Source organism: Astatotilapia calliptera, chromosome 22, assembly GCF_900246225.1.
Source record: "Astatotilapia calliptera chromosome 22, fAstCal1.2, whole genome shotgun sequence".
NCBI lineage: Eukaryota > Metazoa > Chordata > Actinopteri > Cichliformes > Cichlidae > Astatotilapia > Astatotilapia calliptera.
In genome coordinates, this window is record NC_039322.1 from 30,407,063 (window position 1) to 30,650,855 (window position 243,793).

Here is a 243,793-nt window from a genome sequence, read left to right on the forward strand (position 1 = left end):
CTAGTTTTCAACAAACCAGAATGAAGCCATGGCCCAGACACGCCTTAGCCCAGTTAGCGTGGACTTCTGCTATTCCAGGGAGCTCAATGACGTATTTCCAACACGGGATGACTTTTTCTCGCAATTCATGACATCACCGTCTAATCCATTTTCATCCTGCTCTATTCCTGTCAAGGGAACAACGTGCAGTAAAGGATGACCTCTGTGTAAAGACTTGCCAGCAGTCCTTTTTTTAGACGCAGACCTCAACGTCCAGCCACATCATTGTTTGCTGGGATTTTCTGTGAATCACCGACTCAGGTCAAAGCTATTTCCAGTTGCTGCTTTCATCACCTGAGAATCGGATATTTTGTTGGAGGATTTTTTTGTTTTTTTACATTATGATGAGAAACAGAGGCCAACAGATCGAAGATGGAGCTGCAGCAGCCAGCGGTGTCAGATTAAAGGATCACTTTTAATAAAAGGAATCGGGCGCTGAATAAATTTTATTTTGCGAGCGATGAATATTTATAATAAGATATTTGTGCAAAGCTCTTTTGTGCCTGTGTGTGTGTGTGTTATGGGAGAAAGGATTACAGTAGTCTCGACTCTAAAGAAGGCAGAGAGGCTGATATGAATGAGGTGTAGGAAAAAAACAATAAAACAAAAGGAGCATCCGTAGAAAATCACCTGTGTTTAACACGAGGTCTTCATACTCTATTCGATCAGGAGCAGTAAAACCTACAAACCTAGGGAGATTTATTGCCTTAAATAAGCTCATGGACATGGATAAGAACGGCTGAAGACACACTTACCGTGGCTCTGCTCCGGCTTTTTCATTGTGTGAAAGCATGAGGAGGGAGAAAGTGGGTTACGGGGAAAGAAAGATGAAGGCAGAGGGTCTGAAAAATTAAATGCAAAGCTGTTAGGTCTTTGGGAGGAGATTAGTCCATATTCCCCACACGTTCGCACATGAGCTCAGTTTAAGTCAAAGACATTGCATGAAAATTATTAAAAGGATGAATATATTATTGCACAAACACTTCACATCTTTTTGCCCCTGTTGCCTCAGGGTCCTATCTTTTGTTTTTAGCATACCAGCTTTGGTTTTTGTAATTTACTTTTATATGCTGGTTGCGTGGAGCATTTTCTAGTTTTCCCCTCATCCCAGCCCCTAAAGGGGCACACCAAAGATCTGGTTTCTCTTTTCATGAAGCTGAAAGACCCACAAGGGGGAAGTTAGAAGAATATACCAGCCACGCGGTAGCTCTTTGAGGCTGTGATTTTTGAGCTAAAAGCCAAAGTCGCATTAACATGGTCACAATGACAATGCCAGCATGATTACTTTAAGCAGGTAATGTTTGTGAGCGTCACCTTTCCAGTGTAGCAGCTTTTTGACCGTGTTGCCAGCTGACAATTCTCCAGTGTCAGCAGAGATAGCCAGGTTTGATTAAGCAATTAAGAAAATGATTATGGTGTTGGATTAAAAGCCAACACATAAGGGCAAAATAACTTCCTGTCAATTTATCACAAAGATATAGGGTTTTCTCTGTTTTCTATCTTTTCTCACTCTTTCTCTCTCTCTCCTGAGAACCTGCAGCTCATCACCCTCATCTTAAAGATCGGTTGTTGCAGCGTTTCAATAATAATATATGATATATATAATATATGATAATATCATTATGTGACAGGACACTCTAGGCCGTAGGTCGATGATCGATTTTGTAATCGTATCAGCAGACCTGCGACCATATGTTCTGGACACTAGGGGAAAGAGAGGGGCTGAGCTGTCAACTGATCACCACCTGGTGGTGAGTTGGATCAGGTGGCGGGGGAGGACGCTGGACAGACCTGGTGCACCTAAACGCATAGTGAGGGTGTGCTGGGAACGTCTAGCAGAGGCCCCAGTCCGCGAGATCTTCAACGCACACCTCCGGCAGAGCTTCAACAGCATTCCGAGGGAGACCGGGGACATTGAGTCCGAATGGACCATGTTCAGCGTCTCCATTGCCGAAGCTGCTGCATTGAGCTGGGGGTTCGGGAGAACCCAGCCAGCCTCAGTTTTCGTCTGCTGGGGGTTCGGGAGAACCCAGCCAGCCTCAGGTTTCGTCTGCTGGGGGTTCGGGAGAACCCAGCCAGCCTCATGTTACGTCTGCTGGAGGGCCCGAGGAGCCCGTCCAGCCTCAAGCCACGTCTGCTGGGGGGGCCCGAGGAGCCCGTCCAGCCTCAAGCCACGTCTGCTGGGGGGCCCGAGGAGCCCGTCCAGCCTCAAGCCACGTCTGCTGGAGGGCCCGAGGAGCCCGTCCAGCCTCAAGCCACGTCTGCTGGGGGGGCCCGAGGAGCCCGTCCAGCCTCAAGCCACGTCTGCTGGGGGGCCCGAGGAGCCCGTCCAGCCTCAAGCCACGTCTGCTGGAGGGCCCGAGGAGCCCACCCAGCACCACGCCTCGTTAGCTGAGGGTCCTGGAGGACCCAGCCAGCATATCCTCACATCTGCTGGCGGTCCGGGGAAGTTTGTTCAGCTACCATCTGCTGAATCATCCCCTGTGACTCCTACACCGTTGCCTGCATCCACATCACCGCCTGCAGCATTCACGCCACCGCCTACAGCATTCACATCATCACCATTCGCATCACCGCCTGCAGCGTCGCTGCCGTCAGGTTCCGCAGCCGTCCCGCTGCCGTCAGGTTCCGCAGCCGTCCCGCTGCCGTCAGGTTCCGCAGCCGTCATTCACGCCTGGTCCGGCCTCCGTGTCTTCATCCACGCCTGGTCCGGCCTCCGCTTCAGCCTCGTCTGGTCCAGCCTCCGCTTCAGCTTCAGCTCCGCCCACGCCGTCGCCTGGTCCAGCATCGTCTTCGTCTGGTCCAGCCTCCGCTTCAGCTTCAGCCTCGTCTGGTCGAGCCTCCACTTCAGCTTCAGCCTCGTCTGGTCCAACCTCAGCTTCAGCTTCGTCTGGTCCAGCCTCCGCTTCAGCTTCGTCTGGTCCTGCCTCGCCTGGTCCTGCGGTTGCCACGCCGCCGTCAGAGCCAGCTCGACCTGTTCCGCCTAGCCTCTGCCGGCCATTTTCCAGGCCTATAAGGTGGCATCATGGCCTTCGGGGACGCGGCTGCCCTCCGGACCTGCTCAGTGGCCGCCACTGCCTTCCAAGTGGTCGGCCTCCGGAACTGTTCGCCCGTCGCCGCTGTTGCCGTGTGCACGGTCGGCCTCCGGAACTGTTCGCCCGTCGCCACCGTTGCCGTGTGCACGGTCGGCCTCCGGAACTGTTCGCCCGTCGCCGCCGTTGTCGTGTGCACGGTCGCCCTCCGGAACTGTACGCCCGTCGCCGCCGTTGCCGTGTGCACGGTCGGCCCCCTGAACTCGTCGTGGACTCTAGAGCTCCTTGTTTTTTGTTTGGTCTCTGTCCCTCCGTCCTGGACCCCCTCCGCCCGCCCTGGCCTGGTGCTTTGTGCTTTTTTTGTTTGGGGCTGTCGGGAGCCAGCCCTTTGTGGGGGGGTATTGTCACGGTTCTGGGTCCGTTGGACCCAGTATTTTGAGTTTATTATGTTTTGGTTCACTTTTGCATCATGGATTATTCTTTGTTTCTCTGGTACTTTGTGTTTCAGTTATCTTGGTGCTTTGGATTGTTTCTCATTCTCTTGTTGTGATGTTTATTATTATTATTATTATTATTATTATCATTATTAGAGTTTCATGTTTCTATTATCCATGTTTTAGGAATGGTGGTTTCATGTATAGTTCAGTTCCATGTTTCATTTTCTGTCTCTGTGTTGAGTCCATGTCTCTGAGTTGTGATTCATGTTTCCTGTTTTATTGTGAAAGACTTTGTCTTATGTTAGTGTGTGCAGCTTTGTTCCCCATGTCTCGTTAGCCCTGATCTCTCCCAGCTGTGTCTCCCTTCTGTGGCCCATTTCCTCATTACTACCCTGTGTATTTAAGCCCTGTGTTTTCCCATGCCCAGTGTCGCGTCGTACCCTCAGATTATGCCTGTGTGTTTTTGGTTTCGGTGTTCAGTCCTCACTTCATGTTTTGTTTTCTGGCCAGCAATAAAGCTGAGGTTTTTGAGTTGCATTCCGTTTTCCGAGTCCTGCATTTGGATCCTCCTCTCTGCCTGCCCGCACACAGAGCCCTGACAGTTGTAGGGCTGTCCTGGTTGACACGCCTCTGCAATGTTGCGTGGAGATCAGGGGCAGTACCTGTGGACTGGCAGACCGGGGTGGTGGTCCCCATCTTTAAGAAAGGGGACCGGAGGGTGTGTTCCAACTACAGGGGGATCACACTCCTCAGCCTCCCTGGGAAAGTCTATGCCAGGGTGCTGGAAAGGAGAGTTCGTCCGTTAGTCGAACCTCGGATACAGGAGGAACAATGCGGTTTTCGTCCTGGTCGCGGAACACTGGACCAGCTCTTTATCCTCTCCAGGATACTTGAGGGTGCATGGGAGTTTGCCCAACCAGTCTACATGTGTTTTGTGGACTTGGAGAAGGCATTCGACCGTGTCCCTCGGGGTGTCCTGTGGGAGGTGTTGCGGGAATAAGGGGTGTCTGGCCCATTGCTACGGGCCATTCGATCCCTATACAACCGTTGCAAGAGCTTGGTTCGCATTGCCGGCAATAAGTCGGACTCGTTCCCGGTGGGTGATGGGCTTCGCCAGGGCTGCCCTTTGTCTCCGGTTCTGTTCATAATTTTTATGGACAGGATTTCTAGGCGCAGCCAAGTGGCGGAGGGCTTTCGCTTTGGTGGCCTCAGAATCTCATCTCTGATTTTTGCAGATGATGTGGTTCTGTTGGCTTCATCGGGTGAAGGCCTCCAGCTCGCACTGGAACGGTTCGCAGCCGAGTGTGAAGCAGCGGGAAGGAGGATCAGCACCTCCAAATCTGAGGCCATGGTTCTCAGCCGGAAAAGGGTGGAGTGCCCACTCCGGGTCGGGGATGAGTTCCTGCCCCAAGTGGAGGAGTTCAAGTATCTCGGGGTCTTGTTCGCGAGTGATGGGAGAAGGGAGCCGGAGATCGACAGACGGATTGGGGCTGCAGCTGCAGTAATGCGGACGTTGCACCGGTCCGTCGTGGTGAAGAGGGAGCTGAGTGTAAAAGCGAAGCTCTCAATTTACCGGTCGATCTACGTCCCTACCCTCACCTATGGCCACGAGCTGTGGGTAGTGACCGAAAGAACGAGATCGCGGATACAAGCGGCAGAAATGAGCTTCCTCCGAAGGGTGGCTGGCCTCTCCCTTAGAGATAGGGTGAGAAGTTCGGCCATCCGGGAGGGGCTCAGAGTAGAGCAGCTGCTGCTCCACATCGAAAGGAGCCAGCTGAGGTGGTTCGGGCATCTGACAAGGATGCCCCCTGGGCGCCTCCTGGGTGAGGTGTTCCAGGCATGTCCCACCGGGAGGAGGCCCCGGGGCAGACCCAGGACACGCTGGAGAGATTATATCTCTCGGCTGGCCTGGGAACGCCTTGGTATTCCCCCGGACAAGCTGGAGGAGGTGGCTGGGGAGAGGGAGGTCTGGGCCTCTTTGCTTAGGCTGCTGTCCCCGCGACCCGACCCCGGACAAAGCGGATGACGATGGATGGATGGATGGATCATTATGTGAAAAACAGAGAGGGTGAGAGACGCGACAGTCAGGTGGAGAGTGCGTCTGTCCTCTCAGTAAGTGAGTGAGACAGTAGACAGCCGTCAGGAGGGCTGTGCGATTGCATCGCAAAAACACATAAATATGGCTGAGACCTGCAAATGAAGCAGCATCTGGCTGCAGTTTAAAGACTTTTTTGTCTCGGTCTTGTCTCAACTTTGTCTTGGTCTTGACTCAGTCTGTCTTAGTCTTGGTTTAGGCGGTCTTGACTACAAGTCTACCAACTGCAAGTAGCTCAGGTGACCGGCTGGTTATCCAGAGACTGAGCGTGCAACACCTTCAACCTCTGGGCGACCACTTTCAGTCACAAAGCATTTGCACACGTGGAAGGCAACCTGGCTCTAAACAATCAGAATTACCGACACCTTTGCAGTCAGTCCGAGGCAGCCTGAGCTGATGACACAGTAGGGCTCGACTCGGCTGGTTGCCAATGGTTGCATTCTGGCAATATCCCTATATAAAAGCAAGGTTGCCAAGCGTCTCTGTCATTTTGCAGATAAATTGGCATCCTGTATCAACTATGTCAATATTTGTGGAAGAAATTCTTAATTTCATTTTAAAGTCTATGATGTTCTGGCCGGACTCTGAATGGAAGAAGTTAAGTTGAATTTCTATTTGTGAGTTTCTGTGACCGTAGAGAGTGACAGGGTTGCAGTTTTTGCTCTGTTATGACTGTTAACTGCTGCAATTGTTTTCCTTAGTGTGGCAGTAGCTTTAGTTTTAGAAACATCTCGCCACTCTAAATGTAATGCTTTACAAATTTTGTGTTAAACAGCTGTTTTCTAGAGCAGGGGTGTCAAACATAAGCACCAGCAACCAGAATCGGCCCGTCAAAGACTCCAATCTGGCCCAGTGGACGGCTCTGGAAAATTTGAAGGAGTACGCCAGGAGCTACACCAAAGTAAATTTAATGACAGAAAGTTCCTGTTTTTTCAATTTTCACTATATGAATTTAGTTTTGTTTGTTTTTTTTGTTTTTTTACAGTGGGTGCGCAGAAAAAAAGCACATTTTCTTTCAGTTAAAAAACTAAGTTAAAAAACTTTATATGTTGTATTTATAGGGAAGTCTGTAATTAAACCATAACATTTTTTGTAATTTTACACATATATAATGTAGTTTCACCGGTCAGGCCCACTTAAGATCAAAACAGTATGTCGCCAACACTGTAAAATGAGTTTGACATACCAGTTCTAGAGGCTAACTATCAATCAGCTTACCTTTATGCTTCAAAAGCAGGTGAATTCTCTTTTCTCCCTTGGAGTAAAATTTAATGAGCATGTTTTTGATGGGGTTTTTTTCTCTAAAATCTGCTTCACCCACAGGGACCTACCTTACACCACCTCATTGCTCACCTTTCTCTGCTCGTGCCCCCTCTGGAGACAAAGAGCTGACGTCTGTAAATATGGCCAACTCACGGCCGCGCACTTGAATGTAACCCCCTCCTCTCCGTCCCCACGCCCACCTATCTCGCTGTACTGTGAGACTCAAGAGACCGAAGCCCGAGCAACTAGGCAATTATAAATTTCCTCACCGTGTAATTTTGTCACACAGGTAGACCTGGCAGTCAGAGCTGCAGCGACGTGCACACACACAGTCACACACAAGCATAATCTCTCATTTTAATGCACTGAGGTGACTGGTGTGCAGCAGCCATGTGAGGCAGCATCGAGGCCTACTTTCATCCTTGTCTAAAAAGATTGTTTCGGGCATGAATCATGACCGTGAACAGGTGTTGCTCCTTCTCTCTGCTGCTTTGCTAATTCACAGTCATCACTTTCTCCAGGCAGCATGGAAACGCTCTCAAAGCCGCTGCCATACATTCAGGAAGCAGGAATAATTTATACCCATTTAACCATTTCCAATCTGCAGCCCTGCGTGTGTGTGTAACTTATTTATGAAACCGAGTGAATGCGCTCTCTGCAGAGTGTTTGGATTTGGGCGTAAAATGTGAAAATAGTGCAACTAACATGAAATAATCTTAAATATTCGATGACCCTTTCTTAAACGCCTTTTCTCAGGTCCAACTGAGTTTGGCTGTATTTCACCTTGGAGCTCACAGAGGTTCCTTCGCATCACAGATCTTAATTCCAGATTAACTCGTCCACGCGCTCAACACTACCATAACATACAAATTATGACTCTAAATGCGTCAGCTCCAAAAACACTGGTCTCCCAGCTGTGAGGCTGAGAGAAAGGCTACATCCAGCCCTGTGATGTGATGTTATGTAACTCCCCGCCAGTGTCGCCAATGATGGTCTGACAGTCAGGACAAGCCAATAAGCTGCTTGCCCTACGAACACAAGTTAACTGGTCTAAATTCGACAGGCTTAGCTGATACGCTGACTGAAAGCAGTGTCTCGGGGCTGATTGGAGACTGTGTGTTTTACTCTGGGTGTAGGTTCACTCGGGCTTCAGCCACAGTGTAAGAGTGTACCGAGGGGGGTTGGATAACAGCAGGTGTGGAGGGCGATGTGCATCCGCCGTGAAGGTAACGCGCAGCAGGATTTAGGTGTTTGTTGGCACCTGAGTCTGTTGGGCATCTCCGGTGATACTATTATGTGACATGGTGACAGCAGCAGTGTTACCTCCCTAAGCTGCTGCATTTCTGAATGTCTTGGTTTGATTCCAGACTAAGCTCTTCTTGGTGTTGTCCTCCCAAAAAACATTCTATTTCTGCATCGATCTGCACTCTACACAGCTACTAAAAACAACTCAGTGCTCAAATAGGAATTAATGCTTTGATTGTATTTGCAAGGAACATGATATTTAAAGAACAAATGTACTGCAGAGTGTGTCAGAAATCAGCTGGAGGGAGAACTAAGAGGTCGCACTAAAGAATAACTAAGTCCAGAAAATTTGAGAAAAAGACTGGTAATACCAGGCTGGACCCCTTTTCCTTTAGAAATGCCTTAGTTCTTTGTGGCATGAATTCAACAAGGTGCTGGACTCATGCTTTCATGGTATTTACGCCAAATTCTAACCCTACACTCAGAATGTTGAAGCAGAAATTGTGACTCGACAGACCAGGCGACATTTTTCCAATCTTCTATTGTTCAATTTTGGTGAGCCCACATGAACTGCAACCTCAATTTCCTGAGAGAAATGGCACCCAGTGTGGTTTTCTGCTGCTGTAGCCCATCTGCTTCAAGGTTCAATATGATGTGCCTCTTCTACATACCATGATTGAAATGAGCTGTTATTTGTCTTTGATATTTGAGATCAAAGACAACACACAAACCCAGTACCATGACAATAATTTCCCAAATTCTAGAAACCAATGTTATCTGTCAGATTTTTTATTTGAATAATTAAATTTTACATATTGCAGTCGACAAATCAACTTCAAATTAGTAACACTGAAAAAAGTATTAAAGCAATCAGTCTGGATCACTTGAAGACTTTGTGTGTTTTTGGCTAAACACACATGTTACGTAATATGGTTACATTTAAGTGAAAAGCCAACACCGGTTAAGGTGAATTGTGGTTATTAAGCAGTTCAAAATACAGAATCCGGTGAAGAGGAAGCAAACTGAATCGAACTGTCAGGAAACACACGGGTAATACAACATGTCGCAACAAGAACAAAGGGAAAACTGGAGCTATATTTACACAAACACAGGCGGGGGAGGGGACATCAGGGGAAGTGGAAACAGCCGAGGAACAAGACACAGGTGAACAGAATCAGGAAATCAGACATCAGTGGAAACAAGAACCAGACTGAAGACACAGGAGGCAGCTACTGCCTAAATAAGACATAACTAACAGAGGCCAGACACACAGATACACCCATTATCTTTTTAAAAAGTGACTTCTTAGGCAATAAAAATGTTTTTTGAAAGAAATGTGACTCTTAAACATTTAACTCTTACCTACTTGAGCCTAGCAGTGGGATTGAGGTGAGGTTCATAATGAAAACAGAGCTGTATTGGAGTGCTAGATCGATTAGTTTTATGAAGTGTTTTGGTGTGGTTAATCATACAAGAGGGTGAAGCATCTGAAAAGTGAATCCGGATGTCGATGTCCAGTGAGACAAACAAACAAAACAAAATCTACTGTTTTAAATAACGGGAAACGATTATTTGGTTCACTTGATCTCAGTGACCTTATGATTTTGGTCACTACATTCAAGGCTTTAGTGGAAAAAAAACCATGTTTGTTTTGTAAATTACTATTTAAACAAAGATGATAAAGTAGGTAATATTTTAAGCTTGGGATCATGAAACTAACGTGTTAGTGTCCCTCAGTTTCTCAGTCAGTTCCACCTCTTGCATGTCTCATTTCAAAACAGCTGAAGGCTTCACAGCAGGACTCCGCTAACCAGTCTGTGATATCACGATGGCTATGTTCATCCTTTATATATATTCTAGTACAACGCAGATGAAGCTAGAAGTGTGTCATTCAATCACTGTGTGAAGAGAAAAAAAGTCAAACGAAGAGGCAGAGAGTAAGAGTGGGAGATAGAGAGGAAGGATGGGGGACGATTATGATTCCTATCTCCATTCACTGCTATGGATTAAGTCAAGTGGAGGTAGTAGGTGGGTCCAGGCAGTGTGGGTTTGACTCATCTGCGAGGTGGCGTGTAATGTGTGGGCACCAAACACTCTGACTTTATCAAATAGCTCACGTAATTGTAGAAACCAGAGAAAGGGCCTTCAACCAGCTTTGAAAACAATGTGTGAGTGTGTTGTTACGAAACGAGGAGTGTGTATATGTGTGTGTATTGTGTGTGAGCAGAATCAATGGGTAGTGATAGCTGCCACTGCTGTTTTATGATACCAGTGTCACATACTGTAATATACCCCCAACTAGGCTTTGAATTAGACCAACGTGAGGATCCTACCCCGTCCCAAGAGGCACACAAGAGCTCCGCGGAGTTCACACGCTGCTTCACACTTACATTCTTTAGCCCACGACGGGATCAGACTACCGACAAGTGGCTGTGCTTGCAAATATGAACATATATACACACGGACGCACTGAGGAGGTATGCAGAAAAAAAATGCATAAATGCAAAACAATCTTGCCGGGTAAGAACACACACCCCTCACAGACACTGATTAATGAGCTTTTGTTGTTGCTGTGTTGCTGTTTAACACAACATCTGCTGCCGCGAGGACTTCGGCACAAGACGAAAACAATATAGACTATTTGGCTCATTACACAGTGACCGGTCATATTAAAGCACACACGCTCATACACTTCTGCCCTTATTATGCTAGTGGCAACCTCAGTTTGTCCTCAAACCACCTCCCTTTCTACACACACACTGACACCTGAGCCCTGTCATAACGCACACCCACCCCCTCCCCCGAATGATTGTAATGTAGTGTAGAATGACAACATCACTTTTTGGTTTTGACCTAGACTTTGGTTTCAGCTGAACTTATCTCGGCTCATTACAATCTTATAAAGAGCTAAAGGTTAAATTCAGTGAATACTAATCCTGGTGTCAGTGCACTTTCTTCTGGATTTTTGTTTATTTATTTGTTTTTTGGAAACAGCTCTGTTCTCTTCCTGTCTTTAAATTCTTTTCTCTTCACCTCTCTGGATGAGTTGACTGGCTCATAGTCAGCTGTGCGTGGGTGAAAGTTTGTCTGATGTGCATGTGCCCAGGTCACATGCATTTGTGGAGTACGTTAGCGTACAGAAGAAGGGGTCACCCTGCTTGGCATTCATTTATGTGATGACCTCAGCAGGGGTCACATCAGAAGACCGGAGTCGAAGCCAAATGCTAAAACAAAGGCGGGGCGTGGCTGCGAGTTTTATGGCGCCTGGCATATGTGTGTGTGTGTGTCCATAGGGATGAAAGACACACCCTGAGGACAGCAGAGGTTATGTGTAGCAGCTGACTACAGGAGAAATTATTCAAGAAACAAATTAACATTTCACTCGACCACTTGGGACGTTTCCTGTTAATCTCGCACAGCCGTCTTAAAAATATTTTCCTCACAGTATATTGCTTCTGTGTTACATACTGTTATAATACAGCTGCGTTTCATCCGGATTTTCTAAAATGCTTCATCTTCACTGCTCACAAAAAGCAGTGATTGCTGTTTCCTGCCCTGCTGGCCGCACATTTACTGATATATCTTTGATTTCGGGGAGTGCTAAAAGCAGCCACGCACTTATAGCAAAGACACTACCAACTCCACCAATGACATATTTGTAGCTTATGTTTGTATTATTTATGATTTTCTAAGCAATATAATGTATTATCGATTGTTTATGGCTGATGGTGTCCATCAGCAGCTGTACTATGAGACAGCTGTCACATAAATGGGAATGAAAATGGTCTCCCTATAAACCAGGAGTGTATTATACAGCATGGGCTACGTTCACTCTGGTCTGAAGTGGGCTGGACCAGCAAAACTGTCCCTTTCTGGGAGTGTAAAGGTGTTTAACTGCATATTTAATCCCATTTAAAATCATAAAGACGAAACGTAATTTCTACAGTACATGTCAGTTTAACTACATGATATAGAAATGCTGCTGTAGTAAATAAAACAAATCTTTCAGCCCATATAAATACAAAGTTCTGGTGACTCACTGTGATTCACATAAAATGTCCTTTTCTACAGTAGATAATGGAAAAAATAGGAACTTTTCTTTGTTTTAATTGTTATTGTTTATCTTTTACATAATTACTTTGCTGCATATATATGAATGGTCCTTATCAGCAGGAAAAGCTGTAAGACAGCTTCTAGAGAAGGGGTGTGAAAGGTCCCCAGACTGTATAAAGTTATGGCGGTACAACTTGGAGTGGTTGTATGCTGGGAGGGACAAAAAGCAGATCCATGGCTGAGGACTGCAGGGTCTGAGACTGGGTGTATGGGTGAAAGAAGTCAGACAGATGGGAGGGATTTGTAAGTGAGAAGAAGGATGTTGTAAGTAAATTAGTATTATGTAATACTGGAGGGTCTAAACCTAACCAGAGAGACAGCGAAGTGAATGTAACACAAGCTAGGGTTCCGAGATCCACAGTTTTAGGATCCCCAGATCAAGCCCAAAGGCTGGGTAGTGAAATAGAGGACGGGCGTGTCCTCCATGTATCGTCAGGGCTTGTGAACTCAGGAGCAAGTCAAAACCTAAATGCACGCACAGCACAAGAAAACAACAGCAGCGCTAGTGATCCATAACAGAAGGAAAAACGATGTGTTGAAGATGTAAGCAGGCCGTGGGATGTCATTATTTTCTTATTACTGAGCAAGCATCTCTGCGCCATCAGCTGGAAGCAGATGAAAAATTATCTTATTGGACAGCATGTATTAAACCTGCCTATCAGACTGAATTGCTCATTAACTGAAGGTGCTGGAACATAATTCCAGATTGTTCTAGGGCACTTTAGCCCTTGCCTAGTAGTTTTTGTTTAGATTAAAATGGATCAAATAACATTTTTGTGGTTAGTTTAGATTGTTGTAGCACACAGGACCTGGCGCACATGGCGTTGCAGTAATGTTTATTTGTACTGTTCTGCTTTTTGTAGACGTGCACAGCTTTGCAGCTGCCTTGTGTTGCTCACTGCATCATACACAGCACTCTTGCTGAAACAGGCAAGGCGTAGTTAGTGTGATGCATAACAGCTGTGCCCACCAGCCTCCCCTGGCACTGTCCATTGAACCCACTGCTCCACCCCTCCCCTGCAGATGAGCCACAAACCACACCCCACCATAGCTCTATAGCTACAGGTGAATATAACCATTATTACATACATACATAGCATCAATTCAAGTGCTGTAATAGGATACCACTATTATAACAAGATCGTTCATAACAAGTCAGTCAAGACAGTGGAAGCATGTAGGAACCACAGCAACTCAGCCACACAGCGACAGACTGGGTGAAATTACAGAGCCCAGTCACCATGTGTTGAGGCACGTAACACGGCTGGAAGCTTCATGGTATGGTTTTCATGGCCAAACAGCTCCTGTGTAATGTGTCAATGGCCCAGTACTTGACCCATATAGTCTAAATGTCACTATAATGTCAGTCACAAGAAAGCCCAACAATAATCATACCCCACTTTGTCTATTTTTCTTTACGTGGTACCTTAATTTACTAAATGAGCTCCATCTTCAGCTAAAGAAGACTCAAAACTTGTACTCAAGATGATAAACCCGTGAGAGAAATGTTACCAAAGTCATAGACCAGAAGACCAAAGGAAACTTCCGCTGCTGCAATTAAAAACTTTTCCATGGAAGCTTCAAAATGTAAAAAAAAAATGACTTACTAACGCAAAATATTTATTTGATACATTGAAATATTAGAGTTAACTCTGCCAATCAGGTAGCTCCAAGAAACGTTATTTCCTTGTTACCCAGAAGCAGATGTTGAAGACACGTGCACTCAAAATCGCTTTGCGACAGCATCAATGAGTTCCCAAGGTTTAGCAAATGTGATCAAATGGGCACCAGGTTCTCCAGCTTTGACTGTCTTCTGTCATAAAGGTATAGTAGAAGGATCATCTTGAAGCTAATTCTGTCTGATACCCAGGTGTTTATGGCTAGTCTGCACTTTTCATCACTTCCACTTTCCCACACTGTCAAGTTCATTGCTAACGTCACTGCTCTAGTCCAAGCTAATCCAATTATCTTTCTGCCCACCAATCTTCAGGCCAATCAGCTTTCACTCCACAGTACTGTCACTGCTCGTCTGTCATTCTCCTTTGCAGACTCCCTCAAGCAGCCCATCTCCACCTCTTTCACATTAATCAGAGCAGAATCCATTCAGCCATGATGGGCCATCAAAGTCCAATCACCAAATAACTTGGCTGAATTCTGTTTATCAATTAACCCATCCATCCATCCTAACAATCTCTCCTTATTGAACTTTTATCTTCTAGTTAACGATAACTGCATAAAAGGTATTGAATCATATGAAACTGTTGGACAGCTGATGCTTTCCACCTTCTGTCTCTGCGTAACAAAGAAATGGCGTTCCTTCACAGAGCTTCCTGTATGGAAGAGCTAGCTCAAAATATCGAGTTATTTTCTCAAAATTTCAAAAGATGGATCGAGACTCTCCAGACCTGCACAATTGGTCATCAATCAGAAATCATCTCTGAAGCCTTTTCACAGCAAAAATGTAAAAACTGTAATGTCACAGAAGGAGCACAGGTGCATTTGGGTTAGCCATTTCAAAGATCCTGGCGTGCCGTGCTCCGGCAAACTGGAACATTTAATTGGACTGTGCCCTCGCTGATGTCTTTGCCTACAGCTGTGCTGCTTCAAGAGCCAAAATGTCTGCTGTGAGAAAAGGTAAGCTCTATCAATTTAATGCAGCCACCCCTTTGCAAAACACACAGTTTATGATAAACAGAACCTTCAGAGCTTTTCCTCAACATCCTGAAAATTCACAGCCCGAGGCTAAAACAGCCTCTGCCAATGGTCATCATCGCGATGGTGTGAGAATCTCCACAGAAAGTCTTCCCATGCCGTGTTTAAACAGAGAGAACAGTTTTAGATGCTCCACTCATACGATAAACGGTGCACTGGGGTGGGGAGGGGTTCTCACACAAGTGGATTGTAAATCTGAACCATGAATATGATGCTCACTGAGTTGAGTAATCACACGCTGACAGCAGGTGATGAAACTGATTGATTTGCTCTTTTCAGAGTGTAATGAGCAACATTTAAACATTACAGTGGGATGACACTTATTCCCTGCTCTGCACTGCTGCCATGCCCGGCGGATTGTTGTGCGTGCCACACACACACAGGGAAATGAAAAGTCGCTCGCACACATGCATCTTACACACACGCTGCTCGTATTTTCACCTCTAACATTTAACAGCAGGGGAGAGTGTGTGTGTGTGTGTGTGTGTGTGTGTGTGTGTGTGTGTGTGTGTGTGTGTGTGTGTGTTGGGGGGGGGGGGGGGGGGGGTGTTGGCTCAGATAATTAAACCAGAGGGAAATTCTAAATTCTCTCCTCCCCTCTCTTCTTTCTTGTTCTTTTTTCTGCTTCTTCCTGCTTGCTAGCAAATCAACCTTGCCACAATTTCTTTTGAAAAAAGAAAAAACCTTAATGGACACACAGAAGCAATTGGGACACAAAATGAATGAAAAATGAAAGGTTCTCCATCTATTCAGTTCCATCTTTAATAGCATAATAATTCAATGAGTGACAGTGTCATGCAGCACACATCACTGGGTAACTTTATGGATTTCATCTGGTCTCTTTACAGCCCCATAATTGAACACATGCGCACACACACATGCACACACACATGTGCACATTCAAGCAGACACTGGCAGCCCCTGAGTGTGGCTGCCGGTGCTCATACCACTATGAGCAATAGCTCAATCTCTGTAGATTCTCAGTAGTCGTGTTCCTCTGCAGCCTTTGTTTGCTGCGTCTCTTTACAATCTAAAACACAATGAGGCCTCGCTCACCTCCTCAACTTGACTCACACTCTGTATGTGTGTGTGTGTGTATTTGTGTGTCTGCGTGGAGTTAAGAGATGTTCGTAAAGCGGTATGAAGGAGCGTGGCTGTCCCGCTGTGTTTTGCAGTTCACATCTGAGCTCTGGAGGACTTTGGCATGAATCAGCCACGATGACGAAAGACTTATTACCCCCAGCACAAGTACACATTTTTAACATTTAGCATACAGCGCTGGCGCATGCTTCGCAAAGGCCATTGTCCAGGGATAAGAGGGGCACAGGGTGGGTGATGGCAAATGGGAGGGGTGTTTCCATGGTGACCAGGGCGACAGAAGGAAGAGGGGATCCGCCTCCTGACCCTCGGTGAGAGGTGAATGTCTCTAAGCTGAGGCAAGACAGGCAGTGATCACAATAGCAGCGAGAAGAGCGAGGGAGAGGGCGATCAACAGCCATGTAAGCTCATCGTGGCCGTGGGGCGTGTAAGCTTCGGCGGTCAGTCCGAGGCACTTAGCATTAGCATCAGAAAGACATTATGCTAATAGCATCAAAGGCAGCAGCCTCCGCCTTTGTGTTTTCTGCACCAACTCAAGGGCACAGGAGGATTTTACATTTCAACTGCCTTCCCAGTCCTGAACACACAAAGCAAAAGAGAAAAATGTGATACATTACAGAAATGATGCAGCACAACCAAGCCTCTGCAGGCCTCAACAGTCAACAGGTACAAAGGGAAAGGGCTGCACAACAGATGCTAAATGTTCTACAGAAGAAGATGGAAAAGTGATTCGAATTAAGATGAAGAAATGGAAAATGGATTTTAAAATCTCTAAAATTTCAACTTACACATGGTCACTTGATTACTTTCTTTTTCAGCCATTCTGATTGGCTGTTTGGGATCATTGTCTTGTTTAATTATCCAGTTCTGGTTAAGGTTTAGTTGTTGGACAGATGGCCCCATATTTGACTCTAAAGTACTTTGCCACATATAGGAGTTCATGGTAACCTCAACGACTGCAAGGTTCCCAAGTCATCACCCTCCACCGCTGTGAGGTCTTTCCTCCTTGATTTGATTATGTAAATGGACACATGAACGCTTCAGGCTTGCAAACAAAGCTTCAGTTTTTAGCAGTTTTTAGAGTTCCTGACACTTGCTGATAATGAGTTAACCGAGTGGATTTGATGAGCAATACATGGCTCCTCTTAATTTCTTTTGGATTGATTTTTGTTAAAACAAATAATGACAATGGTGTCATGTTCTGTAGTTCATTTAAAATTCTATTCATGTAGTTTGAAGATCTGCTGAAGCTCAGATGAGTGTTTATTGTTTCCTGATAAGACAAAATTCTTTTACCATGACTCTGCATCGCTTTGTTTTTGTCTATTTGTGATTCAGATACTCAGAAATGTGATGTCATCCAAACAATTTGCTTAGGTTAAACAATCTGGTATTCCACAATAAAGCTGGATTTAAAAGCCAAAAAGCACAATTCCTGTGTTGATGACACTTTATAAGAGTTGACTAGTGATTGGTTGAAAAGTTGACTTAAGCAAGATGACCATGAGTTCACCATGTTCACCATTTTTATTTATGTGGGGCCACTGCAAAACAACAGTCATCTCAAGGCGTTTTATTTTAAACTCTACCACCCAACAGTCCCACAACCCCCTATGAGCAAAGACTTGGTGTGGTGATAGTGGGAAGGAAAAACTCCCTTTTAACAGGAGAAAACCTCCAGCAGAAACAGGCTCGAGGAGAGGCTAAAAAAGGCTCAGCCTGGCTGCAGTACTGTGACGGTTCCTACGTTCTTTGATCCTCCCACATTACTGATTGTTCCGTGTATTTTTGACGCTGCCCCTTGTAACATTAACATATAGTACATCTGCAAAGACAAGACAAGACTAAATACTAATAATACTTACAGTGAATAAAACTGTAGTGTGAATATTTTGGATGGACTGTTGTTCAAAGGGTACTAACACCACTAACACAGTGAAGAGCTCCGCATCAGTGACCTGCGCTAATCGAGATGACTGTACAACATCCACCTTTAATGGCCTTTAATGGCTTAAAAAACATGAATTGGGTCAGTTTGAATTTATTTTAGATTTTCTCTCATTTACGCAGTAATGAAATGAGAACGTTCTTCTTCTTATATCTTCACTGGGTTCCTTGGACTTACCTGTTCTTCTGAGTATTGGTTAATCCAGTTAGTGCTGTCAAACAAATCGAAGTTTTTCATGCTTACAGAGAGAAACTGCCAGTCGTAGTCAATCATGATCCCCTTGACCTATGATAGCCTTGACCTTGTCAAGTAAAGATAGTGTAGAACTCTCAGCACCACTTACTCTCAGTGTATGTGTATAGCTGAGCCTGTAGGTATAGTTTGACCCTGTGTGGATAATAAAAAATCTTAAATAAATTAAATCTTGTACACCAAATTCTTCTTTTTTAAAGTCATTAAAGATGTATGTGGTACGATCACTCTTCAAATAGATTATTAAAGGCTCTAAATTACTATGATATTCACGCTCATGATGAGTGCATATAAGCCTCCGACCACAGCTGCAGACTTTAAGAAATTGTTGCTTTATCTTGTGATGATCACTGACTCTGCGTCATTATTTAACACCTTACTTTGACCAACATTCAGATTTTCAAGGAACCAAGTTAAGTATTTACAGACTGCAAAGGCCACAGAGAATGTGATATGCCAAACACCCTAACAATGTGATACCTGCAGGACTAAATCAAAGGCACGGAGCACTGACCTCTTAGCTTTTCGAAGGCAGTTTGTTGAGCATCCTATTTACACCATGAAATTGGAGAGCTGAGGGCTCTTCCAGGAGACAAAATAAAATATCACAGGCAATTACACTATTTACTCCACCCAGAGTGCTACATGAGCAATGTCCTCAGTGTTAAAGTACCATTTCAGGCTGTGAGATGACACATGGTAACGGAGGAAGAGGATCCACCTCCACATGAATCATTTCAATAAACCCCTCTCATACTCTTAAGACACACAGCTGCTCCTCTGCTAATTCAGAAAGTCAAGCCATCAAAAATACAAAAACTAGTGTCCGCTGAAAAAGAGGGAAGACCTTTGCAGGAGAAGACCTTGATGCAAGAAAAAGGAGAAAAAGTCAATTCCAGTGAGTCATCCAACACACATCAGTATTTCACAGAGACATATTTACAGTACAATAGTCTCTGCCTCTGCTTTTCCCCTTTTCTGGTTAGTCAAGCATCACGACACGCATACGCTCACACAGTGTCACCCAATGAAAGAGATGTCAAGGTGCACAGACACAAACACAAACTGGATTTTTTTTTAAAAAAACATTTAATTTAGTTTCTCGTCTCTCCAAACTGCCTCGTTATTGGATTGAAAAGGTGCCCTTGACCGCAGCCACTGCAGTGAGGATGTTCGTCATCTGTGCACACAGAGAGTGGGGTGGGAAAAAAGAAGAAGAAGCCTGAAGCAAAGAGGGGAGGAACACAGGCAGCTGAAGGCTGTTCAGTGATGATCAGCGTGCTTTGAGTGACACAGTTTGAACATCATTAACGTGACGCACCTGAGGTTGTTGCACTTGACAGATAGAGTTATGGCTTTTCTGTCTGCTCTAGTGACTTTGAGCATAAATAGAATTAATCAATAAACACTATATAAGTAGTGCTCCGATTACCTTTATGAATACTTAATTTGATTTGATTTGATTTATTGATTTATTGATTAGCATTTAAATATCTCAGTGAATACAGAATAAAGATTACCACAAAGCAAGAAAGCACAAGACAAGGCTAATCAAAAGGTATTGGCTGAAGCATTTGCTTATTACGCTTTAACAAAACATCTTTTAGCATGCAGCTCCTGTACACAGGGCTCGAAGCAAAGCATAAAACAAAGCAAAGCAAAAACAAACAAACAAACAAAAACTTTCCACCTTAGATAAGTAACTACATCAAAGAAAAACAATCAAGAGTTCCAGTATTATTATTTTTGCTCTTTTCATTCTTGATTTATATATTTTTCTAATACTTTATTTTTAAACTTGTTTTTAAACAAGGAAAATGAACTCCACCTTTTTAAATCCCTGTCATAACTATTCCACAGGTTAACTCCTCTAACAGAAACACATCTCTGCTTTATATTTGTCCTTATCTTGTTTTTTTTTAAGAAATCTCTTCCCCTTAAGTCACATTGACTCTCTCTGACTTTAAACAGCTTCTGAGTACTGTGGCAAAGCAAGTTATTTTGTGCTTTACACATTATCTGTGCCATTTTATATTCAACTAAATCATAAAATTTCAGGGTATTCAGATTAATAAACAAAATGTTAGTTTGTTCTATATAGTTTGATTGGTTTATAATTCTTATAGCTCTTTTTTGTAACTTGAAAATAGGAACAGTATTTGTTTTATATGCATTAGCCCATATCTCCAGACAATAAGTCATACATGGAAGCAACAGAGAACAATAAAGTGTGTATAATGATTTCTTGTTCAGGACATGCTTTGTTTTGTAGAGAAAATCAATGGTTATTGACATTTTTGTTTTCACATGGTTTATATGAGACTTCCAACTCAGCTTATCATCAATTATCACTCCAAGAAATTTATTCTTGTACAGTCTTTCAATTTCAATTCCATTAACCCTTATTTTAGATACATTTTTCATTTGTCTAGTGCCAAAAATAATCAATTTTGTTTTCTTTATATTTAACGATAACTTATTTACATCAAACCAGGTTTTTAATATATTTAACTCCTTTTCCGCTGTAGTCAGAAGCTGTTCTAGGTTTTTACCTGAGCAGTACAGAGTGGTGTCATCAGCAAACAATACACATTTTAACAGTTTGGAAACATTACATATGTCATTTATCTATAATATGAATAATTTAGGGCCCAGCACAGAGCCCTGAGGAACACCACAAGCTACCTTCAACTGCTTAGATTTTACATTATTGAATTCGACATATTGATATCTGTCATCCAGGTAACTTTTCATCCACTTGTCTGCTATCCCTCTTATGCCATATCTCTCTAGTTTATTCATTAATATAGAATGATCAATTGTATCAAACGCCTTTTTTAAGTCTATAAAAACACCAACAGTATATTCCTTATTGTCTATAGCATTAGATATCCCTTCTACAAGTTCCATCACTGCCATCGAAGTGGACCTTTTCACTCTAAAGCCATATTGGTTATCACTTAGGAGATTATGCTTCTCGATCAAGTCTATTAACAAATAACTTTTGGGAGTACTGATATTGGCCTATAATTGGTAAACTGACATCTCTCTCCATTTTTATGGATTGGAATAACTTTTGCTATTTTCATTTGTGAGGGAAACACACCAGTTTGAAAGGACAGATTACAAATGTATGCGAAAGGTTGCACTATATATTCTATAATACTTTTAACTAATATCATGTCAATACCATAACAGTCAGTGGACTTTTTATTTTTAAATGTCTTCACAATGTTAATTATTTCTCTATGAGTTACAGCACCAATAAACATGGAGGACACATTCTGAGTAATATGTTTATTTAGATCGTTATTATTTCTTGACTCTGGAATTTCTTTTGCTAAATTAAAGCCAACATTTACAAAGAAATCATTAAATCCATTTGCAATGTCTTTAGCTTTATCAAGCACAATATCTTCATCTTTTTTAAAATAATCTGGATAATTCTTATTTTTTGAGCCCTTTTTGATTATACTATTTAATATCCTCCATGTTTCTTGTGTGTTACTTCTGCTTTGCTCCAATAATGTGTTAATATTCTTTCTTACTTGTTCTTATAATATTTACTAATCTATTTTTATATAACTTGTGCTTTATTTCAGCATCTTTTGTCCTCTGTTTTATGAATCTCTTAAATAGATTTTTTTTTCTTTGTACATGCATCTTCTATCCCCTTTGTGATCCATGGCTTATTTGATCTGTGATGCTTTCTAGTGATTTTCATTAAAGGACATGTTTTTCATATAGTGAAATTACAGTTGATAGGAATGCATCATATGCACCATTTGAATCTTCATTTGCAAAAACCTCCTTCCAATTGTGTTCCTTTAAGTCCATCTGGAGGGCAGCAATGGCTCTTGTTGTTCTATGTCGTATCATATCAAATATTTGATTCTTTTGTTTCGTTTTGATCCCAAAATAATTTTGAAAAATTGCAAAAACAGGAAGATGATCGCTTATATCAGTTACAAGAAGTCCAACTACTATTTCATAGTCAATTTTATTTGTGAATATATTATCTATCAATGTAGCTGTATCAATTGTTATTCTACTTGGTTTTATAATTACAGGGAAAAGGGAGTTACTATACATTGTATTGATGAAATCTGTTGTTTTCTGATGTCCATTTGGGTTACTGAGACAAAGCCTGGGGGATAAGCCAGGTTTGGGCCAAATTTCATTTTTGTCTTATCCTAAAGAAATGCAGTTTATGAATAAGGTCTCTGTTATGAGGAAGCAGTGCATGATGTGCAGGAGTGACAGGAGTGTGTGACTCGTATTTCACCACAAGTGGTTACTGGTGCAAAGGGCTTACACAGCCTTTTCCTAATCAAGTAGTTATTGGTGCTAAAACCTCAGGAGAGAATGAAAGCCAAACTGAAAAGCAAGTGAAAATGAAACAAAGCAGCAGGTTGGGGGGGAAAGTGAAAGCAAACAGAAGTGACCCCGCCAGGACCATCTGACAAAACTGCATTATGTGACATCCGGGGATGAGAAGGTGTTGCCTCGTTAGGATAGGCTGGGTCCTAGGACTTGCTTTCAGCATATCTCATAATATGAGAACAAGCTGTGATCATGTGGTGAGAAATATTCATTATTGGGAAGAAGACAGTGTGAACTGTGGAGAGGGACACGTTTCAGCTGTTTGGGTCTTTGGCTGCTCGCTGATTGGTGGCGTTCAAGTGGACTGTGTTTTGAATCTGGGCCTGTTTGGATAAACTCAATAGATGAACACTTTATAATACGCCCCTGATGTGGGGTGTAATTCCCTTATAATTAAATCAAATTTCACTGATTTTATTTGAAATTAAAATTTAACTATATTTACCTACAAAAGTACAGTAGTAGTACAGTAGAATAAGTAGGTAACACTTCAGGTTTTTACAAGAAACAAAAATAAAATTATGCTATAAGTACATTTAAGTAAATTTACTTACTAAATGGGTACTATAAAGTAGTAACGAGACTACCATTAAAGTAACGAATGTTAAATAATGATGTAAATGTGCGAGATTCATATTGCGGCGTACTTACCAGGTAAGATGGGGAAATGTTGTTTGTTTTTTCTTCAAAAATAGAAGAAATCAAGAATTTGTGTCTCCTTTCCTGTTAAATATCTTAAGTTATGCAAAACGTACTACTTATGCATGTATAGTAACTTAGACATTACTTAAAATTTTAACTAATATTAGTGATATGGCTGAGAGCAACCGACCCGCGGCATTTTGTTGCATGTCTTCCCCTCTCTCTCTCTGACCCTGCTTTCCTGTCCTCTCTCCACTGTATCTATCAAATAAAATTGACAAAGGTCAAAAAAAAAAAAGCATGTGTAGGTGAATGTAATTATACTTAAATTGCAAATAAAATGCCTTGAAATTCCATTTAATTACATGGGAATTAAGCCCTTAGCCACATTTTTTCTTTTATTTAAATGTAAAAAGTAAAAAAATAAAAGACCTGTAATAACAGTTTCTAACCTTGGACACATTCATTTCTCAATTATAAGTGGATCTGTTTAACAACACAGTTTACTATGTTATCATCTGTCTACTGTTGTGTTAATACTGGCTAAACAAGGCATAAAGTGACTAATGCTTTCCTTTGTATTCTCGTCGTATGTTACTGTTTTTACAATATCCTCAGCAAACGTGTGTGATCCTGGTTCTTGCCAGACATTTCTTCCTGTTAAAAGGGAGTTTTTCCTTCCTACTGTTGCCAAGTGTTAGATCACAGAGTTGTTGTGCTTTGGTGTTATATAAATAAAACTGAACTGAACTGAATTAACAATGATTATTTGCGATGAGAAAATTGCATTTTGCATAGTCATTCTTACAGTAAATACAACAATCTTAAGCTGAGAAACCAAACAGAAATGGGTTCTCACCATAACAATACTGTCTGCCCTGAAAAGGTGGAGGCTGAGTAAATGAGACACGTGTTGAAAAATCTGCAGGGATGGCTGGCGAAGAAAGAGGGCTGGCAGTATTACCCCGCAGCATATATCACAAACCAATAGCAGAGCTCATTTCACTCCTTCAGCCTCAGAGTATTGGCCTCCAGGGGCACAAGGGTGTGACGCTGTGGTTAAGCCCCAGCAGGAGGAGGCGTGTCGGGCTGCGACCTGCCACATGACACACCCCGTCTGCTTCTACAGCATGTCTACGTGTGTCAGACACTCCTATCCAGGCCATGTAGTTGCACAAGATGCTCTGGAAGTGATACTTGATATGACTCCAAAGACATCACTGATACTTTAACAGGTGCACACACGTGTCCCACTGACACAATTGCTCACATTTTAGTACTTTATTGCAGTCCCAGGATTTTAAGACAAATTCCACAAAGCTGATTGATTACAGATTAATGAGAAAATTTCAATTAAAAAAAATGTATTCATGACACTTAAATTTATCAATAAAGATGGCTTTATTTCAAAGATAAAAACATAATTTGCTCCAACATTTTATAACCCAAAATGTCTCAAACTAACAAAACAGACAAAAGACGAAAAATCCAAAAGGATCATTTATTTACAAATGTTATTATACAAAGTTACAAATACAGAGCAGACTCATTTCTGACCATCCTAAGTGATCAGGCATAGAATAACCTTGCATTTGCATTCAGTTATCACGGCCAGTAGAAACCTGAGCTTAATACAAATCATCATGAACTGTGTGTGGTACAAAGAGATGTTGAACAACGTTTAGGATGCATTGTAAAACATAGAGAGTTGGAGTATAAATAGACCATATGTACATCTGATGGGATAAATTCCCTAAAGCAGAGTCAGGCAGGAGGTTTGGAAGTGTGTTTATTTTTCCTGGAAAAATATTAGGCTTGAGAATAAATGTGTACCTTTGCAGCAACTGATTCTTTTCCCCTTGCCTTTGATTTGTAATGTGAAGTTTAAATGTAAGGAAAGGACGGGGAATGGCTGAATCAAGGTGCCGAGCAAAAATTACACCCTCTCCTTCGGGATCGGTGACAGCATCACATCATACATAAAGTAACAATTAGCATTCATGCGGGCAGCCACATCCTGCATGTTAAATCTTCACTCCGGCTTTTCATCTCAACAGTCACAGGTCGGAGGTCGGAGGAGGGGGTTGGCATGGTACATTAGTCACTAGGAGGGGGCATCTTCTCCATGTATAGCCTTATACTTGGCCATCTCCTCTGGAAAAACTTTGCTGAGCTCGGAAACCAAAAGGCTCTTGAACTTCTGTAATAAAACAGAAATATGACAGTGGAAGTTGCTTTAGTGTTGATGTATAAATACTTTATGTATAAAGAATAACTAGTGAGTTACGACCCAACAAGTACTGTCCAAAGTAAATCTGTCTCGTGTCTTTTTATGTGAACAAATAACTGGGACAGAGTTTTTACTGAAGCAGAAAAAAAAAATCTTTTAAGCACTTTGTCCAAGGATATCATTTTATCACGATCAGCAAGGCTGCCTTAACAGACAGCAGTATAACAAGTACAGGGTTGTTTGTACAATGAAATGGGACCTTTATCTTTAAAACACTCTAAACACACTTGTTTAATCAGTGAAACGTGCTGTGAAACGTGCTGATGACTCTGCTTATTCTTGAAAAGTCATTGGCCGAGGAATCTCACTGCCCCTGGAACTATCTCTTACCGTCAAAGTGTCTATCTTCCCTTTGACCTGCTCGTTCCTCGCCAAGGCTCTCTCCAGACACTCCTTTGTGTACAGCTGAGGGTTCCGACCTTGGTCAATGTATCTGCAAATACAAATACAATATATCAGCCTTCTTTGATAAAACTCCAGGAACTTGCCAAATAAATGTGACACATTTTTAATGACGCAATGAGATGTTTTTGTTTATGTATTTACTTTAGTAATCAAAAATTCCTCGTTATTAGAGCGGCATCAAAACAAATGCATAGAACTGAAACGCTATAAGGACAAAGGTACTGGCCCACCTACACATTACACCTACAGGAGCTTTTATGACATCTCATTCTAAATCCACAGGTATTAATATGGAGGTGGTGCCCCTTTGCAGCTATGGATGCTTCCATTCCTCTGGGAAGGCTTCCATCAGGATTTTGGAGTGTGTCAGATTTGGATATTAGATGAGAGGGCCTGGCTTTGTGCACTGGGGCACAGACATGCTGGAACAGAAAAGGGACTTCTCCAAAAAATTTCACAAAGCTGGAAATGGAGAATTGTCCACAATATGCTGGTAAACTGAAGCACTTTGATTTCCTGTCACTTGAGCTAAGGGGTCCAGGCCGATCCAAGAAAAACAACCGCACAATCTTATCCCTCCTCCACTACACTTTACAATTGGCACGAAACAATCAGGCTGGGTATTGTTTTTCCGGCATTCACCAAAATCAGGATGTCTATACGACTGCAAGAAAGAAGCATGATTTGTTCCACAGAACATGTTTCCACTGCTACAGTGGAGTCCAGTGGCTAAGTGCTGTACACCAATTCACCTGATGTTTGTTATTGTGTTTGCTGATGTAAGGCCTGCATGCACCTGCTTGACCACGGAGACGTTTAATCTATCTATTGAGAATGACAAATTTGTTCACAAATGTTTGTAAAGGCAGATTGCACAGCTGGTGCTTGACTTTATACACCTGTGGCAATGGGTCTGAAAAAATAATTTAAAGATTTTACATTCATAATCATAATTATGAATGTAAAAGGGGCTCTCATCAATAACGAATTACTCATATGAAGCATGTAAGGCAAACCAAAATACAACCAATTGATTACATTTTAAAAATCAAGGACTTTTTAAATAGGGTTTGGCCCAGTTACAAAAACGGCGATATTAAAGCTCGGTGGTCGGCACCTAGTATGCACTGCACCGTAAGTAACATAAATATAACGAAAATACAGATATTTACGTAACAGAAGGTGACATACACAATAATATAGGCACACATTATACTCACTCAAAGACCTCCAGGGGTACGTTGATCTCATGAAGCTGCTGACGGCACTTCTCGATGTCCTGGAGCCCAGATATCATGAAATTTCTGCAGAGAAAAACGACCGGACACGTAAACACGGGGCTTATTTGCGAAATCTTAGCGGTGGAAGCAGCAAAGTGAAACACATCTCACAGTTTTTGGTTGAGTCCTGCCTGGCTGCTAGGCTGAAAGTCGCTCACGATGATTCCCAGCTGTCGAATATTCTCGATAAACTTCTCCAGGTGTTCTTCGAGGTTATCGAACTTTTCCGCCATTGTAATTAATCGTTACCAAACCACCAAAATGTCACATAAAATGCCTCCGCTTAAATTACTGTCTTTATTAGATAACCTCTGTTTACTGTTAGCTACAACTCTACAACATCCTCAACGCTGAAGTGCTTTACGGCTGTATTTCAGCCAATCGCTGCGGCTATTGCTCCGTTACCTAGGTAACAACCAATGGCAGACTGTCGTTTAATGACGCTCAAAGCGTCAAAGTGTCGCGAGACTAGCTTCTTTGTCGAGGAAAACCAGATGAATTATCTTAGTGGAGTTTAAACAGTTTATACACTACTAGGTAAACACAACATTTACTCGGTGCATGTAGTGCTGTGTATTCTGTGATGTTTAATGTCCTCTGTTCATACTGTACCTGCCCAGCTCAGTGTATACTGAAATTGCTGTAGATTTTCTCAAATAATCAGGTGTACTTTTGCTGTGTCATATCATTCTGGTACTGAAAGTAACAAAAAAGATGCACCTTTTTTAAAACAACAATAGCTGACCCAAAGTACTTTATATTCAGGCAAACATACCAAAATCCCAGGTATCCAAAAATACAAAGTAAATAAATAATAATAATCAAATCAATCTACATATATATGACTTAGTATTCACAGCACAGGCTGGAAAAAGCAATTTAGCTCACTACTTTAATAACAGAGAACCGTCTTTAGGAACAACAAACTCTTAAAACATTTCCTGTTACTGCATAGGAGAGTTCCTTAATGGTAAGAAAGACTCACACTCAATTTTGTGCATTCTATTCCACTGTAAAATAGCCTGACACAGCAGTTAGCAGTGCTGCCTCACAGCAAGCCTTTCCTGGAGTCAGCTGGGGCCTTTCTGTGTGGAGCTTTCTGTCCCTGTGAATGCATGTGTTCCCCTGGGTACTCCAGCTTGCTTCCAAAAACATGCTTGTTAGTGATTCGAACTTTGCTGTAGGTGTGAGTAGTTATCTGTGTCTTTGTGTTAGCCCCATAATAAGCATTTAAAAAATGGCTATTACTTCTTGCAGATCTTCCTGAGGTAGCAAAGCAGTTCAAATCACAATGCTACCTCCGCTATGCGTCACAGTGGTGATGAGGTTTTGGGGTAGGTGTTTTTTTCCATGCAAACAAAGGGCTGTGCATTTTTTTCCAAACAAATAAAAACAAACTTTTGTCTCATCTGTAAACGGAATATTGTCACAGAAATTCTGTGGTTTGAGCCGATTTTCTTTTAAGCCGATTAAGTCTTTTAATGTCTTCATTTATGATGCACCTATAAAATTCATACTTCTGACTCCTCACAGTGATCCCAATAGTGGAACAGGGGATAATAGGGGATAATTTTCTTTGGAAAACTGACATGGTTTTGTCATGTGCAGAGGAAGGATTGTGGATATACTGGAGAACGGATGTTGAATATGGAGCTGCCAGGCAAGAGGAAAAGAGGAAAACCACAGAGGAGGTTCGTGGATTCAGTGAAGGAGGACATGCAGAGGGGTGGTGTGACAAAAAAAAGATGGTTGGGATGAGGTGAGATGGAGCCACATGATCCTCTGTGGTGACACCTAAAGGGAGCAGCCAAAAGAAGAAGAAGAAGACAGTGATCCCAACACCATTAACACCATTGAAAACAGCTCTGTTCTGTTTCACTGTAATAGTCTTTAATTTCATTTTACACTTGAGCTTCTCAAAAAAGCTCATCTCATCTTTCTAACTGGAACACCTGAGTTCAAGTTGCCTTGGGAGAAATCATTAGCACAGAGGTTCACTAATTTTTTCCAGAATCAGCTGTCACTGATCACTCAGGCGGTTTGTCTAAAACTAACCCTTACATAAAGATCTGACCACATTCAACAAATCGATGCAGAATCTGTGGTCCTAAAACTTTTGCGAAAGAACAAGAATCTTCTTGACCTCACTATGACCTCATGATCCAGATATTCCACACACACAAAAAAGGAAGACAGCGAAAGAAAGCTGTTTAAAAACTCTCGTCTTCTCTGATTACACTCAGAAATAATACTGAGCTCCGCTTAGGGCAATTTTACCCAGAGTAAAAGTACCCTGGCGCTGACTTAGCTGGGGACAAAAGGCATCCATAAAGTGAAAGTAAAGGCCAGTGACGCAGCGCGTTACACCATCCTGGCATCTTCCTTCTCCTTAACCTCTCCTCTCTCAGCACCAACACCAAGTTAGCCAGAATAAACCAGGAAGTAATCCATTTTCCATCAAAATAGAAGCAATATTGTGATAACAAATACGGCGCATTGCATAACAGTGGCTAAATTTGGAATATAATAATAAAAATATGAATATTTAGTAACTTGAAAACTGTCCTCAAACCCCACCCTATATTTTTGTAACGGATTGCCACACACACACACACACACACACACACACACACACACACACACACACACACCTTATGCCCTTGCTTTTGAATTCCCCATGAAAAGCAGATAAGCTGGACTATAAGAAATCGAGGTTGTTCATCGGATTTCTTGTGTTGCACCTGGCACTCGTCAGCTGGAACACGGTGCCTTTACCCCTTCATACATGATCACACACGGTTTGCTTCAAGCTGGGCTTTTATTTTGAAATGTAACGTCGCCGGTGCAGAGCAGACCGGCTGAAGAAGGATTACCGGGGGCTGGCTCGTCCTCGGCTGCATTAAAGCCGAAGCTACCGCAGCTGCACACACACATACACACACACACATCAAAGGCTCTCCTTCTCCTCCTCGCTGCAGCTCTCGCAGACAGCGGATCAGCTGGATGGTATAACCCTCTCTCCTTTTTTTGGTATTTTTGTTTCTTCCGTTTTTTTACGCACACAGAGCGGGACATTAAACGGAAATTTCAGCAGACCACGGTAAGAACAGGCTGAATTTTTGTGTGTATGTGTGTGTGTGCAGTGTCGGGTTTGTCTGTGGGCAGGAGTACACACATAAAGGAAAATTCGTTTTATTATGCATAGTGCGGGACTTTAAGTGTGCCCAGGTTCGGCTTTATGGAGACCTGTATCTGGTTGACATGGTAATTAGCCTGAGGGGTAACATATTCCACAGTGTTTATACCAGCTTGTGCGTCCCTATAGCGAAAATGTTACGTCAACATATATATATATATATATATATATATATATATATATATATATATATATATATATATATATATATATATATATTTACTTATGTGTGTGTGTGTGTGTGTGTGTGTGTGTGTTGATCTTCCACAGTCGCTATTCTATATCATGTCCTGTGGGGATCCAGTGTGTCCATTACATCAGGTTATAGCAACCTTGAAATGCAATGGCGTGTTTTTTCTTTCTACCTCTGCTCTCTGCGGCTTTTTGATTTTCCTTATACAGCCTCTTGCTTTTGACATGGTAATATGGATACTATGCAGCTTTCTCTTAAAATATCCCACACGATCACATCTGTGCTTCTGCGTAACGCATCGTCCTATCACCGAACAACTGCAGTCACAGACGTGATGTCCGTCCACTTGTGGGAAACATGACTGGATTCCTCTGGTCTGTGTGAGGAAAGCTGTTTTATTCGATTGTCCATCTGGACTCATTTGTTGTCTCTCTGTTTTTCTTTGCTTTTAGTCGAAGATGAAGCACTGAGGAGAGAACTGCACAGGCTCCCCCCGGTTGTGTTCATCCTGAGGCTGCAGTGAACGGAGGAGGGGGGATTGCGGTATAAGAAGGTTAATAATCGGCATCAATAAAGGTCGTCTCTTTTAGCCCGGAACACAATCGAAAGGGTGAATCTCGCCCCTGTGCGGGGGGATCGGCGGAGCAACGTGAGTGTGTAAAAAAAATTATGGCCACCCTACTGCGAAAGATCGGTCTGATCCGTCTGCACGACCGAGACACCGAGGACCCAAAGCACCACCAGGGCTCGTTAAAGGGGAGCAAAGGAAACCAGAAAAACAACACCAGCAAACACTGTCAGACCGCCAACGAGACCAACATCCTGAGCACTCCGGAGATTAAAGCGAGGAAGCTGGACCAGCACGGCAAGGACAAGCCGTCCGGCAAGGATAAGCAGGTCAAGGATGCGAAGGAAAAGCAGCAGACGGGAGGAGGTGGTGGCGGCGGTGGAGGAGGAGGAGGAGGCGTAGGAGGAGGCGGCAGTAAAGCTACCAGTGCCTCCTCGATACCACCGCTGCCGCCTCATCGGCAACACTGCACCCAGGTCCGGACGCGACGGCTGATGAAGGAGCTGCAGGAGATCAGGAGGTTAGGAGACAACTTCATCACGGTGGAGCTGGTGGAGGACAACCTGTACGACTGGAACGTCAAGCTGCATCAGGTGGACAAGGACTCGGCGCTGTGGCAGGACATGAAGGAGACCAGCACAGAGTTCATACTGCTCAACGTCACCTTTCCCGATAATTTCCCCTTCTCGCCGCCGTTCATGCGGGTCCTGACGCCCCGGTTGGAGAACGGCTACGTGCTGGACGGCGGGGCCATATGCATGGAGCTGTTGACCCCCCGCGGATGGTCCAGTGCCTACACGGTGGAGGCCGTCATGAGACAATTTGCTGCCAGCCTCGTAAAAGGACAGGTGAGGAGAAGCAGGGGCTGCTGGGTGAGGGTCCTTGCTTGGAATATCATCAACCATCTGTAGCAGATCTATTACTATTACTGATGCTGATGTTTCGTGCGTAATTGTGGCACTTTTACACGCAGGTACAGCAGCTTTTAGACTTAGAGAGAGTTTAAAATCTGTGTTCTTGGCCATTCTTTGTTTTCTAACGTAAAACAGCCTCCGCTTCAGCTTCTCGAGGCATGTTTGTCACAAAGATTGCTGAATTAGCACATTTGTCTTTTAATTGCGTCGTGGAACTACATCCCACCGAACTACAATATAATTCTATTTAAAAATAGTGTTCATTCTCTACATCCGGCCTATTTATAGCATGTTCTGTCATTTTCTGTCAATGCATGGCTGTGATGTCTTAGATCCTCACACCCCTCCTCTCTGCTGTGAGCAAACCCCTCATTGTCAATATTATTCATCTTTATGTGATTTTCCTGCGGCCATTTCACGCAGTCTCTCCTTTATGCATCAGCTCTCCGTCTGCAGTTGCGCCGTGCTCTCCCTTTTTCCTTTTCCTTTTTTTTATCACCTCCGTGATAGCACCCTTTGACAACAAAGACCCGCTCCCATGCGATGGAAAAGTCTCTTTGCATGCTCTAACGCGGTCTAACTCAACTCTGTAGTCCTGTTAGGCTTTTCTAATCTATCGTTCGCGATGGTGGGCAGGAAGATAAGTGGATGAACAAAACAGAGACGGCAGGTTGCCTGCCTAGTAGACCTGAGTGACTTAGAGTGTCTGGATTATGTAATCCTGTCAAATCTGGGGTTTTTTTTACATCCTCAGTGCACCGCAGCAGCAGCTCTTCAATTCCAGCGGAAATGGCTGCTTCTCTAAACGCATCTGCCTGCTCTAACCGTTTAGTTTGAGTAGATATTCTGTTCTCCTCCCAGATAAGATTCGGTTTTTTCTTTAATGCGTTTCAGCTCTTTCATCTGTACACTCTACCCCCCCTTCTCGCTGACTCGGGCTGTTTTGGAATCAGCAGTGGGGCATTGCTGATGTATTAAACCTTATGTAAACTGTCACTGCATTGGCCTGCCCTAACCCCTTTTTGATGACATAACAAAACGTCATTCCTGAGTCATTTGTGGTCATTTAGAATCTGTCATGAAGAGAGGTCGTGAGGTCAAAAAAAGGCCTGCAGTGTGTGTGTGTGTGTGTGTGTGTGTGTGTGTGTACATCTTGATTTACTGCTTGATGAGAGGAGGTTGCAGCTCTGCAGTGTCTCCTAATTATGGTGCAGTGTCTTCCTTATCTGGCTTGCTAATGGAAACAATATTGATTAATTATTCCTGTGTGTGTGTGTGTGTGTGTGTGTGTGTGTGTGTGTGTGTGTGTGTGTGTGTGTGTGTGTGTGTGTGTGTGTGTGTGTGTGTGTGTTCTCCTCTTTTGTACATCTCCACAGGCACTCGCATGTACCCCGTCCTAGTTTTCAGAGAGGTGTAATGGTCTCTTACTCATGACAGACAGAACACACGCACACGTGTCTATAAATAACTAAACACACAGGATATATTTATTTGTCCTTGGCCACCGGTTCCCTGTAACAACAGTGATGAGGCCAGTTTAGAAGCTTCCTCCCTATTTTTAGTGTTAGAGGATACACGAATGACACGGTGCTGAGCTGAGAGTCAACAGAGATACATGTGTCTCCACCTGCAGACGTGAGGAAGCATAGACACACACACGCACACACCATCACACCAGCTGGGATGGGGGGAAATCGAGCTTAATATAGGTGTTTTTGTAATGACATCCAATTTTGTAAATGATATGTTGCTGTTTGTGTAGTAGAGTTCAGGCAGTATACCGATAGTACTATAATCCATTCTCTTGCAAGTTCTCAAAGCAGACATGCCTTTACTCTTAATTTGCAAGAAAATCTGCAGTTCCACCAAATTTTCTCTTTCTCTGGGTCACTGTGCAAAATGTAAAGAAAAACCAAATGCAGCACACACAAAAATAAAAAGAGAACTTTGGGGTTTTTTTTTTAAATATGTCTCTTTTTAAAGCAAGCAGTAAGTTTTGAAAAAGTTTTTGCATCATGTCTTCTTTTAAAGCTGTGTAAGTGTTTGGGAACTGGGGAGAACAACTGCTGTGGTTTTGACAGTGAACCGTTGTTTTCCCATTCTTGGTTAAAGTGAAGATGTCAGCTCCTCTGCAGTTCATGGCCTCCTTATTTTTTTGTTGTATAATAAGCCTTGTCCTTTCAGCTGCTCCTTTATTTCCCAAGTGGTCCCTACAGCCGATGGATTTGCATGTTTGATTTAGCACAGTTTTTATGGCAAATGCATTTCCCGATGAAACCCTGCCATTTATCAAGACTTGGGACTGGGACGAGTAGTACACTAACCTGTGACCTCTTGGGTGTTTCCTCCCATTATTTAAAAAGGGGGCCTTTTACGTGGAAGGCAAATGTGTTAACCAACTACACCTACAGGCGTGGATTGGAGGCACGTTTAACCTTTCCTGAAAAAGGATGTAATCTGGACAACAACACATATGCTCCAACACCTGATTTTGTTCCATTGTCTATCAAGGTATACTTATACTGCACTGGCAGTGTGTTTGGGTCATTGTCAGGCTGAAAACTGAAGTCACTGCCAATCAGATGAAAGCCTGGCCATTGCAACGCAAATCAAAATCTCATTTGACTTTTCCACATTCATAATTCCACCAATTTTGACAAGATTCCCAACACACACTGACTGAAATGCAGCCCCCAAACCACAACAGAGCCTCCACAATTACACATGGCTGTAGACTCATTGTTGTCTCTCCTGACCTCTGTACATGTTGATGATGATTTGAACCAACATAGGACCTGCTCTCACTGATTTTCAGAACTGTTTTTGTGTATCATTTTAAAAAACCTCAAGACAGCCTAAACCTTCCACTTGGACCATTTCTGACCAGGCTTCAGTGAAGAGCAGATGGATGAATTGAATCCTCGTGTCCTGTGTCAGGTCTTTGCTGGATTTTTTTTTTCCAGTTTCTAAGGACATGACTTTCAGATACAGTTCATCTGCTGTAGATAGTCTTTTAGGCCCGTCACTTCTTCTTTTGTCCTCTACTTACGCAGTTTTCACAAGTTTTTTTTAAGGACAATACAAACTTTGTCAAGTTTTCAGCTAATAGATCTTTGGGAATCACCTTGTTGGTACAAAAATAGCATTTTATGCCTCTCAATCTGTGCTACCATTGGTTTTTTTTAATAGCATTAACTAAAAAAAATTGGTACAAATTGCTGTGTTTTTAATAGCAGCAAAGTGCCTAAGGACACAATTTAAAACTGGTTCTAGACACAACGACGGTGCATTTATATCGGCCAGTGTTAGATGTCTTAACAAACAAAAAAACAAACATTCCTCTGAAAATGGTCGGATATAAGAAGTGGACTGAAAATAAGTGAAAAAGCGGCCGATGTTCAAAGAAAAGCTTTAAACGAACTTCAGAAATCCTAGAGAACTATTGCTCAACAGCTCTTTAAAAACTTATAAGAAATTCTGGCTCGTTGGAAACAAAATAAAAAGGAACAAGGGGAACAAGGGGTGTCACAGTACTGGTCATACGTACTGGATACATTTTTAAAAGTTTAGAGAATTTCTTTGTTATTTTTCACCCTGGTTTTTCAGTTGAATGAAGGATTTACCTTTACACAGTTTCCATGCTCTTGAAAAGAGGATTGGTTATTTTGCTGCCAAATTTAGTTTTAACCTGCATTATTTTAACTAAATCAGTCAAGGTTGGACAATTAATTAATTGGACTGAAGCATAATTGATAAATGATAAGAGTCTTCACTTGCAGACCTTGATTAAAGGACTATTCCAACGGTTTCACTGTTAATGTCATTTTACTAGAGATGTGGGAACCACAGGATTTTACAAAAATGTATAATTTATGAAAAAGAACTCTCCAAGCAAGAGATATTTTACTCCGCTGTCCGTGTTAGGCTTATACAACCCTCAGATAGCACAGGTGACATCGCCAGGTTGTTTGTTTAGCCCTCTGGAATCTGAAAATGCTGTTTTCACAGAATCCGTCATCATCGCCGTGATGACAAAGCGTAACTTTGTGTGTAAAATCAGGGGAATTCCCCTTTAAAACATCCCGTCTTCTGTGATTTGCGCTCTTCCACTGCTGCCTGCATTACGTAGTGTGTGATTCTGTGCAGATTGAGGAACCCAGACTGGTGAAACTAGCAATCATTTACCCTTTACTGACCTCGCCATCAGTCCCACTGGGCTCCCCTTTGAGGATGATGTTGATGGCACTGATCCCCATTTGTTTATCCCAACACTTTTTAGCACATGTCTGTGTTATGTAATCCCCCCCCCCCAGGCCTCAAAGCTGCTTCCCAACATCACTGGGGCCTTCCCTGGTCTGCCCATTGACTGATCTCTATTACGCGGCAGCCACTCTACACAAGTGTGTCTCTCTCAATGAGCGAGTGCTTAGCTGAAATAGATAAACACTGACATGGCGCTGCATAGGCCCGGGGCACTCACCCAGACAGGCACACACCCATTTGATTGCCCACTGGTTCTCTCACGAGCTGACTTTTCTTTACTTCCTCTCTCCGTCCATCGTTGCCTGTGTCACACTGTGACTTTCTCCCAGATGACTGCAAGCACAATAGAGGTAATTGATACTCAATTTCCGTTTCATACTGGAGTCAAAAACCTTTAATACAGGCTTGTGCACCAGTGTACATTTCACAGTCTCCCATTCACAGACTTCCTCTTTGCGCTTTGAGTATTTCAGGCTGGCGGCTGCAGACTTTCTTTATTTCGTCTCGCACAGACACACAAAAGCAGCTCACTTGCTCACAAATTCTTCCACATAACATCCAAGCCAATCAGTCCACTTTGGGATAGCTTCTGCTCTGCCATCGATCTCCATGGTAATCTCACCTCTTTAACAATAGCCGGTTTCCTTTAACATATCCATCCAAGGAAGTAACCCGCCATTTTGATGTGGTGACAGCAACTATATGGCGGGACGCATGGATAATGAGTCTGCATGTGATTTCAAAGAGAATAACACCTCTCACCTCCCTGACAGAAGCCAACCGGAACATTATTTGTGCTTGTCAGCCTGGGTAATCTGTGTTCAGGCCTCTGGCAGCAGAGGGAAGCTGAGCAGGTTTCAGGGAGAGCTGATCAGGTGAAACCCTGTCGGTTTGTTTTACATTTTAAAGGATGTGTTGATCCATTGTCTGAGAAAAGAAGAGAATGTCCTTTAAAGTGTGTTTTTTAGTAAAAGAGAAACAGAAAACAAATCCCAAGGCAACATTGCGTATAATATCTCATCTGAGTGAGTCACCCGGTGAGTCATGCATTCAGTTCTTCAAAACAAGTGGAATGAAAAAAAATTCACCGTGATGGTAAAGTTTCTTCTACCAAAGCACTAATCAGCTTTAAAACTCACGATTGTCTTCAATCTTCAGATGAGATCAGCCGCATTCTCCTTGGTTCCAGCTGTCTGACTTCATTTCAAGTGTTTCAATATGAGATTAAATGACTTGTCATAATGGACATTTCTAATTGGGATCGATGTCAAGACTGATGAAAGTAATCGGACGAGGTTTTTTTAAACGTGTCTGCTGGAGAGACAGAGTGACAAACGTAGAGGCAGAGTGAGTGTCGCTAAGCCTCGCAGTGAAATGAGGCCACTGTTGCTACATGAATGGAAACTCTAACCCTAATCTCCAGATCATTCAGCGTTACCACCTCACCTCCTTTTAGCTATTCTTTATTGACCCAGAATAGCCGAGCAAGTATGCATGGCGCACGGTTACGGTTCACCAGATGTCAGGGGAGCTGAGAATTAATGTTGGATTTGCAATTTAGAAGTGTAGTCCTAAATTCAGCATCTTGTTTAAGGACATGACCGTTTTCACAGGTTCCAAAGGTCCATTAGGTCCCCTTTAAATTTAAATGCTGGTGATGAGGCAGAAAAAGTAGCACGACCTGATATCTTTTGGCTCCTTGAGTAAGACGGTGCTACATGGGAACACGATGTCGAATGCAAGCTCCAAAAATGAATGCTTATCTTTCTCAATGTTTTTTGCTAACACACAAATGGTAAATGGCCTGTATTTTATATAGCGCTTTACTAGTCCCTAAGGACCCCAAAGCGCTTTACATATCCAGTCATCCACCCATTCACACACTGGTGATGGCAAGCTACATTGTAGCCACAGCCACCCTGGGGCGCACTGACAGAGGCGAGGCTGCCGGACACTGGCGCCACCGGGCCCTCTGACCACCACCAGTAGGCAACGGGTGAAGTGTCTTGCCCAAGGACACAACGACCGAGACTGTCCAAGCCGGGGCTCGAACCTGCAACCTTCCGATTACAAGGCGAACTCCCAACTCTTGAGCCACGATCGCCCCTAACACAAGTTAAAAAAGCACCACAAGTACTAATCATGTAACTCATATTAACTGAAGCAACTCATAGAGGGTTTGTGTGTGTTTGTGTAGGTAAATTACTATGAAGTGTTGGCATAGTATGGCCCAACTCCTAACATATTCCCTAACAAAAATGACTGTTTATTGCAAGTACTAACTTCTAACTTCTGGTAATTTATTGCTCAGACTGTCCTGTAGTTATTATATTCACATTTATAATATATTTTTATTGTTTATATGTTGTGTAGTATGACTGGCAACGGGGTTGGGTGGGCAAGAAAATACAATTTCAAAAATCTATGCACGTCACATTTTCTTAAGCTGTCCACTGGGCTGGATTGGAGTGCTCACCAGGCTGATTCTGCCTCCGGGCTTTATGTTTGACACCCCTGCTATTAATGTTTTGTACCAATTAAAAGGAAGATAATTGGTGAGTTTCTGAGGTCTTAAAGATGCATGTTAGCATGTTTCAGTGTTTGTGCTAAGCTAAACTAGCTAGCCACTAGCTGTTGCTTCACAAACTGTATGCAGAGAAGTATTAATCTTCTTTTTTTACTCTTGGAAAGAACTCAAACGAGCCCAATTCCCAAAACTATTCAATTAAGCAGCAGACTGAAAAAGGAATACTGAAAAAAAAAGATAACGGCCACTTTGTTCAGGCTCTCAGATGTCATGTTCCTACAACAATGACAACCGTCCTTAACTGCAGAAAACTGACTCCACAGAAGCGTAGTATACCTGACGGATTAATGTTCCGGCTATGGGTGTATAATTTTTCTGCACTGCACTGCAGCATTCAGAGGCGCTCACCAAGTGAGGGAATTGTGTTAGTATTGGTTTCAGTGGAAAGCCTCGGTGCCTCCCTGCCAAGAACAATGCTACGGGTAAAGGGAAGTGGTGCAGTGTGTCATAGTGTGTAGAGTACCCAGTATTTTCCTGTGAATCACCACAAAATTTAACCTACAGTTTGACCAGTGTACATAGAGCCACTGTGCAGTCAAATTTGTGGTTCTCCCGTGTTTCTCAGGTGATTGTATTACATTAAAAAAAAAGCTAGTGACACTGGTATGAGTCACACCTTTGTCCAGGCTGTGGTGTCATGGCATTGAATGTCTCCCTATATATTTGTTTTTCAGCATTAAGTGAGTTGTTTCTTTTTCCATTCATCCTCCTACACAGCTTTCTTCAGGGAAGACTTACTGCCAGTAACAGAAAAGGCAGCTTTATCATTTCAGTTGACGCCTACTCTTCTTTCCTCCATATCCTCCCTTACACACACACACACACACACACACACACACACATTTATTATTAGTCGTGTAAAGGAGGAAGGGCCTCAGCAGCATGGTGCCTGGTGAAAATCCTTAAGTCAGATATCACAGTGCTTTTCATTGTGCACGAGGCAGTTAAATGGCTCTTCTGACGTATATACACACACTTTTTCATCATTTAGTGCCATAGGTGCTTCTGCTCCTCACTTATCTCCTCATTTCTCCGAGTACCAGAGGGTGTATTTTTACTTCTGATTGAACCTGACGTCTTAAAAGCTTTTTTTTGCACGCCTTTAAACATTGATCTGTTGTTGGTCAACCTGCTTTCAGACTATCTGTCTTGTCAACATCCCTCCTGCGGCTGTGCATTCACCATCAACTTCATCCATGTGCATGTGTGGGCTGCGTTTCTGTCTTTCTGTGTATGGTTTGGAAAGATTTCAAAAAACTGTTTTCAATTATGAACCTTTTGATCTGACGTTGAATATCCAGACCACAAAGTATTGATATGTGCTTCCTTTTGAAGTTTTGCAAAATTATATTCTGCTTTTTAAAAATCAAAATGAATGTGCACAGGCAAAAATTATACCATAAATCAAGGATTTTTTCATCTGCAATGAATTGGACTTGCGATAATACCACAAACAGCTGGAGGGAAATAAACTGAAAGGTTTACGTCAGTTTTCACATAGATTTTTGTTGATATTCCTAAAAGTCCTTTTTTTCCTATGTGTATTATTTATTAGATGTTGAGTTTAGTTTGCTGACATATTAAACTGTTGCATTCTGCTAATCGCAGCTTTTTTAAATTTTCTGTCATCATAAACTGAAAATCTTTTAGCTTTAAATCATTTTTTTCTTTTAACTTTGTCAAAAAAAATATGTAAATGTCTATTATGTTACAACAATCTTCTGAATTTTATCGTCAGTGTCATCAAGGCTGGTTTTGTGGCACTACACTTGGCTTGCGCATGCTTATTAAAAATGTAATGTAGAACTTTTGTCATAAAAAAAGAACATGAAAATATTTTATTTAAAAAAATAGCAGCTATCAAAATACATTGAAAGAAGAAAGCCTCTGTCTCCGTAAGTTTTATACTGCGGGAAAAAAATAGATTTGCCACCTAATGGCAAAGATCCTAGATTTAGATCATGGCTGACGTCTAATCAATAGCTTTATAGCTCTGGATCTATCCAATTTAGTGAAAAGGAATTCATAATTTGGGTGTTTCCTCTAGACAGAGAGCCAGTCAAACAAATGTACTGCATGAAAGTAGTGTCTTTGGCAGAGGCTGCACTTTAGCCATCAGAAAGTGAATACATGAGTGCAACCTTTGCCAGCAGCTTGCAAATCAATATCGCTATTTAAAAAAATCACCACACTGCCAAATTTATAATTTCTTTACATTTGAAGACACACCTTTTTAATAGTCTACATTTATGACAAAATAATATCAGAAGCACATCTTGGCAGGTACCAATAAATATTTACTTTTTGGCATTGAGTGTGAAACGGGACACAAAATAACACGAACACGTTAAATACAGTGTGAGGCTGCAGCTTAGTTTAATATAAAATATCAAACAAAACAGCAGCAAGCCTGTTTCTGTTCACAATTATGGCTAAAATATGGCTCATATATCTTGTATATTAATGTTCTCATTCTGTGACAGGAAATACTGCTGCTGGCATCACAGAGATACACAGTAGTTTTCTTTTGAAGAGCGCCAAAGGCAGAGTTACACGGAAGAGGATTAGGACCATGGGGAAAAAAACAAAGTTGGCATGTCTTTTTTTTCTTCTTTTCCAGAATTCTGAGAAAAAAGTCCGAATTCAGAATTTGACCCTTTTTTCTGACTTTAATCTCAGAATTCTGGAAAAGAAAAAAAAAGATGTGCCCACTTTTCTTTGTTTTTCCCAGAGGCCCAAATCCTCTTCCGTTGAGTTACTTTAATTAGAGGAATGGTGAAGTCACAACTTTGCCTTCATTTATTGATTAAATTAGGTTTCACATGTTGGTAACATGTAGGCATAAAAAACTGCTTGATTAGATTTAGGAAAATGTTGTGATTTGGGTTCAAAATATGTAGTTGTTTTAATATCTGTTTTGTCCAATAAGTTATTTGAGTTTTTTGATATAAAATGCGACAGACGTGCATACCAACACTGTCAGTAAAACACATCAAATGTTTAAGGAGCTTGCAAAGAAAAGCGTCTGGACTTCTTTAAGTTGCTTGAAGACGTTTCACCTCTCATCTGAGAAGCTTCTTCAGTTCTAAGGTCAAATGGTGGAGAGTCCCAGATTTAAACCTAGTGGGAGTATCCCCCCACAGAGGGACAAAAGGACCCCCTGATGATCCTCTAATCGCCTGAGCCAAGGTGTGAAACTGGGTGTGGGTCCCAATCAGCCAGAGTTTCGCCTTGTCTCAGGCGATTAGAGGATTATCAGGGGGTCCTTTTGTCCCTCTGTGGGGGGATACTCCCACTAGGTTTAAATCTGGGACTCTCCACCATTTGACCTTAGAACTGAAGAAGCTTCTCGGATGAGAGGTGAAACGTCTTCAAGTAACTTAAAGAAGTCCAGACGCTTTTCTTTGCAAGCTCCTTTGACTACGATGACCTGGATGACTGAGAACCTTCACAGACACATCAAATGTTTCCATAAATTGTTGAAAATCACATCTGTTGCTGTCTACATGGACTTGTTACATTTGCACTGAGCAACCATCTGTTCTATAGGAATATAGACAGAATACAATGAGGTAACAGCTACTCAAGTCCCCTCGGTTGTGCTTATTGACAAAGACTCATTCAGACTGATGGCAACACGTTGGCTATCTGTCTGCATTTGAAAATCAGACAGCAATTATTTGCAAACCTTTGACAGTCTCTCAGAGGGTAATTGTAGTCACTCCAAGTCAACTGATTGCAGAATGGTTGTTTCCAATCAGATGACCTCTGCAATCGCCTGAGATCAAAAGTGGTCATAAGTGTGCAACACCCTCAAGCTGCAACTGATACCAAAATGTGAAAATGTTCAATAAAATCACCAGTAGCCACCGGTTTGCTATTTTTGGTTTTTGTTTGTTTTTTTTGTTTTTTTCAATAATGTTGCTTTCCTGTTTTACTTGTGTGACTGAGCAATTAGCTCTAAACTAGGAGGTAATGTTTAAGCTAAGTGTGTCCCGTTTGGATGCTTTTTCGGTTAATTTTATTTAAATTTGGTGCATGACATGAGCCCTTGTTAGTAGTGTTCCCAGCATATTTTCATTTATTTATTAAAATGTCGATATTTGGTGTCTCAGTATACAAAATAGCCACACAAAATACTGTGTTATTATGCTATATCAAGTTTTTTTTCCCCCAGCTCTAATACCAAGACAATTTAAAGTTTTGCTACACCACTATCATGGTGTCGCTCACTGAAATTAAATTACACAACACTAATGTCTGTGTCCATCATGCCTGAAACGACAAACGTCATGTGTTCAGACTCCTCATTAGTCGGCTGTTTAATTGCTTCTGTATTTTACTAATCTTTTACACATGGAGCTAACCTTGTCCCCCACCCTTTCCTTTTCCTTTGTTTCTTTATCTGTCGCAGGGCCGTATATGTAGGAAAGCCGGAAAATCTAAGAAAGCTTTCAGCCGCAAGGAAGCCGAGGCTACCTTCAAATCCCTGGTGAAGACCCACGAGAAGTACGGCTGGGTGTCTCCGCCCGTCTCTGACGGCTGAATGCCCCGGCACCGTCCCTCCGACCCCCGCGCTAGCCGGACAAACCCAGCTAGCCCCGACACGCAAAACGACACACCACGCTAACTCAACAATCTCTCATTTTCACCTTTTGCTGTTTCACTCAAGATTTTATTTTATTTTTCTGGTTTTATGTGTTATTTAATTATTTTTGTTATTTTGGATTTTGATCACCATCTCCAGAAGAGCTGACATCCATTCATCGCCGTCACTCCACCTACACCTAGAAAACAACTTTTGCTTCACCTCCCTCTCACCCAGGGATTCTTTCCCCTGTTTAGGAAAGACCTGAGAGGGCAGTGTTTGCTTGCGAGTGTGTGTGTGTGTGTGTGTGTGTGTGTGTGTGTGTGTGTGTGTGTGTGTGTGTGTGTGTGTGTGTCGCTGCATTGGACATCCGCTGGGAGTGTGTGCACGTGCATCGGAGTGTGCTCTACTGTGGGTGGATTTTTTTTCTTTTTTGAAATGCACACGCATGCATGTGCAGTGGGACAAATCGGACAGTGTGGACTTTTCCACCCATGTGAAAGACTACTGAATGAAGGAGACTCATCTCCCTCTCCTGTCCTTGCAATCCCGCCCCCATTCTCCCCTCCCTTTTCCATCCCTCATTCCTTTCTTCTCTTGAACTGGCATTACGTCCCGCCATCTCTCTCTCTGTAGCTGTCGGGTCATTTACATATAAATGAAGCTGTTAATGTTTTATAGAAGGGCAGCGCACTGACGTTTAAACTCACTCATTCGCACCTTCATTTCCCCTTTCTTTTGACTGTGCCGTTGCTCACAGTTCAACGCAACATGAAGATTGTAATTTACATGGAGCTGTGCTCTCTCTTTCTCTCTCGCTCTCTCTATCTGTTTCTTTCTTTAGCTCGCTTTGTTTCCTTCTCTCCATCTCTTGTGGCTAAATTTAGAGCTCACTGTTGCGTAGATGGATATTGATTTTTAATGGAGAAAAAGAGTCACATGCTGCTTTATGCAGTAACTACTGTATGTATGATAAATAGAATGACACTCAGTCACCTCTCTCTCTCTCATGTTCTTGTTAGTGTGTGTGTGTGTGTGTGTGTAGGAGAGGAATGAAGACTATAATTCTCGCGATTTAGATACCAGATGGTACAGCTGAAGGCTAGACCTCAGTACGTGTGTGTATGTGTGCGCGTTTGAGTAAGGGAGACAACACTTAACAGAGAAAAATATGATTTACTGTGAATGACACTAAGACTTGAAGGGAGTGCTGGCTTTTTGCTAGATTACCTGCCTTCTTGTCCCGCCGTCGACGTCAGCTCCCGATTGTTATTAGCGTAAAACACGCGTGTAGCTGTGACCAAATATCTGCGCGCACACAGCCTCGTCTCTCTATTGGATGCACGCGATGGAGAAAAGGTCGGCAGAAAATACGCTTTGCCTCGCCCAGACGTTTTGCACAGCTCACACACTTGGAGCGTACACCTGCGGCCTTCGGCGGTAACACCTAGAAATGAAGACAGACAGGATGGCGTGCTGGGGTGGTGCTTTAAATTGAGAGCCCGCCGGATTGATGTCTGCTGAAAGCAAGAGACCGAAGGCAGGAGAACAGAGGGATGGGAGGCAATCGCGAGAGCTTTGATCACCGCCGCCTGCTTCTTGGAAATGTCAGGTGGATTGAAAATGTCCGAAGACGGCCGTGATTACTTAAGAGGCATAGAGCTCCAACCTTTTTAAAAGGACTTAGTATATATCTACTGTTAACTGTACGGCTGCAACAGCGTCGGTCTCAATCAGCTGAGGGGGCCCGCTAGCCGCAGACTAGCTATCTCTCCATTCTGTCCAGTGAGCTCTGTTTGTTTTGCTTGCCGCCAGTTAAATGTCAGAGGGAAGGCTGCTAATTGGTCTGACATTTCAGCAGAGCGTCATTAGAGGAGACCGCGAGGGCACATGGATGGACGATGTCAGAGCTCCCGCTCGGCTCTGACATTTTGTCATTTTCTTCTCCTGCCTTAATTTTTGGAGGGATGGGGGTTTGGCAAGGTGAAGGCAGGCAGGTGAGGGGTACTGGAGCCAGCTCCCAGCTCAGCGGTCCTCGACCATGGGATTTTCAAAAATCGCAGAGCCATCTGCGATTCGGATCAGGTCATATCTCGTCCCGACGCTCCCTTCGAGTCGCGGTCGACAGCAAGTCTGGGTTTGAGTGCACGTGTGAGCACATATGTGTGTCACACTCCCATCATGAAAAAAAAAAATTAATAAAGAAACAGAAACATCACCATCACCATCTGGTATGTGATCATGTACGAAAGCGCGTTAGTCCTCTTTTGAATTTGGCTAGTCATTTCAGGGTCGGTCGTATAGTGATCTCTCGGCTTTGTCAGCAGAGAAAACTGTAAACTGAATTATTATGACAAAATATCTCAAACAGCTGAGTGTTTGCTGGTTTCAAGAGAATACTTTTGTGATATAGTTTAGATCGGTAGTTTGCAGACACTAACTGGGTGAACTGATTATGTTGTAATATATTTGCATGTGATGTGATTGGTAGCTAGCTACTGTATCTCTTTTTTTTTTCAAGAAAAGTGAGGAAAAATATGGGGAAAAAAACAAAAAAATGCAAATGCTTCTCTTTTCTTGGTATATATTTTTTCTCTCTCTCTTTTTGGTTCTGTACTGTATGTATTTTTCTTTTCTTTCTAAGCGTCCTAAAAATGTCACATTGTGTTATATGAATGTTTGTGTTTTAATTTATTTGTGGTTTGCCAAAATGAAGATTTGAAGCATGTTGCAGGTACTGTCACAAGAAAACGAGAAGAAAAAAAAAACCTACTAAGAATGATAGCCTATGTATTTGTGTGATCAGAGATTTGGGGAGGGGGCTGGGGTGGAGGGTACAGGCAGCAAAGAAGGACAGAAGGCAGTGAAGCCTCGAGATTATAAAGGGAGTATTTTTGGGAGTGTGTCAAAGTGGAGTCAAGAAAGTGACATGGTGCTCCCTTGAATACTTTCTGGTGCCCTCCATGATGTCACTACTGTCCCTTTCCCCATTGATCCTGCTCTCTAAACAGCGATTTGGTTTGTGGGTAATGCAGTCAACACAAACATCTGAAGTCCCACGAGTCACAGATCGGAGCTCAGTGTGACCTCCCTATGCTTCAAATCAAACTTCTTAAGGGAATCTGACCTGTGATGAGTTACCCTGGGTCACTTCGTCCCACTTCTGACTTGAGTGTTTAGTCCAGACCGAGGTCTTACAAGTTCAAAAAGGTGAAAGGTCATTGCAAGACCAAACAGGAATGTGCAATAAAAGTTACAGCTTATTCAACCTCTGCTGATTTGTTGGTTTGTTTTTTGAGCTAATGTCACATCTGGGAGCTTTCTTAATGTCCCTGCTATGCTCTCAAACATCCTAAAGACACACTTCCATCTGCTGTGTCCTCAGCCTGGCCCCTGCATTGGCCTACTTTCATTTACTGCAGCTGACATTCATGGTAAGGACAGACTGTAATCACCCATCCTTGTCTCCTCGGCTAGTTCCTAGACACAGTGTTCCCTCTGTATGGCCAAGTGTGGTTACCCGCATATGGCGGGTAGTGGACATCTGTAGATGGATGTGTTAAAGACAGTGCAAAGTTTGTTTAAGGTGAGATGGTTAAAAAAATCTTTTTATTTATTTACTTTTTACACTGGATCTCATTCCTGATCATTAGTTGTGATAATGATCAGAAATTGCACTTCTGGGCTTATGACAGTAAGACCATAAAGCAGAAGTGTTAGCCAAATTCAAATTAACCGTAAAATCAGACCTAATTTGCTTATCATTACAATTTTGCTGCCTGGGTTTGACCTCTTGTACTCTACCTATCGTAGCTGTGCAGCCACGTTTTCTTAGCAGTGATAAAATAATAGCATTCCTATCTTTGGTGTGTTCACGTTTACTTTCTCTTACAAAGAACGTAGAAAGCACAGCTAAGCAGAGCAAAGACATTAATTAAAAAGAGTGAGTTAAAACCCCATGTAAAACAGCTGATCTATTGCAATAATCAATAAATAATACAGCACAACTAGTTCAAACAAACAGGAAATGTTACTCATTTTAGCTGATTTCAACTCTTTTTCAAAATATTTATTCCACAAATTTTATATAAATATTCATGGTGTATTTCAATTCAGATACTTATTTCAGTAGATTTTATGTACTACACCATGTATGGTGTATTTTGACTATGTAGAGCTTCAAATCAAACATAGCAAATTTTGCAATTACCAGAACTTTGACTGTCATGCTAGTTAGTTGATTTTCGGGAAAATTTGCAACTTGCCAAGCCTTTAACTGCACATGATGCTCACTTTGTCCACAATGAAGATGATAATTTTAATACAAAAACACCCAACCCAGTGTAATGTGTGGTTGTACCTTCAACAACAGAAAACAGGCTTGTCACTGTTAGCTTGCTAGCTAGCTTCGGTACCAGATGCAGCAGGAAGATGTTTCTTTCTGCTGCATCTGAAAATTGGTTGGCGGTCTCTCTATTTCCACTACGTAGACAAGATAGTAGCAGCTGAGGTTACCATTAAAAGTGTATAGCCTTTCACGCTTGGCTTTTTTACTGCATATTGTAGTAATCATACAGAGAGTAGCCATAGTCGTTAGCATTTATACATTTAGAAATATTATCTTAACTATGGAAGTATGTGAGTTCACACAGCTAACTAAACTATGGCTGTATCCCAATTCAGGGTCTGCAGCCTCAAAGTATGCAGCCTCAACGATCCTCAAGGGCCAACTTTGCAGACATGTGGCGAACAGTAATGTTTTAATGTTCTTCGTTATTAAACATTTGCACATAAATAAATGACATAATATTCAGTACTTACTTAAAGTTTACTCTTCGGGTGCCCCTCTTCCACCGTTTTTTTCAGCAAAATTATCCACACCCACCGCTACGCTATGCATTCTGGGATATGTTGGGCCACGAAGTCTACACCGCCACGTCCTTGAAATTCAGGGAAATGAAGGACGCATTTGAGGGCCGCATTTCGAGCAGCCTTCAAATTGGGACAGCCTTCGTTGCGTCGCTGTGACGTAATCGGTCTTAAAATGCGGCCTTTAAGGCTGCAGACTAGGGCTGGGTATCGTCACTGATTTCTAGAATCGATTCAATTCCGATTCACAAGGTCCCGAATCGATTCGATCCACGATTCGATTTAATTCGATTTAATTCGATTCGATTCGATTTAAATCTGGGAAATTTTGACAGTCAGAAATATTATAATTCAGATCAGTACATTTACATATTTTTGTATCAATAAAAAGGAAGCTGACACTCGCAAGACTTTATCAAAGGTGTGAGCGTCACAGCAGATGCTTTTGTGTCAAAGCAGCTGAGGATAAAACACAGAAAAACATGAAGGTGATTTTCCTGGCCTGGGATTTTATAAAAATATTCTGCAGTACATCAAAAACGAAAGAAAACCATTAATCAACATATGAACATTACCTCTGAAGTTACAGCGGTTTTATTAGAGACACGGTTAAGCGTTTTGCATTTTGAATAATTTTAAAAAGTTTAAATTTGTTCAGTATTGAACAGCAGAAATGAGGTTTTCTTTTCGGAAGAATGTAAAAGGGAAAAAAACAGCGGCTGACAGCGCTGTAAACAACAGTAGACTTGTCAGTGTGCCTCAGGGTGGCTGTGGCTACAATGTAGCTTACCATCACCAGTGTGTGAATGTGTGCGTGAATGGGTGGATGACTGGATATGTAAAGCGCTTTGGGGTCCTTAGGGACTAGAAAAGCGCTATATAAATACAGGCCATTTACCATTTACCATTTGTGTAACAAGCAAGCGAATAATGAAGAAAGGGAAACTGTTCTTGAAGTACAGAGAGAGAGAGAGAGAGAGAGCTGTGCATCGCGGTGGAAGCAAAACAGTAAAAGTCAGAGTGAATTCATGACGATGTTTATGTGAAGCGTTTGGATCTTCTTCTGCTGCTGGTTCGGTCAATATTGTTTGGAGAGAGATCAAACTAACAGCTTTAGAATCGGCTCATAAAGGGCGTGAACACAAAGCGCGGACCCGCCGACAGATCAGAATCAGCGAGCTGTCGGCTTTCAGCCCCGACCGTGAGAAAGGCGACATCTCACTGATTCTGATCCGCGGGTCGCGCTGTGTGTTTAAGTCTATGTGCAGAATCCGTGTACCTGCTCTCATTTACTGTCTTAACTGTTTGGTGTAGGGGTGGGTTTTTATAATCGATTCATCGATTAAAATCGATTCATTAAAATCCTGAATCGATTTTTTAATATAAATTTATTTTGTCCGAAATGCCAGAATCTCTGGTGACATCTCACAAAATTTCAAGAACCACCAAACAGTAAATGAGAGCAGGTACAGGGATTCTGCACATAGACTTAAACACACAGCGCGACCCGCGGATCAGAATCAGTTAGATGTCGCCTTTCTCACAGTCGGGGCTGAAAGCCGACAGCTCGCTGATCCGGGTCCGCGCTTTGTGTTCACGCCCTTTATGCGCTGATTCTAAAGCTGTTAGTTTGATCTCTCTCCAAACAATATTGACCGAATCAGCAGCAAAAGAAGATCCAAACGCTTCACATAAACATTGTCATGAATTCACTCTTTTACTGTTTTGCTTCCATTGCGATGCGCAGCTCTCTCTCTCTCCCTCTCTCCCCCCCCCCCTCCTCTCTCGAACAGTTTCGCTTTCTTCATTATTCGCTTGCTTGTTACACAAGTCTACTGTTGCTTACAGCGCTGTCGGCCGCTGTTTTTTCCCCTTTTACATTCTTCCGAAAAGAAAACCTCATTTCTGCTGTTCAATACTGAACAAATTGAAACTTTTTAAAATTATTCAAAATGCAAAATGCTTAGCCGTGTGTCTAATAAAACCGCTGTAACGTCAGAGGCAATGTTGATTAATTAATGGTTTTCTTTCGTTTTTGATGTACTGCAGAATATTTTTATAAAATCCCAGGCCAGGAAAATCACCTACATGTTTTTCTGTGTTTTATCTTCAGCTACTTTGACACAAAGGCATCTGCTGTGATGCTCACACCTTGGATAAAGTCTTGAGAGTGTCAGCTTCCTTTTTATAGATACAAAAATATGTAAATGTCCTGATCTGAATTATATCTCTGACTGTCAAAATTTCCCAGATTTAAATCGAATCGAATTAAATCGAATCGTGGATCGAATCGATTCGGGACCTTGTGAATCGGAATTGAATCGATTCTAGAAATCAGTGACGATACCCAGCCCTAGTTTGGTGGTTCTTGAAATTTTGTGAGATGTCACCAGAGATTCTGGCATTTCGGGCAAAATAAATTTATATTAAAAAAAAATCGATTCAGGATTTTAATGAATCGATTTTACGTTATCCAAGCCAGAATCGATTTTAATCGATGAATCGATTATAAAAACCCACCCCTACTGCAGACCCTGAATTGGGATACAGCCAAGGTGACTTTCTTTTGATGTACCTGCACTAACTTTTCTCATGACAGACAGACCAGAGAAAGCACAGGTGTAAAATGTATGATTGTTGAATTCAAGTTAGCTTTTTGAGTTTGAGGATTCTGGATTCTTATGATAGATATAAGTGGAATCAGTCATACCAGCCAGTTATTTATTCCATATTTAGCAGTGAGTCTGTCACGGCTGCCGAGGCGAGCCGTGTGGATTTAGAAGGAGGACCCAAGATGCAGGCAGTGGATGAGATACCGGTGGTTTTATTTACAGAGGTGTAGTGGCAAACAAACAGTGGGGCATAACAAACAACTAAAGACACCTAAACTGGGAGAACTAAAAATAACAGACCTGGGAGCATATGACAACGGATGATGAATAGCAGAGAGACGCAGACGAGGAACAGGACACCGTGGAACACAGGGTAACAGACTGACACGGAGTTACACAGACTGACACGGAGGAACACAGACGAACCGGCAACAGGCAGGAGAACACACAGGGCTTAAATACACACACCAGTAATCAGGGGATGAGAGACAGGAGGGCAACACAGCTGGGAGGAATCTGGGCTGACGGGACAGGGGAAATGTAAACTGAACACTCACATATGACACGGACCTTCACAATAAAACAGGAAACTCAGATACATGGAACCAGACAAGACATTGAACTAAACAGACAGATTCACAAACAGATGGGGAGACACCACAGACAGACAGATACAGACGCAGACTCAGAGGCAGATCGAAAATAACACAGAACTTAAACAATCATCTAGAAAATGATAACAAACTAAAAGCGCTGGGTCACCGACCCAGGACCATGACAGTACCCCCCCCCCCCTCTCAAGGGCTGGCACCAGACAGCCCAGCAGAAACGAAAAAACGGACCAAAATAAAACAGAAAACAACCCGACCAGGGCGGGCGGAGGGGGCCCAGGACGGAAGGACAGAGTCCAAAAAGGCCCAGATGGTCAAGTTCAGGAGGCCGACCATGCGAATGGCAACGGGGCAGGTCCGGATGCCGGCCACGCAGTAGGCAGTGGCGTGGAAACAGTTCTGGGGGCCGACCGTGCGGACGGCAACGGCGGCGTGGAAACAGTTCTGGGGGCCGACCGTGCGGACGGCAACGGCGGCGTGGAAACAAGTCCGGAGGCCGGCCACGCGGAAGGCAGTGGCGGCGTTCAGGAGGGCGTCCACGGTGGCGGAGATGCCCAACAAGCGGCCTGGCAGATGACCGACGATGGGGAGGTGGTAGTAGGGGACCTGAAGGCTGCGTGGCCCCTGCAGCCCCAGGCGAAGCGGAGGCTGGACCAGACGGGGCGGAAGCGGAGGCTGGACCAGACGAAGCTGATGAGGACGCTGAAGCGGAAGCTGGACCAGGCGATGCTGATGCTGAAGCTGAAGTTGGACCAGGCGATGCTGAAGAGGATGAAGACACGGAGGCTTGACCAGACGAGGATGATGAGGATGCGGAGGCCGGACCAGGCGAAGAGGCTGAAGCGGATGCTGAAGCGGAGGCCGGACCAGGCGAAGAGGCTGAAGCGGATGCTGAAGCGGAGGCCGGACCAGGCGAAGAGGCTGAAGCGGATGCTGAAGCGGAGGCCGGACCAGGCGAAGAGGCTGAAGCGGATGCTGAAGCGGAGGCCGGACCAGGCGAAGAGGCTGAAGAGGATGCTGAAGCGGAGGCCGGACCAGGCGAAGAGGCTGAAGAGGATGCTGAAGCGGAGGCCGGACCAGGCGAAGAGGCTGAAGAGGATGCTGAAGCGGAGGCCGGACCAGGCGAAGCAGCTGATGAGGATGCTGGAGCCGGACCAGGCGAAGCTGATGAGGATGCTGGAGCCGGACCAGACGAGGATGAAGCAGTGGCTGGACCAGGCGATGCTGATGAGGATGCTGGAACCGGACCAGGCGAGGCCGAAGACTCTGAGGCCGCAGCAAGCGAGGGTGATGAGGCTGCAGCAGGCGAGGGTGATGAGGCTGCAGCAGGCGAGGGTGATGAGGCTGCAGCTGGTGATGAGACTGCAGCTGGTGATGAGACTGCAGCTGATGGCTGGACGGGCTCCTCGGGCCCCCCAGCTGACGAGGCAGAAGGCTGGACGGGCTCCTCGGGCCCCCCAGCAAAAACAGTCTCAGAACCAGCAGGCACCCGGGCCTCTGGCAGGAACGCAACAGAACCAGCAGGCACCCGGGCCTCTGGCAGGAACGCAACAGAACCAGCAGGCACACGGGCCTCTGGCAGGAACGCAACAGAACCAGCAGGCACCCGGGCCTCTGGCAGGAACGCAACAGAACCAGCAGGCACACGGGCCTCTGGCAGGAACGCAACAGAACCAGCAGGCACACGGGCCTCTGGCATGGACAGAACAGGACCAGCAGGCACACGGGCCTCTGGCAAACACATAGCGGCCTGCAGCTGCGCAGAGCATTGACCCTGCTCAGGCAGCGACAGCTGGGTGCAGTTCTCAGCTGGCTTCTTAAACTCCAGGGGTCCAGAGTCTGATGGGGGCTGAAACCCAGCCTCTGGGGAGGCCCTGGAGTGCATCTCAGTCTCAGAACTGGCCAGCCTTTGAGGAATGTTGACATTGTTCTTGGGTTTGTCTCTCTGCTTAGAGTACGGAGTTGTTGAACTGTCCGTTATGGGTTGGACTGACATGGCTTGCTGTACAGGAGGAGTAGGTGAAGGTGATGGCTGAACAGGTGGTGGAGCAACTGACACAGGATGCAGGGCTGGTGACTGCTGAACAGGAGGCTGAACTGAGGATAAAGCTAATGATTCTTCTGCTAACCGGGCTACTGACTGGGCCATGGATTGTAACAGGGTTTGTAATAAGTCTGGCTGTGACTGTAATTGAGCTATGGATTGTGAGGCTGAATGTGGCGGAGGTGGCTAACTGAGCTTCTGGCCGGGCGGCTAACTGAGCTTCTGGCCGGGCGGCTAACTGAGCTTCTGGCCGGGCGGCTAACTGAGCTTCTGGCGATAAACAGTTTTTGTCCTGTGCCGTACAGAACATCACCCCTGAGTAAACGGTCCCACAGTTCAGACCAATAATACTGTCCTGTCCACTCACCACAGCTGGCTGCTCGGAAATCCCCAGGTCCGACTGTGGCGAGGAGCGTCGGCAGCGTGAGCGCCGTTTCCCACTCGAAGGCTGGGTTGACGGGCCGGGCAGAACATCCTCTGTCGGACTGGGCAGTGAAGCATGAGCTGCAGGGTGGGTGGTAGCAGCCGGGGGGTGAAGACGGAGTCCATTCAGAATGAAATTCTGTGCGAGCGGGTGAAGTGAGCTGAGCAGCCAGGGGAGACCAGAAACCAAGCGCTGTAGCCGATTAGCCACGGCTTGGCGAAATTCTCTCCCCTCGTGCTCCAGCCACGCGTTGATTAATTTGTCCATGGAGTAAACAATGTCCTCCCGGAGCTCCTTGGGCGGGTTGAATGCTGCTGGGTCCATAGTGGCCGGTTCGTACTGTCACGGCTGCCGAGGCGAGCCGTGTGGATTTAGAAGGAGGACCCAAGATGCAGGCAGTGGATGAGATACCGGTGGTTTTATTTACAGAGGTGTAGTGGCAAACAAACAGTGGGGCATAACAAACAACTAAAGACACCTAAACTGGGAGAACTAAAAATAACAGACCTGGGAGCATATGACAACTGATGATGAATAGCAGAGAGACGCAGACGAGGAACAGGACACCGTGGAACACAGGGTAACAGACTGACACGGAGTTACACAGACTGACACGGAGGAACACAGACGAACCGGCAACAGGCAGGAGAACACACAGGGCTTAAATACACACACCAGTAATCAGGGGATGAGAGACAGGAGGGCAACACAGCTGGGAGGAATCTGGGCTGACGGGACAGGGGAAACGTAAACTGAACACTCACATATGACACGGACCTTCACAATAAAACAGGAAACTCAGATACATGGAACCAGACAAGACATTGAACTAAACAGACAGATTCACAAACAGATGGGGAGACACCATAGACCAGGGGTGCCCAATCCCGGTCCTCGAGAGCTACCGTCCTGCAGCTTTTAGATGCATCCCTACTCCAACACAGCTGAATCAAATGGTTTGATTACCTCTTCAGCATGCCATCGTGTTTGGCAAAGGCCTGATAACAAGCCATTCATTTGATTCAGCTGTGTTGGAGTAGGGATGCATCTAAAAGCTGCAGGACGGTAGCTCTCGAGGACCGGGATTGGGCACCCCTGCCATAGACAGACAGATACAGACGCAGACTCAGAGGCAGATCGAAAATAACACAGAACTTAAACAATCATCTAGAAAATGATAACAAACTAAAAGCGCTGGGTCACCGACCCAGGACCATGACAGAGTCAAACAAAACTTTGTCATGTCATTAAGTTACGTGTGAGCTATTTACGTCAAATGACATGTGAAACAAATGCTGTGAACTAAACATAGCATTTGCAGAGGGATGATGAAATTAATGAAACATATGAAAATCAAAACAATTGTGATTTATGAAATGAAAAGACTGATATTTAATTTTCCTGAAACTATCTTTTTTCATGCGTATCTATATGTTTTTGTGTACAAGAAAAAGAACAGAGAGGTATCTGAGGAAATGAGGAGTAAGTTCAAGCTGAAGTATAAAAGGCCATTTCACGGATCTTAGTGAACCTGGATATATCCATAAAATTAAAACTGACCCCAGACTGAGCAGGGTGAGAATTTGATTGGTGGAAAAAGAAAAAAACAAAAGATACAAAATAACTTCCAAGATCATGTTACAAATGCTTTCTCAATAAAAGTGGACAGCATAGAGGAAAAATGCACATTGACAAACAATGATGCTTCCAGAAACCACAATGCATTCCTGTGCGTTGAACACGGTGCCCTGAATAACTGCAGAGCACACTAAAATTTGTACATTATCAAGGTGATCTGTAGTGAAATACCCTAGATCTGTCTCAGCTGCAGGCCAATTCTCCATCAACAGAATAATGACGTAAAGTATGAATTTATAAAAACGCAACATTAGATTTCGAGTCCTGATTGTAATCGGACCAAACGTGTATGAAAAAAACTGAAACTTTTTTTTTTCCTTATTTCTTTCCTGTTTTTAGTTGAAGCTTAGAGGTTAGCTCCAAAACCAAATTAGACCCCATAGCTCCCTTTTTAAAATGCCCAACTTTACAATATTGCAAAACATGTTTAGAGGCCTGACACAAGCAAGATTTCATTTTTTATAATGTCTAATTTCACCCTTTGTAACAACTGCATATGGGTGCATTTCATTAAAACTCAGTATCGTGTGTCTTGATAAGGCTTATATTTAGGGCCACTTTGATTGGCACCCTTGCCAAACAGCTGTCTGCCAGGTCTCACCTCAGCTCATTGAAGTCACTAAAGTGGACCTCTTGGTACCTTCTGGAGCATTTTAATGCAAGGTAATATTGCCTTCAGACCGTTCCACACATTTTCACAGAATTCTGGTAGTACTTTGATGCCAAACACTAATTAGCATGGATGTTTGTCTGTGTGATCTTTTCATCCAAATATGGCCACTTCTGGCTACAAAACACCAACATAAATCCAGACATACAGGAAACCAACAATCCACTGCTTGACCTGCCAACATGGGGTTTGCATTACACAAAACCCAAAGTGTCAAATTGTCACATGATGTGCAAGAGCACAAAAAATGAAATCACACCTGCTGATTTATGCAAATTGACAAGAACTAAATGAGCACATATATGCCTTATACTCACACACTGCTATCATCGTTACTGACATATAGTGGTTAATTGATCCCTCAGCTCTCTTGTTTTTGTCTGGTTGATATTTCCCCACTGCTCATTAGTCTGAGGGAAACACATTGGAGCGCACAGATCAGAGAGAGCTCGCACAATATTGATGACACGATGCTGAATACTCTGAGGACACAGAGGCGAGCAAAGGAGCTTAATTTTCTGATTAGTTAACACCGCGAACGTCCAAAATGTACGTGTATGTGTTTGAGCGCACTCCTGCTTGAGTGACAAAAACAAAAAGACAAAAACATTCATTATTCAGCCGCGAGACAAGAAGACTGAATCCCCTGAAGGTTACCTTGACACAGAAAACATTCAAAACAACCTCAGCCAAGCTCGGAGACAAAACAAAAAGGAGAAAGAGAGAGAGGGGTGTTTGTGTTATTTGTAAAGGCAGCGTGCAACAAGCTAAAGTAACACCATGAAAATCTGGACGCTGCAGCTGTTTTCATGGTTTAACTCGTCTGAATGAGATTTTAATAGGAGGAAGGACACAGTGATAAGCTGTTTTATATGGGTGGTGTCACAGCTTTGTTTAGGCTTATGGGTGCAGTGCAATGCGGTCAGCTCTTCATCTTTGACTGTATCAGCCAGTTTAGTGCTGCCGTCTTCACCATCATTATGACCTTACGGCAAGCTTTCGCCATTCTTCTCTCGTTTCTCTCGTGATGGTAACACTGCTGAAACAGTCCAGCCACATACTAGTTTACCTTGCTTTTCTGTGTGAACATAAATCTTTATGATAAAGTGGGAGAAGAGGATATATCGCTGCAATAAGGATAGTGGAATATAGTTATGTTAGAAAAAAAAAAGTTTGCTTCTCAGTATGAAGAAGGCTTTTATCTGTTTTATTTAAAGCTCTTTTATGTATACTTCATGTATAAGTGTAACCTAAATATATACACTGTAAAAACTGTGACTAGAGGTTACTTAAAAAAGTTATGGCAACAAAGTGACACTTGAAATAATTAAGTAGATTTTAATTTCAAAAGATTTATGTAAAATGTAGAGAAAATGTTAATTAAATTCAAATAGAAAACAAAAGTAGATATTAATAGAATTAAACTGTAAATATGTGTTGGATTTAGGGTCAAAATCTCAAACTGAAGGTTGAAATTGCCCAACTTTACCAAAAAAAATAATTGATATAAAATAAGTCTCTGAGAAAAATTACTTTGAATTTACTAACTATCTGGCAAATGTTTAGTAAAAACTTCCTAAAATATCCATTACAAAGAAATGAAATCTTCTTGTTTTTTCAGTAAAACTCAAATTGGATTCAATAATTTTCCAAATAAACCTTAAAAATAATGACTGAATAATAAGAGAAAATGAAATGAATTTAACTTATTTTCTGAGTAAAATGAATCAATTTCACAAAGAAAACATCAACACAGTAATTTGTTTTATTGTGGAAAATAAAACACAGTAATTTATAATATAACATTTTTCTGCTCGTATACACTGAATTCTCATCAACAATCTCCTGATCTCCTAAATACATTCCTCTGCTGTAAATTTGTTTTAGTGTCATAAACAGTTTATCACACAGCTTTGTGTACAGAGCAACAGCAACATAAACTGCATGAATGTAAACCAGTTTTGTAAAAAAGAAATTAATCTTTAGATTAGACTGTAATATCAACATGAACCTGAAATTTGAATATCCTTTACCGTTTCCTTTATCTCTGTTACTTATTTATGATTGACTAACAAAAACTTTAGTTAGTCAATCTTTTGTTAAATTGAATCACTCAATATAATTGTAGAACAAAGGTTTTTTAACTCATGTACATGGAATATCAATAATGTAAATCAACCTTTTATCCCAATTTGGATGTTTAACCTGAGAAAATCTAAGACACATGTAAGAGGAAGTAACATTTCTACAGCTACAGGACTGCACTTCTGTTAAATTTTAAAGTTGTTTTAAACTAATGTTTTATAGTAACATACACTATAAACAAAGAAAAGCTTCACTAGTGATTCCTCCAATTTGTTGCCTTTCAAACAGAATATTCCTAAGAAACTTGTAGGTAATAAAAAACAAACATTAAAATGAAGAGCACAAATACAGCCTGACACATTGCAGGTCATTTGGGTAAGACATGAATAAGTTGAAATTATTTTGAAAACTGAAAAGATAGCTGCATCTAACAAAGACAAACCAAAGGTTTTCAGTGAGCTTATTTCCCTTTCATTCTTTCAGAGTCCTCACTTAAGCCAATAACTTGTTCTTGAGGCTGTTCACTTTTGGTGAGAGCTTAGCACAATCCAGTTCAAGGAAAGTTTTCTGGAATACTTCCAAGGTGTATTTTAGCTCTTTGGGATAGGCAAGATTGACTGCATATGTCAATTCAACCAGCATTGCGCATGCTCTTGGAAAATTGCCCAGAGCAGGCATAACTCTCACACCCTCCAGCACAATGTCATCCTCCTCAGATCCAACAGCCTTGATTTTGTAGATTTTCATCCTCTGTTCAGAAAGATCTTGTGACACACCATCCTCATCAGCATCCTGAAACAACAAACACATGAGTTTTCTGACTGTAGTTGCACACATGAAATATTTCCTGGACACATCCTGTAGCTGAATGACAAATAGAACATGATAATGCCTCAAATTATTTGAAACTTGACAAACACATATGAATAACAAAAACAGAATAATGTTTCTACTTCAACACTTACACTGTACTCTTTGATCAGTTGATCAATGGACTCCCCAAGGTACACCATCAAGCACCGAATAACCAGATTTCTGGTTATGTCATTGCTAGGATTGCTTGGTGACTGAAAATGAGCAAGAATTCCAAAAATTACCATCAGATAAGTGACCATTTATTAAGACAAAACTGTGAGAATTGGCAGTATTAAAAAAAACTGTTAAATATCAAATTATCATCACATGGAACATTATGTGCGATAATTAGCTGATGTTAATGCACATGCCTGGGTGCTGACAGTCAACACAGAGGTATTGTCAACATGCTTGTAAGCTTCAATCTTTAAATGTGTCGTTTTAGTAAATTACATTAATTTATTCTTTTAGTTTTTTATCTAATTTAGTTTATGTTCGTCAGAAAGGGTTTTTCCTTCTTGGGACAAAACAAAAACCCAGCAATACCTGTACTTGTGTTTTTTTGTTTGTTTTTTGTTTGTTTGTTTTTACTAAGAATAGACATGTATTTAAAATACAATTAAAACATGAAACCCATAATTGTGTTGTTAATTATATCAGTGACGTCCTGGCGTCCTCTTGCACTGACAAAAACATGCAAACAAATTAGTGGAGCTGTGCACCATGCAAATGAAATTTGACAAAAAAATTCTTTAAATAAAATTCCAAGCTGAAATGTCAGTGGAAAATACCTTGGCTATGATAGCCTGCAACTTCAATCCCATGGCTCCCCCCTTGGAATGGAAAAGGGCCAACAGTTTGGGAGTGTACTCATCCAGCATGGACATGAATTTGGGTTCAAGGTGTACCAGGGTGATCCTGTAGAACTCATCCTGCAGCTGAACGACAAAAAAAACCATGATGCAGCCTCAAATTATTTGAAGTTTGAAAGATTACATTAAAAAAAACCAAAAGCCCACCCAAAATGAATTTGGAACTCACATGAGATGCCTCAAACAATGCTGGCCATCTGGCTTTGATGTCTTCAATGCTGGGGGACAGGTTGACAATTTCATGTCGTCTATGTGCAAATGTTTTAGCCATTTTTTCTTTTATCACTTTGTTGTTGTCTCTTTTCTTGACTTCAGTAAGCAACTGAATTCTCTCTTCTTCTTGACTGTCCTCATCTTCACCTGCTGGATATGGCGGAAGGTAATTTACCTCTGCTTTCCGAGGCTTTTTCACTTTATTTGCAGACTTCTGGTCACCTGGACTCTTGTGTTTCATGGCATTGCATGTCAACTCAGGAACACCAAACCCTCTAAGTTTTGTACGATAATTGGCCATCTTGTATTTGATGCTTTGTTGCCAACCATAATAACCTGAGAAAGAGCCAGGTTCCTTGAGACAAGGGTATTTTGTCACAAGTGCCTCAGCAACATAACTAACCTGTGCACTTGAAGGATAGGCCGTAAATGTAAATATAGTTTCAGCCAACTTCTCAAGAATATCAGTCTTTACTTTGGAGGTGGGCAGAAGATTTCCATTCTTTTTATACTCCTCAGTGGCTCTTTCCAGGTACATCTCAGTTTCATATGCAAACTGTGGAATGGGAAACTGTTTCGGCCAGGGCTCACAACGTTCTGTGGTCTTCTGCCTTTTGAGAATAATGGTGTCCTGAGAAGAAGTAGTTGCAGCAGAGTCTGCATTGGATACAACTGACTCAGCATATGAGGAGTCATAGTCAGACAGTTGGCCAGAGGGGCCGCCAAAACTGTCATCAACCGGAGTCAAGCTTAGCATGACTGGGGTGATGCCAACAACCTTCACAGTGTCTTTGTCTTTTATCTGGTCAGCTCTGTGAAGAGTGAAGTAGTCCTGGAATTCTGGGTCAAAATACTGAAGACTGAAGTCATTTGAAATCCCAAAAGTATCCTTCACAACACTCTGCAGCTCCTCCAATGTTGGTGGGATCCCTGATGGAAGAACCAACTTCTCGATTTGGTCATCAATAATTACACGAAGCTTTGCCTCCATCTTGTTCAACCTAGAATAAAATGTAAATGGGCAGAGTTAAATTTCCCTTCAATTAAATAAAATTAGTTATTACTTTTCATTTATACAATAGTTGAGATATAAAACTATAAAACAAAAAGCACACTTCAACACACCAAATGTTGCAAATAACAAATACTTGGGAGATGTACATGTTATCAAGTTTTTGTTGTTGTCGTTTTATTTTGTTGTTTGTTTGTTTGTTGAAAAAGATTTGCATATCTTACACTGCCATCCCATTTGCCAGGTCCTAAAGTGATGGAAAAATATATATCTAAGAATCTAAATAGTTTTTCATGACAAATGTAAGAGCATGGGTATCTATACACATTTGATGTTGAGATTATAGAGAAGAAGAAAAAAATCCTACAAATAATAAGCAATTATTTTCTACTTAGTGTTTTTACAAAAACAAATAAGTTAGATTAAGTGGGGTCAACTTGGTAATTTTATGCCGCTTCAATTTCAAAACCATTAGTTTAATTTAATATAACATGTTATCACAACTTACTTTATAATGCACAGTCTACATGCTGATCAGGTGAATTTAAGTTGAGGGATCTTCCATTACCTGAAAGGAAAGCAACATTATCATTAATAGCAGTCTCCAAAATAAAAAATTTACACAAACACACGCAGTCATTCCAATAGATTAACACATTTCAAAACATATAAGGATGTTTACTGTTATTTTCTAATAATGATTCTACAAATTTTCTGGTGAGATATTTACTCTTAACAGTAAATATAAACTCACTGACACTGACTTAACGCCTCTAAACGAACACAAACCTTTAGAGCACTTTTGCAAATATGCGATGTCTTGATAAACCGAGCAGGTATTTGAAGTTTACACAGCACCTCGCATGAAAATATCTTAAAAGTTTGTCCAAATTCATGGGCTGCATCCTCCTGAGGACCCGGCCTTCGCGGTCTACGTGGGCCGGGTCCCCAGAAGGTCGGGTAGGCTGGAAGTAAACGGCTGGGGAAATTGGACGGTCTAGCCTTCTGATTAGCGTCACCGCTGTCTCGGTGGAGTTTAATAAACTCAGCCGTCTGCTCCTTGCTATCTAAAATATAACAGGACGCTGGAGTAAATTCTCGACCGTCTCACACTTTTGTTTAATCAGTTTTCTGTTTGACGTTTATTCAGCTGTGTGAAAATCCCGGAGGATTAATAAAGTTTTGTTTTATCTAATCTAATCTAATAACTTTAATCTCAGCCAAACCGATTTACTCACGAACAAATAAAACACCGAAAAAACCAAACAATAACATTTTTAGGTTGTCTAAGTGACTTATACATTACGTTTAAACTGAGTAGCGAAACCCCGCGGTGATCTGAAAATGATGTGCCGGGAATTGTGCCGTTCTCAGCGGCTTCAGTGACCCTCGAGCTCCCGGCTTGCTATCGAGCTGGTGGGTAGCAGATGCTCCGAAAACGTCGAAGCACTTTTGCAAACATGCGATATCTTGATGAACCGAGCAGATATTTGATGTTTACACAACTACTTTCTCGCCTGAAAATATGTTAAAAGTTTATTTTGTGACCCAGAAAGATTACTAAGAGTAATTTTAAAACTTAGTAGCGGCCGCCATTGCTGGAAACTGGAGTTCGAAAAACTGACTGTGGCTGACAAAATCACTCACAACTGAGCGCAAAACATTTTCATGAACTTTTAAACGTGGATGAAAGACGTTAAAACTCATCGGAATATGTCGTTGATGTTTTTTAATACGGTAAAACATGTGGTTAGTTAAAGCTGTTCAGTAACACAGTCGTGAAGGCTTGGAAAGTGACCTTGTGCTAGCAGTCCACTAACTGCCATTTGTGTAAAAATACGATACTATCATTACAGTGATGATTATTAATAAAATTTCGACGTATCATACTGTTTAAAACCTTTACTCAAAACCGATATACGTTATTGTTTAAACCGTGTCTTATATTTGAACAAATTAAGAAGTCTTACCTCTGACAAAATGGAGATGTCCACTCATGAAGCGCGTGTGTCCTGCACGTGGCACAAAGGATTATGGGCGGAAGTGTTCAATGATTAAAATGAAAATGCTTTCATCAGTTAAATCTATTAGATTTCTTAAATTTTTTTAGTACTCAAACATTTTTTTTAAAATCTACTCAACAAACCATTGCTGAATTTACCCCAAACAAAACTGTGTAAATTTAAATAACTGAACATCTCAAAATTGTTGAATTTTGCTTAGATTTGATTAAAACTACTCATACACGTTTTTACTGAGTAATAATTACTATTACTCTCCTATTAGATTCTAATTAACCCCAATCACAGTTTTTACAGTGTACACGAAATCAATTTCCAGGCCAGTATAGGAATAGAAGTAGCAGCTATGCAAACTAAGCACAAAAAGTAAGGAAATTTGTGTTTGGTTGATATTTTCTGTGTTGCAAAAATGCTTCCTGGAAATAATCTTAAATAGAACTACAATTATGATCTGCTGTATCAGTTGAGGGTTATGAATTATGTGACTAATTTGAGAGAAAGAAAAAAGAAAGAAGATTAAGATTAATCTGATAGTCAAAGGAGCTTGCAAAGAGAAGCGTCTGGACTTCTTTAAGTTGCTTGAAGACGTTTCACCTCCCATCCGAGAAGCTGCCTTTCCTGGACTGCGCTGTGCACATTGAAGAGAATGGCAACCTCAACATCGAAGTTTACCGGAAGCCCACACAGTGCAGCGAGGAATGCCCAGACCTCTACATTGGAGAGACCAAACAGCCACTTCACAAGCACATGGCACAACACAGAAGAGCCACCTCCACAGGACAAGACTCAGCAGTCCATCTGCATCTAAAGGTCAAAGGTCACTCTTTTGAGGATGCCAATGTTCACATTTTGGACAGAGAGGACAGATGGTTTGAAAGAGGAGTGAAAGAAGCCATCTATGTCCACTGTGAGCGACCATCTTTGAACAGAGGCGGGGTTTACGACACCAACTCTCTGCCATCTATAATCCAGTTTTGAGATCCCTTCCCAGACGCCTTAACGCCCACTCACATCCTGGGCCATCTGACCTCAGGAAATCGCATGATAAGGTGGGGCCAGGTTTCACAATGAACACACCCGAAACTCTGGCTGATTGGGACCCACACCCAGTTTCACACCTTGGCTCAGGCGATTAGAGGATCATCAGGGGGTCCTTTTGTCCCTCTGTGGGGGGAAACTCCCACTAGGTTTATATCTGGGACTCTCCACCATTTGACCTTAGAACTGAAGAAGCTTCTCAGATGAGAGGTGAAACGTCTTCAAGCAACTTAAAGAAGTCCAGATGCTTTTCTTTGCAAGCTCCTTTGACTATGATGACCTGGATGACTGAGAACCTTCACAGACATTAATCTGATAACTTCACTCCCATTATTAATGATAGGTTTGTAGCTTGAACCTATTCGCTGGAACGTTGAAGACAATCTAATTACACAGCAAAGCAAGACACGAAGTAGGCAAAGTTCTTCATGTTTCTCGTGCACGGGAGAGAACCGGACAAACGCTGTTCCTTCACTTGACCCCAGTTGCTCTCGTCCGCTCCCCCATAACACTGCTCTTTTACTGAGGTTACATGAATATGCATAGGTTCATTAACATACGACGTATACATACACACAAAGAGTACCTTGCCTGTGCGTTGGGTAAGTGTGTATGTGTGGGGTCAGAGTGTGACCCCATAAATGACTTCCCTAAACCTGCTGGTCTGGAAGTCCAGCAGTTCATCTAAACAAAAGGCACTTAGACTAAAACAGATATAGATACGTTTATCCTACCATAAAACAATAAGAGAAGGTACGACCTCTCCCATGCTCCCAGAGTGCTCTGGAATGCACAAAGTTTACAGACTATTAAGGATCAAACCTCTACCAATCTACAACTAATTATAAAACTCTAAGCCTATATAAGTAGATATTTCTAAGCATAAATGACAATCAACAATACAAAACCTAACAAGTACCAGTAGACACTCCTGATGGTGTAACTGAAGAGGCTGTGTATACTCAGTAAACTGCACTTTCCTCGATCTCACACAGTCCTGACTTAGCCATCCCATCTGGAACTCTATCTTATGCTTGGGGTTAGCATCTTGCCCAAGAATATTTGGCATGCAGACTATATCAAACCACCAACCTTCCCATTAGTAGATGACCTGCTCTATCTTTTTAAGATACTGTTCACTGCTGTAGATAGTTTTTTTAGGCCTGCTACTCATTCTTCTTCTTTAGTCCATCTGGCTGTAGTTCAGGAGATATAACCAGTCATCTACTAAATGCATGGTTGGTTGTGTGATCCCTGCCTCTCCAGTCTGCCTGCCAAAGTATCCTTAAGCAAGACAAACCTATGTTTGAACCCTGTGTTGCTCTCAGATGTGTTTGTGGGACTGTGAATGCTAGATAGAAAGCACATAGGTGTAGAAAAAATGTCTTGTATGACTATGGGTGAATGAGGCATGTCAAGTGTATAAAGTGCTTTGAGTGCTTGAGTAGAAGAGCGTTACATAAGAACCAGTCCATTTACCATTTACAGTTCAATTTCCCCAAATTTTTAACGGACACATCATACACACCATATTTCAAGTTTTCAGCTAATAGATTTTTGGGAATCATCCTGCTGGCACAAGAATACCTGTTATGTTTTGCATTTTTCAAAGATTCATCTAAAGAAAAGGAAATGATTCAACAAACAAACAAAAATATTCACCTGGAAATGATCAGGTACAAGGACTGGACTGAAAATGGGGGAAGAAGCAGCCCATGTCCAAAGAAATTCTTCAGACCTTCAAGTCTTCAAAAAGCCCGGAAAACCATTGTTAAAGACTGCTTGGAAGTTGAATATAAAAAAATGAGGGTAGACTCGGGACTTTTGCAGAGTGTTTTAAGTCACTCTGTGTGGTCTGCAACTAACCTGATACCACATATTAAATTATTTAAATTACACTCATATGAAGTATCTGGATCATCTATTAAACATTTTTTTATCACCAGTTTACTTTGATCAAAGTGTGTTTGCCTCTAACTTTAACAACTTGATGACTCGTGTATGGTTTTGTTTTTTGGTTTTGATGATTTTCCAAGTTGTTCTGACTTGAGGGAAGCCAACATATTTTTTCAATTTTTTTTGACAAATACTCCTGTTAACAAACCATTAAAACTCTAAAAGATTGATTCTGTTCATCTGGACGAAGCGTTTTCAGTGGGAGAAACGTTTCGTCACTCATCCAAGTGACTTCTTCAGTCTCAGCTGACTGCAGGTTTCTCCAATCTTATAAACAGTACATTTGCATAATGACTGAAACCAGCCCACTGAGGAACAATGGGCTGGGAGGTCACCTTCATCATAATTATGCAAATTATCATGACCATTGATCAACAACCACTGATCAAAGACCACTAATCAATGGCCATGAGTACCATTCACAGAGAGTTGGGGAATGGCTGCAATCACAGCATTGTACGATGGTGACAGATGTACCCTTAGGCCCCCTCCTCGATTCAGGGATGGTCTTTCCCTTTTCACGTAAACCATTAAAACATCTCCCTTTGTATAATCTGTGAATCTCTCTGATCTATAATTAAAACAGGGATAAAAGCCGACTGATAGCACAGTTGTCTCTTTATCCCAAGTGTGGCAGCAACCTCACAAAGTGACGGGTTACAACCCATATGGAAAAGATATATATAAATCTTATAAAGTTTTTACCTGTCTTGTATGAAACTTGTATGAAAAGCATACAGGAGTGAAAACACATATAAGATCCCTTGAAAAATTATATGATGAAACTTGTATGTTTTATATACTTACTAAAAAAATATATGAAAGTAATGAGAAAGTGGCCACTTTCATGAGTAAATCATGTAAGCCTTATATGATTTATATATGATTTACTCATGCAAGTGGCCACTTTCATGAGCAAATCATATATGTTTTTACTATTTCTTTTCCATATGGGAAAAGTCAAGAGGTGCATGACCTGCAGAGTTTGCAAAGTACCACACAGGGTTTATATAATGGCACTAAGCTCACACTTCAGCCTCTACCTGCACCAACTCTCTGCCTCGGGCAAACTTTTATAGTATTTTTCCAAATTATTCAGTGGTGGAGTCAAGCTAAGAACTGGGTTAAAGGTCAACTTTAATTCATGGTCCAATAAAATAAACAGACATGAAAATATTTTTTCTTTAACTAGACACACTGATTTTAGACTGATCCATACTATAGATGGTATAAAAGATAGGCCTGGCTTCTGGGTCTGAGTAATGAAGCCCACACATTTGTTTTCATGCCCACTAGGGGGGCGATAGCTGTGGTTGCAAAAAGACTTCCAGTTATTTAGAAGTCTATGGGGACGGCCCTCATTCTTGACCTCTGTGAACACTTTTCTGATGAGTTTATGGACTCAGTCACTCATTTTGGGTTACACTAAAAAAACACTAACTTTATTCTGTATATTTTGATTATTCAAAGTAACAGAAAAGAGGATTATCCAGGGCAAATGACATAATGGCATGGCATGATTTAAAAAGGGGGGGGGGGGGGGGGGGCTTGCAAACAAGAAAGGAAGTAAGAGATATAAGAGAAGATGGGATGGCTATGCTGTCCAACCAAACCTACCCTAATTCTTACAATCAGTCGCCGCAGTCCCTAAGGCTGATCCGATCTAGCTAAGCAGTGATCCAAGGGCACCCAGCCAGGAGTGTAGGGGTTTGGCTTCTCATCTCTATCTCAATTATATTAGCATCATTAGATGAAATATGATTTGTGCCTCTTCCACTTCCTCTGCTCCATCCTCAGACGCACAGTACTGAGTAAATTTCCCAGAATGTGAGAGAGAACACAAATACACCCTATTAGGCACATGGGCAGTACATCAAACTCTATCAGCGTGCACAAAAACACTTGCTGCTGAAGTAGTGATGGCATTATTGTCAAGAGGATCCAGAGAGGCAGGGAAGGGCCTGAAATTAGAAGAATGAAAAGAGAAGAAGAGGAGCAGAAATCTGCGGGGAGATGCCATCAAAAAGCCTGTTTTGAATTATAGATCACCTCTGCCTCAACATACGTGAGTCAATCCATGATTTCAAAAAGTATGAACTATTGGAAGTGCATCAATGATTTACAGATCAAACACTATATATTATCTGTTGATCATGTTTCCCACAGGGTGTAATGATCTCTTGGGGAAAAAAGATGAAGAAGGCGTCTCCTCCACAGCAGGAGGAAAAATAGCAGGAGGTACAGCGAGATTCAGTGATGCTCAGCTCCATCCATGAAGCTTTACAGTGCCGAGACACTGGAGATCGGATTTTATTTGATGCAGGCTGCACACATTATCCTTCCATGTCCAACACACTGGTGTTTCACTTGGTAATGTGGTGTTAAATAATGGATTTGTTTCCCCTGTCAGTGTATCAGATGTATGGATAGGATTCTGCATTCTGCAGCCTGATTGACAAATCTGCTCCGTGTCGTGTCTCCTGTGCTTGCCAAATTTTTCACGTTTGGTTTTGATAACCATCACGTCCAATAGAAAAAACAGCACAAAAACACCCATAACTATGAGCCTCATTCGGAAATACACACCTGCACCGCGAGGGAAAAAGGCGCACGAAAGTGGCGGGCAGATGAAGACAAACCGCGGCATAATAATACTTTTACGTTTTGCAATCTACAAAGGTTTGCACTTTGAGAATCAATTGTGAGAACTGTGACCAATGTTCATGTGTGTGGGGAAAAAAGTGTATAAAGTGTGTGGCCAGGGGCTAGTTATTCTGAGAACCCCTGCTGCAATAAATGAGGGACAACTGTCTACTCTACGATTATTATATTCAACCTGTTAACATTTAATACTGTATTGATAGAGCCAACTGATTCTGCAGCAGAGCATCCCCTGTTGCTTCTCCTGGCTCCCCAGTCCCTGAGCTCCTGCTGCTGCACCCACAGGTATGTACAGCAAGCACTGATACCTTTTTAGTCGGTGGGATTGCCTTGTGATCACCTTTACTAAATATCTACAACCAATCTGATTATATCCTGTTATTGTTTGTTTTGTTTTTTTTTTCAATGTTGAAATTAAAATCTAGTAGCAGCCTTCTCATTTCTTTGTGTTTTGTGCTGTTTTACAGGCCCACAGGGGAGGACGGCTCTGAGGCAGATGAGGGACGGGTCCCAGGACGGTCCATCGGCGGTGGAGCTGGCCATCCTGGTGTCCCTGAAGAGGCCACACCAGTCTCCAATGGAGCATTTCCTCCTCAGCCTTGTTCCTGCTCTGGAGAGCAGCTGGGTCCTTTTTATTCCTGTCTTATTCCTCCCACATTTCCGGTTCACGCGTGTCAAAATATCATATTTTGACGCGCGATGGATTTTTCTTGGACACGCGTTGAGACGCGAATGTGCACGCGTCAAATTAGGGGCGTTTGGGGCGTTTTATTCGCGTCCATCGCGTTCGGTGTGAACACACGTTTAGTCATGGCATAAATGTTGTCCAAACTGAGACCATCTGCACAGACTGACATTGACAAGCGCAGGAGACAGCCGATATCAGTGTCAATTGTTTTACATAATTATGGCAGAGTATGAGAAGGACATTAGCAGAGATTGGATTGTTCTGAACTGACATCTGAAAAACACTTTAGGTCATTGATTCAGCTATTTTTGGCTCTTTGAGGCAGAAAGTCTCGACTTCTTCATGTTGTGCTTGTTTGTTTGTTCTGAAATAATTCAATACTTTTTAATGGAGAAAAGGGTTTTCTACTGTAAAGCTTTCTAGCTGCATACTGGTCTTTTATTTTAGATGAATTCCAGCATGTCAGGTTTCTGACGAGTAATCTTTCATGAGGCATGGGAGCCCATTATTGTCCAGACAATAGACACACTTAAGTAGATTGGTGTAAATCGTCAGGTAATTTTGTAGTGTTCTACCTTTCCTACCTTTAATTACAGTTAAATATTATAATTGCACATGCATCTGGAAGAACAAAAATATTAACAGTGACAATTTGTACAATTTTATTGAATGAAATAGAACCTGAGGAGCACAAATTATACAGTTTTGTCCTGGTGAGCATTCTAAAGAGTGTAAATGTTTCATGTTCAAATAACTAATTTAATAGCTGAGGCTGGTTCACTGTGAGAGGCAAAGCATGTTGTGTACTAATCAGAAGGTCAGTGTTTCGATCCACATCATGCCAAAGTGTTCTTGGGCAAGTTTGGAGAAAACCAAACACATCAGCTGTCAAGCGCGGCGGTGGTGGAGTGATGATTTCAGCTTGCTTTGTAGCTTGGATCCAGTTTGGATCTTACAACTGGACATCAATCTCAAGCACAGCGGCAAATCTACAAAAGAAATACTGAAAAAGAAAAAAGAATCGAGGTGCTACGATATAGCAGTCAACGTCAGATTGGAGGACCTTAAGAGAACTGTGCACAAACTAACGCCCACAAACCTCGACGAACTGAAGCAATGTCGTAAAGAAAAGTGGGCTAGAATTCCTCCACAATGATGTGAGAGACTGATACAAATGAAAACTTAAGATGAGCTGTGCATCATTGAATGTCTGTAAATAGAAAATCATTTCTATTGTTGAGTTCTTGCTGTTAAAGGTGATTCTGCAAGTTATTGAAACATAGTTTGTGCATCATCATTTTGACAGATACAGACTTAGTAAATGAATATCTTTTAAAGTATGTTTTATGTATTATTTACAATATTTTACTCTGAATACTGCATTTGCATTCCAGTGTAAGAGCAGCATATTCTGCTGTGCAGGGCTACAAGCTAGGACCTGGATTTGATGTTATCCATATGTAACAATGTAAATAATGTAGTAATAAGATAAGATAAGATAGAACTTTATTAATCCCTCGGGTGGGTTCCTCTGGGAAATTCGACTTCCAAAAAAAAGCACAGCAACGACCGAAGTTACAGTTACAGAATTGTTATATACACACACACACACACACACACACACACACACACACACACACACACACACACACACACACATATATAAATACAGAGACAAATATAAATAAAATATACAAAGGGGATAAATAGAATAAATAGGAATAAAAAATAAAAATACAAGTGAATTGCACGTTTCAAGTATTGAGTCTATTGCACTGTTGACTATTTACAAAAAGTATTGCACAAGGTATTGTACAGTGAGGTGAAGAGGCACTACAGCTTAGTTGTTCCCCCCTCCTTTGTCCTCCTGTTTCCTGTTTCCCCTCCCTCTCCCCTCCAGAGAGGAGTTAAACAGTCTGATGGCGTGTGGGACAAAGGAGTTTTTAAGTCTGTTAGTTCTTGTCTAATGACAAAGTCCAAGTTATGATTTTGGATGCTTCTCATACACGTTTCTCTTCCCTTGTTATATTTGGCCTTGGGTGACGAATTACGCCCACATACTGTAAGCTTGGCAAAATCAGGACGTGCATAGTAGTGTATAAAAAGGGATCTGACAAGAATAGATTCCTGTAGAATCAGTCCTCTGCCTTCCTGTCTGTCTTTTTCAGTCACTCTCTGTTTAAACAAGTGTGTGTGTGTGTGTGTGTGTGTGTGTGTGTGTGTGTGTGTGTGTGTGTGTGTGTGTGTGTGTGTGTGTGTGTGTGTGTGTGTGTGTGTTAAATACAGATAGAGAGGGTAAAGCCTCTACTCCTCTCTTTCAAACTGCAGTTAGCTCTTATGTAAGCTCTGGCGCCGAGATGGAAGCTACAGCGAGCTTTGGCAGCTCCTCCCTCTCTTTCTGTGTAGCATCTCTGCCATACTTAGCAGACTAGGACTCACTATAAATATTTTATATGGCACAGTGCATGTGGGAAAAATGTATTTTTAGCCTCTTTCGGCGTATTCACAAGAAGCCAGCTTTTTGTGGAGCCAGACAGCTTTTTGGTGTGGATTCGTTTGACTCTGCACGCGTACGTGTATTTGCATCAAGGTCGAGCCTTGATTAATTCAATCAATCCTGACTGCTTTCCACTGGCGGTGGTTACATTGATTTTCAATTATGTCTTTTAGGGCGGGATGTGCCTGTGTGAGCTTTAAAGCAGATAAAGTTTGCGTTTTAAGGAGCTGTGTTTCAACACTTCAGGGATTTAACACAGGATGATGCCTCTGTCTTCAAGCGGACAATCAGAAAGACAGAGAAATGATAGCACACTGTGCATTTTGCACATGTCTGCAGTGAGCGGTGGGATGTTAAAATGCAAAGCACACTCTTCCCCTGCCACCAAGACATGCATGCATGAACATGAGCAGCAGACGGCAGTCAGACAGTCATAGAGGATGTAGCCTTTCACTACATCTGAAAGACTGAAGTAATATTTAAAAAGAAAAAAAAGGATATTCTCATTAGTAGTCCAGACATTAGACTTATCCCTGGATCATTAAGCACATCACGGCTGCAATTTGTGTGTTTCTGAGCGTGATTTTTCAATTTAGACATAATCAGGAAACTTCTTTCAAATATGTGGCCACATTTCTGTGTGTGTGTGTGTGTGTGTGTGTGTGTGTGTGTGTGTGTGTGTGTGTGTGTGTGTGTGTGTGTGTGTGTGTGTGTGTGTGTGTGTGTGCGTGTGTACATTAAACACATTATACCTGATCAGCTTCGATTACAAGGCTACAGGTAGCTAGACTGGTCAAACCCTGATAAATAATTTGAAAGAGCCATGATTGGATGGAAGATCCAACTGCACATCGATCAGTCTACTGAGCTGCTTTCCTCGCTCGTTTTATTAGGTCTCCAGTACCATGCAGAATATAAAACAGACTCATTAAGACGCATCGTGCTGGATAGATATGACGAGTGTTTGAACTGAAGAACACCCATCTGAAACGCTCTTTCAAACAGCAAAATGAGGAACAGAGCAACAAATGCTATGGCAACAACCTTGATGAATGTGTGTGTGTGTGTGTGTCTGTGTGTGTGTTTTACACTGCATTTTCTTTCCTCTCTGTCTGTTTCTCCTTAATTCTCTCCTCCTGCCTCTCCTTGCCCTCCTTTCCTCGTCTTCTTTCGTGACAGGAGGACAGCAGCCATCCTGACTGCTAATGAGGGATAGGGCTTTTGCTGTGACAGTGTCTAAGGGAGAAAAACACATACACACAGAGAGCGACTGTGTGTCTTTGTTTGTGTGCGTGCCTGTGTTGGGGTTTTGGAACAGACTAAGGCCAGGAGCAGAAACAGAAAGAATGAAGAAGATAAAGGGAGGTGTGCTCTCCAGCTCTTCCCTCGATCTGTTTCCTCTCTGTTACTAGGCAACACCTGCAGGCATGCACTAAATAAAGCCTTGTACCCACTATTCACCCCCCCCCCCCCCCCCCCCCCCCCCCCCATCCACCCACCCACCACCCACTCCCCCTGCCTCCAACTCTCACTCTGTCTCTCTCTTCATCAACCTCATTCATCTTGCCTTCTCTCATTTATCCCTTAACTCACCAGAACCCCTAACTTCCATCCCATCATCCCAGCGCCGATATATTTCAGCCCTTCTTGCACATGCCATTCTTTCTTATGTCATCCTCTTCCTCCTACATCACCTCCTGACTGTACTGGAGTTTGGGCTTTTTTCACCCTCTCACTGTCTCTCTGTGTCCTTTTTATTTTGACATTGAGCAGGAACAACAGAACTCCATGTTTCAAAGAAAATGAATAAATAAAAAAAGGTTAAGGACACAGATTGCAAGGGAATTATATGACTGGTGCTGGTGCTAGATTTTAAGAAATCCTCTTTCAGTGTTGAAATTAAGTTACTCATTCTTCAGCTGCAGGTGGTTAATCAAGAGGAACAAAATAACTCACCTTGTAAAAAAAATGCTTCTAAGATAAAGTTTGCATTTCCTTATTAAGGATCATTAAGGACCTGTCCTGTCTTCCTTCTCTCACCAGTTGCAGCAGATGGCCCCGCCCCTCCCTGAGCCTGGTTCTGCCAGAAGTTTCTTCCTGTTGAAAGGGAGTTTTTCCTTCCCACTGTTGCTAGAGTGCTTGCTTATTGGTGGGTTTTTCTTTGTATGTATTATTGTAGGATCTACCTTACAATACAAAGCGCCTAGAGGCGACTGCTGTTGCTATATAAATAAAATTGAATTGATCAATTAAACAATCAAGATCATTGTTGTTTTTCAAGAGCAATCTCACAAAAATTGCAAAAAAAAAAAAACCCTGCAGTTCCTTCAATGCCCACTGGAGGCTGGCTTGAAAAGTGACTTCTTAAAAAGGCCAATTTCACTGATAAAATAAACATGTTTACAGCCTTATGCAAAAATTAATTTTGGTCTCTATAGCTAGTGTCACACCACTATATACGAATGGATGATTTAGTCAATAGTCACCTTGTTGGATTTTGTTTAGTTTTAAAGCAGGGGGTGTGGCCCCTTTGATTGGCATGTGTGCTAGCACAGAAGGCTACAGGCAGCAGTTGCCTGCTAGGCCTCAACTCCACCACTGGCTACAAAACACTAGTGTTAAGACTTCAAAGGTGTCAAACTCTAGTCCTCGTGGGCCTGCATCCTGCTTGTTTTTGAGATATCCCTGCCCTACCTGCTACTGATTACTTGGATCAGGTGTGCTTTGCCAATAACAAGCTACAAGGGCAGGTTAGTTGGAAAACAAGCAGGACAGCGGCCCTCGATGCCTGGAGTCTGACACCTGTGAGATAAATCCTTGCTATGTTGTAGCTAGCAGTAGCACCATGTGCACTAATTAAACATATTGGCTACATTTGCTAAGAAAAAACAGCTTAATTTAATAAGTTAATCTTTTATAATAAAAAAAAAAAAATATATATATATATATATATATATATATATATATATATATATATTGTGAAAGGTTTGTCACTGGGTCATTTAGCAAAATATCACAGTTTAATAACCTGAGGTGTGCTGTAACATTATGAAATATTGAATCTTTTCACATCACTTTTCAATCACTTTATCTAACATTCATATTTAATTTCTTTGAGTCTTCATTTTAAACGGTCTTTTTGGCATTCTCTGGATATTGTATAAATCCTCCTGGTTATAAGTAGGTCATGTTTGAACATGGAAAAATGCAACTGGCGCCAGGTCGATTGGTTCTAATCAGTTCTGATAATAATAGACATGGAACCTCCATGAAGACTTAATGAAAATCCCACAGTCTGTGACTCACATACGCACATTTAGATTGCCTCTGAGACGCTGCAGGAAGTGCTTCAAGGCACTTTTAAAGAAAAGCCATGAAATGCTTTATTGAATGGCCCGCACCAAAGAAAAACGATAGTGGCTGCAGTCGCAGAGAAGCCAACTATGAGGAAAAGAGTGCTGAGGTGGGCTGATTTTGAATTAAAGCCTACAAGTTGATCATTTGTAACACAGTGGAGGCTTTTTCTTTTTTCTTTTCTTGAATGCATATTATTTGCATACAAAGTGCATCAGACTCTGCAATACATTCCCTCCACTGACATCAACAGAAATGCTCTCGAGCTTTCTCTCTTTTAGCTATATATAGCATTTCATGCATTCTTAAAGGATTAAGTGATGGCAAAAGGCTGTATGTGCCTCTTTTTGCAAAGTTAAGAGTAGAAAAGTTAAGCTGTACCTGTTAGGAAAGATTAATCTGAATGGAGGCGTTTCTGCTAATTTAATTCTGGAGGATCCCATGAGCATGCACGGATTAAAAAGCATGCAGTTCACAGGTTCCCTGACCCTCACCTGCATTTTAATTCACTTTAACTCAGGGGTGGGGAGTTAATTTTACCAAGAGACCACATGAAAAACTGGGACTGTTGTGGAGGGCCGTATCAATAAGCTTATAAAGAGATGTGCAGCCCTTCACACTAGTCCCAGTTTCTCATGTGGTCCCCTTGGTAAAATGAACTGCCCACCCGTGTTCTAACTTGAGATTATGAGCAGTTCTCTTTTGGCGATTTATCAGCAGAGACGGGATGACGGCTCTGGGGCTCTGGAGATGAAGCAGGCTCACTTCAGGGGGTACCGACAGGTAAAAATTAACCCCAAACTGTCATCTTGACGTACTACCCCATCTTTCTCGCTGTACTGCTGAGAAGGATAAATCTTGGCACCATGTATAAGATCAGTCAACCTGACAGGCTTAGAAAAGATTTTGTAAGAAATGACCCCTGTTCGATTGACTCTTGGTTAGTTTTAGGAGAAGACTGTGCTCTGTGTAAAGTATCCAACGTGGCGTCACTTATTGAATTTGGATAAGCATTCTGAAACTTTGACAACCATGGAAAAACACGAATAAATAAATAAATAAAAACGTATGTAAAAAGTGTAATACAATGTGCAGATAACATACGTATGATATCAACAACTTACATGTATTGTAACATGCATAATATAATGTAGCATATGCATAACGTCAAACGCATACATGTAACACAACCTACTTAATATATCTAACATATATGTAAGGTAATGTACACGTAACATCAGCGACGTAGACGTGATTTTGCTGTTCGAGATCAGCTTCTAAACGTAATTACATTTATATGTTTTAAGGATTTGAATGTTATAAAATAAAAAATAATCGACGTTAATAATCCTGGTACCCTAGTTTATATATGTTTCATACATACTGATCAACACGTTTTGGGGAACTTAGGGAACAGACATTTGATTTACATAACATTTGGTAATCATCAACACAACAAACACAAAACATGATATAGAAAATGTTAAATGCAAAGTCAACAGATTTTTATTTTTATTTTCTCTCATCGATGAAACATTATAAACTACATAAACCAATATATAATTCATAAGAATATTTAAAGCCACAAACTAATGACATAACATGCATAATAATTATCGATTATTAGTGCATGTTATTATCAATATATACTGCTAAAAAACACTTAAACAACACAATGTAACTCCAAGTGTTCCCTTTATTATTTTGAGCAGTATATTTCTGATTATTATAACATGGTATTGTCTAACATTTGACGTTTTTGTTGCTACTTTTAGGAGCCTTGTATAGTGTTAGAAACATTGCGTGTGGGCTCTATTTAGCTGCTGGTTCCAGTAATTGTGGGGAGGACTTAAGTTTTCCTGCTACCCTGTGCAATGTGGATTTAGGTGAGATGAATTTAAGGCGATGCAGGGTTTAAACTGATATGGCAGCATTAATCGTGCCATATCAGAAATGTGCATACAAGGACATGCCCACATGCCCGTATGGGACAGAAACAGAGGATGAGGGAAGAAAAAAATGAAAGGATTAAAACCTGTGAAAGCTGCAGCATCATGCACTGAAGAACAGAGTGTGTATCAGAGATAGAAAGAAAATAGCACGGGACGGGCTCTGCCTCGTGTGCATGTGTGGAGTGGGACGAGAGCCTGCTGTGAAATTGTTGTATTTTGAGTGTGCACGTGCACACATGGACACAGTCACACTCCGGCTTTGCACAATAGCACTATCAGGCAGAGCCAACAGCCATAACCAGAGATTTACCAGCGGATTTTAAAAGGGCGAGCAGTTGTGTGTGCATGTGTGTGTGAGTTTGTGAGCTGAGTGGGATTTGGTTAAGCCAAACATGAAACTATATTCCCTCAACACACCAGCCCTCCTCCTCCTCCACCTCCTCTCTGTCATTCTCTCTCCTTCTAAGTGTGTGTGTGTGTGTGTGTGTGTGTGTGTATTTGCCTCCCTCAGTCCCTTTTAGTGTTGCATAACAGCTTGATTATATAATCCCAAACATATATGCATGGCCACAAGGTTGAGCGCTAGAGGGCACGAAGCATGCAAGAGTCGAGGTGGAGGAGGAAAGACAGAAAAGAAAGAGGTGAAGGAGGGACACTGTGAGCGTACTTCCCATCTGGATTAGATTCTGACACCATCCCACATTTACTCCTGTAAATCCCTTCATGTTGATGTAAGCTCTCACTACATGTTGGCAGAGGAGCCGCCATGTTTTAAATCATTCATTTCTTTAATTAGTACAAGGTGACATGCAAAGGATTGTGTAACAGCCAAATGATGCAATAACCTGTTACAGCATCCTTCAAAATAAAACAACCCTTCAATCACTAACCGTGCCCGTGGAACAGATATAGGATTTATTTGTCCAATACCGAAATTTGTTGATTTAAAAATATGATATTTTGATAGATCAGTCGATATTTTATTATATTCCTCAGATGTAGTTTGATTAAATCATAACTAATTTTCTTTTTTTTACATTTTCATATATCAGCTGTTATAAATGATACCATTTATTGACTCATAACATCAGCTGGGCTCTAGTTTCAAGTGATTCATTTTTCAGTGTTGGGTGTAATGCATTACTGTAATCACATTGCATTTTTCAGTTGCACAGTAATGTGTTAATTACATTACAGTTATGTCGTTACTTGTGATACAAAGTTTCTTCAGTTATCTGTGCAGCTCAAAAGTTTGGGTTTGGTTTTTTTTTCTTTTTTTGGGGGGGGGGGGGGGGGGGGCTTATTTGGACATTTTACAGAGTGGCCATCTTTTGATCTGCTGAGCAACTGAGATGCAGGAGCGAATGTGGCAAAGTTGAAATCCTGTGTGAGCAGTTAATGGGGTAGCATGCCTTCAGATATTTGCATCTGAAGCTGACACATTCAGATACCATCAGATTATTAGAGAGGGGTGAGTAAGATGGCCCAGTATGCCCATGTGTCCTGGAGACAGGATCTATAGCAACACACATTATAATTTGAGGACTTACGTTACTGGTAGAGTAGCCAAAAATTAGACTCAAGTAACAATAGCACTACCTCAACTCAGTTTTACTCAAGCAAAAGTAAAAAGTAGCCAAGAAATTACTCGAGTAGCAAAGTATTTAGTAAAAAATGCTACTTGAGTACTGAGTAACTGATCATAACATCTGATTTAATGTTTAAAAATGAGATAATCAGACAGACAAAAACAAAGTTTAGCGCCAATTTTGGTATTTTAAAGACTGAAAAACAAAACCATGATTACAAAATAATAAATCTAAGCAGAAGAAACACTTTTCCACATCATTATTAAACTAATATTTCGAGTACATACACATTACCTACCAGTTCTACTCTACATCTCCAAATGGCACAACAGGTTCAGTGGCTAGAATAACATAAAAACAACAAACCTCATGTTCAAACAAGAAGTCTCACTTTAAGATAAACTGTAGGTTTGTGTCTGTCGCATGCAGTTTTGGTTAAAACACGTTTTTTTTATTCATTCACTGAAGTTACTCACACTAAGTAGAGTATCCAGAATTTTTTCTCAAGTAAGAGTAGCGATACTTTTTTCTAAAAGGTTAGTCAGGTGATTGTAACTGATTACATGTAATTAGTTACTACCCACCTCTGCTGGCCACTCACAGAAAGCCAAAGCCTAATATTCAAGCTTCTTGTTACCTCTGATAAAAACTGAAACAGAACAATGTCTCTGTAGCTGCTACAACTTTTCACATCCGATGCACTGCTGGTGCAGTTTTTCCACCACTTATCCTGCTTTTTGTATGGTTAAGAAATGACATCATTAATAAAGGATGAAGGGTTTCTTTACTCCTATGAGGACATTTTACTAAACCTTTTAATCTGCACCACAGTGCAGAAGGGAAGGGTTCACAGAACTATTCTAAACTAAAATGCTCCCTGAAAATACAAAAACTGTGGAGGACGAGAAACATCAGTCAGACAGTTGTTTCAAACCTGGAACCATCGACCTCTCTGACACAGAAACATGAGACAAAAGGGAGAGACTGGCAGAAAACAACCACAGAACTCGAGTGTTGGGTTACATTAAAGTCATCGCTAGAAAATCTCAGTGAATCACACACAAAAAAAAAAAAAAACAAAGCACAACAGCGCTCCAGTAAAATTGGCGTTCTCAGGGAAAACCAAGAGCAGCAGCTTAAACTGAGTTGACAGTATGAGAACATTTTAGAGTGTGAGCTTTTGGGAGGCCGCGAGTGTTTTTACAAAGCTCCTCTGAGGGAGAAAGATAATCAAAATGGAAAGACATGGTTAGTGGTATGAATAAGGTTTGAGACAAGGACTAAATGGAAATTTAACTGCAAAGTAAAAGGCAAACAGGGAACAGTGGGGAGCTACAGTAGGAGAGGAAGGAAAAGACGATGTAAAGTTAATGTGTGTCCCTGAGCACAGCTGATGTTATTACCAGCATTATTAAGCTGGCAGTAAACGTCACAGCTAAAAGGCATCCCTCAAGCTGCCAAAACGCACACACAGGACTGTGACTCAGTAACGGCTTTTGCCTCATCTCCAAACCTTTCGCTATCGCTCCGATTCAATTTATTCGTCGCCACCTTTTCTCTAAACCTCCATCCATGCTCCCATCTCTCGTCATCCTCTCAAGGCTCTTATCATTTCCAAACTCTTTCCAATTTCACGTGCCATCCTGCCTCGGCCTGAAGAAAATGAAGCATTTTTCCTTCCCTTCTTTCATCCTTGACTGATAGCATTTTAATGAATACAAACATCTAACGCATTAAATTAAATGTCAGCACTTTACCCACACACACTGTTAATACTGTAGATCTGTGTCTGTGAAACTACCATAAAACATTTCATGTCCAACACACTGTATATAAAGGATGGAAGTGCAACTAATGCGACACTCGCTGATTTCTACACTCTCCATTGTGAAGACAGTGTTAGCGATTTGGCTGCTGCAATTCTGGCTCTTTGGAAGCAGAAGTGACCATATTTAGATAAGGTGGTGATGTGCTCGATTTTCAGCTACCAAGCTAGCTAGCATTACTGGCTAACAATCCCATTATGTGTTATTGTCGGTGGCCATTTTGTTTATTATTATTATTCCTCTGCTAACTAGTTTCACACCAGTTGCCATTCGTGCACTGCGTGCTTTTCTTCAGATTTGTGAAATTTTGTACAGTTCCTGAAATATTCTACTTTTTCTGTCGGTAGGTTGACATTGACTTTGAATAGAGAGACCAGCCTCTCTCAATTTTCTGCTGTGGGAGTAAATTGGGCCGATGTTCTCCCACACTGCTGACCCTACAGACACCGATGTCACACATCTTTTTTATTTTTCACTGTACTTTCTACTTTTTCTGTTATTTTTACTCAAATCTACAACCCTACAACCATTATTTTAGCCTCAAAATGTAGCTACAGTTGCCTTCTTTCACACAAACACTTCCTCAGAAATGTATACTTTTTGAACAGAGCCATTTGTTTCAGAGGAATACCATCCTGTGCTCCCATTCACTCCCTGTTTAATTTTTCCAACCAGTTTTGGAGAGAAAGAAAATAAACTCAGTTTTGAAGTTGCGCTCCTGACCTCAACTGAAGCACTAGACACACCAAAATCCACAGATGTGTAGAGCATCTTGTCAGGATGCTCACACCTTTTAAAACCCACCAGAATCACGTTCTGTTTGTAATAGGAGTGGAAAGCGCTTTTCTCATATATAAGTATTATTTGTGGATTGGTCGGCCTGTGTCTGGCCATAGTCCTACTGATATGAGTGGCTCGGTGGGTAAACTGCTACTTCCCTTCTATTGAACTGAAGGTTGTAGATTCAAGTATAGCATGAGCTGTTTTTCTTTTACTCGACATCGCACAATGTTCAGCATTTATAAAAAAAAATAAATAAAAAAAAATCATACTGCTTTTGCAATGTCAGCCATTTACATTTATTGGGTACACCTGTTCTGTTTCTCATTATGAAATTACCTTATGATTAACAGAAACACATCCAAGAAAATCACAGTCTGCAAGTAGCAACAATCCCACTGCAATTTCTCCAGCAACCGCAAATTCTAGTTAATAAACTAAATAAATATTAGAAGTTCACATAACAAACATTTCAAACTTATGAAGAAGAGCATCTGCGACTGCATATATTGAACCTTAAAGCAGATGAGCTACAGCAGCAGAAGAGCATACCAAATACCACCAGACCCAAATTTACTAAGCCTGGTCTGATGAGTCTCAATTTCTGGTGCAACATTTGAAAGAATTTGGCGTAAACAACATGGTCAGACACGTGCAATCCTTTAGGACCACAATGTACCAGATAACCAGTACAAGGCTAAACATGTCCATCACTGATGTTCGGTACTTGAAAACAGGAGTCTGTGGGGACTGTTTCGCTTTGGCTGCCAATCTCAGTCGGCTACCCAGGAACGTGAGTGCATCAGTGTTTAGTTCTTAACATCTAACACCAACTCCTATCCCATACTTGTCCCCTTTTACCACTGCAAACACTGTTATTACATACCCACAGCTTTAGGAAGTGACATGAAAGCTGCTTTCCTGATAGGTAATACCCAGCGCTCTGCACTTCAGAGGTCACAGATGAAAAAGAAGGGAAGAACGGATTAAGGACAGTTTGGAGCAGAAAACAAGAAGAGCGGAGGAGTGCAGGATGCTCTCCGTGGTCCCTCTGTTCTATCACCAGACAGAGGTAAGGGGGCTGGTTGTCATGCCAGCTGTTGTCATGGCAGCTGGACTGAGTAATAAACATAAGGCGGAAATGTCCAGCCAGCCAGTGAAGTGAAGGCGCCGTGGCAACCGCTGCCTGAAATGTGGTTTGACCTTCGCTTTAAGAAGTGGACTTGTTGTTGAAACTCAGCATTGTGATGCATCAGTGTTTAAATACTTTTCTCAAATAATATTGAGACACATCTACAGGAGGCTTTTTGGTCATGTCATACACACTTTGTTTTTTTAACCATTTTGGACCAGAGTGAAATCCCACCCCCACCTAACTTTTAATCTTATATAACCTTAAGGATTCTTTTCTCCACTCCATAAAATAAATGAATGTGTAGCTATCACCAAGCTTGCCAGTATCAGATTTAATTTGGCACATCAGCCTGTAATCCAAATGTGGCTCCTTAAAACCGACAAGGTGGATGTGGCCATCTTTTATTTACAGTCTATGCCCCAGCCTCTGCGCCCTGTGTTCTACAACCAGCTGGAAACTTGTTACTTGTTCATTTTTATTGTCTTTGATAGCTGGAAACCACAAGCATGTCACTGAAAGTAACTTACCTGCAAGAGTTTATTTAATATCCAACCTTCACCATCTACTTCTAACCAATCCCTGCTCAAGCGCCCTTTTGCAGATCAGCAGGGCCGCATTAATCTTAAAGTGAAATCACTTGACTAGTGACACAGTGAACCTTTTAAGCATTTAATCAGCTTCGTACTTCTGCTTAATTACAGGTGTAAAAAATAAAACAGCAATTAATAGAAACCTCCTGAAATGTGAGCAATTGAATGAAATGGATCTGTTCCACTTATCGGTGGACTATATTTGTTAAAATGCAAAAAAAAAAAGTTTATAAAATAATATAAGCCATTTAACTAAAATGCTGACTCCTAGAGAGGCTCCAATAAATGAAAAATCCCACGGGAGTGCATCTCTGGGAGGGAATCCTTGTGCACTGGCAGTGTGGTGAGCAGAGGAAGCCGTAGCGGTGCGTTACCCTCCTGTACCACGGCGTGTGGTTGTGGACCTGGTCAACAGCTCTTAAAGCTCCGATACGTCAGTCAGTCCTTTCTCATTACAATCACCTTCACACTCTCAGCTACTCGTCTCTTTGTCACCACAGTCGGTCTTTGATTCTGATGATCCATTTTCATTGCCGTTCTCCAAATCCACCTCTTTGTCTGCTGCTCTTTCCTCTTCCTGCTCTTCGTCCTTCTCTGCCGCATCCTCTGCTTCCTCCTTTCCGTCCTTTTCTCCATCACTCCGTTTCTGCCCGAGGCCCTGTTTGTCTCTGAAGACCTCCACACCTAACATTCGGAGGTAATGAAACCTCTCGTTGCGGGGGACGAATGCTCGGATGGACGTCTTTCCCCTCCAGCCACACAGCTGGATGGGACACTGAGGTTCCCCCGGGTTACTGAAAAATAAAGGACGATGGTGGGTCGCACAGTTTAACCAAACAAAAAACAGGCTGTCACTTCAAAATGCAAACATCAGAAACACTAAAAACATGTTACACGCTTACTTTGGGTTTGGGATGTACTTCAGCACAATGCTTCCCATTCCTGTGGAGAGAAAACTAAAGTTTTACAGGAAGTAGAAAGTGATACAACCTACCGTGACGTTAGGTTATACGGCAGGAAAACGTACATAAAATATGACCACTGACAGGTGACATGAGTAACACTGTGGGTGGGTGGGATATATTAGAGTGGGAGTGGGAATTTGGTCAAAGTTGATCTGTAAAAATATTTTTTTGATGAGAATTACAGATTCCATTTTCACTTTCATTCGTTGTCACTTATCTGCTGCTTCCTAACTTACATCATTTCCATTGGGAAGGGGAAAAAAAAATTACATCATAAAAATCATACTTAAAGGTCGACAGTAAAACTCAGTTGTGAACTCAACAGGGTCAAAATGAACCAGTGAATCACTGTTTTCCTGCTGGTGTCGCCTCCTGAATCGGAGCATGGATGGGATTCTCGAGCACGACCCTAAAACTTCAGCCACGGCGAGTGACTTAAAATGTGTCGAGGAACAAAAATAACTGCGTTCTCAGAGTGATCCGACCCACCCAAACTGAATGTCCCGTGATTTAATACGCTGACGCCATAAATGTATATCTAAGACAATTTAAAGACCAGTGTGCACCCTGGATATATTTTCCCCGAACACACACAGTTGGAGAGCATATCTATATTTGACTGTACCAATTTTCTGGGCCTGTGCATGTGCTTCATCCTCCAGCTTGCTGAGGTAGGGGTTCTCCTGGGTCAGCAGCACTTTGATGTCCTCCACACTCACCCTAATGATCCTGGAGCGTATATATGGCTGCAGAGTGTAAATACCCTGGTAGGACAGAAAGTACATGTGGCTGACAATCGGCACAAAGAAACTCTTTCCAGTTACACGCAGCATATAAAATGAATTCATTATCAACTCGTTTGAGTGTGAAATCGGCCGTCTGGCTCACTTGTTATTCGGCTACAGCTCTGCGTTGGCAACAGTAAAGACAGCAGGAAGGATTTCTTGCATATTTGAACATTAAATTAAATGTATTATAACCTCAAAGTATATTTAAGTTGATAAAATAATAGAACTATAAAGTTTTTGTGCATCACGTCACTGATGAATGACTGAACAGTCTCCAAATCATGCAGCTTTTAGTCAAGATGATAGCCAAAGAACAAATGGAAACACAGATTTATATACAGGACTGAACTGTGACTGCCTGAAAACTGTGTGTGTGTGTGTGTGTGTGTGTGTGTGTGTGTGTGTGTGTGTGTGTGTGTGTGTGTGTGTGTGTGTGTGTGTTACCTCCTGAGCCAGTCTAAAGGCACAGCCAAACTCCTCTCCTTCACTATTGCGAGACCACACCTTCACCCCTGTGTTTATGACCTGAGAGACAAAAAACAGAGTGTAATGAACCACGTCCATATAAAAACACCACACTGAAATAAACAGAAAAAAAGAGACAGGTTATTTAAATTCCAATCAGTGACTAATTATGTTTCTTGTAGCTTTCCTGGTGATGCAATTGTAATTACACTGAACTCTCTTCCTCCAGGCAACGACTGTACAAGACATCGGCACACAGCCCAGCCAGTCTCTGGGGTCCCAGCAGGTGTGGGAGCAACTGTGTCAGTGATTTGCATAGTAAAAACTCTACCACACACATGCTGTTCTTTTTATAAGGGAACTAAAGTCAATTTAATGAGACTACTAAGGTCAAGGTGATCCGCAAGGCTTCAATCATCAGGCCTAGAGACTGGTCGGCAACCCCTTGGCAACTGATTGACGAGTGGTTGCTGGAGGTTGCAAAGATGCTGGCGCACCAAAAACCTCATCATTGCTTTGATCACTAGCAGACTGCTGCTGTCACCTGTAGTTTGCATGGAAGACGCCAACTTGTATGCAAACACTCATGTTTTACTCTCAGAGGTGACGTGAAACTTGAACAAAACTGGAAACAGAAAATGTTGCCAGTGTCTAGGCTTGTTTCACCAAGGTGCAATCAGCGCTCAGGTTTTCCTGTGGTGCTGTTTACATGTCAGGATTATTTTGGTGTGAGCTGAACATTATTGGAGATGCCTGCTGTAGAAATGTTTGCCTTCTCTTGAACATAATGGAGCCAGAGGCCTGTATAGTAAAGCGAGGCTGTGAAGGTGATTCACCTCTCAGCAGGATATATCACGACCGTAACTTTATGTTCCAGATAAGAGGGCTGCAAGTACAAAATAACCATCTACTCCCTAATCGGTCCTCTAGAAAATAGTCCCCTCATTCCTGGAAGACTCCTCAGACTTCTGTGTACAGTGAGCCTAAAAGCCTAAAGACCCGATGCCAACACAGGTCCTACTTACCAATTAGAAACATGTTCTGATGTTTATTTTTTAATTTCTCAGACCATTTAGCGCCCGCTGAAAGAATGAGGCTGAATTTCTTTCAGCTGGTCTTACACACCATTACAATGCACTGAGCATCTCATTAACTCAGTGAAACACACAGCTGTAATTTTAGTCGGATACTTTGTGTCTTAATGATGGTGCTCTGAAATCTTTACATACACTTTTTCTTTTGTTGCCAGATTTAATTCCTGGTTTTAAACAGATACTTTATAATCATGCTTTTCTAGTTTTACTGACCACTCAAAGCCTTAAGTATACAAACACTAATACATGCTTTTAAAATGAAATAGGCTTACAGATTATGCATGTTTTTTTCCTACCACACATACACAAATGGCCTGGTATTTATTAGAGATGGCACGATACCACTTTTTTTATGTCCGATACCGATATCATAAATTTGGATATCTGCTGATACCGATATGAATCCGATATAGTGTTTTTTAATCAACAAAACTGTTTTTTAAATATCTTGCTGCATTTTGTATAAGTTCATACTCAAGTTTAAAACAACAACTACACTAAAGCTATTCTGTTATACCTGTATACATAAAAAATATTTCATAGTTCAGCAATACTGATCAATCTAATAAACTTAAACCTACACCATCCTCCCTATTCTGGTATTTTAAAGAGTACCTAGCGTAAATATTAAGCAACCTAACTAATAGGGTTCCAACTCCCAGCAACAAAAATAAATAAATAAAAAATAGGGAACCACCCCTCATGTTCCACCTCATGATGCTTAATCGACGTAATCAACCTCAATTTGATGCAGTGTGAAAAAAAATGCACAGAGATCAATTATCTTTCAAGAAATATTAAATAGATTCAACATCTTTCTTCAACAAAATTGCAGACTGCACAGATGGTACCTTCCCAAAGGAAAAAGTACTATAGCTTACTAGGGTATATATTAGACTTAATAGTCACTATATACAGTAATGGACTTCTATTCATTTTACATCAAATTAAAACTTTGGGTGTCAGATAATTATTTATTAAAAGCTCGACATTTTAAATGAGAATAAGAAAGAAAAGTATGTCTTTGTGCCCCCTTTTCCCTGTTAATGCCCTATCGGCCCCCCTGGCTAAACTTTGCTAGATCCGCCCCTGGACAGTTACCAGCCGTCAGCTGCGTAGAAAAAGATCCTCGAGTAGAAAGTAATATTAAATACATTCTAACAACAGCTTATCAAGCTTAAACGTGCTGCTGTTGTTCAGCTGCTGGTTTCCTCTTTCTGGTGCAAAGTGGGCAATAAACAAACAAGAGACACGGACTCGCGACAGAAAAGCCGATCAGCTGATCATTAAGCAGTTTCATGATTGAAGTAGCAGCCGGAGAGCGAGAGGCAGTCGCTCGTTAAGCTTAAGGCAGGAATGCTTTACAAACATTCAGAGATGGACTTACACACTTGCTTTACTTCTCTCGGGGATAACTTTGTCGGAGATGAAATGCTGGGTTGCTAGCGAAGCTCCAAATGCTATCCAGACCACCGACAGGTCCCGCATGCCACAGCCGCTCTATCACGTGATGCATACTGCTCCGACGTGCTAACGTTCTGAGGCGAGTTACGGCGTGTTGCAAGTTTTGTGAGGTGCTTTCGTGATATTTAATGGATCGGATTACATTTTTTATTTTTCTCCGATATCCGATCCAGTAATTTAGGTCAGTATCGGACCGATACCGATACGTAATATCGGATCGGTCCATCTCTAGTATTTATACAGTGCGTTTATCCATCACATACACACCAACACACCTGGATATCTGAATGACAACAATCTGGGTTTCAGCATCTTGTCCGACAACATCTAACCCGGCCTTCACGAGACACATTGACACAGCAATCAACAGACACCCTCCGCATTTTCACTGGTCATATACTGCACTACATGACAGGTTAGGTGAAGGCACTCCACACCACACACGGACTGTCATTTACTCCCACTATGTTAATGTAGACGTTTCTGCACACGATCGCTCCAGAACTGAGCAACTCGTAACACATTTAAATGGATAAACAGGACAACAAACCAGAGGAAAAATATGAAAATTAAGATCTTGAAGTTTCCGGTTCCTTTAAGACAAAGTGACTAAAAATTGAGAAACAACAAACACCGGGGAGAACAAAGAGCCCGAGTCCCCACAATGCCACCTGTGCAGGTACTGCAGGGTGGAGGACCAGAGGGATTTGGGAAAGGAGAGGCTCCCATCTGTTTAAGCTGCTTCCCTCACACAGAGACAAACGCACAAAAAGAACGGAAAAATAACAACAACACAACCAACCAAACAAACGAATCAATGTAAAGCCCATAAATCAGCACTTAGGTAAACATAATGCTTCTTCCTCCAGAGGATCGATACAATGTCTCCAGGACATAACTGATTATGGATTGGCTGTATCAATTTTCAAAAACACAAATGTTTCATCTTCATTATCAAACACGTGTGCCTACCTTCATGCGTTCGCTGTTATTGAGCAGGACATTACGGAGCTCTTTGGACACCATGTACAAGTTCCTTTTCTTGCCCTCATGGGTCCGAGTCAGGACGTTGAGTTTGGGGAAGTCGGGAGACAGATCATAGAAAGACCTAGAGGAAAACAGGAAACACGCATTTATGCTGCAGAAAAATGTTGAAAACACCTATTTTACATTGAAGACAAGGGTGCACTTACTGTATGGTGGTGAAGACGGGGTCATCATCACTTAAGAACACAAAGGGGTCTTCTTTATATCCAAACAGCCTCATCTTCTTTGAGGGTGGAGGCCTGAAAAAGGACAGATACAAAATGTTTACTTACATTTTAAAGAGCTTGTTTGTGGGTCCAGAACTGCTTTTGTTTTTTTTATCTGTATTTATAACCAGTTAAGAGTCATAAGTTTCCATTTATTAGTTCATGAGCTCAGTGCGACTCACCCACACATCCCCTCTGGTTTAGCACCGGCATCCTGACCCACAGAAGCTCCTTCGGGCGTCTCATCTGCCTCCTTGTCCACTTTTCCCTCTTGGCTGTTCCTCTCCACCTTCTCAGTGGAACCTTCAGGGGGGAGATGTGGAGTGTCTCCTGGTGACGGAGCCTCCTTGGAGCTGCTGGTTTGGGCAGCTGAGCTCGACAGCTTGGAGTCTTTCCTCAGCTGGAGATGGAAGAGGAGGAGAGTGAACGGACAAAGAAAAAACAGCTCCAGGTGTGGTTAATAACCTGACCAGGTGGGCGAGGTTAGGTGAGGTGAGGCACGTGGGGTGGGGGGCAGAAGGGGGGCATCGTGTGTGAGTGTTTAAGATGAAGTACCTTAGGATATCTTTTGTTCCAAGGCATCGGGGCTTTCTTCACCAGCACAGCCACAAAGAAACCTCCAGTGTTCTGGTGATGTGGCAGAATCCTCATACTGCCATAAAACACACACACAGAAAAAAATTAATTTAAAATAAATAAATAAATCACAGCTTGGGGTTTGATAGAGCCCCTGCTGTGAAGACAGCATGTGGGAAAAGAAAAAGCGCCTTAATCAACATGTGACAACAGCTCCCTCTGCTGCCAATATCAAGTCATTGTGAGCACTGACGCTTAAACATGACATCATCCTCCGTAATGTGAGGTTGGCAGGTGCGCCTGCATCTACTGCACACTGGATGTAAGTTCAAAAAGCACAGTTTACGGTGGTGAGAGGTGACGGTGTAGGATGCTCTCTACTGTACTCCAATTCTGTAAAATGAAATTCTGTATTTTAACGATTCTTGAAAGAAATCAGCCAAAACAAAGCAGGCTAACAGAAACGTTTTAAGGACACTTGTCATGCCAAGATTGAACACTTTAATAAGCTATTTCACACTATTTTTAAGAGAACACCTTCAATTCTAAAACGCATTAGCATGGACCTGCATCTGTTTGTCTGGGACTGCTCACTTACCATCTCTCCAGATGAAAGCTTGCCAGTTTCTCTGAGTCTTTTTGCGGGAACATGGTTGGTCGGATCTGCGTATGACGACTACTCGGGACCTCGGACCAGTCCGTGTACCACTGGCCTTCTTTAGTCATCAGCTACAAAGAAACAGAAATAGTCTGGATACAGATCTACAATTCAAAAGTAACGACTGGCATTAAATAAATAAATAAATAAATAAAATAAAATCCAGTACCTTCCAGGAAGTGACCCCAGGCATCCACTTCAGCCCCGGCAGGTCAGCTGAGCAGTCAGCCAGCTCCAACGCTCCTGGTAACATGAAGCAAGAGAGCAGCCAGTCTTTATAAGACATGACATTTACACATAACTTTCATAAAACACAAAGTGAAATATTTAGCCTGTTGAAAATTGAAGAGCTGAGGTGTAGCTGCTGACACGGACGGATCATTTCCTGTGGATCTGACATGGATGAACTTTAGGGAATGTCCACGCTCATGTATCATCTCAGGTTATGACAGCATAATTACACATTACCATGTCCAACACACAACTGAATGCAAGGTATCCTGTCATGTCAGACTGAATGCAAGAGAAAAACGGTAGTTTGATTACAGACTTTATTAAATGATAGACAAGCCACGGTGAAAAATTTGGTTTGTGGAACTGCGAGTTTGCCACTAAACCATCCCATCTTGGTGTTTGGATGGAGATGATCTGACTATGAATTGCTCTTACAGTAGCAACCACAGATGCCACCAGAACTGATATCTCGAACAGCCACTTGTCAATAACAAGGTAAACATAGTCTAAATGATCTCCTGCTCTTAATCTAAATTTGTCAAGTAAACTTTTTCATCTCTGCTATATACAGTACAGTATATAGAGAGCCGAGACGACAAGGCTTCAGCTGCATTCAGTGGAAAAGAACAAGAAATATAGGAAGAGTAAGAATAAATATACACTTTAGGACTAAGATAAGGAGAGTAAATATACACTTTGAGGTAAAAAGGCTTAATAACAGTCTAAAATTTACAACTGAAATTTAAAGTGACCTTGAAGTGGTTTAAAATGACCAACATAGCAGCTTTACAGTTTACAGTATGAATAAATAAAAGAATTCCTCGGTCGGGAAACCAAATAAAACATCTACGCCGTAGAAAAAAGAAAGAAAAAAAAAAAGAAAAAACACTATTTTGCTGGAGCGCTATCAGCCGCTGCCTGCTCATGGCACCGCCGGAAGTACCATTTGACTTTAATTTACAAGATTCAGTTTAGAAAAAGAAATTAAAAGAAAGGGGGGGGGGGGGGGGGGGGGGGCACACTGGATTTACAAAAATGAAAAATGTGCCACCTTAAACTTGGTCAAAATTGTCAATGCTTTCTAATATTCAAGGAAATCTTAGAGATAACTTTGCAAGAGGGACTGTAGTCTAAATCTGACTGTGTGTGTGAGCGGCTGACTTGGGTTTCAGTGTCTAAACACAATTTACGATGAATATTTGTCAATTTTTCTGTCACAAACCTAAGTACAAGTCATTGAGCCTCATTTACTATAAAAGTGTGTAAACAAATGTCTGTATCCACCCAAATTATATCATCACCAATTTCTCTTCTTCACCTGGATGTAAACGTGTTTCCTTAGTACGCAAATTGTATGAAGATCCACAAGGTTGTTGTTTCATATCGACTCAAATTTTGTGCACGAACTCATTTTTTGTCCACAGTAAGAACGATTCCACACAAATATTAGTAAATGAGGCCATTGTTTTATTATCAAACCCTGCTCCACAGCAACAGGAGTTCAAAGTAAGAAGCATGAAACAGCTAAAACATTAATATGAATGCTGACCTCTTACTGTGTGACCCAGAATGTGTGTTTGTTACCTTCACTTTTCTCCAGCAGTGCTGCTATGACAGCCTCGTCCTCTATGGGGTTGAGTGAACAGGTGGAGTAGACCATCCTCCCTCCCACAGCCAGCTGTTCCACACCACGCACAGCGATACGCAGCTGGAGCCTGGTGAAAACACACGTGTGCGCTCTGTAATCCTGCCAACGTTTTAAATTAAGACCAAAAGCGACACACTCCATTCCCTTGCTGTTTAGTCAATTTGGTGTACCACACGACTGCATTCCTGTGTTGTAGCTTAGGTGTGAGCGCGCACTCTCCTCCACTCACCCGTGGAGATGCAGGCTGTTGCTGGTCGTCCATTTCTTCCACACGTCTATGTTCTTCCTCATGGTGCCATCCCCACTGCAGAGCACAGAGCAGCAACAGTCAGAACACCCACCTCGTCTTGGCCCGAGGCGGTGAAACCTCCACGGAGCCTTTTTTCAACTTGTCATGGGGCAAATAAAATGTCTGCGAAGCACAAACGGTCTGCTTCTGTCTTCATTACTGCTTTTCCTCCCCTCCACGCCTCTCCCCTCCCTATGTTGTTTTTGGCAGGAGACTCCTGGCTTCAGCACTACAGCTGCCCAAACTCAGGCAGCATTTGCAAACCGGGGCAGTTCTGCTTTGGCCACAAAATGATGCTAAATTTCGAGAGATGAAAGATGTGGACAAATGTTTTACCACCCTACTGAAACCTGAAGGTCGCAAAGACACTAACAGCAACGTATGAGGACGGTGCATTTGATGGAGAGTGTGGTACGTCATCTACATCTGCCTCATAAAATCTGCTTTCCTGTCAAACACCCACACATAAATCAGAGCTTACTGATCATTCACTGTTTTAGCAGCTTCATAACCCCAACTCTCTGCATGAGCGATGCAGACATGTAGCGGATACGTCTGCTGACCTGCAGGGCACATCACACAGGATGCGGTCATAGAAGAGGACGTCCTTCTTGCCATTGGAGTTGATCTCCAGGGTGGGGATGCAGGAGGCGTCGTGGTTCACCACCATGATACAGGGGCTGTTGAGCCGCTTGGCTTGGTGCACGAGCAAGTAGCACCGCTTATTGTCCACGTCATTTGCAATGACAAAGCCCTCTGAAAGGTGGAGATCAGGTTTGAACTTATATACACTATTAATGCAAGAGAATCTTGGGGTTTTTTTTTTCAATTTAAAGACAAAACATGGATTTCTTCCAGTTTTCCTACCTGGAAACGGCACATCCATGTCAGCATGAAGCATCTCGATCAGCTGGGCTGTCTTCGACCCTGGAGCTGCACACATGTCCAGGATCTGCATAGAAACTCTTTTTAAACTTTGATGCCACTTTATTGTTACCAACACAGACTCCTGTGGGAGGACAATAAGTTCACGGTCGCTGAAGGACATTTGGCAGAGTGTAGTCTCTGCTAATCAGTTGTTCCTGTCCTGTGTTTTCCCATCTGACTGGCTCCCTAGCAAAACTGCTTTTGTGGCAGAACTCAACACAGACTTCAGCTGCCTCGTCCCACAGAGGAACCGACTCCAACTCAGTTGTCTTGCTTTTCTGCTGGTAACAGTCAGCCTTCTACTCTGGAGATCCCCTGTGAGCAAGAGGACCAATGTAACCAGAACCCGGAGTGGGTGGAGAACTGGTTCGTGTGCCGACACACTGAGCTAATCGAGACTGTGGAACAAGGACAGAACAGCTCGATCTGACTGAGGATGAGAAATAGCTAACTATGTTGCAGTTATCGTAACACAAATTAACTGGGATATAAAATATTTGTCAGGAATAAACTGTCCTTCATCTCAGGACTTCACACCTCTCACCTCCCAGCCATCACACACACCCCCGGCTTCTGTGGACTCCAACATACACACCCCTCCCCCAAAATCCACTCTTTCTATCTCAGCACTTCAAGTGAGGAACGAGCTTCGCAAGATCAAGGTGCAGAAGGCTGCAGGTCCAGATGGCGTCAGCTCCAGGCTCCTGAGATGCTGCGCAGATGAACTGTGTGGCATCCTAGGATATCAGTTCAACCTGAGCCTGTCACTGGGGAAAGTACCACAGCTGTGGAAGACCTCCCGTGTGGTACCGGTACCAAAGACCTCCCATTCCAAGGACCTCAGCAGCTACAGGCCGGTAGCCCTGACATCGCATCTGATGAAGACCCACGAGAGGTTGGTTCTGAACCATCTGCGCCCCCTGGTGAGGTCTTCATTGGATCTGCTGCAGTTTGCTTACCATCGGGGTGGAGGACGCCATCATCTACCTCCTGCACCGAGCTCTGACTCACCTGGAGAAGCCTGGAAGCACTGTGAGGATCATGTTCTTTGATTTCTCCAGTGCTTTCAACACCATCCAGCCACGACTTCTGAGGGACAAGCTGGAGATATCGGGAGTGGACCACCACATGTCCCAGTGGATACTGGACTACCTCACAGAACGTCCACAGTATGTGAGGACACAGGGCTGTATCTCTGACACACTGGTCTGCAGTACGGGGGCCCCACAGGGAACTGTGCTGGCACCGTTCCTCTTCACCCTCTACACTGCAGACTTCTCCATCCACTCCCCACGCTGCCACCTACAGAAGTTCTCTGACGACTCTGCCATAGTCGCCTCATCACAGGTGAGGACGACTCAGAGCACAGACAGTGGACTCTGGACTTTGTTGACTGGTGTCAGCAGAACCACCTGCTGATCAACGCCGGGAAAACCAAGGAGTTGGTGGTGGACTTCCGGAGACGCAGACCCACCACACTGACAGCGGTGAACATCCAGGGAGTGGACATTGAGATAGTGGACTCTTATAGGTACCTGGGTGTTCATCTGAATAATAAACTGGACTGGAGCCACAACACTGATGCTCTTTACAGGAAGGGTCAGAGCAGACTCTACCTGCTGAGGCGGCTGAGGTCATTTGGAGTCCAGGGAGCGCTTTTAAAGACCTTCTATGACTCTGTGATGGCATCTGTCATTTTTTTACAGTGTTGTACGTTGGAGCAGCAGTTTATTGGCAGCTGAGAGGAAGAGGTTGGATAAACTCATCAGGAAGGCCAGCTCTGTTCTGGGATGCACCCTAGACCCAGTGCAGGTGGTGGGAGACAGAAGGACTCTGGCCAAAATAACATCTGATGGACAGAGTCTCCAACCCCATGCATATAAATGTTGCTGAACTGCAGAGCTCCTTCAGTGACAGACTGCTGCATCCTCGATGCATGAAGGAGCGTTTCTGCAGGTCCTTCCTCCCTGCAGCTGTCAGACTGCACAATCAGAACTGCTCCCAACAAACACAGATGTTTACATCTCCGCTATAACTGCAATAAGTTAATTAACTGATTCGCACTACAACCTGCTTTGCCTCTTATCTGTAGTTATTTTTATTTAATTTATATATAATTGTATATAGTAACCACTGTCCTTGATGTAAATATGTAAGAAAAATTGTGTATGTTTCTGTTCCATGTCCTGTGTACTGTTTGTTTGTATATGTGTCTTTTTGGCTGCTGTTACAACCAAATTTCCCCTTGTGGGACAATTAATTAAAGGATTATTCTAAACTCGTAAGGACCTAAGATTTTATTTATGAAACCATGTTCATCTGATTTATGCACACACCCCTCACCAGCACAGAGGGTAAATTTGCACACGAGTTTAAAACAGAGAAAAAGTTCAATTGCATTAAGTATAATAAAACTGTGCTTTTACCTTGTGATGGGGCTCAATCTTCAGAAGTAGAGGAGGGATCATGCTGACAGCTTCTTGTCGGCTGATGTTGCCCTGCGAGGACAAACAAAAGGAATGTCAGTCTCTCCGCTTCTTTACCAACTTCCTGACATGTTTTGGGGTTTTTTAACCCCCTTCCACTGGTAACACAAATGTGATCTTTGGGATTGTGACTGACTCACCGACTCTGTCTCGCTGACCAAAAACTGGTGGAACTTCTCCAGCAGGGGAGACTTCCTTATGATCTTCCTGCTCATGTTGGTGTGCCAGGCCTGCTCATCAGGGTACCTGAAGAGGACAGTCCACAATCTGGTTTTAATTTGAATCAGTGCATCTTTTTAGTCTTGGGGAAAACATGATATATTACCAGCTGAGAGGCTGCGGAGCTTCGATCTTCTGACCATCGATTTCCAGCTCCTGAATATCCTTGAAATATTTTTCCTTCAGACAATGAAGGATCTCCTTGGCATGGCTGGAAAAGGAAATTAGTAGCATTTACATTAGGGATCTAATATTTCTCCTTATGAATGTAATTAATGATTAAGCATTTTCACCTTGTAATTAAAAGTGGAATTTCCATGAAAAAGTTCAGAACAACCTACAAAGGGGCACATACGTTCCAATGACAACCTCCTACATGGCGTTAAGCATGAGCCCAAGTTGTAGATCTGTCCAGCTCACCTCTTGTATCCAGTGATGCGGATGGTTGCTGGCAGAGGTTCCCTCATTGCTTCCATGAACTGTTCAAACTCCCCCTCAGGTACCAGACCTAGCTCCTTATAGTAGTTCTCAAACAGCTTGTTCTCCTTGATAATGTCAGCATACCCAGCTCCCCAACCCTGGGACAAACAAATATGTTCATGCAAACTAACAGGAGACAAAATTGCTACACTGAATGTCGTTTGATAAAATCAAATTTAAACTTTACTTGCTTATGAGTAACAGCCTGAACAACATACCATACGATCTGTTACATTTAACTCTGGTGTCGTGCTGAATTTGGCCTATAGTACAACAAGCTGTTCACATATATAAAGATATACAGATCTTTGTTCAAAAAAAAGGGGGGGGGGGAATGGTGGTCACACATGGCTTTGAAAACAGCACGGTAACCAGCAGCAGTTTATATCTGCTACTTTCAGTAAAGGTAACAGATATAAATTATCCCTGCAGTCGCTTCCTTTCTGCAGTTACTTTATTTAAACATTCATGTGCGGCGTGGCTAAACACAAACACTAGCTAGTTTGTCTGGAGCAGGAGTTTTACTTACAGCGGTGTCTCTGTTGTCCCTGCCAGCATTCTGGTTTTTCTGCCGCTGTCTGCTTCTTTTCCCCATGTTGGAATAGCAGACAACTCTGGAGAAAAGTCTGCGGAACAACGTGGTGACTGGACGCGAGCAAAACAGAGCTGTTGCTCAGCTAAAGTGTAAACGTGCAAGGCGCCTGATGATGGACAGGCTGTGTATCCACGGAACGTGCTGCTCTGACGCACGTGAATGAGGACCCCTTGAGGTGGCCGCAAAATCTGCCTGAAAGAAAGCAGAAACGCTTCAACGAGCCGCACCGGTCTGCACTTTTCTGAAATATTATTATTACAAAAATAAAGTTTAAATTGTTTACGTGAAACTTTGCAACCATAAAAATTGAATTATATAAAATACATTGTTCTAATTTCTTGTTTACTATATACATTCCAGCTTGAATGACGATGACCGAATTTGTATAAATGTATGTTTTCCTAAATTAATGCCATTAAAGTTGTGCAAATTAAATAACTAATATTTATTGTCGAAATCACAAACTTCACTTTTTTACAAATTATTTAAAAAGTGTCCCAACTCGGCTTTTTTTTAATATAATCGTAATATGTGCCATTGTGGGATTTTATGCAAATCATTGTCTATGAAAATAACAAAGACTCCCTTAACATACATGTGTTCGTTATTTGGCCCTGAATGTTATATTAATCCTACTTCATCAAATTTCTGTTTTAAAAATAAATAAATAAATAAATAAATAAATAATAACCAGTGATCCTACACGATCAGGAGTTGATCAACCAAACGGGTCCCTTAAAGGTCCTATATTATGAATCATCATACTGCCTAGTAACCACCCAACAACCCGTTAAATTGACCTATTTTAGCAATTATGCACTTTTTGCACCTTAAAATGTTGCATCTTTTTTATTTCATCACAGCAATTTTATACACACAAAACACTAGTTAAATATATTATCTTCACGTTGCATGGCAACCAGCAAGCAAAGAGGTAAAATGATCTGTTTTTCTTTTCTTTCTTTTTTTATCCACCAACAACCCCCTATGAAAGCATCTTATTCTTTTATTTCCATAACAATAACATGTAATTTATATGGACAAACGCTGTATTAAACATAATATCATTGCCTAGCAACCACCTAGCAATGACCCATTTTTTGCAATAAGCCACCTACATCTTATGAAAGCATTGTTTCATTATAACTTCATGGCCGACAGCATGAAGCACTATACAAGCAGTTTGCCAAACATATGTTAGGAATTCTTTTTGGCCTATAGGGGGCTGCATAATATACTTTTATCGCTGACATCTTATCATCTTAGATATGCAGACACATAACAGACACAAATCTGTTACTATTATTGTTATGATATCGTTTGGTCCTTTGGCCTTTCTTCTCTCACACTTTCCATAATCTTCGCCTGCTGGTTGGTGAAGATGATGGCCATGTCCCCAAGTTTAACACTTCATGTTAATTTTAAAATGTAGTAAATGTGTAAACATGAGTGAAAACACAGCCACTCTTTGTGAAAAATATTGATGAACTGAAAATGCTTGTATTCTATATGAAACATTCTTTGTCTCTTTTTGTGTGTGTTTATATGTTAACAGCAATGAAAAGTAAAAACAATGTTTTATATAACAGTATTAAAGTGACCGTACAAGTTGCTATTTTCCACATTACTCCACATTATAGTTCAATTTTGAGAACGAGTCATTAAGAAAGATCGACTAACCATTTGTCATTAAAACTGAACAGTAGTGGCAGCCTGGAAAGAAGGAAAATATAAAACTGTAGCATAACCCTGGCTTGAAGTAAATAACACAACGTCACATTAACCCAGCAGAAAGTTATTACCCAAGAGATGGGTTAAATAGGCAACCTCATCTGGGAATTGCTGTGATTACAACAATAAACTGCAGCAACAATTTGCGTATGTTAAACCGAGAGATGTTTAACCAAGCTGAGTTTTGCACAAAGCAGTCGATATAAATGTTAATGTATAAATTTGGCAAGTAGGGGATGAGGAGAAGGTTAAATGACTTTTCCCCGATTGGACTTTTTATAAGCATTTTCATACACGAACAGCCGGCTCTCCGGCTGGGTTATGATCTCGCGAGAGTTTAGTCTGACGACTTTATGAACTCAGAAACCTATCGGATCCAATCTAACATGCTGATGCAAAGACCGAGCGCTTTCATTGGCTGAAAGGATCGGTTGCGTAATCGTTCAAGAACTCTTAATTGGTCCGAATCGGTCGCGAGCGTATGCGCTGTCCAGGCTCTTGTCTGCAAGCTAGGGAATAACCGGTATGTATAGTTAGCTAATTGCGAACGTTTTAGTTTTAAATATTAGCCCTCAGGTCGAAATGGATGCTCTCCTCTCCCTGCTCTTCTCCTCAGAGGAAGAGGAGCTGTACATGTTGGACCGCATGGCTTACTTCATGTTTTTAATGGCAGCCTGCACTTTTATTACTTTGCTGTTTGAAAATGTTCCTTACGGGCGGTATGCTACAAGCAAGTATGGATTTCCAGTTAACGCCAGGTTCGCCTGGTTCGTCCAGGAGCTGCCAGCCTTACTGCTCCCTATGTGTCTGCTACTCTGGACATCTTCTTCCAAGACGTCTTTACTACCTAATCAGCTCCTCATTGCCATGTATTTCCTTCACTATGTCCAGAGGTAAGCAACCGTGGGCAGTCACGTTTATTTATTTATACAGTGTTATAAGCAGGCTTGCGCAAGGAGCAGTGCTTAAGTACCCCTTCAACTGGGCAAAGAAACGCCTGATTGATTATGCAACTCAGATACAGGAGATGTCAAAATGTGCACAGATGAATACATTTCAGTATAAACATGCCATTACTCAAAATAATGTGTTCTTGTTGTGTTTTTTCTTCTTCTTCTGCAGAGCCTGCATTTATCCATTTTTAATCAGAGGAGGGAAACCGACACCGTTCGCTTCATTCGCTCTGGCCTTTGTGTTCTGCTGCTATAATGGCTTCATGCAGATCAGGTACCTGAGCCATTATGCTGAGTACCCAGCATACTGGGTTACACATCCATGCTTCCTCATTGGTAGGTGTCCTGTTCCCTGACTGTTTGCAACAGGAATGTGAATTATTTTGTTGTGTGCAGAAGTTAAAATGTTGTACTGAGTGTAATTAGTATTTTATAAGTGTACATAGGGATGGGAATTGATAAGAATTGAGCTAATATCCATATCACTTATCAATTCCATCCCTTATTCATTCTCTTACCGATTCTCACTGGATCTTCCTTGAGAATCACCCCCATCGCTAAGCAGCATATCAAAGACATTAAAGTCATGCAAATTAATTGCATGTTGTCTGGTCAAATGTTTGTCCATGTTGGAGGTATTTCCCCCTCTTTGTTGTGATCAGTGTTGGGGTCGTTACTCTAAAAAAATAATTATCACACATATTACAAATAAAACATTTATTAAAAGTAATGCAGTACGTTGATTAATTACTCCCAGGATTCAGTAATTTGTCTGAATCAGAATACTTTATTAATCCCCAAGGAAAATTCTGTATTTAAGTTAAAAGTAAAGGACATAGAAATAAATAAGAAAAAAAGTTAAACTAAAGAGAAAAGACAGGAGCAACTATAACAGGCTGCATGCATGGTTGACGCATGCGCACTCAAGATGATTTGTTATCCTACTTGTTACATTACTTTCATGTTACTCTGTAAAATGACCCGTAACACATTGTTTCATAATTACCATTTAACAATATAAACCTGTAAGCTATAGTTTCACATACCGACAAAAACCCCTGTCCTAATGACAGGGGTTTTTGTCCTTGGTATTGCACAAAACAAAGATAAAAACCAACACAGCGACTTCAAAGCGATCTCCACTGTGATTTTACTGTAGAAACAGCGACTGCAGCCTGACTGCTCATCAATTGATGGGCTGGCGTCGGCATTCACTCAGCTTTCACTGTGGTTCTTGGCTAGCCAAGCGTCCTGGATGTAGTTTCCACTTTACAATTGCACTCTCATCCTCTTGTGCAATTAAAAAATAACCACGCTGTAGACTGCATCAGTTGGATTACATAGTATCAGTTTTAAGTAGGGGAAGGTGAGGCTCTGCTGATTGCATAGTCCTCTACATGCACTGTGCTGTGCTGAAAACTGTCCAGCAGAGCATCTGCTGGACAGTTTTCAAAAACCTATATAAAGCAACATATACACATGTGGCAGTATATCTGGGATAAGTCCAGCCATGTATCTATCCACCCATTTTCTGCTGCTTATCCGGGTCATGGAGGCAGCAGCCTAAGCAGACGAGCTAAGACCTGACTCACCCCTTCCTCCAGCTCATCTGGGAAGACTGGAGGCATTACTGAGCCAAAAAAAATATCTGTGTTATCTAGTAGAATGGTTACGAGCTGTTCTGTTTCAGTATACACTGGAAGCCCAGATGTTCTTGTTTTACATGTTGAATGCCCATGTGGGCATTCTATGTGATCTGTGGGTATCAGGTGATTCGTCCACATGTATTTGAGTTTTTCTAAGTGAGTGAGAAAGATGTTATGTATAGTTGTTGGTGTTTGTACACACATAAAGGTTTTTGAAAGGTAGAATTATCAGATTTGTCAGTGGGGTGGCTGCATGCCAAATAACCCCAGGTTCAGTCATCAACTCATCAACGAGACTCAGAGATACAAGGTTACAAAGGTGCACTTTGCCCACAACAAAGTGACCTGTTGTGGGCACTTTGCCCTCTTTCTGTCTGAGAACCACAGCCGGAGTGTGAGCTATTTTTGAAAAGTCAGGAAATGATAGATGTGGGTGGATATTTGGAGAGCTGTACCTCACAGATGACAGTGATTACACAGTTTAATACGTTCGCCAATTTGTGCACATTGTCTAAAGCATCATGTATGTATGTATTTTATTTATAACAACAGTTTCTCAACGCAGTTTTTCTTTTAAAACCTTCCCTTTTGTCCTGTTACAACTGGGAAAATATCGAGTCTGTATGTGACCCTAAGTTGGTTTAGCAGGAAAACTTAAAATATGGTATTTTAAGGTTGCTTTCGGAAGGAAACCAGGAGTATTCATCAAAATGTGGAAATGCTAAAAGAAAAAGAAACGCAAAGGTTTGCTCTCTGGCTTTTTGTCAGTACAGTCACTTGCTGAAACAGCTTTTGCTTTTGTCTCCAGGCTCGGTACTGTGGTTCGTCGGCTGGTTTATAAATGTACAATCTGACCACATCCTTAGGAACCTGAGAAAGCCCGGAGAGACTGGTTACAAGGTTCCCAAAGGTAAGAGCTTCAGTCAGACTCTGACATTTTATTTAGACTTGGGATTTTAAACTCATTTTAATCTCCAGTGGGTCAAACCAGTGAAACTCTTTCTGTCAGCGTAAAGGAGTTTAGGTACACATTTTGTCCCTGAGATAACTTCATAGGAAAAAGTGGTGTCGTTTCAAGGTTGTCTCAGTTCTTCTATCTGTTCTAGAAATGCTGCTGTGTTGAAGAAATAATCTGTCAGCACTACTCAAGCTCAGTTTAAGCTGTAAGACATAAATGTTTAAAATTACATAAAGTTTGTCACCCAGACTGTCCTGTAATTGTACAGCAGAAAGTTTTGTTAATTCGCAATAAAATAGCCTTTTAAAAATTGTGGACTTGTTGTTAAAAAACAACCAAAAAAGTGTAGCGTCTGTGTTGAGGGGGAGAAAAAAAATGAAAATACAGTTCAAAATGTGTGCACTCCTTCATATTGTCCAAAACTGTCCATTGGGCCTAATTGGAGTCTGTGCCGGGCTGATTCTGGGCCCCAGGCCTAATGTTTGACACCTTTGATTTAGACTATTTAATTTTCTGTTCAGAAATAAATTCAACAGCAGGTGTCCAGTAATTAAGGATAAATCATTTCTGTAAGTGTAGTCTTAAGTTTTTGCATACTCAGCCTAAAGTAAGCAATGCAACATTTTTGTTAGTAATTTGATCATTAAACGACGAAAGAAAACAATATATAATGAAATCATTTCATTAGGTTTTCATTGTACTCTGTAAAGTAAGCTATAAAGAATGGGGCAATGTAATTTCTCTCAGTCCTGGGCGAACTGTACATCGATTGTGCTGGTAAACTTTATTTATTTATTTATTTATTTAAGAGCTTAACTCAGAACACTGTCACACCAAGTTTACCTTTTATACGTTGTGTATGCATGTAAAAACTGGCATATGCATACAGAATGTAGAGGGGGAAACTGATCAAATCGATTACGTATTTGTGAAACATAGTTTCAGGCAGAGGAGTAACTGAGGGGCCATGCTAAGATTAGTATAAAATAAATAAGCATGGTTTCCAATAAAGCTATTCTAGCAAATTCCAAAAATAAAAGTATACAGCTTGAAATAAGCATAAAATACTTTCATGAAATTCTGAGACAGGGCCTTCTTCAATTTTAGGATACAGTCCTTCCTTGTAAACGGTGCCGTTTTTACATTGTGGCGCTACTTATTCTTAGGTTTAGACTCTGAATGTTTTTGTTGCAGCACACGTGATGAGTGAGAAGGAAGTCACAAAACCTGCAATCACATAATGGCCCTCGACGCTGCGGTCTCTGTGTGCTAGATGCTAATTTTCCAGTGTGGTCTCATGATTATACAGATCACACTAAGCAGAATCACAGGTTGTCACTAGCTGTCTTTGCCTGGGCCTCTGTGAGCCCTTACATTACTGTATAAACAGCTCTTGCTGCACATCCTCTAATACGGTCCAACTTGTAGGACTTTTAGTGTGTTTGCTTTCACTGACACAAACATGGAAATCTTTTAAACCACACAGAGTTGACAGTAATTGTTAGACAGTTAGCCAGGCGTACAGTGGAAGATGTGTGTAAATGTGAAACCCTCACTTATTCAGTATTCAGGCTGTGTACATAATTCATCTTTATGAAGTGTTCATGTTATTTGAGACTAATGTGCTTTCAGATTGATGTATTTATAGTATTTGTTTACATTTTTAACATTGGAGTGTTTTAAGCACAGAAGGGTCAGTTGACAACACTACAAAAGCAAAACAAAAAATCACATTTCACATGGGATTTCTGAAACAAGCTGTTGGTGTTTTCACTTATTACTTTCAAGTCTCATTGAATATAACATGTTCATTTTGTAAACCACTGCCCCAGTTGGTTAGAAGGGAGGCTTAAATGCAGAGCATGCCTCAGGCTGGGTCAACCATGTGACTGAAAAGTCCGTAATGTAAGAACATATGATGACCTTTGGTTTCTCAGTCAGAGTTGCCTCTTGATCTGTGACAGACCAAGTTGCCAACAGCCAAAATATTCTGCACGGCTCTTCACTAACCACGATAAAGAGGCTGCAAAGGAGAAAACTGTTCACTTGTCATTCTGCAGCTTTTTGCCATTCACTCTGCAGCCCGTCACCTCCCTCAGCTCCTCAGGCCCGATTCAGCTACTCTGATCTAGGGCTGCTCGATTATGGCAAAAATGATAATCACGATTATTTTTACTGAAATTGAGATCTCGATTATTTGACGATATTTATTTAACCCTTTAAGACCTACTATAGAACCAAGTCCGCCAGAGCTTATATTATTTTTTTACATGTTGTAGTGCCATTTGTGGGAGCATTTCAAGTTGCTATACAACTGTTATAGCCCATAAACGGGCGATCGTGGCTTAAGAGTTGGGAGTTCGCCTTGTAATCGGAAGGTTGCCGGTTCGAGCCCCGGCTTGGACAGTCTCGGTCGTTGTGTCCTTGGGCAAAACACTTCACCCGTTGCCTACTGGTGGTGGTCAGAGGGCCCGGTGGCGCCTGTGTCCGGCAGCCTCTCCTCTGTCAGTGCGCCCCAGGGTGGCTGTGGCTACAATGTAGCTTGCCATCACCAGTGTGTGAATGTGTGTGTGAATGGGTGGATGACTGGATATGTAAAGCGCTTTGGGGTCCTTAGGGACTAGAAAAGCGCTATATAAATACAGGCCATTTACCATTTACCATATTTTAATAATATGTATGCATTAAGTCCATAGTAACTACATTAATTGCAAAAAAGTGCAATAAACTACAAAAAAATTGAAAATCGTTTTTGTTTTTTTTACATATATTTCTACTTGGAGAAATTTAAGAGGTTTATCCCTCAAAACTTTAAATACAAAAAAGTTGCAAAAAATAGTTTACAACAACAGGAAATTTATTTTGAGTGTCTTCATAGTTTTATTTTGGAGATACACCAATTTTTATTGCAGGAAAAACGAAAAAACAATCCTATGATGCAAATTTGCAAAGAAAACAGCATGTGCATCAAAATAAACTATTTCCAGCAGTGCAACTCGAGTTCTAAGCATCCCAGCAACTATTCAGAAAAGTCAAACATGACCAGTATAGGCTTTTAAGGCCTACAAGTAAAAAACTACATTTCCGCGAAAATGACGTCAGTTCCGGTTTCAGCCAGGAAATGGCGGACATGTGATAGTTCGCGCTGACGTCTGTTTCAATGTGGAAGTGTTACGAACAGCTGATCGGATCGGCAAAGCGTGTTTCTGGAATATTATGTTTTTGTTCCTGCAAGCGCTTTTTATGCAATTTTTGTAAAGCTTTATGTGGAAGGAAACCGTGACCGAGGACAAGCTGATGGCATAAGATGTAAGTACAACTCCTCCGGTTTCATATGCAAAATAAATTATTGTGCTAGCTTACACGGTTCAGGTTCTACAGGGATTTAAAAATAGTTACACAAAACGGAGCGTGCTGCTCTGACCGGCTTTAAAGGGTTAACAATGACAATGTATTGAATAATGACTTTGAAAAAGAATATAAAATAGTGTGCAACACCACTGAAGTTTTTTTTTTTTTTTTTTACCTCTTTCAACCAACGGCAGTCACTCTCCTCTCCAAATAACTTCTGCTTAGCTTTCCGAGCTTCCCTCGGGTCCTCTTAATCAGCGGTCTCCAACCTTTTTTGCGCCACGGACCGGTTTATGCCCGACAATATTTTCACGGACCGGCCTTTAAGGTGTCGCGGATAAATGAGGGAGGGGCTAATAATCGGCTCAGTCATTTTTAATGATCGTTGAAAGCCCAGATCGTAATCGTGATTAAAATTCGATTAATTGAGCAGCCCTACTCTGATCTGGACTTCACTCTTTACTTTCTACAGCAGGGGTCGGCAACCTTTCTGATGGCAAGTGCCATTTAAAATTTCCTCAGAGGTCAGTGTGCCATCCATATGATTGCATTAGCAATAAATTGAATAACGCTCTATATGAACAGTTACACACTATATAGAGCCACTTTATAGGATTATATTTGTTCGTAGATGTTGGCAGCTGTCAGCGAATAGTTCTCAGCTATTTTGAAACAAAAAAAGACTTTTTATCCATAACAGCAAATGAACTGAACAACAGAAAATACAAATGCTATTTATGGTCTCCTCACAACAATGATAAGAAAAATAAACTGGGCCAATATGGCATGTTTGTTAATACAGAGTCACACATGTTAATGTGATCTCTGGTCTCCCACTCAGAGACTCGGGTCTCCGAGGGTCCAGCATTCAGACCTGAGGACTCTCTTCATGTGAGAGAAAATCTGCTCACACAGATATGTAGAGCCAAATACTGTCAATAAGGCCTCTGCAATGTTCTGAGGACAGTTAAACTTGTCAGATAGTGACGTCCAGCAGGTGAAAATCCAGCTCCATGAACACACACAGCTGTGGATTCCAGCTGCTTCGATGTTGCATTAACTGGCATTAACTCAGTTAATGTGAGACAAATCCAGCTGCTCATTAAAGATTTCTGGTTTGATCAGAAAATAAAACATTGGTCCAAACACCTGAAAGTCCCAAAATGCATTGTGTCTCGAGTCTATGTATGTATCAGAGTATTTCCGTGGTGCTGATGCTGTGCTGAGCGGAAAGCTCCAGAAACCTTTGAAGTGTCGGAATGTGGAAAGCCAACAGCGTCCCTCTCACCAGTAGGCTAAGTTATTTTTAGCCAATTACAAGTTGAATCTGGTAGTTGGGTTTTTAGCTAAGATACCGTCATTAAGAAGAGGCACAACTAATGTGTCTATGCGAGCTGATTTGCGATGTGCACTGGTGGCGCGACCATTTATTTTTTTTGATGCACCTTCTCAGATTAACTCACTGCGTGTCGTGCCCAGGGCTGGACTGGGACAAAAAATTGACCCGGGCATTTTGACTAGAGACCGGCCCCCCAGGTATTAAAGCCATAAAGCCTTTGAATGAAAACAAACGCTGTTGTGACAGTGATGTACAGTCTTGTTGGTATATGTATGATTTCTATACATTTTACATCAGATAAAAACTTTCATTGTAAGCTTCAGATAATTTAATAACAGCCAGACATTTTAAATGAAAATAAGAAAGTATTTCTTTGTGCCCCCCTTTCCCTGTTAATGCCCTACCTGCCCTCCTGGCAAAACTTTGCTAGACCTGCCCCTGCACAGTTACCAGCTGTCAGCTACATAGAAAAGGATCCTGGTGTTATTTGTCTCTCAGAAACAGTTCATAACTTCCCTTCAACTCATCCATGTCACCTAAAAGGTAAACCTGTTTCTCCATCACCTGTTCAGCTCTGATGATTCAGTAAGGACATCTCCTGGTTTCATCTTCATGTTTCCCTCTCACCACACATCCAAACAGACATCATGACCAGCAGCTTTACAGCTGTGGCTCCAGCAAACATCAGCTGATACTAGAAGTTAATATTAAATAAATTCTAACAACAGCTGATCAAGCTTAAACGTGCTGCTGTTGTTTAGCGCGACATCCGCTGGTTTCCTCTTTCTGGCGCAAAGTGGGCAATAAACAAACAAGAGAGACGATCAGCTGATCATTGATCAGTTTCATGATTGAAGTAGAAACAGGAGAGAGAGGGGGGAGAATGAGAGAAGAAGAGGCAGCTGTGCAGCAAAGACAGAATAAATCCAGCTTTGTGTCTTTTTCCATCCTAGACATCTCAGCTCAACACGAAACACGTAATAATGTCTCTGAATACGGGATGATTCCGTTTGTACGGGGCGGGTGGCAACTCTACTAGCTGACCTTATGGATAAAATAAAGTTCACTATCAGTAACATCATAGCACCACCCAGCTGTATAGAAACTCCGTCATGCTAGTTAGCATGCAGTACAAGTTATTGTAACTGACTGTAAAAAGTCAGCATAACGAAAATAAACTCCACCTAAATTTGGTTTATATCTGACCCAGATAGACTGCAGGTCGTAACTTCTTACCTGAAGTTCAGTTCACCTGACACTCGGACTGGCGGCCGCCTCGGGTCTCTCCTCCTCCTGTCTCCCCTCTCCCTCATCCACCTGCTGGCCTCCACCACTTATTAATTTTACTGAATCTGCGGAAGCTCCGCCATAGCCACCACCAAACAACAGTTATTTTTACACACCGACCAGTATCTAGCCAATCCACCACCTTTCATTGTTTATACTGTTCCAAAAAAAATAAATCATCGGCCCACCGAGCAAATGTCTGGTATGCCCGTCCAGCTATGGTGCCATCAGTTAACCCTGCCTAGGGTTGCCGACCCCTGTTCTACAGACTCGACTCTGTTTAGTTCAGCTATGGTTCACTTGCTGCTCTACACAGGCAGCAACTCGTCTAATTCTCCACACATCTGTTATCCAACACCCTGGATCAGAATTCCATCCCAGATCCATTCAAACCCTGTGATAATTACTAATCTTTTATCTAACGACAGTGCCTTATATATTGAGCTATCTAGCTAGATCTGGGTCATGCTATACAGCCTTCATGTTGTTAGGCAGTCAGGACTGCAGCATTTAACACTGAGTGTCAAAATGATGGTTGGTGGTTCTCCGTACAAATGGTCGATAAATGTTTTGTTTGTTTCGGTGTTTTTGGGAGGGGAATGCAACACATCAACGTTCTCTGATGAGTAAACCCATTTTAGGAAGAGTTTGCTGTGCAGCCCGCCCCAGCTTGGCTAAAACAGACCTAACAACTGAAACATGAGTGGATTTATGGTTTGGTTTTGGTTTTTTTAAGTGTGTGTGTGTGACCTTGTACTGCATTTAACTGGCTGAGCACTGTATAAGATGTGACATGTAAGGAGGGGGTTGGGTAAACAAGGCATTGGTTCACGTCCAAATTCCTTTTGCAAAACAGGCTGTACGGTGGGTACATGGAATCAAACTGTTTTCTCTGAAAAATCCAAACCATAAGTTGGCTTCTACCTCTGTTAAATAAATCTGTAATCATAACGGGTTCACAAAGTGAGCGGCTCCCCTGACTGGGAGCGTAGTCACAACAAAAGCACCTTGAGCCTGAACTTGCACTGAACCTGTTGAAACAATCCTTCCCTGAACCTTAAAGAAAATAGAGCAGAGAAGGCGAGGTGTGAGGAAGCTGTGAGCTTTGTTGCTCCAGATCAACCTACAGGCACGTCTGGAATCCCCTCAGCCAAGAATCTGCTATTTTCACATAAAGGGTAGCAGCACTGCTGAGCACATAGCCTGCAGTCGCATACTGAGTGCTCAGCCATGTATGTGTGGTATGAAGCCAGCTCTGTGAATGCCCTTTGCATTTTGTAACTGCATGTTGCCTCCAAATAAGATTCACAGGCAGTGGAAATGTCACCACTTCTTCAGCTTAGTATCAAATTGTATTCTGCAAAAAGTCACTGGATTTTATTTCCCTCAACATTAAAATGTTTGGGTTATTTTTGCATCAGTGAGCACATCAAAGGAGAAACCCACCTGCTCTAATGTCGCTGTCTTCCACCCACAGGCGGCATGTTCGAGTACGTGTCTGGGGCCAACTTCTTGGGCGAGATAACAGAGTGGGCTGGCTTCACTCTGGCTGGTCACTCTGTTCACAGTGCAGCCTTCGCCATCTTCACCGCAGTGGTCCTCGCTAGCAGAGCTGTGGCCCACCACAAGTAAGAACAAAAACAGGCAGCGTTCTCACACTCGGAGCAATTTTCCTGGAGTGTGCACACTGTACATTTTAAACAAAATTCAGAATTAACACAGGAAAATTTCTTGTTCCTTTGTTCTTGCTCTGCAGATGGTACCTTGCCAAGTTTGAGGACTACCCTAAAAGCAGGAAGGTGTTGATTCCCTTTCTGTTCTAGAAAGCTGGACACCTCGAAAGGTAATGTGTTCTCCTGCAACGGCGAAGAACATTCCTGTGATCATTTGCCTAATTTAGAAATTCTCTAATGTAGCAACAAACCTTGAACACAGCTTATTTTTTTTCCACTGAAAACAAGCGCACTCTTGGTGTGACGAAGCAATTGTTAAAAGTCACCATCTCAGAAAGGTTTTTATCATTTGTTACGTTGGTAATAACATCACAAAGCACCAAGGAACCTCAACAAGCATGGACTGAATGTGCTGGAGGTGTTGCGTTTGCAGGAGAGGCGGCATTCAGCTCTCCTCCAGAGGAAATAAAGGTTGTGAATGGAGTAGCTCCATGGTAATATACGGGATTTATGACAGTCTACATCAGCAGTAAACAGCTTTAAGACTCTCCTCCTGCTCTGCATATTCTCCCAGTTGGAACATAAAGTTGGAAATGCAAAGCAGACATTTAAAATGGTCATTTTATCCTCAAGATTCAGCTGTTGCAAATCTTTTTAATGTCGATTCACATCAAATAGACGAGTTCTGAATCACGTAGAACGGGTTTTCTACTGGATTTTGCTCTGGGTGTCATCTACTGACCTCGTCATCTCAAAGTCCTGAAAGAGAAGCAACTTTGTGAATGTAACTCCATATCTGGACTCAAAAAAAGACTGGTCTGCAAAATTAGAATAGGAATGAAACATTATATATTAAACAAAAGTGGGAATCTGAATTATGTCAGAGGATGACTGGCGATCCGTTTGTCTCTCATAGCATAATTCCACCAGCTCTAGACGATGGAGAGAGTATGGCTGGAAAAATGTGATTAGGTTCTTTATTACACCTTATATCAAAAGCAAGCAGCTGAAAACACCCCAACAATGCTGGAGATTATGTGGAGACTGGGACGCCAATCATTCTCATGTGTTTTGGAAGTGTAAAAATAGCAAACCTTACTGGGAAAGCATGTCATGTGAGGCACGAGTATTGTATTTTGGAATATGGGAAAATGTAAGAAAGGAGGACCATTACTTGTTTAAAATTATGTTGTTGTCAAGCAAAAAGATAATAACAAAAAACTGGCTGAAAAGTGACCCTTTAAAATTGGAAGAATGGACTGATGTAATTGAGGATAGATATAGATAGATCTCTAGAGATAGAGATGACCTACACTTTGAGACTGAAATCTGATAAACTGTGGACAAAATGGATAGCCTATAAGACTCACTCAACCCCATAAGGCAGGGACCTCTCCTCTGAGGGTTTTTTTTTTTTTTTTTTTTTTTTCCTCTTCTTAATTCAAATAGCTTTTGGTTCTTGGTCCTTTGAGGCATAGGCGGACGGCCAGACCCTGAGAGAATGGGGTCCTGCTAATACCCGCTCCGGGTTCAAATATGTTATGATTGTGAATGGAACTGGACCTGTCGGGGAGAGGACCAGACTTCGGGCCCTGTCTGGCAGCCTTCATATGGATGTAAGAGTCTGGGTGGATGGTGTTTTTTGGACGGGATTGATAAGACAGTACTTCTCTATACATATGTGTATAATTATTCTTTGTTTTCTTCACCCCACAGATTAGGTGCGCTTTATTCCTTTTAGTTTGTTTCTTTTGTGTTCTTTTTTTCGTATTTTTTGTTTGCATGTACTACAAAGTTGGAAAAATGTACAAAGTAAAAAAAAAAAAAAAAAAAAAAAAAGACTGAGACTTGCATCAGGCCTGTCCCCCACTCATGGACTGCGGGGACAGAGAATGAAGATCAAGCACAGGCGTCAATAAGTCACCCATGCCTGAAATTAGAAAATAAGAGTTGCCCCAAAACATGCCCCATGCTGGGAGTTTCTCAAAGAGATGGTGAAGAAGTGGAGAAGAAATTAGAGAAAAATATTGGCCTGGTGAAAGCAGGAGGACAACGCGTGCTGAATGAATAAAGCTGAGCGAGATGTGTTTTTGAAGGGACGGAGAAAAACTGGAAGTAAAGACAGGAACAGGAAATATTGGACTTGTCTCTTTCGCTCCATTACGGTTTCATTTTTGTTACTGTGAGTCATAATCTTGTCAGTGTAAGTTAAGACTTTTCTTAAATCATGTCATGGTTTGTTGGTACTCAGGTGCCCTTTTTTTGGGTGGGTTTTAAAAATGACTTTTTATTCAAAAGAAGTGCAGTTATCTTTAAAGTTTGCTCACTCATTTTCTGATGAAGTCCTTTTCCTGTCACAACTGAGGTCATGTCTTTAGGAATTTGATAAAGGGATTTTTACACTTTGTCACCAATAAATACTTTGACTGCTGCGTCTGAGTGTGATGATAAATGATGGCTGCTTTGCAGAGAGACATCCTTCGTGCCCCCACCTTCTCTCTTTTTTCCAGGGTGTTTTTTTTTTTTTTTTTTTTCTAGTTGTGCATCCTCTGTCTGGGCTCCTTGTAATTGCATCACTATATTACACAGACACTATTTACAACTGAGTGTGCCATTTGCCTGTAATACCATTCATCTTCATGCACTGTGTAATGGCTTGTTGGTCCCAAACTTAGACACACAGGCTCTGGATACAAGTAATATTTAATATACGCATGCTATATAATTTAATGTAACGTGGAAAAGCAACAACTAAGCAGCATTAACAACCTTCAGCCTTTAAGACTGCTGCATGCGAACAAACACACGTCTGTGGTAGGAAAGTAAAATAACAAGCCACTGCTGCATGTTCTGCCCGTCTTGCAAGCCATAGACTGTATATAAAAGATGGACACCGCTTTCCGATGTGAAAAGTAAAGCCAGCCTGGAAATCTACTTTCAAGATTTATTGAAAACAATAAGATGTTCATTTTGTAAACTGTGGACCCAATAAGAGGGAAATAAGGATAAAGCATGAAATGTTTATGACTGGATCAACCTTGTGATTGACAAGTCACTATTGTCGCCTCTGTCAGTGCACCCCAGGGTGGCTGTGGCTACAATGTAGCTTGCCATCACCAGTGTGTGAATGGGTGGATGACTGAACGTGTAAAGCGCTATACAAATACAGGCCATTTATTGTATGAGTGGCCATTGGAAGCAACAGTGAAAATGACGAAGGGTTCAAAACAGTCAAGTCCAGTTGATAAGTTAGCGATCCACCCTCTTCTTCAAATATGGCCACTGCTGGCTATAAAAGGGGGAAAACCAACATGGCAACATGGAGTCCTAAGCCAGCCGGTAATGTGATAGCTGCTTTAGTTATTTATTTGTTTATTTATGGCTCCAGTCTTGCCTCCCATGGATAGGACTAGACTTTGTACAAAATATTATCTCAAAAAGTCTGAAATTAAAGGAAACATGAAGTCCTAGTCTTAGATTCCGTGTAAAATTTCTGTGTAACAGTGCAGGTGAACTTTATAGTATATAAAGTTTCTGTTTTATGTCAAATTGTTTAACATTAACTTTAACAGAAATATTCAGTTTATTGTCATGCATGAAGAAAAACAGCGTACTTGGTGTTGCACTGATTTCTGCCCTGTCATAACTATCAGTATGATCTCTTGGTCTTCCTTTGTGTTTACTGAGGTCTTAAAATCCCTTGGTTATGATTTTGTAAATGGTGCAGGATCCCTCCTTTGCACCCAGAATGCAGGCGATGGACAGCAGTTTGAAGATGTTCTCTTTACCTGTAGATGGCGCATATTAACACACCTACACCTCCTAGGTTTAAACTCTTTTAACCCCCCCATCTTGCATTCAGGTGGTACAGTTTGGACTGTAGGTTCAGACCACAGACTGCATATAAAGTCGATGGCCCAGATTTGCAGTTTTGAACCTGCTCTGCGGTTAGATGATAATCAGTGGGTTCATTCTAATGATGTCCTTGTTATTACTGTACCTAACTGCACAGTGGGGGCAACGCACCACAGGCAATATGCTCACATGTAGAAACAGTGTAATGGCTGCCGACATTGTAAGCGCAGCTTCCCACTAATGTGGGTTAAATATCTGGAACATACTGCAGCCTCATTACTATTCAAGCCACATGCAGCCTCAGACAACTGCCTGCTTCCTTAATATTATCTCCTATTACTGTTCTGCCTGTGAGCATATTAGTGGCTTCTCCAGCTTCTCCTGTGTTGTTGTTTCTGTGCGTGTGTGTGTTCGTGTGCATCTTTTAGGTGTCTGTCAGCTACGGTCCAGTCGTCACCAATGTTGTAATCCCATAAAAGCTGACAATGAGGCAAACCAGCCTTGAAATGACACGCACGCTGAGACATAGTCTGTGTCGGCGCTCGGCTCGAGCTGAGTCCGTGACATGAGAGATGAGAGGAATAACCTATTCAGTGTGCTTTGTCAGTGCCCGTGTTTCATGCAGTATAAAATGGAAAAGATAGGAAGAAGAGATTGGCTTTCTGCAGGCGTACAGTGGGAGTAAGCATCTGTGTGTGTGCCCGAGTGTGTTTTATGGCGAGCTGCATATCCTAGCCGACACATAGTTTGCTCTAGGGGGGAGTTTCTTTGGCTATGTCACATGCTGCACGTGAGTAGCAGAGGTTGGGGGCAGGCATTATGCAAGATACTCTTTAAAAAGAAATACATACACATCCCAGAAGGTGCTGGTTATCCTGCCTGCCACTCCTTCACCGTAGTGTTTAATGGCTTGGGAAATTGCTGTTACCGGTGGGGCCTGGGCAGTACTGAGATACTGGGATGATGAACACCACCTGCTGTGCTTCACTTCAAAATGAACATTTGGAATCCAGGTCCGCAGTGTGCATCTGAAATAATAAACGGGGGAAAAGGAGGCCCTTTTAAGCTTAGACGGGGGGGGGGGGGACCATGTTACTGTGTTGTTGTACTTAGATCGTATGAAAAGCCTCTATGTCCTTATATACAGTCTGTGTTTGCACTGCAGTGTAGGCTTACTGCTGTGTGTATGTGAGCAGCATTTCAAGGGCCAGAGTTTGTGGCCTCGAGCAAGTGTTTGGGATGCCGACAGTCTCATGGCCTGATCTTCTTTTGAAGTAAATTATACTTTCCTTAAAAGTTACATGGTTCCAGTTTTTGTCTTTCAGAGGAAGCTGCGGATCCATAGCTAGATCACCCACGGAAAAGGTCAGGTATTCTGCAGGGCCAAATCTGTTAATGTCCCCGAACTCTAGTCTAATGAGTATATAACATATAAATTGGGGAAATCTATATATCTGATTTCTCTTTAATCCGTGAATATTTCAAGACATGCATTCGTGTCCAGGACGTTAATAGTCAATCATTTGTGCAACAATAAGCTTCTGTCCGGCCTCGTGTTGATGGGGATCCCCTCTGAACCCACCCATCCATTCCTCCACCCACTGGTGAAAGCGGGGAAGTTGAAACTGAGCGCACAAGGATCTGCGGACTGCCAGGCCCTGCTTTATTTAAAAAATAAAAAAAAATAGAAAGACCCCAGGTCATTTTATTCATTATCGACGTTTACCGTGTACCTCATTTGTTGTCCAGTGAATTATTTATCAAATAAAAATTCTAATATTTATTCCCTGCAAATCATCAGTCTCCCGGCTGAGGAGCGATAAAGGAGTGGGCGGATGGGGGGGGGGGGCGCAGTAATCATTTAAGAAATCCCTGGTAGGACGCATGCGTGTGGATTTTGAAGAGCATACGCCATATTGAATTCCCGTAGGAATCGGCTAGCAAATTTTCGAGCTAGCGGTGTAAAAGGGGGCCACTTTATCAATGGTCCTAATTCGGTTTAATGTTCAAACGTGTCTGTTCTCGTAACCCCGGACAGCGTAGCGACCTTTGAAAGGTCCGAGAAGCGGCGCAGGTTCATCACGGGCTCGGAAGTGTTAGGGACTTGTCGGGGGGGTTACCAGAGAAAGAAGTTGAATGGATCCGAGGGTAGCTTGGATTCAGCCCGAACAGAAAGGACCTGCGAACGCCTTATGGATGCACGTCTGGGAGACCTCTCAGGGAGTACGGACTCTCTCCGCTCAGCAGCAGCTCCACAATCAAAACCACAACCAGTGTGTGAATTACGCGGTTTTAAAAAATGTGGCGACCGCCGTGGCTTCGAGCAAGAGCATCTGCAGCAGCAACGGTAACGTTACAGGAAGCCTGAGCAACGGCAGCAGCCATCGTAGCATCACGAACGGCGCTGCACACAGTAGTAGCGGTAACGGCAATGCGATTCCTCCGCTGGGGAGAGCACTGTCCAACAGGAACGTACACAACTCTTTAACCCCGTCGAACATCAGCGAGCCAGGTGAGGGGAAAACTGCGTCCCATAAAACGGGATCTGCCTCGTCGTCTTCGCAGGAATCCGGGACGGACAGTCCCCCCTCCAGCTGCTCACTCGAGAGGACTATGGATAGAAATGTTACGGGGAGTATTAATAATAACGTCGGGGGTGCCAACCTGCTCTTCAACTTGAGAGACAGCATGGACAATAATGTCAACCTTTACCATCACCGTCACCCGCAGGAGCACCAGGCTTTCAAGTTACAGCAGATTTGCGTGAACCAGCATCAGGTTCACCCCTCTGTACCTATTAATCAACCACACAGTCACCACCCGGGCCGAAGGAAAAGTGACAACAAGGCGAGCACTTATGGGATGAATTATTCGATTTCTAACTGCACTAATGGCAATTATGCGAGCACTTGCACGCCCTGGAAGACGAGGGAGTACAGCCCAGGGGTACTCGGGTGAGTGACTTAACCGCATCGCTGATTTGTGGTGAAATAAGCTGTAATAAGTTGACAAACGTCTCCTGACGCTGTCGTCTGTTTGGCAATATAAACAGTATAGTTATATATTATACTCTTGTTTTGCAATGCAGTTGGATTATGGCGGTACACTGAGTACTGGAGAGTAAGCTGGACATTTTTCTTCTTGCCGTTGGCTGATTAGCTAACCGTTACAGCTGCGTAAAGGCAGCCGCAGACGGCCAGAAAAAGACCGGAAGTGCCGTGATTTGGTATTCAGAAGGTTAAACTGGGCCGTTACCGAACACGATAATTCCAGCAAGCTGTCGAGCCCAACTATTAAGTAAAGCAATAAAATGTATTCTGAAGTGTTGAATAATGTGTTGGCGTGAAGCGAGTTTGAGTAGATTTTCTTAATGGTTTATTTATTTAGAAGGTGCCGACCGGATACGCTGCTTTTAAATGTAGTCCGTTAGTTAGCCTAAACGAGGAGCCTAAAGCTAATTTACCCAACGGTTTCCTATGCAGGCTGGACTTAACGGGAAAAACTGTTTAAAACAGAATTACAACCTTTTTATTCCTCCAGTGAAATGTAATTACACAGAACTAGAAATTAAATATGATAATCTATTTACAACATTTTTTTTGTTGACGAGGTTGAAACCAGCTTAATTTGAACGATATGGACAACTGCACTTAACCTGTTAGCAATCTGCTGTGGTGAATCCGAAAAGTAATCTGGCAATCTGACAGTGAGCGTGGGAGGTGAAACCTGCGAGATTAATTCTCAATATTGACTGTTTTAAACATAATTCGATACAATTTGTGGGGGAAAGGACTAGTTATGTGCAAGGTACGTGCTTTAGTTCAGAATTAATTACCTTTGTGCCCAAGTTAATTTGGGTTCACTCCCTATTTGCAGAGATCTGCCAATATGACATAACATACAGGGTGGATCCCAGAGTACTGAAGTATGATTAAAATCAGTTTCCAGGAACTCGCTTTAGCCACAGATTAGCTATATTTTCTTAGTATTGAGTTCACCTAAAATTAATGTCTATAAATGGTAAATAAGGGTTGTTTAAATTTGCAATATCTGCATTGTTGGTGTAATAAAAACACTAACTGAATAGCTTTTGATTTTCAAGTATAACTGAGCACTAACCGAAGCCCTCCTGAAACAAATGAGCGAAGAATTTCTGAATGTGTTGCAGGAATTTGTGATATTTGTAATGGCTGCTTGCACCCATCTGGGACTCTTCTGTAACAACGAAACAGTGTTTGTCACGAAAGCAGTTCCACATGCGTGATGCAGAGTTTCCCAATTGCAGTGAAATCTAAGTGAGCTGAGAAATTTGAAGTTGTTAATGAATGTTTTCTTCTGAAACCACAGTGAATTTCATCTTGTAATTCGTGGTTCTACAAGTTTTCTGACACAAGTTTCAGCGTGTGTGCCGACTAGTGTTTCTTTGGTTTGCCTTCAGGGGTGCCCTTTAAAGTTCTGCACAGAGAGGGAGTTTCACTACAAACTGGAACAGTGTGAACATAAAAATACTTGTATGTTGTGGTGGAGTGTTTACTGTAAGATTGCTTGTCAGGGATGGCTCTGGTAATAGCTATTATTCTAACTGTGGGCTGTGTGGAGTGTAATCGTTGGACGGTTAGCATGGATACATGCTGGACTGACTGGTTTGCTGACAGAGTTTTCACCAAGGAGTGGGCCCATGGGGCTGAGTGCATTTTCTTCAGGGCTCTGGTAATTGATTGTGACAGTCCCCCCCCGTTCTGTATTTCACACTGGCATCGTGGCATGCATTCCTAGGAGAAAAAAAAATGAATGGGTCAAACAGACTTCCTCTGTTCGAAGGCATTTAACTGGTCAGAAATCTGTACATTATGTGTGCCCTGCTGTCAAACACAAATCCATATCAACAACGGGCCTGGGAGTCTCCCAGGCCTACTCTGGCCCTCCAGTGTTTTGCTTAAACCTTGGTCAATTTCCACTCAAAACCTCAGGTGTGTGTTGTGCCGTTGTCTTTCCGTAAGCCAAATGTATTCAGTGAAGATGAGTATTCTGCAAAGCATAGCTCCTCTGCACGTTGACCACTTTAGTTCAGGCTTATTTTTGGCCTGGTGGTTACAATATGGGGCAGGGCTACAGTTAGCCGAATCTATGATGGTTAAATTGGTACTGATCTAAGAGACTTCTCATAAAGGCATAGAAAAACTTATGTTTTGTCTTTTTAACAAAAACCAAATATATCAAATTATTTCAGTTTGACTGTTACTGAAGCAGGCAGGTTTAGTAACGTGGTTTTACAAAGTTGCAATTTCAAAATATATTTATGCATTTTCAGACTTCACAATTAGACCAGATTTCCTAATTGAGTTTTCCATTATCACAGTATTGGGAATCTTCCAGTCAAATCCAATATTTATCTCCATTTTCCCAAGAAATCTGTTTAATATGCTGAAATAACAGCTGTAGCTTCTTGATCAAACGAGGGCACCAGTTCAAAATAAGACTGTTTGAAGTTTGTTATTACTATGATCTGAAACAGGGATGCAATGATTTTGAAATGACAACAGATCAATAAAATAACAAAGTAACATCTACGCAGCTTTTTTTTTTTTTAATTTTTTTTTTTAGTTTTTTTATTTAAAAGAAGGAATCTTAAAATTTTTGCGACACAGCCAATTACAGGTGGTCAGATCAGTCTAAATGACCCAACCCCAACACTGGTATTGGATTGATACTAGCGGAATAGGATTGATCGTTTGTTTGTATTCTCCGAGTTCAGTATGTAGCCCACTGAACTGTGTTAACGTTTTACTTTTGGGGGAAATGTAAGAAACCCCCTCAAAAATCTCAAACATCCACTATGAAAAATTAAAATGTTCAGTTTACAAATTATTGATAATTAATCTCATAAGTCATGACACAGTGTTCTCCACTGCATAAGCCGTTTGATGCACTAAACGTATCAGTGTCTGCAATATGGCTGCATTTCCTCGGTATTGGATCATAACAAAATTTGCAGTATCGCACAGCACCACAGCTGATGCATATGGGCCAGCGACACTGGTTAATGGCATTTTATTTTCCAGTATGTTGATATCAGTCAACAGGGTCACTGCTAGCTAATGGATTCCTAATTTAAAGTGGGCCCATGCTAGTCTAATGTGCCGTCAGCGATTTCAAATAAAATTTGCCTAGATGTCCAAAGAACATAATATGCAACTGTTAAATGTAACTCTTACTCCACTGGAATATTACCCATTTTAATCACTTTAACAATATAATATAAAACTTACTGTCTGAAAATACTTGGAGACCTAAAATTCTTTTCTCATTGTCTCACATATGTAATGCTTCAATGATAGAAACGTTAAACAAAGTTTGAGGTCAGTTTATGTACCTCTGTGACCTGAAAGCTTGGCCTCAGATGGTTTTAAACACACTATTTTTTTTCTACTCCTGGCTCTCTATGATGTCAGTGAGAGCAGATATCCCCAATATGGTCATCTCCCAGCCCTCCCACCTGCTGTTCAAACCTTCTGTTCACCCTTCAGACAGAGCATGAACTGGGGACCAGTGTAAGATGATTAAGGATTATATTGATGTGTGAATTGTGAAAAGCTAATCTGGAGTCTGAGAATAAGAATACAAAGCTGGAACTGAGTATAAGTCCCCTTACATGGCAGCTTATTTGGGATAATGCGCTTTCTCAAATGACACTGTGGTGCAGAGAAGAAGCATTACTCGTGATCTGGTTTTACCGGGATGTTACAGAGTGATGCTTTTTTTGGGGGTGGGGGCTGTCATCAATCACTTGTAGAGTTGAGGTTCATTAGCAACAGCTGATACAATCCACCACCTGCCGCATTTGTCATATTAAACACTGAACATGACGATCAGTACCTGCTAAAATGAGAAGCCACTTCCTGAAGGTTTTGAACCCTGTGACACTCTTGCAAGTCGAAGTTCATTTTCATTAGGGAAGCTTTCATTAGTGCTGTAACACTACCAGGCTGAGGTGCATATTCATTACACCTTGAGATCTGCTTGTGGCATCGATTATGTTTTAATAAGCTGTTGCAGTGTTTCTCAGTTTGCAGTGTCCATGTAATCATGAGCTTTGTTAGTACATGTATACATCGGCAGTAGCAGTGTGAACCTTTCCAGAGCAGTGACCACGTAGTTGGATTATTTTTAGTTCATTCTTGTACTTAACCCTTATTTGTCCTTTTGTCCAGACTCCACGAAGAGGTGATGGATTTCTACAAATACATATCTCCTCGGCCGGAGGAGGCAGCTATGAGGAAGGAGGTGGTGAACCGGATAGAGGTGGTCATCAAGGAGCTGTGGCCTACTGTTGATGTATGTTACGCATGCACACGCACACATGTTTGTTTGGATCAGCATAAATCAGAGACTTCACTGATATCCTGTCAGTGTTCCTAAATCATAGCTGAAACTATCAAATGTTTCAATACAGTACAGTGTCTCTCCCCCCCCCCCCCTTTTTATTTTTTATTTTTATTTTTTTTAAATAATTATTATTTTATTTTTTCTTTCTCTGTCTGGGAAAAAGACGCTACCTTTGATCTTTTTGGGCCGCAGCTGGCAGTCTTTGAAACTAACCTGGATCCACAGCAGGTGGAGCACCAACTGTTTGTTTTTTAACTGTGCACATCTATGCATACCAGCCTTGCTCTCACTACACCCTCCTTTAACAGCTGTACATTTTAATTCAATGATTTTATTATTTAAAGGAACATGCTTAAATTTTGAAAATTCAGCTAGTGCTTTTTAAAAACTATTTATTTTTGACTGAATAATTTCATTAGGCTACAACCCTTAAAAATGAGCTTAAATTAGGCACAAACATTTCAAAAACTATAAAGACAAAATGTATTAATATGACATTTGAAATATCACTGGACAAGAGATGACATCAGTTATTGCGATCAGGAAGTGTGATTGGGCGTGAGAGATTAGTCAGCTCGGATGTTTTTTGGCCAGGTTTAGTGACTTAATTACCTGGCAGCGTCACAGGACCGTAGGTGTGCACGTCCAAGTTTCAGTCTGGCACATGTCACCCCTCCTCCTGTTAAACCGCAAGCTAACAAACAGACTCCTAGTTTTAATTTTCTAAATAACAGACAGACGTGAGATTGGCATCGATCTCTTACTCACACTTTTGACCAAACTGTTCCTCTTTAACAAAAGTACTATGTGTCAGACCCAACAAAAACTGACCTCATACTACCACTGTTTTGTAGTTTCCTTAGAAGGAATGAGAACATAATTAACTAACTGGAAAGCAGTTATGAGACACTCTTTAAAACAGAAAAATTAGTGTCTGTACTCGCACTTGAGAGGTGTAGAAATGGTGATGGAGGATCTTGCAGCTGGTTGAGAAGAGTACAGCGAGGCGCGGTTGATGCACCGCCTCTCTCGTTGCTTAATCATGTAAAACACGCGCAGCAGTGATTTGTTGGCTGCCAGTCTTCACCACTTCTGCTGTGAGCCACATTGTCAGGTAAATGGATCAAGCCTCAGATTGTCCCAGCCTCCCTTTTCATTTCCATGTATTTACCCTGGCCTGTCGTGGTGCTTTTGCCTTGATGGAAAAGGAAATGACTCCGCTTCCTTTGGAGAGCATTCACTTGCAGCCCTCAAGCACAGCATTTTTGTTCTTTGCTATTGTGTACTTAATTTGGCAGCGTACTTAACTTGGCAGTGTTTACAGTCTCTGAAGTAGGGAGCCGGAAATGCCTAAGTCCTGGTCGTTTGCAAACATTTGAACTGGATATATACAGCACCACCGCAAATGAGCTAGAAGTGTAGTTGTTGCAAGTTGCCAAGCCCTTTATGGTTAAAATGTGATGTGAAGAGCTGTAACACGTCAGCTTGTATGCCATGAATGACAGTGATTTCGGTCATTTTCACACTTCTGTAACCATGTTTTACCAGGTCCAAATATATGGCAGCTTCAGCACAGGGCTGTACCTTCCAACAAGGTAAGAGCAGGATTTAAATTTATTCAGTTTTTAAATAGCCAACTTAATTTTGTTTCTGATTTGTTTTGCTGCGAGGTCATTTAAATTTTAGGACTAATGTTTGTTTAAATTAGTTCATGTATGTTTTTTGCCCTTAGTGATATTGACCTGATGGTGACTGGGAAGTGGGAGCGCCCGCCACTGCAAGAGCTTGAACAAGCTCTTCGCAAGCATGAAGTTGCCGACCCTAACTCCATTAAAGTGCTGGACAAGGCTACAGTAAGTAGAGACAAGCAGGTCGTGCTTCTCCACTCTGTGCCTGTGTGCACCTATAGCATGTCATTGCATTTGGGCCATCACACTGGAGCACAGCTGATTTATTGGTGGGACAATACTATCAGCCAATATTGGCTATTTTCTGCGTTCAAAGCGGCCAGCAACTGATCCTTTATTGCAGCTGGTTGAGAAGACTTTAACGAGTTATTGGCTGGTATTTCTTAAAAAAAACAAAACAAAGAAAAACTAACACTTGACGGTGAAAAATGCTTTCTAATATATTAGTCCAAACTATCCCATAGGTTTAGTTGGATACCTGTTAGTCGAGTCGCACTGATTTATTGTTGGACCATAGTAGAGATGGACCGATCCGATATTACGTATCGGTATCGGTCCGATACTGACCTAAATTACTGGATCGGATATCGGAGAAAAATAAAAAATGTAATCCGATCCATTAAATATCACGAAAGCACCTCACAAAACTTGCAACACGCCGTAACTCACCTCAGAACGTTAGCAGTCGGAGCAGTATGCGTCACGTGATAGAGCGGCTGTGGCATGCGGGACCTGTCGGTGGTCTGGATAGCATTTGGAGCTTCGCTAGCAACCTGGCATTTCATCTCCGACAAAGTTATCCCCGAGAGAAGTAAAGCACGTGTGTAAGTCCATCTCTGAATGTTTGTAAAGCATTCCCACGTTAAGCTTAACGAGCGACTGCCTCTCGCTCTCCAGCTGCTACTTCAATCGTGAAACTGCTTAAATGATCAGCTGATCGGCTTTTCTGTCGCGAGTCTGTCTCTCTTGTTTGTTTTTGGTCCACTTTGCACCAGAAAGAGGAAACCAGCGGCTGAACAACAGCAGCACGTTTAAGCTTGATAAGCTGTTGTTACAATTTATTTAATATTACTTTCTACTCGAGGATCTTTTTCTATGTAGCTGACGGCTGGTAACTGTGCAGGGGCGGATCTAGCAAAGTTTAGCCAGGGGGGCCGATAGGGCATTAACAGGGAAAAGGGGGCACAAAGACATACTTTTCTTTCTTATTCTCATTTAAAATGTCGAGCTTTTAATAAATAATTATCTGACACCCAAAGTTTTAATTTGATGTAAAATGAATAGAAGTCAATTACTGTATATAGTGACTATTAAGTCTAATATATATACCCTAGTAAGCTATAGTACTTTTTACTTTGGGAAGGTACCATCTGTGCAGTCTGCAATTTTGTTGAAGAAAGATGTTGAATCTATTTAATATTTCTTGAAAAAGAATTGATTTCTGTGCATTTTTTTTTCACACTGCATCAAATTAAGGTTGATTACGTCGATTAAGCATCATGAGGTGGAGCGTGAGGGGTGGTTCCCTATTTTTTATTTATTTATTTTTGTTGTTGCTGGGAGTTGGAACCCTATTAGTTAGGTTGCTTAATATTTCTGCTAAGTACTCTTTAAAATACCAGAATAGGGAGGATGGTGTAGGTCTAAGTTTATTAGATTGATCAGTATTGCTGAACTATGAAATATTTTTTTTGTATACAGGTATAACAGAATAGCTTTAGTGTAGTTGTTGTTTTAAACTTGAGTATGAACTTGCAGACTTGCAAAATGCAGCAAGATATTTTAAAAAACAGTTTTGTTGATTAAAAAACACTATATCGGATTCATATCGGTATCGGCAGATATCCAAATTTATGATATCGGTATCGGTATCGGACATAAAAAAGTGGTATCGTGCCATCTCTAGACCATAGATTGGCGACTTGCAAATCTAACTGTATTGTAGGGCTGCTCAATTAATCGAATTTTAATCACGATTACGATCTGGGCTTTCAACGATCATTAAAAATGACTGAGCCGATTATTAGCCCCTCCCTCATTTATCCGCGACACCTTAAAGGCCGGTCTGTGAAAATATTGTCGGGCATAAACCGGTCCGTGGCGCAAAAAAGGTTGGAGACCGCTGATTAAGAGGACCCGAGGGAAGCTCGGAAAGCTAAGCAGAAGTTATTTGGAGAGTGACTGCCGTTGGTTGAAAAGAGAGTTTAAAAAAAAAAAAAACTTCAGTGGTGTTGCACACTATTTTATATTATTTTTTAAAGTCATTGTTAACCCTTTAAAGCCGGTCAGAGCTGCATGCTCCGTTTTGCGTAACTATTTTTAAATCCCTGTAGAACCTGAACCGTGTAAGCTAGCGCAATAATTTGTTTTGCATATGAAACCGGAGGAGTTGTACTTACATCTGATGCCATCAGCTTGTCCTCGGTCACGGTTTCGTTCCACATATAGCTTTGCAAAAATTGCATAAAAAGCGCTTGCAGGAACAAAAACATAATATTCCAGAAACAGGCTTTGCCGTTCCTGTCAGCTGTTCGTAACACTTCCCACAGTGAAATGATGCACATGCTGTTTTCTTTGCAAATTTGCATCATAGGATTGTTTTTTGTTTTTCCTGCAGTATATAAAAATTGCTGTATCTCCAAAATAAAACTATGAAGACACTCAAAATAAATTACCTGTGGTGGGAAACTATTTTTTGCAACTTTATTGTATTTAAAGTTTTGAGGGATAAACCTCTTAAATTTCTCCAAGTAGAAATATATGTAAACAAAACAAAAGCGATTTTCAATTTTTTTTTGTAGTTTATTGCACTTTTTTGCAATTTATGTAATTACTATGCACTTAATGCATACATATTATTAAAATATGGGCTATAACAGTTGAATTGATGTATAGCAACTTGAAATAATATAAAAAATAATATAAGCTCTGGTGGACTTGGTTCTATAGTAGGTCTTAAAGGGTTAAATAAATATTGTCAAATAATCGTGATCTCAATTTCAGTGAAAATAATCGTGATTATCATTTTTGCCATAATCGAGCAGCCCTACTGTATTGCCATTCACAGTGGCTGCTAAATGAAAAGCATGGTTTGTTGACACGATATCTGCAATTTCCTGGTTAGCAACAGAGTCCAGAGTAGCATAAAAGAGTATTTGAAGAAAATGGAAAACATAAATGAAACTCATAATAAACTTGATGGAAATCTGTTTTGTGGGCCTCAAAAAAAATCAGTTGTCAAATACGTCACATTGTTAAATCACCTGCTGTATCAGCTGGGCTCTACATGACATCTGTATCTTTATAGCTCAGTATTTTCTACAAAAGAAACTTGTGAAATGTTTCTACAGAAACAGACGGATTAATAAAGACAATTCAGAAAATTAACATAAATGTCAAAATTAAAAACTGCTTATTTCTCAGTAAGGAACTACATGATAAATTTCCACCCTGTGTATAAAATAGTAATTGATTGCTTTGGCCTAATGATAAAATGATAGTTCTTCACACTAACTAATAAATGCTTGTAGCTCCAGTAAAGAGAAATCAAGAGGAGAGCTGGAAGAAATCCAGGCAAACAAAATTTGCCACCAAAAAGCTCTTGTGCACTTCCAGTGCCCAGAAGTATAAAGCTTTGACTTATTCCCTTTAATGTCCACTTTAACCTGTGAGACACCGTCAGTGTCGTCCATCTGTTTGCCTCACAGGTGACACATTTCCTGAGTTGTGGTGGACTTTCTGTCAATTTCTTTATTGATTAATAGTCTGCTGTTTTTTGGAAACCACTATGATGCGAATGCTGAAGTGCGTACTTTGTCTGCTCTTGTTCACCCAAAATGAAAACTTGCCGTCATCTGTTCAGCCGAGGTCAGTCATACTTTACTTATCGACTCATTTCGGTTCCACAGCAACTTCCCTTCATTGTGTCAAAGCCATCACTCTGCAGCTCGGGCTAATGTGTGCACCTACTTCGGAGGTGTTTATAGCTCCTATCCTGCAGGGATACATTTGAAAACAGCAACTCAGTGGCCCGCACAGTCGTCGTGTGGGCTGTGCACACAACCAGGCAAGCGACCACAGGCTTCAGTGCCTTCTTGACTGACATGATAATAAGTAGTTAATGGCTGAGTTTTCATTTTTGGATTAGCTTTTATTTCTAAAAGCTTGTCATTTGGGACAGTTGTTCCTTTTTCCCCCCCTTTGTGTTCCAGGACACAGTGAGCATGTTTTTACAGAAAGATCAAATCAAATCACTTTTATTGTCACATCACATGTGCAGGTACACTGGCACAGCACATGCGAGTGAAATTCTTGTGTGCGAGCCCCACAAGCAACAGAGATGACTGTAGTGTTTGTTGAGCCATTTCACTTCATCTTTCAGGTGCCAATCATCAAGCTGACCGACCAGAGGACTGACGTCAAGGTGGACATCAGTTTTAACGTAGAGACTGGAGTCAAGGCTGCAAGCTTCATTAAAGGCTACATGAAGGTGAGAGGTGCCTTCAGCGCTGGAGATTTTACATGGTTGGCGATACAGACGGGGTATTACTTCATATATGTTTGTGTGTCAGAAAGATTACACACAAAACTAAGCCGTTTTTCATCAAATTTGACGGAGAGCTGGAAGTTAGAACCCATGCCATTTTGGTTTAAACCAGATCACTGTCCCTAAAACTGCAAATTAGATCAACGGCTTTGGTTGAAGATGCATTTGTGATTTGCGGACAGAGCTGGGATTCTGAAGCAAAAACACATGAAAGTCACTGGAAACTGTTTGACCTTTCTTTGATGATCACCCCTCCATCTTAAAGCACTCTCACAGGGCTTCGCTGGCTGTGGATGTTTCTCCTATTTTTGCAGTAGCACAAATAACTACCCCACTCACACACTTCACCAGTCTGCTGCCTGGTTGTGGGCGCTGGCTTTATGGAGCTAGGAGTGGCCATGTTTGGTGTAGTGATGGACTGACAAGTTGTTAGCTAAATGAATTAGCTCACAGCAAGGCATATTATTTGCTGTTTTTAACATGGGGACTTGCATTGCTGCTGCTTACTTATGAGCAATGTGTTAAATCGTACCAGGCACAGAGGGGGGGACTTAGTTATTTCCTATAATTTGTTGTCTAAAGTCAAACTTCATGGCTATGTGTAGTTCTGGTACTGCTTTCTTTGTTGACTTAGACCAGAAGGCAACAGTGCACAGTAGAAGGAATACACTCAGATGGAGGAAGAGAGCAGGAAAAGGTCATGTTTTCATATTTGAATTAAAAAAAAAAACACTGGAGGAGTCACATAATTGCTGTCTTGCAGTGAGGTGGAAATTGGAAATTCCCTCTTTGAATATAGCTTACCCAGCAGTTTAAACCATTACTCTTTACTTCACTCCAATCTTGTACCGGCTCATCTCATGTCCAAAGTGAAGCTGGAACAGAACCAGCAACATCGCTCCGTCAAGCCCCCATTTAACTCTGTCAGAGTCTGTGTCCTGCTGAAGCTCTTGTTGCTAAATCTGCACAGCAGAGGTGAGTTTCGCACAGAAATTCCTGCTCGAGTTTGATCCATGCCCACTTTAGTCACAGTTTTAGGAACTAATGCGGGAAAGGAATTCCAGGTGCCGCTGCTGCCGCGAGCTATCAGATTTTGTTGGGGCTTTTGTTTGCTGCCGTGGTTGCATGTTGGAACGGCGATCGCTGGGAATGCACGTCACAGCGAGAAAGCCTGCTGTTGACAACCACAAACTACACCAACCCAGAGAGCTGATGTTGTGAACATGTGGGTGTGACAGACTCGGTGCAGTCTTGTCATTGAAAGGTCACCTCAGAGTTGATTTTCACATGGTGGCCAGTAGGGGTGCAACGATACTCGTATCGATATTGAACCGTTCGATACAGTGCTTTCGGTTTGGTACGCATATGTATCGAACAATACAAAATTTTTCATTTATTTTATCAACTTTCCTTCTGACGATGCTGTCTGTGTTGAGCGCTCAGTGGATCTGAGGGCTTGCAATATCGCTAGCCCGACGTCCCGGGGCTAGCGATTTTTTTTCTGTCGCGCTACCAAAATCTATCTCTGCCCTGCCCGTCGGCCTATCGTAGGAAGGAAAAATATGTCAATGCTTTTGCATTCTTTCAGAAATGTAGCTGGGTAATTATGTCATTGGCATCGGTGAGCCACTGTCAATATGTGACATATTGAAATCGCGTTTGAATTTGCGCTTGTTTTTTGCTTTCACTTTGCAATCGCGCGAACTGTGTATAGAGAGCGACAGCACTGATTGGTGAGTGACGATAATTTGCGCACCAATTCCTCTGACATCGTCTTATTAATCGTTAGCTTACTATGCAAACATGACAAGTGAAATCTCCCGCAGCTTAAACATGTGAGAGGTTGATCGCGCAGAGAATCGCTGACTGTTATGTGAGTGCATGTGTAAAAGTAGCAGGATATATATTTTAGTTCTGCTGAGCCAAATAAGACAGGTCAGGGTGAAGAAGTGACATCCAAAGAAAAGCTTACCACAAAACGGAAAAGTTATGACAAATCAGACTATAAGGCAAAAAGAAAGTGCAGCTTTATGGTTTCATGGACAAAAGAATTTCTGTGGCTGCAATATGACGAGCTAAATAACCAGGGCTGCACATAAGTGGTCCGCAGGTGCGCATTCGCTGTCAAAATAAAAAACACGCACAAGATAAGAAGTTGCAACGCGTGCTTGCGTACATAAGATTTTCAGGAGGAGGACAGACATTTGTTTAGAACTCTTAAAGATGTCGAAGAAGCTCCTTTAAGCAATTACTGTGATGTTCCTCCACCCCCAAAGAAATGTCAGGAGTCCGAACCACAAAAGCGTATTCTCGGAAAAGTAGTTGCAGGAGGTGAGCTGGCTTCAAACAAATGATGAACGCACAGAGATGTGGTGCAGAATGTGCCGTGAAAATTTAATAAATGACAAATTAAAAAGGCATGAACGTTTTTTTTTTTTTTGTTTTTTTTGTATCGAAAAAATATCGAACCGAACCGTGAATTTTGTGTATCGTTGCACCCCTAGTGGCCAGGTGCCTCAGTGCATCCCGCAGTCTTGTTCTTACTCCTTAAAAGGATATTTGAAAAGTTGACAGCGCTCTGCTGCTCCACTGGCACAGATACACACATTCTGCCAGGAGCTTGTGCTGCCTTTTCAATTGGAAAATCAAAAAACAGGTCCCTCTGGATTATCACACGCAGCTCATATTGATAGCTTTTTAGAAAGTTTGGCCCAGTTGGCAGCTTGACAGTTGGAAGTCGGGGTTGTAACAATTCGTACATTGAACGACTGAAAGTTTCTGTATTTAGCTTCGTTGACTTGCTAATAAAACATTACTTTCAGTAGTAATTAGGGCTGCACGATTTTGCATAAAATGAGAATCACGATTTTTTTTTTTTTTTTTTTTTTTTTTTTTGGCTTAGAATTGAGATCACGATTTTCTCACGATTCTCTTTTCCAGTATAAATATTTATTGCACTTATTAACTGCACATCAACTTCGTAACAGTTGAGACTGAACATAAAAACAATAAATCAAGGTTCTTTATTTGTCACATGCATAGTTATACAAGTATAACACACAGTGAAATGTAGCCTGACACGCTCCTCGACATGTGCAAAAATTGGGGGGGGGGGGTGGGGGTGTAGAGGAAGAACTATATATATATATATATATATATATATATATATATATATATATATATATACACACACACACACACACAGGGTGAATGTGCAGTAGTAGCAGCAAGCAGGTGAATTCTGTACATTAATATGAATAGACATCTGACTATTTTACAGGATAGACAATATAAGCATATTTAAAGTTAAAGGAATTGAAATGTGCATTGTGCCTTGGTTTAGAGTGTCTGGAAGAGAGTCCTGTCTCAGTCAATTATAGATGATGTGAGAGGGCGGGTGTGTGTGTTTAGGGCACGGATGGCTTGGGGATAGAAGCTCCTCTTGAGTCTCTCTGTCCTTGCCCGGAAGATGCGGAACCTTCTACCAGATTGCAGAAGTTGGAACAGTTTGTTGCCAGGATGGGACGGGTCCTTCAGTATCTGCGCTGCTCTAGTCCGGCATCTCCTGGTGTAGGTGTCCTGAAGCGGGGGGAGAGCAATCCTGCAGCAGCGTTCTGCTGTACGGATCACTCTCTGGAGAGCTTTTTGGTCCTTCACACAGCTGTTCCCGAACCACGATGTCATGTTCTGTGTGAGGATGCTCTCCACAGCGCCTGTATAGAAAATCCTGAGGATCTTTGGAGAGACCCTGAACTTCCTCAGTTGTCGTAGGTGATACAGGCGCTGCCTAGCCTACATCAAAATACATCAAATAAACATAAAAACAAAAAATGCGGTACAGTCGTCGTCTTTTTTTCTTTTCTTTTTTCTTTTTTTTTTTCTTTTAAATCATTGTCATTTGGAAATGAGATCGCACATAAGTATGAATCGAGATCGAGATTTTTTTTTTTTCCTAACGATTAATCATGCAGCCCTAGTAGTAATCGTCTCTGTGTGCCTGCAGTGACTGTATAAGGATATCTGCTATTCTCAAATCAAATCACTTGGATCACTCAAATCATACAAAGCCAAGAACAAAAACGGGAAATAAAAAATTGACCATCCAAATTTTTAACAATATTTATGATGAATATAAGGAAAAGCATTATATAAGACACTTCTTATTTAAAGTTGACTTATTGATTTGTTGGATTCATTTGGGCTTGTGTTCTAAGTGTTTTTTGTTTTTTTTGGGTGGTTTCTGAATCGAGTTAGTTTACAAGATTAAACTGCGTCACGTTCAAAGTTGTTCACCGTCGCTTTGGATCAAAGCACCAGCCTGTCCCTGAGTCATGAATTACGCTGTTCTTTAGACAAAGATTCACACCCTTAATGAGATAATGATTGACGTGCTAGTCAGCCGCATCATTTCATCTCTTTACTTATAATGTAGTCTAGTCTCGTTTCTGACTCACAGTTCTACATATATCTCATTAGAAACCCTCTTTCTCCTGAGTGATTTATGTAGCTGGAGCCCAAGTCAATTTGTTTTTATCTGCGTTTACTCTTAAGATGCTGCGCTCTGGTGTTTTCTTACTTAATCTATAGTTTGAATCAGGCATTTTCATTCCACATCTGTCCCTGCATTTTGCTTTCAGAAGTATCCAGTGCTGCCTTACCTGATCTTCGTGCTGAAGCAGTTTCTGCTGCAGAGGGATCTAAACGAAGTCTTCACCGGGGGCATCAGCTCCTACAGTCTCATCCTCATGGTCATCAGTTTCCTACAGGTACAGGGATGTCATGTCACAACAGTTGAAGCGGCTTATGTTGTAGTAGTGCTGCTTGATAATATCGTGTGCGTATGTATGTATTTATAGTGGCATAAGCAGAAGTAGTTTATTAGCTGTTGTAGGACAACATAAAATCGAATCTTTATTAGTGAAGCAGTTGTCTCAAATACACCCTAATCCAGTCTCTTTCCTTTCTCTTCAGCTCCATCCTCGTATCGATCCCACCAACCCCAGTGAGAACCTGGGAGTGTTACTCATCGAGTTCTTTGAGTTGTATGGCCGTAATTTCAACTACTTGAAAACAGGGATTCGCATTAAAAATGGAGGCGCATACATAGCCAAAGAGGAGATTATGAAGGGCATGACAAATGGATACAGGCCATCCATGCTCTACATAGAGGACCCTCTACTTCCAGGTGTGTGTGAAATACCATCTGTCTCTAAACAAATAAGACTTTAAGCTACATTTTCAGGTTGGCATTTATGATCCAAAGAGAGGTCATCAGTGTGTCATACTATGTTTGATTTTAATTTTTAGTATCATTTGGTCTTCGTCTTAAGACTGGCACAGCAGCTAAATGTTTAAACCAATTACCGGTACTGTAAAGGTTTAAACCTGGATGATTTGTTTAAAACAATAAAATGATTTTTAAAGATGCTGTATATATGTAAAACGGACATAAAATACAAACATTTGGAAAACTTTTTGAATACTTTAAGATATTTTTGCTATTGAAAGCTACACTTAGCCAGTTGGCTTTAATTTAGCTATGCTATGTTACTCTGGTAGTAGTTTGCAGTGTTAGATGATAAAGTAGCTTGAAAATAAAATGTTAATTCACTATCCTGATCAGCCCAGGGAGTGTATTAACTGGCCTTATGTTACTAAGCTGGATAGCTCACAGTGTTGGAGCTTAGCTTATATCTGTGTTAGAAGGCATGCTAGCATTAGCCAGAACAGAGCTAGCTTATAGTCTAATTATATTCTCCAAATGAAATGAAAGTCGGTCAAGAAAATACCCTGCTGATGTTATCCCAAGTTTGTCCTTGTCTTGAATCATCTACGCATTTGGCCAGAAGGGGCTTTTTTTTTTTTTTTTTTTTTTTCTGGTTAGCATTGGCTAACAGTATACTACTCGCTAATTTAGACAATTTGCTAAATACCCACTAAAGCAGCTAGCTAGTGTGTACTCTTTGGGGAGAGTGCCATCTATTTTCGGTTTTGTCTTGTGTTGAGAGCTGATATTTGCTGGCTTTAGTGATTAGTGTTCTCCTTTGGCTAACGTTAGCTTATTGGGCTGCAGGGAAGCTGAAGAAAAGCGTTGAGGCATTTAGTGTAGGGCCCAAATATCCCATTTCGCATTTCACTCACTGACGGTTTATTTTTTTTAAAGCTTGTATTATACAAAATGCTGCATAGTGCACTTTTAATCACATGTATTTTTATATAGCTCACTCCAATACTCTGTCCATTGTGTGTTGAATAATACATTTTAAGATCAGTCATGCTTTGCACATTTTGCAATTAAGTAACAAGTAGTCTAACAGCCACTAACAATTTTAGAAAATGTAAAACTTGGTTAAAACCGGTTAAATTGGTCTTTTTTTTAAATTTTCCTCTCTTGTTTCCCCTCCACCTTGTAGGTAATGACGTGGGAAGGGGTTCCTACGGTGCCATGCAAGTCAAGGAGGTGTTTAATTATGCTTTCATTGTCCTGAGTCATGCTGTCTCCCCGCTTGCACAGTCATATCCCAACAAAGACTGTGAAAGGTTAGAATCAAAGCTATTTAAAAGTAATACTGACACCTTAGATAAGAGAAGAGCTTTTTTATTTAAATGTTTCTATCTTGTCCCTGCAGCACATTGGGGAGGATAATCAGGTTGACCAAGGAAGTGATCGACTACAGGGAATGGATCGTTAAGAAGTGGGGGGGCAGAGATTTGGTGCGACCGGACAACAGAGGTACAAATCATTGGGTTTCAAAACAAAATAGATGCAGTTTTCCCATTGATGCTATTAAATTGTCTCATTAAGCATCAGCTTTTTTTTTTTTCTTTTTTTTTTTTTTTTTTTTTTTTTAAAGCATGATATATATTCTTACCACTAATCCTATTTCTTTAGTGTCGCCTCCCAAAAAGCCTGTGTCGGAGCAAGAGAACTGTGTGCTGGGAGGTGGTGTTGGGTCAGATGAGCAGCAAAGGGATTCGGTGTCACCCCACAGCGCGGACTCTCCCATGTCCATCTCCAGCCCCCAGCAGCACTCGTCCGCCTCATCAGTGTCCTCACTGTCTGGGTCTGATAACGTAAGAAACCCCATGCAGGACGAGTAACAATGCACACGCTGCTTGTATTTCTGATGTAGTTCTTGAAAAATACCAAACAGTTTCTTCTGATTATGCACTTGACATCCAGCATAAAAGGATAATGTTGCCACACACATGACATAACTACATGCCTCTTATCCTTCTCGTGGTAGTACAGCTTAATTTACTGTCATTTTATTCTAGTATTCAGATGGAAATCTGTTGGTTTTTTTTGTTTTTTAAACAATGTCCTCTGCTTTGATCCATCAGGACTCTGATTCAGCGTTGCCATGTCCCCTCCCTCCACCAACCCTGCCAGCTTACCCGCCTTTCCCACCACTCGGCCTAGCTTTAACTCCAGGCCTCAACATGAGCACCGGCAAACCTGGCATGGGGGGACACCATCTGCTCATGCCTCCAGGTTCCCAGGTAGGCACGCAGCCGTGGCGACAAGCAGCAGTGATTGCCTGAATTAGCCTGAATTTTACATGTAAAATGGGATTATATGGTGGTTAAAATTTGGACTACAAATGAAGCATATTAAATCAGTAGGGTAGAGAACAAGACATAAAATGTGCAGGTTTTTGCAGATTTTTATTGCAGTATTCGATTAAAAAAAACTAAACTACTAGATTTCCAATTTAAATTCTGCCTCTCTTTCCCCAGGCTCGCGTCTCACTGCCCGGTGGTCTAGCAATGCACTCCATGCCTGGCAGACAGGTGTGTATAGACACCGGGCTCCCCCCCTTCTTCCACATGCACCCCCCAGCCCATGCTCATGCCCCTGCCCCTTCCAGCCCCCAGCCTCCGCCCAGTCCCCACTCCAGCCACACACATAAGGTAGGCGCTGGATGCCACAACCACACTCAAATGCACTACTGAGACAACCTTGTCTCCCACACAGGGTTTCCACTCTGTCATTTCATTTCTTGTCTCTCTTCAGCGTCTTCATCCTATGTCACGTTTGTTATTTCTCATTTTATGCTGTCATTATTCTGTACAGGTTACATAAAAAATTCAATTGCTATTTGCGTTCCAATAACTAATGACATTGCTGCAGCTGTGATAGTGCTTAAAAACTGGTGATTTTCTTGTGCCCGCCTTTATGCTAAACCAAGCTAGCTTTCACCCATATGCACCGCATTGGTCGCTGCTGTTTATTGTAATGATTGGTCAATGTGGCCGCTGCATTACCCAGAGGGAGCCACGCCTCCTAATGCATGCACCATGAAGAGGTTTGGTTTTGATACAAATGCCAGACATCTATTTATGGAAATTAGTTTTCCATACCACATGCATAATATATCTAAAAGGGAATATGACAAAATCTGCAGCTGGCTTTTCATATGTTTTGGTGACGTTTAAAAAGTGGTGAGTGCTTTAAAAAACCGACTGCGAAATGTAAAAACTGAAGAGTTTACTTCAGCATTGAAATGACTCGTCTGTCCAATCCTGTGAGTCTTTATCGTTTGGAAACGTTCAATCAAAGAAGAGCACAAATAATACTGTGCGCTTTTTTTTTGTTTGTTTGTTTGTTTGTTTTGTTTTTTTATTTTGTTTTGGGGGTTTTTCCCCCATATTTGTCACACTTAAATGTTTCAGATAACTGGAGTATTAAAGGGGAAAAACCCATCCAAACCTACCTAACATTATGTGGAAAAATGAATTTAGTTTCACTAGCCACACTCAGGTCTGATTACTGCACGACCTGATGAATCAAGATATCACTTAAAACATATCCTGTGTAACAAAGTGAAGTAGGCTAAACGATCTTAACAGGCAACATATCATCATGCCGTGAACTAAAGAAACTCAAAGGATGAAACGTGGAGTCGTTGCCGTCTATTATTTTGGGAAAGGTCACAAAGACATTTCCAAAGCTTTGTGAATCCAGCCAATTAACTGTCGACAAATGAAGAGAACTTGAAACACTGATGAACTTTTCCAGAATTGGCTGGTGTGCCAAAAAATAGTCTAAGAGCCTCAAAAACTCATCTAGGAGGTCTCAAAAGAACCCAGAACAACAAATACAGAACTGCTGGCCTTACTTGCCTCAGTAAGAGTTCCTTAGGAAAAACAAACGCTGCCAACTAAAAAAACAAAAACGTTTGTCCCACATTTTTGAAAATATTCTGTGGACTGACGAGACAAAAGTTTAACTTTTTGTAAAGTTTGAGCCCATCAAACATCAGCTGTGGAACTAACACGGAATGTTATAGAAAAGATCATCATTGCAACAATCAAAACATGATGGTGCTAATGGTGTGATGGTCTGCAGCTGCTTTACAGCTTCAGGACCTGGATGACTTGTTTTAACTGAGCACCATGAACTCTAGAAAATCCAGAAAAATGTCCAACCATCAGTTTGTCTTCTGAAGCTTAAACACACTGGGGTTATAACCAGTTTTTTTTTTTTTTTTAATGGTTTTGGAGTGGACTAGTCTAAGTCCAGACTTCAGTCTGATTGAGATGCTTTAGCGTGTCCTTAAACAGGCCAGTCATGGTGGAAAACCCTCCAATATGTCTGAATTTAATCCTGGAAAGAAGAGTGGGCCAAATATTATGTTTCTGTCTAATAAAAAAATTTATTTGATCTGAATCATGTGCATGTGACAAATATGCTAAACAAAAGAAACCAAGAAGGGGGCAAAGACTTCTTCACAGCAGTGGCAGCTTGTATATCGGTTCCTGCCTTCTAGCTCCAGCGTGCATTTATTTCTGTGTTGTGGTTTTGCTCATGTTTAAACACAGAGCAACCACAAAGACAAGTCCGCACACAAATCTGTTGGGATCACAGCCTTGATCCTTTTCCCTCAGTCTTCTTCTCGTCTCCATCTCTCTTCAGAACGGAGCCAAGTTCAACGGGAAGGGCTTCCACAATCCGCCACTGGTCAACAACGCTGTTATGGCTAACCGTGGATACGCGCAGCATCACCGCAACACTTGGCGACGCAGGAAGAGGGACAGCCTGCCGGTTAGCCTGAGCAGATAGAAACCTCTCCTCGCCGTTTCCTCTGTCTCCTCTCCGACTGCATGCCGTGGCTCTTCGTTCGTCTTGAAGGAGGATGGACAGGCAGACAAGAGGACCAGAGACCAGCAGTTTTTACTCCGAGGGCTCCTCAACATGGAACAGCAGCCCTCAGCTCTGCATCTTCCTCCTCTCTGTACCTTCCCTCCCCTTTTTCTTTTCTTTTTTTTGCATGACTTTAATTCCATTTTTTTTCAGTATTGTCTTCCTTCTCTGCGTTCAGGTCGGTTTACTTTTTTGGAACTTGGCATTGACAGTATTGCTAAGCTCACTTGACCTCATCTCGACCCTTGCAGCCAAGCTGCCCACGGTTTCCTTTTTACAGTTAATACACTTAAAAACAAACGTTTTTTTCTCCATTTTGTGCAATAATGTTATTTTTCTTTTTGAAACTAAAGTAAGAGCTTATTTAATTTCGTGTGTGTGTATATGTAAAGGCATTTTTATACTGTTATTTTATTTTTGTAGAGTTTTAAATTTTGTTTACGAAACCTTTCCCCAGGCAGCATCTCTAAAGTGTGCGTGTGTGTGCGCATCTCTCCATCAGGTTGAGATGGACCCAGGTTGAAATGACCCCTCCCCCCTCTTCTTCTCTCCTCTTTAAATGTGGTCTGCTCAAGGGAAGCCGTATCAGAAAAGCATCATCTTGGCATTTCTGATCATTTCTCTTCACATGTTTTCTGAAAATGGGCGAGGTGGGCAACAAAAGGGGGAAAAAAATTCCCTATGGAAGTTTTGTTCCTCGCTCCAGTTTTTCTAAGGCATGCTGAGGGGAAGTTGAGGGAATGAAACTCTGCCCTGGGATATCCTTGAAGCACAGGGAGAGGCTCAAGTTTTGTGGCCACCTGAGGATTGTGTGACTGCGCGTATCTGTTTGCGTCTCTTACGGGAATGTGTCGTTGTCTCATTTTGTCGTTTGGGGAGAGAAGGCTGGCAAAAGAAGGCTGGCCTGATAGCTTTGTCTTGGCCATATCTCTCTCCGCCCGGAGGATTTTCAGCCTGTTTTGTTTAGGCTTTGTGTTCATTTTTTCTTTTAAAGTTGTTGTTGTTGTTAATATTTTTTGTAGGAGCATTGGGGGCCACGAAGGCAACAGCTTATCTGACTTGAATTAGAAGATCAAGAATGGCGGGCAGAAAGTCACTGAGCTGTGTCAGAGGGGGCGTGGCTGTGGAAAATCTGATCCCAGGGCTGAGGTCAGCTCTCGCCCGCAGCTGTAAATTAGCACAGACCAACACTTTAGATGCTCAGCGATAAGGTTTCTCTCCTTTTTTTGTGGTCCTGGACAAAGGAGGAGGGAGCGAGGGTGGGGGCGTGGGGGGTTTCTTCCTGAACCAAGGACCCTGAGTGAAGGGAATTATATTTTGATTCCATTAAGGAATCTTGTGTGTATTCGATTGCCAGGTACTTCCGCTAATTGTTTGCAATGCCTTTCTTTGTGTTTACTCGGGGTGTGTATGTGTGTGTGTACCACGTTTTCCTGCGAGCACACCGCGCCACACAAATACACACGCTGTCGAAGGCTGTGACTCGCCCAGAAACACTACACATGCCGGTGTTATTACTATGCAAGTGGATTCTTCTAATTATTGTGTCAATTCTTGTATTTTATTTTTGGGGTTATTTTTTTCCCATTGACAAAAAAAGCAAAAAAAAATGTATCCCAAAAAAAAAAAAAAAAACACTCACTGCTTGTTGGACTAGAGTGATGTTACTGACTGTCAGACTTCTCAAGCCAACACATGTAAACTCTAGCCCCCATCCCCTGACCCCCACCCGTGCCACAACTCCCTTGTGTTTGTATGAAGGCCATAATGTGTTTTAGACCCAGTATTTCTGCATCTTGTCAGTCAAATGTAAGGAACAAGGGGGATGTTAATGTCAGTGGTCGGGTCTGAGTCTGTGTAGTGTGTGACATAGTGAAACGTGTGTGAGAAAGACTCGTGACTCGCCACCACAGTTGAATTTTTCTTTTTCTTTGGTAATCGTACGCCCGACCGTTCACGAACGAGCGCCACCCACAGAGCGACTTGCTCTCTGCAGGTGCTCTTCGCAAAGGGCCAAAGTGTCCGTCAACAATTCCTGACTTTTTCTTACTTGCACGCATTCACTGCTGTTGCACTGTTTTGTTTTGGGGTTTTTTTTGTTTTGTTTTTTGTTGTTGAACCATGGCAGCTCGGATCTGTCGGTCAGAACTGCACAGCAGGTTTGCTGTTTTGGCCGATAGGTCACAGGGCAGAGCTGATTACGAGCTAATCATAACCTCCAGCTTACAAATTCCTTTCATACTTAATAAATTTGACCAGAAAAATCAAAATCATTGACCAATGGAAAGGGTGAGAAGTTCTTGATGTTTTCTGGCGTATACACTCTCACCCTATTATTCCCTATTACATTTTTTTTTTTTTTTTTTTCATAGATAATTTTCCGTCTGTAGGGTAATAATCAGAATTGAACATTCAGCACTGACTTTCATGCAGTTGTAGGCCAATAGTAATTTGATAACAAGAGGAATGACGTTACCCTTTCAAACTGAGATTCTTACAGCCGCGTTTTGCTTCTAGAGCTCAGAACCAGCAATGATTTGAGACAAAAAAAATTAAATTGGGGATCGAAAGCTGTTGGCTCTGTTAGAGTTGCCTGCAATCTTAACAGCAAAGACTGACATGCAGTATCCAAGGAAGTCTATGGAATAAAGAATTGTGCATCTCAGCGGTCCGGTGTAGCCAACTCACCCTGTCTACTTTCCTTTGTTCCTTTTTCCTCACCAGAGGGTCAAAACAATTAGGTCAAAGCTTCAGTTGCGCTCTTCCACATTGTCCTGACTTCTCCCGATGGTTTTAAAAGTGAGGCGGAAAAGGAAGCGAGGAGAGTTGGATACTTGACTTGGACCGCTGAGATTTTGCCATACACATGTACATGTAGATGCAATGTAATATTAACACCCCCCCCCTCTTCATTGCAATACAATGAGGGATTTTAAACTGGTGGCTGCTGTTCAGAGAAAGATGGCAGCCCCTCAGTGTCCTGGCTGATTCATGTGAGCAGTGACCCTCGAAATGGACACCAGTGGCCAGAGGGAACCACTGCCCAGCTTTTCTTTTTTTCTTTTTGTTCTTTTTGACATTTTTATGTAAATATTTTTTTTCTATTTTATTTTTTAATAAACATTTTAAAACTGCCAGTCTGTGTGTGGGTTTGTCTATTTGATTTAAGTGTGAGTGACGGAGTCACACAAGCCTAGGAACTGGTTTGCAACCACCAGTTGCTAAGAAAACATGAATATTCCTCGATTTCTGCGAGTTTTCGAGTGGTTGCTGGGAGAAATTGGTTGAAAAGGTCACGCCTGGATTGAGTGGAAGATGTCTGCAAACACTAAATAATTGCAAAGTGGTAGTGAACCTGAAAAGTGCTACGTACACAGTCTATAGTGACCATTTGCCTTCCAAGTAAAAGTTGCCCCTTTTGAAACTGGTTTCTGCTGTAAGGCATAATTTGATTTTGAAGTCAAAATAAGTTTCCTGTTTTGTACTTTAAGTTTCTCTCCCTCTTTGTTAGTGAGTATATGCAGACAGGTCATCAAGCGCCTCAATTTGCTATTGACCAAAGCAGTCACAAGGTTTTTGGTGTAGCATCCTCTTTGTAACAGATTTCAGTGACAGCCAGCAACCAGTCTCTAACTGGTGGAGAACGGGGATCTTTCCAGGACCTTCCCATGGTGTTCCTGACACATCTATAGACCTGTGCAACTGAGGCCTAAGGTGATGGTGTAAAGAGATTACTCCATGTTTCACAAGGTGGTAAGAGCTATCTACAAAGTAACCCATTTGTAGCACCGTGGCAACCGTACAGTCTTTGGTTTGTGACTTGTGATTGACAATGACTTATTAGCCAATAAGCGAATGATTTCATAGCACAGAATATGAAACATGGTATGACCTACATTTACTAAACAGACTTTATTTTCATTCAATATTCCTTCAAACGAATGACTGAGCCCCGAAGCTCAGCAGAATAATGTTTACAGAGATAAAGTTGGAAAGCCAATTTCCCATAAACTTGTACAGGACTGGAGGTTTTTTTAGCAACCATAGATCTCCATCTGGCACCCTTTAGGTAGAATGCAGATTTAACGTATTTCTGGATTAATTTCTCTAACCCAGAATGTACAGTTGAGGCCAAAAGTTGATATACACCCCACATGGGCATCGGAGTGAAAGTAATTTAGAGCTTTTAACAATTTCTGTGATCAGTTCTTTTTCCAGAGTGGAACAATTGTACAGCATACATCTTTGCTCATTTTAAAAATGAAGACTTGGGTCCACAAATTTGACTTTATTTTGATTTTCTCTAATCCACACGAGGTCCCGGCTCAAAAGCCACAACATAAATATGGAGACGAACACCAGAATGTCAACGCCAAGATGTTTTATCTTAAATTACATAGCAAGTGGGCTGAAATACCTGGTACACCAAGGCAAAGACTAGTGAGCCTCCCTGAAAGCCTGTCTCAGGTGTGCCTTTACCCACACCTGACTAGGTGTGGTCAGTTAGCAACAGCTGGACACTCTTGCACTGCCGCTGCAGAGGGGCGTAACACCACCCTCGAAAGGGTTCCACTAGGACCCCTGAATGAATTAAAAGCCCCTCTGAAGCCTTCTGGTTCTTGATCCCCCAAACCTGAAAGAACAGTAAAAGCTAGCAGAAGCAGAGTGTGTCCAATTTGGAGGTAGTTGGCCTCCATTATTTCATCCCCTTTGTTTGATGTACCTCTACCACTCGCAGCAAAACAGACCCAGAGCATGGTACTGCCACCACCATGCTTGACAGCTGATAGTGTTCTTAGATTCGAACGCCTCACCTTAGTCCTCTACGGATTCTGAGGCCAGATAGAACTTTTGCTTGCATACAGTTATTTGATCTGATAATCTTACTCTGTAGTTGTTTAAAAATGTCTGAAACAGACCCTCTAAACTTGTTTAAATCTCTAATTCTCCTCCTTAGTTCCTCCCTAAGCTACTGTTCTCAGTATTAATCCAGTTAGAGCCGTCAGATCCTCTTCACAGAGGCAAAGAGAATTTACCATTTGTAGTAAGAAGTTAATAGTTCTGGCCTTTTCAAGTTCAGTCATTGTAGAACCTTATTAAAAGATTTACGTGAGTGTATGTATTTATAAATTTGTATGTATAAATTTCACTTTGTGTGGATTAAAGAAAATCAAAATAAATTCAAACTTGTGCACCTAGTTCTTGTCTTTTTAAAGTTATAAAAGATCTATGCTGAGCAATCGTTCCACATTTCAACCAAAGCATTAAAATACCAAATTACCGTGGCATTCATGCCCATGATGAGTGGGTTTAAACTTCTAACCACAGCTGTAAATTTGTGGTTCTGAGGGAGAAATGTCAGCTAGCTGCTGCTTGGGCTGAAGAAGTAGAGTGTAACGTGTTTAAAAGCCTCTGGTGCTCATACAACACTGATGAGACTGGGTCAGTTGACCTTACATGTGACCCTTTGTTGATATAAAAACAGATTAGTGCACCTTGCCGTGTATCTCTTCACTTGCAGTTCCTTTCATCAACACTGGGTGGAGCACACTTACTGTTGTTTTTCAGAACTGGATTAAGCGAAGGTCTCCGAGGCATGGCTGCTTTGTGCCTCAGCTCCCAGGAGTCTTCAACATGCTTAAGCCCCAAACCAAAGGAAGGAGTGTTGATGCCGTATTATCAGCTTTTGTCAGCTTCACAGGGCCTTCAATAGAAACGTGTGTTTTTGCTCTGGATTAGGTGCCCTGTCTGTATCCACAGCAGTGCTTCCAGAAACAGAAAATCAGCCCAGGCAAATCTGAAATGCCTGCCGAGGAATGTTTATGACATTTTCCTTAACCTCCCCCATATGACCTCGATGTAGTAATAAAGCTGAACATAAGAGGACGCTTGAAAATAATTGACTTTTGAGCTCTGGTTGAAGAAGGTGAAAGAGGTCAAAATGTAGGAGCATTTCAATTGTAAAGAGAGGAGGTGAGACACTGGATTTAGTGTTCAAAAGCCATGAACAGCACAGACAAGGCTGAACAGACAAAAGAAGTGGAGAGGAGGTTAGGACAGAGCGCCCTTAAAATGACAAAGAATATGCCTATGCAGCCTAGAAAAGGCTGCATTCTCACAGGAAATAAACAGAAAACATTAAGAAATAACTCGGGTTGCTGGATGTGGTATATTCATTGCCAGCCAGCCAGAAGCCAAGGGTCTGTCCTCAGCCAGAGCTGAATTAAAACACTTTGACTGGAAAAGCTTCTTGCATAGCTGAATGAACAAGTCTTTCACAAGTCAGTGATTAGCTGCTTCCACACTTAGCCTGATTTTTTTTTTTTCTTTTTGGACAGAAATAGCAGGATAGAGAGAGAGAGGCTGGAGCATAAATTCACGATAAAGTTTCTTTGCTGGCTGTAAAAAGGTGTTTATTTGTAGGAAAAAATACCATAAGTTTAAAAAAAAAAAATTATCCTGTAGACTAAATCTTTTAGAATATTGCTCAAAACAAAGCATGTCTACATGTAGCCCACATCTTAACCTATAAGAACTCAAGACTGCTATTATCAGTATTTATTACACTGGATCAAATGACGGTGAAGTTTTCCTCATAAGGAGCATTACAGCATCTTTACAGTTATCATGTTAATTTGAAGGCCCCAATTTTTGCACTTCTCTTTGCAGCTTTGTTAGAAGCAGCGTAATATGGCTGCTTTTCAACCTGACTGCACTATGACCTAGCACTGCTAGCAGAGGGTGAGCAATGCTAGCTCCAAGCACAGTTTGCTGCTAGCTTGTGTACATGATGGAGCCATTAGCTGGTTATGAGTCAAGTATCTTTGTAGGACAATTTGGCTGGCATAAAACATCCATCTGTAAAAAGATGGATGTTGCTTCTGGGTCTGAAAAGTGCAGAAAGTGCAGAAGCTAGCCTGCTGAGTGTTATCCTGCTGCTAACTTGATCTGTGGCCTCAGTGTACACTTTTCTGGCGGGTTCATGGTCTTACTTGCCATTCTCAAGTTTTGCTCAATCATTTTGTAAATCACAGTCCCCATTAGAGTCAAAGGTGATAGTAAAATGGGGTATGCTTTATGAATGATAAGTTCAGACTGTATAATAATACGGTTGGCTATTTTCTGAGTCAGAGCTAAGCCTAGTTTGTTTTTTTTTTTTTTACCTTTTTCAGATTACTCAGATCATTTTGGGCGGCCAAAATGCTCAGCTCAAGGTTTCAAAACATGATTGGGGAATGACGTGGTGGTCTGTCTTTTGTATACAGCCTATGTACACTGGTGACATGCCCATTTAAATTTCAAAAATCAGTCCATTCACATGAATCTAGGTCAGACTTTGTCCCCACTATTCATATCATGAACATAACAAAAGTGACCTCAGTTGGATTTTAATGGAATATCAGCAAGCTCTTGTTTATCTTACCTCCTCAGCTAAGTTTCACTCCATGATTTCCCCCCTGCAGTGGCTCTGTGGGACACTGTGGGAAGTGTCCACAGACTGAGGGACTGGTGGTCTAAAACTGGTAGTAGATGAGTGGTTTATCTGTTCTTTCTGTGGTTATCTGTTGATGAACTGGTGACCTATGCAGGGTGTAGGACACCTCTCGCCCTAGAATAGGGTCCAGTCTTATTCAGGAACCTGATTTTTAAAAGAAGTTGAAGATATTTTATGTGTGTATGTAATATTTTATTTTAATACTGGCTCCTAAATCCCTGGCTGGGAAGGAAAATTGAAACGTAATTAGTGCAAATTGTACACAGCTTGATAACCTGTTAAATTATATCACATATGCAGTTGAATATGTTTATTTTTTTTTGTTTATTGGAGGCTTTCTGATTAACGTTGTGCTGTTTTGCATTGTGATGGTTTTCAAACATAAGAGTGAAGCTTACACACATTGTATTCACTGTTAACTGTTTCCTACAGAGAGATCCCCGCCTATAGCATTTAATGATGCTGTGAAGCTTCTGTATTTAAAGACTCCTGGGAGCCTTTAAACTCCAAAATTACTCCACTTCTCTACATTCTCTACAGTGGGAAACTGAGCCAAACTGCATTTTAACAAGCCTCGTAAGAAACCCCAGAACAATAGCAATCAAATGCAATTAAAAGCCTGATTAGTTCAGTATTTTGCCAATTCCCAGAAATGCCGTGCGCCTCTCAGAAAAAAAAGCCATTTTTGTCGAGGGGATCAAATGCAAAACAGACTGTACAGGGTGCTTTAAATTACCGTGTTTGATTGAGGAAAGACTTTAATTGAGAAAATTGCATACGTATGTACTTAATGAAGCCCACGGTCGTCTATTCTCCCTCCCTCACTCCCCATCACTCTTCTTCCCCGCCACCTTCCTGACTTGATTGCTGCTTATCTAGGTCATCTCAGTGTGTTTTAATCACCGCTGGGTTGAGCTAGACCCAGTTAGGTGATGAAGCCCACTTTTTCTTTTCATCAAGGTGGGAAACTTGGTTTATTTCTAGCGCAACATCATTGTTTGTGCTGAGCTCCATCTGGGATGACATCCAGTTTTATCAATAATTCAACATCCATGGCCTAGATTGTTTTTTTGCCTTTGATACTTTCAGATGCTTTACAGGAGATACACGAGCCAATTCTGTTTTGAGCCCTTTATGAATATGTGCTTCAGTCCACATGACAGGATTGACCTCTATCACTGTTGATTTCCCATGTGTGACTCCATGCAAGAACAAGTCACATCTATGAATGGATGTGTGCTTTTGCTGTTCTGCTGCTCTGCTTACAGTAGTGCTGTTCTCCAATAAAATAATTAATTTATGGCAACTTATTTAGGGCTACATACTGAACTTATATAGACAGAAAAAAGTATTGATCCAATACTAATACCAACATGGCTATCATTATTATCGATATTTGGATTGATCTGTCCACCTCTAGTTTACAGCTGTTACACACATATCCTCTTTGTTCTTCCTGAGGTCACACTGCTCTCAGTTTTTAGACGTGCTTCAGATTTCTCTCGGCAGGCACACTGTCTTCACGCATCCTAATTTTTCATTTGATTGCGAAAGATAAGCTAAAAAAGAAGACCGAGGATGTGTCTCCAGACCACCAATTAAAACTGCACAATAAGGCATGAGACACTGGATACAAAATTACCCAGAGATGTATGGTCACATGTTGAGCCCGCATTGGTTTTGGATCTCCAAGAACCCCCCCCCCAAAATAAATCTACCCTATCATTAATGCTGCACAGAGGAGAATCACTTGTTGGCTGAGGAGTGGTGTGTGCTCTATCACAGCCGCACAGCGTAAACACAGACAGCGCCACAGGGGGGAACGGAACGACGAACCACGGGAGTGCGAAACTGATCAGGAACAAAGGGCTGCTTTCAAAAAGCAGCATAAATTGATATTTAACAGTGACATCTGACATATGAGTAATAGAATGAGGGGGTTTGTGATGAAAGAATTATTTTCCAAATCTGAAGTTCATAATATAAATATATATATATATATATATATATATATATAAATTTTTTCTTTCATACTTTGTTACTTTTCTTAAATGTTTTGGCCTGTGGTAGACTGGTGGTGTTTGGTTTATGGTTTATTCTCCTGCCTTGTGTGTTCACTGGCCTTTTCATTATGTTCAGTTATTCAGTTGTTTGGACCACAAACAGGGCATATCATGTATGGTGGCATCCACAGATATAAACTTGAGTGTTGCTGGCACATTCAGGTTTGGAATGATTTGGAAAGGTTTTTGTTCAACCAATAAAATTTATGTTGAGCAGGAGTTAACCACAGCAGTTTCTCTTTAAAAAAATATTTTTATTACTGTTTATTTATTTAAATAAATACAAGATACCAAAGATCAGGGTGTTTCACATTAAACATGGGAACAAACATATAAAACCTGTACAGTAAAAAGAATAAATGGGTTGTATGTACCAGTCACGATGTCTTAGCATCTTGTCACATTTTTGTTATATGTACATGGCAGGTAGGATAAGAGGAATCTGCTATGGATGTAACATGTAACACCTTTTTTTTGGAATGGGGTCAAATTGTTCTTAAAGGTTGATTAAATAAACAAATATTAAACATGCAAACCTACCTTATCTGAACAGCTGACAATGAGCTGGCTAAACAACAGCAACAGCTGGTTATAAGATAAGGTCATGCCAGCTAATGTTAGGCTCAAATGTCCTAAAAATTCACATTCTCTTTGATAAACAGTTGTGAGAAACATCATGTGAGAGTTTATCACAAAGTATCTAAGTCCTACAACATCAGATCCACTTCAAAGAAAGTTTCACCAATGCTAGCAAACAGCAGCTAACAGAGGCTAATAGTAGCTAACAGAGGCTAACAGCAGCTAACTGTAGCTAACAGAGACAAACAGCAGCTAACAGTGGAGAACTGCACCTCACAGAGACGAACAGCAGCTAACAGAGGCTAACAGTGCTTACTGACAGTTCAGCTTATCCTCAACAACTCACCGCAGTATCGCTGTCACCAGTCAGATGTGAGATTCTATAAATTATTGAATCCTTTCCAGAGTAAACACAGTTGGATGCTTGTCACCTGGCACTGACATCTGAGGTAAGAAGTGGACTGACAGCCTTCCGCAGACAGGGAGAAACTTCAGACCCAGTCCAAACAGTAGTAGAAACACGCTGGCTGTCTACAACTATCATGGGCACATGCTACATTTAATTTTTTTGATCTCTCTTGGATGACTAAGATGTGCTGATCCTACGTCAGCCATCATAGCTAGGATTATGCACTTGAATTGGAAGGGGTAAAAAAACAGAGCTCAGTGGATTGCAATTTTCAATCTACTGACAAATACAGGTGATTTAGCATCATGTTTTAGAAAATTGAGCCACTGATTTATTCATAATTCAGTCTTTCCAATTAAGTTTAAAAAAATTGTGGCTATCAAGATAAAAGTCTTGAGGTGTTTGGTTAGGGTTGGTGAGAATAAGTCACCTAGGAGTAAAGTACAATGCTGGGCATCCTCTGCACACGGCCATAATCAACCAGAGGAGTCTGTTCAGTGACAGGTTGTTTCTCCCAAAGTCAAGAATCAACAGACTTAAAAACTCCTTTGTCCCACACGCCATCAAACTGTTTAACTCCTCTCCTGAGGGGAGAGAGAGGGGGACAACTAAGCTGCAGTGCCTTTTCACTGTGCAATAATTTTTGTTAATATCCAACAGTGCAATAGACTTCAGTACTTGAAATGTGCAATTCCCTTGTATTCTTATTCCTATTTATTCTATTTGTCCCTTTTGTATACTCTGTATTTATATATGTGGATATATGGTATATTTCTGCTCACATTCTGTAACTTCTATCGGTGCTGTGCTATTGGAAACTGAATTTCCCGGAGTTTTATCTAATCTAATCTAAGCGATGGTCTGGTCCTCACACATGCCAACATGGTCCAAAGTTCCCAAAGAAACTTCACAAGTCAATGGTTTGTCAGGTGTTGTGTTATGACCCTGTTCCCATGCAACTTAAAAAAGATCATCTTTAATGCTATCTCTTTTTTCACCATCCCCGCCAGCTGCGTTAAACAAGTCCTTCGGACTTTAACGCGAGCCTCTCGGTGAGACTACTAGACGTACACGCTCATCTCATAGTGGCAATATCTCCCACAGCACATGAAGGCAGCCGAGCCCTTTCGTCCTTTCTCCATCTGCTTGTGTTGCCTCGTCTTCTGTCCTGCCGCTGTGCCTTTGTCTGTATGTGGGAGGGTGTTGATGCAGAATTAGTGTGTTAAGGCCACTCTTCCTCAGTGTGCTCTCATTCTGTCAATGCCTTTGGCGCTTGATGAGTGCGTGTATGTGTGCATGTCTATGTTTGTGTGGAGTGGGTAGCAGGTGGTGAGCACAGCCACACCTGTTGTTAATGTGATGGGGAATAAAACCTTATATAGAAGACTCCATTTATAGCACAACAAACACATGTGGATCATGATTGTGAGGCAGTTTTATGACACAGGAAAATCAAGGATCATAGTAACGTCTGTGACGTGGCTTACACTCATAACTGCTGTGTGTGCGTGTGCACGTGTGCTTGACTTCATGTGTGCTGTTGTTTCCTTACATTTCTCCTCTTCCTCTCACACTTCACAGTTTAGTTTCTCCGTGGCCGGGAAAATAAATGCGAATCCCTTATTTGAGTAACTTGCTTAAGGGCGCACATGGAAAAGAAAAAAGCAAAAAACACAAAGTTCAAGTTTGATAAAAGAAAATAACACACAGTGCAAGCTGTCTCTCACTTGCACAACTGCACACGCTCTCCCAAACTGTCATGGGGGTTGCGTGCGCATCAGCGTGCGTGAAGCTCAGCTCAGCTCATTAATCTTGTCTTTGTTGTGCCAAGGAAGACCTAATTAGATTACATTGCACAGCTTAGTATAAGGGAGCTGAACAGGAAGTCTATCATATGTTGCAATATGGCATGTGCACGCACAACACACACACACACACACAGACGGGGATAAAACAGATATGTCGCAGAGCAGAGAACGACTTCTTCACACGTTTTCCAAATCCTTCTGTTTCCACCAGACGGGAGAGTTCATGTGACAATGAAACACAGATTCACACCAATTTCTCCAGAGTCAAAAAGGACTTCAGGACAGAAACTCAGTCAGAGGAGGCAGGATGAGCAACTCTGAACGGCTGCAAATGCATCACACTTCATGTCATAGAGATATTGGCTTGTCAGGGGAAATCTGGGTTATTGCAGTGCTTGAGTGCTGGAGACTCCTGTTACTAAAATAAATATTTGGGTTTGTACCGCTGCAGAAGAAGGCCCGATCTTCTGCAGCCGCAGTAGCGCCCTGTTTTACATTCGGGAGGTTACTGACACAGAGAGCCTGATCCGCTTCATCCGGTCATTCGCCGGAGCATCTGATCTTAATAAAGTCAATTTGCCCAATTCTGTCATTTCTCAGACCTGGGGTTGAAGTTGAACTGGGGTGCATGATGTTAAAGCTTCAGTGGCTGCACATTTTGGAGTTGGACTTGTCTCCTTTATCTTGTACTGATGCTATAAGTGTTCTTGAGTTGAATCTTCATGCTTTGACTGAATTTGCTAATCCAGCCATCTTCAAATGCCGATATTGTCAAAAGTATTCATTCATTATTCTTAATCCAGAGGGTTAAAGCAGTGGTGTCCAAATCCAGGCCTCGAGGGCCGCTCACCTGCAGGTTTTAGATGTGTCCTTGATCCATCACAGCTGATTCAAATGGCTAAATTACCTCCTCGACATGTCTTGAAGTTCTCCAGAGGCCTGGTAATGAACTTATTTTTTTGATTCAGGTGTGTTGAAACAGGGTGATATCTAAAACCTGTAGGACACGAGGCCTGGAGTTGGCCAAGCCTGGTTTAAGGTGATGTCAGCCCACCTTTGCAGCTATAACAGCTTAACTCCTCTGGGAAGTTTTCCACAAGGTTTAGGGGTTTGTTTACCATACCATCATTTATTTATATAGCACTTTTAAAACAACACATGGCCGACCAAAGTGTTGTACAGCAGAAATATCAAAAGTACAATAAGAATAACAAATACCATAAATGAATAACAGTGTCAGTTACCCACTGAGTACAAGGCCAGCCAATAAAAATGAGTTTTTAACCTGGATTTAAAGACCACCACTGAAGTAGGTTGCCTACTGTGAAGAGGAAGATCATTCCAAAGCTTCGGGGCCACAAAAGAGAATGTTCGGTCTCCTCTAAGTTTCAGATTTAGGGTCTGAGAGCAGCAGCTGCTCAGATGACCCGAGTGAACAAGGGGGGACATAGGGTTTCAGCAGATCGGACAAATATTCAGGCACCAGACCATTTAAGGATTTAAAAACCAGTAAAAGGATTTTTAAAATAGAGCCTAAATTCAATTGGAAGCCAGTGTGGGAGGCCAGAATCTCGTTACACTGATTGTGGGAATCATAATAATAAACAACGCAGCATTTTAATCATGGTTAATCAAAAATACCTCACAGCCCTGCATGCACTAAAAGAATCAGTTTATCTCTGATACTAGAATGCGATCCATTGTATGTGGTACTGGCTATTTGACAGTCAGACAACTGCAGTCTCTTCTTCAGAGCTCTGTCAGCTTTGCCTGACTTATCTGTGTGAACAAGCTGGATATTTGCGGCTTATGTGCAGAAGGACATGTTAGCACGGGTATCATTGTCACTGTCATTACCATCAATGCCAAACTGGATAGCAATTTTCTATAGATTTCCCCCATGTTGCTTTCTCCAGAGTGATTGATTTCCTCGCTCCATACCCCCTGCTGAAAATTGCTATAGAAATATTTCTTTCCTTTTCTTTCCTTTTTTTCCTGCAGCACTGAAGACGTCCTGCATCATCCTCTGCTTTGTTTGAGACGGTGCTATCGATGCTACAGGCTCTGCAGACTCCCGGACCAAGAAGCTACAAAGAGTCTTTAGAATCATTCGTCTGCTTGTTTATTTCTGTTCCAGATTTCAAAGACTTTGTTAATCAGATTTAGAGAGAGCAACACTTCTCATAGTCACATAGCTGCATTTCAGGATTTTCAAAGTGCTTCCACCGGGTGAAACTGATTTTTGGGGTAATCTGAATAGCATGAACCTGTTTGTTAATCATTCATTTCGTACATGTTCTGACCAAGTGTGCAATCAGTCAAAACAGGACAACAAACACTGTAAGGAGATGCATCTTGAGAATACAAATATCTCTTCGGTCCCATTCCGGTGCCCTTCGTTTTGAAATCTCAAAATCTTCTGCAGCGCATCCAAGTCTTTAATCACAGCTCTGATTATCAGAAAAGCTTGAGATGAAGCATTTCCTCCTTTTTTTGATCTCCAGACAATTTTCTTGTTGAGGCTGATTTTCCATCAGTAGCTTGATTATCAAACAGCTTTTTGCTGCTATAGTGATGAAGTATAAGACAAATTCAGGATCAAAAATAGATCTGAAAACATAGAACTTTCTTGTAACACACTTGCAGTGCCTTCGAGACCCACCAGGGGGCTTCAGCTCACACACTGGGAGTTGCTGATCTATGTAAATGGGACTACATTTACCTATGTACTGTAAATTGGACTAATGGCTTAAGAGTAATGATTTGTCTTTTTCACCAACATCTGAGGACTGTTTCAGTGGTCCACATTTCAGTGGTGGGCATAATATACAGGCAGCATCTGCCAATCACTGGTGAATGTCCTGTAGCCCCTCCCATAGAGGACAGGTGTGTGTGTGAAGTAGGTTTCAGATCAGGCAGCAGCACTGCATCAGTAGAAGTAGGGCACTGCTGATTAAAGTGAACTGTGCTGTATATTAAAGACGTTTTGAACGTGGGACAGCTGAGTTGCATTTGGAACAAAGTGATAGTTTTGTGTTCACATTAATAAACATATTTAAAAACTGTTTATATTTCATTTCAGTCTTTATTAATTGTTGAGTGCACCACAGGACGTTTGTCCTTACATTGCATTGAAGCTGGTAGCGTGTCCAGAGGGGAGGCATGGTGTGGCACTGCACCCAACACGCCCCACCCAATAATTTATATCAAATGATACAAATCCAGTTCCAAAAAAGTTCAAATGTAAATTGAATGCAGTGATTTACAAAATTCATAAACTCATACTTTATTCACAATGCAATATATAAAAACATATGTTTAAACTGAGACACTTGGCTCATTTTCTATTTATGCCAGCAATATGTCTCAGAGAAGCTGGAACGGGGGAACAAAACACTGAAAAAGTAAGCAGTACTAAACAAGAAATAGGATTGCAGCTAATTAGATTAACTAATTAGCAACAAGTCAGTAGCATGACTCGGTATAAAAAGAGCAACTTAGAGAGTTTCTCAGAAGTAAAGATGGGCAAGGGCTTGAGAATCTGTAAAATATGGCATCAAATTTTGGAAGAATCTCACAATAATTTTCCTGAGAGTCAAACTGCAAAGACTTTGAACACCTCATCACCTACATTGGAGGCAAAGTTCCTAAATATACTGCTTTTCTCCTCTACTCAAGCAAGCACTTTGTTCTACATCTAAGAGCTATCAAACATACACATGCAGATAAACGCATCAGTGGCAACTCTTCGCCATGCAGACTGGAGCAGCGGGGATTGAGCTGACAACCTTCCAGTTAGTAGATGACCCGTTCTACCTTCCGATGCACAGCCATCCCATTGGTACATAACTTAATCAAACCGAGAATCTGGAGAAATCTCTGTGCGCAACGGACAAGCTGAAAATGAATAATACATGCCAATGATTTTTATGCCCTCAGACTGCACTGCATTGAAAAGAAGCACGGCTCTGTCTTGGAAATCCCTGCATAGGCTCAGAATCCAGAAATCACCGTCTGTGAACACAGTTCAACAATAAATGCAGGTTAAAGCTCCATCATGCAAAGAAAAAGCCACATGTGAGTATAACGCAGAAACACTACTGTCTTCTCTGGACCACAGCTCATTTAAAATGGACTGAGGAAAAGTCAACAGCTGTTCTCGGGTCACATGAATTAAAATTTTAATTCTTTTTTCATGTTCTCATTTAAGCCATCATGAAATGAAAAATACCCCAAAGAAGACCGGGGACTGTTGAGCAACTAGAATCCAACGTGCCGCTGCCGTCTAGGTCAAAACGAGCCAGTATTTTTCTGAAAACTATAAATTTAATTGGTTTATGCAGTCTATATGTTTTCTATGTTCTGGGCGGAATCAAGTAATTAAGTCATGAGTTTTTCAAATCAAAGTTACCTTGCATATACTGATAGACAGCCTATCAGCTCAGTCTAGCCAAGCTGCGTTCAGGACTGTGCAGCCTTTTCAGGTTGAATAAGTTGTTACCAGGTTTCCACTGGGTGGGTTTATAGTGGATGATTTATTTGTTGCTTTTGGGTTTCTTTTTTCATTCTGTTACTTTTGCTTTTTTTATGATTTCTAAAAATAGCCCTGAGTTCTGTGCACTGCTGGGCTTGTGTTATTATCAGAATCTGCTTACACATGCTCTTTCTGTTTCTGGAAGCTGTGGATTTGACACATTGAAAAAAACTGCATTTTTCTCACCTCGCATGAGGCTCGGAGAAGAGATTAAGAGAGAGGAGAGGAGAATATTGGGATTTTGGCTCGTCACATCTCATTTTTACTCCCACTGACACTCGCCCCTCTCAAAACTTTCACTCATTACCAGCCCTCCTACCCCTCCCTCCCATTTGAAGCACTGATCTCTCTCTCTCTTCCTCCCACACTCTCTCTGTCTCATGAGGTTTTTCCTTCCTGACTTTGTTTCTTCTTCCCGTTCCTCCCCCATTCTTTCCCCCCTCCGAGTGTTTGTCTTGCCTGTCCTTTTTATCTCTGTCACTGGCTGCTGGATGGTATTTTGTGCTTGTTCTCTCGACACTCCATCTCCTTGGTTTTGCACAGCTGTTACAACCCTTCTCACTTTCTCTGTCTCTCTCTCTCTCTCACACACACACACACACACACACACACACACACACACACACACACACACACACACACACACACACACACACACGCTGACACACTGTTTTTCTTCTTCTGCCAACTTCACAGTGTCTTCTTTTTTTCCTCTTATGTAAATGTCTTAAGTCTCTTTCCTTTTCTGTACCTTGTAAACAAAGACACACACACACACACACACACACACACACACACACACACACACACACACACACACACACACACACAGTCTTGAGTCATATACCACTTCCCTCCACATTATCTAATCTCACACATCACTATTCTCACACTGCTCTGGTAGGTACAGCACACACACTTTTAGCTCTCTCTCTATCACACGCGTTGGAACACCCTCTCTCTCTCTCTCCCTCCCTCCCAGTTACACCCCCCTCTCTCTCTCTCTCAGTTCCCATCCGCACCTCAGCAGAGTAACATGCTGCTTCGGCACAACTACATCTCTAAGCAGTGAGAAGAGACTGCTGCCAGCTCCCCATCAGACTGACCAGACACAAAGAGCAAAGCCCGGAGGAGAGGCAAGAGGTGAGAACCTACCTCCCCTCGAGTCTTCCCTCTCCGGAGCCTCTGACGGGAGGAGGAGGGATAGAGGAGAGCGCTCGGTTTCTCACTGTCCTGACTCAGTTTGGCACCTCGGGGCTGAAGGAGCGGCAGAGGATGCAGAGGAAGCTGCAGGAGCTGGAAAGTTGGCTCTGCTTCACTCGGCAGTCGATCTGTCACTCTGCAGCTTAGCAAACTTTAAAATAAATAAATAAATAAAGCAGAAGAGGAGGCGGTGGACGCTGGAGAGTGAGGAGGAGGAGGGAGAGAGAAAGAGAGGAAGAGAGGAAGAAAGCACCCTTTTCCTTGCGCACGTGTTTTTTGGCAACGAGGAGGCATCACTATCCATCCAGAGGAGGCTACCCATGTGGCAGGACGCTCTGTGGACCCGCGGACGCTACCTGCTGGAGAAGAGCGATGGAGGCGAGGGGCCTGAGGGGCCTGAGAGCCTGGGGGACGGGTGCCCGGGGTTCCAGGGTGACGTGTGCGCGGAGGGCGAGAAGCCCCAGGACTGGCTGTACGAGTCGTACTACCGAATGAGCCAGCAGCACCCGCTGATCGTGTTCCTGCTGCTGATCGTCATGGGAACCTGCCTCGCACTGCTGGCGGTGTTCTTTGCTTCGGGACTGGTGAGAGTGTGTGTGCATGTGTCTGTGAGTGTGTGTGTTAACAGGCTGTCTATGTGTGTGTCCTGGGGGAAGTGTTTTGACAGGATTTTAGAGGTGTGGTGAATAATCCACACAGCAGTCCGAGGTTAGTTTGAGTCTAAAAATAAACGCTTACAGAGCGAAAATGTTGTCATTGTTGTGTTTGAACAATAGACACACGAGCACGTGCTCTGTGTTATCAGCACAAATTCCTGCTTTTGAGGGTTTTTTAGTCACCACAAGGACAGATTGCTTATTAACGGAGTAATTTCAGCCTTTAGCCTTCTTTTTAATAATGAAATGAGAAGATCCATACCACTCTTGCACACTTGCCGCTTATTATTTCTGCCATGTGGGAAAATGTTTCTCATGTCAAGTGAAAGACTGTTTCAATCAGCCATGGTGGCGATATGAGTCATTTAGTAAAAATATACTGAATAAATATTTCATATTATTGTGTTCAGAGAAACAAGCGGCAGCAGCAGAGGGTCAACGAAAAAGAGACAGGACAGACCGGAGGGTCCTCCCTGTCTGAGTAAAGTTGCGTAGAGCAGAGTTAGTTTTATTTCAGCATTTCCCTTTTGTTTCTCTCTCTCTTTTTTGCATTAGTGTGTTATTTCGATGGTAGGGTGGGTCCTGTGTTTGAATCCACCGGCTGAGCGGGAATTTTGTGTGTGGAGTGTATGTTCTTCCCGAGAGGAAAGGGCTCTCTCCAGGTACCCAAGCATCCTCCAAAGGTCTAGAGACATTCTTGTTAGGTTATCTGGCTATTCTAAGTTAGAAGTAACTATGGATGGCTGTTTCTGTGTGTTAGCCTTGCAGCAGACCGGTGAAGTGTGTGGGGTTTGCCACACTTTTAGCCCCATGAGAGCTCACAGCAGCCCCACTGTCAGTCTGAAGTGGATGAGCAGAAGAAGATTAATGGATGATTAGATTTTTTTTGCCTTTATTAGACATGACGGTACAGAGTAGGCGGATAGATCCAAGTATCGATAGTATCAATACCAATGTTGATATTGATATTGGATCAATACTTGATGATGATGATGACTCGTCTCATAAATCATGACAAACCGCTCTTCCCCTAGTAATGGTATCTGCATTACACAATACTGTAATTACTTAGTATTCGATCGATAACAGATAAGGTCAGTATCACACAGCATGAGGAAATCAGGAAACTGTTTTGAGACAGACTCGCACTCGGGCTCATTCAGTACCCCTCTCAAAGTGTGTCACCTGCTCAACCAGCGAGGTGCCCTTCCAGACCCAGTTTTGCTGCTGACTTCTTCACGCTTTCTTTCAAAATCTTCACACATCTTTCTTCCTTCATGATTCCTTCCACAGGTCCAGACGCATTGAAGCGTCCGCACAGCAAAATACTTCCACCACCGTGTTTCACTGAGGGTACGGAGTTCTTTAGGTTATACACCTTCTTTACGCAAATATAAGCAGCATCTCTGTGGCTAAATAGTTCTATTTTCATCTCATCTGACCAAACTATGCGCTTCCAGTGTATTCCACTGTCGCATAATCTTTCTCCAGGTTGTATTTAGCTCACTTCAGTCTGGCTTGAAGGCGTTTCTTCTGCAGAAGTGAAGTTTTTCTTGTTCTGCAGCCTCGCAGGCCATTCCCGTCTTCTTCGAGATTACAATTCCCAACTTGGTTAAGTTGTTCACTCGTGTCTTGCCAGTTGTTCTGGGTTTTTAGGCAAATCTCTCACTAGTTTTGAGTCTTTGAAATCCTTCACTTCCTGCCTCTGCCAGGTTTGTCCTGCACGTCGTGGCTTTCTTTGAATTTCTTGATGTTACAGTTGGATATCCAGCTCCTGCTTTGTCAGCATCAATTATTGTTTTTCTCAAGTCCAAACTGATTTCTTTTGTTTTTAGCATGATGCTTTCACAAGTGACAGCTCAGACCCTTACTAAAGTATTTATACTGTTTGTTAATTGGAAGATAACAGTTTCTTTTCAATTTATTTTACAAGTTTTCACAATTACAAAGTTAAAGCACATCAAAGCACAGCAGTGCTTTGTGCTATGGGCCAATAAAAAAGATCAGATTTTCAGAGGGGGTAATGATAGTAAAAACAACTGGTAGTTTTTGTTTTTTGTGCAAACAGAAATATTTTATCATGACTCTTGGTTTATTTGCACATAAGCTGACATCGTTATTTCAAACTTTAACCATGTTTAATATGGTCACCTACCACTGTAACAGTACATATACATATAGGGGAAAAACGTAGGAAACACATAAAAGGTCCCATTCAGGTGTGAAATTCATAGAATTTTAACATAAATTCAACTGAAAAATCAAATGTAGCTTGAGCTAAAGCTGCCACAAAAAAACACAGCAGTCCTGTTCTTCCTCTCCTCGCCCCCAACCGATTGTGGCTGAGCCTGGTTCTGCTGGAGGTTTCTTCCTGTTAAAAGGGAGTTGTGCTCACAGGGGCTCATCTGATTGTTGGGCTTTTCTCTACATTACTGTAGAGTCTTTACCTTATAATACAAAGCACCTTAAACAGACTGTTGTTGTGACTTGACGCTGTATAAATAAAACTGCTGTATTTATAGAACAAGACACATCATTTCATCTTAATTATCTTGATATCATAATTGTTGAAATCAGAATGAAAATGCTATCACATTCCAAGTTCTAAGTCATTTATAATAAGAATAAAGAGTACCGTGGACTTTGGATTTCATTATGTTTCTCATTATCAAGAATCAGAAAGAAGCTTTATTCTCGGGATCATCGAAGAGCGCTGTGATCAGAAGAAGAGTTTTAGTTTTGGCATGAAACTGAATGAGACTGAGGTGGGGAGATGGGGAGCTGTGTGTGTGTGTGTGTGTGTGTGTGTGTGTGTGTGTGTGTGTGTGTGTGTGTGTGCGTGTGTGTGTGTGTGTGTGTGTGTGTGTGTGTGTGTGTGTGTGTGCGCGCGTGTGTGTGTGTGTGTGTATGATTACGTGTGGCAGCATAAGAGGCCGTGAAGCGGCACTTTAAATCTCAACGCTGGGTTTGCAGAGCGGATCAAGAGCACGATGACAGTTTAGTTCGCGGCTACGTGGGTGTTGGTGCTTTTGTCAAGTGAAAAGTGTTGTTTTGGCCACAAACACTCAACCATAAACACAAGCTATTGTTTCGCCAGCGCTGCCTTTGTGTTTCATGGAATAGCCGTACAAAAGCAAGCCCACTCATTGCTATTGCTGTTGTTGTTTGATAAAGATTGTTTTGCTCTCATATGCCCAGGACGGTCTTTAGACATTTGTTTTGCTCTCTAAGTAGCACCTCGACTCAATAATTGTGGGGGTCATTCTCAGTAGCACCTCCACCTTTATTGATGCCTTCTATTTAAAACAAATCAATAGAATTTATTGCACTCCCCGCTGGTCGATCTAATCCTCCAAGTTTCCTTTCCTTCTTAGGCTCTGTGCTTCACTGGTTAAATTACAACCCCGCAGGTAATTTCCCATCATTCTCAATGCAAATTGAAATCATTCATTTCTTTCCCCCCAAGTTTGCTCCTATTAAATAACATCCAAGCCTGTCTATAGTGATGAAGCGGTTGCTCAGCGAGGCGTGTGTATTTATTACTGCTGGAGCAAGAAGAATGGCAGGAATAAATAGAGGCTGGGTCTGAAGCTAAGAGGCTGGGCAGCAGAGAGAGGGGAGGATGTTGTTGTAAGTGCCGAGGCTTTATCAGTGAGCCGACAGAAACCCAACCAAAGCAGCGTTAATGCTCCCAAAATTGCTGCCCACTTTTATCTGTCGCCACACATCATGGCTGGAGTGGCTCAAAGTGCTGTTTTAAGAAGCCGGCCCCTCCACCCAGTTTGCGCAGTACGTGTGTGTGTGCTGGTATGTGCATATCAGCGATTGTGCTGTTTGGGTGTGTTTGTCTGAGGAAGTCTTTTTTAATTTCTGTCCGAGTAATTTTGAGAGGAAAATCATTCTTGTTCTTTCTGCCTTGAGGTTGTATTTTCTGTGGTGTGTGTCCTCCGTGTTAACCTAAGGTCATTCAAAACATAATTTGACAGTTTAATCAAAATCAATATTCCGTCTGATTATAGAAGATTGGTAATCTGTGAACTGTAACCGCTCTCATTGCTGCCTTGGTGCTCATCACTGATTCCAGCACTGTTTCTGCCGGCTCGTGAGCAGTCTGTTGATATTTTAAGTAAAGCAACAACACAGATTTAGTTTCCTTCTCGTTGACAGTTTGATCGATGGGAGGCAGTGAGGGAAGGGTGTTTTTGTAATGATGGATCACCAGCTGTTACTGGGAGAGAAGTAAGGTGACCGAGTGGAATGAAATAGATGTTGTGACGTCACTGACTAGGTGTGGTTGGAGCTACACAGGGTAAAAATAATCCACTAGACACAGAGACCTCAAGCAACAATGCTGCGAAAAATTGACCTTTTCTGAACTATATTCAATTGCTTGTATATTCTTGATTAAAGTGCCTTAAAAAAGATATAATCACAGTTAGATATAATTACACAGTCGTGGTAAAAAAAAGAAAAGAAAAAAAAGGAAAACATGTCCCCCAGTCAGTTCTAAGGTTTTAAGTACCAAGACATCATAAAAACAATCTGGTCTTCAAATTAGGGAAATTAGATCTCCCAACAAAGTGAGTTCACATAAACTTAAAATAAATCCATTTGGTTTGTAGAAGCCACCATGTTCCCAGGCTATCTTGAATACAGTGACCGAGATAGATATCGCCATTCTGACTAATCATGTTTTATGTGTGTGGTTAGAGACCAGCTAAGTAGTATGCCAAAGGTGGAAGAGAAGAGAACTCATAGGCAATTGCATGGTGTTGTGTGTGCACTATCAGACGCTGATCATACCTACCCTTTATCTTCTCCTTTATCTTACCTTCACCAAAGAAGCAAAGACAAGAAGGAAAGAGACAATGTGCCCAACATCTGGATAAAATATCACCTTCTTCCTCCTCACTTTAAGCTGAATCTCCTGAGCTGAAGTCAGGGCTCTAATACACGAAAATATGCTTATTTATTTCAGATATTTCCGCAGTTACTTCTTGTCAGCAGATTAGACATGGAGGTCTTAGAAGTGAGAAGACCCTCCCATCTTCCAGCAGCTGGTGGCAAACTGGCTATACAACAAGAACAGCTGGTTATAAGCTAATATTACACCAGCTAATGTTAGGCTCAAGTATTCTAAAAATCACACTTTCCCTCTGATAAAGTTTGATTACATTCTCACATCGTATTAGAGTTTGTTGAGTGTCTGAGTCTAACAATGTTAGATCTGCAGTGGATGACAATAGCCAACACTAGCTAACAGTAGCTAACAGAGGCTAACAATATCTAACGGTGCGTTCACACCGAACGTGATAGACGCGACCAGAGCGTCAGGTTTACATGTAAAGTCAATGGAGGAGCGCGATGAAGCGCGACTGAGGATCCCGCGAAAATTCAGATTTGCATCACGGAAACGTGAAATCACGAAAATGCACCAGTTGCGCGACTGACGCGTTTGAAGCACGAATAAAAATACGCACGGCAGTTTGTGTGGTGCATTTTGCGCATTCGTGCGTATCGCGTCTACCACTCAAGTTGGAAAAATCTGAACTCAGCGTCAAGTCGCGCCGCGACAACCAATCAGGAGCCTGGTTACATGAGGAGCTTCTTCCCGCAGGCGATACGGTCTCTCAATCACACCACCACACAGTACTGACCCACACATACAGTTCTTACACACACACTGGACTTTCTGGACTTTGGTTTTGCACAACACTGGTCACTATATTCTTCATTTCCGGTTAATACTTGTACAGCTGCTGTTATTGTGTATATATTTATTTATATTTAGATTTCTTCATACATTCTTATATAGTTCTATATTGTGTATTGTGTATTTTGTTGTACAGTTATTTTATTTTCAACTTTAATTTATATATTTATCTTTATCTTATTCTTCCCAGTTAAATTTACCCTTCATTCTAATTTGTGTTGTACAGTTATTTCATTTTTAACCTTAATTTATATTCTATTCCTTCCTAGTTAAATTTACCCTTTTTAATTTTTCATATTTATTTCCTATCTTATTCATAGCCTTTTCCTTTTTTGTTCTCTTTAGGTCACGAGCAGTTGTCCAAGCATTTCACTACATATCGTACTGTGTATGACTGTGTACGTGACAAATAAAATTTGAATTTGAATTTGAAATTTGAATTTGATGCTCTGGCCTAGTTCAAATTGGCAGGTCCAGCCAAAGCCCCTCATTCTTCATTCAATATGGAGGAAAGGCTCATCAACGCCGTAGCAAACCACCCGGAGCTGTACAACACCAGCTGCTTTCTCTACCAAGAATTTTAATATTATTTCAAATAAATTTTTGTAATGACTAATGTCTCAGTTCTACTACACAGCAAATATTGGCACACAACTTGACACATGTAGAATTTATTTCATATTATACCAATGAAAAAATATACTACTATATAGGAACATAGTGAAGCCCAATTATTTAAGAGAGGTTAGTTTATTTTGGAGGCAAGCTCCATTTATTAAGAAATTTTTTAAAAAGGCAGGAACGCTTTTTAGAGGTTTGTGGGTGGCGGGAAGTCACTGGGACTTCAAATGAGCATATATTAGCACAGGTATCGATAAAGGACTACCATATTAAACACTTTTGCTAACCGCAGGCAGACGGACAGGCGCTCTGCAGGTGGGATTGAGCGCCTGTAGTTGGTGTTTAGGTGGGCAATGCTTGGACCGACGCGGGACAGCAGCTCCTCAAACTGGACGAGGGAAAGTCGGCGGTACCGCTGAAAGCAGCCGTCATCCAGACGCAGCTCCTGGAGCAAGTGGTGAAACTCACCAAACTGCTCACGTGTCTGGAGGACCTGATGGACCCAGGTATGGCAAGGACGTCCTTTACGCCGCTGCTCTGCTCTCCACAGTAAATAGAGAAAGGAGACTCTCTCTTCAAACGCTAGATCAACAGCTGCCATCTTGCAAACATACCATCTGGCACTACTTCATCCCACATGTCCGCTTCACGCGCGTGAAAATTGCAAATTGGTCGCGCGTTGAGGTGCGAATGTGCACGTGACCAGCTATGGGCGTCTGGTACTTTTTGGTCGCGTCTATCGCGTTCGGTGTGAACGCACCGTAAGAGAGGGTAGCAGTAGCTAAAAGAGGCTAACCACAGCTAATAGAAGGACAAAAAAAGAAAAAGAGCGATACTGATAGAAAAGTTCAGGATATCCCCAACAGCTAGGATTATGCACTTGAATTGGAAGGAAACAAAATTCAGTTGACTAGGATATGCAGTCTCCTGATATCTAGTGGTGAAATTTTTGATGCTGTACCCTTAACAAAAAAGTCAAAATGCACAAGCACTGTGTAAAAACCAACTAAACTATTAATGCTTGAGTGTGGGAAATATTCAAGACAGCTGCTATTATTCCTAGGAGAAGACAAAAGTGAGTGAATTCCCATAGACTTCCTCATCTAACTCGAGTTACTGACTGTGTTAGGGAAAATGTTCTAAAACACTTCTTCAGTAAAGACTCAGAGAAGAGAAACACACAGAACTTCTTGCTAGCAAGGGCAGCCTCCACTCTAAGAGACTCCAGTGAGAGAACTGCCCCGGTCTTTATTTTATACTCCATTGAGCGTATGTGTGTGTATGTGTGTGTGTGGGGTCAGAGTGTGGCCCCATAAACAACTTCCCTTAACCTGCTGGTCTGGAAAGTCCAACAGTTCATCTATATGTAAAGAAGCACTTAAACTAAAACAGACATAGCTACGTTAATCCTACCGTAAAGCAATAAGACAAGGTACGAGCTCTCATGCTCCCAGGATGTGGGGGTGCATTCCTGGGGTGCACACATCCTGTCACTACACAATTAATTATATGCTTCTAAGTATACATGGTTAAACATTTCCTAATACAAATAACTACAAACAGCATCCTACCATAAGCAAACTTATATCACTAAAAGATTATACTGACTACTAAATACAATTTTCCATTGACAGACTGACTGAACCTCTCCCCTGTGTTGTAGTGTTTGGCCCCTTTTTTCTGTCTTATTAGTGGAATTCTCTGATGCGACCTGCCATATAGCACAGATCGTCCAGAAGGCTATTAGGCTATTACTAAGCACTGATTAGCAAGTATGTGTGTCTGTGTGTTGTTTATGGATGTAGGTTGTTGGTGTTAGCTGACAGTGCTCCATCTTCAACTCTTGTTACTTCTGTCTCAAAATGACATCCACCCGACATGTCTCCCTCGTGATTGTGATAAATAAAGGAGTAATTCAGTTTGAGATACGATCTAGTCCTCATTAGCCCCTTGAGCCTTTAAACTAACATTAAATTTATCAGATTTATTTGAAATTCATAGTTCATCCATTTCCAGAGTTAAAGCAGAAATGCGACCAAGATTACCATTTCTTCATGGCTCATCTTTAAATAAGTGATCTTTTTTTACTCAGCTGCTGGGCCTCTTGAATCTGCAGAAGCATTTCAAACTGGTTTGATCCACTGAGCAGCACCGTCTCCCTGCTGTGGGCATCAGGCTTCTTTTTATTCTGCTGGCAAAATGACCATTTCTTCACTCGCCTCCGATGAATTCCTTCACCATGGTGCTGTGATGAACGGATGTAAGATCACACAGTTGAAGTAACGCAATCTCTGAAGATGAAATGAAAACAGTCATGACAGTTAAACACAACAAAAGCTGCTAAAGCGCCCATAAAACATCATTGCAGTGAGTTAGTGTCCTTTTCGTGATGGTAGGTCCTCCATTAAAGTGACTGTGACTTCACTCCAAACTAGCTTTAATAATGTGAACCATAAACTTTTAGGTTCAGCGCTGGATGTTCTGCAACCTTTGACCTGTTTGTGGAGAGCGCGTTAACATTTCTCTGTGCCGCAGATGGGCCTTCAAGGGAAAGGGTTGTTGATTATTGATGAATTTCATTACCAGGCTGAGAGCAAATTGAAGGAATATGCCACCAGTGCTGCTTCATCAGACAGTATAAATATTCAGCAGGCACAAGCACGTGGAAAGAACATACGCTGCCGCGATCGCAACACACCCTCTCTGGCCCCCATTTCTCCTCAGTTTCTTTATTTGGTGCATTTTTGTCATTTTGCTGCTGAATAATTAGATTTTTGAATCTTTGCGTCTCTTTCTGCCACTGTTATGTCTCCCCATACCCCTCCCCAGCCTTTTTCCCCTCCCAGTATAATAGCTGGATGAGACAGACTGGGTTAAAAAAGGAAATTATTGTTCTGGGTGACAATGCTGCACAATATAGCAGGCAGACACACCCCACTCCCTCTGTGCTATGTCAAGGGAAAACGCTTTAACCAGTTTCAAAGGGGTTTTAACAGGATTAGATGGCCTACGATCAGAAATGTGCAAAGTGCAGATGCTTCTTTCTGTCGATGTGAACAGCTGCTTCACTCCAAATGCGCATGTAGCGAGAAAGGAGGTCCCTCCCTTTTCTTTCTCTGTATGTCTCTGACTTGTGTGCGCATGTGTGTTTTGCGTGTGTTTCTAACGCTAAAAGAACCTCTGCTGTTGTAAGAGTTTGTAGTCTTGCTTACATTCTCATTAGGATTCAATCTGTGCTCCGGGCTGACTGTATAGCTGCCGTGGCGTCAGCAGCTGGATCCCATGGGATCCCTTCACCAGACCCTGACTCATGCTACCGCTGCTGCACCATGTTGCCACATTAATGCTGCTATCTTGGATTTGTTCTGACCGAATAGCTTCTGCTGTATTTTACCAAGCAGCTCGAGTCAATAAACTGTCAAAACATCCCGTTACTGAAGGTTGAGGCTGTGACATCTTGTTTTTTCCTTCTCTCACAGAAATTGAATTGGACGCGGAGAGGATCCAATGCGTTTCTTTGCCCACACCGGCGTGCCTTTTACTGTAAAATGGCTGACAAGTTATCACAGAGAGTCTCGCTCAATTATCATGCCGGACCTGTCAGTGTAATCATGACTCGACTAGAATAAGTTTAAATGGTTTATGTGGGCACTGGCTTTAGGATGGAGCCTGTGAGGTGTTTCACATCCTGCTCTTTGGGTGAATGATGGTTATTTTGTTGCCTGTTTTCCCCTCAGAGTGTATAAATTCTGAAAAGATGTTGCGGAGTGCTTTATTTGCACATTAGTTGCAGAGTGCACAGGCGGATTAGTAGAATGAGCTCTAGGAGGCTATGCACTCCTTTTTTTGTGGACGTTCACTCAGCACAATCAGACCTGCTGAAAACACTACTGTCATTATTTCTTGGTGCAGAGGCTCAGCAGCTAATCAGATCATAAGTGGCAAGTGAAATTTTTAGCAAAATATTAACTTAATTAGTCATACCTCTTCTGTAGGTCCAGGCCAAATTAGCCAGTGATTTTTTACAGCTAGGAATCCGTGATACATCCAGCAGGGAAAAGGGACAACAATCTAACAACTGTCTCTTGGCTGTCATCAGTCTTTAATTAGCATGACTGTGGAATTGGTATTAAAGTGGGCCATACACTTAGTCAAATAATGAATTAAGTGTATGTGCAAGTAATCTCTATGAGCCAAAAGCACAGGCTCTGTATGATTTCAAAGAGAGGGGGAAACCTAAATCTGGTCATCTCATTCAACTATTAGCAATTCAATTTAAGCCTTCTGTTTGTGAGAGACAGCCAATCAGAAACATCCATCCATCAATTTCCGGATCACGGAGGCTGCAGCCTAAGCAGAGAAGCACAGACCTCCATCTCCCCGGCCTCTTCCTCCAGCTTGTCCAGGGGAAAACCAAAGCATTCCCTGGCCACCTGAGAGATATAATTCCTCCACCGTGTTCTGGGTCTGCCCTGGGGCCTTGTTCTGGTGGGACATGCCCGGAACACCTCACCCAGGAGGTCCCCAGCAGGCATCCTTGTCAGATGCCCAAACCACCTCAACTGGCTCCTTTCGATGTGGAGGAGTAGAGGCTCTACTCTGAGCCCCTCCTGGATGGCCGAACTCCTCACCCTATCCTATCTCTATAGGAGATGCCAGCCACCCTTCAGACAAATATAATTTCTACCACTTGTATCCGTGATCTCGTTCTTTCTTCACCCAAAGCTTGTGACCATAGGTGAGGGTAGGGATGATCGACCGGTAAATCAAGAGCTTTGCTTATGCAGCACCAATTCGTCTGTTGACCTCCCACTCTGCCACCCCCCACTAACCAGAAACATAATGATATAAAAGGAGGGTGACTTTAAAGGAACTTTATATCATGCAAAGTTACTGTAGTTCAAGTCCAGTCCTCTAGAGGCCATTTTCTTTCATCCATCTATCCATATCCATTGCAGTAAAGTTCGGAGCTGGACCACTGCTGTGTCACTGAGGACTTCTTAAAAGATGATAAAATGCAGGAAGTGAGCTCTGGCAGGTTGGCAGTGGATGGTGCAGCCAGTTACTATGTGGAGCTGGATGACTAGGTTGTGGATGTAGCAGCTGGAGGGTCAAGGGAGGCTAGTTCGTCATCCTCTGGTTGTGGTTGTTGGCCAGGTAGGTAGCAGGAACAAGTGACTGGAAATTGGATGAAGCAGATGGATTTAAGGAGTTAAGGAGACTCAGATACTACTTACATCTGAGCAACTGCAGTCATCTTTCCGCTTTGCAGTTATTGGGAAAACTGTCCGAACTTGTGGGAGACTGAAGGAATTGTGGATGTTTGTTGATCTCCCACCCACAGGGTTTTAATGTTTGTGGATCCAAGAATCCAGGTGGAAATCTTACAGCACCACACAAACTCGTCTTTAAGCTCCCCAGAATGTACATCAACGTCGGCTGGGTCCATCATTCTGTCATGTTTGAGGGAAATGTGGACCCAAAAGCAGACCTTTGAGGCAAAGTAAAAACAAACAAACAAACAAAAAAACAAAAGTCCATAGAGGTCCAAACAGGTAAACACTCTGGGAGACAGACGTGACAAGGTACTAAGGCAAGTTGCAGCTTTAAATACACTAAAGGCTAATTAGAAACACAAGAAATGATTGAAGGAAACAAGGTACTAGTGAAACTAATCACTGAGAATGAGACAGGAGATTAAAAGTAAGAAAGTCTGAGAATATAACATGAAAAAAACAAGCAGGAAGTATCTTGATTTTCTGTATAAGTGGGTCAAAGTGCTGGGACCATGACATCACTATCTTGCTGCAGGATTCAAACCCAGGATGTTCATGCTGTGAGAAGACAGAGCTGACCACCAGGCTGGCCCTTCTAGAGTGCAAGGGAAAAAAATATGGAGCAGGAAAATGAACATCATGAGTTCATCATCATGTTCATCACGTATTATTCTCCAAATAATGAATATTGTTGCAAAAAAAAGTGCACTTTTTTCCCCTGAACTCGTATGTAGAAGCCTCAATATAAGCAGCAAGTAGGTTTGGTGAACCCTGCAGACTCGTTCCATTACAGTTTTTGTTGGATTTGTTCTAGTCTGCTCATGTTAACAATTATAAAAATGATAAATAAGACGATTATGAATCTACCTTGAATCCCATAACTGCATTCGGGGTTTTTTGAGTCTCCATGCTGAGAACATTTGACCAGAAAGGTAAAGATTGCATAAAGAATAAGCAAAAGCTGCATAAGCTTTAATGAGTCTCATATGAAGCCATTTTTCTTGAACCAGTTGTATATATCTGGCAGTTATATGAGCTCATTTGCACTTGATTTCACAAGTTTCTACAAAGAAGAATCAATATATTAATAAGGCATGTAATTGCACAAAGCTAAATGAGAGAAAAAAGCTGAACCACTGTGTGGGGGAGAAACAAAAGAAATTACGACTTGACGGGATGGACAGTTTTTGTTGCCTTTAACGTCTTGACCTGCATATATGCCAAATGAGGACGAGAGAGTGTTCTGTCTGTGTGGTGACAGCTTCTAAATGCTGACTTTGATAGTGTGAGCGTGGAAGTGATGCTGTAGCACATTCCCTGGGCTCAGACTGTCTGCCTGCCGATCTGTGCCGTCTGCTCGTCTGTTTGTGCGTGCACGCTGTGTAGTACCGCCATCCTTTTGAGGACCTAACATCATCACTAGCAAAAAAAAAAAAAGAGCAAACATTTTGTCAATTTGGAGTTAAGGTTGAAGCTTTTAGACATGAGTGTCTAAAACAATATCAGAACTCATCTGTGTGGTCTGGTAGGTGCTTCTTTGCCTTCAGGCTGTGCTCTGGTTAAGGGACATGAATTGAGAGGATGCCCCAATTTAGAACGGGTGCAAAATGGTTTCGGCCTCGAAGGTGAATTATTCCTTTTTCAGTACTGGCCGTTTTCAAGTATGTTTTCGGGTGGCTCATATTTTTTTGTGCGTTCCCACAGCAGAGACCTCCCATGTGAGACAGATCAACCCTGAGCCCATTTTTGTTTTCTGAGGTTAGGCAGGACAATGTTTGCAGATGATCTCTGTACCGAGATATAGGGACCAGGTGGAAGAGAGTGTGGAGAGGTGGAGGTACGCATTGGCGAGAAGAGGAATGAAGCTCAGTTGAAAGTGTGAATGAGAGGGAGGCTGATGGAAAAGTGAAAATGCAAAGAGCAGAGATAGCGAAGACAGATGAGTCCTGTGGTCAACCATCCAAAGCAATGGACAGTTTTAAAGAGAGGTGAAGAAGACATTGTAGGTATTATGGGGTGAGCATCAGGGATTAGGAAGAAGCTGAAAATTAGATTCAGTAACATTTTCTTAAATCAAAATCCGTCCATAATTGTGCTTACACATTAGTCAGCGTGCATGGTTTTGACCTATAGAAGAAGCAAACACACCGAGATCTGGTCATCAGGTCCCCTTCTCTTTAACGGAAGTGGTACCTCCTTAGCATCATTTTCCGATGTGCAGATATAATCCTATATTAAGAATCAGGTGGGGAGATGATATCAGATGAGTCACAGTACAATCAAGAGTTTGCCTCCTTAATCTTACTTTTGTTTCCTACCCTGCCTTATCTCTCTGTGTTTAATTTCGGCCGTTCCATTATGTGGTTTGGTGTAGAGAGAAAGAACTACTCTTTGCACATGTAAATCTCTGGCATTTTATCTGCATTGAGAACGGGGTTAGGTGAGATACTGACAGAAGTGGTCGCATTCTGATGCCACGGGAGAGCCAATTAGAGGTGATTGGTTAACCCAGGGCCAAAGCATGAATGTGTTCAATTTCACCAAACTCACCTCACCTCCAACCATCTCTGTCTCTCTCCAGAATACAGAAGACCACTTGACGTTCTTGATCACAGTGCCCACTGCGCTCTTCCTCTTCCTGTCCATCTTCATCCTCGTCTGCATCGAATCTGTCTTCAAGCGGATGCTTCGCCTGTTCTCACTGCTAATATGGGCCTGTCTGGTCACCATGGGTTACCTCTTCATGTTCTCTGGAGGGAGACTCAGCCCCTGGGACCAGGTAGATCGTTTTCTTTATTTTCTGTGTGAGTGTTCGGGTTGATCAACAAGAGTTCAGCAGATGGCTTTAAAATGTTTACAGCTGTCCAATTTGGAATTGAGAATCTTGTAAAAGTGACTTGAAGGGGACCCTATCATGCTCAACTTTATTTTGTATTGTGACTGTATTTTGTGATTTGTGATGATGATAATGCCTGAAATTGTAACTTGACTACTGAAGTTAGTACAGTAATGCATTACATTACTGCATTTCTGAAAAATGCAATGTGATTACAGTAAAGTGTTGTTTTGTAATGCATTACACCCAGCACTGGTTGACAGTCACAACAATGGTGGAACAATCATTATACTGGTAAAAATCATGAAAGGAAAGATAATAACACAGCCAGGTGTTTGAGCCCTGCAAAGAAAATGCATCAGCTTGAAGTCATATTTGGCAGATACGTTTTCATACTTTTATAAAGCTGAAGGATTCACACACTTCAGATTAAAACTTCAATATGAAATGGAAGCAGCAAAGCTTTTCTGCAGACTCTGAAAGACTTAATCAGATGCTACCTTCCTGTGAAGTAAACTAACTGGATATAAAAGATGGACATAGCTTGTACACTTAAAGGGGGTTTAAGTCCAAAATTCACACTTTAGCTCATTTAATTACATGTAGATTTTTCATGTAGATTAGTCACATAAGTACCATGAAAAACTTTAAATCTAATGGAATCTGATAAAATGTAAATGAAATGTACTTTCATGATTAGTTTACACCAAGCACATTTTCCTTAATGATTAATCAGTTGATTCAGTGTAAAGTTGATCATATATATTTCAATTTATTATTATTTTTATCCGGTCTTTAAGCCGTTTCGGGTCCAAACTTCACTTCTGGCCCCAAATTCAAAGGAACACTACGGCATCACTGAAAGTTAAAAACTGTCTAAATTCTTTAATCTTTAATAAAATCATCGGTGTGCCTGCTCTACCAGGTGTAACAATTAAGTTTAACATCCAGGCATCCATGATTATTACAATTTATTAAATTTAATGGAGTTAGACGTTAGCGGGGAGTTAGCTAGCTAGTTTCCACCCAAACATAATTTATTATGCTCTGGCTGAGAGATTTCTGAAAAAATTAAAACGTACAGCTCTGCTATCACTTCCAACATAAATGAAAACAAAAACCTAAACAGAAGTGATGTTTGTAGGGTTACTGAAGTTGGACTAGCTGGTAATGATGTGCTACGTGGTGGCTAGCTACAGAGCTATGTTAGCATAACATAAACACAGTAAAGATGGAGGATGAACGCTAACTTTTTTCCACTCAATTAAAGTTAACATGATTGCTCCCGAGAGGTTAGGGATAAATGTAATTGCATGGCACGATGCTGTAAACGGACTCAACTTTAGTCAGGAGAACAACTGAGATAATCCATCCACAATACGAGGTTAGTCGTTAATATACTGCTGCATGAGCTGGGCTCCCGTTACATCGTAAGGTTTTAAAAACTGAGCTTTAAAATGAATAGTGGTAATAAAAACTGAGAGAGGCCAACAGTGATCACTGACTTTTTTTTAAGGGCTTGTTCAGATTGAATAGAAGAAACAAAGCATTAAAACAAGTTAAAAACACAACAGCCTTAATAAACACAGAGTAGTTTGGACCCGGAAGCCAGGTTCATATGTCATCACTTAAGATTGGATAGCTTCAATGTTATTGAGGGTGAAGAATTATTGGGGTGAAGCCTATGTAAATGAGCCTTAAAGCTACATTTTTTTCAGATAGCCAGCAGGGGGCGACTAAGGGGGCCTCAAAGTCTGCGACAAACAAAAACACAGCTTTATGACTCCCATGATCCATACTCTCAGTAAACACTCTCTCTTCATGAGTCATCTTCTAGTTTCAGAGCATAATGAATGCGTCACGATGTTTATTGTTTAATATACGATTTCCATGGGAGTGAAAAAGGAGGATAATACAGGGCGCGCTTGTGATTGACAAGACTTTTATCTACAGTCTACAAAAACAAACAATTAATAAATATGTGACTTAAGCTGTTTGGTCACACATTCTTTCTAGCCCAGATACTCTGCTGCCTTAAGATAGCGTGCAGGAGACAGGACGCAGGATGACCACTAGCCGCAGCAGACTTTTATCTCCACTGATTCCACACTGATGCAAATCAGTGCCACAGGACATCACACAGACTTTGTAGTAGGGAGCTGGCAGGTTAAAGGCCATTTAATGCCAAGCCAACTGTGTCAGAGATTTGCATGCGTCTCCCACTGTTACACGTAGAAACGTTCAGCGCTGCAGTACGTGCGTGAAAATGGCTTACGATTACCCGAACCTGATAATTTGGCCTTTCGACACGTAGCCGTGCATTCAAGAGTCTTCTCAGGATTTCATGTGACAAAGAATTTGCTTCCGCACACACATCTGTCATTTAGTTTAAATGTGTATTTTTTGAATGCATACATGGCTGTGTGTGTGTGACTGTGTGCGTTTGAGGCTGTGTGTGAGTGCAGAATTAATTTGACGTGTTAATGAGCCCTGATGAGAGCTGGAGGTGAGCAGATCAGCAGACAGACACATTAGTTTTCAGCGCCAGGCTCCTTCTTTCTCCATTTCAGGACTCCTATTTTCTCATGCTAGCACCCTGTCTCCATCTATTCATCAAATCCCATTTTTCTCCCTTGGTTTCTCCACCTGCCTCCTTTTATCCTTTTAACCTCCACCCACGACCCACTCCCCACCTCTCTTTCTCCGTCTTACCTTCGTTTTACTTCTTCGATTCCACGGTGGGGTTGGGGATATTTTTAACATCGGCCACCTGTGAGAGCATAATCATTCTGCATTATTAATTATGCTATTTTGCTCCCATGACTCTTCCTCTATCTATCTATCTATCTATCTATCTATCTATCTATCTATCTAGATAGATAGATAGATAGATAGATAGATAGATAGATAGATAGATAGATAGATAGATAGATAGATAGATAGATAGATAGATAGATAGATAGATAGATAGATAGATAGATAGATAGATAGATAGATAGATAGAATGACAGAATGAAAAACAGAAAGACAGAAATAAATAAGTTAACAAAAGAAGGACAGAAGAAAGGGAAAGAAATATTTAAGAAAAGAAAGAAGGAGAAAAAAGAAGAAAAAGGAAAGCGGAAAGAAAAAAGGAGAAAAATGGGAAGAGAAATAAAAAAATAAAGGAGAAAGACAAGGAAGCAGGAAAGAATTAGGTAAGGAAAGAAACACTTAATCAATGAAGGAAAATGGAAAAGAAGGAAAAAGGTGGGAAATAAAAGCATTAGGAAAGAAAGCAACAAGAAAGGAAAACAAGGAAAGAAAGGAGGATAGCGAAAAGAAAAAATGAGAAAAGGAAGGCAGGAAAGGAGTGAGAAAAGGAAAAAAGGTAATAACAAACAGGGTAAAGAAAGAAAGAAAGAAAGAAAGAAAGAAAGAAAGAAAGAAAGAAAGAAAGAAAGAAAGAAAGAAAGAAAGAAAGAAAGAAAGAAAGAAAGAAAGAAAGAAAGAAAGATGCAGGGGAGCAGAAATCCTGTGAGAGGAGAACAGTTGGAGCTGCTGCCTGCTCTCGGTGGGCTGGATTGATTGTGATTACTGAGAGAACAGCATGTCTGATGGAGCACACGGAGCTAATAACAGTAAGGGTCTGACAGAAAGAGAAAGAAAGGCCACAAAGACAGAGGCCGGGAGAAGCTGCTTCTCTCTTCAGCCATTCACTTTGGACCCCCTCTCTCCCACTCCCACCCTCCACCACTCTCAACCACCCCATTCTGAGCTGGCTCACCTGCTTTTGTTGTAAACACAGACGCACGCACGCACACACACAGACGCACACAGAAATATATCTTTAGCCATGTGTGGCACTATCTAGCCGCAGTAGCCTGTTAGTCTGCTCTTTATTTAATTTCTCTGAAGGCCACGGCTCTTTCCAGAAGGCAGATGGAACATAGCTGTCACACCTGGTGCCAAATAATCAAGATATAGTCACTTTTACCTGTGCGTGTTAGTACGTACCTGCCCAAAAAAACCAAACAAACCAAAAAAAACAGGGTGTTGCTTCTTAGGAGGGGAGAGCAAAACCTTTTTAAATGGGAGTATTCATGCATCTGTGCATCTGTCTGTGTTTGCATTAGGAGGCGGGTAAGCATGCATTGCTTATGCTTGAAGCACACAGAGCAGGGCAGAGGGAGAAAAAGTCATGGAAGGTGCTGAAGTGATATGATGGCTGCAGGACTCATGTCGGAGTGTTTGAGGCTGTATTAGGATTCAGGATAGAAAGCCGTGGAGACGGTGTCTGCCTGCCTGTCTGTGTGGCACACAGAAGCAGGTGACGCACCTGAAATTGGACTGCCATTCTCAATTCCACGCAGCCACCTGAACACACCCAGTGTCACACACTCCGACTAACCACATACCCCTTTAGTCACCCCCCTCCCCGATGCTGAGGTGAGAGTTCAGGGTAAGGAGTTGAAGGTTATGGCAAAAATATACACGGCCTTCAAAACGCTACATCTGCTCCGACGTCAGCATCCTTCCCTTTGTTGGTTCCCTTAGTAACAGAAGGTCTAAGCCTACACAAAAACACCTCAGTGTGTGTGTGTGCGCTCGCTGCATTCAGGTCAACCAAACAATTACTTATATCCAATGTTCTAGCTGTGATTTGGCTTGATAAAACACTGCATGCTAGCGAGAGAAGAAATCTCTGTAACCCGTTGCTGCAAATTATGTCCGCAGCGTTGATTTTGACTATCTGTTTTTTTTCTCAAGCGGAACAGAGCGCAGGGTTTCTACAGCTCTCACAAAGTCACTCTAAAGATGGATTTTTTTAGCCCAAGACATCTGTGGTACACATAAGAATACATAGTCACACTAAAGCCATGTCCTGTGCTAAAAATTCTGACAAATTCTAAAGCCAGGGTTTTCAAAGTGCAACTAAATTAAATTAGAAATGATTGTAAATTTCAATCAATTGTTGACTTCACTGCAGGAAAGCAGAACAAAGTTAATTTACACTTCCAGTGAGAACTTCATAGACAGGAAGTTTGGGACCCACCCAACAAAAAGACCTTGAAAAGATATTAAGAATGACGTTGCCAAACAAGAACACTCCTCTTGTTATGAGGAGATATGTTGTAAAAAGCTCCTTTTATGACATAGATGACATAAGAACCAGCCCATTTACTGTTTTTGGACTATTTAGTTTTTATCTAGAAATCTATTTTACTTTGACTTTTTAAGCAATTTGAACCCAATTTTAGCATCTAGCATTGGAGGGTATGTACCGATTAAACATATTTTAGACCTCCAATCAAGAAAAAATTACTCAGTAGCTAAACATTAATTCAAAATTTAATTAGAGTTTTGCTAATCCTCTGAAAAGTTGCCTTATCACCTTGGCTCAGAAATCTATTTCCATGGACATCAGGTGCTTGGAAGAGGAAGTCTAAACGGATTTAGCTGTTTTTATTGTGATGGATGTTTAATAATTCAGTTTCATGTGAGGTTTCATGCTGTTTCAACCAACTCTTCAAATCTGACTGCTAAAATGGTTGTATGTTATGCTTCATTAAATTCTGAAATGCACTGTGCCGGCTGAAATTTGTATATAAAAATTTAAAGTAAGTTAAGTGAATTCAGTTAAAAAAAATATATACATTATGTACAAGTTTTGACAGTGAAATACTGTGTGGGTGTGTGTTGTTTTTTATGACACAGGGTCTACTAAAACAAGTCCATATTTTTCTTCAGCCCGGGCGACTCAAGAAAGACTTTCTCAACTATAATGATCAGTCCATTATTACTGGATCATAAAAAAGATAAACTCTATTATTTTGATGCTTTTCCAGTTTCATTAATTACCTGAACAATCTTGAACCGCTGTAGCTTTCACCAGATTAGCGCGCTTTAGCCACTGACAGCTCTACATGGCTAACTAGCATAAGTGGTATATAGAAAAAGTGGACATTTTCCATTTTCAAACCATCACACTCCAAGCAAACACGTACAGGTAGTGTGCATATGATGGTATATATGAGTGAAAGTGCTGTAAGTGACTGACAGGCCTCATACTAGCACAGTTTCAAAATTGGCTATTAGCTTAGCTAGCTTAAACAAATGAGACGTGTAATTTTAGCCTACTTGAAAATTTCCAACAGTTGCTCACCATTTACAGTGGGGCAAAAAAGTATTTAGTCAGCCACCGATTGTGCAAGTTCCCCCACTTAAAATGATGACAGAGGTCAGTAATTTGCACCAGAGGTACACTTCAACTGTGAGAGACAGAATGTGAAAAAAAAATCCATGAATCCACATGGTAGGATTTGTAAAGAATTTATTCGTAAATCAGGGTGGAAAATAAGTATTTGGTCAATAACAAAAATACAACTCAATACTTTGTAACATAACCTTTGTTGGCAATAACAGAGGTCAAACGTTTACTATTGGTCTTTTCCAGGTTTGCACACACAGTAGCTGGTATTTTGGCCCATTCCTCCATGCAGATCTTCTCGAGAGCAGTGATGTTTTGGGGCTGTCGCCGAGCAACACGGACTTTCAACTCCCGCCACAGATTTTCTATGGGGTTGAGGTCTGGAGACTGGCTAGGCCACTCCAGGACTTTCAAATGCATCTTACGGAGCCACTCCTTTGTTGCCCGGGCGGTGTGTTTTGGATCATTGTCATGTTGGAAGACCCAGCCTCGTTTCATCTTCAAAGTTCTCACTGATGGAAGGAGGTTTTGGCTCAAAGTCTCACGATACATGGCCCCATTCATTCTGTCCTTAACACGGATCAGTCGTCCTGTCCCCTTGGCAGAAAAACAGCCCCATAGCATGATGTTTCCACCCCCATGCTTCACAGTAGGTATGGTGTTCTTGGGTTGCAACTCAGTATTCTTCTTCCTCCAAACACGACGAGTTGAGTTTATACCAAAAAGTTCTACTTTGGTTTCATCTGACCACATGACATTCTCCCAATCCTCTGCTGTATCATCCATGTGCTCTCTGGCAAACTTCAGACGGGCCTGGACATGCACTGGCTTCAGCAGCGGAACACGTCTGGCACTGCGGGATTTGATTCCCTGCCGTTGTAGTGTGTTACTGATGGTGACCTTTGTTACTTTGGTCCCAGCTCTCTGCAGGTCATTCACCAGGTCCCCCCGTGTGGTTCTGGGATCTTTGCTCACCGTTCTCATGATCATTTTGACCCCACGGGATGAGATCTTGCGTGGAGCCCCAGATCGAGGGAGATTATCAGTGGTCTTGTATGTCTTCCATTTTCTGATGATTGCTCCCACAGTTGATTTTTTTCACACCAAGCTGCTTGCCTATTGTAGATTCACTCTTCCCAGTCTGGTGCAGGTCTACAATACTTTTCCTGGTGTCCTTCGAAAGCTCTTTGGTCTTGGCCATGGCGGAGTTTGGAGTCTGACTGTTTGAGGCTGTGGACAGGTGTCTTTTATACAGATGATGAGTTCAAACAGGTGCCATTCATACAGGTAACGAGTGGGGGACAGAAAAGCTTCTTGCAGAAGACGTTACAGGTCTGTGAGAGCCAGAGATTTTCCTTGTTTGAGGTGACCAAATACTTATTTTCCACCCTGATTTACGAATAAATTCTTTACAAATCCTACCATGTGAATTCATGGATTTTTTTTTTTCACATTCTGTCTCTCACAGTTGAAGTGTACCTCTGGTGCAAATTACTGACCTCTGTCATCATTTTAAGTGGGGGAACTTGCACAATCGGTGGCTGACTAAATACTTTTTTGCCCCACTGTAAATGACTCCATCAGTTACTGAAGCATCACTGAGGATTTGGTCCTCATTTGAACCCTGATTTATATTTTTAAAGCCAATGTTTCTTAAAACAGCAACCTCCTGGCATGCTGTCCTGTCCCACCCACTGTTCCATTAGTAGTGATGTGCGGATCGATCCTGAAATATCGATTCCTCCGATACCAATCATTTATGTTCTAGAATCGATTCTCACATTAAAATATCGATATTTTAGTAATTTAGGGTAAATTTGTAGTTTATCATTAAAATGAACGCAGTGGAAAGAAACTATAACATTCGGATTGTCTACTTTCAAAGGAACTACTTCCTCTTCCGCCTTTCATAGTCATGTGCGAAATACGGCTGTATAAATGTCTTGCAGCCCCCTGGCGTGCGCATTCACAACAATGGCTGAGCGTAACTGGAGTCATGTGTGAACGTATTTTACCTCCACAAACAGCTGAGATGTGGTTTGCGATACATGTGGCAAAAAAGTGAGGTCTTGTAGCCATACTTGCCAACCTTGAGACCTCAGAATTAGGGAGACATTCAAAAGGGCTGTTGGGGGGGTGATAGATACATTTTACAGGGTTTATTTATCGGGTAAAATACGTTAAATGTCACCGTTATTATTGGCCGGCTCAGAAACAGCGGGGGTGTCCAAATTCAGAGGCTGCTTCTACCTGAGGACCCGGCCTTCGCGGTCTAAAGAAAGCCGGGTAGCACGTCACGAGCTCCCTCAGTGGAGTGAAACTGCCGTCTTCTCCTTGCTATCTAAAATATAACCGGGCGCTGACGTAAACTCTTCTGTTTGATCATTTTCTGTTTGATGTTTATTCAGCTGTGTGAAAACCCTGGAGGAACCCTCCCGAGGGATTAATAAAGTTACATTTAATTTAATGTAAACTTTAATCTCAGCCAAACCGATTTACTCACGAACAAATAAACCACTGAAAAAGTCAAACAATAACATTTTTAAGTTATCAAAGTGACTTATATATCATGTTTAACCCGAGTAGTGAAAGACCGCGGGGGTTTGAAAACGATGTGTAGGTCAGCTCAGATATTTGAAGTTTACACAGTTACATTCTCACCTGAAAATATGTTAAAAGGTTTTTTTGCGACCCAGAAAGAGAAATAGGAGTAATATTAAAACTAAGACGCTGCCGCCATTGTTGGAAACTGGAATTGGCTGGCCGCGCTATGAATTCTGCGATATGGTTTTTCAATTTTGTTGTCCGGGTGGAAAATTGGGAGAAATTCGGGACAATGGTGGCTCCGGGAGATTTCCGGGAGGGGCACTGAAATTCGTGATTCTCCCGGAAAAATCAGCAGGGTTGGCATGTATGGTTGTGGCAACATCACTAACCTTGTCAAACACCTCAGAGTAAATCACATCACAGAACATGACGAGCGTATGTTCAGGCGAACTGAAGTGGAGGAGAGGGACAGGTGCTGCTAGGGCGAGACAGACGTCTCCCACGGAGTACTTTAGTGCTGCAGGCAGGCAAGCTGTTCAAATAGCACACAACTTCAGTTTTTTTTTTTATTTCTATATGATGAATCCTGCGTTATTAAGTGATAAGAACAAGTAATCTGATGTCCTGTAATCATTATGACGCTATAATTTGAGATACAATAAATAAAATAAGTTTTTGTACAGAGTATCGTATCGGATCAGTATCGTCGATATCACCCTGGATATTACTTGGTATCGGATCGGAAAGGAAATCAGTGGTATCGCACATCACTATCATTAGAGAGCACCGCTCATACTTTAACCACACATTTACAGACTGTGTGTTAAGTGAGGCTCAAAGAGAAATGTTTTCCCAAAAGCAAGCTTTTCATTTAGTCTTATTAAAAAAGCTAATAAATTTCTAGCAGTTTCAAACACTTTATCCAAAACCCAAGGACTCAAAGGATTTCCAAGCATCCATATAAACCCTGAAATAACTGAGAAATGCAGGCCATAGTGTATTTAAAGCTTAAAGTTTACATGCATAATAAGGTAAGACACAAATCGAGGTCTAGGAATTATCGGTTTCTTTTCAGGAGAAACCATCCACTCAGAGCTGTCACCTGTAGTGAAGTACTGTTTGCAGTCTGACTTTCTGAACCTGATAGGCACAGGAAATAAACAGACAGGCAGGAAGGTCAAAGTTGATCTGGTGTCCTAGTTGAAGCTGTGACCTCATCACGCTGGTTGCCACCACAGCCACCATAACAGGAAGAGGTGGAGTGAGAGCAGGGGAAGTGCACAGAGACGAAGTGGGAGGTTAAGGCATGAGGTATCAGTGAAAAATATGCTGATGCGCACGCACAGCACACAGAAACATGCATGCGCACATCCACAGCAGGAGCTGATAAGCAATCGGAGTAAAAATGTCTCATGGAAATCAAAAAAAGAGGTACAACTGATCACAGAAATCAAGCAACAAACTCCTCGTGTAATTGTTACAATATGTTATTCCCACATGTAAAGACATATTTGAGCAGTCATTTAATAACTTGATGCTCTGATTTGTTGTATTCTTGTTTTCTGGACAATTTAGCAGAGGATTTTTGTGAAAACTAAGTGAGCAGCCCACTCATCTCTAATGATTTATCACAGGATCAGCAGTTTATCGTTGGATCTCTTAGCAAAGAAGCACTGGCAGCCCACTCAGCTGTGTTCTGTATTTAGGCAAACAGCAGACAAAGTGGGAACACGTACAGCAGAGATCTCTGCTGGGATTCAGCTGCAAGCATATTTCTACATTTGGGAACTTCTTGTCAAAGCTGTTTGTATTAATGCGTGTGGTTTAATTTAGAAAAATTTGCACCTTCACCTGCTCTTGCTTTCCCGTTTCCAGGTCTCCTTCTTCCTCTTTATCGTGTTTGTTGTCTACACCATGCTTCCCTTCTCCATGAGAGGGGCCATTATCGCCAGTGGAATCACCTGCTTCTCACACACTATCACTCTCAGTGTCTGTCTGACCACCCGCGACACAGACCTGGAGGATCCTTTAGTCTGGCAGGTAAACCTGAACACACAGCCACGCTGTTGGAATCTGCCGATATATTTTCCATGACTTCCTGCTTGTGCTGCATATGTAATTTCTTCTCCATATTAGCTGCAGCATGAAAACTTGTTCTCTAATGTTTTTCCAAGCATGATTAAAAATGATGAGGTGCAGCGTCTGGGTTGTAAAACAATGAACCTATCCTGTATAATCGAACACATTCAGCAGGGCCTCCAGAGTAATGTGAAGGGCCTTTTACCGCACTCAGGGAACAGCCCTTCAAAACTGGCTCTAACTGAATGGACTGTTGATACAGTAAAACAAAGAGAGTCTCGCCGCAGACCGATAAGAGAAAAATATTATCCATAAACGTCAATAAGCGTGCAGAAACATGAAGTGAACTAGAATTGATTTGGCATCAGAGCCATTTCTGCTGCTGCTGGCACACACGCACACACAAACACACACACACTCCAATCAACCATCAGAGTAAAAACACTGTAATCACAACAGCCTTCAATAGCTTTCTTCGCTCTCACACACTCACACATGCAGAGTGGAAAAGTACTCTACCAATAAACCAGTGTTCAAAGGCAAAGCATGATCTTGGATACGGCACCAAGGACAACTTATTCATATGCAGGTCCACACTGTAAAGAGCTTGTGGTTGACACGGTGGTGGAAAGCACTGCAAAAGTGTGTGTTCTCGCCTGGTTTTACAAGGTAATAACAGAGGCTTAAGTGGAAAGGTCGTATAGTGGAAAAATGACTGGCACAATCATATTTGCAATATAGGTCAGCTCTTAATTGCTTATTTCTTCCATATTTGTGTGCCTGTGTGTGGCAGATCTTAGCCAATGTGATAATCTTCACCTGTGGAAACTTGGCTGGGGCATATCACAAGCATCTGATGGACCTGGCACTCAAACAGACCTATCAGGACACCTGCAACTGCATCAAGTCTCCCATCAAGCTGGAGTTTGAAAAGCACCAACAGGTACACACTTTGAGAGCCATACTTTAGTTCTTGAAGTTACTTCTTGGTTATTATCCTGCTTTTGCTTCTTCTGTCCTCTAGTTTGACTGTCTGCAAATCCAACAGTCATGCTAACTCTACTCTGGGGCTCAAACATTATGTGTACTGGGGGCTGGCTAATGTTTGTCAGCTTTAGTTTTGTTGCTAACTCGGACAATTCATTAGCTACCAAAATAGCAGCTATGGGGCTAACTTGCTAACTAGCTTGATTCCTTCCCAACGTTCCAGCCACTTTCCATCATTTTGTTCCATCGCTAACAAAATACTATCTGAAACTACAACAGCTTTTGGTTCTCAAGCAGAGTTTGTGTTGAAACTTTGTGCATGACAAGCGTCATATCCTATGTATTTTTGCCTAGAATCCATCCATCCACGGTTCCCTTAGAAATTACTCCACAAGCTGTTAAGAGTTGGAGAAGTTCCCATTTTGAAGTTACAAAACAGGCCTGTCAAATTTTGGCACTAAAAAAAGTATTAAATACATTCAAAAATAGCTACGCTAATTGGATAGATTGCAGTGAATTTGGTAGAGAGTCATTATCTTTGACTTCTTTTCTTGCTCCATTCATCCACTCATTAGTAAACATATCAATCCATTGACCACATATCTGATTCAGGGATCTCTTTCAGGTGTCCTGAGATTAGTTACACTCACCCACTGACATCAACTAATGGTACCCAACTAATCTTCATTAGTTACACCTTGCTAGGACTGAGTTGGTCTCCCTTTTTCCTTCAGACCCGCTTTAATTCTTCATGGCATGGATTCAACAAGGTGCTGGAAACATTGCTCAGAGATTTTGGTCCATGTTGACATGAAAACATCACACAATTGCTGCAGATTTTGTCAATCAATCATCTGAATCTCGAATTCCACCACATCCCACCGGTGCTCTACTGGACTGAGATCTGGTGACTGCAGAAGCCATTTGAGTACAGTTAACTCACTGTTTTGTTCAAAAAACAGTTTGAGATTTGTGATATAGTCCGAAATGTCACTCCCATTATGTCCATTTAAATGATACTCAACTACTAATGGGCCCAAACTGTGCCAAGAAAATATCCTCTCACACCATTACATCACCATCTCCAGCCTGAACCGCCGATACAAAGCAGGATGGATCCATGCTTTCATGCTGTTTATACCAAATTCTGATGAATTCTTGAGACTCATCAAATCAGGCAACCGTTTTCCAATCTTATAATGTCCAATTTAGGCAAGCTAGTGCGAATTATGGTCTCAGATTCCTGTTCTTAGCTCACAGAGTGTCTTTTGCTGCTGTAAATGATCTGCTGCAAAGTTCAAAATGTTGTTGGTGCAGAGATGGTTTTTCTGCATACCTTGGTTGTAATGATTGGATATTTGAGTGAATATATCTCTGTAAACCCTAAAGATGGTCCTGGGTTAGATGGATTCTAATCCAGGATTTGATGTCTTGCGTGATCTCTACCAAGCACCGTAATCAATCAAAATGTATTTACAAACACACAGATGTAATATTTCTATTTAGCCTTGACTATACTTAGTGTTTACTGCTAAGTGGCAAAGGCAAGCATCCTATTTGCATGCTGATTTTTATAATTAGCTCAAGTCCTTGCTGGCCTCTGCCTTGTCCTAAGCCTCGTTATTGCTATCTGTCTCTTAATATGAGTGCCCACATTAAATTCAAACCGCCTCTGTTTTAATTGCCAAAATATTTCACTTCTTAGTTTTGTCAGGGATGAGGAGTTGGTAAGTCCGTCATGTCTAAGTGGCATTATGCGGTGACATTTGCTTGACATTAGCGTCTTTGCCCTGACATTAGCCATTCTTTCCAACCAGGGAAATGACATATGAACGTGCACACTAATAACCTGCAGTGTACGCACTTGGCATTGACTATGAGTTTTTAAATCATTTTTTAACTTGCTAAGTTTGTAAAAAGTTGCTTACTTACTACAGGAATCTTTTTTGTAAAAACGCTGAATTTAGGTGTAGTTACCATTTCTTGTTATTTCTTGTTAAGTTATTTACATGTTTTATTTGTGAACATAGGTCAGCAGAGTCTATCTGTTGATCTATGTTTTATAACTAAGCTGGCATCTGTTCCTCAGCACCAGTATCTGCATCACTGTGTGAGGACGCACACAAATGCCACTGCATAAAACAAATCTCATTCAGCGACTGAACACACAACTTTAGTTGATTAATCAAACACATGATTAATAACACTACATCTCCCCAGGCTATTATACCTATTGTGCATGCTCACAGTGGAGTGTTCATATTGCTCCGGCGCTGAATAAGTAAATAAGAGCAAGTGTTGCTATTGGTTTCTATTTTTAGAGCCCCTGGTCCCTCTCTCGACTTAATTTGCTGCTGTGTTTTAGGAAATGAGCCCGTGGTGTGTGAACAATGTAATGACCCTCTCTGCTGTGAGCTGCATTTATGAGTCACACCCCCTCAGGCAGCTATTCACTCTCTCTAACATGCACACACACCCACACACATGCCCACACGCTTGCACATGCACGCCAAAATCACCCTCTATGCAAGTGTGTATGGTGCTAAATTAAAGCAAAAACTTCTGGTTACACAACAGCGAAGGGTGATGGATCTTACATCTCTGGTTCTGCATTTTTCTCCTCACTGTATAATGACATGACTTTTCCAAAGCGTAGGTAAACTTTCTAAAAAATCACCAGCAGCTGTCAGAGTCGTTTGTATAGTCGTATTTGTGCAACAATAATGTAGCCTTCAAAAATCAGACAAGAGATGAATCCTCGGAAGCAAAATGTGATAAACAGACCCAGATCACTGCCAACAGCCACCTGTGTGCTTTCGTTGACTTCAGCCATGAGGCATTTCAGTTTCTGAGATATTCCAGCAAATGCAGCTGCACAGCAGTGTTCATCAGATGCTTAAGATGCTTTTTGGGAAATGTAGAAAAACCTACAAAATGAGAAAGAAATCAATGATTTGGACTAGGGACTATAATAGGTCAAATAAATTTTACATCACTGCAAAGGTACATCTATATGGCATCTACATTTTCATTATGACTGTATATAAAAAATGGATGTACATGATTCAGTTTCACAGTTTGGGTCATTCACTTATTTTCATTCTTTGTAGTCGTTTTAGTTCCCTATGTGTTTCCCCGTCTGTTCCGTCCTCTGTCTCATCTTTATCTTTTGCCTGTTCCCTTGTCTGCTTTCATGTTTAGCACGGACCTTCTCGCTGCATTTTTTATTTTGCATTTCATGAACTTGCTGTACAACTTTGTAGGTTACCTATTGTAGTTTTACTTCATGTCTGTCTCCCATCAATTCTCTGATTGTTTCCACCTCCCTTTGGACTTGGTTCATATTTGACTTGTGATCAGCTAGCTAACATGCATTTCGGTCCTCATCAATCCTCATTGTGACAACTGGCGCATCATACAGATGCAAGTAGCGCCTAAGTGCCTACATATACATACTGAAATAAAATAATATAAAACTTGAGCTCATTTTTTGTTTGGACTGTTAATACAATAATAAACCTCTCAGCAAGTCATCAGTTGTCACCCCAAAACACACTCAGGGATCCAGTTCACTGACTAAAAACCGGCTTGAGGTGATGTTTAGCAGATAGCTAGCTGTTACAATAATAGAACAACATATACCTGTCACCCATTAGGGATAGGACTACCATTTGGTACCTTATGCTAAAGAATCACATTTTTCAGAAACTAAAGTTTCAACAGTGCATTTTGCTATGCAGCTCTTCTTTCATTAGCATTTCCATTTAGTTATGCACAACAACCCAAAAATTTGATAAAAACAGATGGATCCTAATGGAGTAGACAGGTGATTTGGTGGATGTTAAATGGGTAATACAATTTGAATGGGTGGTTATAAAAAAAATTCCCAGTGGGGCTATTTAACTATTTTTTAATGGTGGAAGCTCACATAGTCAGCAACGTCAAGCTCACCTCAGCTGCAATCCCAGCAAATCTCCTGATTCAATGCTGACAAAAAAGCTGACAGCCAAAACTCATATGCCTGGTTCAGTCTCAAGAGAAAACACAAATGCCTTTGGGATTATGGCAGGTAGGGTTTCTCCTACAAAAATCTACCAAATCAAACATGCAGAGCTACCTGCTTCGAGGACCCCATGTAAATAAGGGAGTGGCTGAAAGCGGCTTAAAAAAATGCTTTTGTCTGCAAGCCACTTTGCAACCCACCTGGACCGCATCTTATGCTTTCTTGCTCTTTCTAAATTAGTGTCAGCTCTGTTGTCACTGATAACTTCTCTGCCGATCTTTTCAGCAGTGGCTGTTAGCGCCCAAGCAGCGCCACAACTCCAAATATAAATTACTGTTATTATCTATAGTACCGCTGACTGAACTGCAATTTTTGCACTTCCACATTAATTTTGACACCACTGGAGGTTACCAAGTGCATTTACCTTAATGTTCCATTCAATCACTCATTTAACCGGCAGCCTAAAAATGCGCAGAACCTGGTTTCCCATGACACACTGCATATTTGAAAATGTGCCTCGAGAGATTTTCAGTGCTTGACTTTGGCTTCCTGTGCTCAGTGCTTGAAAAATTAGCCCCAATGAGCCATCATTAAGGGATGTAAAAATAGGTTAAATATTAGCTGTGGATGACAACAGAAGAAAATAGAGTAGAACAGACTTAATTATGCACTACTCCTTGTCAGACACTACATGTGATCCTTTAGGTCTCCTAGAAAAGGAGCTCAGCTTTCAGTTTCAGGGAGCAAATTATTTAAACCAGTTTGAATGGGAATTAAGATTTTTGTACTCGTGGAGCCTTTCTGTTTGATTGGTGGAAACAAAACCGATTATTTCCATATCATAGTATATCAGAAAGACAAAGTCTCTTTATCAACCTGCCATTGTTATTCACTGTTAACATTTAAACTACGTTAACCGCCTGCCTTGCCTGCCTTGCATTCCTCCCCCCACATCTCCCTCCCTGTAGGAGCGCTTGCTGTTATCCCTACTGCCTGCTCACATAGCCAGAGTGATGAAAGCTGAGATCATCCAGAGGCTTCAGGGACCGAATTTCGGTCGAACTGAGAGCACCAACAACTTCCACAACCTCTACGTGCAGCGGCACACCAATGTCAGGTAAGTGTCCCTCTCCTTTCTCTGTACCTCCACATGATAAAGATGATTACTTTCTGCTCTCATCTTAGCTCCTGATTGCTCGTATGCTATCCTATCCTCCTGCTCACACTTCACCCACCTTTGTCCTCCACCCTCCACCAGCTCTTATAGGTGGATCTCTCCTACTGTATATTACTGCAATCTTCACATCTTCTGTCATGTCCTGTAATTTCATTTCTTTTCCTCAAACCACTCTTTTTGGGCCATCCTCTTTACATCCCATTTTCTTCTTTCCTTTCATGACTGAATTCACCTCAGAGTTAATCCACCTCTATTGTCCTCTGAGGTCACTTTGCGAAATGAGCAGGAGCCTCTGTCCTTGTTTCCCGATGACATCCTCCTCTGTACTGAGGGGGTTCATAGTAACAGAGTACACAAACCCAGGCTTACTATGAGAGCCTCTTCACCAAATGCCCTCTAAAAATCTGTTTTTACCCTCATCATGGAGCTTCACAGGAGAAATAGCACCGTGCCTCATTTAAGCAGGCCTCAGGTGTGTGTGTGTGGATGAATGTGTGTGTCTCATGTTGATCTGCCTATTATCTCTCCAATAATAACAAAATCTCACATGGTCCAGCTCACAGTGATGGCCGAGACAAGGGAAATCTTTCCAGAACAAAGAACAGGTGCAGGTGGAAATGCAGTTTTGCTGGGATCCTCTTAAATGAATCAGCTAGCAGAGAGCCAAACAGGTACTACCCCATTATCAGTTCTCCAGCTGCAGTAATAGGCTTGGCTGAAGATCATACCATTCTTTCTCTTTCGGGAGATGGTCACATACTAAACGCTGGCACATCGCGAGATAGATAGCTGGAAATGTAACGTGTGAATATGGTTGCTTTAAAGTGCACACACCTTTCCTATTTTTAAAAAAATACATTTTAACCATTAAAAATTGTATATAAGTATAGAACATGCAGTTTATGCTGCTATATAAGAGTTACAATGATGAGAAACTACAGCCTCCAAAAGTTGAATCAGCATCACAGGTGTTAGAGAGCTGTTGTCATTATAGAGTTACATAAAGGCTGATGCAGCAACCGTTACGTCACTTATTGGTTTGTGAACTCTGGACTCCAATCCCACGAGTTCTCCAGCGTTTTGTATCAACTTACCAACGTTACTCGCTGCTAATATGTAAATCATATTATTGCCTGGGTATCCTAGTTTCCACTGTAAAGCCTCAGTGGCGGTATATTGCCAACTGCAGTGCTAATTTTTTGAAGCTATATTTGAACCAGATGGTGGAGCGCTAAAGTTATAAGCTCATCTTTATCTCTAAACTTTACAGACGCCGTGCACACTCACAGATACCTGCTGGCTTAGCGATAGATTAATAAAATCCTTGAATTTCATCCAACAAAACTGAAACACAACTTCTTGGATTTCTTGGCCCACAGAAGCTTCATTATTTGTCAGATAATTCCATTAAAAATGCTCCCAGACAGCACAGAAAAACACAGTTGGCACAATTCAGTATATACAAGTCAATATTTGGTATGGCCACCTTTTTCTTCATAACAGTCTGAACTCTGTTAGACAGTTTTCTCATCATTTCAAGTAGTCTTCAAGCATAATTCTCCAGGCTTCCTAAAGGACATTCAAAGCTCTTCTTTGGATGTTTGCTGTCGACATGATCCCAAATTGCTTAAGTATATAAGGTAAAAACAAAATTTGAACAGTTCTAATGGCTTTCCTTCTTCAACACAGCCTGAACTCCAAAGGAAAGCTTTCATGTAATTTCTTTAAGGAGTCCTTAGGAGTAGTACTCCAGGCTTCTTGAAGGACATTAACAGCTCTTCTTTGGATGTGGACTGCCTTTTGATCTACTCTTTGTCACGATGATCCGACACTGCTTCAATAATGTTGAGTTCTGGGTTTTGGGGAGGCCAATCCATGACTTATTGTTTTCCAATCCAGATATGCTTTTACTGCACTGGGAGTGTTTGGGATGATTGTCATTGTGAAAAATTAAACCATTCAGATACTTCCTAGGTGGTATTTAGTAGTGGCTCAAAATCTAATGGTGGTTTTCTGTGTTCTTAACTCTTATCAATGAATAAAATTGTCACGGTCTGTATGGCAGACCGTGGGGAGGCGGGGAAGGAGGACCCAAAATGCAGGACTCTACAATGACAGCAGTGCATTTATTTACAGTGCAGTAAATAATCACACACAAATAAATCCCTGCGCGCCCCAGACTCCGGTGCCGTGTTTTCTCTGTGTCCTCGCTTCCAAGTGTCCACGCACCCCATGCTTGTTGCCCTCTCATTTCCACACTCCTCCTGGGAAATGACAGAGGCAGCCGTTAGACACTCTCAAACTGCAGCAGGCTTACTCTCACTGAGAAAGCTCCACCACACTCCTAAGTAGCTCCTCCGACGAGGCTTGATCAGCTGCAGGTGTGTGATCATTTCCTCAGGTGTGGCCAGCTACCTGGCAGGGACACACCCACCAGACCTGAAGGTGGGTGTCCCTGCCAGGTACAGCCACACACACACACGCCCGCAAGCAGGGAAACAGGGACAGCAGCATAATATACACACACATCAACAACAAGTAAACAAGTCCACTGACTGCTCAAACCTTGGGGTCCCACAGACCCAGGTCCTGACAAAAAGTTTGGTGTTGGCATTTTTGCATCTTGCTGCTGATAACAAAGTACTTAAAGATATCATTTAAAATTGATCCTTTGTCAGTAAAAGGACTGGACTGAAAATGAGTGAAAGAGCAACAAATGACTGAAGAAAAACTTTGAAATTGCTTCAAAAAGTCTGGAAAACTGCTGCTCGAGACCACTTTAAAAGTACATGGAAGCAAAATATAAAGAAGGACTTTTGCACTGTACTACATTACACAATGGTTTTCCTTTTAACAGTGTTCTTTATCTTTGTTTTTACAGCATTCTCTACGCAGACATCGTGGGCTTCACCAGGCTGGCCAGTGACTGCTCCCCAGGCGAGCTCGTGCACATGCTGAACGAACTCTTCGGCAAGTTTGACCAGATCGCGAAGGTAAACCGAAAAGACACTCTCAACTGAATTTACTGTACGTATACCCACTGTGTATGATTAAAATAGACACAGTCATATGCATCATGCAGTAAGAGCCTCCATAAATCAAAGCAGCAAATGGCATTTTAATCAGAAATTCATTTGAATTTAATGAGGAAATAATGGAAGACATGAAACAGTTGGTCTTGGTTCACATGTAGTGCTTTCAGGGTAATGTCATCTGAAGCTTGAATTAATGTACTAAATTAGAACGGCTTAATTAGAAAGTAACCAAGATGAGAGAACGAGGTCTGTCTGGTGTTGTCTACCAGATGAAACGTGGCCTCGAAATACATTTTTTCTCGGTCCTGCGGCCTCTGTCAGCCTTCCTGCCGCGCTTTCCCGGAGCGCCCTGCGTGCGTGCGTGGGCTGGTCAGAGTGTATCTCGCGGTCTTGGGGGTTCTCAGCTACGTGGGTCTCAACAGTTTAGTCAGGCTCTCTTTGCTTTGTGTCCAGCAGCTCTGTCCTCCCGTCTGACAAAGCTGCTGTTACATAAACCCAGTCCAACGATGAGCTGTTACACTTCCCACATGTGGAATAAGAGCTAATATGCTTTACGTGTGGGTGTATGATTTTGGGCTTGATGGATGTGACTCTGTGCATGAGGGTTAGATGGAGGTAAGGAAGGAATAAAATAGTTGAGGATTAATAAAGATGATAATAATTTTGGACAGATTTGGATATGAAAGAGTTTGATAATGGCTGCAATTCGCTTCCTTCTCTCTTTCTGCTTTTTAAAGGAAAATGAGTGCATGCGAATCAAGATCCTGGGAGACTGTTACTACTGTGTGTCTGGCCTGCCCGAATCGCTGCCTGACCACGCCAGGAACTGCGTGAAGATGGGCCTGGATATGTGTGAGGCCATCAAGTAAAACACCAGATCTTTACTTCTCTTTTCACCCGTATTTTTTTTTTCGCTCTCTCTCACACAAAGGGAAACGCAAACACAAACAAACACACAGCTGTCAAACAGACTGAGCAGAAGGAATGCCAGACTCGATTCCAGCTCTGTTTGAACTCTGGAGTAAACACAGTGTGAACGCAATACGATAAGCCTCCAGAATGGACAAATAAAATATTCAAACAAACGACAAAATATATTAGCCTGGTTTCTCCCTCTTCTGCTATCTGTCTGTGTGTCTCCATTCACGCGTGAACACACGCGCATTCGTTTCATAGGCTAATATATTAGCTTTTCAACACTGACCTTTAATCACAATCAGATTAAAGATGGCCACCTGTGACATGCTGAGACAGAGTGTGGTTGGTTGGTTAGACACTTTCAATTCAGTTTTATTTATCTAGCACAAAATCACAATAACAGTCACCTCAAGGTTCTTTATTTATAACGTAAAGACCCTATAATAATACAGAAAAAAACTCAACAATTTTCTTGTTTTCTGATTCTAAATGCAGCCATAATTTGCAAAATAAACTAGTGCTGTCAAAATGAACGCGTTAACGCAAATTAATCCACCATCACGGTCAACACGATTAAAATTTTTCACGCAATTAACGCATCTGGAGTGCAGAATGACTCAAAATCCCTGAAATGTTTCCATCAAAGTATTTCGGGCAGTTTGTCCAAGTAGAGTTACCTTCGCACATGTGCAAATGGGCAGTTGATCTGGTAGTGACGGGCAGCTGAACCAATCAGCTCAATATGGAAGATGATAAACGCAGATTGGCCCCCTCGATGGGAAATTTGAGTATTAAAAGACTAACAAGACGGAACAGTCGACCGACATAAAGTCTTATGCACATTGTGCAAGAAGGAATTCTCTTTTCACCGAAGCACTTCCAGCTTAAAATGTCACATTAACGCGAAGCACACGTGAGTCGGGGATGCTGCTAGCACTTTGGCTAACGTGTCACCCTCACTAGCTTCTGATGCACACCCAGTCATTTTGTTCTATAGGCAGGTCTGAAATATGACAGAAACTGCTCAGCTTGAAGGATTACTGCTGGTAGGCTTGCAAGGGGGTAAAGAGTTAAAGCAGTTACACATTGTTGATAGCAGATCTTTTATATAGTCTGCGGTTCATAGCTTTTCACCCTCTGATTTAACCAGGCTAGCTATTTCCTTTTACTCCCAGATTTATGCTAAAGGTGAACCGCAACATTGCTACACTTTGTGATTTGTTTTAAACATGTTATGCTTTTCCTTATTTTCTTTCATTTATGTGCTTTTAATAATGGTGGGCGTTTTAAAAGCGGATGGATGGAAATGCTTTATGCTGCGAGCCAAAATCTCAGATTTCAGGCTACTCTGAATTTTTTTCTATGCTTGGATTTGAACAATGCCAGTGATAGCTGGTATCCCTAATGTCATCACAGCCACACAGCTCCACCCACCCACTGTTCAAATTTTGTTTGCAAAGGATAGCCAATAAGACCAAATCAGGGTGTGAACTATGCAAAGCTATTCCACAGTCCTGGAATAAAAATATTAATCTTGAATTTGGCGTAACAAGTCATCTTTAAGTTTTTGATCTTGTTTACAGAAAGTGAGCACAATACATCAGGGCGTTTCTGTACTGTCCACAGGAAGGTCAGAGACGCCACTGGAGTCGACATCAACATGCGTGTTGGCGTTCATTCTGGAAATGTCCTCTGTGGCGTGATTGGCCTCCGGAAGTGGCAATATGATGTGTGGTCACATGATGTAACGCTAGCAAATCACATGGAGGCTGGAGGTGTGCCTGGGTAAGATTAATGAAACGAAGAATGCTTTACTTCATCTCACTGCTGGTGCAAAGCTACTTTGCAATTAGTGTTTGACTTCCCTGCTCCATTGTTGAGATGTTTTACATCATAATAATGGTAACATTTTGAGACATTTTTGGACATGGGATCCGTCTCCTCTAATTCTACCTGTTATGAGCATTTTTGTCAATTATAGCTACTTCATTTGACAAGCAGCTCTGCATTTGTTCTGTGGCCATTAGGGCTGCCATCCCAGCACTGTAGCAAGCTCCAGAAAATTGGCCGGTGGTTATGTGTATGCTACTCTGGAAATAAGCTCTCCAATGCCACAGTGTTGTCTCACTGGGCTGCTAATAGTTTGTCTCCTGTTATGCCTGCTGAAAGCTATCTGAAAAATATGCCAGATGAAAAAAAACCAAAACATATTTCCATCTCTGTTTGCAGGGCAACCGAGCTGAAAAGCAAGAATTACAGGGTAGTGTAGTTACAAAGCTCGAGCAGAAAAAAAAGTTCAATTGAGCCGTCGGTGGTGCAGTGATGCAAGCTCTTCAGTCTTCAACTGATTTCGTCTATCCACTTACTCTTTTCCAGGAGGGTCCATATCTCTTCAGTAACACTGGAGCATTTGAAAGGCTCATACAAGGTAGAGCCTGGAGATGGACAGACCAGAGATTCCTACCTAAAAGAACATAACGTGGTCACCTACCTGGTCATCAACCCCAAGGTCAGATACCATGACAGCTCTTGTAGTCTCAGTCAGAAAGCAGCAGAGGAGTTTTTCTTGTTAGCTAAAATTTACAGATGTGCCCTAAACGCATCACATGGTAGTTATAAAGTTACTGTCTTGAAAAGAGGACAGCTGTAAGAATACGCTCACTGAATGTTTTTGTGTCCATGTGTGTGTGATGAGTTAAGATAAAGCATGTCCATGTATCTTTATGATGACCCGTTCTAGTTTTGGACAATCAGAGTTATTACATTTTGCAAACGTCATTTTTTCACAACCTTCCAACAGCCTTTTGTAAAGACTCGAGTTCAGGGTTAAAGTTAGAAAGAGGTTTAGGTTATAGTTAGTTCTGAAGGCTAAACTTACTGCTGGGAATGCATTAATGTATGTGGGTGACAGCCAAACGAGCATGCCTGTGCGTGCCCCTCTCTCCCCCTACATACGGAGTGGAGCAGGCAGCAGTCACTGCAGCAGAAACTTTTAGCCTAAATATGCGTGGTCAGCTATAGCATAGTAGCATGCTAGCATGTATATTTGCTAATGATAAACACAAATGAGGCTGACGGAGAATGCTTTTATTGTTGTCTAAAGGCAAAGAAAGATGCCCAACGGATTTACTTTACCAAATTGACCATCCCAGCCTTGCCGTAATGGTCCATTTGATTCACCTTTTATTGTTTATTTTATTTTCACTTACTGAATACGGGACAGACTTGACTGGGGGAAAGAAGGGGAGAAAGAAAGAGGGAAAGAGAAACAGCTGAGAAGAGGGACGGGGGAGAAGGGCAAAAGACAAAAACCAACAGAATGAGCAGGAAAAAAAAGAAAAAAAAATGCATATATCAATCACCTGGGTCACCTGCTGAGAAAGAAAAAAGAAAGCAAGCAGAAGAGAACAAGAGTAATAGAATAAACAACATCACAATGATATATGGGAATATGACAGTAAATACTAAATGTTAAACATTATTGTGCAGCACATAAGATCAACAGAACACAGTGTGCTTTGAGGTAGGAGCCAAAAAGGGTGTAGTTTGTGGGTGTGATCACCCGTGTGTACACCTGTGAGCATGGACGCGCTTGTTTTTAAAAGGTTCCTTCATGTAATGATCTGCTAGAGGGTGTGTGTGGGGGGGGGGGGGGGGGGGGGCACAGCCCCGTCCTCCAGGGCATGAAGCAGGTATGGAGGAGATCAAAACTCCAGACATCCAGAGGCCCCCAGAACACAAGAGACCAAGGAAGACCAACAGAGGGGCAGCTGCGCCACTGTCCCAGAAAGAGCTGAGGAGAGTCCCAGATGAGGGCTCACTCAGCAGCCGCGGAGCAGAAGCCAGGGGGAGTTGCAGTGACGCGCCCGTGAGCTCCGCCGGCAGCCAGCTGTGCCTGAGTGACCGAGCCCCAGGCCGAGAGGCCAGGGGCACCCCACCTCCGAAGTGGCCCGAGCGAGCCCCAGGCTCCAGGCCCCGATAAGCGGCTGCCAAGGAGTGAGCCGGTGTGTACCTGGACGCCCACCCCCGGACACAAAGAACCACCAACGCACCGATGTCTGAGGGAGTCCGCCACCGGCAGGGGAAGTGGTGGTGGGGGGAGATAGGCCTCCAAACCTTGGAGGGCCTGAGATGTCCCCAGAGAGGTGGCGCCTGACACCCAACCTGACATATAGACACAGAAATACAGACACACACATATACAAACATCCATTCCCACCCTCATGCTCTCATATGCACTTACTCCACACTCAACCAACGTGGAGACAGACATAAAGAGACGCTGTACACACGATCACACTCCCCAAGCGTACTCTACAAACCGGGTCTAGGTACCCTTGCCCCTGGAGGGGGGAACTGCACCCAGACCAAGGTGGTGTTACCCTTTTCCCTGCGGTGGGGAGAGGCAGACCGCCCCGACTCCGCAGCAGCAGGAAGGCCCCACACTCCAGACCGCAGTCGGACGGCCAACTCCTCCTCCTAGCCCCCCCGCTCCAGCAGGTCGCAGAGAACGGGGGTGAGAGAAGACTCCAAACCTCCCTCCACCCGCTCATTGTAATGTTGATGCATGTGTGTTCTAAGGTGCAATTAAAACCCAGGAGGGCATGGAGCTACCTGCCAGAGAGCAGCAGGTAAGCGCATGGTCCCTCCTGCTAGCCCTCAATGTCTACGTGTATTTAAAATTGAGAGGTGGGCAACGACGCCAGGGGTGAGGTATACACCCTGATGGTACTTTGGATTCCGTGTATCATGCCCACCCCCAAGATCCTATATGTATGTGTAATGAGAGTGTGAGTAATGTGAATGTCTAAGTTGTGGGATAAAATTGAGGCAGAGGCAGCCAGAAGGGGACAGGGGGGGGGGGGGGGGGTAGCCTCCTCTGCACCCTGGTGACATACCCCTACTCCAAGGCCCTGCATGTGTGAGTGGTTGTGGTGGAGCGGGAAGAGGGAGGCAGCTGGAGATGGGGAGGGAAGGAAGGGAGGGGCAGGTGACCCCTCCCTGGGGCCAGCTCCCCCGCTGACCCCAGTAGGCACCCCCATACTCCGCGACCTGCCAGGGAAAGGGGGCCCAGGCCCATCCAGACCGGGGCCCAGCGCAGCAGCGCCTCCCGGCCCCACAGAGCCCGGGACAGTCCACCCAACCCCACCACAGAGAAAACTGCACCCACCCCACCATCCAGTCATCTTCCAGACTACATAAGACAATAAACACCCAGGCTGAGATCTTCCTCCACCTCTCCTGTATCTCCCCCTCCTGCAGAGAGAGCCCCTGAGGAGAGGAAAGCTCCTGCAAGATGTGACAATCTTCCCCACCAGTTGAAGAGCCCGCCCAGGTGGCTCGATGCACCGGCGGCACCCTGCTCCCGGGCTGGGCCCCCATGCACCCACCCGCCCACAACCCTGGCAACACACCAACCAGGACCCAAGCCCCCGAGGCCCGGCCTGGGCCCCAGCCCAGAGACGGAGCGCCCCCAGAACCTCACGCCCATCCCGGACCCACCCAGGGGCAGCCAGGCTATCAGGTCAGTAACCCACGTCCGTCAGCACAGACCCTCCCCTAGCCCCGCTGCACGCAGCCGCGAGGAAACAGTCACCCGAGAGCTAAAAGAGCCCCCACCCGGACATGACCGCTACCCCGGGTTGAGCCCCCCAAGGAAAATGCCTCCGGGGAACCCCCCGACGCCCTAAGCCTGTCCCTACCCCCACACCAATCACAACAGTGAAGGCGGGACCAAACTATGACCCCCCACCCCCACTAGGTGATGGAGCTGATCAAAGGAGCCCAGAGCAATTGATCTGATGTGGTGGCAGAGGCTGTATCAAGACTAATGTAATCTAATAGATAATTTCTATATTGGTTAGAATTAAGATTATTTTTATTTTTCCAGTTCATGAGGACAGTTTTCTTGGCTATACATAGGGCAGTGAAAACCATATGGGCGATATTCTTTTCTGAAGTGACATTATCTAAGCTGCCCAACAAACACACTAAGGGGGAAGTTGGAATGTTACATTTCATTTCAATTCAATTCAATTTTATTTATATAGCGCCAAATCACAACAAAAGTCACCTCAAGGCGCTTCATAGATACAGAGAAAAACCCAACAATCATATGACCCCCTATGAGCAAGCACTTTGGCGACAGTGGGAAGGAAAAACTCCCTTTTAACAGGAAGAAACCTCCGGCAGAACCAGGCTCAGGGAGGGGCGGGGCCATCTGCTGCGACCGGTTGGGGTGAGAGAAGGAAGACAGGATAAAGACATGCTGTGGAAGAGAGACAGAGGTTAATAACAGATATGATTCAATGCAGAGAGGTCTGTTAACACATAGTGAGCGAGAAAGGTGACTGGAAAGGAAAAACTCAATGCATCATGGGAATCCCCCGGCAGCCTATGTCTATTGCAGCATAACTAAGGGAGGATTCAGGGTCACCTGGTCCAGCCCTAACTATATGCTTTAGCAAAAAGGAAAGTTTTAAGCCTAATCTTGAAAGTAGAAATAGTGTCTGTCTCCCGAATCCAAACTGGAAGCTGGTTCCACAGAAGAGGGGCCTGAAAACTGAAGGCTCTCCCTAACATTCTACTTTTAAATACTCTAGGAACAAGAAGCAGGCCTGCAGAGCGAGAGCGAAGTGCTCTAATAGGGTGATATGGTACTACAAGGTCATTAAGATAAGGTGGGGCCTGATTATTTAAGACCTTGTATGTGAGGAGCAGGATTTTGAATTCAATTCTGGATTTAACAGGAAGCCAATGAAGGGAAGCCAAAACAGGAGAAATATGCTCTCTCTTTCTAGTCCCTGTCAGGACTCTTGCTGCAGCATTTTGGATCAGCTGAAGGCTTTTCAGTGGGTTTTTTGGACATCCTGATAACAATGAATTACAGTCGTCCAGCCTGGAAGTAATAAATGCATGAACTAGTTTTTCAGCGTCACTCTGAGACAGGATATTTCTAATTTTAGAGATGTTGCACAAATGGAAGAACGCAGTCTTACATATTTGTTTAATATGTGCGTTGAAGGACATGTCCTGGTCAAAAATGACTCCAAGGTTCCTCACAGTGTTACTGGAGGCCAAGGTAATGCCATCCAGAGTAAGAATCTGCTTAGATACCATATTTCTAAGATTTTCAGGGCCGAGTACAATAACCTCAGTTTTATCTGAATTAAGAAGCAGAAAGTTAGCGGCCATCCAGGTCTTTATGTCTTTAAGACATTCCTGCAGTTTAACTAATTGGTGTGTGTTATCTGGCTTCATGGACAGATAGAGCTGGGTGTCATCTGCATAGCAGTGAAAATGTATGCTATGTCTTCTAATGATGCTGCCTAAGGGAAGCATGTATAATGTAAACAGAATTGGTCCTAGCACTGAACCCTGTGGAACTCCATAATTAACCTCAGTGTGTGAAGAGGACTCTCCATTTACATGAACAAACTGGAGTCTATTAGATAGATATGATACAAACCACTGCAGCACAGTCCCTGTAATACCTACAGCATGTTCTAATCGCTCTAATAGGATATTATGGTCAACAGTATCGAACGCTGCTGTGATGGAGTAATGCTTTGACTACTAGGCTAGTGAGAAAACTATATAGCCACTACTAGAGCCAGCTGATCAGTCATAGGGAAACTGCTAAATGGCCAAAGACAGTATACCTGTTTCATATCAAGCTCGGCTTGGGTGTATCTTCTGCTGCTGGCAGACAGCTGGAGCAACAAAGCTGTGACAGGATACGTCTGTAGTTGGGGTAAAAAATAAAAAAACAAAACTTTTACAGTAATTTATCAAAAAAATTCCACCAGAAAGGAGATTTATCTAGGAAAGCCACTGATTCCCTGATTTCTAAAAAATCTCTTTTATTGATCAAACCCGTCAAACCTTGACCACAGTATCTACTTACATTTTATATATTTTGGGTAATGACTTAAGCTTTTATGTAACTTCTTGTAGATGTAAAGAGGCAGTCCACAAACACATGGGAAATCTATTTTCAACACCATGGACAATGCCGCTGCTTCATAATCATTTGGATGCTGGTCAGGCTGACACGAAAAATGCACTGAAATACATCATCCCCTCTTCATCCTGCTAAAGCGAGCAGCTAGTCAATACTGGCAATGTCAAGAAGAGGAAAATAATGCAGTGCGCCCACAGTTTGTTATCAAATGACAACATTTGAGTACGAGCCAGGTTAGTCTGGAAGCTCGAGGCATTGCGAGTGGTTTGTGACACCGCACGGCTCCTCCTGTCCACACAGGGCATGGAGGGCTGATTAAGGGCATTTAAGAGATCGGCCTCCTCTGTGAACTGTGTTGAGACTATTTCTGTATAGAATATGCTGCTGGCATTCAGACTGGGCTCAGAGTTTTTAGCTTGGCAAATGAAAACCCGTGCTTAACAGTCCTCTTCCTTCCTAATCCCCCCCCCCCCATAACTTGGCTACATCACACCCACTCCCCAAAATATCCCTACTCCAGGCATCTTCTGCTCACTGTCTGCACCGGGCTCAGTTCTCGGTGCAACGCCGGCATGTGTTATCAAAAGAAATTTGGTTTTTGTGTTTCTCCCCACATCTTTTCAAATCAAATATGCTTGTGTGTTTTCTTCTTCTATTTAGAGCTTTACCAAGAATCTTTAGCTTTATTTTTTTCTGCATGAGAAAAACAATGTCTTATTTTTCCTGCACGACACTAACACTCACTCCAGTGAATTCAAAGAACGTTTCGCCAAACCCTGAGAGCATGCTTTCGATGGTTTCATCTTTATCTGCTGGCGTCTTCAGCTCAATAAAAATCTGGCAAATTTGCATGCAAGATCATAGATTTTCAGTTTGGAGTGAAGCCGGTGCAATCTGGAATCTCGACTGCTGCAGTTTCATTAATGGAGCAATGCACTCCACCTGTCAGTATTTATACACGGTGCTCAAGAGGCTCCCGATGGCTCAAACAGAGAGTCATGCCGAGCAGCAGAGAGTAAAAGTCTCCACTTAAATTCCTGAAGCATTTCTCTTCATCATTAACTGGTCACACTTCAGTAACTCAGCTCTGAACTAATCTGAGCTGCCTGACCAAGACTAACTTCAAACTCGGTCAGGCTTTTTGCAGTCATTAGCTGCTGGAACGGCATTCAGATGTCTGATGACTTGGTCTGCAAACCTGAGAAAAAAACAAACTTGGAGAGTTTTTGTGCTTAAAATAAGAAATAAGAATTCAGTATAAAATGCTGGATTGTATTTTACATTACAAATACTCGTATGGGATTACAGCAGCCCTATTTTTTAATGTACAGGACACTGTTAGCAAGTTTGTTTGGCAAGCAAAAGGTCGATTGGTTCACTTCCTGCCAGAGATACAAATACCCTGAAGGGTGTTAGTGTGTAAAAACATCCAAGGCCCCCCACTGGGTGACCCCCCCTAAATTCAGACTTCATGTTATGCTCACTTCATGCAGAATTCTAACATTTCTTACACTTTAATTTGTTGCCCCCAAAGCTGCGTCTACACAGGGCCCAATTCACTCGTCATGCACGACTTTGAAGCTAGTTCACTGGTGAACTTTCCACGCTCATGTGGAAAACATTTTTAAACCTTTTGAGCTACTCATTTCTCAAACAGGAAGTGAGGAGCCCTGGTCCTTCCTCATGTTTTCCTACCAGCTGAGTTGCTGGTGAGGTCACTGTTATGATGATCTTTTCCATCATTCAGCCGTTTGAGTCTTTCATTCCACCTAAGTAGGGACGGCTCAACTTCACTGATGGAGCCACTAACTTTTAAATTACACCAGCGAACTCTAAAGCGCAATATCAGAACATCGATTTGTGAACCGAATCCCAGCAGAAACCAGCTCATGCAGCTCGTGAGCGGGACACACGCTGGCCCACCAAAGAAAGTTAATGTTTTGGAACGGCTGAGTCAAACCTGAAGGTTCGCACAGAGCTTGCGTGAGGAAATCCACCAATATTCCAGCTGAATGTAGAAATCAATACCTATTATCCATTAACTACTTCTACAAAAGTTTCTATAAGAAGTACAACACCATTCCCTTCAAAATAAACACTACCCACAGAGTGAGCTGCCTTGGTGGAGGATTGTGCTCTCCTGCCTCTCTCGTGCTTTTGTTTAGCCTGTGTCCAGTCTTTAGACTTGTATTCAGGGTTCAGAGTTTATGTTATATTCATGCAAAAAGCGTAAATGTTCACCAGCACCCTCTGTTCTCTCCAGTAGATTGGTACATTTTATGGGAGATTGGCACTCATCGTGTTGATTTCTTAGATTTTTTTATGAAAGTTTTTTTTCATTATTTTCTCCTAGTATCCTATTTATAAATGCAGAGTGACACTTGAGTAGAGAGACCTAAATTACTTTTGCTGAATGCAGCGCTACAGTAATTACAAAAACAGCAGTTTTAGACCTAACCCAAGCCTCTGGGTGTTTAAACTGTGGTACTTACCTTCTTACAAAATACAGTAGTGTTATGATCTTACACGAGTGTCTCTCAAGATGCCACTCTGTAGCCCTTATTATTTATTAGAGATGGCTTTTTGATTTCCTATCAGATATTGTGAAAAGGCTGCAGGTCTCTGTCATGTTCAAGGAGCCTTAAAATGGATCAAGGCCGAACGTGGAGCATCGATCACAAGAGGTGTCATCTCTGCCTTCGCTTTCATTGATTGTCACTGTCAGAGCTGTTTGGGTACACCCTCAGGAAATGAACACAGTCATCGTGGACCGTGTGTGTGTGTGTGTGTGTGTGTGTGTGTGTGTGTGTGTGTGTGTGTGTGTGTGTGTGTGTGTGTGTGTGTGCGGTGTGGTCGTCACAAGCATGTGTGCGCATGTTTAGTCCCTCGCAATACCTGTCTTTGTGAGTAATTAAAATATACCACCAGAGATGTGGCATTTGTCATCCTCCCAGATTGTCAGCGTTTCGGGCGGTGCTAAAGTGGTACGTTTTTTTTGTCAGGGAAAAAGCACTCATCACAAAATTTGGATTTAAAAAAAACAGACAGAGAGAGATAGAGATGCATTATTCTTGACTGAAAGTGTTTAAGTAGCTCAAAAAGATTGACGGGCAGGTCGGAGACACCAAGAGCTGTCAAATGACCACTGTTCTCAAAGCAGCCGGTCCTTTTCACTTCACACCCACTCGGTTTGAGCACATTTTATGTGTCAAAGTCTGGATTACACAGGCACAACTGATGGATCACAGTCAGCTGTCCTTTCGCGTGCTAGCTTTTTACTATTATGGGGTTTGAATGTCCTCTTTTACCATTTTGAACACTACACCATTGCAGTGAGAGTACAACAATGAGGTTTTTACTCTGGACCTGATGCTAATATTGGATATTTGCAGTAAAATATCCACAGCAGCCTTGACTGTTGACATGCATAACCAATCAAAGTGACGAGGACTACCCTGCTGGCCCTGCTCTAGCGTCCACTCATTCTGAGGTCTGTTTTTCTCTGTTCCCGATGCTTTTCCCAGACCGACAGGCACAGCCCGCTGCTAGGCGTACGCTCTCGTCCCTCTCTGGACAGCGGGAAGATGAGAGCATCAGTCAGGATGACCCGATACCTGGAGTCCTGGGGAGCTGCCAAACCTTTCGCCAATCTCCACCATCGAGACAGCATGACCACAGACAACGGCAAAATCAACACCAGAGTGAGTGTTGCTCTTTCTCAGATGCGAACACAAAGGTTCAGATATGACTTACTCATGGTCCGATTCTTCTTTCAGGACGTTCCGATGGGCCAGTACCACTTCCAGATGAGACGAGAAAGGTTAGCAAGCGGCATATTTATGACACGTGATCGCTCCGCCCTCAGGACAGTTTATTCAAGCAGTTACACAGAACCACTTTTATCCTGCTTATGTATCAGTTCTTTCTGTCACTCACTTTAAACCCAGGTCCAAATCCCAGAGGAGGAGGTTTGAAGAAGAACTCAATGAACGGATGATTCGCACCATTGACGGCATTAACTCACAAAAGTAAGTAAGCGCTGTGTCCGCTGCATTATCTAGTTCTGCTTCACATTTCTGAAGTCAGTCTGCAGTCAAAGAACGTCATCGGATTCAGGGCCGAAGTGACAGATGCAGATGAAGGTCTGTTTTTTTTAGTCATGTTTTATGATTTAAATATGATGAAGCAGTCTTTAATGCACTGATGAATAATTTTAAGTAATATATGATGAAGGAAAAAGGAGACGATTACAGCACTAAGCAGATAAATCTAAAGTAAAGTAAGCATTTATAAGAAAAAGCACCTTTGGGATATTGTTTCAAGCAAGTAAAAAGACCCTCCCATGAGAGGTATAACAATAGAAATACTGTATAATACAGTGCAGTGAAAAAGTATTTTCCTTTTCCCAATTTCTTTGTTTTTGCTCAAAGATAACCTGAGTAAATACAAAAATTAATTTTTCTTCTTGAAGGGAAAACAAAGCTATCCAAATGTACTTTGCTCCGTGTGGAAAAAAATACCCTATGTGTATTCTCGAGAAGTGGAGTGGGTGTCCTCAGAGTGTCCTCAGAGAGTCATTCTCAAAAATGAACCCTGTCTTCAGCATGTTCTCCAGCGCTGTATACATGTGTGTGCAGTTGGTGAAAGTGGCTCTGGTGTATCACAGGGATAGAAAAGCTCTTTATAAATGGAGTTCTTTTCCCATAGTAGTACACAATTGTGTAGTTGTCACTACATTCACCGTACAGGTGAAAGATCCTCAGTTCAAGACTCAGAGGAGACACAAATCCGGCCTCAGGGGAGTCATGAGCTGGTGTACTCTTAGTGCTGGTCATACCTCGCCCAGGAGGGCTGAATCAGGAAGGACATCCAGCGTAAAACTGTGCCAAATCAAACATGCGGACCCATCCACTGTGCCCACCCCTTGGGAAATAAAGGAAGTGGGCTGCACCCCTAACTTCTGACCTCAGCAATATCAAAATGGATGAGTTGTAAAACCGAAGCTCACACACTCTTCAGCTGTTATGTGGTTGGGACGTGCATTATTGTTCTATACATAGCCGTTGGCACATTGTGACGTGTAATATTGTTTTTCCGCGCCAGCTGATTTTATCTCTCACTGAGGATACAGCGACCATTAGTCATCCGGGGAATGACTTCTGGACTTTGTCTCACTTGTTGTCTCCAGACAGTGGCTGAAGTCTGAAGACATCCAGAGGATCTCATTGTTCTTTCACAACAAAGCCCTGGAGAAAGAGGTAGGCGACTGCATACAAAACAGCAGCCGGCATCGCTCGCTGGGAGAAACAAATCAATGCAACTGTGTGGGTATCGGTGGAAAAGAAGTTGTTATGCAGGCTATATAAGGCTTATAGAACACAGGGGTGTCCACTAAATATTCTATACTACACCTCTGACTTCAAATTTCCATGCTCGTCTCATCATTTGGAGATTACCACTATATTACACTAGTACACTATAGCTAGAGTGTCCTTTCCATTAAAACTGATTGTTGTTACTTCTTTTGTTTTACGCTACCTAAATTTAGAGTATCATTAGAAACCAGTATAAACTTGTAGGTGCTGAAAGTTGAACCCTGAATTCACAGCAATTACATGGTAAATGTTAAGCACTATCATTTTTTTCACACATGAACAATTCTAACTTGTTTGCAATGCATGTTTAGTGCTCGTTCTGACTCTGATTTCTGCACTCATGGTCTCGATCTTCTCTCTGCAGTACAGATCCACCACATTACCTGCCTTCAAGTACTACGTCACCTGCGCCTGCCTCATATTCTCCTGTATATTCATAGTGCAGGTCCTCGTCTTGCCCAAGTAAGTCTGTGCCAGTCTTACAGGGTTTACGCGAACTCCAGCTGTGACAGCAGGGCTGATGTGAAAAAGCCATTTGACGCCAGCTGTCTCATCAACGGGCACCGCGCTGAAATGAAAGAGGCAGGGGAGCAAGAGGCGGAATGTTAAAAAAGGCGATGGAGATGAAAGGGCAGCGTGTCTGCTAGTGATTATAGATCAGGTGACTCAAAGTGTGGCGTCTCTTTAATAGCGGGGAGAGAGAGATTCGCGGTCATGCTAATTTACTGCTTCTGGGAGCCAAAAGTGTAATTCAGCATCTGAGAGGCCATTGATTTTCTAATTCAGCCGTCTCACCCTCTTTACCTTTGCTCTGTTTGCTGCAGCATCGCGTCGCACATTTTAGACGTGACATCATCAGTTTTATGGCAGGCGTCCTTAAATCAGCCGTTACCGTGTTACTCCACAGGAAAACTGAAACATGAGCAAACCTGTTTTTGAGCCACACGATCCATGTTATTCTGCCTTAGTGTAAACGAACTGCAGGTCTGAGGCAGAGTACATTAAAAGTTCTGTGATATTTATTGGCCTGGATGGCACTTTAAAAGGCTGAGAGGTGCCAAGAGACTAAAGAGTAATGTGTGTGTGTCTGTGTGTGTGTTGCAGAACTGCTGTGCTCGGGATCTCCTTTGGGATGGCATTCCTGTTATTGGCTTTGATCCTGCTACTTTGCTTCGCTGGTCACATTCTGGTAGGTTCAAATACACACAGAAAAGCATGTGCAGACTCAAAGAAACCCCAGTTTTAATAAACATATGCACAACATAACCCTAAGATGGCCTGTTTAATAAGTCTGTGCCCCAGTTTTGATGAGTTAACTTCTAGTATGTCATTAGTCTGTTACTTAGCACTAATTAGCCAGTATCGCTGTCTGTATATGGCGTCAATACAGCTTCGCGATGTGTCTTATTAACCTAGTTTGCTAGTGGTACCTGATAACGCTCCACCAGAATCATAGACTGTATGTAAATGATGAACACAGTGGTTTTACCATTGGTTTCTCAACCCTACAACTTGAAGCTACTATTTATATTTTTGTGGAGCCAGAAATACCCATTTTCAGATGACAGTTGGGTGGTGTGGTAGGTTATTAGCAAGCTGGGTTAAAATGCTTCATTCTTAAAGTATGCATGCCTTCTAAAAAGTGCTCAATAACACTAATAAATACTAGACTTGTTTTTAGTGTACGGCAAACTTCTTGGACAGGCTGTACCTCAGAACATGTTCGGTTTAAATGTTCAAATAGGGACCAATCAGACTGTGAACTTGTTCATTTCATAGCTGAAGTTGTGGTGAGAGTCTGTGGGTATGAGCTCACTTTTACAGTTAGCCCCAAGTGGCCATTTAAGGAATTGCAGCTTTTGGGATCTCAACATTGGCCAGAGGTTGATGCTTGGTGTAAAGCTCTAACTATGCTATATAAATTTACGAGCCAACTTTGATTAGGTACCCCAGTTCAGCTTCTCATTAACACAAATCCTGAATATGTCAATCAAATGGCAGCAACTCAGTGCGCTTAGGCTTGTAGACATGGTCAAGACGGACTGCTGAAAAATGATTTGCTTGTGCCAGAGGTCAGAGGAAGGAAATAGTAACTCAAATAACCACTCATTACAACCAAGATATGCAGAAGAGTATCTCTGAATACACAAGATATCAAACCTTGAAGCCCGTCTGGTCTGATGAGTCTCGATTTCTGCTGTGAGATTCAGATAGTAGGGTCAAATTTGTCATAAACAACATGATAGCTTGGATCCATCCTACCTTGTATCAGTGGTTCAGGCTGTTGGTAGTGTAGTGGTATGGGGGATTTTCTTGGCACACTGAGCATTGACTGAGTATTGTTACTGACCAATGACTCCTCCCAGCAGAGTAACGCACCATGTCTCAAAGCTCATATCATCTCAAATTGGTTTCTTCAACATGGCAATAAGTGCATTGTACTCAAACGGTCTTTCGGTTTAACAGATTCCTTTGGGAATTAGTGGAACAGGACATTCTGCTCATGAATGTACAGCTGACATATCTGCAGCAGCTGTGTGATGCTATCACGTCAATATGGGCTAAACTCTCAGAGGAATGTTTCCAGCAACTGATTGAATTAGTGCCACGAGGAATTAACCAGCCTGGTCCTACCCACACGTAACTATGTTTTATATATACAGTAAAACGACAATGTTTTTTGCACTTACTACCTCCTACATAAAATGTATCTCTATAAATAACAGTGTAATTAGATCCTTTATACTTGAGAGATGGTTGATTATGAGAAAAGATTAACAGATGTTCAGCAGAGGAACAGCTGCTATCATTACATGTGAGGAGTATACGAGCTAATCCACTCTTTTGTTCTCCTTCATAAATTAGCGCATGCATGAATTCCCTGCTACAGCTAGCTTTCCAACATAAGTATTGGTTTGGGTATTGTTTTCAGTCAGCCACAAGAAGCTGACACAGGATTTATGGACAATCAATAATGGTTTCTCCCTTAAGAACCCATTTCCTTGTCCTCCTTTCTCTAGAGAGTATTATCACACAATAGACGTGGGTCACTTCTAGTTAGTGGGGAGATATCAATAACTGTGGGTCTCTCCTGACCTAGATATTCAAAAAGGAAAAATAAGGAGAGCTTAAGTTTGATGAGTTTGCACTAACCGTGATTTTAACAGTCAATATGTTCCCAGTTAAAGCTGCAGTGGTCACGCATGTGACTAATGAGAAACCTTGCATGCTCTGTGTGCTTTGGTTCCGTGCGCCCGGTTGGGTTTGTGTAAGTCATTATTAATGGGGCATATAATAGCTAAAGGACATGTTCCATTCATCTGTGAAAGAGTGCATTACACGGTTATTGTGATCAAACACATTTCTTGGAAAATGTCTTTTCAAGTCAGATGAGCTAAGCTCACCATTTCAGCCAGAGTAGGTGTTTTTTTTGTTTGTTTGTCACTGCTGTAGTGTCGCAAAATACAAGGACACAAAACAAAGCATGTGTGAACATACCGTCCGGAAGGGTGACAAATCAGAAACTAGCCGGCAAGCTAATATACACTTATATAACTTACTTTAGATCATATATCTGCCTGAGGTAAATTGCCAAATTTCTTTTATTTGTCAGCTTAAATGTATCATTTGATATATGCTGAAAGTGTCCCGAGGACACGGAACTATAGTAGTGTGGTTAAATTGAGCACAGAAAAAGCACAAAATAATGTTTCTCTGACAAAAGCTACAATTTGAAAAGACCTGAAAAGTTGGGGGTTTTTTTTCTTAAGAGGAGACGATAATTGTGTTGGATTTATTCTAGTATAAGCATCACTGCTTTGTCAAACAGATGCCCCATTGTCAAAATCCCCCTCCCTCCTCCTGGTATTGAATCCTCCATCTGAACAGGCCTCAGAGAAATCAATGTTACTCTGTATGGCAGCCAGGGAGGACAATGTTCTTGAGTAGCTTTCTTTTTCCCCTGCCAGGCTTGTTGAGAAGTTCAAATTATTATGTTATTATCCACATCAGTCTTGATTTTTCTTGGGTCTATAGGGCAAAGAATAGACTTAATAGTATCCTACCTGGGTTAAATAATTCCATATCTAGCCACGCTGATTAAGGATCATTATTAATCCTCTTAACTATTTAATAAAACTGCTAGACCTCTCTCTTTTTGTAGCTTATCCTTTTATTAATGCTAGTTTCTGCTTGTTCTAAAGAAATAAACCAACTGATTGGTTTTCTGCTCTTGTTACGAATCAGGTTTGGGGTTGCCATTTGAAAACGAAGCCTTAGTAGAGCTTTCGTTGCATGTAAAAGCAAGCCCAACGTAGCCAATGGCAGCATTATTCCCTGTGTATGTACATGGGGATGACAGTTGGTCATTAGTGGGCACTCCAGGCTCTGCTTGCATAACCCTCTAATGTACTGTGTGCCAGAGCAGAGTGGATAGAAGTCTTTCAAAGGCCTTTACTGCATCTAAACTTATTATTAGACATGCACTGATCAATAAGCCGGTGATTGGAACAGGCTGGTGTCCAGTCGGCCTCTAATTTACACACATCTGTTCCAAAACTGCCACAGTTTGAAATGCACCAACCTAGAAGGTGATAGTGTTAGAACAGCATGAATGAGTATGTGTGAAGGCAACACTGGCCTCAGTGAGGGATCTGGCAAAGGGAGCCTTTATCAGAGGAATCATAACACATCTCCAGATAAGGAGGTCTTTCTCTCTCCCCCATCCCCAACTGTTCGTGGTAGATGTGTGCGTCTGCCTGAGCCTGCTTGTGCCAGAGGTTTCTTATTGTTTAAAGGGAGTTTTTCTTTCCACTGTCGCCAAGTTCTTGCTCTTGTGTTTGTCTGATTGTTGGGATTTCTCTGTATTATTGTAATGTCTTTACCAGACAGTATTATGCACCTTGAGGTGACCGTTGTTGTGATATGGTGCTATACAGATAGAACTGAATTGACCAATAAGTTCTGACTATAAAATCAAATCCCATATGTTTGGATCTATTGCTGTTTATCATTTAGCTCAGGTCACTGGTAAAACTCATTATTAATACCATTTAGTTGTTTTTTGCATGCATTAAGATGTCTGTGAGTCTTGCCTCCTGTTTACTTGTCTCATAATATATTTACATTGCATATTACCGTATATTACAGTATTACTGCACTCTACTGCCGGGGTCCAACCCCTGGGCCTTGGACCAGTACCGGTCCGTGAGTCATTTGGTACCGGGCCGCGATAGTTGAGGTTTGGCCGTGAAATTTATGGTTTTCAGGGTTTCATCGTGATTTTTTATCGTTTTTATCGTTAACTCGGTTTCCAGTGTGTTATGAATAAATCTCCTTTTTTTGGGTACCGGTACTGGTTTTATTTTGTTATATTTATTCGTGACACCTTAAAGACCGGTCCTTGAAAATACTGTCGGCAAAAAAGGTTGGGGACCACTGCTCTACTGTATATTACATTCTACCACATATGCAAATTTAATACACTGCTCAGCCTTCTAAGTAAAAGAGAGTCCAAAGATGGTCCTGCTGCCAGCATTACCTTCATATTAACAACAGATGGATGTGTAGCATGCAACTTTTCCAGTTCAGAGATCTTTCTGTTTTCTTTGAATTCCGCACACTAATTATTCCTATATCACAAGACACCACATGGGAATGAATGACCTTCTTGAACTTGTGCCATGTGCTTGCTGTAGCTATATCTTTATGCCTTAGGAATCATCTACCCTGGACTGTATATAAATAAAATAAATGTGATGTTTTAAATATACTGTTTTCCAGCTTACAGTATCATTTTTAATTAATCCCCAGAGGAAAGCAGTGTTTCTGTTTAGCACTCCCACTCCCTGTTTCCTCACCTTCATGTCATTCCCTCTGTTTCTTTGTATCCACAGCAGGGAAGGAAGGGGTCCTTCTGCTCTCTTACATGGTTTCCGACTTCTTCTCGTATCATCGTCACCAATAACCCCTGGCTGCGATTGGTCCTCACCATGACGACCACTGCTCTCGTGCTGGTCATGGCTGTCTTTAACATGGTGAGAAGCCAGTTTTAAATGTTGTGAATGTGGTTTGACTGCTGGTTCTTGGAAGTGCTGCTGAAGCGTCAGATAACTGTGCCATGCATTTTCTGATAAAAGCTGCAGTAGCACAGCGGATATTTATATGATTTGGTTTGAATAGACTGCACCAATACTGGCTTAAACTTTAACTTTTTTTTTTTTATAATGCTGTTTATTCTCACAATTGGTTACATTGATAAAGTGTACAAATCAGTGAGCAGCAAACGGAAGCAGACACATCCATCAGTGGGAAATGGAAAGTGTATATATATATGTGTGTGTGTGTGTGTGTGTGTGTGTGTGTGTGTGTGTGTGTGTGTGTGTGTGTGTGTGTGCGCGCAAGACTGACAAGAGATGCAAGGAGTCCACTGCTGCTACAATCTTCCTCCTCACCCTCCGGTCAGCGGTTCAGACGGAGCAGTGGACTCCCAGCTCTCGGTACACTGTACAAGGTGAAGATATAGGCCATAACCTGCTGTGTTCTGCAAAGCGGAGCTTGTTGTAGCGTTGTGACTTAACCGGGGACTGAGACGATGACAGCCATGAGACTTTACTTGCCCCAACTAATAAAAATCAGTATATACCTTTTATAAAATAGAATAAATAAAATAAAAAATATTTCTGTTCAATACATACAGTCTCTCTCTCTCTCTCTCTCTCTCTCTCTCTCTCTCTCTCTCTCTCTCTCTCTCTCTCTCTCTCTCTCTCAGCCATCCCAGAGCATGCGAGGCTTTTCATGACTTTCCATTTCTCCAGATCAAAAGAATGCATAGATAATTGCTAAGTTAAATTCAGCATCAACTTAACTGCCAACTGTGAGCGCTTCCGATCGCCTCCGTGTTCATTATTTGCTCTCGTATTTTTCTTTATGTACAATGTATATCAGTATTTTACACTTTGGCCATTTGGTGAATTTTGAATTTTCAAAAAATAGAAAAGAAAAAAAGGCATTTCATTAGAGGAAAATAACAATAATACATTTAAAAAAAGAAAAACATAGCTTATAACGATGATTAATGCCAAATGTTACATGAAATCGGTATTATGTACACAAAGTTTTTGTCATCTCGTTCACATTTCAGCATCCTTGTGACAAAAGAAGAAATCATCTCCGTTACTAAAATAGCTTCTTTAGGTTCCCCCGTGGAGCCAACAGACGAAGTGCAAGACAACATGCTGACCGTTAGCTAAGCCCCCCCCCCCCCCCCCCCCCCCCAAGTTACTGCCTCAGCCCCTGTCAAGCATTTCTTTGTTTTTTAGGGCAGCAGCCACTTATTTATCACAGAAATGCGACGCAGCACATACAAAAACAACAAAACAAAAACAGGCAAAGACGAAGCCCGGGAATCTCACAAGTCTCACCGGTGACTTCCACTCAGCCTCCTAGTAGATGTACCTAGTTTGAAACTCCTATGTCGCCTCGTTCTCAAGTTATCGCATTTACAAGATTTCCTGACCTTGAGGTCAGAGGTTAACATTTTTATGTTGTTTTTTGTGCACTGCAGACTATGTCAAGTTGAAATAAATCAGTGCTGCAGACAGAACAGCAGAAAAACAGTTGCCACGGGGTTGCAATCAAACCTTCTTAATAGTAACAATAATTTTAACCACTTGCTACAACTGGCGTTTACCAGTGTGTGTTTTTATAAATGAAGCTTTTGGGGAACTTTATAACTACATTGAATTTTCTTCAGTAATCCAGATACAAGTCTTGTCTCAAAATCAAAGGTCAGAAAAATGTCCTTACACCTTAAAAGGCAAGTAGATCAATGGAAGTTTAAAACTTATAAGTGGGAGAAACAGGAATACTTCTCTAAGAGCAATCAGAGGTTTTGAAATGAGGTTAATGCCCTTCCTGTGGAAAGGTGTTTTAAGGAAACTGGTGAACCTGATCATGTGGTCGACATAATGGATTCTATGAATACCCAGATTGTTTCGAAGAGGGAAATGGTGCCCACAGAGCATAAACTGAACCTTAATGGTCATTCCTGAAAGACAATCGTGCGTAACATAAACATAAGCCAACCCAAAGTCATCCCCCACCAAGGTCTTCAAGGTCAACTTAATGATTTAGTGGTTGAAAATTGAACAATTGATCAACATATCTAAAGTATCTTACAATATGGTATCTTAAATATCATGTCACATTTGATCACTAACCTCTTCTTCAAGGTCAATAGATTGATCCGAAGGTCAGAGTGATAATAATACGACACAGAGCTATTTAAAACTATGTTTCTTACTGCCATTGTTTGTATTGACAACATATGGGCATATAGGGAATGTGAATATGTGGTGATTCTAAATATCTCATCACTTTGAACCTTTGACCTCGTCTTCAAGGTCAAATAAGGCCAAACTTTGATAAAATGCCTTTAATTTTTAAAACTGTGATTAAAACTCTTCTGCCTTTGTTTGTGTTGGCAACATTTAGGATACGATACTCATTATGGGAATTATTCCATTAAAGTAATGCATTAAAGTCTGCATCCAAATATCATGTCACGTTTGACCTCTGACCTCACTTTTACATGTCACACCAGCCATTCTTTCAAGTTGACCCAAAAATGTGTTTTTACTGCACTACAAATGTCTTAAATTATGTTTAGAAGGGACAACGAAAACAAAATGAGTATGCACAAAAGGCAGCACTATACTGCCCAGAGCATGGCAGAGGTTGGCACTCTCTGAGGTTTCCTTCCAAGGAATAAGACTTTACTGTAAATCTTTGACATTTTTCTTTGAACACTGGATGCTTTTTCACTCCCTTTCAGTCCAGTCCTTGTATGTCCTGGTGTTTTCTTATTGTTAAGTCTCCGTCTGTGTTAGGTGTTCTCATGTTTGGTCATTTCCTGTGTTATTTTGGTACTCTCTGTCTCATGTGGCTGTTCAGTTTTCTTTCCCCGAGTCTTGTTTCCCCCGTTTGTCTGCACCTGTGTGTTCCCTACAGCTGCCTCTAGTTCCCATTATTCCCTACTGTGTGTGCATATGAGCCCAATCAGGCCTTTCTCTTTTATCAGTAAATCTCTTTACCCCTCGCAGGGTGTGTCCAGTCTGCCTTAGATCCTGTTATTTACACTTGTAATATTTTCAGTCACTTTTAGTTTGGTTTTCCCTTCTTAAGCATTTTCAGTTAGTTCTGTTCCTGCTCTCCTTTCTTCCCCTAAATTTGTTACCCTTTATTTTTAGACTGTTTCAGCTGCCATTCAATAAAGGTATGCTTTAATTTCCATCTCACCTGCCTATGCTAAGTCTGCATTCAGGGTCCTGATCCACAACTCGTGTCAATAAGCTTGTTAGACTTGTCTAAACTATAACCTGTATTTCAATAACAGAGAGATCACTTGGAAGAATTTGACATGATGTATTGAGATAGAAATTAATGTATTTAGTAATTAGACTCCAACCCAACATGTTAGAACAGAATCCCAACGGTGATAGGATTTAGGACAGGACCTCCCAGAGTCTAGACACTAGTGGTGGTGAAGAAAGTCTCAGAGAAAGAAAGTCTGAACACAAAGTGGAGGCTGATAGGCTCAAAGTAGGCAGGCGAGAAGATGATTGGAATAGAGTAATGATGTCATTATTTAGATTGACAGCGTGGGAACGCGGTACATAATGTCAACAGAAAAGCAGCCGAAGACCAATGAAAGCAGGCAGATGACTGATCACAGATCTTCCTTATTGAACGTACCCATGAGCTTCATTTCCATGTATGTTTGCACATGTCTCAATAAAGTTTCCTAGCAAAACATTAAGAAACTGGGGTTTCACAAGACTTTTTCACATCACTGTACACAAACATTAAAATGTGAGTACACAAATATATATATACCGGTACACGTGAGCCTTTCACACTGTTACGATGGCCCAAAACAACCCACACAGGAGTAATGCACAAAGAAATAAAAATAACATAAAACAAGTCTGTGAAGAATAGCTTTTTCTCCCCCAAATTACACCTGAAACCTTCAACTCCTGGCAGCTAAATGTCATGTAGCTGCAGGCAATGTGAGTAATTAGAGAGCAAGAATACAGTTCCCGTGGCACACACAAAAAACTTGCTGTTTTATATCACTGGTGCACACTTTCTGCAAAAAAACAGGGACCGTCATTAAAATCTGGGTTTGTACTGTTCCACACAAAACTGGACTATTTCAGGAATTTCCCTTTAGTTAGTGCATTCAGCCTGTGTCAGTCAGCTGCTGTTCCTTTGAAAATTGTAGAAGAAATACACAAGATCAAAAATACACATTCATTATTTACTGTTTCTATTCTATTTTTACCCACTTGATTACACCACAGCAGCTGTGGAGGTCAATTGTACCACTGCTGAGGTTTTTCTCCCAAAAGCGATGGTTGTATTTTTTTAGCGTTGTGGTTTTCCATACAATATGTTGTCCAGGTCAAGCATGAGAGTCCCTGCTTATGGTGATTAAATGGGGGATTTCTTTCAAATGTTAAATAGACACGCTGTCAGTGTGAACAGCATCATTTGGCATGCAGCAGGAAACAGGCGTGAAATGTGTCACAGAATATGCGCATTACACATGTATGTTATACAATAACGATAAAGGTGAAATCTTTAAAGAATTTTACTGCCAAAGTGTAAAAGAATATTTCAAAAGCTTGAAATGTTTCTCTTAGAATGACTTCTGTTCAATGATGGAAACAGGAAATTCACTCCCAAGGCTACAATGTTTCACCGAATTAGAGATTAACTCTTGGAACTGATCCAGATTCACGCCTATAACGAAGAATGGAGATGTTTCAGAATGTGATGCTCATACATCAGATATGTTCACATATACTTATGAAACTGGAGGCTTTGCCTTTATTTTCTAAAGGAACTTTCATAAACTAATAGTCTTATTTTTGTGCATCTCTGGACTCAATTCGTGCATGATGTTGAGGTATGCAGGTGTCATACCATAGCAAAGTATTACACAGATCTTTGGTTAAAAATGTAGCTTACTTCAAGTTACAGTAATCTAATCCATTTATAATCATAATCAGGTTTGTGGGCTTGGTTCTATTTCTCATCATAAGAGAGTTTCTTTAAAAATGAATAGCTTCAAATAGCAATCAAAGTTGTTATCAGTATCTTTTTTTGGAATCACCTTTTTCGTGGTAAAATGCTATTTTATTCCTGTCAAAATGTGTGTAACCTTTGGCATTGCCATATTCATAGATTCAGCTAAAGTAATGGGAACAAATTATGTGTTTTTGTGACAGGCTGCTAAAAACATAGTGCCTAAAGATACAAATTAAATTGGTTCTTTGCTCAGTTGTCAGTTATGTGTAGAGAAAATAGAGCTTCATTTCTTGAGTTTGGCACGTTTTTATGCTTGAGTGATTCACTGGTCAGTGTTAAGTGCTCAAACACATCCCTCTGAAAATGGTCTGGCACCGGACTGGAGTGAAAAAGCAGCCAGTGACCAAAGAAAACCTTGGAAAGAGCTTTAGAAAGGCTAGAGACCCATGTGATGTGACTGACAGAAACTAATTTAGAAAAAAACTGATGTATTTGTTGATTGATATTTTTATATGGATTTGTATTGACAATGACATTGACGAAATGTCAACGCCTGACATGTTTTATTTTCTGTGTATTCTGCTTGGATCTCTTTTGGTTTTGTTAGTTTTTTGTGGAGGATCCTGGAGGACCTGTGGATGACATCCTGCCAACTGTGAATCTAACCAATAACAGCCAGCTGGACTACATGGTGGACAACACAGGCAAAAACAAGTTTTACCTGCCAGTAAGTACAGCAGTGAGAGGTCAGCAACATGACCTGCAGAGAAAGTACTGCGGCCATCTAAAATGACATCTAAACAAGCAAAATGAGACATCTGTGTCTCTGTGTTGTGTTGTGTTGTGTTCGTGTCCAGCTCTGTATCTTTTCTTGGACTCTAGTAGAACAGGTGAGCCTTGGTGCAGCCCCTCAGTTCATTGTCTATCAGAAACGAGCTGTTTTAGCTGTGCTCCCTTTAAGGCAGCATTTGGGCCTCACAAAACTAAAAGTATCCCACATTTTTATCAAAGTATGCAATATAACTTATCAGTCACACAGCACATGCCATATTGGGTCATCTGTTGTTGATGTTCCTTTACTCTCTTTCAGTACTTTATCTACTGCTGTATACTGGGCTTGGTGTCATGCTCCGTGTTCTTGAGGATCAACTACGAGCTGAAGATGGTGGTGATGCTGGTCGCCGTGGTAATCTACAACATCATCATCCTGCAGACACATGCAACTCTACTGGATGGATTTAACAAAGCCTTATACCGCACAGATAAACCAGACAGGTACCTGCATGCACTCGTTCTCCCTTCTTCCTCCACACATCCTTTGTGCTTCATTATTTAGGAAATGATGAAATCATTTTTAGGCCAACTTTAGGTTAATATTATCTGTTTGAAACCCTCCATCACGCTGACCCTGCAGCCTGCTCACATCAGTAGAAAAGAGCTTATTAAAATGACTAATGAGACCGGACCACGGGGGAAGACTGATGCTGAGGCAGCGATATCCCATGTGACTGTCGATCAAGTGTAACCCCTGGAGATGGGGATGATGAATGGCAGCAGTTTGTGTTGATGGAGCTCAATTCACTTTTGACTGACAGCTAGAGTCTCACTGCTGACAAAATCCCATTATGCAAAAAGTTTCCAGGGCACCTAGAGAGACTGCGGAAAGAAAAAGTTTTTTTCTCAAGCTCATATTTCTCCTTTTGTTTGGCTTCTTCACCTCAGCTGTTATTAGCATGAAGACAATACTGCTTTTGCCAGAGCACGGAGGCAAGTAAATAAGAATAGCAATGAAGTGGAAAAACAAAAAAGAAACAGACCAGGGCTGACAAATAGTAATTTCCACTTTAGTATCTTGAAGGAGAACTTTAGTTGTACTGTCTGTGTTATAACAGGCACAGGATTACATATCCACAGGCTGTTGAGCTAGAAGCTACAGCTACTAATCATTGAAGTAAGTTGATAAATTTATAGTTCATGTATTAAAAATATAGAGGAGTGGGTGCAGGCTTTCTGCCGTTTTTAAATACAGTGGCCAGGAAGGATATCTCCCTTCTGACCAAATAGATTTTAATTATATGACTACACATCAGCCACATACAAAGTACGTTAGGAGAAGAGAGGGGAGGAGAAGGGAAGTTTTAGGCCTGGGCATGCTGTGGAGGCACATTTCAATTCATGCCTGCCCTTTTAAACTGCAGACATGAAATATTATACCTGTATTTTATCATCGGAGAAAGGGTCCCCTTTACCAAAAAAAGAAAGAGACAAGCAGTATTGATAAAATGTCATCTTGTTCCTAACCTCAAGCCTGACCTCCTGAACCAAAGTCAAGGCTCTAACACGTGAGCATTTGCATAAACATGCTCATTTATTCCTCAAGTTGTCACAGTTACCTATTGTCAACAGATTAGACATCCAACAGCAGCTAACAAAAGCAAAAACAGCAGAAGTTATGAATAGAAAAGATCGGGGTATCCTCAACAACTCAGTCAAAAGTGAGCTTCGCTGACTCATCAACTCGTTCGTTTCAGAGTCCCTTCACAAAGTTTTACAGCTTCCTCCAGAATATAAAAAGTGGATGTTTCTCACCCAACACTGACAGCTGAGGTAAACAGCTGACTCAATAGGGAAAAACTTAGAGGTCAAGAGTCACTTTGCTGTCTTCCTACAGATGAACCACAGCCAGGGGTCCAAATATAAAACACTGCATAATGTTTAATTGACCTCATCTGTTTTCTGGACCCCATAGCCATGACTGCTATGGGTCTCAGTCTAACCTTAATGTTTTTTCTCTCTTTTGGCTAACTAAAATGTGTTTGTCCTTTATCATCTACCATTACTAGGATTATGAACTTAAATTAGGAGGGGCAGTAAAACCAGAATTAGGCTGACCACAATCTACTGGTGAAAATTTACACAAGGTTCAAATGGGATAATAAGGGAAGTTTTCAAAAAATGAATAGATACAAAAGAGAAGAATCTAGCAGTGCTTGTTCATAGTTATGCCAATTTATAAAAACTGTGGACACTGATTTTTTGGGGGCTAATTGTTTCCCAAATTCTTTTCTGTTTCTTCAAAACTAGAGTCTTAAAAAAATAAAACTCAATCGAATTACTGTTTCTTAACCAAAACAAAAAGCTTATCAACTCAAGTAATATCAAGTATTCTAGAGACAAAGGTAAGACCATCTTACTGACAGCTGAAGCTTAGCCCAAACTGAGTGATGCAGGACAATTATCTTAAGACAAGCAGCAAAAAGAAAAGAATCACAGTGCTGCGATGGCCCAATCAGTCCAGACCTCAACCTGACTGAAGTAGTAAATAGTAAGATCTTAAAAGAGCTGTGCATAAACGAATGCCTGCAGATTTTAATGAAATGAAGCAACACTGTAAAGAAGAGTGGACTAAAATCCCTCCACATCGATGTGAGAGAAGCCGTACAGCAAACAGTTACAAAGAAAAGGCCAAACCTAGCAGTCAGTCAGTCCTCTCTCAGACATACAGTCCTTGACAGCATCTGAATGTGTCAGCTTCGTGACTTAAGCACCCTGTGCACTTTTCTGTGAAAGATCTGCAAATGTCTGATCAGCTTTTATTATTTCCAGTAAGATTTGCACATTCATCTAACAACTAGGCAGCTGCAGCAGCACCTTAGCACCCAGCGACACACAAACACACTCACTTTGCCACTTTACTTAGTGACAATAGCAGAGAAAACTACACGCTGAAAAGTGTGGTTACACGTAACTAGAGCTGATGCTGAGAATACTCATTTCCACAAGTGCGACAAGTGTTTTCTCTCTGTCTCTGCTGTTGGTACGTTTAACATACAGATGCATGTTGTATCATAGACACAGATGAAGCAATGTCACAAACCCTGTGTCTAGGCCAATATTGCCAAAGGTATTCACTCACCACCTATCTAAATCACTTCTATGGCCACAATTATATAAAAGCAAGGGAAAAAATGCTCCTGCAAACATTTGTGAAAGAATGTGTTGCCGGTGTGGTACATTGATAGGATGCCACCTAAGCAGTCGTGAAATTTCCGCACTACTAAGTATTCCACAGTCAACTGTTAGTGGGATTATAACAAAGTGGAAGTGAGTGGGAACAACAGTAACTCAGCTATGAAGTGATATGCCACGTAAAATCAGATTCGGGTCAATAGATGCTGAGGTGCATAGTCCAGAGAAGTCCCCAACTTTCTGCAGAGCCAATTGCTACAGACCTCCAAATGGGCTTCAGATTTGATCAAGAACAGTGCATAGAGAGTTTCAAGGAATAGGCTTCCATGGCCGAGCAGCTGCATCCAAGCCTTACACCTCCAAGTGCAATGCAAAGTGTCAGATGCAATGGTGTAAAGCACACTGCCACGGGGCTCTAGAGCAGTAAAGACATGTTCTCCAGATTGACGAATCGCACTTCTTCATCTGGATATCCAGTGGGTTTGGCGGTTGCCAGGAAAACGGCATAAAGCGTAAAGTTTGCTGGAAAAGGGATTATGGTGGGGGTTCGTTTTTCAGGAGTTGGACTGGGACCCTTAGTTCTATGAAAGAAACTCTTGAAACGGTTTGGAGCTGGCCGCTTCCTGTTACAACACAACAGGGATGAGCGAGTTTGTTGTGGATGTACTTGACCGGCCTGCACAGAGCCCTGACCTCAACCTGACAGAACATCTTTGGGTAGAATTAGAGCAGAGTCTTTGAGCCAGGACCAAGGTCCAATATCAGCGTCCGACCTCACAAATGCACTTCAGGAAGTGGTCAAAAAATCCCATAGACACACTCCTAAAACCTTTAGGAAAGCATTCCGAAAAGAGTGGAAGCCATTATAGCTACAAGGGTGGGCTGACATCATCTTAAACTATGAATGAAGAATGGGATGTCATTCAAGTTCATATGAAGGCAGATAACTTAATACATTTGGCAATATACTGTTTATGTATATATGTTAAAACTTATTTATTTATGGCCTTAGTTTAAAAGGGGCTCAGTGATTTCTAAAATAACAGTCGGTATCCATACTTTTACCAAATGTTACTGAAGCAGGAGGAAAAATTGCATTTTATGGGCTTTCATGTGGATTCATGCACAAACCTGGTTTACCAGTAGCTGTTTCCAGCAGTAGGATGGAGTGTATGTGTGATGGAATAATGTAAACCACAGTTTGTGTGTGAGAGCATTAAGCTTTTGAATTTTCAGAATAAAATGCTGAATGTTGTTATAGCATTTTCCTCTCCTTACAGACCGGGAGTCCTAAAGGATCTAAAGACCATGGGTTCTGTATCTCTGTTCATCTTCTTCATTACGCTACTGGTCTTAGCCAGGCAGGTGAGCAGCTTCCTCAAAGTGGTCTCGTGTAATTTTTTCCCTTTGAACGCTACGATTCTTTTCAGGTCATTCAGCACAATCGCAGAATCAGCGACTGACTCAGTGGAGCAGAGATGTTTTTGGGAAATTTAGCCCCGGTCGTTCTGGAACGACTTTTATGACTTTGTAGAAATTATTCTGGAACAGATGAAAGACAGTTAAACAGTGTTGGAGGACTTGGCTCATTATAAAGAAAGATCAAAATATCTTTGGAGCATTAGATCTGCCAGTTTGGCCCACTGCCTCCATCTCCTCTGTGCCCACCATCCTCACTTCATAAGACCCAAACTCATCTGACACACATTGGGTGTTTGTGTTTTATCTTCTTTTTTTTTTTGTGAGGTATACCATCCATCATCTCTGACCTCAAAGCTGATGTTCGGGACAGAAGGACAGCCACAAGAGCTTTAGTACCCAAACTGGGGCTCCTCTGAGAGGCACAGTTGGTCCAAACTAGCTCCCTGTGTTGTTCTCATTCTGGGTCACTCTCAGCAGAAAAGAGGGGGGACTTTGTTATGGAAACACAACTTTGCTGAGTGAAACTCTTTGTCACGTACAGATCATGAGGTAATTGGGTTTTTTTTTTTTTTAACAATGCTTTTGGGTTATTGAGAAATATCATTTCTAAAACAGGTCAAAAGGTCTTTCGAGCCCACATTTTCCACTGGAGTTGGCTGTATATGCTTTAGGCTGCTATTAAGAAATTTGCCTTACAAATTCTTCATCTTTAGCTCTAATGAGGCTTTTCCCAGGCATTTAGTCAAAGAGAGGGGAAAGCAGGTTACTGTAAACAAGGCATCTGTAATTCATCCCTGAAGAACAGCTGCGCAATGGAGCAAAACTCATTTACAGGCTTTTTAGCTGGTTTCTAAACAGCATCTGATATAAGCGCTACTTCTTTCGGCCTACTTTTTCAGCCTAAAAGAGGTACTGGAATTTATTGTGCCACAAAACTGCACATACTCATACTGTGCATAGGCGCATATATACATGTGCACGAACAAGTGGTGTCACAGTTCTTCTCTTTTTCCTTTTTTCACACGGCTCTTCTCACTCGCCGTGACAAGTGGTTCAGACTTGCTGTCCTCAGAGGGCAAGAAGCTCCTCTGTATTTGCATTTCAGCCTCAGGCTATCAACACTATAGCGCAAGATCTCAGCGCTGTTAGTCTTCTAAATAGGCATCATACTTTAATCTCAGGGGAAACTTATTTAGTGCACACATACATCATCCAGACTACGAACCACACACATGAAGTACATCTCGAAGGACACTAAAAATGCTCCCACGCACACGCAAACACACACCGTAGGGGCCAGCCCACAAGAAGCCTGCAGCGTTCACATACATGAGAGCATAATGATGGTGCGTTCAGGGGATGCTGCCTGATGCACACACACACACTCCTGGGATGTTTTGACCTCCCTATATGAATCTTCCTGACATATTTAGACGGTTCAAAACTACCTCAAGCTTGAAAAAGCAAAGAGCAGAAAAAACAAAAAAAAGCAGTGGCTATCTTTTATGCAAAACAGCCCTGTCTGTTCTCGATTTCCTTGAGCCATCATAGCGGAGCTTCACGCATTGTTTCATTGTTGTATTATTGGAGCTTTAATTTTCTATGAATACCAAGCATGCCCTTTAGTTTCAGTCGGTGAGGTTGCTCGAGATAGCCTATGAAGTTTCCGTTCAGTGGCGATGATTAGAATGGGATACGGGCAGCCGGTCGCTGAGAAATGCTCCCATATCGTGGACGAATATATGGAAGATGTTTTTACAGCATCCTGTCTGTGATTAGATTTGTGTTATAAAAAATGAATATTTGCAATTAACTCTAATTTAAAATTCGCTTTCTTCTCTGTGTATTAGTTGTTTTTTTCCCCTGTTTTTGGTTCAAGTTTCTACTGAGAGAGTGCTGGGTGTGAATGACGCTGGTGTCTCTTTACTCTGTGTCCTCCTGTAACAGAATGAATATTACTGTAGGTTAGACTTCCTGTGGAGGGATAAGTTCAAGAGGGAGTGTGAGGAGATCGAAACCATGGAGAACCTCAACCGGGTTCTGCTGGAGAACGTCCTACCAGCTCACGTGGCTGAACACTTCCTGGGGAGAAACTGGAAAAATGAGGTAGAGTGCTGTATTGTTATGCATTCCTGTTCAAGTGTACCCATTTTTAGCACTAGTACTATAGAAGGTAAAGCCTTCCGCAGTTTTTTAGCAGATTTATGGACATTTAATTACAATAACCAGCAGTGAACCTAAAATTAGGATACACATTACTGTGTGCTGAGACTCGAATGAGTTATGACTCAATAAATGAGAATGAGATTTAATGCACCCATCTTTTCACCTCGAGTAACATCCCTGCGTCATTTGTTCTTTTCCCGACCCTTTTTTCAGGAGGTGAAAGGCTTTAATAAAAAAAAAAGAAAAGAAAAGAGTAAAGAATAGCACATTGTGAGTGTTATGTTCTGAAATCAGCAGTTTCCCCAGGAAATTACTGAATTGGGCCAAAAAACACTGGCTTCCCAGAAATATTAAGTACTGAAATGAGATTTAGTACTTAGAAAAGAACCTGTTTCCCGCTGTTTTAAATCTTCTTGCTTAAGCTAATATAGTTGTTTTTATTTCATATATACCATGCAGAAAAATACAAAATATCAAACTAATTGTGTAAAGAGGTAGTTCAGGTAGCTCAGCCGTTATCCCAGAAGATACGTTGATCCTGATGTCCGCCCCATCACCATAGATACAGCTGATACCCTTCTAAAGACCCAATGAGCAAATTTCACATAGGCCCCCATCTCACAGGCCTAGAGACCAGTCAGAGACTGTTTGGGAAACACTTGTTGCTAGGGAAAACTAAGTATGGCCCAGTCGGTTGGTGGGTAGTTGTGGAAGGTTTCTGGCTGTCGCTATGTGAAACTGGCCACGGCTAATATATGGAAATGGGAACTGTTCACCTAAACCTTGCAGCAGTAAGATGCAACTTTTACTCTGAAGGTGAACATTCCTTGTTCCCATTTTGCATTCCACTTTTTTAAGTTTCAGTAGTTTTTTTGCAAACAAGTTGGCATCTTCCATACAAGCTAGAGGTGATGATGGCAATCTGCTGGCAACAGAAGTCATCGCAAGGAGGTTTTCAGTGCAGCACCACATTGTGACCGATATCAACCTGTGACAGCCAGCAACCACTTGCCAACTGGTCAGGAAGGTTATATTTTCTCCCAGCAACCAGTGGTTGGTCTCGAATCCTCTGTGAATGAGGTCTACGCTTTCATAGTCTTCCCACCAATGCTGTGCACCTGCAAGCCACTTTGCAACCCACCTCCACCTGATTACCCACCTCCACCTGGGACAAACATAAAGCAGAGATGTGTTTCTGTTAGAGGAGATAACTTGTGGAATAGTTATGACAGTGATTTAAAAAGGTGGAGTTCATTTTCCTTGTTTAAAAACAAGTTTAAAAATAAAGTATTAGAAAAATATATAAATCAAGAATGAAAAGAGCAAAAATAATAATACTGGAACTCTTGGTTGTTTTGCTTTGATGTAGTTACTTATCTAAGGTGGAAAGTTTTTGTTTGTTTGTTTGTTTGTTTGTTTTTGCTTTGTTTTAAGCTTTGCTTCGAGCCCTGTGTACAGGAGCTGCATGCTAAATGATCTTTTGTTAAAAGGGTTGGCGTAATAAGCATATGCTTCAGCCAATACCTTTGTCTACCCTTGTCTCGCGCTTTCTTGCTTTGTGGTAATCTTTATTCTGTATTCACTGAGATATTTGAATGCTAATCAATAAATCAAAAAAATATCAAAAATAAAATAAATTACCTCCTAATGCTATATTTGACTTAATTAGGGTCATATCTGTCGTCACTAATGTTTCCTCTGTTTCGTGGTTGGCATCTTCATGATAATCTACTAGAATAGCACACACCACCAAGCATAAATCAGTGCAGATGGAAATAATCTTCTTTTGACTATCGTGGTACTGACTGAAAAATACATGATAAAAACTGCATATTTTATATGTGCTGTTAACACATATCCTTTATAATGATATTCCTTATCTGTCACATATTGTTCAAATCATTTTCTTTCCCAGTGAAGTTTAATAAACACATTCCCTTTTGATTTCTGTTATTTCACTCTTTCCACAGACGCTGTATTAGACGTGGCCTACTTGCTTAACATACTTTCCGTTCCCGTGCTTCACCTCAGTTGCTCTGCTCTTACTTCTGTCTGTCTTGTAATGAACGCTGTTACTATTTTGCTCCTGCAAACACCCAGAGTCCCCCCGCAGACATGATTAAAGCTTCTTCGTATTTATTTAAAGAGTCGGTGTCATTGTTCAGCACGAGCTATTCAGCTCATAGATTTCCTTCACCTGTGCCAGATCAATACAACCCATAGAGCCGTTATCTTCTTCTCGCTCGTTACCAGGACCTTTATCATCAGTCATACGAGTCGGTGTGTGTGATGTTCGCCTCCATCCCAGACTTCAAAGAGTTTTATACTGAGTCTGATGTCAATAAGGAGGGACTGGAGTGTCTCCGTCTTCTCAACGAGATCATAGCAGACTTTGATGAGGTAAACTCCTCTCATATTGATAACCCTTGCTGTCTCAGTCACAATGGAAAAAGGAAAAAACGAAAAAGAAAAAAATAACCTTCCCCTGCTGCTTTTTTTTGAGAAGCAATCACACTTGGTTATTATGCTCTAAAGTAGCAGGGAAAGCAGAAGAAAATGCCAGCGTTTGGCTGAAAGCCACCGCTATTTCCTGCTTCTTGTAGATGTAATATAATGGGCTCTTTTCCTCCTGCGCCCGCAGCTGCTGTCCAAGCCAAAATTCAGCGGAGTGGAGAAGATTAAGACCATCGGTTCTACCTACATGGCTGCGACTGGACTCAACGTGACGCCAGGACCAGATTGTGCACAGGCAAGTTTCTACACACGTCTGCATTCACAAAGAGCCACACAGTGTTTACTGCTGCTCCAGACAATCTGCATATCATTCAAGCACCAGTGATTCATTACTGCACTTTGAATACATCAGTGTAAGCAAATTAGATCATCGTTCAGAAATGTGGCAGCACTGTGCTTTGTTTAAAAGAAAAAAAACCTTCCTGATTGGTGGAAATGTGCTTAATTGACATTTGCAAAGCCCCCACCAGCCACCCAAACCCCCCAGTCACTGTTGCTGCACCTGCATCTTCTAGCAGAGCACATAATGTAGTCTGCAGGGATAAGAGCGCTCTGCACTCAGAATCCTTGGTAATTTTTATAACAATGCGTAGCTGATTTCACACAGGGGCAGACAGAAGCAGGCGTCTCTTTGATGGCTGATTTGCTGGACTGCTGCAGGCTGATTGTATCAGCTGTTGCCAACTCTGTCACTTTTTAATGTTTCCAGCTTGCTGATAAAGAAGCATGTAAAGCTAAAAAAAAAACAAAACACTTGATCGCACAATACTGTACATGACATCAGTAAATAACATGGGGGGATTAGCTTTGTTTTGAATCAAGTGTTTTTGTTCCAGTATTATAAATGAAAATGGAATGAGAGCAGATCAGTCACAGCCCTGGCTAGATCATTTGTTCTGTGTAGAGAACCAGGATTTATCTTCTTTAAATGCTTTGCCTTACATCTGGGCATGAAAAGGTTTTGAGGATTTTAGCATTAACTCATTAAGCAGCAAGTTTGGGAAACTAGCTTACTCCTAACCCCTTTTTGTGGTGTTACAGAGACAAGTATTCCCCAGATACTAGGGATATGCGTAGTTATTAAATTAGACAATTAAATTAAAAGCCTTAACCCTTGCGAGGCAGAAATATTACTCAGTTAAGCTATGCGACAACAAATAAGGGGAACATCTTGTAAGAGCATTGAGATTTGGAAGTATTTTCATGTAGGAAATGCTGGCTAGGTGTAATAAACTATAAATTTAACATTTTATTATGGCCCAACCGTAACCGGCTTAGCAACCTGTTTCTGTTGCTATCCAGCTGTGCTGCTGTAAACTTCATCTCCAAAGCGTTTACTGCCCAGTGTAAAACCAAGCTACTATCACTTTAAAAACATAAACAGTCACAATCTCGCACTAGTGTCCCCTGTGACTGTTTTCTCTTCATTACCCTCAGGAACACGACAGACAGTACATGCACATTGGCACAATGGTGGAGTTTGCATTTGCTCTCGTTGGGAAGCTGGATGTCATCAACAAGCACTCTTTTAATGACTTCAGACTGCGGATCGGTGAGAGCTCTTCCTCGTAGCATGAACACGGCACAGATTTCACTTTACATAAAGGTGTGTAATCATTCTGAAATGTTAACTGCTTTGTCTATTTGTAAGGCATAAACCATGGGCCAGTGATTGCAGGAGTAATTGGGGCCCAGAAGCCTCAGTATGACATCTGGGGAAACAGTGTGAATGTGGCCAGTAGGATGGAAACCACTGGGTTACTGGGAAAAATACAGGTGGGATGTCTTCCAAAGCACTCTTGTATTTCTTGCCAAATTTTATTGAATTTTTTTTTTTTTAATCACATCTCGTCCTTCTGTGCAGGTAACAGAGGAGACACGTGAAATCTTAACAAAATTAGGGTACATGTGTTCATGTCGCGGCATCATCAATGTGAAGGGTAAAGGAGAGCTGAAGACCTACTTTGTTCACACAGAGATGACCAGATCTCTGTCACAAGGGACCGTGATGCCTTGAGCACGCCACGCTAACCGAACAAATAGACTTGACGACACAATTGCGCACACAAAGTGGCCGTAGAAGTGATTTGTCATTCTCTGTTAAGTAAAACCCATTACCAGAAGCCAGCAGCACGACGGATAGATGATTGTAAAGAACCACTTTTGTCCTTAGCAGCACAGTGTAAGCTGGAGCCAAGGTGCACCGCCGCAGTCCTTCAAGGCTGCACTTAAGATGGTTTTCACATCTCAAGTGTAACAAGGACTTCACTCTGAGGGGTCACTTGACTGTCTAAAGGAGTGCCTGACTCAAAGGGAGGTTTGCTAAATTAGTGCAGCTCTCAAGGACCGCAGTCACCCGTCTGTACAATAGTAGCGGTGTGGAGCTAATTACCCATGCCAGTGTTGCTGTGCTTCAGAGCCTTACACTCGAGCAAACTGAGCCGCCTGCCGAGCTGTGGTTTTTTGTTTTTTGTTTTTTCCCTATCTACGCTTGGTTGGCAATGTGAGCCGGTTTGTTCCATTTTATTGCAAATGGATGTTACAATAGTTTATTGTCATTTAGAGCTATTGTTGCCAACAAAATGCCAGCGTGATGGTTAGTTTGCCAGAACCTGTGATTTGTATTTATAACTACAGAGCCGCGTTTGTGTCCCACTCGAGCAGGTGGACTCAGGCGCGGGCTCAAAAGTAGAGGTTTCTTTTTTATAATCCATCTGGAACCAAACCAACCGCATGTGTGTAAATGTCCACTGCCATTCTTTTGTTATTCATTAAACATTTGTATATAAACTGACGTGCTTTGTCTGTCTTTGGTTTAGTGCTCTAAACAGAAGAGCACGATAAAAGATCTGTCACACTGTAAACACACGAAGTATTCACTGGAGTCAGTAGCTCATTAGTTTCATTAGCTTTAAAGTTGTGATGCTCATTTCCAGTTCTGTATCTTTAGTCTTACGCTGCTTGAATCACAGTTCAAAATAACCCTTAGAGTGTTTACCTGCTCAGAGCTATGGTGAAGCTCAGTATTTCACTCTGCCATTCACCTTCCTTTGAGCTAGCTTTCTCTTGATTGGCTGCCCCTCATAAACAGAAGGTTTCAACTTACATATATTAGGAACTTTTTACCTCTTTGACATGGCACAGAGCCAAGAGTCAAAACCCTGATAACCAACAGCTAATCTCAATGTCATTACAAGCTTGATAGTGATTATTTGAACATCTGTTCATGTTTATTTTGAGCATCTTTTGCTATAAATATATGTACTATATATGTACAGGTTCATAAAAAGGTAACCGTTCATATACTCTATATTCATTGCTCACGATTGCAAAGATTTTAAATCTTTTAGAAAATATCATTGTGGTTTATGGCTCCTGAGATTTAGAAATTCAATACACAATAGATGAAAATCAAAACTGCTTTACAATATAGAAATGACCAACTTCTGAAAAATATATATATTTCTACACTCAGTGCTTGGTTGAGGCTCGTTTATCATTAATTCCAGGATCAATGCAGCGCTCTTATGGCTTATGGCACAGCTAAAATGTTCTTGATCATAGCCTTCACCTCGTCTGTTTCCTGTCTTCCTTTTGTAGTAGTTTAATAATACACCACAGTGTGAGGTACAGATCAGGTGAGTTGACTGGTCAATCATGTACAGTAATAACATGGACAGTAAAACCATTCGGTAGTACTCTAAGTGCTGTGGGCAGGTGTGCTGAGTGCTGCTGGAAAAGCAAGTGAGCATGTCCATAAAGACTGTCAACAGATGAAAGCATGAAGTTCATTTTAATTCATTTCAATTTAATTGTATTTATACTGCATTAAATCACAACACTTGTATCAGCCTGTATTGCCAGGTTAAGACCCTAAAATAATAGTGAAAACCCCAACAATCAGACCACTCCCTATGAACAAGCACTTGGTGACAGTGGGAAGGAATAACTTCCTTTTAACGGGAAGAAACATGCAGCAGAACCAGGCTCAGAAAGGGGCAGCTATGGACTGTTTGAGGTTGGGGGAGACAGACAGGACAAAAGACATAATACGGACAAGAGCCTGGTAGAGTTGTGGTAGATGGCTAATAGACTTTGGACTTCATAAATTGGACTAACACCAGGAAATATTATGGGGCGGGGTATTTCTTGTCACTGTAACCTTGAAACACCAACTCCTCTAACAGCTCCCTAACATCACTGCAGTTCTAGCACCACATACATTTAAATCTTGTCAAGTTTCTAAGAATAAGAGCTCTATTTCAGCCACAGTACAAAGGCAGAAGCAAATGAGAGCTGTCTGCACTCAAAAATAATCTTATCGTGTAGGAGGCTGATCTCTGTTGCGTGGGTTTAGTATTTATACACAAAAAGAATCTGAGAACTTAGTGAACCGAGGAGGTTAGTGAGGTAAAAAAAATGCATTTATGTAAGGCGAGGTGAACTAAAAAAAAACAGTAAGAAAAAAACAGATCAAATGCAGGGAGTGCAGCATACACTGATGTAGAAGCTAATTTAAAAAGAATGGGTTGTTCAAATGATCAGTACCTGAGAGAAACTGGCCAGCTACTCCAACGCTGGCTTCAACCTTTCAAATTTGCTCCATACAAAATCCCATTACAAAAATTCACATTATTCCTGACACCCAGAGTGTAAAAACAAACATCACACAAGAAGGCAGTCAGAAAACAAAATCTAATCTTTGAGCCATACAGAGAATTCACCTACTAAATCTGGGAAATACGTTATGATTCACTTCAGTCTCGACTGAAACATTATATTCATGCTGATTGAAGAAGAAAATGTAGGTGGACTTTCGTAGAAAATAAAGGTCTTTTCTAGTCATTAAGAATAAAAATCTGTCTTGCTACTACAGTCAACAGTTATGTCAGTGGGTTAAATGTTTACACTTGCATTCTTTTACTAAACAATCTACAGAGCACAACATTGTTTATTATTAGAGTTTCCACAGTGAGAAAAAAACGCCTTCATGCACTGATACGTCAGACTTTTAAGAAGGTCTCACTGATCCGTATCCTTCTTCCACACTCCATAAGATCCCATTTTTCATGTAGATTTCAGATTTAATGCAGGCTACACGCGCATACTGCCTCTCTGTGAAGTAGAGTGTGGGAGCGGGACGACGGCCATACTCTGACGAGGACAGCACCGGCACAGTTCTGGACCTCTCCTGGAAGGGAGCAGCATGGCCACATGGAAGAAGTGTTAAAGCTGCGCTAGCTGTGATGCATGTGTTGGACTTCTCTTTCCACAAAATTGCATATTTTAAAAAGAGGAAGTTTAGGGAAACATGAAGCAGGAGGTTTCCACAGCAATTATGTTCATATGACAAAGTTACATTGAGGTAATGTCACACACACACACACACACAGATATACATATACATATAAAATAACCCCATCACTGATCATTTAGATTTAGTTATTTTTTTTCTGGCACCAGGCAGCCTTTTTTTAAACAACATTATCTCCTGCTGAAGTTGATTTTTTTTTTCTTGCTAATTGTTACACACATAGCTGGTTTTGTGTCTTACATTTCATAAGGACCACAGTGTAACTGTACCTGATTTTCAGGTGAACAGAGACATTAATTTGAGCGGTAAAAAGAAATGTGGAGGCGTTGCACAGAAGGAATGTGTCTGTGGCATGAATACTGAACTGCTAGCTGTTGGAACGTGTCCGTATTACTTGCTGAAAGGATTCATCATTCCTGTTGCTGTTTGAATCAGCACGCCAGAGCTGTTACAGATGTAGCTAATGGATTCCTCCATCAGCTGCTGCAGACACAGTTTATGGATTTCTCCATCAGTTAAGACAGAATTCATTGAAAAAAATGACTGTAGCTGTGGTTAGTGACCACACACTTCACCACTCACTGGACATACAGCTGAACACCTTGTATAACATATTTCTGAGCTGCTGCTACCAGGACAGCTTTATCACCTCAATATAACTATTTCCTATAATACAGCTATATTTCCACCTTTTATTACAAGATGCAAATTAAGTAAAATTGTGGCTCTTTGCTATTAAAAACATCACATCTAGGGTGTGTCCATTAGATAACAATGCTATAACAACAACTAACTGTTAACTGTTTAAACCCCAAAACCAGACCAGTGAATCTGTTGCTTTGAAGTGTACAGCTTCAGGTCGATAACTAAACCTGCTACTGTTCTGATCAGTAAGACGGTTGAAGTAAAGGTATTTTTGCACTTAATGAAACTATCGTGGTTTGCTCCTCTGATTAGATTCGATTTAGTCTCTTTCTTATTGCTACGTCCCACACTGACAGAAATGAAAGCTGCCCTCCAAAATTGTATGAGCTATCCCCTGTTGTCTTTGGGAAAACTGAAATACACATGCTGCTCATTATTATCGAGGGCACTAAGGTGTCTCTGGGTGGGCTTTTTCAATAGCTCTGTTAACACCAGGAACCTCTGACTTCAGAAAGGTCAGGCAGTATGTGCTTCTGGCTCTGGTAGGTCTATATTTTTACAATTACATTCAGTGGAAACAGAAGAAGAAAAATAGAACACTGTCATCATGCTCTAATGAGAAAAAAAATGAAACATTTTTAAATTATTATTCTCATTTTTAACTCCATATTTTTTGTCCTTGGAGTCTGCGGCAGTTGTTTAATGCAATTAATGTTTGTTAAATGCCCCGTATTTCTGCATCCGTAAGAGGTGTATGCACTACATTACGTGACCATTACCTCTTTATTTATGTCAAGTCCTCTTCCTTTCCAGTGTTTTCTGTCATCCCGGGGGAGCCACATATCAAAACCCTCAACATGGTTGTGTAATCGGTCATACATGGACACATCTGAGACCTAAATGTGGAGAAGAAAGAGTCCAGCATTCAAAGTATTTCCTGTTGTGGAAGGAGATGCTTTTTTTTGTCACTTTGGGCAATGAGAAGTAGGTGTTAATAGTAGAGGGGAACGCAAGAGTGCTAGCAAATACATAATACATGTATAAATATACAAAGGGTGAGTGGTGAACCGTTTTTATATAGTTTATAATTCAAAAGGAGTTCAAAAGCACCAACGCAACTTTATTAAGAAAGGAGTTTTAAGTAGGTACAATTTAATCTATTAACCCGCGTTAATATTCCCAATTTTGTTAACTGGAGATTTTGTTAATTGTTATAGTTATAGATACAAACTATAACTATAACTATAACTGAGCGTTATCCTAAATAACACTCAGTAATAAATATAACTGGCTAGGTTCTGTTAGCTAACCAGTGTTACCTTCGCTTCGTTGTTAAAGTAGGACATTTGTTTGGGCTCATTTCTTCGCGGTGTGACGTAGCTGAAGGCTGACAGTGTAGCCAGCGGTTTGGTTTTTGCCTCGAGTGAAACGTCCATCGTTCTAGCTCAAAACCTGTCTCAAAACCCCAGAAAAGTCCAGTCAAACTGTCCAGTCAGACCGCAGGCGTCTGGGGTTGCTAAGATACCAACCTAGCAACTTGATGTGCTGCCTTCACATGCTTTTGGAGTTTCGTGTACTTCCGAGTCTCTTGCTGCTGAAGATTTTAAATCAAGTGTTTTCAAAGCAGGTGTGTTAAACCTAAAAATCAGGTTAGAGACTCCAATCTCGCCCACTGGACTTCCATGGAAAATATGAAGGAGGGCGCACATTTTGGAATTCTAACTGTGTTTTCATAACGTTTACAGCTTTTCCTAATGAGAAATACCTCTGCAACATTCTTCACAGTACACCAAAGTAATAGATAAACATTAAATGACAGAAAAGTTTGGGTTTTTTTCACTATCTATGTCACGATCCTGGGTCTTTTGACCCAGCGTTTTGAGTTTTAGTTTATTTTGATGTTCATGGTATGTTTAAGTTCATTAGGCTATCTAAGTTCATTTGCTTATTAGTTTCCCCTTGTGTTTTTAACCCCTGTTAAGTCTCCCTTGCCCTTCATGTGTTTCATGTTTGTGTGTCTTGTGTTGTCAAGTTCATGTTCTCATGTCTGCATCTCATTATGTTACCTGTTTTATTTTGAAGAAGTCCTGTGTTCCTGTGTTCTGTGTTTAGTTTTAGTTTAGTTTTCAGTCATTCCTTGTCAGGTCGTCTGCTCGTCACGTCGCATCTTCAGGTATCCATGTCAGTTCACCATGTTTCGGGTTTTTTCATGTTTTAGTTTTAGTTCACCCAGTTTAGGTTATTATTTAGTTTCACCCATGCCCTTTGTTTGTATTTATTTTGCCAGCCTTAATAAACTGCTTGTTTTCTGTTAATCCACGTCACGTTTCATAGTTTTGGTCTGCACTTGAGTCCTTTTTAGCAACACAGCCAGACTGTGACAATCTACTATAGAAATTTCTGTCTTTTTACAATATGCTCATGCTAAAATAATTAATAAAATAGGACCTTATTGTGAATTAACAATAACTTTGCCTTCTTTTTAGTTACAGTACAGTCTGTGGTGTGAGCTACTAAAACCTTTTCTGTAATTTGACAGGTATACCTTTAACAATTAAGCCCCAAAGAGTCGTGCAGACAGATTTCCTTCATGAAATAGAGCCACATGTCTCTATCATGAAGTAAAACGTGAGATGTGCTGTTGAAGTTCCTCCTTTTTCTTATATTGAGATTTTTGCAGGAAGTCAGTGTGGAGTTAAACCTCTGAAAAATGAGTTTGACATCCCTGTTTTACACAGTTAACTCAACTGAGTTTGTTCTCTCTCTCTCTCTGTGTGTGTGTGTGTGTGTGTGTGTGTGTGTGTGTGTGTGTGTGTGTGTGTGTGTGTGTGTGTGTGTGTGTGTGTGTGTGTGTGTGTGTGTTATTAGTACAAGATCCCAACGCGCAATAAATCATTGTGACACATAGATGTATGTTGGTACCAAACTATCAGCTGCGAGGGGATATTTCCATTGGCTGCTTTTGGCCTTTGGACACATTTTGAAAGTCACACTCTGTTAAACGACCTCTTGGGGAAATCGCTACTGGTGTCTAATTTTCTGACTTCTCAGCTATTGTGACTGGAAGAAGATACCAAACCACGGGGGCTTTTCTTATTAACTGTCACAGCTGCATTAATGTAGCCATTAATTATCAACAATTCTATAATTGCTCATTTGCAACTCGTGGAGAGGCCAGTACAATCTTGTGATTTCATTTGTTTATGAAACTGGTTTATGGTGCACCATATTTTCTAACTAAAGTTAAAGACAGGAAGGTCTACTGACCCAAATTCTATAAATGACTGAAAGCCTGCTGTTCTCAGCCGGTACACAGTTGAATTACTGCTACAAGGTTGTTAAGAGTCAGCGGTGGAAAATCAAATGATGGCACATCTTTGCACAGCTGCATCACTGTCTTCCTTTATGCTAATAACACTTGTCCCTCGGAGGCCCTTCAGAAGGTCTCTCACTGCATCTGCTGTGTGAGTCTGGCAGCAGAATTAGTTTATAACAGCGGACAGATTACGCCTCAAGCGCGGTGTGGTGTATGCGGTTATGTTACGGCTGACAAGGAAGCCCAATTTGCTGGGGCTTCAGATTAAGTATAAATAACCTCTCAGTCCCTCAGCACTGCATAAAGATACAGATGGTGCACCTCGAGTTCATCGTGGCAGACTGATTTCAGCGGCTAAACCGAGAAAGCTGCTAGAAATACAAGACTTCAAACATAGTTTTTGAAGGTCTCAACCCTGAAGATGGATCTTCAGAAAAGCTACAGTTAGTGTGCAACGGGGACTAACTCTCCCTGAACCTTTAGTTCTAGTGTCAAAATGACATTTGTTCAATCACACGGGACAGCAGTCATAGCCCTGAACAGACCAACACATAAACTGTCAGTACCAAAATAACACATTCGGTGAAAACGAAACAAAGCATTGCCTACTCTATGCAATACTATATCACATACAACAGGACATACATACAATACAACAGTGCTGTGGATTAGTGGACATCCAGGCCCTCTAGTTTGATCACAGATCCTCTTCAGTGCTATTCTTTGCATTCCTTAGGGAGGAAGAGCTGGAGAGTGCACCACAACTATCTTCTGTGCCTTCTTGTGTTCTGTTGTCTTTCACATCCTCACTCCTCTTCTACAGGCAGGAAGAGGACAAGGCGTGCCCCCTAAACTGTTTATGAAAACTGTCTGTTACTTGTGTACGTGGAATAAAAAGAATCTTTCACTTCTCTCATTTTAGGACATTCTGGCACAAACGAAGTCTGGAAGGAATAAGTGGGTAATATTTCAATCTGCTGAATAGTTCTCCTCTCCAAAATATGTTGGCATTGTTTATTATTTAAGTGTGAGTGCAGAGTGGAGTCCATCTAGTCTTCAAAGTCGAGTCACTTATGCGAGTCTCGTAAAACATATTCATACAGCATTACTGCAACGGCACCTCAACAGCTGGTTTACAGCGAAACATTGCGGGGTCTGCTCAGGTGAACAGCAGCTACCCATCCAGGAGGAAGCCCAATTAGGTACACCTGTTGAACTCATTATTAATGTTAATATCTGATCAGTTAACCACATGGCAGGACCCCATGGTTTCCCTAGTAAACCAATGGGGTCGGCTCTGACCCCATGGGTTCTCCAGGGTTAATGCATTTATCCATCTGGTGAAGTTTAAATTGAGCATCAGAAAGGAGAAAAAAGGTCATTAAAGTGACTTTGAATGTATTATTGTTGCTGTTGCCAGATGAGCTGGTCTGAGGATTTCAGAAGCTGCTGATCTACTGGGATTTTCACACTTTAGGCCTCTTTGTACCAACTGAGCCTCATTTAAACATCACAGCCTCTCTGAGTATTGATGCTGACCATCTTTGGATGGCTGCTTCCAAATAATCATCTCAAACTGGTTTCCTGAACACGACAGTGTTCAGGAAACCAGTTTGAGACGGCCTCCTCCTACTGTGGAGGCCGTTTGAGGCTGTACTCAAACGACCTCCACAGTAGAGCATCTTTGGGTTGAGCTGGAGTGGGGGACTCAGATCGTGGATGTGCAGCTGTAAAATCTGCATTAAAACATGAAAAGGGGGTCCAGCCTAGTATTTGCAAGGTATACCTAATAAATTGGTCACTTAGTCAGTTTAGTAAGGAGAAGGAAAGAGAATAGAAGATACAGAAGAGTGCAGAGGATGGATGTGTGTGCTGTGGGTGGAGGGGGCTGTTTATTATAATTTATTGAACTGTGACCATTGGATGAAAGATATTTTTCCTCGGGTGTCAGTTTGGCTCACTGGTCGAGGAGCGAACCTGCTGCCAGCTGCCGATCAGCCCCGATCTGAGGCCGTCTGCTGTATGCCTCCGCCTGCCCTCCCTTTCTATCTGCTCATCACTGCTCAACTGTCAGTTAAAAGCAAAATTCAAACATAAATATTTAAAAAAGGCAAATATTTTTCCTCTCAGTTTATGCAAACATAAGTGCTCTTTTTTCTAAATATAGCAACATGCTGTGGAAATCAGCATCTTAAGAGTATTCCCTCTGATCCACGACAGAGGTTAGTTTTATTTAGAAATGTCCTCGTTTAAAGACAGCACACTCGGTGTCAGTGAAGGAGCACTCTTCCAGATTCCTTCTCAAACATTTTGATCACCCCGGGTTATATGTTGTCAAAATGTGCTGTCATTTTGGAGGAAACGGTTTATTCAGTGACTCAAAAACATGGAGGAAAGATTCTGGGCGAGTTACAGCCTTTCCCAGGTTAATGCTGGTGTTTTGTTGAATCTCCTGCATGCTGCTGTTGTATTTTATACCACTGGCCCCTGCAGATTTTGACAGTTATACAGAGAAATGTCAGCACATATTGGAACGCTGTCTGTTTTCTTCAGCGACCGATATTGGTCCATCCAAATTGTAGACAACTCAGTCACCTGTCTACATTTCCTAAAACATTTGCACGTGCTACCAAAGCAGTCTCTTTATGATGGGACAAAACACTAACTTTTGCACAGAAATGACCACAAAAGGAGCTTCTCGCACATGCACGCTTTAATCTATCAGTGTGCAGAGTGTGCACGTGTGTGTCTTGCACAGTAATAGTCAACTGAAAGAAAGCTTTTTGTTAGAGACATGACAGTCCAGTTAACCTCTCAGCCTTTTTCCATTTAGCAGCCGTGATGCACTGACACACCTTCTGTTTCTGTGGCTGTGCCAGTCTCACCCACCCTTTTGTCTTTCTCTCCTTCCACGTAACTGTTACGGAGGAGCAGGAGACGGCCAATGAGAGGACACCGTTCTGCTGTTAGCTGGCCCTGACTGCAGCAGATCTGGGGAGCCCGGGTTCTGACGCAGAGGTTCGGTGGCACAGTTCAATAGGCGTGACGTAGAGGAAAGTCGGGGATGTGCAAACAAAAGGTGGAGGGGGGGACAGACAGAGCCCCATCACTTCCCGCTTCCTTTCATTTCATTTCAGAGGTTGTCTCAGAGCACAGGAGTAATTACTGCTGACATTTCAGAGGGATATATTGCTATTTGGCAGGGGTTACTGTGGGAATGAAACAACCTGAAGGAAGGAGTCAGCCGTTTGGTGGTTCCGAGTTATTAAATAGAGATCACCACCACAGAGCCGCGTTCTCATCTGTATAGTTTCATCCCATCTCTTCACATCGTGTTTTATTAATGCGGAATGAAATGTGGCATATCCACCTGGTTTATGTCATTCAGAGCAGCGTTGGGTATTTGAAGTCCTCATCTGTGCGAGGCCGGATGCACAGCTTCAGCTGATGATGAGGGGTTTTTCTTGCAGAAGCATTGTACAGAATGATAACTCACCTGAGCAGCAAATGACTCATGAAATGCTAATTAGAAACGATACAGGCATCACTTTAAATTCTAATCCAAACTGATTTAAAGTACTAACGAAATCAACTTTGGACTCACAATTAAAGGCCTTCAAAATTGTTTTTCTCATTCAGTATCAATACAAAAGCAGTTTGGTTCACGCTGAAAACAAGATTTTAGCGAAAGTTGCAACCTTTAACTGACTGGTCACATATCTCTCCAGGCATGATGTCTTTATTGGTGTAGTTTCTTGTTCAAAGAAGAGACAAAAAGGTTATATGAGAAGAATTTTGCAAGAGATTTCGAGCTCTTTAAAAAAAAAAAAAAAATTTAAATCATTAATAACAGCCGCTTAATTTAAAAGCAAGTACCTCCTCTGTCAGTTAAGTTTGAAAGTTTTAGTCTCTCCCATTGTTGTGGAGGGATTTTGGCCTACTCTTCTTTACAGTGTTGCTTCACTTCAATGAGGTTTGCAAGCATTTGTTTATCCACAGCTCTCTTAAGGTCCTGCTACATTAACGGGGTTAAAGTGTGGACTTTGATTGTGCCATTGCAACACCTTGATTCTTGTCTTTTCCAGCCATGCTGCTGTAGAACGGCTGCTCGGCCAAGTGTTAGCTTTAAGAGAGATGGCCTCACACATTTGACTCTAGAATACTTTGGTATACAAAGTGTCTGTGAAAGTTCTCAGTCATCCAGGTCATCATAGTCTAAGGAGCTTGGAAAGAAAAGTATCTGGACTTTAAGTTTCTTCCTTTCATCTGAGAACTTGAAGAAACTTAAAGAAGTCCAGACACTTTTCTTTCCAAGCTCCTTGGACTTTGGTACACAGAGGACATCATGGCCGACTCAGTGACGGCACAGTGTCCAGGTCCCGTGGCTGTGTTTGTGCTGATATGGCATGTTTGTTTCTTTGCAAACACGACTCTGTGCATTATCGCCAAGCATTGAGAAGATTCAGAAGTCTTAGGGTTTGTTCGGATGCAACTTTGCAAACCTAAGCTGCGCTGCCATGTTCTTTTTAGAGAAAAGAGGCTTTTTCCTGGAAACCTTTCAAATCAGACCATACATGTTCAGTCTCTTTCTAACTGTACTGTCATGAAATCTAACATTTAACATAACTGAGGCCTGTAGAGTCTTGGGTTTTTTGTAGTTTCTCTGAGCACTGGCTGGTCTGACCTTGGGGTGAATTCACCGAGACATCCACTGCTGGGAAGGTTGGCAACAAGCTTTAATGTTCACCGCTCCTGAATAATCTCTTTCTGTTCAGAATGTTTGGAAAAGGTCTTCTGTAGATGAGCCAGACAGCTTCCTTAAGGTCATTGATGATATTTTTCCACCTTAATCAGTTTATCAAATGCAGTTGATTAGCAGCACTTGGATGCCACTCACCCTCATTTTAAGGCCCGCTAAGAACCACATGATGTTTATTATATCCTGATATGTAAAACCTTACATACCCATGTGGAAGAAGACCAGTCAGTCACTAGTGTCAGCCTGCCCCCTTCTGGATGTTTCACAAGCAACACATGAGCGCCTGCATAAGAAGGCAAAGTAGGTAATAAATGAGCTTCACTTGCTGATTTAAAATGCCAACATACTTTATTTAAATCAGCTGTTGGTGAGCGAAGAAGATCATTTATTTCTTATGATATCAGCACAGAGGTCTGTGATGTTTAACACAAACTCCGACATGGTCTTTGTCTTACTGGGTTTACAGGTAAGAGGCTGGGAATGACATCAGCTGTAGTGGATGCACATTAAGCCACTGACACTCATCATCTGCTTTAAAGCACAGGTGTCAACCTAATTTCACTTTGCTCTTAAGTGGGCTAGAGCCAATGTAAATGTCATAAATGTCTGTACTAGATTGTGGAAAAACAGAAACTCCCTGTTAGTTAATTGTTTATGTATTACTTATTACCACTGGTGAAGTGTGAGCACCCATGGAGGAAGTCTTTATCATTAATAAAAGCTTTAAAACCTAGGAAAATACAGTCTCAAATGTCTGCCCTCCTGCATGTTTTCCGAAGTCGTCCAGCGGACCAGATTGGAGTCTCTGGTGGGCTATTTCTGACCCCAAGACCTGATGTTTGACACACCTGTTTTAAAGTGAGACAAGGAACAAGAATAGTTCTCATTTCAGAGGGATTTTTTTTTTTTTTACTTTTTGTTAATGAATGAATGGGCAGAAAAAATAAACTCGGTCCAAAGTTGAATTCCACACGTAAAAGGCTGTAAACTGTGAGCACATGCATCATAGTTTGTTTTTGTTTTGTTGTTTTTTTTCTCATTTTGCAAACACAGGTAAAAATGCATCTTTACTTGTAGATCTGCATTTGAAATCATGTTGTTAACAGCTGCTTCAGAGGAAAGACTGCAGAGCATCTCCAGTCCTGAACCTAGTGCAGCGAATACATTACAGCTAAAGGTCACTTTCATGCTGAACTCCAGTCAGGAGTACATTATAATGTCATCCCACTGATAAATCAATTTTGCTGTGGGACACTACACCTCCTCAGACGTCAATATAACTGTTTTCACTTGCTCAATTATTTGATAGCATGCTGCGTATATGGGTGTAGGCGGTAAGGGTCTGTTTGTGTATTACTTTCACAGGTTACACAGAAATGTTCATGTTATAGAAAACAAACTGGTCCTCCTTGTGTAAGCAAGCATAAAAACACAACAACAACACTTCCTAGAGACAGGAAGAACCAGCCTCTGGCTCGACAGACGTCCGACTTAACCGGTTAGAGTGAAAGGAAAGAGAGAAGATGAGCTTAGAAACCATACAAACAATGAACACCTAGGTTAGTGTGAGTCACAGTAGCCACACCCAGCTGCTGTTCAAGGCTTTGGCCTGTGAGAGGCCAATCAGAAGAAAGCGAGCTCAAAGGAAGGGCAAAGGGAGCAAAACCAGTCTACTTTAAACTGAAACATCAGCTGTGTGAAGCTGGAAGACCTCTGCTTGATGAGCTCAAGCTATGTTCTCGGTCAGGCCTGCTGTCCCTCGCAGAGTCAAGTGATGGCTCAGTCTTATAAGACCTTATGTCATCCATTTGTTCATCTGGATGTATCTGAATGTTTTACATTACTTCATCGATCTTCATTTCACAAAAATGCACATGAATCCTGCCTTTACTGCAGCTCAAATCTTCATTTGACACCAGTGCCCCTCACCACAGTTACAGCTCAGCTTTCATAGCTTCCTGCTATTTTGTTGCTTGTCATCAAAAAACAATGAACCATGACTCTTATTCACAAATATAGTGCAGACATGATTAAGTTATCCCTCCACATGACCCACTGTGAGATTATTAGAAAAACATGGATTTCTCCCAGCCAATCAGCAAAGATCAGGTTGTGCGACAGATAGTGACATATTTGCATCTGACCAATCAATAATGGCCTGGAGCATTTCAAACTTCAGTGTTTTTACTGAATTTGGGAAATTTGAGTTTTTTGCTCCTAACCTGCTCCCACACTTGTGGTCGTCACATCAAAGCTACCAGTGGTAAGCTGATGAAAACCACGCATTACATAGTTTAAACGTTATTCTATGGGTGAGCCATACTTGTGTTATTTCTAAAAAACAAACAAACAACTTATTATAAACATAGAATAAGTGGTATGTTGGATGTGTTTTGGTTGTTTTATTTGTTTTATGAGCTTACTTAATAATTTAGTAATTCTATGTTTGTAATTCATTTTGTTTTGATTGAATTTCATATAAGGAAAATAAGGAATACCATCAGTTATAATGCTACTTTTTAGTTCTTGTTATGTATTTACAATTTATCTGTCACTGTACATTGTTTTCTGCAGCTCTATACTTCACTGTTGTTGTTTTCCATCAAATTTGGCTGGATATTGACTCAAAAATGCACTTTTTTTCTTTTGCAGCTGTCTACTTTGCTCTTTTATGGAGGACAGCCCATCAAGTACCATCCGATAGAAAAGCACAACCTGTATTAGGACACATGCACATGCTCATTTCAGTGAATTAAATTAAATCTTTGAAGAAAAGTATAAATGTTGAGACACATTCTTAACATATTACAGCAGCTTTGCCACATACTGTGAAGCAGTTGAGAAAAAAAAGAACTTTTCTGTCACGTATGTGTTACTTTGGTGTAGTATGA

General features: G+C 41.8%; 8 protein-coding genes across 11 annotated transcripts; 4 read left to right on the forward strand and 4 right to left on the reverse strand.

The window, feature by feature from the left end:
* Positions 1 to 24,741: 24,741 nt before the first annotated feature.
* med10 (mediator complex subunit 10) lies at positions 24,742 to 27,649 on the reverse strand. Its single transcript, XM_026156167.1, has 4 exons — positions 27,346 to 27,649; positions 27,175 to 27,258; positions 25,880 to 25,982; positions 24,742 to 25,459 (listed from the first exon to the last, which is right to left on the reverse strand). Exons 1-4 carry the CDS (start codon positions 27,465 to 27,467, stop codon positions 25,364 to 25,366), a joined length of 405 nt encoding a protein of 134 aa, XP_026011952.1. The 5' UTR covers positions 27,468 to 27,649; the 3' UTR covers positions 24,742 to 25,363.
* A 2,439-nt stretch (positions 27,650 to 30,088) lies between these two features.
* ube2ql1 (ubiquitin conjugating enzyme E2 QL1) lies at positions 30,089 to 46,093 on the forward strand. The gene is made up of 3 exons (XM_026156968.1): positions 30,089 to 30,334; positions 31,076 to 32,039; positions 43,370 to 46,093. The coding sequence occupies exons 2-3, from the start codon at positions 31,293 to 31,295 to the stop codon at positions 43,499 to 43,501; spliced, it is 879 nt and encodes a 292-aa protein (XP_026012753.1). The 5' UTR covers positions 30,089 to 30,334; positions 31,076 to 31,292; the 3' UTR covers positions 43,502 to 46,093.
* A 13,914-nt stretch (positions 46,094 to 60,007) lies between these two features.
* Positions 60,008 to 62,078, reverse strand: LOC113014309 (uncharacterized). The gene is made up of 4 exons (XM_026155742.1): positions 61,957 to 62,078; positions 60,393 to 61,437; positions 60,143 to 60,289; positions 60,008 to 60,034 (listed from the first exon to the last, which is right to left on the reverse strand). Exons 2-4 carry the CDS (start codon positions 61,425 to 61,427, stop codon positions 60,008 to 60,010), a joined length of 1,209 nt encoding a protein of 402 aa, XP_026011527.1. The 5' UTR covers positions 61,428 to 61,437; positions 61,957 to 62,078.
* Positions 62,079 to 83,600: 21,522 nt separating this feature from the next.
* Positions 83,601 to 97,859, reverse strand: nsun2 (NOP2/Sun RNA methyltransferase 2). Its single transcript, XM_026156967.1, has 19 exons — positions 97,611 to 97,859; positions 97,022 to 97,179; positions 96,708 to 96,812; positions 96,523 to 96,628; positions 96,323 to 96,394; positions 93,837 to 93,921; positions 93,533 to 93,725; positions 92,910 to 92,984; positions 92,617 to 92,747; positions 90,968 to 91,041; positions 90,739 to 90,869; positions 90,120 to 90,216; positions 89,747 to 89,964; positions 89,505 to 89,597; positions 89,284 to 89,419; positions 85,733 to 85,813; positions 85,126 to 85,264; positions 84,438 to 84,477; positions 83,601 to 84,329 (listed from the first exon to the last, which is right to left on the reverse strand). Exons 1-19 carry the CDS (start codon positions 97,674 to 97,676, stop codon positions 84,008 to 84,010), a joined length of 2,322 nt encoding a protein of 773 aa, XP_026012752.1. The 5' UTR covers positions 97,677 to 97,859; the 3' UTR covers positions 83,601 to 84,007.
* A 1,991-nt stretch (positions 97,860 to 99,850) lies between these two features.
* On the forward strand, positions 99,851 to 121,674 carry srd5a1 (steroid-5-alpha-reductase, alpha polypeptide 1 (3-oxo-5 alpha-steroid delta 4-dehydrogenase alpha 1)). 3 transcript variants are annotated; one of them, XM_026156970.1, is made up of 6 exons: positions 99,851 to 100,300; positions 100,530 to 100,696; positions 102,815 to 102,916; positions 110,419 to 110,569; positions 110,698 to 110,784; positions 120,922 to 121,674. In XM_026156970.1, the coding sequence occupies exons 1-5, from the start codon at positions 99,990 to 99,992 to the stop codon at positions 110,762 to 110,764; spliced, it is 798 nt and encodes a 265-aa protein (XP_026012755.1). In that variant the 5' UTR covers positions 99,851 to 99,989; the 3' UTR covers positions 110,765 to 110,784; positions 120,922 to 121,674. The 3 variants fall into 3 exon arrangements, with proteins under 3 accessions (XP_026012755.1, XP_026012754.1, XP_026012756.1); XM_026156969.1 differs by lacking the exon at positions 120,922 to 121,674 and adding an exon at positions 112,064 to 113,046; XM_026156971.1 differs by lacking the exon at positions 120,922 to 121,674 and having other exon boundaries at positions 99,851 to 99,930; positions 100,024 to 100,300; positions 110,698 to 112,030.
* tent4a (terminal nucleotidyltransferase 4A) lies at positions 116,331 to 140,603 on the forward strand. 2 transcript variants are annotated; one of them, XM_026156965.1, is made up of 13 exons: positions 116,331 to 117,423; positions 121,681 to 121,804; positions 123,404 to 123,450; positions 123,588 to 123,708; positions 127,925 to 128,032; positions 132,727 to 132,855; positions 133,061 to 133,274; positions 134,503 to 134,629; positions 134,719 to 134,822; positions 134,982 to 135,163; positions 135,434 to 135,592; positions 135,830 to 136,003; positions 138,009 to 140,603. In XM_026156965.1, exons 1-13 carry the CDS (start codon positions 116,606 to 116,608, stop codon positions 138,153 to 138,155), a joined length of 2,454 nt encoding a protein of 817 aa, XP_026012750.1. In that variant the 5' UTR covers positions 116,331 to 116,605; the 3' UTR covers positions 138,156 to 140,603. The 2 variants fall into 2 exon arrangements, with proteins under 2 accessions (XP_026012750.1, XP_026012751.1); XM_026156966.1 differs by having other exon boundaries at positions 135,830 to 135,883.
* A 15,922-nt stretch (positions 140,604 to 156,525) lies between these two features.
* adcy2b (adenylate cyclase 2b (brain)) lies at positions 156,526 to 229,662 on the forward strand. The gene is made up of 25 exons (XM_026155644.1): positions 156,526 to 156,911; positions 171,175 to 171,372; positions 182,042 to 182,206; positions 183,039 to 183,188; positions 188,204 to 188,352; positions 191,294 to 191,405; positions 192,185 to 192,312; positions 193,992 to 194,150; positions 194,742 to 194,874; positions 203,853 to 204,029; positions 204,105 to 204,148; positions 204,276 to 204,356; positions 205,517 to 205,586; positions 206,068 to 206,165; positions 206,808 to 206,892; positions 211,598 to 211,738; positions 217,405 to 217,524; positions 217,888 to 218,072; positions 222,047 to 222,131; positions 224,136 to 224,294; positions 226,608 to 226,754; positions 226,996 to 227,103; positions 228,306 to 228,420; positions 228,520 to 228,644; positions 228,733 to 229,662. The coding sequence occupies exons 1-25, from the start codon at positions 156,648 to 156,650 to the stop codon at positions 228,883 to 228,885; spliced, it is 3,351 nt and encodes a 1,116-aa protein (XP_026011429.1). The 5' UTR covers positions 156,526 to 156,647; the 3' UTR covers positions 228,886 to 229,662.
* A 982-nt stretch (positions 229,663 to 230,644) lies between these two features.
* Positions 230,645 to 234,444, reverse strand: cfap90 (cilia and flagella associated protein 90). Its single transcript, XM_026155645.1, has 3 exons — positions 234,147 to 234,444; positions 233,607 to 233,723; positions 230,645 to 232,059 (listed from the first exon to the last, which is right to left on the reverse strand). Exons 1-3 carry the CDS (start codon positions 234,261 to 234,263, stop codon positions 231,880 to 231,882), a joined length of 414 nt encoding a protein of 137 aa, XP_026011430.1. The 5' UTR covers positions 234,264 to 234,444; the 3' UTR covers positions 230,645 to 231,879.
* Positions 234,445 to 243,793: the final 9,349 nt, after the last annotated feature.

What these genes read in the sequence shown, in the direction of transcription:
- med10 (XM_026156167.1), bottom strand. Translation starts at nt 27,467, where the DNA reads ATGGCGGAAAAGTTCGATAACCTCGAAGAACACCTGGAGAAGTTTATC. An exon ending in GCAGGACTCAACCAAAAACT is followed by an intron (nt 27,259 to 27,345) that starts GTGAGATGTGTT and finishes TTTTCTCTGCAG; the next exon opens with AAATTTCATGATATCTGGGC. An exon ending in GGAAGATAGACACTTTGACG is followed by an intron (nt 25,460 to 25,879) that starts GTAAGAGATAGT and finishes GTTTTATTACAG; the next exon opens with AAGTTCAAGAGCCTTTTGGT.
- ube2ql1 (XM_026156968.1), top strand. Translation starts at nt 31,293, where the DNA reads ATGGCCACCCTACTGCGAAAGATCGGTCTGATCCGTCTGCACGACCGA. An exon ending in CCAGCCTCGTAAAAGGACAG is followed by an intron (nt 32,040 to 43,369) that starts GTGAGGAGAAGC and finishes TATCTGTCGCAG; the next exon opens with GGCCGTATATGTAGGAAAGC.
- LOC113014309 (XM_026155742.1), bottom strand. Translation starts at nt 61,427, where the DNA reads ATGGAGGCAAAGCTTCGTGTAATTATTGATGACCAAATCGAGAAGTTG. An exon ending in CATTGTTTGAGGCATCTCAT is followed by an intron (nt 60,290 to 60,392) that starts GTGAGTTCCAAA and finishes TTTGTCGTTCAG; the next exon opens with CTGCAGGATGAGTTCTACAG. An exon ending in TGCAGGCTATCATAGCCAAG is followed by an intron (nt 60,035 to 60,142) that starts GTATTTTCCACT and finishes TGTTTTTGTCAG; the next exon opens with TGCAAGAGGACGCCAGGACG.
- nsun2 (XM_026156967.1), bottom strand. Translation starts at nt 97,676, where the DNA reads ATGGGGAAAAGAAGCAGACAGCGGCAGAAAAACCAGAATGCTGGCAGG. An exon ending in ACTGCTGGAGAAAAGTGAAG is followed by an intron (nt 91,042 to 92,616) that starts GTAACAAACACA and finishes TCATGTTACCAG; the next exon opens with GAGCGTTGGAGCTGGCTGAC. An exon ending in CCCGTCTTCACCACCATACA is followed by an intron (nt 89,420 to 89,504) that starts GTAAGTGCACCC and finishes GTTTTCCTCTAG; the next exon opens with GTCTTTCTATGATCTGTCTC.
- srd5a1 (XM_026156970.1), top strand. Translation starts at nt 99,990, where the DNA reads ATGGATGCTCTCCTCTCCCTGCTCTTCTCCTCAGAGGAAGAGGAGCTG. An exon ending in TGGTTACAAGGTTCCCAAAG is followed by an intron (nt 102,917 to 110,418) that starts GTAAGAGCTTCA and finishes TTCCACCCACAG; the next exon opens with GCGGCATGTTCGAGTACGTG. An exon ending in AGAGCTGTGGCCCACCACAA is followed by an intron (nt 110,570 to 110,697) that starts GTAAGAACAAAA and finishes CTTGCTCTGCAG; the next exon opens with ATGGTACCTTGCCAAGTTTG.
- tent4a (XM_026156965.1), top strand. Translation starts at nt 116,606, where the DNA reads ATGGATCCGAGGGTAGCTTGGATTCAGCCCGAACAGAAAGGACCTGCG. An exon ending in AGAGGACCCTCTACTTCCAG is followed by an intron (nt 133,275 to 134,502) that starts GTGTGTGTGAAA and finishes TCCACCTTGTAG; the next exon opens with GTAATGACGTGGGAAGGGGT. An exon ending in GGTGCGACCGGACAACAGAG is followed by an intron (nt 134,823 to 134,981) that starts GTACAAATCATT and finishes CTATTTCTTTAG; the next exon opens with TGTCGCCTCCCAAAAAGCCT.
- adcy2b (XM_026155644.1), top strand. Translation starts at nt 156,648, where the DNA reads ATGTGGCAGGACGCTCTGTGGACCCGCGGACGCTACCTGCTGGAGAAG. An exon ending in ACGGCAAAATCAACACCAGA is followed by an intron (nt 204,030 to 204,104) that starts GTGAGTGTTGCT and finishes TTCTTCTTTCAG; the next exon opens with GACGTTCCGATGGGCCAGTA. An exon ending in CGCACAGATAAACCAGACAG is followed by an intron (nt 218,073 to 222,046) that starts GTACCTGCATGC and finishes CTCTCCTTACAG; the next exon opens with ACCGGGAGTCCTAAAGGATC.
- cfap90 (XM_026155645.1), bottom strand. Translation starts at nt 234,263, where the DNA reads ATGGACGTTTCACTCGAGGCAAAAACCAAACCGCTGGCTACACTGTCA. An exon ending in ACTTTAACAACGAAGCGAAG is followed by an intron (nt 233,724 to 234,146) that starts GTAACACTGGTT and finishes CTCCACATTTAG; the next exon opens with GTCTCAGATGTGTCCATGTA. An exon ending in GACTTGACATAAATAAAGAG is followed by an intron (nt 232,060 to 233,606) that starts GTAATGGTCACG and finishes GCTCCCTTCCAG; the next exon opens with GAGAGGTCCAGAACTGTGCC.